General features: G+C 55.7%; 12 protein-coding genes and 1 non-coding gene across 31 annotated transcripts in view; 6 read left to right on the top strand and 7 right to left on the bottom strand.

The window, feature by feature from the left end:
* Positions 1–6,005, top strand: part of L1CAM (L1 cell adhesion molecule) — a 14,496-nt gene extending 8,491 nt beyond the window's left edge. For 2 of the 4 annotated variants that reach the window (XM_042974922.1, XM_042974920.1), the window contains 14 exons: positions 1–59; positions 336–533; positions 795–865; positions 1,056–1,278; positions 1,861–1,976; positions 2,201–2,402; positions 2,489–2,611; positions 2,712–2,885; positions 2,986–3,105; positions 3,195–3,347; positions 3,601–3,735; positions 4,077–4,149; positions 4,255–4,266; positions 4,822–6,005. The exon at positions 1–59 is cut by the window's left edge and continues 52 nt beyond it. In XM_042974922.1, the coding sequence (XP_042830856.1) occupies positions 1–59; positions 336–533; positions 795–865; positions 1,056–1,278; positions 1,861–1,976; positions 2,201–2,402; positions 2,489–2,611; positions 2,712–2,885; positions 2,986–3,105; positions 3,195–3,347; positions 3,601–3,735; positions 4,077–4,149; positions 4,255–4,266; positions 4,822–5,053 (1,891 nt within the window). In that variant the 3' untranslated portion in view covers positions 5,054–6,005. The remainder of the gene's footprint in view (positions 60–335; positions 534–794; positions 866–1,055; positions 1,279–1,860; positions 1,977–2,200; positions 2,403–2,488; positions 2,612–2,711; positions 2,886–2,985; positions 3,106–3,194; positions 3,348–3,600; positions 3,736–4,076; positions 4,150–4,254; positions 4,267–4,821) is intronic. The other 2 variants (XM_042974923.1, XM_042974921.1) reach the window with 1 other exon arrangement.
* A 44,056-nt stretch (positions 6,006–50,061) lies between these two features.
* LOC122235302 (40S ribosomal protein S29-like) lies at positions 50,062–50,251 on the bottom strand. Its single transcript, XM_042973987.1, is given in 2 exon segments — positions 50,062–50,193; positions 50,195–50,251. Coding segments are annotated over 2 exon segments (189 nt in total).
* Positions 50,252–54,528: 4,277 nt separating this feature from the next.
* On the top strand, positions 54,529–85,368 carry PDZD4 (PDZ domain containing 4). Of its 2 annotated transcripts, XM_042974439.1 has the most exons (8): positions 54,529–54,682; positions 79,733–79,986; positions 80,926–81,016; positions 81,529–81,627; positions 82,618–82,680; positions 83,153–83,254; positions 83,532–83,642; positions 83,806–85,368. In XM_042974439.1, the coding sequence occupies exons 1-8, from the start codon at positions 54,623–54,625 to the stop codon at positions 85,324–85,326; spliced, it is 2,301 nt and encodes a 766-aa protein (XP_042830373.1). In that variant the 5' UTR covers positions 54,529–54,622; the 3' UTR covers positions 85,327–85,368. The 2 variants fall into 2 exon arrangements, with proteins under 2 accessions (XP_042830373.1, XP_042830374.1); XM_042974440.1 differs by lacking the exons at positions 79,733–79,986; positions 80,926–81,016.
* Positions 85,369–89,277: 3,909 nt separating this feature from the next.
* SSR4 (signal sequence receptor subunit 4) lies at positions 89,278–93,349 on the bottom strand. 2 transcript variants are annotated; one of them, XM_042974343.1, is made up of 6 exons: positions 93,167–93,349; positions 91,169–91,284; positions 90,306–90,380; positions 90,016–90,105; positions 89,630–89,695; positions 89,278–89,437 (listed from the first exon to the last, which is right to left on the bottom strand). In XM_042974343.1, the coding sequence occupies exons 1-6, from the start codon at positions 93,231–93,233 to the stop codon at positions 89,333–89,335; spliced, it is 519 nt and encodes a 172-aa protein (XP_042830277.1). In that variant the 5' UTR covers positions 93,234–93,349; the 3' UTR covers positions 89,278–89,332. The 2 variants fall into 2 exon arrangements, with proteins under 2 accessions (XP_042830277.1, XP_042830275.1); XM_042974341.1 differs by having other exon boundaries at positions 91,169–91,287; positions 93,167–93,347.
* Positions 93,350–93,631: 282 nt separating this feature from the next.
* On the top strand, positions 93,632–103,349 carry IDH3G (isocitrate dehydrogenase (NAD(+)) 3 non-catalytic subunit gamma). The gene is made up of 13 exons (XM_042974340.1): positions 93,632–93,712; positions 97,827–97,865; positions 98,167–98,178; positions 98,413–98,510; positions 98,936–99,048; positions 100,282–100,342; positions 100,441–100,573; positions 100,690–100,823; positions 101,144–101,246; positions 101,343–101,489; positions 102,636–102,730; positions 102,815–102,875; positions 103,156–103,349. The coding sequence occupies exons 1-13, from the start codon at positions 93,632–93,634 to the stop codon at positions 103,255–103,257; spliced, it is 1,179 nt and encodes a 392-aa protein (XP_042830274.1). The 3' UTR covers positions 103,258–103,349.
* Positions 103,350–103,637: 288 nt separating this feature from the next.
* Positions 103,638–108,505, bottom strand: SRPK3 (SRSF protein kinase 3). Its single transcript, XM_042973986.1, has 16 exons — positions 108,417–108,505; positions 108,042–108,164; positions 107,760–107,890; positions 107,460–107,568; positions 107,234–107,321; positions 106,938–107,025; positions 106,312–106,418; positions 106,067–106,232; positions 105,932–105,957; positions 105,333–105,462; positions 105,010–105,252; positions 104,815–104,915; positions 104,337–104,444; positions 104,181–104,250; positions 104,008–104,100; positions 103,638–103,866 (listed from the first exon to the last, which is right to left on the bottom strand). The coding sequence occupies exons 1-16, from the start codon at positions 108,503–108,505 to the stop codon at positions 103,682–103,684; spliced, it is 1,857 nt and encodes a 618-aa protein (XP_042829920.1). The 3' UTR covers positions 103,638–103,681.
* A 1,060-nt stretch (positions 108,506–109,565) lies between these two features.
* On the bottom strand, positions 109,566–126,033 carry PLXNB3 (plexin B3). Of its 8 annotated transcripts, none has more exons than XM_042974840.1 (36): positions 125,944–126,033; positions 124,403–124,526; positions 121,592–122,632; positions 121,020–121,199; positions 120,199–120,327; positions 120,016–120,116; positions 119,316–119,445; positions 118,955–119,111; positions 118,758–118,866; positions 118,550–118,664; positions 118,339–118,464; positions 118,149–118,265; positions 117,746–117,839; positions 117,493–117,662; positions 117,105–117,256; positions 116,747–116,852; positions 115,919–116,049; positions 115,485–115,661; positions 115,180–115,375; positions 114,800–115,039; positions 114,537–114,698; positions 114,305–114,456; positions 114,044–114,144; positions 113,735–113,958; positions 113,427–113,605; positions 113,068–113,134; positions 112,557–112,884; positions 112,324–112,427; positions 112,140–112,233; positions 111,632–111,810; positions 111,304–111,464; positions 110,930–111,077; positions 110,631–110,716; positions 110,474–110,549; positions 110,283–110,357; positions 109,566–109,967 (listed from the first exon to the last, which is right to left on the bottom strand). In XM_042974840.1, exons 2-36 carry the CDS (start codon positions 124,520–124,522, stop codon positions 109,863–109,865), a joined length of 5,832 nt encoding a protein of 1,943 aa, XP_042830774.1. In that variant the 5' UTR covers positions 124,523–124,526; positions 125,944–126,033; the 3' UTR covers positions 109,566–109,862. The 8 variants fall into 8 exon arrangements, with proteins under 8 accessions (XP_042830774.1, XP_042830776.1, XP_042830775.1 ...); XM_042974842.1 differs by having other exon boundaries at positions 110,296–110,357; XM_042974841.1 differs by having other exon boundaries at positions 110,631–110,695.
* Positions 126,034–133,358: 7,325 nt separating this feature from the next.
* LOC122235599 lies at positions 133,359–133,462 on the top strand. The gene has a single exon (XR_006213644.1). It is a non-coding gene; the product is annotated as a U6 spliceosomal RNA (small nuclear RNA).
* A 3,650-nt stretch (positions 133,463–137,112) lies between these two features.
* ABCD1 (ATP binding cassette subfamily D member 1) lies at positions 137,113–157,174 on the bottom strand. Its single transcript, XM_042974400.1, has 10 exons — positions 155,871–157,174; positions 152,980–153,160; positions 145,366–145,508; positions 145,104–145,272; positions 144,408–144,502; positions 141,483–141,628; positions 140,751–140,896; positions 138,795–138,879; positions 138,410–138,535; positions 137,113–138,280 (listed from the first exon to the last, which is right to left on the bottom strand). The coding sequence occupies exons 1-10, from the start codon at positions 156,768–156,770 to the stop codon at positions 138,070–138,072; spliced, it is 2,202 nt and encodes a 733-aa protein (XP_042830334.1). The 5' UTR covers positions 156,771–157,174; the 3' UTR covers positions 137,113–138,069.
* Positions 157,175–157,580: 406 nt separating this feature from the next.
* BCAP31 (B cell receptor associated protein 31) lies at positions 157,581–187,180 on the top strand. Of its 4 annotated transcripts, none has more exons than XM_042974359.1 (8): positions 157,581–157,664; positions 158,697–158,832; positions 160,590–160,690; positions 166,753–166,900; positions 183,837–183,972; positions 184,699–184,822; positions 185,629–185,729; positions 186,798–187,180. In XM_042974359.1, exons 2-8 carry the CDS (start codon positions 158,741–158,743, stop codon positions 186,834–186,836), a joined length of 741 nt encoding a protein of 246 aa, XP_042830293.1. In that variant the 5' UTR covers positions 157,581–157,664; positions 158,697–158,740; the 3' UTR covers positions 186,837–187,180. The 4 variants fall into 4 exon arrangements, with proteins under 4 accessions (XP_042830293.1, XP_042830294.1, XP_042830292.1 ...); XM_042974360.1 differs by lacking the exon at positions 157,581–157,664 and adding an exon at positions 157,684–157,706; XM_042974358.1 differs by lacking the exon at positions 157,581–157,664 and adding an exon at positions 158,108–158,131.
* Positions 187,181–191,142: 3,962 nt separating this feature from the next.
* Positions 191,143–199,995, bottom strand: SLC6A8 (solute carrier family 6 member 8). The gene is made up of 13 exons (XM_042974803.1): positions 199,710–199,995; positions 197,897–198,028; positions 196,688–196,937; positions 196,067–196,199; positions 195,091–195,225; positions 194,901–195,004; positions 194,688–194,812; positions 193,988–194,100; positions 193,724–193,861; positions 193,545–193,647; positions 193,352–193,452; positions 193,089–193,259; positions 191,143–192,695 (listed from the first exon to the last, which is right to left on the bottom strand). The coding sequence occupies exons 1-13, from the start codon at positions 199,969–199,971 to the stop codon at positions 192,555–192,557; spliced, it is 1,908 nt and encodes a 635-aa protein (XP_042830737.1). The 5' UTR covers positions 199,972–199,995; the 3' UTR covers positions 191,143–192,554.
* A 5,300-nt stretch (positions 199,996–205,295) lies between these two features.
* On the top strand, positions 205,296–212,564 carry PNCK (pregnancy up-regulated nonubiquitous CaM kinase). Of its 4 annotated transcripts, XM_042974309.1 has the most exons (13): positions 205,296–205,412; positions 207,678–207,844; positions 209,516–209,585; positions 209,805–209,936; positions 210,177–210,251; positions 210,365–210,503; positions 210,644–210,767; positions 210,944–211,019; positions 211,115–211,227; positions 211,317–211,395; positions 211,485–211,572; positions 211,717–211,861; positions 212,195–212,564. In XM_042974309.1, the coding sequence occupies exons 3-12, from the start codon at positions 209,518–209,520 to the stop codon at positions 211,852–211,854; spliced, it is 1,032 nt and encodes a 343-aa protein (XP_042830243.1). In that variant the 5' UTR covers positions 205,296–205,412; positions 207,678–207,844; positions 209,516–209,517; the 3' UTR covers positions 211,855–211,861; positions 212,195–212,564. The 4 variants fall into 4 exon arrangements, with proteins under 4 accessions (XP_042830243.1, XP_042830244.1, XP_042830242.1 ...); XM_042974310.1 differs by lacking the exons at positions 205,296–205,412; positions 207,678–207,844 and adding an exon at positions 208,743–208,796 and having other exon boundaries at positions 212,199–212,564; XM_042974308.1 differs by lacking the exons at positions 205,296–205,412; positions 207,678–207,844 and adding an exon at positions 208,743–208,796.
* A 16,093-nt stretch (positions 212,565–228,657) lies between these two features.
* DUSP9 (dual specificity phosphatase 9) lies at positions 228,658–231,385 on the bottom strand. The gene is made up of 3 exons (XM_042974643.1): positions 231,019–231,385; positions 229,287–229,736; positions 228,658–228,983 (listed from the first exon to the last, which is right to left on the bottom strand). Exons 1-3 carry the CDS (start codon positions 231,383–231,385, stop codon positions 228,658–228,660), a joined length of 1,143 nt encoding a protein of 380 aa, XP_042830577.1.
* Positions 231,386–272,800: the final 41,415 nt, after the last annotated feature.

Raw genomic sequence — 272,800 nt, 5'->3', positions numbered from 1 at the left:
GCAGAGCCAGGTGCGCCTGTCTTGGAGACCCGCCGAGGACCACAACGCCCCCATCGAGAGTAAGAGGCCTGAGCGTGGCGCCACCCACCTCCCCACAGCCACCCCGGGTAGCCTGCCCTCCTTGCGGGACCTCCGTCCTCCCGGGCCCAAGGCTCCAGGACCGCCCATCCCACGGGGCAAGCACCTGGGTGTGGGGCTCACAGTTCCTCCTGGAACTCTGAGAATGCCTGTTGCCTTGGGCGCTCCCTCCCCTCCTCAGGGAGACCCGGACTTACAGCCCCATGTAGCCCTCCCCTCTATGCCACACGCCTAATTGCCGGCTCGCTTCTTGGCAGAGTATGACATTGAATTTGAGGACAAGGAGATGGCGCCTGAGAAATGGTATAGTCTGGGCAAGGTGCCCGGGAACCAGACCTCCACCACCCTCAAGCTGTCGCCCTATGTCCACTACACCTTTAGAGTTACTGCCATCAACAAGTATGGCTCTGGAGAGCCCAGCCCGGCCTCTGAGACTGTGGTCACGCCTGAGGCAGGTGAGCCACCTGGGAGGGGCGCCTCCAACTCCAGGGCCCCTGGGCTCCTGCAAGGAAGGCCTAGAGAGGTGACTGTGCCCAAGCCCCTGTGCTTCTAGGTTTCCAGTGCAAGGTGGGAGGCAGGGTTCCCCCAGAGCTGCTGGCTCCCGGCTCCCAGGGCCAGAAAGGGGAGCCAGAAAGTGCCGTTCCTTCCTTGGTCCTTGGCCTTCACAGCCTCGGCAGGAGCCCATGGCTTTGATGTGTTAACACATTACTTTCCAGCCCCAGAGAAGAACCCTGTGGACGTGAAGGGGGAAGGGAATGAGACCAGCAACATGGTCATCACTTGGAAGGTGAGGGCGCCCCCCCTCCCCCTTGGGCTGAGCGTGCCCCGGGGCATCAGGCCAGGACCAGGTGTTGGCCGCGACCCCCGGCTGTGCTGAGGACCAGAGGATGACCGGACATGAGGCTGGGCTCGGGAGGGGGTCAAAGGAGGCGAGTGCTCTTGGCTCACCAGCTCCTCTGGTGCTCCTCCTCCTCCAGCCGCTTAGGTGGATGGACTGGAACGCCCCCCAGGTTCAGTACCGCGTCCAGTGGCGCCCCCAGGGGACGCGGGGTGCCTGGCAGGAGCAGATTGTGAGCGACCCCTTCCTGGTTGTGTCCAACACGTCCACCTTTGTGCCTTATGAGATCAAAGTCCAGGCTGTCAACAGCCAGGGCAAAGGCCCTGAGCCCCAGATTACCATTGGCTACTCTGGGGAAGACTGTGAGTATTGGGCTGGCCCCGCCCATGGGGGGGGTGGGTATTGGGCTGGCCCCGCCCATGGGGGGGGTGGAGCCCAAATGCGCACAGATGGCCCACACTCCTCCCTCCACGCCGGGGCTCTGCATAGAGCATATCCTAGGAGTAAGGACGTTTTTTTCCATAACCAAAGTGCCATCTTGACAGCACATTTACTGTTGATTTACCACTGTATTTACCTAGTTGGCAGCCGATATTCCAATTGTATCAATTAGTGCTGTCTTTTCCCCCGGTCCGGGGTCCAGTCCCAGATCCCCCATCAAGTCTGGTTGTCCTGCTTCTTTCTTTTCCCTGCATCTGGAATATTGCGAGATGTTAGTTTTGATCACCTGGTCAAGATCTTTCCTGGTTACTCCTTTGTGTACTATTTTTGCCCTTGCGACCGACAAACAGTATGCAAGGAGAGACCCCGCACTGTGCACACACCGTGCTCATCAAACGGCCCGCCCCCCACGTAGCATCCAAATCTATCTCCCTTCTGCGGGAGGGTTCTGGGCTGGCCTCCGGAGGCCACAGGCCCTCATCCATGCCACCGGCTGTTTCCAGACCCCGAGGCAAGCCCCGAGCTGGAAGGCATCAAGATCCTTAACTCGAGTGCCGTGCTGGTCAGATGGTGGCCCGTGGACCCAGCCCAGGTCAAGGGCCACCTTCGGGGATACAATGTAAGGGTTCAAGGCGTGGGGGCAAGGGGATTCCCAGGGTGAGGTGCGAGGCCACCGGGAGTGGCAGGCTTTGGGGCGGGCCTCTGCCACCTGCTGTCCTAGAGTCATCAGGGTAGGAGGAAAGGTTCTCCATTCAGGGCAGTGGGAAGCCTGCGCCGGAGCGGGGAGGGGGTCTGCCCTGCTGGACACCTTCCGTCCCTACGGGGCCTCCCGTCCACCTGCAGGTGACGTACTGGTGGGAGGGCAGTCAGAGGAAGCACAGCAAGAGGCATGTCCACAAAGGGCACGTGGTGGTGCCCGCCAACACCACCAGCGCCGTCCTGGGAGGCCTGCGGCCCTACAGCTCCTACCATCTGGAGGTGCAGGCCTTTAACGGCCGAGGACTGGGGCCTGCCAGTGAGATGACCTTCAGCACCCCAGAAGGAGGTGAGCTTTGCAGCCCACGGCCCTGTCCCCACCGCCCCCCCAGGGCTGGCCAGGCAAGGACCTGCCACCGTGTCTGTGCTCCGCAGTGCCCGGCCACCCTGAGGCATTGCACGTGGAGTGCCAGTCGGACACCAGCCTGCTGCTGCACTGGCAGCCCCCGCTCAGCCACAACGGCGTGCTCACTGGCTACGTGCTCTCTTACCACCCGTGTACGTGCGTCGTCCCGGCCGGGCTCGGCCGACAAGTGGAGGGCGGCTGGGGGGCGGGCGGAGCTGGAGGTCACGGCCAACTCCCCGTCTGTCCTCGCAGTGGATGATGGGGACAAGGAGCAGCTGTCCTTTGACCTTCCGGACCCTGAGCTGCGGATGCACAACCTGACCAACCTTAGCCCGCACCTGCGGTATCGTTTCCAGCTGCAAGCCACCACGAAAGAGGGCCCTGGAGAGGCCATCGTGCGGGAAGGAGGCACCATGGCCTTATCTGGTGAGCTGGAGGGGGCTGAGAAGGCCCCGCCGGACAGCCAGGCCCAGGATGGCCAGCCTTGGGCTGCCTCGAGGTCCCACAACGCCCTCTTGCTCCCCAGGGACCCCGGATTTTGGCAACATCTCGGCCATGGCCGGCGAGAATTACAGCGTGGTCTCCTGGGTCCCCAAGGAGGGCCAGTGCAACTTTGGGTTCCAGATCTGGTTCAAAGCCCTGGGAGGTGAGCACAAAAGGCCCCCCGGGGGCGGTGTGGAACCAGGGCACCGCACGGTACTCCTGCTCACCTCTGCTGCCCTGTCGCCCCTGCAGACGAGAAGACAGGCCCTCATCTGCCACCGCAGTACGTCAGCTACAACCAGAGCTCCTACACGCAGTGGGACCTGCAGCCTGACACAGACTATGAGATCCACCTGCTCAAGGAGAGGGTGCTCCTAAAGATGGCTGTGAAGACCAATGGCACCGGTGACGTGTCCCTCCGCCCCGGCCCCGCGCCGCGCCCCCACTCCTCCTCCCGGAATCTCCGTGCCCCCTGTCCTCCCTCCCCCCCGAGGGCCTCCCCAACCAGCCAGCTTCAAGCATGCTTCGGTCCCCTCCCGCCCCTGAGGTGTTTGCCGGCCTGGTCCTCCCCCAGCCCCGGCCAGTTCCCGGCGCAGAGGGGCTGGGAGTGGGTGTCTCACCTGGGGCCGGGTTCCGTGTCTTCCCGATCTGCCCGCAGGCCGCGTGAGACTCCCTCCCGCTGGCTTCGCCACCGAGGGCTGGTTCATCGGCTTCATCAGCGCCATCATCCTCTTGGTCCTCGTCTTGCTCATCCTCTGCTTCATCAAGCGCAGCAAGGGTGGCAAATACTCAGGTAGGCCCTGGCCTGGGGCTCAGGTGAGGGCGATAGAGCGGGTACATGCCCCCCACCCCCGGTCCCCAAGCCTCCGGCAGGACGGCATGGGCATGTCGGGGGCAGGCGGGGGGCCTAGGGGGAGCTTCTGCACAGACCAGCAGCAAACGGCAGCCAGGCCCACGTGGGGTGAGTGGTCCACGTCGAAGACTTCCTGGCTTCTGAGCGCTGCCGAGAGAGTCCCCGGGGCCCTCGGAGCACAGGGGGCAAGCCTCGCCCGCGTCCCCAAGCCGGGGATGGGGCCCGATGTCCGGGGTCCGGCGGGGGTGGGAGGGATAGCCGGGCCTTCTCTGTGTCTCCAGTGAAGGATAAGGAGGACACCCAGGTGGACTCCGAGGCCCGGCCGATGAAGGACGAGACCTTTGGCGAGTACAGGTGAGCTGGGGGTAAGAGCAGGTGCTGGCCAGCCGCCCAGCACTGCTCTCGCCCTTATATCTGACCCTGTCTCTCTCTCTTCTCTGTGCCGCTGGGTGATGTCAGGTCCCTGGAGAGGTAAGACAGGGGCGGTGGGAAGACACTGTCAGAGCCTGATGGCAGGGGCCCTCCTGCTGCGGACCGTGTGCCTGGGAGTGCCATCGGCCCCCGCTTGCTGGGGCTCCGCACGCCCCCAGCCCTCTGGCCCCGCAGCTCCCTGTTTTTGGGAGAAGCCAACACGCCCCAGTTCGTCCCCATGCCGACGCTCAGTTTCTGGGCCTACCTGTCACCTCCCCGGCTTCCCCCCTCTGGGCTGTGGAAGGGCTGCCAGCTGGACTGGCGCCCCCGTCCGGCTCACCTACAGGCCGAGCGCCCACTTGTTTCCTCGCGTCCCCCAGCATCCTGGGCAGGCCTGGGCCTTGCCCCTCTGGCGCTGTGCATGTCACCTGCCCCCCACCCCCACCCCCACCCCTGGTATGTGTCAGGAATGAGGACCCTTGCCCCAGTGCATTCAGAGCGCATGGAAGGCAGGTGGACCCTGGGCCAGGCCTCCTCCCTCGGGCTAGCACCTGCCGGCTCCTGCCGGGCTCTAGCGGGCAGCCTCCCACTCCTGCCTGCCTTCTGCCCCCACAGTGACAATGAGGAGAAGGCTTTTGGCAGCAGCCAGCCATCCCTCAATGGAGACATCAAGCCCCTGGGCAGTGATGACAGCTTGGCCGACTACGGGGGCAGCGTGGACGTCCAGTTCAATGAGGACGGCTCCTTCATCGGCCAGTACAGCGGCAAGAAGGAGAAGGAAGCGGCGGGAGGCAATGACAGCTCGGGGGCCGCCTCCCCCATCAACCCTGCCGGGACCCTAGAGTAGCAGGTTCCAGCCAGGCAAGGCCAGGCAGGGCGGAGCCTGGGGCTGGGCCACACGGGAGTCAGAGGCCAAGGCTCCCAAGCCCGACACCTGTGCTGACCTTGGGACGGAGGCTCCTTCCACTCTCTACCAGGCCTCGGCCCCCTGCTCTGGCCTTGGGCCTGTGGGAGGCTTGAAGTTGGGGGCAGAGGAGAGGAACTCACTGCCTCTGATCCCCCTCTGACTACCCGGTCCCCACTTTATTGCCAAAACCCAGCCACACCCCTTCTTGGGCACACACCGCTTTGTTCCAGCCCAGGGGCCAGTCACCCACACATCGGGAGCCTTCAGGTGCTGCCTCATCAGCCTTTGGGCAGAGAGAGGCCGTGGCTGGACAGAGAGGAAGTAGGGCTGGCCGCTCTTCACACAGCCTGGCTGGGACCGGGGACAGAACTCGGCGTCCCCACCATCTGCTCCAACCAGGATGGGAGCTGGGCGAGCTGGCCACGGGTGCAGAGGAGGCCATCTGGAGAGCCCAGAGTCCCCACCTGCCAGTGTCACTCTCATCGGCACCTTCCTCCCACCGCCCACCCCGCCCCGCAGCCGGCTTCCAGGAGTTCTATACACACGCTGCCTTCGGTGCCCACCAGACAGCATCCAAGTGGCCTCTGTCACTGCCAGGGTGTGGGGCAGGCACACCCCCCCCCCACTGCCCCTGCCACCGCCTGCAGCCCAGAACCCTTTAGCCACCCCGCCCAGCCCCTGAGTAGTTCCCGTGCTCAGCTTCCCCCGCCCCTCAACCTTGGGAATGTAAATACACCGTGACTTTGAAAGTTTGTGCCCTTGCCTTCCCCCATATGCCACTAGTGTGTAGGCAGATGTCTGAGTCTCTAGGTGGTTTCTAGGTTTTATAGCAATTAGCTTTGATGATCCCATCCTAGGAAAAATAAAAACAGACAAAAAAAAAAGGAAAAAGGAAAGATTGGTTCTCCCAGCTCTGCTGTGCTCCTGCCTGGCAGGCAAGGTGTCCCTCTATGCCTTTGCTTGGTCTGTTGATGAGCCCTTTACAAAAAACAAAAGAAATATATATATATGTACATAAATATCAGAATTATGACAGGCAAATAAAAACCTGCACATGAAGATAAACAGTTGTCCTTTTACTGAGCACGATGCCCCCCGGCCGTGTCCCACACCGACCAGTAGGTGCCAGAGCCAAGCAGGGCAGCCGGAACCACCTGCCGGCCCATTCCTGGCCTCTACCCCACTGGGCCCTGCCCCGCACCCCTGTGAGCACCCGCCCGGCTCCCTGCTGCAGCGCCAGCGCCCAGTAAAACACGCTTTATTTATGTTTTTAATGTTTATTAATTTTTGAGAGACAGAGCATGCGTGGGGGAGGGGCAGTGAGAGAGGGAGACCGAATCCGAAGCAGGTTCCGGGCTGTGAGCTGTCGGCACAGAGCGCCGATGCAGGGCTCGAACCTGCGAACGGTGAGATCATGACCTGAGCCAAAGTCGAGGCTTAACCGACTGAGCCCCCCCCCTCCCCAGGCGCCCCTAGTAAAACACACTTTAAATGAAGGAGAGCCTTCAGTGGGCCCGCTGGCATGGCCAGCTTGCTTTGGGAATTTCTGAGTCGGTCTGCCCTTCACCGCCACCCCCCACCCCCACCCCGGGCTCTCCACGGTGAACTCTCACCTGCCCCACATCTCAGTAGCAGCCTTTGTTTCATGTGTAACTGAGCACAGAAAGCATCAGAATTTCTCCCCAAATTCCCGGCTTTCCACAGCCGAGTCAGTCCCCCAAGGCCTGGACCCAAACCCTTTGCTCTCCCGGCCCCGTGGGTGAGGTGCAGTTCGCTGAGGTCAGTCCCTGTGCCTGGGCACCGGGTCCCACCCCCTGTGACCCGCTCGGGGATTGCTCTCTTTTCTGCATCTCTGATTTTTCTGTCTCTGTTGACCAGTCCCGGGAGCAGACCAATGGTGCCGTAATACCTTCCGTCAGTAACAACACCCTGCGCCTACCAGCACAGCCCCTCCGGTTCTTGCCCCGTTTCTCCACTTCTCTTGACTCTACACTCATCGTCCCGCCTAATCTCCAAGGGTAGCAATGGGATCTGTTTCTCATCCCCAGTGTCTGTGCTTATTTTTACATAATAGAATTGTGCTCAGCTCAAGGTACACCCTCCCCCTTTTGTGAGTAGGTGGGGCAGTGGAATGTGGGTGCGTGGGTAACCTCGAGGCTGGGCTCCCTGCCCCACTCCAGCTCCTCGCTGGGACACGGACGCCACAGTGGCCTGGGCGGGGGCGGGGGGGCATGCTACACCGATGAAGGGAAGCTATCGGGCTCTGGGGGATAAAAGGAGCCTCAGGTCCTGACGATGTGGACCTACTGCTTCTGCCCGGGGCTGCCTTCCTGGGTGTTAAAAAAAGTTAATGGACTTGGCAGACGGCCCCTCCTCTGCTGTCCTCTCGCCACCCTCCTTGCGGTGTATTCAATAACCGAATATCTCCTTTAAAAAATCAATACACTTTTGGGTTTTTTTTTAAGTTTATTTTTATTTTGAGAGACAGAGGCAGTGCAAGCAGGGGAGAGACAGAAAGAGGGAGAATTCCAAGCAGGCTGTGCGCTGTCCGCGTGCGGGGCTCAAACCCACAAACCTTGAGATCATGGCCTGAGCTGAAATCGAGAGTCGGACACTTAACTGAGCCACCCAGGTGCCCTGGTGGACTTTGGGTTTCAAAGCAAGTTTAGGTTTGCAGAGAAATGGAGCCGAGGGCAGGGTTCCTAGAGAGAGAGTTCCTCACTCTGCTCCTCAGCTGTATCCACTTCTACTAACATCCCGCAGGGATGTGGGTCACTTGTTACCCCTGATGAGCCAATACTGGTGTGTTATCATTAACCAGGGCCCACGGCTGGCATCAGGGTTCACTCTCTGTGGTGGGTGTCGTGTGGATTTGGACAAACGTATAAGCACAGGGATCCACCTTCACAGGATCGCACAGAATAGTTTCTCGGCCCTGAAAATTCCTGCAAAATGGCTCTATTGAGAGCTTGCATGAAATGAAGTGGACACCCGCCTTCTTTGCCTGCGAATCTGCCACTCAGATCAAACTGCGGAACATTTACATCACTGTGAAAAGCCCCCTTGTGCCTCCACCCATCCAATATCCCGCTCCAGAGACAATGTGGCCGGTGACATCACCCACGTGGCCGTCTGTGTCAGCTGTTCCCTCCTCATCACTGCTGACAAATATCCATTGTATGCATACACCACAATTTATCCGTGTCCCTGTTGGTAGTCGTTCGGGTGGTTTCCAGTTCTGGCTATCGTGAATCAAGTGGGTACGCCTGGTCTTTCCTCAGAGGTACGTGCCCGGGAGGAGAGGCGCTGAGCCAGACAGTGGGTGTGCCACTTCTTAAGCTATTGTCTTTGGGGCCCCAGCCCCACAAGGGCCCTCTTCTGAGCTCAGGGACCCCGGCACTAGGTGAGCCCTGCCCCCGTCTCTAAGTTGCGAAGTTTGAGGAGTTGCACCTCCACCCCCACCCCTGTGGTTCCAGTCATAAGGGCTTCGTGAGTCTGCAGGGGCTGCTGTGAGGAAGGACCACAAACCAGAAGCCTTACACAGCCAAAATGTATCGTCTCCCACTTCGGAAGGCCGGGAGGCCAGGATCAAGGTGTCATCGGCAGAGTTGTGCTCTCTCTGAAAGGAACCAGGGAAGGATCTGCCATTGTTTTGACTTCCTCACAGGATCCAGACTGATGGAGAAAGTGGTAACAGGCATGGTGTCAGGAATCCTATCCCCAAAAAGGGGCTTTGTGTATTGGTTTGTTTGCATCTTCAGGCTTGAAAGCACCACCACTTTGAGCCCCCCGCTCCCCCACTCCTTCCCATCACCCTGCCTTTCACCTGAGAAACGTGGAGAGGCTGGGAACTCAACTGACTTGGGGATTCTGAATCTGCATAATTCAATTGAGCTGGATTTTCAGTACTGGGAGCCCTATGGCTACAAAAAGTAAGAGAATATTTAGGGCTTTCATACAAACGAGTACCCACTCTCCTCAAGAACCCCCACAACCATCCCCTGGTGACATTGAACCCATAACTAGGGTCTCTCAGCGAGTTCCAGGGGAACAGGCACACACCAAGACCTAAGAGATAATAGTTTATACACCAAAAGTATAACAGGATTTTTGTTAGTAAATACTGGCAGAAAGCTGGGAGAATATGTGTGGGAGTGAATTCTAGAGATGTTACACCAAGGAGGATGGATAGTAACATTGAGTTGGACACAATTTATTGAGCTGGGTGCATTTACAAGGGATTCTATTTAATGTTCACCCAAGCAGCTGGAAGAGACTTAAACTTGAACTCAATCCTGGCCTAAATTAGGTGATATCAAGATGTCAGAACAATAGAAAATTTGGACAGACCGATTACCAGTAAGGAGATTGAATCAATAGTCAAAAGATTCCCAACAAATGGGCCACCTGGCTGGCTCAGTCAGTGGAGATTGTAACTCTTGATCTCAGGGTTGTGAGTTCGAGGCCCACAGTGGGTGTAGAGATCACTTAAAAATAAAATCTTTTAAAAAACAAATTCCCAACAAACCAAAGTCCAGGACCAGTCTTCTTCAGAGGCAAATTCTACCAAACATTTAAAGAAGAGTTAATACCAGGGCGCCTGGGTGGCTCAGTCGGGTAAGCGTCTGACTTTGGCTGTCATGATCTTGCGGTCCGTGAGTTCAAGCCCCGTGTCGGGCTCTGTGCTGACAGCTCAGAGCCTGGAGCCTGTTTCAGATTCTGTGTCTCCCTCTCTCTCTGACCCTCCCCATTCATGCTGTCTCTCTCTGTCTCAAAAATAAATAAATGTTAAAAAAAACATTTAAAGAAAAGTTAATACCTATTCCTCTCAAACTATTCCAAAAAATAGAAGAAGGAAAACTTCCAAATTCATTCTATGAGGCCAGCATGACTCTGATACCAAAGCCAGATAAAGAAACCCCCCAAAAAAGAGAAGTACAGGCCAATATTTCTGATTAACATAGATGCAAGAATCCTCAACAAAATACTGGCAAACTGAATCCAACAACACATTAAATCCAACCCATTCACTAGGGGCACCTGGGTGGCTCAGTCGGTTAAGCATCCCACTCTTGATTTTGGCTCAGGTCATGATCTCACAGTTTGTGGGTTGGAGCCCTGCATCAGGCTCTATGCTGACAGCCAGAGTCTGCTTGGGATTCTCTCTCTCCCCTTCTCTCTCTGCTCCTTCCCTGCTCTCACTCTCTCTAAAAATAAACATTAAAAAAAATATCATTCACCACGATCAGGTGGAATTTATTCCTGGGATGCAAGAGTGGTTCAATATTCACAAATCAATCAACATGATGCATCACATCAATAAGAGAAAGGACAAAAACCATATGATCTTTTTGATACATGCAGAAAAAGCATTTGACAAAGTACATCCATTCATGATAAAAACCTCAAGAAAGTCGGTTTAGAGGGAACATAGCTCAACATAATAAAGGCCTTCTATATGAAAATCTCACAGCAAACATCCTCCTCAATGGGGAAAAACTGAGACCTTTTCCCTGAAGGCCAGGAACAAGACAAGAATGTCACTCTCACCACTTTTGTTCAACATAGCCCTGGAAGTCCTAGCCACAGAAATCAGACAAGAAAAAGAAATAAAAGGCATCCAAGTGGGTAAGGAGGAAGGAAAACTTTCACTGTTTGCATATGACATACTATATATAGAAAACCCAAAAGACTCCACCAAAAAAAAAAACCTGCTAGAACTGATAAGGGAATTCAGTAAAGTTGAAGGATACAAAATTAATGTGCAGAAATTGGTTGTATTTCTAGACACCAAAAATGAAGCAGCAGAAAGAATAAGTTAAGAAAACAATCTTGGGCTCCTGGGTGGCTCAGTCAGTTAAGTGTCTGACTTCGACTCAGGTCATGATCTCACGGCTCCTGAGTTCGAGACCTGAGTTGGGCTCTGTGCTGACAGCTCGGAGCCTGGAGCCTGCTTCGAATTCTGTGTCTCCCTCTTTCTCTGCCCCTCCCCTGCTCGTGCTCTCTCAAAAATAAATAAGCATTAAAATTTTTTTTTTAAAAAGAAAACAATCTCATTTACAATTGCACTAAGAATAATAAGATACCTAGGAATAAACTTAATGAAAGAGGTGAAAGACCTGTACCCTGAAAACTATAAAACACTGATGAAAGAAAATGAAGATGACACCAAAAAATGGAAAGACAGTCCATGCTCATGGATAGGAAGTACAAATATTGTTAAAATGTCTATACTACCCAAAGCAATCTACAGATTTCATGTAATCCCTATCAAAATACCAACAGATTTTTTCACAGGACAATAACAAACAATCCTAAAATATGGAGCCACAAAAGACCCTGATAGCCAAAGCAATTTTGAAAAAGAAAAACAAAGCTGGAGGCATCACAATCAATTCCTGACTTCAAGTTATATTACAAAGCCATAGTGATCAAAACAGTATGGTACTGCACAAAAATAGACACATAGATCAATAGAACAGAATAGAAAACCCGGAAATAAACCTACAACTATATGGTCAATTAATCTTCGACAAAGCGGGAAAGAATGGGAATCCAATGGGAAAAAGGCAGTCTCTTCAACAAATGGTGTTGGAAAAACTGATCAGCTACATGCAAAATAATGAAAGTGGACTGCTTTCTTACACCATACACAAAGATAAACCCCAAATGCATTTAAAGACCTAAATGTGAAACCTGAAACCATAAAAATCGTAGAAGAGACCACAGGCAATTATTTCTCTGACATCAACTGTAGCAACATTTTTCTAGATATGTCTCCTGAAGCAAGGGAAATAAAAGCAAAAATTAAAATTATTGGGACTACATAAAACTTAAAAGCTTTTGCACAGTGAAGGAAACAACCAACAAAACTAAAAGACAGCCTATTGAATAGGAGAAAATATTTGCAAAATGACATATCTGATAAAGGATTAGTATCCCAAATATATAAAGAACTTATAAAACTCAACACCCAGGACACAAATAATCCAATTAAAAAATGGACAGAAGACATGAACAGACATGTCTCCAAAGAAGACATCCAGATGGCCAACAAACACATGAAAAGATGCTCAACATCACTCGTCATCAGGGAAATGCAAATCAAAACCACAATGAGATATTACCTCACACCTGTCAGAATGGTTAAAATCAACAACACAAGAAACAACAAGTGTTGGCAAAGATTGGAGAAAAAGGAACCCTCTTGCTTTGTTGGTGGGAATGCAAGTTGGTGTAGCCACAGTGGAAAACAGTATGGAGGTTCCTCAACAAGTTAAAAATGGGGGGGGGGGCCTGCACGCCTGAGTGGCTCAGTTAGTTAAGCATCCAACTCTTGGTTTCAGCTCAGGTCATGATCTCATGTTTTCGAGAGTTCGAGCCCCACATTGGGCTCTGCGCTGACAGTGCAGAGCCTGCTTGGGATTCTCTATCTCCCTCTTTCGCTGCCCCTCCCCCGCCCACTCTATCTCTCTTGAAATAAATAAACTTAAAAAAATTAAAAATAGGGGCACTTGGCAGACTCAGTCAGTAGGACATGTGACTCTTGATCTTGGTATCATGAGTTCGAGCCCCACCTTGGGAATAGAGATTACTTAAAAACAAAAAAATATTTTTTAAAAAAGTTAAAAATAGAACTGTCCTATGATCCGGTAATCGCACCACTGGATATTTACACCCAAAATACAAAAACACTAATTCAAAGAGGTACATTAACCCCTATGTTTATAACAATATTATTTGCAATAACCAAATTATGGAAGCAACCTAGTGTCTGTCAATGAATGAATGGATAAAGAAGATGTGGTGTATATACACAATGGAACATTATTCAGCCACAGAAAGAATGAAACCTCGCCATTTGCAAAGACATGGATAGAGCTAGAGAGCAAAAGTGAGAGAAAGACAAATACCATATGATTTCATCATATGTGGAATTTAAGAAACAAAACAAATAAGCAAAGGGAAAAAAAGAGTGAGAGAGAAACCAAGAAACAGATTCTCAATTATAGAGAACAAACTGATGGTTACCAGAGGGAAGGTGGGTGGGGAGATGGGGAAACAGGTGATGGGGGTCAAGGAGAGCACCTGTGATGAGCACTGGGTGATGTATGGAAGTGTTGAATCACTACATTGCACACAGAACTAATATAATACTGTATGTTAACTATACTGGAATTAAAAAACAAACAAAAACCAAGGGGTTGATGCAAAAAACCAAACCAAACCAAAACAAAACAAATGAAGATGTCAGAACATCCCTGGCTTGATATTGAGGAAGGACCCCAAAGGTGTAACTCCTAGAAGGATTTGCAGAGATTAGTGCCTTGAACTTGAAAGTTGCAGTTGTGCGGCTCCCAGGTGACTCAGTTAATTAAGCATCTGACTTTTCATCTCAGTTCAGGTCTTGATTTCAGGGTTATGAGGTCAAGCCCCAGATTGGGCTTCATGGTGGGCATAGAGCCCACTTAAAAAAAAAAAGAGGGGCACCTGGATGCCTCAGTCAATTAAGCATCCAACTCTTGATTTCGGCTCAGGTCATGGTCTCATGGTTTGTGAGTTCCACATCTGGCTCTGTCCTGACAGTGTAGAGCCTGCCTGGTATCTTCTCTCTCTCCCTGTCTCTGCCGTTTCCCCGCTTGCGCACGTGTGCGCTCTCTCTCTCTCTCTCTCTTATTCTCAAAAATAAATAAACTAAAAAAAAAAAAAGATATAAAGTTGCATTTGTGATTGCACCTCCATTTGTCTATTTGACCCTGTGCAGAAGGTGGAGGCATCTTGGAGGATGACTGTGGATGAGGGTGAACTTAATCAGGCAGTGACTCCCATCGCAAATGCTGCCCCAGAGGCAGTCTCTCTACCAAAGCAGAGCGTCACAGCCCTTGGCCCCTACTCCGCAACTGTCGTCCTATCAGATAAGTTGCCCCATGCCAACTCACTAAGTCCACCAGAAGCACTTCGATGTCCAACAGTTCACCTTCACAGTCTTGCCTAAGGGCCACGTCACGTCTCCTCCTCTCTGACATAGTCCTTAGAGACTTGGTCTTACCATCCCTCACAGCATCCACCGGTCCAGTGCGTGGATGACATCATCCTGATTGAATCTGATGAGCAAGAAGCAGAAAGTACCATGGATGCCCCAGTAGGATATAAGCAAACCAGAAGGTGGGAGTTACACCCCATGAAAATACGGGGAAGTAAAACCTCAGTGGAGCTTCCGGAAGTTCAGTGCTCCAAAGCATGTACAAATCCCCTCTTCAAGGTGAAAGACAGGAGGCTGCACCTTGCACCAGCTACCTCTAAAAGTAATGTCTGGTGGACCCTTTTAGATTGGGGAATATATGTCACATATGACGGTGACACGTTGACCTGTTTCTGTGTCACTCGAGGCGACCACTTCTGTGTGGGGAGACAAGAGATAACTCTGCAGTAAGTCCAGGCTTCAGTGCAAGCTACTCTTCCGACTGGACCTTGTGACCCAGCAGATCTAACCTTACTCAAAATGCCTGTGGAAAGTAGTGATATTGTGAGGAGCCTCTGGCCTTCTTCTGAAAACCACTGTCCTTTGGAAAAACACATCCGGCTTGCTATTGGGCCCCGGTAGACAATGAACTCTTACGACTATGGGTGCCCATGCGACCCGAGTTTGCCATCAGGAGCTAGGTGTTGGCCTTCCTCATCAAACCTTCGCATATCGTGATGATGGCAAGTGGAATTTTAGAGACAGAAACTCACGTGGCTTCAGCCCACTCCTGCAGCATGGCCTCCCCTCCCTCAGCCTCGTCTGCACTTCCGGAAGTGCTTCATGTGACCAGCTGACTAAGGAGCAGTGGGTGCGAGAGGGTGAGGACGGCCCTGCTTAATCTCCCGGAAGTAGATGGCTGCAGCGTGACAGCACCACTTCCGGGCGACCCTAAGGACCGTGGCAAAGTACAATTCTCCAAGTGGACAGGCCCTTGAGCGGTACAGCAGATTGTCCATTCGTTTTTATTTTATTTATTTATTTTAATATGAAATTTATTGTCACATTACACCCAGTGCTCCTCCCAACAGGTGCCCTCCTCAATGCCCATCACCCACCCTCCCCTCCCTCCCACCCCCCATCAACCCTCAGTTTATTCTCAGTTTTTAACAGTCTCTTATGGTTTGCCTCCCTTCCTCTCTGTAACTTTTTTCCCCTTCCCCTCCCCCATGGTCTTCTGTTAAATTTCTTTTTTTTAAATTGTTTTTAATGTTTATTTATTTTTGAGACAGGGAGACAGAGCACGAGTGGGGGAGGGGCAGAGAGAGAGAGGCACACAGAATCCGAAGCAGAATCCCAGCTTCGAGCTGTAAGCACAGAGCTCGATGTGGGGCTTGAACTCATGAGCTGTGAGATCATGACCTGAGCCGAAGTTGGACGCTTAACCGACTGAGCCACCCAGGTACCCCTATGTTAAGTTTCTCAGGATCCACATAAGAGTGAAAACATATGGCATCTGTTTTTCTCTGCCTGACTTATTTCACTTAGCATAACAATCTCCAGTTCCATCCATGTTGCTCCAAAAGGCCAGATTTCATTCTTTTTCATTGCCACGTAGTATTCCATTGTGTATATAAACCACAATTTCTTTATCCATTCATCAGTTGATGGACATTTAGGCTCTTTCCATAATTTGGCTATTGTTGAGAGTGCTGCTATAAACATTGGGGTACAAGTGCCCCTCTGCATCAGCACTCCTGTATCCCTTGGGTAAATTCCTAGCAGTGCTATTGCTGGGTCATAGGGTAGGTCTATTTTTAATTTTTTGAGGAACCTCCACACTGTTTTCCAGAGAGGCTGCACCAGTTTGCATTCCCACCAACAGTGCAACAGGGTTCCCGCTTCTCCCCATCCTCGCCAGCATCTGTAGTCTCCTGATTTGTTCATTTTGTCCGTTCTTTTTTAACAGTTGTTTTTCAGGGGGCGGAAGCGGCAAAAACAAGCAAAAACAAACAAACAAATACATAAATAAAATTCTTTTTCTGGCTTTACTGAGGTAAAATTGATATACACCATTGGTTTGGTACGTGTATACGTTGCGAAATGTTTACCGCAATAAGGTTAGTTAACGTATCCTTTACCTCATAGAATTACCATTTTGTTGTGATGAAAACATTTAAATTCTACTCTCATAGCAACTTTGAGGGATACAACACCGTGTTATGTATCTTATAACTGAAGTTTGTACCCTGTGACCAACATCTCGTCATTACCCACCCCCCAGCCCCTGACAACCACCCTTCTACTCTCTGCCTCTAGGAGTTCAGCTTTTTGCTTTTTTCTTATTTTTTTTTAAGTTTATTTATTTATTTTGAGAGAAAGAGAGCATGAGTGTGAGCGGGAGAGGTGCAGAGAGAGAGAGAGAGAGAGAGAGAGAGAGAGAGAAAGAGAGAGAATCCCAAGCAGACTCCCCACCATCAGCACAGAACCTGATGCAGGGCTTGATCTCACGAACTGTGAGATCATAACCTGAGCCAAAATCAAGAGTCAGACACTTAACTTATAGAGCCACCCAAGTGCCCCATGAATTCAACTTTCTTAGCTTCCACATGTAAATGAAGTCATATGGTATTTGTCTTTCTCTGACTTATTTCACTGAACATCATGCCCTCAAGGTCCATCCACGTTGTCCCAAATGACAGGACTCCCTTCTTTTTTACAGCTGGAAAATATATTCATATATGTATGCCACATCATCTTTTCTTTATCCACCCATTAATAAACAGGTGGTTTCCATGTCTTGGCTATTGTGAATGGTGCTGCTGAACACGAGAGGGCAGATGTCTCTTTGACATAGTGATTTCATTTCCTTTGGATATATACCCAGAGTTGGGAGAGCTGGATCATCTGGCATTTCTAGTTTTGATTTTTTTGAGGACCCTCCATCTTATTTTTCACAGTGGCTGCACCAATTTACATTCCTATCAAGTGTGCACAAGGGCTCCCTTTTCTCCACATCCTTTCCAACACTCGTTATCTCTTGTCTTTTTGATGATACCTATTCTTTTTTTTTTTGAGTTTATTTATTTATTCTTTCAGTAATCTCTACACCCAATATGGTACTGGAATTCACAACCCCGAGATCAAGACTCACATGCTCTTCCGACGGAGAGTACCTTGCACATGGTACCTCATTGTGATTTTGATTTGCGTTTCCCTGATGATTGGTGATGTTGAGCACATTTTCATGAACCTGTTGGTCATTTGTATGTCTTCTTTTTTCTTTAAAATTTTTTTAAAAGTTTATTTATTTTGAGAGAGAGAGAGAGAGAGAGAGAGAGAGAGAGAATGAACAGGGGAGGGGCAGAGAGAGAAGGAGAGAGAGAGAGAATCCCAACCAGACTCTGCACTGCAGAGCCTGACATGGGGATCAGACTCACGAACTAGATCACAACCTGAGCCGAAACCAAGAGTTGGCTGAGCCACCCAGGCACCCCTTCTTGTATGTCTTCTTTACAAATGTGTATTCAGGTCTTCTGCCGGTTTTTAAATTGAGCTATTTGGGGTTTTTGCTATTGAGTTGTAGGAGTTTTTTTTTTTTTTAAACACACATTTTGGATATTAGCCATTTATCTTATTTATGATTTGCAAATATTCTCTTCCATTTTGCAGGCTGCTTTTTCAGTTGTGTTGATTGTTTCCTTTGCTGTGCTGTAGCCACGTGGGGCTTGAACTCACAACCCTGAGACCAAGAGTTGCATTCTCTACCAACGGAGCCAGCCAGGCACCCCATGTAGTGGCTATTTAACTTGATTTAGTTGATTGGTCATTCTGACTGGCCTGGGAGATGGCTAGAAGTATGGATCAACATTGATTCATAGGAAACTGCTAATGATTTGGCTGAAAGGTCGTGACCTGGCAAGAACAGGGTTGGAAGTTGGGGGACAGGTTTGGGGAAGAGGAATGTGGATGGGCCTCTCAGAAGGGCATTCACTGTAGGGGAGACTCTCAATAGCCAGATGGACGCCACTCCAGTGTTGTCTCAACGGGCCCTTGAACTAAGTGGCTATGGTGACAGGAGGGCTTATGTATGACTTCAACATTATAGACTGTCCCTTGCCAAGGCCAACCTGGCCCTCGCTGCAGCTGCGGGCCTAATCCACTCACAGCAGAGACTCACTGCCCCATGAATTGCAGCCAATTTATGGCTCCGGAGTGGAGACAGCACTCTGAAAAGTGTTCAGGGGCACCTGGGTGGCTCGGTCGGCTGAGCGTCCGACTTCGGCTCAGGTCATGATCACAGTCCGTGAGTTCGAGCCCCATGTTGGGCTCTGTGCTGACGGCTCAGAACCTGGAGCTTGTTTCCGATTCTGTGTCTCCCTCTCTCTCTGCCCCTTCCCTGCTCAGGCTCTGTCTCTTTCTGTCTCTCAAAAATGAATACATGTTAAAGAAAAAATTTGAAAGGTGTTCAGACCCTTCAGGAATGAAAGTTTGAGAAACTCCACCAGCTATAGATCCTCAAGCGGCCAAAGTGCCAGCTGCTGGTAAGAGAAATATGGAAAAGACAGAAGAAGAAGGAAGGTATAAAAATCAATTTGGGACAAACATCTACTCATCTTGCAGCTGTCTAAGTTTATTTATTCTGTGTGTGCTAATTCCTCCACATAAATCATTTCTCATCAAACTGGTCTTACAGCCCCTTTGGCCTTTGGAGATCATTTTGTACATACCTCCCTTTCACAGAATATATATATATATGTGTGTGTGAATTTTGTCTTTGTTCAAAAATTATGTTGTTTATTTTGGTAGGCAGGTAAATCACTTGCCAATCAACTTGATCCTTTTAGGTTAGTTTTTTTTTTTTAATGTTTATTGTATTTTTGAGAGAGAGAGAGAGAGAGAGAGAGAGAGAGAGAGAGAGAACGTGAGTGGGGGAGGAGCAGAGAGAGAGGGAGACACAGAATCCGAAGCGGGCTCCAGGCTCCGAGCTGTGAGCCCAGAGCCTGACGTGGGGATTGAACTCATGAGCCATGAGATCATGACGTGAGCCGAAGTCAGATGCTTAACCGACTGAGCCACCCAGGTGCCCCTTAAGTTAGTTTTAGTCTTTGTTAGAAAAGTTTTATTGTGGGAGGTGGGATGGGCTAAATGGGTAAGGGGCATTAAGGAATCTACTTCTGAAATCATTGCTTCACTATATACTAATTTGTATGTAAATTTTAAAAAATAAAAGAGAAAGTTAAAAAAAAAGAAAAGTTTTGAATATCTTTTTATCTGGGACTACTGTAGCATTACTATTAAGGTCTGACTCTCTGGGGTCTCTGATAAAATACCCTGAATTTTTATTGAGAATTCTACTGTCTGGCTAGTTAGAAGATGAATATCTTCTACCCCTGTGTGAGCTCAGGAATTGTGTAGTTAACCATTTTGTTTGGTTTTTGCTTGATATCATGGAACTTCACTTCATGCATATACAACTTGGTTGTTAGCAACATGCCCAAGTAGACGTCTACCTAGATTTTTGAGGTACTTCCTCTGTGTAACTCATTCCAGGTCCCTGGCCTGAAAATTCTTCTTGCCTCGACTTTCTCACAGTTAAATCTCTATCTCCTCAACGCAACAAGACTACCTTGATCTGGTTCAGTCCCTCTTCCCAGAACTTCGTTCTTAGAAGAGTCTGCTGAAGTGAAGCCAGGGAAATTATAGGGCTTACCTCATTTGTGCCCCCTTTGTGAGAGTCCCTTGGCTCCTATTTTCCAATGCTTGATCACAGTTTCATGTGTTTTTGTTATTTTCCTCTTTTTCTTGTGAAAAACAATGTAATTCTTTTTGAAATTTCAAGTTAAGAAAATTATATATGGTGCCAATAGAAAAAGATACTGAAAATTTGGATATTTGGTTCATGATTAAAATTTTTATTTGGCTTTATTTTTTTTAAATGTTTCTTTATTTTTGAGAGAGACTGAGTGTGAGCAGGGGAGGGGCAGAGAGAGAGGGAGACACGGAATCCGAAGCAGGCTCCAGGCTCCGAGCTGTCAGCACAGAGCCCGATGTGGGGCTCGAACCCATGAACTGTGAGATCATGACCTGAGCTGAAGTCGGGTGCTTAACCGAATGAGCCACCCAGGCGCCCCTTTATTTGGCTTTATGAATTTAGTAGTACAACATTTTATTTTATTTTTTTTTAAATTTTTTTTTCAACGTTTTTTATTTATTTTTGGGACAGAGAGAGACAGAGCATGAACGGGGGAGGGGCACAGAGAGAGGGAGACACAGAATCGGAAACAGGCTCCAGGCTCCGAGCCATCAGCCCAGAGCCTGACGCGGGGCTCGAACTCACGGTCCGCGAGATCGTGACCTGGCTGAAGTCGGACGCTTAACCGTCTGCGCCACCCAGGCGCCCCTAGTAGTACAACATTTTAATAAAATAAAACAATCAGTGAAATGGTAGAAATTACGGACACAAATGAATTACAAAGTTTATGCAATATTACTTTTAAAATCCTTTTAACTTTTAAATCTAGTGTTAGAACTGAGTCCCTAAATCATTGATCCTCAAGTTTTATAGTGTACAGGAATCAGCTGGAATCTTTGCCAAGCAGCAGATTCCTGAGTCCCAACTCTAGTATTTTAATTGACTCAATTTTGAGTGGGGCCGAGATATCACCATTTTTCAGTAATACTCCTATTGATTCTGATGTAGGAGGTCCAAGAGAAAATGCAAATGAAATGTCCTTGTGCTGTTGATATTTTCCTTAGGAGTAACTGTTTAATGACAAAGGACCATATTGGTTCTGCTGGATGAAAACATAATTTAAGTGTTACAATGTCTGGAGGCTATGCGGGTCTTACGCGCAATCATTCCAAATAAGAGAACGCAGAAACTAAAAATTTTCTTTTCTGATTTGAACTTTTTGCCTCTCAACTCAGGAGAGAAAAGACGAAAAGATGATATTTAAATTGGGCATGGGTTAAAACATCTTCCAAGCCACCTTTGCGAGAATATTTAAGCGCCTTATGATCACAATGAAGACGTATCGTATTTGAAATGTTTGACAGAGCTCAGGTGGAAGCTGAAACCGCCTAACGTCTAGAAGAATGGGGAAAAAAGAAAATGCCATTTGTGACAAGATTTCATAGCACCCGAGCTCTGGTTTTAATCTGCTCCAAAAGGCAGTTGGCATCAGGTGCTATGCCATGTGCTAGTATTACTTGACTCTGAAGTGAGTCTCTGAAGCTCATGTCCAGGGAGGTCTGGGAGACTGAGGACATTCTCCTTATACTGAGTTTTCCTCTACACTGTGTCCAAATTAGGGCTTTTGCAGGGTTTGGGAGGAGAGGTCACTGTGTCCCAGAAAACCCTAAAGAATAAAAGCTCCTGTACGATGTTCCCTTGGCCCCTCCAAAGGTTCAGATTAAAATCATAACAGGCTTGGGAGATTCATTCTCTGAACTTCAACCGGAATCCACAGGCTGGGTTCTGATTTGCTGGAGGCTCTCCATCTATCCTGGAAATTGCTTTTAGCAAAATTTGCAAAGTCCACGAGTGCTGGCTCTTGGCAAAATAGAAAAGAAAATGTAAAAATGGGCTTTGTGCTCCTGGATCTGTGCTTTGAGAAATCTAAATATATTTTAACAAACACCGATGTAGGAAGTGCTAAACCCATATCCCTACCAGTCTCTTTTCCTACTTGAAGTCTTTCCTTTATTGAAAAGTTACTGGATAGCCAGACATAAAGCACTCCGCATACTTCCTTCATTAAGTTTCTTATGAGGCAATCTTATGAGGTAGGTGCTATTTTTATGCCCATTTTTGTAGGAAAGCTAATTGAAGATAAACACTATATATTAAATAACTTGCTTACGAGTAAAAGCTAAACGGGGTAGAACAATGGGGGAAGAGTCAACATTTAAATCCAGGCTATCTGACTCTGAGGTTCATGATTTTAGTGATTACACTGTATTGTAATAACTCAGCCTCTCAACCTATCCTTCCTGGCTATATCCATAAAACACCTATGCCTATAAGGTCCACTGTTTCCCGACCATCTTCCCTGACTTGGGATAATATATCATCAACGTCCTTGAGTTCTGAAGCTCAGACTTTCTTGTAGGCTTAGAAGTCAGTATTCCAATCACATCTGACAGGTCCCTTGTTGGACTGCCTTTGGAGATCCAAGTCTCTTTTTCAGCAGCCAGACTGGGAATCCAGTACTGTAGACATAAAATGCTCATACTTTCTCATGACACATGAATTCCAATGACTCTTCCTCTTCCAGTGCTGACCTGCTCTGGAGTAGTGCCTGGGTGTTTCCTTCTGTCTTCTTTCCCGTTTCACAAAGTTCTGCTTGGCTTTTGTATTTCTACTTTCTAGGACTAGACTCTGTTCTCAGGTTGTCATCTTTTGAGCCAGACATCTTCCACATACAGACACAGTGTTCAGTGGTGACGCCACCTGGACTCCTTATTGGTACGGTTAGATTGGATTCCCTATTACCACCTGAGTGGATACACTTGAACAAACATTTAGGGAACATTTTCCGAGTGCAGGCTCTGTGTTAGGGCCCCAAACACACGACAAGGTATGTTCTCTGTCACTGTCATGTTCACAGTCCAATGACTGCCCTATATTAAGGAGCCATTTCCTTTCATTTCCTTTCATCAGTTAGCCTTATTCACAGAGTTTTTCCTATGCAACTGCCTTCCTCCAGTTTCACCTTAGTAGGAATATCTCTGCTTGATCTGTTACAGTTCAGTCTTCGAACCCAGATTCGTTAGAGGCCCACCGTGGCACGTGCTTGATAATCTGAGCAAGGGCATCTCCTGTCTCTTCCACGCCACTACTGAGACGTGACCCGAGGCTGACCAACTGCTTGCCTTCCTCCTCTTCAGACACACGCTCTAGTGGCGTGGACTTTCTTGCTCTATAAACCATTTGAGATTCAGCAACGTTGAAGTTGCTAGCGAGTCTCAAGCACTCACTGGGAGTGGAAGTTGTAGGAGAAGAGTGGTTGAACTCTTCTGAGACAAGCACTGGCAGACAATATCCCACAAGCCCCAATCTGGCCCATCCCCTGTTGCTGCAAATAAAGCTTTATTGAAACACAGCCAAACTTTTTCATTTCAGTGTCGCCTATGGCTACTTAAAGTATGTACAGTCTGATCGTTTACAGAACAGTCTACACGTCCTTGTTCTAAGACATTATTAAATTCTTTAGGGAGCATATTAAATAATAATACATGGTTATCTTAAGCACTCTAATGGTTAAGAGAGTAAACTTAAGATGGATATATAACAAAAAGGATACACTCTAATAGTCTTTGTATTTTTTGGCCAAGTCTCTGGCCGTATCAGTGACCCTCGGTCCCACGTTGTTCTTGCGCTTCTTCCAAAGGGGACGCCACTAGTCCTTTCGTACTTTTTATGAATGGTACAAGGTATTTGGAGTCTTAGGGTCTTGGTTGATGTCTTCTTGCCATGTTGCCAAACAGCATTTAAGTTCCATTTGTCCAACCTTCTTCAAATTCATGTTCTACCACCATTTCGGTCCCAAGCAGAAGAAACCTTCCTTCTAAGCTCAGTGCTTTTATATTTGACTTTGGTTGATTTGTTTTCTGAATATAAACAGTTTTGTGGTCCTTGAAAAGGTGAATTTGCTCCTCTAACAAGTTCTCCGGAGACTAAACCAACTTTTTAATAATAATATTACTAATAATGATAAAAACAATAGCTGTGAATGATTATTACATATTATAATTATAGTGATAGTGAGCATTATAATAATAACCTATACTAGCTTTGAATGCTTATTATATATGTGGGAAATGGTTCCAAGTTCTGCACATAAATTAAGTCATACAATCCCCATATTTCAGTCAGTCTCGCACCAGAGCCCATGTTTTCAATCACCATGCAAAAGCCATATTACTAGGGAGTTTTTGTTGGTTCTTCAACCTGGGCAGAACATAAGTGGTATTACTAGTTGAAGGTCTCTGAGGGTGTTCCCTAAAAAAATAGAATACACACATACACATACATATAGATAAACATATTTCATATACATATATGTATACATACTATGCGTTAAGTACACCATAAATGTTTGTAGAAAGATGCATAGAAAATTTGCTTATCAAAAATATTGTCAGAAAGTATATGGAAGGCATCGTTGTGGATTAGAAGGAATGCTTTGATTACTTACCAGACGTAAGCATACTCTCCTAGCAATCGTTTTGCTGAGAGTAACACAGTTGTGTAAATTGGATTAAAACACAGAAGCAAACAAAAATCAATTTTGGACTCCTGACCAGTGATAGAAATAAGTATTACAGCTATGTACAATTTCTTCCTATATTATATTATATTATATTATATTATATTATATTATATTATTATAATTTATTTTCTGCTTCCTCTCCTTTCCCCTTAGTACTTTATATAGCAATTCGTTTGATAGGTAATTTTACAATTTAGTCACTGTGTCACTTAATGTTCAAATGGGACTACGACTTATTTAGAGGAGAAATTAACATCATCAATACTGTGGCTGTGATTTAGAGATGATTACAAAGGCTGTTGGGGCTTTGTGTCTCTCTTCCTGGGGGACAGGGTGGGAGCATATTGTTGTTGTTGTTGTTGTTGTTGATTTTATTATTTTTTTAGAGAGATGGGGCCAGAGCGAGAGATGGGGAGGGGCAGAAAAAGAGAGAATCTTAAGCAGGCTCCATGCCTGACACGGGGCTCAATCCCACGACTGTGGGATCATGACCTGAGCTGATATCAAGTGTCAGATGTTCAACCGACTGAGACACCCAGGCGCCCCGGGTGGGGTCATATTTTTATCAATAATGCTGCCATTTTGTCAGGCAGAGACAAAAAGTTGTCACCATTGCCGATTGAAGTTCAAATACATGTAGAAGTGTTTGTACTGATGCTGAGAGGCCAAGGGGGGCACGGCAGGTGGGGGGGAGGGGGGTAAATACAGCTTTGTGATGCTCGCGCTGGGACTCCACAACCACATCTCTTCCTTGTCTCCTGGCTCTCTGTTAGGCTCCAGCAGCAGGGACACTAGAGGAAGACTGCAAGCCCGGAGAAGGGGACAAAGATCTTGTTCCTTCCTGTTTGCTTTCTGTTCCTACTGCTGTCACCCAGCCTTGGCCCGCAGCCTGGGAGCGTCAGTTGATTTCCAGCTAATTTCAGCGTTCTCAGAACTCATCAGGGGTCACCCCTCCTCAGAGGTCGAAGTCCCAGGCCTGTGTGGCCCCTCCTCTAGGCCTTGGCAGTATGGGCAGCAGGCACTCAGCACCCTCTCCTCAGAGTCTGATTTCCAGTTCTGCAGAGCCCCTCCTCTGAGCTTCGAGGTCCATAACCCAGCACCTTCCTTTTCTTCTCCCAGTCTTGAAGGTGGGAGTGGCTTCCCGCCCTCATTGCCTCTGTGCTCAGTTCCTCTAGTACCCAGGCGTCTGCTGCTTGGTTAATCAAGTCTCTATATTAAATCTGCTCTGTGGAAATACTTTGCGTAGCTTTTGTTTTCCTGGCTGAATCCTGACTTATAGTGCACTTTAAAGGTTATATGCCAATTATATTCTCAATATACCTAGCAAAAGAAGAAAAATGCGCAAAGTAGAGGAAGAAGGGGTTTACAGAAGAAAACCCCCAAAATGTTAAGAGGCATGTAGAGAAGAGGCTCAAAAAGATATTAAGATGCTCAAACCCATTGGTTATCACAAAAATCCAAATGAAAGCAACAATGAGCTATCACTTTCTATTCATTAGCTGGCAAATACACATACACATCTAGAAACAAACATAATACCAAATGCTGGCAGAAGTGTAGGGATATAGGGGCACCTGTGTACTGCCACTGGGAATATAGACAGACACAGCCATTCTGGACAACAACATATGAGTATTAAGTAGATGCCTAGCCTCCACATCTAGTAATTCTGCTTTTTGGTATATGCCACAAAGTAGTTCTTACACAAGGTGTAAGGTGGCATGTGTAAAAGAAGCTCATTGCAGCTTTGTTTGTGGTGCCCGGGAAGCACAGGCAATGTGGACATCCATCACTGAGGAAGGAGTAAGTAATTTGAAGTACAGTTCTCACCGAGAACAAGCAGACAAGCTCAACAAACTATGGAAAACATTTGCTTGAAAATACCCGAGTGACAGGGGTACCTTGCTGGCTTAGTTGGTGGAGCATGTGACTTTTGATCTCGGGGTTGTCAGTTCAAGCCCCATGTTGGGAGTAGAGATGACTTTAAAAATCTTTAAGGGGGCACCCGGGTGACTCAGTTGGTTAAGCATCCAACACTTGGATTCAGCTCAGGTCATGATCTCACAGTTTGTGAGTTCGAGCCCCACGCTGTGTTCCGTGCTGTCAGCCAGCTTGGAGCCGGCTTGGAATCTGCTCCTCCTCCTCCTCTGCTCACTCTCTCTGTCTCTCTCTCAAGAATAAACAAACATCTGCCCCTCCCCCGTTCATGCTCTGTCTCTCTCTGTCCCAAAAATAAATAAACGTTAAAAAAAAATTAAAAAAAAAAAAAGGGGCGCCTGGGTGGCTCAGTCGGTTAAGCGTCCGACTTCAGCTCAGGTCACGATCTCGCGGTCCATGAGTTCGAGCCCCGCGTCAGGCTCTGGGCTGATGGCTCAGAGCCTGGAGCCTGCTTCCAATTCTGTGTCTCCCTCTCTCCCTGCCCCTCCCTCATTCATGCTCTGTCTCTCTCTGTCCCAAAAATAAATAAACGTTAAAAACAAATTTAAAAAAAAGAATAAACAAACAAACTTAAAACATTTTTTAAATAAAAATCTTTAAAAAGAAAAAAAGGAAGAAAATATCCAAGAAGAGATAACAGGTAGTGAAGCATTATGGGGCCAAGATATGGGAGAAAGGGGAAACAGAAAGAAGTGATCTCAATTGCTGATTCCAGAAGAGTCAGCTGGGAGTATGAGAAGCTGGGCACAGCTGTGGACAGACTTATGAGGCAAGGGATCCTGACTTGGGGTTCAGGGCCCACCAAAGAGGTGGCATCTTTGAGTTGAAAACCCAAAGGTCTAGGAGTAAACATAAACTGTATATAGAATAGCCCTATAAATGGACTGTAGCCCTGTCCCATAAGAGACTGTAGTCAAGACCTGAGCTGTTTCAATACCTGGAAACTGGATTAAGGAAATCCAAGATTTCTAGTGTCTTAGCTGCCTGCCAGAAGCAGATATAAATCTTTTCTGGAGGAAGATAGCATCATCCTTTGCTTCATTTTAGTTATGCACTTTTCTATATACAATGTCCAACATTCAATTAAAAACAACCAGGTGATAGGGAGGGAAGAAAGTGTAATAAAAAATAAAGTTACAAAAGCAGCAGATAACAATAACAGAAGGGCCCTTCACTGGCTCAGTCAGTAGAGCAGGCAACTCTTGAGCTCAGGGTTGTGAATTCAAGCCCCACATTGAGTGTAGAGCTCATTAAAAAACAAGCAAAGAAACAAACAAAACACAGTAACAGAGCTCCAGGGACTCCAGCAAGGGAATTAATGCCAGACTTTATTTTGTTTATTTATATATATTTATTTATTTTGAGAGAGATGGAGAGAGCGTGACTGGGGGAGGGGCTGAGAGAGAGGGAGAGATTGAGAATCCCAAGCAGGTCAGCGTGCAGAAACCGTGAGATCACGACGTGAGCCAAAATCAAGAGTTGGATGCTTAACCGACTGAGCCACCTGGCACCCCCATAGACTTTAAAATAATTCTAGTTAATACATTTAAGGAAATAAAAGACAAAACCGAGAAATTGTCAGACATTTTGAAACTACAAAAAGAATAAAATAAAAAGTCTAGAAATGTGAAATACAGCAACCAAAATTAAGAGTTCAGTGGGTTGGTTAAACAGGGGCTGAAGAGAAAATCAGTGAGCTGGAAGTTAGGTCAGAAGAAAATAGCCAGGGGCGCACAGGTGGCTCAGTGGGTCAAGTGACCGACTCTTGATTTCAGCTGAGGTCATGATCTCACAGTTGGTGGGATCAAGCTCCCGTCTGGCTCTGTGCTGACAGCATGGAGCCTCCTTGGGATTCTCTCGCTCTGCCCCTTCCTCGCTCATGTGCGCACACACACACACACACTCTCTCTCTCAAAATAAATAAGCTTAAAAAAAAAAAGAAGAAGAAAATAGCCAGAATAAAGTCTGGAGAGGTAAAAGGATAGTACAAGTGTAGAATACTTGCATCCAATGAAAGTATCTATGATAGACCACAAAAGTGGCAATAAATTCTTCCTATTGCTGTATTCACATCCTTTTACAACTTGACTTTGCAGCTCCTCCCTTCAGGAGACGGGATCCATTTCTGCATGGTCAAATATGGCCTTGGCCATGTGATTTGCTTTGGTCAATGGGACATTACTGAGTGTGAAGCTTAAAAAGCGTTTGTACGTCAGGACTTCCTCCCTTGCTGCTCTCTGGAATACTACGACCACTACCATGTGAATCCACCTGGGCTTGTCCGCTGGAGACACAGGCCCCAGTGACCCCAGCGATCCTGTCAGGTGACAGTAAACACATGAGTGAGCCCAGGCAAGACCAAAATAAGAACCATGCAGCTGAGCGTGGCCTAAATCGCTGACACACGTAATTGTGAGTGAATGAATTATTGTTTGGTTGAGGTTCACTGCATACCAAAGCTAACTGATAAACTTTGAGGAGGAAGTAAAATAAAAACACGTTCAGAAAGAAAAAAGAGTGAATTCCTTATTAGTAGAGCTTCACCAAAGAAAGTCGCAAGCTTTTGAAACATGGACCGTAATTGAACAATGCTGAGGCATCTAAAGAGCAAAATTAGTGGCCTTGCCTTGTTGAGTATGATATAGGTCAGTTGTGCTGTCCAACTTGGTGGTCAATCATATGTGGAACAAGGTGTATGTTAGGTATGCACAGTAGGACCAAGTTACAAGGTGTGTCTTAACACCCTTTGTCAACTGTAAACCCTAAAGTGTCTAAAATATGAGGTCCATTTCTCTCATCAAAAGATCATTTAGGGGCTCAGTTGGTTAAGCATCCAACTCTTGATTTTGGCTCAGGTCGTGATCTTGCGGTTTGTGAGATTGAGCCCCGTGTTAGGCCCTGTGCTGTCAGCACAGAGCCTGCTTGGGATTCTCTCTCTTCCTCTCTCTCTGCCCCTCCCCCACTCATGCTCACTCTCTCAAAAATAAATACATGAACATTAAAAAATAGTAGAAAAAGATTATTCAAATTTGACTATAATTTCACAGTATACTTTGTTGGAACTGGCTCTTGGTGAAGGATTGAAGTTGAATTTTGAAAATATACTATCACTTGCTTCATTTTAGATAAAAGTTTAAAATGAACATCCTGAGTTTATGAAAATTACTTTAAAAATTCTTTTTCTGGGGCACCGGGTGGCTCAGTCAGTTAAGCATCTGACTTTGACTCAGGTCATGATCTCACGTTTCTTGAGTGCAAGCCTCACCTTGGGCTCTGTGCTGACAGTGCGGGGCCTGCTTGGGCTTCTCTCTCTCCCTCTCTCTCTGCCCCTCCCCCCCCTCAAAAAATGAATAAACTAAAAAAATTTTTTTAAACCTCTTTTTCCATTCCTGACGATATATTATTGTTCCTCTACCATGAGATTTATCAAAATAAAATATTGAATAGTTGAGATACATATTATCTTTTGCAAGTAAATTCTCATCAGTCTGGCCTTAATTCAATAAGATAACAAGCAAGAAGCTAGATAATATACCAAATTTAAAAACTTTAAATATCAGTATACATGGTATGCATTCCATCATTGATGGGGCAGTGTTTTTCTTTACTGGAACACACATTTACTCAAATCCATGGATTTGCCTTCCCTGCACACAACGTTTCTGTCAAAACCACCGTGTGTGGACATACAGAGTGCCTTATCCACCCTCATGGCATTCCACACAGCATTGCTTCTGATAAAGGAACTCACTTCACAGCAAAAGAAGTGTGTCCAAAAAAAAAAAAAAGTGTGTCGATGGGCCCATGCTCATAGAATTCACTGGTCTCACCATGTTCCCCACCATCCTGAAGCAACTGGATCGATAGAACAGTGGAATGGCCTTTGGAAGACTCAGTTACAGTGCTGGCTAGGTGGCAATACCTTGCAGGGCTAGAGCAAAGTTTTCCAGAAAGCTATATATACTCTGAATCAACATCTAGTAAATGGTGCTCTTTCTCCCATAGCCAGGATTCATGGGTCCAGGAATCAAGGGGTGCAAATGACACTAACTCCCTACAACTCCTAGTGACCTGCCAGCAAAATTTTTGCTTCCTGTTCCTGTGATGTTATGCTCTGCTGTCCTAGAGGTCTTAATTCCAAAGGGAGGTCTGAGAAGGGAAATGATTCATTTTCAGAAATACCAAATAAAAGCTGTGCTGTCTAGTTAATAGTAGGTTTACAACCTATTGGAAATATGTACACCCCCCCCCCTTAATGGAGTCTCAAACCCTTGGACATTTCACTTCCTGGTTCTTCTTCCCTTCTCCGATTCATTGGCTTATTTTCTCAGGCTTTGCAATGAGCATGCTCCAAAGAACAAAGGGAGGAGGGACTAAAAGTCTCTCCATCACCTCAGGGAATGTACATTTGTTCCAATCAGACTGCTTTTAGTCTTCCATGGGCATAGGGAACGTCCGGGTAAGGCTGTGACCTCTGCAGTACTCAGCCAATGAGGAACCGGGGAGGGGGGGACTTGCATGCTAGGAGATAAACTGTCTGCTGTAACTGCCCCTAGGGAAGAGCCCAAAGCGGCGGGGGCAGCAGTCTTAACTTCCAGTTCAATGGAATCAGTGTTGTGCTTCCGTTGGAGGTAAGACTTTCCTCCCGTTAGAAATAAGCCCATCGACACAATCAAAGGAGGGACGCAGGGACTTGGAGCACAGTGAAGCGAGGCTTTAATCCACGTTCTCGCACGAGTGGGCGTGTGATGGACAGGCACACTGGGGCAGCTACAGAAGACAATTTATCATGTTCTTTATATGTTCAAGATACCTGTCCTTTCTCAGGTATGTGGCTTCTTAGTATTTTCTACCACACTGTAGCTTGCGTTTTTATCCCCTTACTTAACACAGTTTTTCAGAAAGCAAAAGCTTTTAATTCTAATGAAGTCTGATTTATCAATGTTTCCTTGTATGGATCATGTTTTTGTGTCATATGTATGAGCTTTTTTGCCTGGCTCTAGGTCCTGAGAGATTTGTCTTCTATTTTTTTTTTCCTAAGAGTTTTACATTTATGCCTATGATCCATTGTGAGTTAATTTTTGTATAAGGTGTGAGACTTTGGTCAAGGTTCATTTTTTGGCCTATGGATGTCCAGTTGCTCCAGTGGTTCCTTGGAAGTCTGTCCTTACTCCCTGGAATTACTTCCGCGTCTTGGTCAAAAATCAGTTTGGGTATATTTGTGAGGGTCTATTTCTGGGTTCTCTATTCTGTTTCATTAATTTGTGTGCCTTTCCTCTACCAATAACCACACCATCTCAGTTACTATAACCATATAATAAGTCTTAAAGTTGGGAAAAGTGATTCTTCCCACTTTACTCTTTCTTTTTTCTTCAATTTAATTAATTAATTAATTTGTAAATTTACATCCAAGTTAGTTAGCATATAGTGCAACAATGATTTCAGGAGTAGATTCCTTAATGCCCCTTACCCATTTAGCCCATCCCTCCTCCCACAACCCCTCCAGCAACCCTCTGTTTGTTCTCCATATTTAAGAGTCTCTTATGTTTTGTCCCCCTCCTTGTTTTCATATTATTTTTGCTTCCCTTCCCTTATGTTCATGTTTTATATGAGTGCAGTCCTCATATGAGTGGAGTCATATGATACTTGTCTTTCTCTGACTAATTTCGCTTAGCACAATACCCTCCAGTTCCATCCATGTAGTTGCAGATGGCAAGATTTCATTCTTTTTGATTGCCGAGAAATACTCCATTATATATCTATCTAAATACCTATATACACACACACACACCCCATCTTCTTTCTCCATTCATCCATCGATGGACATTTGGGCTCTTTCCATACTTTGGCTATTGTCGATAGTGCTGCTATAAACATTGGGGTTCATGTGTCCTTTTGAAACAGCACACCTGTATCCCTTGAATAAATACCTAGTAGTGCAATTGCTGGGTTGTAGGGTAGTTCTACTTTTAACTTTTTGAGGAACCTCCATACTGTTTTCCAGGGTGGCTGCACCAGCTTGCATTCCCACCAACAATGCAAAAGAGATCCTCTTTCTCCACATCTTTGCCAACATCTGTTGTTGCCTGAGTTGTTAATGTTAGCCATTCTGACAGGTGTCAGGTGGTATCTCATTGTGGTTTTGATTTGTATTTCCCTGAAGAGGAGTGACGTTGAGCATTTTTTCATGTGTTGGTTGGCCACCTGGATGTCTTCTTTGGAGAAGTGTCTATTCATGTCTTTGCCCATTTCTTCACTGGATTCTTTGTTTTTTGGGGTGTTGTTTGATGAATTCTTTGTACATTTTGGATACTAACCCTTTATCTGATATGTCATTTGCAAATATCATCTCCCATTCCATCGGTTGCCTTTTAAAAGTTTTGCTGATTATTTCCTTCGCTGTGCTGAAATTTCTTATTTTGATGAGGTCCCAGTAGTTCATTTTTGCTTTGGTTTCCCTTGCCTCCGGAGACGTGTTGAGTAAGAAGTTGCTGAGGCCCAGGTCAAAGAGGTTCTTGCCTGCTTTCTCCTCGAGGATTTTGATGGCTTCTTGTCTTACATTGAGGCCTTTCATCCATTTTTAGTTTATTTTTGTGTCTGGTGTAAGCAAGTGGTCCAGGTTCATTCTTCTGCATGTCGCTGTCCAGTTTTCCCAGCACCACTTGCTGAAGAGACTGTCTTTATTCCATTGGATATTCGTTCCTGCTTTGTCAAAGATTAGTTGGCCATACGTTTGTGGGTCCATTTCTGGCTTCTCTATTCTGTTCCATTGATCTGTCTGTTTTTGTGCCAATACCATACTGTCTTGATTATCACAGCTTTGTAATACAGCTTGAAGTCTGGCCCACTTTATTCTTTCTTAAAGATCGCTTGTTATTCTAACTTCTTTGCCTTTCAACATAGATTTTAGGATAATATTATCTATATCTACAAGAAATTTTTCTGGGATTTTTATAGGAATTGCATTAAATCTGCATGTTAATTTGGGGACAATTGACATCTCTTCTATGTTGAGTCTTGTTTAGACTCAATTTTCAGCGTACAAGTCTTATACATATTTTGTTAGATTTATACCTAAGTATTCTTTTGAGCTCTTGTAACTGATATTGTATTTTAATTTTGGTGTTCATATGTTCATTTGTAGTATACTGATTTTTGCACACTGATCTTGTAGACTGTAGCCTTGCTGAATTCCCGTATTAGTCCCAGGAGTTTTTTTGTACACTCCTTGGGATTCTCCACATAAACAATCATGTCATCTACAGATAAAGACAGTTTTATTTCTTCCTTTCCTTTAAAAAATTTTGTAAAATGTTTATTCATTTTTGAGAGACAGAGAGTGAACAGGGGAGGGGCAGAGATAGAGGGAGACAAAGAATCCGAAGCAGGCTCCAGGCTCTGAGCTGTCTGCACAGGGTCCAACACAGGGCTCGAACCCACGAGCTGTGAGATCATGACCTGAGCCGAAGTTGGGACGCTTAATCGACTGAGCCACCCAGGCGCCCCTATTTATTCCTTTCTGACCTATATGCCTTTTATTCTCTTTTCTTGCCCTAAGTCTTGCAAGCCTTGCATTGCAAGCCAATGCATTGGCTAGAACTTCTAGCACTATTTGAATAAGAGTAGTGAGAGCAGACATCCTTACCTGGTCCCCTCTAGATCTTAAGGGGAAAACAGTCTTTCACTTTTAAGTATAATATAAACTGTAAAGCGTTTGTAGCCACTTGTAATCAAGTTAGGGAGCTTCCCCCTCTTCCTATTTTTCTTAGAGTTTTTAATCGTGAATAGGTGTTGCATTTTGTATCAATTTTTTTTTATCAATTAATACCAGGATGTATTTTTTCTTCTTTTTTTAAGCCGTTAATATGGTGGATTGCATTGATTAATTTTCAAATATTGAACCAGCCTGTATCCCTGGAATAGACCCTCCTTGGTCTTGGTGTATAATTCTCTATCCTGCTGAATTCCATTCACTAATATTTTATTGAGAATTTCTAGGGGCACCTGTGTGGTTCAGTCAGTTAAGCATCAGACTTTGGCTCAAGTCACGATCTCACGGTTTATGACTTCATGCTCCACATTGGTCTTTCCATTCTAAGCACCGAGCCCACTTCGGACCCTCTGTCTCCCTCTCTCTCTGCCCCTCTATGCTCATCTCTCTCTCTCAAAAATAAATAAACGTTAGGAAATTAAAGAAAAAGGAATTTCTATGTTTAGGGGCATCTGGGGGACTCAGTCAGTTGAGTGTCTGCCTCTTGATTTGTGCTCAGGTCATGACCTCATGGTTTAAAGGATCAAGCCCCGAGTCAGGCTCTGCACTGAGAGCTTGGAGACTGCTTGGGATTCTCTCTCTCTCTCTCTCTCTCTCTCTCTCTCACTCTCTCTCTGCTCCTCCCTCACTCATGCTCTCTTTTTCTCCCCAAAACAAATAAAAACTTTAAAAAACTGTGTAAAAAAAGAATTCCTGTTTATATTCATTGTATTCAGGGATACTGGTTTGTAGTTTGCCTTAATTTTTATCTGTCTTTGTCTAGTTTTTGTACCAGAATAATACCAGCTTCATAAAATGAATTGATGAGTGCTCCTTCCTCTTCTATTTTCTGGAAAAGATTGTATAGAATGGACAGTTATCTTCTGTTAACGTTTGGCAGAATTCTCCAGTGAAACCATCTGGGACTGGAAGTGGTTTTTTTTTTTGGTGGGGGGAGATTTTAAGTCAATTCTACTTCCTTAATAGTTATGGGGTGATTCAAACGATCTCTTTTATATTGGATGAGTTGTGGTGGTTTGTGTTTTCGAGGAATTGTCCATTTCCATTTCTGTTTTTGTCACACGTATGTGTGTGAGTTATTGGTCGAATTCCTTATTATCCCTTTGATGCCTGGAGGGTCTGTGTTGACATCCCTTATTTCATTCTTGATATCAGGCATTTGTGTTTTCTCTCTTTTTTCTTTGTCAGTTTTCTAGAGGTTGGTCAATTTTATTGATCTTTTCAAGCAACCAGCTCTTTGTGTCATTGATTCTCTCGTTTTTCTGCTTTTGATGTCCTCTTTTTCATTTTTTATTTTATTTTTTAAGCTCTACACCCAGTGTGGGGCTGGAACTTGCAACCCTGAGATCAACAGTCACATGCTCTACTAACTGAGCCAGCTGGGTGACCCCGATGTCCTTTTATCTTTATTGTTTCCTTCTGCTCTAGGTTCATTCTACTCTTATTTTTCTAATTCCTCGAGGTAGGAGTTCAGGTTGCTGATTTGAGACTTATCCTTTTTTTTCTAATGTATGCATTTAGTGTATAAATTTCCCTCTCAGTGCTGCTTTAGCTGTGTCCCACACACTTGGCGAAGCTGTATTTTCATTTTCTTTTTTTTAACGTTTACTCATTTTTGAGAGAGACAGAGAGAGCATGCAAGAGTGGGGAGCTGGGCAGAGAGAGAAGGTGACAGAGAATCCCAAGCAAGCTCTGCACTGACAGCAGCAAGCCCGATGTGGGGCTTGAACTCACAAATGGTGAGATCATGACTTGAGCTGAAGTCGGATGCTTAACCGACTGAGCTACCCAGGGGCCACTATACTTTCATTGTCATTCGGTTCAGTGTATTTTTTAAAATTTCCTTGGACATTTCTTTGATTTTTAGGAAGTATATCATTTCATTTCTAAGTGTTTGGAGATTTTCCTGTTGTCTTTCTGTTATTATTAAGGTGTTTGGCCGATGGGTGTCAATATCGGAAAGGAGACCAAAAATGCCATGTAATTTTAACTTTTTTCTTGTCTCAATGCAAGGAAAGGCAGTCTTTCCTATTTGGGTGGCCAGAAAGCTGCTGCCATTGAGAAGCTACTTGGGCCTCTGAGGTCATCCACTCGCCTTTTCTGTCATCTGATATTACCCGTTTAAAGCCTTCTTCGCCCTGTGCCCCAAACGTTTGCAAAAGCATTTGTCAGTGTGTTTTCCGTTTCGAGCCTCGCTCGTGGAATTCTACAACCAGATTTTGCTCGTTTGGTGGAGCAAGCATGCTGGGGTCCGGACACCACCACCCTCCATGAGTCTGGAAAAACTGAAGGCATGGGCGACCCACTGGGAGGGGTTACTGACAGCCGTACACAAAGCCTTTGGGGACAGGTGACCTGAGAGAAGCTGCAGCGGTGTACTCAGGAGAGAGTGAGTCCCTCACATGTCTCACCCTCGGTTTTATTGGGGATTTTTGTCTCTGAAAATATATGGCCATGGATCCAAGGGTATATCAAAATCGCTCCCTGTCCCTGACCACCTTTGTCTTGACTCTCAAAACTCAAATGAAGAGAAGGTGGGAAGCTGGCGGGGACTGATGATTACCCAAGCTCAGCAGCAGATACCCTATTTGGGGAACTCCAGAGGAAGACGGACAAAAGAAACCAAAAACTGCTGTGTTAGTTGCTCAGTTGGAACTTTTTTCTAAAGAGAGTGAGCTCTATTCTGGCCAACCTGTAAGGGGGGGAAAGGAAGAAAGAGACTGTATGTCTTTGTCTGAAGAAACTAGGATAGTGGAAGAGGGATTGTAGAAAAAGACTGGAGGAGGAAGAAGCTCCAGGAACAGGAGAATCAGGAGCCTAGAGGGACAAGAACCTCAGCTAGGAAACACTCAACGGAAGGCTCAAAACTCTGGGTGCTTGGCTAGCTCAGTTGATGGAGTGTGCGACTCTCGATCTCAGTGTTGTAAAAATTTGAGCCCCATGTTGGGTGTGGAGGTTACTTAAAAATAAAGTCTAAAAAAAAAGGCTCAAAACTCAAAGGCTGAGGGAATCTCAGAGGTGGGGACTGGGGACTCTGTATGTCAACAGTGTTTCCTAAGGCTAACCCATCCTTACCTTTTTGGGAAGGTACAGGTGGCTGGTATCTTGGATTACGTTTCTACTGTTCCTCTTCCTTCGTGGTCTCCACACAAATAGGTTCTCTGGGGATGTGTGTTCTTACTTGCTTCCAAATTGCCCAGAAAACTGCTGGGGAGAGGTTGCCCTGTTCTCCTTCTGGAGGGGATGTCTGTAGAGCTCCTGGGGGAAGACACTTGATTTGGTTACTCTGTGCCTTCTTCTTCTTCTTTTTTTTTTAAAGGATTCTTTAAAAATATTTTTTTAAATGTTTATTTTTGAGAGAGAGAGACAGAGACAGAGACAGAGCACAAGCAGGGGAGGGGCAGAGAGAGGGGGAGACACGGAATCTGAAGCAGGCTCCAGGCTCCGAGCTGTCAGCACAGAGCCCAATGCGGGGCTTGAACCACGAGCTGTGAGATCATGACCTGAGCCAAAATCAAGAGTTAGATGCTTAACTGACTGAGCCACCCCGGCACCCTGGTGGTTCAATTTGAGATATAGAACCAAAAAAAAAAAATTTACTGAAAGGATAAGCCATAATCATGTGTAAAACAATATCCTTTGTGAAAAGCTGCAGTAGAAAAAATAAAACCCATTATAAAAGAATTAGAAAAACAAGAGAAAATTTTGAAAAGGCACTCACCCCCTAATACTTCCACATTTCCAATAAAAAAGAACGATGCTGGGGGTGCCTTGGTGGCTCGGTCCGTGAAGCGTCTGACTTCGGCTCAGGTCATGATCTCATGGTTTGTGAGTTCGAACCCTGCATTGGGCTCTGTGCCGATGGCTCGGAGCCTGGAGCCTGCTTCGGATTCTGTGTCTCCCTCTCTCTCTGCCCTTCCCCTGCTCATGCTCTGTCTCTCTCTTTCAAAAATAAATAAACATTAAAAAAAGTTTAAAAAAGAACGGTACTGGGTGTCTGGGTGGCTCACTCAGTTGAGCGTCTGACTTTGGCTCAGGTCATAGTCTCACGGTCCGTGAGTTCGAGCCCCGCATCGGGCTCTGCGCTGGTAGTGTGGAGACTGCTTGGGATTCTCTCTCTCCCTCTCTCTCTGCCCCCATCCCCCTTGTGCTCTCTCTTTTTCAAAATAAATTTTAAGGGGCGCCTGGGTGGCGCAGTCGGTTAAGCGTCCGACTTCAGCCAGGTCACGATCTCGCGGTCCGTGAGTTCGAGCCCCGCGTCGGGCTCTGGGCTGATGGCTCGGAGCCTGGAGCCTGTTTCCGATTCTGTGTCTCCCTCTCTCTGCCCCTCCCCCGTTCATGCTCTGTCTGTCTCTCTGTGTCCCCAAAATAAATAAAAAACGTTGAAAAAAAATTAAAAAAAAAATAAATTTTAAAAAATCAAAAAATAAACTTAATTACCTCCCAACATCCCCCCACCTCCAAATATCATTCCAGTGGGGATCAGGGCTTCAACAAGTTGTTAAAGAAGAAAATTCAACTGTGTAAATTCAAAGTGATTCATGATTCGGGAAGCATCTAGCAAGTGGAAGATTGCTCTAAGGAATTGTACAAAGTGGAAGGTTTTTAAGGGAAGGAAGGTAGGCCCCAAAAGTTATTAGCAAAATATGAAAAAAAGCATTATTCCAGGCAAGGTCACATTCCCTTAGGGGGAAGGACAAGGAGTCCTTTTTTATTTTTTGAGTTTATTTATTTCGAGGGAGAGAGAGCACAAGCAGGGGAGGGCAGAGAGAAGGAGAGACAGAATCCCAAGCAGGTTCCACATCATCAGCACAGAGCCTCGAAGCAGGTCTCGAACTCACGAACCTTGAGATCATGACCTGAGCTGAGATCAAGAGTTGGATGCTCAACCAACAGAGCCACCCAGGTGCCCCAGGACACAAGGAGTCTTATTAGGTGGATGACCTCATCTTCCTTTGGGGGATGGAGAAGGCCCATGGGAAAGATTCCTTCATTGGCACTGATGAGAAAATTCCTGACTGACCATTACGACTTACATTTCTAGGGTAACTTGACAATGCGATTAGCTTGGGTACTAAGCCCTGGTTGGGTGGCCTGGCCTATGTCATGCTATTTGGGGCCTGCGGTTTTCTTTTGAACAATTCCCCCCTTTTGATTAGCCTCTCAGCGTAACAGAGAGATGTGATTGAAACCTAAGGCGTTAGCGCGTCTTTGCGCCACGGCTCTGCTCTGTGGTGCTCGTGGCTCTTAGCGAGCCTCAGTGTGATACTCACGGGTCACGTTGTTGCAGAATCCCTGTGATCTTCACAGGCTACAATTCCAGGTCCACAACCCTCAGGTCAGCCATTCTTTTCACTTTTCCTCTGAAGTTCCAGTCGCAGGGACATCACTTGCTTGGTAGTCAGTAGCTGTGAACAGGCATTTACAGCTTTTTTTTTTTTTTAATTTTTTTTTCAACGTTTTTTATTTATTTTTGGGACAGAGAGAGACAGAGCATGAACGGGGGAGGGGCAGAGAGAGAGGGAGACACAGAATCGGAAACTGGCTCCAGGCTCCGAGCCATCAGCCCAGAGCCCGACGTGGGGCTCGAACTCACGGACCGCGAGATCGTGACCTGGCTGAAGTCGGACGCTTAACCGACTGCGCCACCCAGGCGCCCCAGGCATTTACAGCTTTTGAGAGGACACTATCCACCAGGGGGATTTTGGTAACTATAACCAGGACAGTTCATGACGTTTGGAGTGCGCTTCAGAGCCATGGCCCACAAGATGCAAACCAATCCAAGAAAGACCTCAGTGAAGGAGTCACCCTTTGAAGCCAAGTGGCTTGCTCCGTGATCTTATGGGAGGGAATTTCAGCATCCCCGGAAGTGTGAATCCAGATATGACAGGTGATGTCAGCTACAGTACAGACACTTCCTTGCTCAGCTAAAAAATAATCCAAGGTTATCCTATTTTCAACAACTATCTGGGCTAGAGAACCTAAGGATCTTTAGCAGAAGATTCTATAATAATTTCAACTGAGGAAAAATTTCGGATCACAGACTTATTTACATTTATCCCTAACCAAGTCAGGACAGGCCAGAGGAATGAGTCTTGTTCATGAACACTTGCTGGTAAGGCCTTTGTAACTCAACAATTTCAATGCAGGGAGTCAACCGATGAAATCTCTTGCTTTGCTTGTGAGAAACTGGGGCATAATTACATTTCTTCCTGGGCTGAAATAAAAGGTTGGTCTAATTTCCAGAAGTGACTTCCCCACTTTGCAATGGCCTGGGAGATACAGGAAAGGAAAAGGAGAAAGGGTTTCATGTTTAACGCTCTTTTTTTAGTTTTTTTAAAAAATTTATTTATATTTGAGAGAGAGAGACAGCGGGAGCGGGAGAGGGGCAGAGAGAGAGGGAGAGGGAGAATCCCAAGGAGGCTCCACGCTGTTGCCACAGAGCACAGAGCCTGATGCGGGGCACGAACCCACGAAACCGTGAGATCACGACCTGACCCAAAACCAAGAGTTGGACAGTCAATAGCACTAGAAGCAATACCCGAGGCCAGGGAAGTCCAGCAGTTCTGACAAGTCTATAAGTTTGAAGTTTGAGGATCATCAGTTCTCTCGACCTTACCTGATGACTGAGGATGACAGGGGCAGTGATAATTCCAAGAAGTCTGCGGGTTTTTGTCAAAGCTCACATGATTTGCCCAGTGAAGGGGGTTCCTTGATCACTGGAGACTGGAGAAGGTAGAGCAAGTGAGAAACACGTTCTGACAGCTTCCTCGCCACCATGAGGACCTCGGCCTTGCAGCAGGAGAAAGCTTCAACCTATCTGGAAGACACATACATAATAACAAGAACACATTAACAACCCATGCTAAGTGGCAGTTGAATAAAGTCCAGCCACAGGCGTTTAAAGGGTCCAGAAGGAGGGGCGCCTGGGTGGTTCAGTTGGTGATCTTTTCAGCTCGGGTCAGGATCTCACAGCTCAAGAGTTCGAGCCCCAAGTCGGGCTCTGCGCTGACAGTGCAGAGCCTGCTGGGACTCTCTCTCTCCCCCTCTCTCTGCCCATCCCCTGCTAAGGCTCACTCTCTCTCAAAATGAATAAATAAACATCAAAAAAATAATAAAATAAAGGGTCCAGAAGGAGATCCAAAGCCTCGGAGAACAAAACCAGTTTTTCCAGGATGATGAACCTAACAGGTCAGACATTGCCAGAAGATTGTTTTCATAACTTTATAGAAGTCTTTTTGCCAACATCTATTCATAATTTAAGTCACCTTAAATGTTTACGGTGGGTGAAAAAATGCAAAACCCAAAACACAGGGCTTACCAGCAGGCCAGGAAGAACCAAGTGGCCATCTTAATTTCTGATTCAGGAGCAGACCCTTGCCACGTTACGAGGATGGCAGAAGTCTGGCAATGAAGAACCAATTTTTCAAAAAACAAGTATATCTTTATGTAACCAAACCAACAAGGGTCCGCTCCCGGGGGAGTCACAGATACACCAGGTGGAGTGGTAGCACAAAGTAGACTTTACTTGCAGAAAATAAGGAGATCTTGTGGGTCACTGGGGTGGGGGGGGCCCGTCTGCACAGGTGTGAATAAACACCAGTTTATCTACTCTTGCCTTTTTATTGCAGAGAAACTAAAAGATATCTGCCTGTGCGACTGCCTCAACTGCTCTTTAAATTACAGCCATTCCAAAGGCATATGCTTCCACAATTTATAAAATGTCCTCATAAATCGGCAAATCGAAAGAATCTTGGTATATTTCACAATACTGTCTAGTTTTCACTAGAGATTAAGGTTTCTAAGGGTTAGGAATTCTAAGTAGTAGCTACTAGACTAAGAGAAACAGCTTTGTATGCCAGGAAAGTAAGATGTGTTTTTGGTTACAGAAGGCATGAGAAATGGAGGTGGGTTTTTTTTTTTAAATGTTTATTTATTCTTGAGAGAGAGAGAGAGAGAGAGAGAGAGAAAGAGCATGAGCAGGGGAGGGGCAGAGAGAGAGGGGGACACAGAATCCGAAGCAGGTTCCAGGCTCTGAGCTGTCAGCACAGAGCCCGACGCGGGGCTCGAACCCATGGACCATGAGGTCATGATCTGAGCTGAAGTCGGATGCTTAACTGACTGAGCCACCAGGGGGGCCCCTGGAGATGGTTTTTTTTTATTGAGGGAAAAGAAAGTAATTTTGTCCTAAAGTGAGGTTGATTGTTTAAAGAAGAAAAACAGGGGCGTCTGGTTGGCTCATAGTAGAGCATGTGACTCTTCATCTCGGGGTTGTAAGTTTGAGTCCTACATTGGGTGTAGAGATTACTTAAAAAAAAAAAATCTAAGGCACCCGGGTGGCTCAGTCATTAAGCATCTGACTTTGACTCAGGTCAAGATCTCACGGTTTGTGAGTTCAAGCCCCACTTGGGGTGAGCCCCGCTTCTCTCTCTCTGCCTCTGTCTCTCTTTCTCTCCCTCTCTGCCCCTCCTGGGATTCTCTCTCTCTCTGCCCCTTGCTCACTTGTGCCCTCTCTTTCTCTCTCTCAAAAAAAAAAAAAATAAAATAAAAATAAAAAATCTTTAAAAATAAAATAAAGAAGAAAAACATAGGGTAAAATCAGAATGTGGAAAGGAATCTTTGAAAGGGACTTTTAATGTGTGGCCAAGCTGGCTAAGAGTAAAATAAGTTTATTTAAAAATGAGTGTTAATATCAAAAGTATGTGGGGCACGGGGGACCGAGAAATCTGTACAAACAGACCTCGTTAAACTCACCTTTATCCTCTGTCTTGCCAATTCTTCAGATTCATCACTTCTTTGTATAAAAGGTAGAAAGGTTGCCTGCTTTGGTCACTTCTTCAGGTTTTCAGGCTTTGAGAAGGTTCCCGTGTACCTGCAAAAATTCAACAAAATCTGTGCTTTTTTTCTTGTTCAGCTGTGTTATGTCAGTTTTATTCTTAGATGCAGCTAGAGACCCAAAGATAGTAGAAGACACCTCCCTTCCCCCCCCATACCCGGTTTGGGTCACCACCCCTTCCCAAGGACACAGATGCATTTGCAAAAGCCCTCTCCAGGAGCCACAGAAAGATGGGTGATGGGTAGAAACCAAACAGGGAGAGTGGTTCGGAGGCCACAGGCAAGTCTGTGCAGAGATCGTGGGGTCTGAGGCAGAGAGAGGAAGGGTACCTCTGAGAATTGACAGTGTGATCCATTCACAGTATCCCCCCCCCCCCTCAGGAATTCACAGGATGGGTATGTTTCAGGAAGCAACTGTGATCTGGCCTTGAGAATTTCCAATGGCCTCCTTACAATTTAAAAGTAGCCCAGACCTGATATGGATAAGCAAATGCCTCTGCCCTCAAAGGGACTTGCATTTCAATGAACTTCAGTTTTTAAGGAGTGGAGAGTTGCAAAAAAAAAAAAAAAGAAAAAAAAAAGAAAAGAAAGAATGGACAATATCCACTCCCCAGGAACCCCTAGTTTGCATTTACTCCAGGAGGCAATTGTGATCTGACCCTAAGAATTTCCAAGGGCTTCCCTTAAAATTTAAAAATGCCTAAGACTCCTCTGTATAAGCAAAGGCCCCCAGGCCCCCAAAGAGACTCAAATCTCAATGCAAGGTCCTTTTAAAGGAAAGGAGTACTTTGGCTGGTTTCCTGGCATTGTTAAAACAATCAAAACAACCACTCTGGACCTGCTGATAAGACCCTATAGAGCCCTCCAGAGCATCTTCAGCCTAGAAAAGTCTTTTCCTCTCCTCTCTTCTCTCCTCTCCTCTCCACTCCCCCTCCTCCTCTTCTCCTCTCCTCTCTTCTCCTCTCTCCTCCCTTCCCCTCCCCTCCTCTCCTTTCCTTTCTTAGAAAAAACCTTGGCTACTGCCTGACACTATACATAAAATCAATTCCAATTGTACTGAAAATCTAAAAATAAAAGACAGAACAGCAAAGCTTGGAGAAGACAACGAGAGAACATCTTCATGATCATGGGGTTGGGGAAGATTTCTTACGACACAGAAAGCACTAACCATAGGGAAAGTGTTGGTACATTAACATTTTCTGATTAACATTTCTGTACTATGCACATACATATACAGAAACGAAGTACCACTCAGCCTTGTGTAATACAGGGCCTATCTCCTCCCCCTGTTCCTGAGGTCCTATAGCTCTGGCCGTTTGCAACGGATATAGGTTTACCTCTTCACAGTAAGCCCCGGACTTAGACAAAGTGCACTGGTCTTATCTGGGATATGCTATCACCAGACAGGCCCGCTATTTACTCTGGCTGCCTGTCCCCTGTGGCTTCCATGCAAATTCTTAATATTTTAAAATATTCTTTTAAGTTTATTCATTTATTTTGAGAGAGAGAGAAGACAGAGGCAGAGACAGAGCGCTCGCAGAGCCCAGTGCAGGGCTTGAACTCAGGGACCATGAGATCATGACCTGAGGGGAAATCAAGAGTCCGACGTTTAAGCAACCGAGCAACCCAAGTGCCCCCATGCGAATTCTAACTACTTTGGGAAACCCTTAAACTTTGCTTGGGGCTGAAGATACGTGTCTCCCAGTTTTGCTGAAAATGGAGTTGGTAGGGGGTCTCCATGCACCTCCCTGCTTTTGTGAGATCACCGGCAGAGTTGAAGCACTGTCTCTCACCACCATGTTCGTGTTTGTACTCGGTTTTAAGAGAGTGAATGTTGGATTTTATCAAATGCCTTATTAACACCTACTGATGTGATCAGGTAGTTTCCTCTGATTTGCCGAGTAATGACTTCTGTGAAAGGACTTCCTGATGTTGAACTGTCCTTGTAGTTATGGACTAGACCTTATTTGGTCATATATAATATCTTACTCTTTTGCTGTATTGCCCAAATCCAATTGCTTGTTTTTTCTTTAGAATGTTTGCACTTGTATTCAAAAGTGAGAGTTGTCCATAGGTTTTGTTCTAGACTCTCTTTAGTAGGTTTAGATATTAAGTTCGTTGTTGGCTTTGTGGGAGTGAATGTCAAGACTAAGTAATACAAGGGCACCTGGGTGGCTCAGATGGCTAAGCGTCCGACTCTCGATTTCACTTCAGGTCATGATCTCGTGGTTTCGTGGGATCAAGCCCCGAGTCAGGCTCTGTGCTGACCACTCGGAGCCTAGAGTCTGCTTTGGATTCTGTGTCTCCGGCTCTCTCTCTGCCCCTCCCCTTCTTGTGCTCTGTCTCTGCCTCTCTCAAAAATAAACATTAAAAAAGAGAGAGAAAGAGTCTGTTTCTTGGTTTGCCCCTCTCTCTCTTAAAAAAAAAAAAGCATCTGACTTCAGCTCAGGTCATGATCTCACCGTTTGTGAGTTTGAGTCTCCCACTGAGTGAGCTCAAGCTCACCTCGGTGAGACTCGCTTCTCTGCCCCTAGTGAGATTCTCTCTCTCTCTCTTTCTGTCCCTCGCTCACTTGTGCCCTCTCTCTCTTTAAAAAAATACAAAAAAGGAAAGAATGCAGTCGAGTATCTTGCTGACTTCGAGGTGAGGAAGATTCCTGAAACCAGACATAAAAAGTATTAATTCCCCCGAACAGAAATTGATAGATTTAACTATATTAGAAGTGAAAACTTCTGTTTACCAAAGATTTAAAGAAAGTGAAAAGGCAAGCCACAGATTGCGAGAAACATTTGTAATACATGTAACTGGCAAGGGATTAGTATTCAGAATATGTAAATAATTCCTACAAATAAATAAGCAAAAGGAAAAAAATACAACTAGCAAAAGCCAAAGCCAGGCATAACACCGAACAGAAAACACATATGGCCAAGAAACCACTGAAGAAAAGACTGACCTCAGCAGTAACCAGGGAAATGGAAGAGTAGTGAGAGACCATTTCCACCCACCCGCCTGGTGGAAACAGTTTGAAAATGCCAGGAGTTGACGAAGATATCGATTCCAAGGGATCTTTCATACCCCACTAGGAAGATAAATTGGTAGGGCCACTTTGGGAAACGATGAGCCCCCCCCCACCAGTCAAATTGAACACATGCATACACACTCGTGCACACGTGTGCACTATTCCACTCGTGGGCACAGACAGGAGAAAACCTGGCTTATGTTGCCCTATGAGACGTGCACACAAATGTTCACACAACCCTTCAGGAAACGGGGAAATGAATTATGGGATATTACATGCCAGTAAAAACCTGAATGGACTACAGCTACAAACAACATCTTTTTAAAAAATTTTTGTTTAATGTTTATTTATTTTTGAGACACACACACACACACACACACACACACACACAGTGTGAGCGGGGAAGGAGCAGAGAGAGAGAGAGGGAGACACAGAATCCGAAGCAGGCTCCAGGCTCTGAGCTGACAGCACAGAGCCCAACATGGGGCTCAAATTCACAAGCCGTGAGATCATGACCTGAGTCAAAGTCGGACGTTTAACCAACTGAGCCACCCAGACGCCCCTAAAAAATTTCTTAAGGGGATACCTGGCCGGCGTAGTCAGTGGAGCAGGTGACTCTTGATCTCGGGGTTGTGAGTTCGAACCCCACATTGGGCATGGTGCCTAGTTTAAAAGAATAAATAAATAAATAAATAAATAATTGAAAAAATTTCTTTAAAAAAATAAAAACTAAGGATGGACAAAATGGGTGAAAGGGAGTAGGTGATACAGGCTTCCCATTATGAAATAAAGAAGGTGACAGGAATAAAAGGCACAGCATAGGGAATCAGTGGTATTGTAACAGCATTGTACGGTGACAGAAGGTAGTCACAATGGTGGTGGGCACAGCGTGACATCTAGACCTGTTGTACACCTGAAACTAACGTAACATTGTGTGTCAACTATGGTCAAAAAAATTTAAAAAACACGTAAACAAGGGGGAAGCAACTCAAATGCCCATTGACAGATAAATGGAAAGGCACATGTGGTCCATTCAGCCTTAAAATGACATAAAATTCTCAGGACACCTGGGTGGCTCTGTTGGTTAAGCGTCCAACTCTTGATCTCAGGGTTGTGAGTTCAAGTGACTGATGGGACATTTGCTTCTCGAGAAATAGTCTTTACCTGAGAGTGCGGCCTGAGGGCCTCCCACTGCAGAGAAGGGCATGGATTTGCAGAAATGAGAGGGAATTTTTCATTTTTTGATATGGGAGGAAATTTAAAAAAAAGATATGAAGTCTGATACATGTTACAACATGGGTGAGTCTTGAAAACATTATACTAATTGAAAGAAATCAGTTATAAACTGACAAGTATTATACAATTCCACCTAAATGAAATATCTAGAATGGGCAAATTCACAGAAACAGAAAATAGGTAAAAAATTACCAGGGTCTGGAGGAGGGGAATGGGGAGCCAGTGCCTAACGGAGATACAGTTTCTTTTTGGTGTGATTAAAATGTTTTGGAAATAATGGTTAGAGTTGCGCATTGGGAATGTAGTTAATGTGTCTGAATTATACTTAAAAATGGTAAAAATGGCAAATTTTGTGTTATATATATTCTATTGTAATTTTCCAAAGCAAGAGAATGATGAAATCTTTTTTTTCAGTAGGTTCCACACCTAGCATGGAGCCCAATGTGGGGCCTGAGACCCTGAGGTGAAGACCTGAACTGAGATCAAGAGTTGGATGCTTAACCCACTGAGCCACCAAGACGCCCTGAGAATGATAAGTCTTAACGCAGGCTATTGGCCACTATAGGGTCATGATGGTACATGTAAGTTACTGGTAGTGGTCCTGTGCCAGGGTCAGGTGGTAGCTTCGTGGGTGTTAATGAGTTTATTTTTAAAATAAAATGTGGGGTGTTTGCTGGCTCTGTCGGTGGAGTGTGTGACTCTTGATCTCAGGGTTGTAAGTTCGAGATCCACGTTGGATACAGAGATTTTTTTTTAATGTTTTATTTTATTTTTGAGAGACAGAGACAGCATGAGTGGGGGAGGAGCAGAGAGAGAGGGAGACAAAGAATCCAAAGCAGGTTCCAGGCCCCGAGCTGTCAGCACAGAGCCCGATGCGGGGCTCGAACCTACAAACTGTGAGATCATGACCTGAGCCGAAGTTGGATGTGTAACCGACTGAGCTACCCAGGTGCCCCGAGATTAGTTTTAAATGATCTCTAAAAAGGGGGGCTCCTGGGTGGCTCAGTCAATTAAGTGCCTGATTCTTGATTTTGGCTCAGGTCATGATCTCATGGTTTGTGAGATCAAGCCCTGTGTGGGGCTCTGTGCTGACTGTGCAGAGTCTGCTTGGGATTCTCTCTCTCCTTCTTTCTCTACCCTGTCCCTGCTCACACTCTCTCTCAAAATAAATAAAATACACTTTAAAAAAAGTTAAAAATCTTAGGCAAACCATAAGAGACTCTTAAATACAGAGAACAAACTGAGGGTTGATGGGGGGCAGGTGGGAGAGGGGAAAGTGGGTGATGGGCATTAAGGAGGGCACTTGTTGGGATGAGCAGTGGGTGTTGTATGGAAGCCAATTTGACAATAAATTATATACAAAATTTTTAAACCTTAAATCTTTTTTTAAGTTTATTTATTTATTTTGAGAGAGTGAGCACAAGCACGTGAGGAGCAGAGAGAAGAGAAACAGAATCCCAATCAAGCTCTGCACCATCAGTGTAGAGCCCGATGCAGGGCTTGAACACACGAATCATGAGATCATGACCTGTGCCAAGGTTAAGAGTCAGATGCTTAACTGACTGAGCCACCCAGGCACCCCTTAAAAAAAATCTTAAAAAAAAATAAACAAAATGAAAGTGGGTCTTAAGTGGACAAATTTTATGGATAGTGAGTAATCAGATTCTGTGCATCTGGATAAAAAAAAAAAACTAGAAAGGGGCAGCGACTGGATGGCTCAGTCGGTTGAGTCTGACTCTTGATTTTAGCTCAGGTCATGATCCCAGGATCGTGGGATCTGCGTTGGGCTCCACACTGAGCCAGGAGCCTGCTTAGGATTCTCAGTCGGTTGAGCGTCTGACTTTGGCTGAGGTCGTGATCTCTCAGTTCCTGAGTTCGAGCCCTGTGTCGGGCTCTGTGCTGACAGCTCAGAGCCTGAATCCTGCTTCAGATGGTGTGTCTCCCTCTCTCTGTCCCTTCCCCACTCATGCTCTGTCTCTCTCTGTCTCTCAAGGATGAATAAACGTTAAAAAAAAAAAACTGAAGAGAAGCTGGACAGAGTTTCTGGGCTGGGGTCTGGCCTCAGCTTCCCTGGGAGTTCCTTTCTGGGGAAGCCAGTGGGCAAGGTCATTAGTGACTACTGGGAAACAGGGTTCCCCAGATGGGCATCTGGCAGGGCTGGGCTGGGGACCAGGAACCATATCCAGTGAAAAAATAAAAGAGTAAGCTCCTGACCTCTTTGCAACTACCAAGGGTGGCTTGAAGTGGAACCCTTCTACAAGGTGATATGGTGTCTTCAGGAGATCCAAGCTTCAGGGCATGGAGGGATAGCAGCAGAGTCATGACAGGACCAGTCCAGATAAAAGCTTGGGTGAAGCTCGCCCTGGCATTTGGTCTTCAGGCTAAAGAATGTTACAACAGCCATGACAATCATGGTGGAGACAGCCCTCCTGCTATGCGGGGGTGTCCTTCTACTCTCCTCCTCGTTGTTGAGCTCAGATCAAAGTAGCTATCCCTGAATCAATTGACTGTGTCTGATCTTTCTTCCCCCACACTCTCAGAGGGCTTCGTATTTGTTAGGATCTTTCTTTCTTTCTTTCTTTCTTTCTTTCTTTCTTTCTTTCAGGGAGAGGGTGCAAGTGAGCAAGGGGGGGGAGAGAGAGAGAGAGAGAGAGAGAGAGAGAGAGAGAGAGATTTGGGGCTTATCTGAAGTGGGGCTTGTGTTCATCTGATGCAGGGCTCAAGCTCACCCCATGCGGGACTCAAACTCACAAACCGTGAGATCATGACCTGAGCCAAAGTCAGATGCTTAACTGACTGAGTCACCCAGGAGTCCTCATTGAAGTGGTTTTATTTTATTTTATGTACAACGAGTTAGCAGTAAGGTAGGCATCTTGGATCTGTGCAGTTAAGGTAGGTCTCTTGGATGACTCATTCAAGGAAGTTCACTAAATCCAACTTAATGAAGCCTGGGTCTTTCAAGCACTGATGGAAACACCGGCGGCACACATTAAGGCCGGGTTTCTGGATCAGACTGTGGTGGTTTAAGCAGATTCAGCAAGAACTGAGAACCCTGGCCAAATTTCCTCCAGTGGCTCCAGTAGAGCTGCTGGTGACCCATTTTGTTCTCTCGGACTCAACGAGGCAAAAGGCTGTTAGGATTTTCTGATGGCAAAAGGAAACCGCCACTAACTCCAACAAGGAAAGGGATGTATTTGGCATGATGCTGAGTAGATCACTGAATTGGTGGAATGTCTGCTCAAGCAGGTCTTGGGACACACAGGCATGACCTGTTTTGAGTGGGGCGCAGAGCAAACTGCTGTGCCATTACAGCCATAAGACACAGCCAACCTAAAGGCTCGAGAGGATCTGTCCATGGTAGATAATAATAATGCTGTGAAGAGTCTGGGAAACCTCAGTGGAAGGATCCGAGCACAGACCCATAAAGGTCTGGAGCAAGGCCCTATGTTCTGTGGCAGAGGTACTTACTCTTCAAAAAGCAGCTATTGGGCGCCTGGGTGGCTCAGTCCGTTAAGCGTCAGACTTCTGCTCGGGTCATGATCTCGAGGTTCGTGAGCTCAAGCCCCGCACTGGGCTCTGCGCTGTCAGCCCAATCTGGTTTGGATCTTCTGTCTCCCTCTCTCTCTGCCCCTCTCCTGCTTGTTCTGTCTCTCTCAAAAGTAAATCAACCTTAACAATAAAGCAGCTGCCATCATGTTACTGGGCCACGATACAGACTTAGAAGCTGACCGTGGGGGAGGGGGGTTGGTGCCTGGGTGGCTCAGTGGGTTAAGTGTCTGAGTCTTGATTTCAACTCAGGTCATGATCTCACAATTGGTGAGATGGAGGCTCACGTCGGGCTCTGTGCTGACTTGGGATTCTCTCTCTCTCTCTCTCTCTCTGTGCGTGCTCTGTCTCAAAACAAATCAATAAGCGCTAAAAAAAAAAAAAAAGAAGCTGGCCATGGGCCATCAAGTACCTATGTGACTGAGGCCGTCCATCATGAGCTAAGTAAGTACTGGCAGACCCACTGCCACTGCAGAGGTTTCCAAGACCCCCTCCATGGGCCAGATTAATTTGGTGGAGCAGCTCACAGGACTCAGAGAAACTTACTAGATCACCAGTTTATTATAACCGTATATAACTCAGGGGTAGCCCGATTGAAGAGATATGTAAGGCAAGGTATGAGGGCAAGGCACAGAGCTTCTGTGTTCTCTTGAAGCATGTCACTCTCCCATACCTCCAACCCAGGTCTCCAAACCCTGTTCCTTTTTTCTCCCTTTTGGGTTTCAAAGGAGGCTTCATTACAAAGGCGTGATTGATTAAATCATTGGCCAGTGGCCACTGATTCAATCTCCAGCCCCTCTTCCCTCTGTGGAGGTTGGGGAAGGAGGAAGGAAAGTTCCAACCCTCTAATTATTCAGTTGGGTCTCCTGGCAACCAGCCCCATCCTTAGGTGCTGTACAAAAGTCACCGCATTCACAAAACAAAAGACACCTTTATGACTCTCATCACAGGAAATTCCAAGAGTTTTAGGAGCTCTGAGCCAAAAACAGGGACAAAGACCAAACATATATAATTTTCATCATAAATCACAATGTTACAGTAAGAGGGCAGAAGCTTTGGAGAAGAGGTGGAGATACCTAATGTACCTAGGGGAGTGCACGGGAAGGGTACGTGGATTCCTGTGTCTCTGCCAATGACCCCTGGCAGAGCAGGAAACTCAAACTGAGCCACCAGGCGGATAGAAGGAACCCTGTGGTGGTCAGCTAGCTTCTCTCCATGGTGCAATGGATCCATGAAGGCAATGGCTGTGGTGGAAGGGCTGGAGGTTCTGCGTGGGCCTAGAAGGAAGGGTTCTCTCTCAGCAAGGTTGATCTCAATACTGCCATCATTGAATGCCCAATCCACCAGCAAGCAGAGATCAATGTGGAGCTCTTGGTGTGATGTCATTTCTTAAGGGGACCAGCCAGCCGTTTGGTAGCAGAAAGGTTATATCGGCTTCCTCTCACCCTGATGGGGGGGGGGGAGTAATTAGTCCAACTTTGGATTTGGATTTGCCTTCCCTATGCACAGCGTCTCTGCTAGCAATCCCTCTGAGGGCTTACACACACCTGATCTATTGACACGGTATGCCACAGAACAATACTTCAGAGCAAGGGTGTCTTTTTCCAAGAAACGAGGTATGGCAAAAAGCACACATGCATGGGAGCCACTGCCCTGCCTCACACTGCATCACCCAGAAACACCCAGAGCCCATTGAAGGTGCAGCAAAGATGCTGGCTCAGGGCAAACATCCTGTGGTGCTGGGGAACCTTACTCCATAATGTGACAAATGCAATGAGTCAATAGTCAATACAAGGTGCTGCGAACCAAGGAATGGGAATAAGATTGCTGCTCTCCCCATCATCATTCCCAGTGACCCAGTCTATGCAGGCACTTGGGTGGCTCAGTCGTTTAAGCATCGGACTTTGGCTCAGGTCGTGATCTCATGGTTTGTTAGTTTGAGCCCTACATGGGGCTCTCTGCTGTCAGCGGAGAGCCTACTTGGGCTCTGTTTCCCTCTCTCCGCCCTTCCCCTTCCCCTGGTCGTGTCCTCAGGTGTGCGCGCGCTTTCTCTCAAAAAGAAATAAACACATTAAAAAGAAGGAGCAGTCTATGCTGTCCTTGAATGTGGACTTCGCTATGTGTGGTGGGTAGAATTCTGTCCTCCAAAAAGTTCAAGGCCCCCTCCCTGGTACCTGTGAATATGACCTTATTTGGAATTCAGGCCCTTGTAAATGTAATCAAGCTAATAAGAGGTCATGCTGGAGTAGGGTGAGCCCTAAATCCAATGACCAGTGTCCTTATAAGAAAAGAGAAGGTTGGACACAGATACAGAGGAGACACAAGGAGAAGAAGGCCAGGAGAAGACAGATGCAAAACTCTGGAGCAGACCCACCGTTCGATTCCTATCCTCTTGCCCAGGAGTCAGGGAGGAAGAAGGGGCCTTTCCCAACCGCCGCCGTCTAATTAAACCGCCCAGTGTGGTTAATGATTCCGTCACTTGCCAACGCCTGGAAATGAAGCGTGCAGCAATTTAATCAAGTGATCTTCTGCAGCGGGGGGGGGAGGGGGGGGGGCTTGGGCTCAGCAACTCTCCCGGGCACCCCATGGGAACCCAGCCCTCAATCCGACGCTGCTTTCCAGGCAAAGGCCTTCTCTCTCCAGGCTTGTCCAAGAAGAGAGACGGCAGGTTGTGGGAGAGAGAGAAACGGAGGGAACGTCGAAGCGGTGTGCCCGAGCTCGGGCTGGGGCTGAGAGACACAGGTAGGCAGGGGACTCAGGTGGGCCAGTTCCGTGCGCGCGCGCGAGGGACCCAGGGCATCCGGAGCCCTGGTGGGCTCTCCCCCCACCTCTTTTTATTTCCTTGTTTTTAGCTTATTTTAACAAAGGTGTCCATTTAAACGACAGCGGGGGAACGCCTCACTTGAAGGCTAGAAGCAGTCATTAAAGGGAAGTCGGAGGGAGGGGTGGAGACCCCCGGAACTGGGCTGAAATCGCGCCCCCCTCCCGAGGCCCCGAGCTCTCTGGGGGATCCCGGGAGGCGCTCTTCCGAACAGGACGCCTGTCCCCCGGGCCCGCACCGCGTCGGCCGCACGTCCAGCGCGGAGAGCCCGGGGACCCGACGCCGGCGGTAGCGGGGAGCCGGGACCCCCCGACCACCCAAGCCAAGGCCCCGCCCCCGCCTTTCCGCGCCCGCTCCCGCGGCCCCCGCCGCTCGCGCTTCCACCCCGCCCAGCTCCCCTCCCCCGCGCGCGTGCGCCCCGTCCCCGCGCCCCTCCCCCCCCACCGCCGCCGCCGCCGCCGCGGGCGCGCGCGCGTGCCCGTCGTCCCGGGCGGGAGCTGGAGACTGCGGGGCCGACTGCGGGCCAGAGAGCGGGCGCCGGGAGCGCCGTGAGCGCGGCCGGGCGAGGCGGGAGCGTGGGCGCGGGCCTGGCCGCGGGCGGGGACCGCCGCCGCGCCGCCGTCCCCCAGTCGGCGGGCCGGGCCGCGGCGCCGAGCGCGAGGGCCGGGCTCCCGGGGCCGGTGGCCATGGGTGGGAGCCGGAGGCGGCAGCGGCAGCGCCAGCGGCAGCGGCAGCGGCGGGCCCCGCGGGCGGGGAGGCGCGCGGCCCACGGCCCCTGACGGCCCCCGGCGGCCCGGCGCGCCCCCGCGCCTCCTGGGGGGCCGTCGCCCAGCAACGCCCGGCGCGCCCGCCCATCCCCCGCTGCCCTTTTTCTCCCGGCCCGGTGCGAGGGAGCATGCCCGCGCCCGGCCTCAGCCAGCCCAGTTAACCCGAGGGGCGTGGAGCCGCCCCTCCCTCGGGCCGTCCTCCCCTCCCCCGCTAGGCGGCCCGCCCCCTGCGCTAGGGTATGGCCCCCGGCCCCGGCCCGGGACCCGAGGTCCCGCACTCCGGCCAGTGAAAGGCGTTTTCCCGTTCCCGCCCTCCTCCCCCCCGCCGGCCAGCACCATGGGATGTAATATGTGCGTGGTTCAGAAACCGGAGGAGCAGTACAAAGTGATGCTTCAGGTAGGGCGGCGGGGCCGCTGGGGCGGGGGGGCGTGGGCGCCACCTGGGGAAGCAGCCGGCCACAGACCTGGCTGGGGCTGGAGGGCTCGGAGAGGAAGAGGTAGGGAGCCATTCCCGCCCTCAGTTTCGGGGGCTGCTGGGTGTTGGCGCTCCGTGGGAACCGGTCACAGATGGGGGGGGGGGAGCTGCGTGGGGATGGGGTGCAGGGCGCATCCTTCGGGCGCCCAGAGGGGACGTGAGCCCTGGATCCGGCTCGGCCCGGCTCGGGAAGTGGGGCTCGGCCCCGGGTCCGGCGCGCCTGCACCCCCGGGCCCGGGAGCCCGGAGGCGCGGTGCCGCCGGCGCCGGCGCGGGATGGAGGTTGCATAGCAACGGGCTCCGTTCCCGGCACACGCTGGCCCCGCTGGCCCCAGGGCGGAGGAGGGAGCCGGGCACCCGCGGCGCGGGGGGCGGCCCAATTCAGGTCCCCGCGGCCCAGCGGAGCAGGAGCGCGTGGGCGGTCTGGGTGCTTAGCGCGGCGCTCACTCTCCGGCCCGGCCCGGCCCAAATGGTGGGTTCCCAGGCCCGGGGTGCCGCGGGCTCAGCGCGGGGTGCGCCCTGTGCGGGCGGCGGTGCCCGGCTGGCTCTTTGCCCTGCGGGGCCTCGGGCCCCGAGTCGCGGGCGGGGGGCGTGGACCGGCGGGTGCTCGGCGAGGAGGAAGGGGATACGCCCGGCCGCGGGCTCGGAACCCGAGCCCAGCCCGGTGGCCCGGAGCGGGGTTTCCTTGCCTGTGCGTGGCGTGACTTCGTGAGTGCGTGCCTGTGCCCCGTCTGTGTGTGCGCGGAGGCTCCTGCGGCCCCGCCCGTGTGTACTTTCTGTGTGCGCTCAGAGGGGTGTCTAGGGAAATGTCCCGGATGGAGGGGCCTGAGACGCACGCCCCGGGGCTGAGTGGAGGGAGTTCAAGGTCGGAGGGAGTCGGGACCCAGGGGCAGACCGGGCGCAGACAGGTATGCACTTCAACTCCGGCTTTACCGGTCAGGACTCGGGAGCGGGTGCTAGTCCGCGCGGTGTTGAACGCGGGAATGGGGTCTCTTGAGAGGAATAGGGGGAGCTGCTGTAAGCATCGGTGGGGAGCGGTCGGGGGGGGGGGATGGGGGCTGCCGCGGGAGCCCAGCTTTAGTGCTGTGAGCCTAGTTCTGGCCACTGCGAGCGGGAGGGGGCGGGACGGGGAACCTTGCTCGGTCCTGGCCGCGCCACTCATCCACAGTGTCTCAGGCCCTGTCTCCCGGGGCGCGCGCCGCCCTCCGCTTTTCCCGCTCGCCGCCCTTCGCCTTCTTTCTTCCTTTCTCGCCATCCGCCCCGGGCTGTTTCCTCTCGTCGTGTTCCCGCTGTTTGGAAATCTTGCTCAGCCATTGTCATTACCCGCTCGTGGAATCGGCTTCGGTAATAACTCGGGCCCGGACCGAAAGGCAGTCCCTTGGAATCCCAGTGGTGGGGCACCGGGGCTGCCGGCGAAAGGTTGGGCAGCACTGGTTGGTCGGTGACACCGTGGGATCCCACCCTCACTGCTTCCTTTCTTGCAATCATTCCACCGAAAGGCAAGCGACCCCAAGGCTGTGGGCTCTTCACTTCCTCAGAGAGGGATTGATGTAGTACTTCATTTAACGCCGACCTCATGGGGGTGTGTGGAAAGCCGAGGGCCACCTGCGCAGCGTGACAGGCGTGAAATGAGCCGTGGTTGAGAGGTGACACGGAGGTGACCCTTCGGGCTCCCCCTGGCACTTGGGGGGAGGCTGCCACAGTTGAGGCTGGGACTGCCTTCAGGGAGGCTCCATGTCGGAGGAGCGCTTGGGGTGAACCTGTGCAGCAAAGCTCAGAACCAAGCTTTCCTTCAGAGAGAGGCCAAACCGGGGGCAAGTAGACCCCCAGGAGGAGAGCCCGTCATGCCAGGTGTCCTCTGCAATTTCCTAGTCTGAGCTGCAGCCATCACAGACCAGTCTCTGGGGACATTGATCCCTTTTAAAACTCTTGAAGAAATTTGGACCGAGTCAGAGGCTGGATGTAGTTTTGGGGCACCTGGGCAGCTCACTCAGGTTAAACGCCCAACTCTTGGTTTGGGCTCAGGTCACCATCTCACCGTTCTTGGGTTCCAGCCCCACGTCAGGCTCTGTGCTGACAGTGCAGAGTCTGCTTGGGATTCTCTCTCTGTCTCTCTGCTGCTCCCCTGCGCTCGCTCTTTTTCTCTCTCTGTCTCAGAATAAATAAATAAATAAACTTAAATTTTTTTTTAAAACTCGGGACACCTGGGTGGCTCAGTCAGTTTTAGGCTCAGGTCATGATCTCGCAGTTCGCGAATTCAAGCCTCACATAGGGTTCTTTGGGGACAGCTCAGAGCCTAGAGCCTGTTTCAGATTCTGTGTCTCCCTCTCTCTCTGCCCCTTGCCTGCTCATGCTCTGTCTCTCAAAACTAAACATTAAACAATTTTTTTAATTAAAAAAAATAAAGAGGACACAAAAGAGGATTGAATACAAAGGATCTGGAAAACAGGGAAAACCATTCGTTGTCCCACAAGACCCCATTTCTCGGGGCTGGAGCCCCAGGCACAGCAGGGAGAGCGTTCCCTGGCCCAGTCTGATCTTTTTCTCAGAGCAGAAAGGAACTTTTGTCCCCAAAGACCAGCCGGACCCCTTGCCTGTAGACATGGGTGCTCCTTTAGTGTCAGTGGCACTTCTCCCTGTCCAGGCTGTGTCTGCCTGTGGCCTCTGCGCCGTATGAGAGTAAGGGACCCCACTGGGGACACAGTGCAGCCCAGGGAAATGCACATACGTGCATACCTCTGCCACCCCGTCAAGAACCCCAAGTCTCTGTCCTAGCCTTGAGTTCCGGGTTCTTTGCTCCTGATGGCTCACATGCACAGAACAGACGACAGCTTTATTGAGGTATAATTCACATACCCTGGTAATAGGTGCAGTCGGCGGTTTTTACTATGTTCAGAGAGCTGTGCAACTGTCCCCACTACCTCATTCCGGAACATTGTCCTCGCCTTAAAAAGAAACCCTGTCTTCTTCTTCTTCTTCCTTTTTTTTTTTTTTAAAAGTTTATTGATTTTGAAACAGGGGGGTGGGGAGAATCCTAAGGGCTAATGGCGTGGAGCCCAACACGGGGCTCGATCCCACGAGATCCTGACCTGAGCCGAAATGAAGAGTCCGACGCTCAACCACCTGAGCCAGCCAGGTGCCCCAGAAACCCCATCTTCTTAAGCAGTCATATATGCATTTAACCCAACGCCTCCCAGCCCCTGGCAACCACGAATCTACTTTGAACCATACGAACCATACAAATACAGTCTTTGATTGTTTATGTGTGTGGCTTCTTAGATTTATCATGTTTTCTGTTAAAAAAATATTTTTTAAGTGCTCTCTACCCCCAATATAGGGCTCAAACTCACAACCCCGAGATCAAGAGTGCCCCTACCATGTTTTCAAGGTTCATTTATATTGTAGCCCAAATAAGTACTAAGTTTCTGTTTTTACGTTTATTATTATTATTAGTAGTAGTAGTAGTAGTAGTAGTAGTAATATCTACACCCAACGTGGGGCTTGAACGCATGACCTGACATCAAGAGTCACACATGCTTCTGACCAAACCAGCCAGGCGCTCCCTAAATCTCTTTTTACTGCTGAATAACATGACAGTGTGACTGTAGCAAATAATATTTATCCGTTCATCCGTTGATGGACATCGCGGTTGCTTCCACCTTTTCACTATTGTGAGTAATGCCGCTGTGAACATGGGTGTGCACATATCTGTTTGAGTCCCTGCTTTTATTTTAAGTTTATTGATTTTGAGAGAGAGGGGAGGGCAGGGGAAGAGCAAGAGGGAGAGACAGAATCACAAGCAGGTTCTGCACTGTCAGCACGGAGCCCGATGCCGGGCTTGAACTCAAAAACCACGAGATCGTGACCTGAGCCACAGTCCGGAGTCGGACGCTTAACGGACGGAGCCACCCGGTTGCCCGTTATTTCATTTTTTAAAAAATTTAATTTTTGGTCCGACTTCAGCTCGGGTTTCGGAGTTGAAGACCCACGTCGGGCTCTGCGCTAACGGCTTGGAGCCTGCTTGGGATTCTGTGTCTCCCTGTCTCTCTGCTCCTTCCCCATTCTCTCTCTCTCTCTCTCTCTCTCAAAACTCAATCAATCAATAAACAAATGTTAAGAACAGAGAGCACAGAGGTACTGGACCACTGCCTTCTAGCGAGCGGTGCTGCTGGCTGGAGTGGTGGTCATTAGGATGGGGTCTACTCTTTAAAAGAAAAGATTTTAAGTAATCTCTGTATCCGACGTAGGCCTCAAACCCACAACCCCAAGATCAAGAGTTGCGCGCTCCTACCGACTGAGCCAGCCGGGCGCCCCGAGTCCCTGCTTTTAATTCTTGCAGGTATATGCCCTGAAATGGCGTTGCTGGATCGGATGGTAATTCTGTTTAATTTTGTGAGGAGCCGCGGAACTCTTCGGCAGGGACAGGCCATTTTACATTCCTGCGGGAGTGGGAGAGGGTCCAGTTTCGCCACATTCCCCCAACACGTGCATCTGATTATCACCATCCTACTGTCTGTGCGGTGGTATCACTGTGGGTTTGATTTGCATTTCCTGATGTCTAAGTGATGTGAAGTATCTCTTCGTGCGCTGTTGGCCACTTAGAGATTTTTTCTGGAGAAATGTCTGTCTTCATGCCAGTGCCACGCTGCTTTTACTCTGGCCTTGTAAGTAAATTTTAAATTCAGCAAGTGTGAGTCCTCCATTTTTGTACCCTTCAAGACTGTTCTGATCGTTCTGGGTCCCTTCAGTTTGTATGTGAATTTTAGGATCAGCTTGCCGGGTTCTGAAAAGAGGCCAGCGGAATTGAATTTGTAGATCAGTTGTGGGTGGAGTATGACCCATGAACATGGGATGTCTTTCCACGTGGGTCTTCAATTTCTTTCTTTTTTTTAAATGTTTGTTTATTTTGAGAGAGAGGGGGAAAACATGAGCAAGGGAGGGGTAGAGAGAGAGGGAGAGAGAGAATCCCTAGCAGGCTCTGCGCTGTCAGCACAGAGCCCGACGTGTTCCCAAACTGGGCTCAGTCTCACGAATTTCGAGATCACGAATTTCGAGATCACGACCTGAGCCGAAATCAAGAGCCCTTTGCTCAACCCCTTCAACCAACTGAGCTACCCAGCTGCCCTGGTTCTTCAGTTTCTTTAAACAGTGTCTTACACTTTTGTTACATTTATTCCTGAGTATTTTATTCTTTGTGATGCTTTTATAAGTAGAATTGTTTTCTTTTTCCTTTTTTTTTTTTTAAGTTTGTTTTTCTTTTTTAGTAGTCTCTCCACCCAACATGGGACTCAGACTCACAATCTCGAGACCAAGGCACGCTCTTCTGACTGAGTCAAGCCAGGCATCCCTGGAATTGTTTTATTTATTTATTTATTTATTTATTTATTTATTTTTATTTAAAATTTTTTTTAATGTTTATTTATTTTTGAGACAGAGTGCGAGTGGGGGAGGGGCAGAGAGAGAGAGGGAGACACAGAATCCGAAGCAGGCTCCAGGCTCTGAGCTGTCAGCACAGAGCCCGATGCGGGGCTCGAACCCACGAACCGTGAGATCATGACCTGAGCTGAAGTCGGACGCTTAACCGATTGAGCCACCCGAGCGCCCCTGGAATTGTTTTCTTAATTTCTTTTTCATTGTTCTCACTGGCACTGTATCGAAATACAGTTGATTTTTAGATACTGATCCTGTATTCTGCAAGCTTACTGAATTCATTTATTAGCTCTAATTGTTTTTTAGTGGATTCTTCAGGATTTTCTATATGTAGGATTATGTCATGGGCAAATAGAGATAGTTTTACATCTGCCTTTCCAATCCGGATGCCTTTTATTTCTTTCTTGCCTCTTTGCTCTGGCTAGGATCTCGAGTACAATATTGAATAGATTGGTGAGAGCAGACATCCTTGCCTTGCTCCTGATCTAACAGGAGAAGCTTCCAGTCTTTCACCAGTGAGTATAAAATTAGCTGTAGGTCTTTCACAGATGCTCTTTATCAAGTCAAGGAGGTTCCCTTTTATTCCTAGTTTGAGTGTTTTTATCATGAAGAGTTGTTAGATTTTGTCAAATGCTTTTGCAGTGGCTATTGAGATGCTCACTGCTCGGGCCCCTTATTCTACCGCTGCGGCCTGCCATGAGCACCGGCCACGAGCACCAGCCACAAGCACCTGCCACAAACGCACTAAATGTGGCATGTCAGAGCCCTACTTCTATTTCTGTCATCTTCTTCTTGTCTTCCACTTAACCGAGCAGGGGTGTTGGGGTGCGGGCGGGGGTGGGGGCGGGGATGCGACATACCGACAAGCTTGAAAATGTAGAAAGATCCTGCGGTCTTGCCCCTTGAGTTAGGAAGAGGAAGGATCCAGGTTGCAGACGGTGGAAGGTGGGGAGGGAGAGCATCAGCACCAAGGCACACAGTGCCTTCTGAGAGCCCTTCCTGGAGCCCTTCCTGCTGCGGGCCTGCGTCCTGCCCTCTGGCACCTGGACCGCTTTGTCAGGGATCTAATCAAGCCCCTCTTTGTCGCCCCCCCCCCCACCCCCCCGTCACCCCAGTCTTCCATACCTTGGTTCCCCCGCCCCCTGCCACCATCACGGTCTTGCTGGCAGGTGCATAGGAGACCCTCTGTGACAAAGGAAACTGGCCTCCCGGCCTACTCCGCCCACTCCCTGCCAGGCCTGGCCACACCTCCACTCTTCTCTCAGTCTGGGGGCCCAGTGCCTCACCACCACCACCTTCCGCCCTCTGTCCACATTCGGAGACGTCAAACACCAGCCTGCCTTGCGGCAGCAAGGTCTTTCCTCCAGCACCTGCTTGCTGAGCCAGCCACCGTTCTGTGTGCTGAGGATCCACAGACCCCTCTCTCCCTCCCCCCGGGCCTTTTCACAAGGGGAGAGGCTGGCCACGAGCAAAGAGGCGACGGTTGGGGGAGAGAAGGGCCCACGGGGCTGCGGGGGCCATGGGGAGGGCAGTGGGCTCACGCCTGTCCCCTCTTTCCATCTTCCTCCACCCTGCACGGCGGCTCTCCTCGCCCTGACGTGCTCCCTCCCCCTTGAGTGGGGGCGTCCTGTGAGCCGGACTGGGCTGTGTCCTTGCACACCGCCTGTCCTGGAGTGGGCCCTCTGGGAATAATTGTGCAGTCCATGAACGGGGCATTGAAGTCCAACAGCCATGATCTGCATAGCGTCACCATGTTTTACCATTGTCTCAAATGTTTTATTATATATTTACACGTATATTTAAATGTTTATGTATTTGTATATATATTTTAAAGCTTATTTATTTATTTAGAGAGGGACAGAGACAGTGTGAGTGGGGGAGGGGCAGAGAGAGAGGAAAAGAGAGGCTCCCAGGCAGGCTCTGTGCCGACAGCACAGAACCCGATGCGGGGTTCATACTCATGAACTGTGAGGTCGTGACCCGAGCCAAAGCCAATGCTTAACCAACAGCCACCCGGGCACCCCTGTCTCAAAATCTTTAAATGCCTTTCCTGTCTTCCTTCCTTCCCTCAGTTCCAAGGACTGTCTGAGCCGTTGATGGAAAATCCTAGAAAATGCAAACTAATCTGCAGTTACAGAAAGCACATCAGCATTTGCAGGGATGGGCAGAAGGGAGGGATGACAAAGGGACACGAGGACACTTCAGCATGATGGAAATGGTCACTGTCTTGATTGTGATGATGGTTTCTTGAGTGTATGCTTACAAAACTTTAAACTGTATGCTCCAAATATGTGCATTTCATCATATGGCAAGGACACCTCAGTAAAGCTTTAAAAACAAGAAATGCGTGTAACACACACTCACCAAAGGAAAAAGCACTTAGCCCAGCAGGGGCACCTGGTGGGGGTGGGCGGGTCTTTCCTTCCTTCTACTTTAGGGTCCCCACCAGGGAAGAACAGGCCATGTGGGAATAAAGGGTTCCCGCCTCCCAAGGTCATCGCCATGGGGACATCACCCACCTTTGCTGAGCCGCACCAGTTCCCCTGGGATCTCATTTGGCCCGGGTTGGAATTGTTGCCATCAGGCCATTCGGTTGGTGGTGAAGGCAGCTGGATGGAGACAGCCTCACTCATGGACATGACACTGTTAATGTCCAGTGACAGAAGAATGTTCACTATTATTTTCTAATTGGGGTTTCTCTAATGGGACAGAAGGCGGGGGGACACAGGAAGAGGACCCTGAGTTGTGAAGAAGTGTAAGGCATGAGACGAGTTAGGAGCCAAAGGAGGAAACTGAGAAGCTGGGGCTCAGGGGCTGGTTTTGGGCTGTGGCAGGCATGTCCCTCTTTGTAGTGCAATCTGCCTCTTGCTTGCTGTGAGCAGTGGGAATGAAGGGCACCTCATAAAGAATATCCTTTCGATTACTGCTAGACTTGGATCTTGCCCTTGGACCAGGCAGGTGAGCCCAGAGGTGGGTGGGTGGATGTTTTCAGTTGTGGTGAGCTTACACCCAAAGCTTGATCTTGACGATGACCTCAGGAATTGCTTCGTGTTTTCACACAGGCTGCCTGGGGTATCCTCCCTTCCCAGCACCCGAGAGGCCTGCTCGCAGCTAGAAGGGCACGGGAGCCAGGGCCGATGGTCAGATTACAGCAGACCCTGGGTGGCCACCACACATCTGCTCAGCAGCTTTGGGGTGGGAAGGGGTGAGAGGGAAGGAGAGACCCTTTGAACCATCTACCTGGTGTTTGAACCCCATTCGGGTGTGCGCGCGCATCCTTCCCGGTTCCTCGAGAGGGCGTCCTGGGCCAGTGCAACGCCACCGCAAGGCCCTTGTTGAAATGCAGACTCTGATTAAACAGGTCCGGGGCCTGAGATTCCGCGTTTCTCACAGGTGCTCAGGCGATGTCCATGCTGCTGGTGCTTGGACCGACCACAGCGAGTAGCAAGGACTTCCGGAAGAAATGGGGTAAATCAGTGAGGCCCTGAATCACATCGGCGCCACCTTACAATGTGATTGTTATAAACAAGAGGCAGGGCATCACCTTAGAACTACCAAACCAATTCCCAGGGGTCATTGCCCAACTGAGGTCCCCAGGGACATCGTCTGCTTTTCTGTGCTGGGTGCAACTAACCAATCCTCCTCTCCCATCCACCCTTACCAACGTGCAGACAGCTGACACGGACACCCACACGTACACCGAACTACCAAACTATGAAGCCTTCTGGGAGGAAGCCCCCACCCATGCTTCCTTTTCTTTCTCTCTCCTGCCCCTGGGCAAGAAGGGGTGGGCACGATTATGGGGTTGGCTGTCATGGTTTGTCCAGGCAGCCGCGACCGGGGGCCTGCTAGTTGCCGGGCCACTGACATCACGGTGGGGCGTAATGCCGTGTCCCCGTTGGAATACAAACTGAGGCCTTTTTTTTCTTTTAGCCACTGATGCAATTCGTTTAGGCAAGGATCATCCTTGGATGGTGAAACCATTACATAAAGGTGGTCAGGGAACAAGATAGTCGTAGGGTCTCAAGGTATTACCCCAGGTTTCTTGTAAATTTGGAAGGGAAAAGGAGAGAACTGGCAGCCACGACCTTGACCACGTGATTAAACTAAATCAAGCCTCCCCAACAATAGGACAGCCTGATCCAGTACCTCCTGATGCTGTTGGTGGGGAGGGGGTAGAACCCAGCACTTTGTCAAAGCAGTTAAGCTGAATGTAACGAGGGCAGATCCAGACTCTGGGGCTTTGTGCAAGGCAGCTGCCCTGCACTCTTCCAAGAGGTCAATGTCATGAAATTAAAACAACAACAACAACACAGAGTGGATAGATTGTTCTGGATTAAAAGATACTGGACACACAACAACCAAATGTAACGTGTGTGGCCTTGATTGGATCCTGGGTCCAGAAAGAAAAACAAACAAGCTTTAAAGGCATTAGTGGTACAATTGGAGAGATGTGGGAGCAGCTGATGATTGGGTCGTGCTAAATCCATGAGCATATTAAGGGTGTTGTGGTTTCTCCTGGAATGGAAGCATTGGTGTTGGCACCTCCTTTGCAAAACGTGTGTGTAGAAAGGAGCAGCAGGTGTCACAGTGTGCGCTCTGGGGGCCAGCTGCCTGAAGGGAATGCAGGTATCCGCTGTCAGATGTTGCGAGGGTCCTGTGGATTGACAAATTTCAAACTCCAGAGTTGGGAAAATAGGAACGAGGACTTGTGCTGGGCCATTGAAAAGAGAAGTGTGCAGACAGCCTGCCCTTGGCTCAGGCCTCCTTTCTCTGGCTTCTCTCCCCCCCCACCCCCACCCCCCCCCCCACCCCCGCTTTGTGTGGAGCTCGGTGTGGAGGTCCCCGTGACACTTCTCTGGGCCCGAGAAGCCAGAGACACAGGTACACCCAGGGTATACCCTTGGGCACACGGGTCAGCCAGCCTAGAACCATTGATCAGGACTCAGGGCCCCAGGGCAGGGGGCAACTTCCGGCTTCTGCTCCCCCCTGGCCCATTTCTTAATCCGCAGGTGGGGTTGGCGGAGTCCTCACGTAGCAGCCTACGGCCCCACTAGAAATTTATGTAGTTAACCCCCTACTCCCCGCGTTACCAAGAGTGGGAGGGGGCCTTTTGCAGGCCTCGCGGGGGTCGCAGGCCCCGCCGGACACACAGGCCAGCGCTCCTTTCTCAGCCCCCTCCGCCCTCCTGCCTCCTCCTCGCCTTGCCCAGAGATGTCGGATCCCAGCACTTGGGAATGGCGAGGAACCCCCCACCGCGAGCCCCCGCACCGCTGCGCCAGGCTCCCTACGTCAGGGCCTGGGGACTGGCTCCGGCTGGGGGTGGGGGGGTGGGGGGGTCGGGGTGTCGGAGGACCCGCGGCCGGCGCGGGAGGCGAGCGTGCCACCCCACCCGCGCGGCCGCCACCGCCACCGCCGCCCTCTTTGTCTGCGGCTCCGCGCCCGGGGGGCGGGGCGAGCGCGCCTGGGCCCCGCCCTCCGCCGCCCGGGGCGTCGCAGCCGGGGGCGGGGCGGGGCCGAGCCCTGCCCCCCCCCCCCCCATGCCCTGCGGCGGCCGGTCGGTCGGCCCGCTTCCCGCGCAGCCGTCGCCCGCCCCCGTGGCCCCCTCGCCTACTCCCGGCGGCCCCCACCCCTTCTCGAGGTCCGGTCCCCGCAGTCCTTCCCCCCCCACCCCCACCCCGCCCTCCTGGGCAGGAAGTTCCCCCGTGCGAACCTCCCGTGGGCGTTCAGACCGCTCCGGTGTCTCGCCTGGTAAAATGCAAAGGCAGCGTTCTCCCACAGCCCCCGGCCACTCCCACCCCATTCTTTGCAAAAGTTCCCAAAGGCTGAGTCTCTACGGGCCCGAGCTTCACCCCCCCCCCACTCCCCAGCCAGCTGGGTACCCCCCTCTGCGGCGGTCCACCTCTTAACAAATGCAAATGCCAACGGTCAGTCCTTTCCCCCTCGTCGCTCTGTCCTGCTCTGATTCCCCCCTCCTCTCTGGCTGACCCGTAAACTCTGGGTCCCTCTCTCCACCCGCTCATGGTCCTCCATGGGCCTCTTCCCTTCTCTACGTTCAGTCCCTCGTGGTCTCCTCCATCTCATGGTTTTATTTTATTTTATTAAATTCTTTTTTATTTTTAAGTAATGTCTGGGCCCAATGTAGGGCTCGAACCCACAACTCTGAGATCAGGAGTCACATCCTCTACCGACTGCGCCAGCCAGGCGCCCCATCTCATTTTAAATCAAGAACATTCCCTAGTTGAATTCGTTAACAGTGGTCACATGACAACCGGTTTGGTGGCTTGGGTTTGGGACACATGTAGGTGGAATGGGGCAATGGGGATGTCTGCATGTTTCAGGAGCTTCACATCAGAGACGAAAATTTCCCATTAATAAAACATGCCCACCTCCTGTGTTTACACCAACCCCTGCATCCTCCCCAGGGGTCCTCACTTCTGTGGCCTCTGTGGATCTAGGCGGCAGTCTTATATTTTTATTGTGGAAAAAAATATGACGTAAAATTTACCGTGAGTGCCGTGTATACATTCACAGTGTTGTGCAACCATCCCCACTGTTTATTTCCAGAACACGTCCACCGTGGGAACTTCATACCCACGAAACAGGCACTCCCATTCTCCCCTCCCCGAGCCCCCTGCAACCACTCATCTGCTTTGTGCAGATGAGTGTGATTTCCACTCATCTGGAATCATACAGTATTGCCCGTTTGTGCCTCTCCCTTTGTTCCCCTGACTGGACTGTTCCCATCCATGTCGTAGCAGGTATCAGGACTTCATCCCTTTATGTGGTCGAATGACCCGCTGTGTGGGTGTTACTGCACTGTGTTTATCCATCTGTTGGTAGACATTTACGGTGCTTCCAAATTTTGGCGATTATGAATAGTGCTGCTCTGAACATTTGTGTACGAGTTTTTGTTTGGATGCCTGTTTTCCATTCTTGTGGGATTGCTGGGTCATATGGTAGCTCTAGACTTTTCCACATGCACTGCCCCATTTTACATTCCCACAAGCAATGTATGAGAGTTTCATTTCTCCACATCCTCATCAACGTTTCTTTTCCATTGTTTTTTAGATCTTATGTTTTAATTTTTTTTAAGTAATCTCCACATCCAATGTGGCACTCTTACTCATGACCCCGAGATCAAGAGTCGCATGCTCTTCCTACTGGGCCAGCCAGGCGCCCCTCTTTTCCATTTTTTAATTCCACCTACCCCTAGTGGGGCGGGTGAGGCTGTATGCTCTAGATATGCCCTTTCCTGATGATGGGTGATGTCAGGCACTCTCTCTTGCGCTTGCTGGGTGTCCTTCCTCCCACCCTGTCCCTTGTCCCGAGCCCAGCAGCAGGTCCTGGCAGTCCCCATCTCCACTGCCACCTCCATGTCAGGCCAAGCTATCGTTATCTCTGGTCTGGGCCACTGTGGTTGCCTGCTGGTCTTTCCCCTGCCGCCACTTGGTCCCCTGCTCCGTGCTCCTCACGGAGGCCATGGCCATGGCCGGCCTCTCCTGTGTGTGCGCGTTATTCTCTGGGAGCACCAAGGGCTTAGTGATGCCTGGAATGTTCTTCAAAGTCCCTCCCGTGGCCGCCTCCTTGTCATCATTCAGGTCTTGTGCCAGTATCCCCAGGGAGACCGTCCCCACTTCAGCATTTTCTCCCACATAACTCAGTGGGATGAGTTATGCGGCCCGATTGCTGGTTTCTTGCCTGGGTTCTGCCCTGGGGCACCAGCCTCCCCTGCCCCAAGGGATCACGTCTGTCTCATTCATGGCTGTTCTGATGAGTGTCAGTCTGGGGAAGGCTGTGGGCCTGCCGCGCTCGGGAACACATGCCCTCTTCCTTCCAGTGGTTCCCAGCTGACTGAGGACAAAGAGGGTCATTTGTGCACCCATAACCCTGTGCTGAGCTCATCTCCTGGGCTGTCTGCCGCGGAGCTCCTGACATGCGCTTTGCCCCCTTCCCCTCCCAACGTCTTCCCACAGCCTGAAGCAGTCAGCTTCTGGAAGGGTGCCCTGGGGCAGAGGGGAGCCCTCCCTGCTGCCTGGGCCCCTTCTCCACTGTCCCGCTGCTTCCTGGAGAAGCCACTTGGGGACAGCGCAGGTTTGGGCCTGGAGTCCCTTGTCTTCAGCCCCCTGGGAACGAGAGAATGCAGTGGGCGGTGGCCCAGTCGCCCAGACCCACCTCCATACAGCCTCTGACGCCCCACTCCCCTTCCTTGCTCACTCCCAACACCCCTGATTGCCAGAAAGTTCTTCCCACCCCCACCAAAACTCCCTCCTGACTCTCCTTTATTTTTATTTTATTTATTTACTTTTTAATTTACAACCAAGGTAGCATATAGTGCAATAATGATTTCAGGAGTAGCATCCAGTGATGCATGCCCTACATATAACACCCAGTGCTCATCTCAACAAGTGTCCTCCTTAATGCCCCTTGCCCAATAAGCCCATCCCCACACCCATGATCCCTCCAGCAAACCCTCTGTTTGTTCTCTATTTTTTTTTTAAAGTTTTATTTATTTTTGGGACAGGGAGAGACAGAGCATGAACGGGGGAGGGTCAGAGAGAGGGAGACACAGAATCTGAAACAGGCTCCAGGCTCTGAGCTGTCAGCACAGAGCCCGACGCGGGGTTCGAACTCACGGACCGCGAGATCATGATCTGAGGTCGGCCACTTAAACGACTGAGCCACCCAGGCGCCCCAGTTTGTTCTCTATTTTTAATAGTCTCTTGTGTTTTGTCCCCTCCCTGTTTTTATATTATTTGTTTCCCTTCCCTTATGCTCGTCTGCTTTGTCTCTTAAAGTCCTCATATGAGTAAAGTCATATGATATTTGTCTTTCTCTGACTGACTAATTTCGCTTAGCATAATACCCTCCAGTTCCATCCACGTAGTTGCAAATGGCAAGATTTCATTCTTTTTGATTGCCGAGTAATACTCCCTTGTCTATATAGACCACATCTTCTTTATCCATTCATCCATCGATGGACATTTAGGCTCTTTCCGTACTTTGGCTATTGTTGATAGTGTTGCTATAAACATGGGGGTGCATGTGTCCCTTCGAAACAGCACACCTGTACCCATTGGATAAATGCCTAGTAGTGCAATTGCTGGGTCGTAGGGTAGTTCTATTTTTAGTTTTTTGAGGAACCTCCATACTGTTTTCCAGAGTGGCTGCACCAGCTTGCATTGCCACCAACAATGCAAAAGAGATCCTCTTTCTCCTCATCCTTGCCAACATCTGTTGTTGCCTGAGTTGTCAATGTTAGCCATTCTGACAGGTGTCAGGTGGTATCTCCTGGTGGTTTTGATGTGTGTTTCCCTGATGATGAGTGATGTTGAGCATTTTTTCATGTGTCGGTTGGCCATCTGGATGTCTTCTTTGGAGAAGTGTCTATTCATGTCTTTTGCCCATTTCTTCATTGGATTCTTTGTTTTTTGGGTGTTGAGTTTGATAAGTTCTTTATAGATTTTGGATACTAACCCTTTATCTGATATGTCATTTGCAAATATCATCTCCCATTCTGTCAGTTGCCTTTTAGTTTTGCTGATTGTTTCCTTTGTTGTGCAGAAGCTTTTCATTTTGATGAGGTCCCAGTAGTTCATTTTTGCTTTGGTTTCCCTTGCCTCCGGAGACGTGTTGAGTAAGAAGTTGCTGCGGCCCAGGTCAAAGAGGTTCTTGCCTGCTTTCTCCTCGAGGATTTTGATGGCTTCCTGTCTTACATTGAGGCGTTTCATCCATTTTGAGTTTATTTTTGTGTCTGGTGTAAGAAAGTGGTCCAGGTTCATTCTTCTGCACGTTGCTGTCCAGTTTTCCCAGCACCACTTGCTGAAGAGACTGTCTTTATTCCATTGGATATTCGTTCCTGCTTTGTCAAAGATGAGTTGGCCATACGTTTGTGGGTCCATTTTTGGGTTCTCTATTCTGTTCCATTGATCTGAGTGTTCTTGTGCCAGTACCATACTGTCTTGATGATTACAGCTTTGTAATACAGCTTGAAGTCCAGGATTGTGATGCTTCCAGCTTTGGTTTTCTTTTTCAAGATTGCTTTGGCTATTTGGGGTCTTTTCTGGTTCCATACAAAGTTTAGAAGTGTGTGTTCTAGCTCTGTGAAGAATGCTGGTGTTATTTTGATAGGGATTGCATTGAATATGTAGATTGCTGTGGGTAGTATTGACATTTTTAACAATATTTGTTCTTCCTATCCAGGAGCATGGAATCTTTTTCCATTTTTTTGTGTCTTCTTCAATTTCTTTCATGAGCTTTCTATAGTTTTCAGGATATAGATTTTTCACCTTTGGTTAGGTTTATTTCTAGGTATTTTATGTTTTTGGTGCAGTTGTAAATGGGATCAATTCCTTGATTTCTCTTTCTGTTGCTTCATTATTGGTGTATAGGAATGCAATTGATTTCTGTGCATTGATTTTTCTATCCTGCGACTTTGCTGAATTCATGGATCAGTTCTAGCAGTTTTTTGGTGGAATCTTTTGGGTTTTCCATACAGAGTATCATGTCCCCTGTGAAGAGTGAAAGTTTGAATTCCTCCTGGCCGATTTGGATGCTTTTTATTCCTTTGTGTTTTCTGATTGCTGAGGCTAGGCCTTCTAGTACTATGTTGAATAACAGTGGCGAGAGTGGACATCCCTGTGGTGTTCCTGACCTTAGGGGGAAAGCTCTCACTTTTTCCCTATTGAGGAGATATTAGCCATAGGTCTTTCATATATGGCTTTTATGATCTCGAGGTATGATCATTCTCTCCCTACTTTCTTGAGGGTTTTTATGAAGAAAGGATGCTGTATTTTGTCAAATGCTTTCTCTGCATCTATTGAGAGGATCAAGATCACATGATCTTGTCCTTTCTTTTATTGATGTGATGAATCACATTGATTGATTTGCAGATATTGAACCAGCCCTGCATCCCAGGTATAAATCCCACTTGGTTGTGGTGAATAATTCTTTTAATGTGTTGTTGGATCTGGTTGGCTAGTATCTTGTTGAGGAGTTTTGCATACGTGTTCATCAGGGAAATTGGTCTATAGTTCTCCTTTTTAGTGGGGTCTTTGTCTGGTTTTGGAATCAAGATAATGCTGGCTTCATAGAATGAGTTTGGAAGTTTTCCCTCCATTTCTATTTTTTGTAACAGCTTCAAAAGAATAGGTGTTTACTCTTCTTTAAATGTTTGGTAGAATTCCCCTGGACAGCCATCTGGCCCTGGTCTCTGGTTTCTTGGGAGATTTTTGGTTACTGACTCAATTTCTTTACTGGTTATGCCGACCCTCCTTTAAAGCCTGGGTTGTGGTAGGTCCCTGCCCTAGTCACGTCTTGTCTCCTCACCCCACTACCTGACTGGCTACCCCAAGCCTGTCCACCCCCTGGTGGGGAGGGGTCCCACCCCTGCCACCTGGCTTGCATTGAGGGGCTGGGGTGGGCATTGTGGGTGGGATGGGCACGGGCTCCTTCTGAAGGCAGACCTGGGGGCCTGTCTGCTCTGCCTCCCTGCCTCTTGGCTGGTGCTTACGGAATCAGTGCTCTCTCCCAACCCCAGGGCCCTCCTGTCGTCTTCTGCTGAGACACTGGGACCCACACCTTGGTCACCCACAGAACACCTTCCGTAAATCCCACCTTAGAGGGAGCCAGTAGGGAGCAGACAGAGGGGGCTGGGCCAGGGGAATGGGGGGGGGGTGTCTGCTCAGTCCTGTCCTGTCCCCCTAGTTAGCCTCTTTTTTTTTAATTTTTAAAAATGTTTTATTTATTCTTGAGAGAAAGAGAGACAGAGCATGAATGAGGGAGGGGCACAGCGAGAGAAGGACACAGAATCTGAAGCAGGCTCCAGGCTCTGAGCTGTCAGCACAGAGCCCGATGCGGGGCTCTAACTCACAAACCATCAGATTGTGACCTAAGCCGAAGTCGGACGCTCAACCGACTGAGCCACCCAGGCACCCCCCGCCCCTAGTTAGCCTCTTGAGGCTAACTGGCCAGCCCCGTGGTCAGGCCCAGCTGTCTTCCGGAGCCCATTTCCCAGTGGCCCCTGCAGTGGGCGTGGGGCCCTCTTGGCCACTTCGTCTAGGGGGTGGGTGGCTGTGATCCATCCCCCCCACATGGGCCCACAGCCCAAGGGCCCCCCGGGGCCTCCTTCACTCCCTCTGGGACTCCAGGCACCTGGAAGCCGCCTCTTCCTTTTGTGGGACACCCAGGCAGGGCAATGAAGGCAGTAGAGGGACAAAGGAGTGTCTCCTGAGCCTCGTCGGATCGGGTGTGGATGTGGAGTGTGATGTAACTTCATTACCACCACTCTCCTTTAATCGGCACCCAAGGGGCTGGAGCCTGGAGGCTGCAGTCCCGGCTCGGGCTGCCCAGGAGCCAGGAGCACAAACCAGAGCCTGCCACCGAGTCTGGAGCCATGGGGAAACTGAGGAAAGCTCGGAACATATCACAGGCCACATTGTTTCTGTATGTATTCTCTCTGATTATAAAGGTGATGTTCATCGGAGAAAGTACTATAAAAAACAAAAGAGAGAAGAAGAACCCCCTGTAAATCCATCTCCAAGATACAACCACTGCTAACGCTTTTCTATTTTTGTGAATTTCCTGATAGTCTGTAAAGAAAGTATTGTGTAACGTTGAACCCATTCGCACATACGCACGTACGAGTAAACACTCAGCCAGCCACCTGTCCCTCCCTGCCTCTGTCCGAGCTGGGCTGCCTCCTACTCACTGAGACCCTTGCTCCCAGAATTGGGGTCACACTGCCTTAAGCAGATCTTTTTGCTTAATATTGTGTCGTGAGAATTTTCCAGCCACATTCTTTTTTTTTTTTTTTTTTAAGTTTATAAGCATTTTTTTCCCCAAAAACAGTATAGGCATGTTCTATACAGTTTGGGAAAAGGGGGAAAAAATCTCAGATTTCCCTCGCACAGTGTTTTTATATATTCTTTCTCAGCCTTTGTCCATAAACAGATATTTTATAAGATAGGCCTCAGAGTTCCCATGTCATTTTATATCTTTTTTTGAGAAACAGGCTTGCTGTTGGCAGACTGCGGTAGGGCAGCCGTATGCTTCAGTGAGGTCGACACTTCATACCAAAGATCGTTGCCACTAAAACGAATTTTGGCACCTCAATAAGTTCAGTATAGAATGACCTCAGGGCCCGGCAGTTGCACTCCTAGGCATGCACCCCAAAGATCCGAAAACAGGGACTCAGACGAAAAGTCGCACACAGGGGTGCACGGCAGCACTGTCTGCACTGGCCCCAAAGTGGAAACAACCCAGTGTCTACTGACGGATGAACGGGCCAGCGAAATGTGGTCCCTGCGTTTGGGGGACTAGTAGGGAATATTCAGCCGTAGACAGAATGGAGTGCCGATGCCTCCCGCAGCTTCGCGGGAACCTATAAACCGTGCTAAGGACATTGTTCAGTTGCATTTATGTGTGGACAGAAAAGAGAGCGGTAGGGGCTGGGGTGAACGTGGAGACAAGGGGCAGGGGGTCACCTTCCGGGGGGATGAAAATGTGCCAGAACGAGATACAGGCTGTGGTTGCAGAAAAATGTGAATGAGCTAAGTGCCACTGAAGTGTATACCTAAAAACTTGTTTTAGTTTATTTAGTTTTGAGAGACAGAGAGAGAGAGAGAGAGAGAGAGAGAGAGAGCAGGAGAGGGGCACAGAGAGAGAGGGAGAGAGAGAATCCCCAGCAGGCTCCACACTGTCAGCTCAGAGCCCGATGTGGGACTCGCACTCAGGAACTGTGAGATCATGACCTCAGCCAAAGTCAAGAGTTGGACGCTTAACCGACTGACTGCCCCCCGCCCAGGCACCTCTGAAGTGCACCCTTTAAATGGTAAAAATGGTAAATGTTATGTTAGGTATATTTTACAGGAACACAAAAGACTATGCTGCTCTGCACAGCCTTGTAATTCACGTGCTGTTATTATCATTTAGGATCTACTACTTAGAGATGATTTATTGGATCAAAGGGGAAATGATGAACATTTTCAAGATTCTTTAGAGTTATTAACAAATTTCTCCAGAAAGTTTCCCCTTTTAACAGCGGGTGAGATTCAGACAGAGTGTGTGACTGGGCGACAGGGTCAGCCAGGATGAGGGACCCCTTAGTGCCGTGGGGTCTGCGAGGGGCCACTGCCCTTGGGACCTGTGGAGCCGGGGCTTGCCAGGTGCTTTGGTGTCTGGGGACCCAGGGCAGCGAGTGCTCTCCCAGTGTGTAAACGGGAACTGGGCCACGTGCCAGGAGAGTGTGAGGGCCGCCTGGGCCACATTAGAGCAACGGGGCGTGCCTCCAAGGCTTCGATCCCCTCTCCCCACCGTGGAAGTGGAGTGACTTCCAGCTCAGCCTTGGGTTGGAGCGGCAGGTCTCTGGCCAACCCGCCTGGGCCCATCTCGGCAGCGGGGACCGGCTCCGTGTGTGCGGCGTCCTCAAGCAGGGAGCACCGAGTCGCTCTCCGGAGGGGCAGTGCTTGACGATCCGCTGGCTTTGCGAGCGCACCGTGACACCAGCAGGATTGGCAGTCGGGGGGCCGTTGAGGTGGGCTTCGGGCGTGTGTGGGTGTTGCAAGACGAAGTGGATTTCTTCTGGATTGTTCCAAAGGCGGGAGGTTTGTACTTGATGAAAGCAGCATCTTCTAATAGAGTTTCTGACAACGAGCGTGGCCAGCAAGCACCACTCTCCCCGGATCGGAAGTGACATCGCCAGTGTGATCCTAATTGTGGATTCCCTCTGGATAGAAGGCTCCCTGGCCTGGTGGGAGAGACAGACGTAGAAGCAGAGCTGAGGGCCACCTCGGAGGCTCGGGTGGGGCCCCTCGGGGCCTGGCTTCCCCTCCGAGCTGTGGATGAGGACGTCTCGCCTGCCCGTGGGGAGTCGAGTCACAGGCCTGTCAGGCCACGTCCACATGCTGGGTCTCCTCTTTGTCCCGGGGTGTTCGTTGGGCCTTTCGTGGCGCCCTCAGCATGTGTCTGCTTGCCAGCGAGTGTGACTCTTCGGCCAGGGATGGATGCACCTGGCACCCGTCCTTGCCTGGCTGTGGGTGACAGGAGGGGGCCAGGCAGTGATGAGCGGCTAACAGGGGGGAGGAAAGAAGGATGTGCGAGGCAGGGGACGGAGGAGACCGAATGATAGAGGCTCACCCAGCTTAAGCAGGGACATGGGGGGGGGGAGGAAGGGGAGGAGGAGACCCTCTGGAAGGAGAAGGGGATTCAACACAGGGTCAAAACCCGCCCCCCTACCACCGAGCACTAGCGCCCACCCACACGCGCCACCCACTCCCACTCCCCGCCCACAAAGGCCACCCTCACGCACGCTCTACCCACACCCCTATGCCCGTTCCCACCCACCCACACTCACATGCCCCCAGCCCTCACCCCTGCCACCCTCGTGGGCACCTACCTCCCACGTCCCCCCCAACCGCTGCTTGTATAGAGAGGACGGGCTTTCTTCCACGGTGGCCTGAGATGCCCCGGCGCTGGGCCCCCGCTTCCTCTGCTTCCCACCCGACGCGCTTGTGCGAGCACTCTGATCACAGCCTGGCACAGTCGCCCTTCGGCAAACCGGAGCCGCTCTCTATTCCTGCTTTGTGGCTGTTCGCAGTAACAGCCGTCAGGCCACCCAGCCCAGAAAGCTCCATGGCCCCAAGCCCCCCAGTGTCGCCCTCCAAGTAGGCGATGGCATCGTGAGCTGCCCAGCGGGCCTCCCTGCCCCCGGCTGCCCCTCCACACGCAACCGTTTTGAAATATTTCTCAAGGACGGAAAAGCATACAGCCGTCCGACCTCGCCTCTGGCCTGTTGGCCTCAGCGTCTCTCCCCTAAAAAGGCAGGTCCGAAGCCGCCTGCGCACACCCATCCCTGACCCCATTCTATTCCTTCCCTTGTGGACAGATTTGGGTTTGTCATCCTGATGCCCGTTTTCTCCTACTGATACCCTTAATGAGCACAAGTGTTTCCATACGCCACACGCACGAGCGAGCCCGATTCTTCGATCGATCCTACCCACGGCACATCCTTGGGCTGTTTCCCCGCATTGGCCATTGTGACGCGATGCTGCTGACACCCCAGCGGCCAGAAGGGGCATCTTCCCAAATGCTTATGGCTTGCTTCGGGCTCCCTCTTCCGCGAGTGTTGGTTTTCCTGTTGAGTTGTTTGCATTTTCTTATTGTTTTGTTGGAAATCTTCTGTGTTTTGTTGGAAATCTCCTTACAGAAGATAGGATAGTCCTTTATCGGTTCTATGCTTGTAAGGATCTTCTCACAGCCCATCTTCTCTTTTCACCGTGCTTATGTCCTTTGTTCAAATTTGTGTCTTTTCCATTCTTGCTTGTCTGTTTTGTAATCTTAAGAATCGCTTTTCTGTTGCAACATCATTGACATTGGTCTCTCGCCTCCAAGGTAGGCGATTTTGCTTTGTCCATTTAGGACTTTGATCCATTTTGGATCGCCTGTCGGGGGCTTGGAGTGTGGGCAGCAGGGGAGGAGCGGGAGTGGGTCCCGGGTGTCTCCGTGGGGACAGTCTCTGGCGTGTGTGCACGTTTGTGTGTGACCCGAGGAGGGGAATCTGAGGGCAAGCCGGCCTGGTTTCGGACAATGTTGAGGCTGGTGTGCACGACTTTAACTCGAGATGGCAGGACGAGGGCAGGGCTCGAGGCAGGACGAGAAGAGGTCTTAACACAACACTGGGTCCTCACTGTGTGCCTGCCCCCGAGATACTCTGCCCATCCCCCACACTTCCGTAGCCCGCCAGTGGCTCTCACCCCCTGTGGGAGGGGTCATTTCTTACTTGTCACCGGCTGTCTCTGCCCCACTTACCTTCATTGGCTTGGGGGGCCCACCCTGCGTGAGGAAGGGGAAAGAGAGGAGGCTGAAGGAACACGCGGGTCAAAGGGAAGGCTTCTGGGCTGCCCAGGTGTCACTCTGATGACTCATGACCCATCTCTGCGGGCGCCCATCCTCCTCGTGACATCCCAGCCCACCCCGTATTCCCCTCCCCACTGTCTGGGCCCAGTTTCCATAGCAACGCTGCAGCCGGAAGACCAACAGATTCCAGGGAGAAAGACATTCCTGCATTTCTCAGTGTCACCTGAGCATCCTGTTGCACACTTGTGGCTCTGCGCCAGGAGTTCCAGGGAGACACCTACCCCTTGGAGATCCCGAGGACAGCCCAGCCCTGTTGCATTTTAGGGAAGCACTTGACTTAAGGGCGCTGGGGCGCTGGGAAGCGTCCGAAACAAAAAGCCCCACTTTGGAGCGGTTGCTAATTTCTGTGGTGCAAGTACTCCCATCACGGCCACCAGCGTGATGTCACTGAACACGGAAAGAGATGCAGGTCCCACGCCATTATATAGGATGTCCTCTTTCCAGACACGCGACGCATTAGGAACCCTGAGAGTGCAAACAGGAAAGGGTAGGGAAGATCATGAGACAGTCGTGAGCTTGGAGTACTGGCTGCCTCTGCTTGTAATATAATTCATTCCGTTGTAAGATTAGTCCATCAAAATGGCGATAAGGGCTGTGTTTAACAAGGGGCTTGCAAATTTCCCGGCAGCTTCACAGTCAGTTCTGCTAAGGGCTCCAGGGCCGTTCCTGCCATCCCTGTGTCTACAGGCTTTCCCAGACGGCCCTTTCCTCGCCTTTCCAATGCACCCCTGCAGCGGGCCTCTCCCCTGCGCGCTCAGCCGCCCTGCCTTGACCCTGCAGCCTCTAGGGCTGTACCTGCCACATTCGCGCACTTACCATTAGTTGCAAACCAATACCTTCTTGGCTGGTTTTTGTTTTCTTCTTTATGATTTTCTGTGTTTTTCGAATGCTCTGCAATGAACCTTTGTTTCTTTGATGATTAGACCCGACTGATTAAAAAAATCTTTTCTGACTATGGAGAGTTTGGGGAGAGGGAGATCTAAATACTGAGATTATTATCTACAAGGACATAATCAAGCAGCAGATAGGTAATTATTTGGGCTCCATGGCTCAGAGGAGCCACTGGTTGGCCAGGGGGCCCTAGGACTCCCTGTGCTTCCTAAGACGGCCTTCTTGGAATGACAGCCAGGGCTCGATCTGTTACGCGGCAGCCAGAAGACACGATTTTGCAGTTGGGTTGGGCATCTGTGTGAAGAACCCCATCCCCCTGAGACACCCAGGGACAGAGGTGGCACTGTGGGAATTCGGAGACTGGGACCTGTGCCCAAGTGCGGCCCCTCCCCCCTCTTCTTGCTGAACCTCTGTCCTTGCACGGGTGCTGGGTCCGTGGGCCCTGCACTCTCCGTGCTGCCTTCACTTCCCCTTGCAAACCAGCCTCCCCTCTCCTTTCTCCTGATGCGGGCCAGGTGCCCCTGCTCGGGGAGCCTTCCCTACCCCCTTCCTAGATGGGGTGTGGCAGGCCCTGTGCTTCCTTGGTAGCAAAGGTCTGCTTCAGTGGCGACCCGCTGGGTGTGGCCGTTTGCGGTACCCCCACTAGTGCGTGTGCTCCCTTCCGTGAGCTGCCGCTGCCATTTCCCCTCCTTCTGGAACTGCTTCCCGATCCTCACCCTCCGCCCCTCACTGGCCTCGTGGCACGTGTCCTGAACTCTGTCCGTGTCTGTTGGGGCCTCAGTCTACTTGCCTCCGCGCCAAGGAGCACATGGAGGTCACAGCGCGTGGTGCCGGGTTCGCAACCCCACCTTGGCCATCCCAGGGCCCAGCGCACCCAGGCTGCTGCAGAAATGAGCAGAAACAAGCGGCCAGGCTGGGGCCGGCCCTTTGCCCCCGGTTGCCTTGAGGGCACACCTTGCTCCGCCCAGCGGGGCCCAGAGAGCACTCCGCCCTCCGCCCACCACCCACCACCCACCACTGGGGGTCTCTTCCTGGGAGGCTGCAGCAGCCCAGCCTCCTTGAACACCGCCCCCAACTCTGACCACTACAGCCCCGTCTGGTTCATGACCTTGACTCACTCCCTCCCTTCTGCTCCCTCAGTTTCCTCATCTGCAAAATGGTGGTTGGGGTCAGGATTCCGGGGGAGACGCACATCAAGGCACCAGAAAAATGGTGATGGTCTTGTAAGGGTCACTTCCTTGGCACCTCCCTTAGGTTGCCTTGCAGTGTCAGGAGGGAGGCTCTGTGTGTCACCTTCTCTCTTCAGCAAGTCTGTCATTGCCTTGACGACAGAGATCCTGCCCTTCGTGTCTGCGTGCTCTTTCCAGCCCTCCGGCCTGAGCCCATTTATTGACTGACTTCCGTTGGGAGAGGAATCAAGGTCTTCCTCCAGCCTTGCTGTCAGATGAGCTTCTAGACACCAGCTCTGGCCTCAGTACTGCCCGAAGGAGTGAGGAGGACGGAGGAGTGGGTGGCTTCTGCTGGAGGAGGGCCAGGGCATGTTCCAGGGCGAGGGCAGAGCCCCCAGACCCAGTGCACGGTCGCCGGGGCTCCCCGAGCCCCGGACGGCACCGTGTAGGGCAGGGCGAAGGGGGCTCGCTTGGGAATGAGGGTGGAGAGCCCACCCGCCACCGGTGGCAGGTGGCGGAGAGCGGGGCGGGGCTCGCCGCGTGCTCACGGGGGCGTGTCTCTGCCGCAGGTGAACGGGAAGGAGCTCTCCAAGCTGTCTCAGGAGCAAACCCTGGAGGCCCTGCGCTCCTCCAAGGAGCCCCTAGTGATCCAGGTGCTGAGACGCAGCCCCCGCCTCCGGGGGGACAGCTCGTGCCATGACCTGCAGCTGGTGGACAGTGGCACTCAGACCGACATCACCTTTGAGCATATCATGGCGCTGGGCAAGCTGCGCCCGCCCACCCCGCCCATGGTCATCCTGGAGCCGTACGTCCTGTCTGAGCTGTGAGTCGCCCTCAGGAGGGCCCCGGGCCCTGCCTCCAGAGAGGGCACGCCACCCAGACGCTGCCTTGCCGCAGCTCTGGGCACGGCAGGGAGACCCCGACTGGCCTGTCCTCTCAGGCGGGAAGCAGGCTCCTTGGCCTCCAGAGCTGACCGTGGCATCCACGGGCTCAGAAATTTCGAGGCTTCTAGCCTCAGGCTGGACAACAGCCGGTGAAGGGACCAGGGGAGGCTGACATACAGGTTCCCTGTGGTAGCTACCGCGGGGCCAGGGGACTTTGCTGCCTCGGCCCTTCCTTCTTCCTCCTCTGTCCCCCTCTGCCGTCCATTGTCTTCTGCCTCTCAAGCCTCCCTCTCTGAATCTTCCACCATCCTGGTCTGTCCCATCCATCTCTTCGGCTTCTTTCTGGCCCGCTCAGAAGAAGGGCCTCTCGTCCAGGCCCGTGGCTCACTCCGCTAATCTAAACCCGGGCTGCAGGGAGGTAGTCCCGGGATCCCCTCCTCTACCGAGAGCGAGGCCCCTGGCCGCCAGCAGCCACGCTTAGCCTTGGGGCCAGGAGGGCTGCCCCTGGAGGTAGAGCGGGCCCTCCTGCCCTCCCCAGCAGTCCTCTGGGGCCTGGATAACTCCTGGGGGCGTTGCATGAGCGGGGCCAGTGCCAGGTGGGAGGGACACCTGTAGTTTGGAGAAGTTGGTACCCTGTCGGCCGGCGGGGGCTGGGCGACAGGGTGGGGCGGCGGGGGGGGGAGAGGTAGGCATGCCTGTGTCCTCAGTGCAGTCCCCTGCACACTCCTGTCCAAGAAGCATTCCCGGCCTTTGCATGGATGCATGTAGCTCAGAAGCAGGGGCTCCGTGCTGAGCGCGCTGGGACCGGCCAGCCTGGGGGCTGAGGCTAGGGCACGAGAAGACCAGACGGTTGGCCTGACCCCCCTTCTCCTGGGCAGCCCCCCCATCAGCCATGAGTATTATGACCCAGCGGAGTTCATGGAGGGCGGCCCACAGGAGGCAGACCGTATGGACGAGCTGGAGTATGAGGTGAGCCAGGCGGCCAGGCCAGGGCGGGGCCCACAGCCGGCTCCAGGGGCCAGCCCCGGGATGGCTGTCTGTAGCCCGGCTCAGGCCTGGCTCCTGTTGTCTGCAGGCGGCTGAGCCTTGTGGCCCTTGCCCACGCGCGACTGGTTACTCAGGCTCACGGGCCAGGTTGGGTCAGGTTGGACTGAGTCGGGGAGGGTACGGGAGAGGTCCCTCAGCCAGTCCGTGTCAGCGAGTGTGTGTCCCACGCATGTCCGTGTCCCGTGCGTCCCGTGTGTCTTGTGTGTGTCTCGGGCATTTCCCGGTAGGGTGGGCCGTGGCACACTCGCGCCCTGGGGATGGCAAGAGAGACCCTCTGAGTCGGAGGCTGGAAGCTTGGCTCAGGTGATGTGCCGCTGCTGGGGGTGGGGCTGGGCTGCGGGGCGGGGCTGCGGCTGCCGGCCCTGCAGCACGCCTCCGCGCTCACACGTTCTGGGGGCTTCCTTCCTCCGCGCCCCCCATTCCCCGCGTGGCAGGAGGTGGAGCTGTATAAGACCAGCCACCGAGACAAGCTAGGCCTGATGGTTTGCTACCGCACGGACGATGAGGAGGACCTGGGCATCTATGTTGGAGAGGTACGAAGGCGGGGCGCGGGAGTAGAGTGTTCTAGGAGGCGGTGGAGCCCCACGCCTCCTCCCTGTGTGCCAGGACATCAGGGCCAGACTCTGACGGTGTCCACCTGCACGGCACCAGCGGCGGGGGGAGGCACCGTGGTGGCGGGTGCTGACGCAGGGTCTGGTACGCGGAGAGTCCCCGCACCTACCCCTGTGGCCTGTCCGTGCCGCCCAGGGCACTGAGGCTGCACATAAAGAGCCGACCGCTGGGGATGGGGCCTACTTAGCATCACATAGGGCAGCTGATGGCTTCCGTGTGTGTGTGTGTGTGTGTGTGTGTGTGTGTGTGTGTGTGTGTTCATCCCGGCAGCCCTCCCCAGGAGGGGATGGGGACAGTGATGGGGACAGTGAGTGAGGCCGAAGTCCCAGCCAGGCTTTGTTCCCCTCCCACGCCCTGCAGCCAGCCTCTCCCGGTACTCACGGGATCCTTCTTCCCCAGCGGCCCCTGGCAGATGTCTGTGTGTCCGCAGGAGGGTGGATGGCTCCCCAGCTGCCCCCCACGTGCTGGTAGCGCTCTGATCAAGTCAGCCTCCGTATGACTGTCTGACTGTCCACCAAGCCCCAGGGCTGATATTTTGGTGTGGGTGTATGCAAGGGAAAGTGTCCGGCTGCCGCCATTTACCCAGCCAGTGACAGGTTTCCATGCAAAAAGAGTATACGAGTGCCAGCTGGGGGCATGGGCCTGGGCCTGGGGGTGGTGGCCAGGGGCTGGGAAGCTCTCGGCTGGCAAGTTCGCGGCTCGTGCTGGGGAGCGGTGACTAGCCCAAGACCCAGTTTTGTTCCTGCCTCCTGGAGCTTGGAAGCTTCTGGTCTGAGCTGCAGACGGAGCAAGCAAGGAGGAGGCTTCAGTTTGCTTTGGGGGTTTGGGGGTCCCCGAGGTGAGGCTGCCCCTTGCTACAAAGGGAACCTTAGCGAAGCGTGCCGGGCCACCGTGATGCATCTGCCTTGCAGGTGAATCCCAACAGCATCGCAGCCAAAGACGGCCGGATCCGCGAGGGCGACCGGATCGTCCAGGTGAGCAGGGCCGGCAGGCCTGACCGAGGCCTCGCTGCCCTGGCCGCCCAGCTACCGGTCCTCGGCCAGCCCCAGCTCTCTCCGGCTGTGCCTGAAACCAGGGCTGGGTCTCCTCCCTCTCCTGTACTGCTGCCCCTGGTGGCTCCCGTGTGCTCATGGGATCTGCTGGCATCGAGGAGGGCCTGTGCCACTCTGGCACCTAGTCAGCCTCTCCGTCCATCCTGCAGGCATGAGCACCACCCCCCCCCCCCACGCCACATTGTCCTCGGGGCACAAGTGCTCTTGCACGGGCCGGGCTGTCCTGGTCCTGAGCACCTTGCAGCCAGTTTCCATCCTGTCGGAGCTCCAGAGCCTTTCCTGGCTCACGGTGCTCTGCCTGGAGCTCCCTGTGAGGGCATCCGAGCAGTTCGGCCGGGGCCCGTGCCACAGCCAGCCCTGGCATTCTTGTTGACGGTCCCTTGGCTTGTCACAGATAAATGGCGTGGACGTCCAGAACCGGGAAGAGGCGGTGGCCATTCTGAGCCAGGAGGAGAACACCAACATCTCGCTGCTGGTGGCCCGGCCTGAGAGCCAGGTGTGTGTGCCCGGTGGGATACTGTGGGACCCCTGGCATCGGGCTTCTGCCTTGGAAGCTGCTGATCTGTGACAAGGGCAAAGATATGCCAGCGGCCCGGCCCCGCTGGAGGGTGGGTAGTGTCTTTGGGGCGCGTCTGCCCTTCCGGCCTCGGATGGCTGAGTGTTCACCTTCACTGAGACCAGGAGGCTGGGTGTGAGGCCTAGAGGCCGCTGCGGGGGGCGGTGTCTGGGGAGGTCCTTAAAGCAGAGGGGACAGCACGGGCCTGTCTCTGCAGCTGGCAAAGCGGTGGAAGGACAGTGACCGGGATGACTTTCTGGATGACTTTGGCTCTGAGCATGAGGGGGAGCTGCGCGCACGGAAGCTGAAACCCCCCCCTGCCCAGCAGGTGAGGAAGGAGGCCAGAGGCGGGTCGTCGCGGGGAGGGCAGATGGGAGGCCGGGGCGGGGGGGGGGGGGGGGGGAAGGGCTGGACCCAAAGGCCCTTCCGACCCTCCGACCCTCCGGCCTCCGCGGGCCGCACGCTGAGTGGGGCTCGTCTCTCTGCCCCAGCTTGGCAACGACGAGGAGAAAGGGGTCCCCGATGTGGGCACGGGCCTGAGCAACAGCCAGGAGCTGGACAGTGGGGTGGGCCGCACCGACGAGAGCACCCGCACCGAGGAGAGCTCCGAGCACGACCTGCTGGGCGACGAGCCCGCCAGCGCCGCCGACACCCCCGGGGCCCTGCGCAAGAGCCGCGACCTGCACTTCAGCATGGACTCCCTGCTGGCCGAGGGGGCGGCGCTGGGCGGGGGCGACCTCCCGGGCCTCACGGAGGAGGAGTACGAGCGCTACCGCGAGCTGCTGGAGATCAAGGGCCACCTGGAGAACGGCAACCAGCTGGGCCTCCTCTTCCCCAGGGCGTCCGGCGGCGGCAACAGCGCCCTGGATGTGAACCGCAACGAGAGCCTGGGCCACGAGATGGCCATGCTCGAGGAGGAGCTGCGACACCTGGAGTTCAAGTGCCGCAACATCCTGCGGGCGCAGAAGATGCAGCAGCTGCGCGAGCGCTGCATGAAGGCCTGGCTGCTGGAGGAGGAGGGTCTCTACGACCTGGGGGCCGGCGAGCCCAAGAAGCACGAGCTGTCGGACATCTCCGAGCTGCCAGAGAAGTCGGACAAGGACAGCACCAGCGCCTACAACACCGGGGAGAGCTGCCGCAGCACCCCGCTGCTCGCAGAGCCCCTGCCGGAGAGCCCCCTGCGGCGGGCCGCCGCCGGCAACTCCAACTTGAACCGGACCCCTCCCGGCCCCGCCGGCCCCGCCCACCCCAAGGCAGCCCCCCCGCAGGGGAGCCCCGCCAAGTTCCGATCTCTCTCCCGGGATCCCGAGCTGGGCCGGAGACCGCACTCGGAGGAGCGAGTCCGCCGGAGCCCCAAGCCGGGCGTGACCCTGGAGCGCGTGGGCCCCGAAGGCAGCCCTTACCTCTCGCGGCGCCACCGCGGCCAGGGCCAAGAGAGCGAGCACTACCACAGCTGTGTGCAGCTGGCCCCGCCGCGCGGCCTGGAAGAGCTGGGCCACGGGCCCCTCACTCTGGCCGGCGGCCCCCGGGTGGGCGGGGCAGCGGCGGCCACCGAAGCCCCCCGCATGGAGTGGAAGGTCAAGGTGCGCAGCGATGGGACCCGCTATGTGGCCAAGCGGCCGGTGCGCGATCGCCTCCTCAAAGCCCGGGCCCTGAAGATCCGGGAGGAGCGCAGCGGCATGACCACCGACGACGATGCGGTGAGCGAGATGAAGATGGGCCGCTACTGGAGCAAGGAGGAGCGGAAGCAGCACCTGATCCGGGCCCGGGAGCAGCGGAAGCGGCGCGAGTTCATGATGCAGAGCCGGCTGGAGTGCCTGCGGGAGCAGCAGAACGGCGACAGCAAGGCCGAGCTCAACATCATTGCCTTGAGCCACCGCAAAACCATGAAGAAGCGGAACAAGAAGATCCTGGACAACTGGATCACCATCCAGGAGATGCTGGCCCATGGCACTCGCTCCGCCGACGGCAAGCGGGTCTACAACCCTCTGCTCTCCGTCACCACTGTCTGAGCCCCGCTGTGCTCCGGGGCAGGCCTTCTGCCCCCCCCGCCCCCCCAGGTCCAGGGAGCCTCCCAAGACCCTGTCCCCTGCTCTCCCTTAGAATCTAGTGTGTGTCTGTGTGTACGCACGGCGTGTGTGCACCTGTCTTTGTGTGTGTGCACAGGACCTTGTTGCCAGAGAGAAGCCCCTGAGGAGGAGGGACGCCTCTCTCCACCGGCTACTTCCTGCTCCAAGCACAGCGGCAACGTCGCCAGCTGGCACGGGGGACACCCTTTCCGCTGTGTGCCGGCCACGTGTGCCTAACGCGAGCGCAGGCACACGCACACGCACACGCAGTCCCCTCTCCGGAGCTCTCGGCCTGGGTACTTGGGGACGGGAAAGGACTGAAAAGGAGAGACGAAGAGGACTGTCCTAAGCACAAGAGAATGCCTGGCTGTGAAGCTGAGCACGGCCTCGCCCCCTGCCGGGAGACTTGGTTATTTGTAGACAAAGGCACCCCTGAGTTTTGTGGTTTTTCTCCCTTTCTGTGCTTGCCGGTTGTTGTTTTTCTGTTTTGTGGACTTGCCCTGGGGGATGGCGGCTCCTTCAGGCGGCCTGACAAAGCGGACCCCCAGTGATGGCTGGGAAGGAGGTGGGGGGGGGGGGAAGGAAGAGAGGGAGGGCTGGGGCAGGGGGAGGGAAGGGTCGGGGGGGGAAAAAGAAGGGGAGAAGGGGAAGCAGCTTTCTTGGTGGTCTCCGCCGTGAGGTGTGGGGATGGGCAGCCTTCGATGTGGCCTGCGAGGCCCACTCCGGAGCCCACGTCCTTCCCCGATGACCGAGGGAGAGCCAAGACGGAAGTAGCAGTGGAAGAACTCAGTGACAAGACCCGTGCTGACCTTAGGGAGCTGCCGCACCCAAGAGGGACGGGCCGGCCAGCCGGGTTGCCTGGGGAGAAGACGCTCCCCAAGTGTGGACCCGGCCCAGGCCTCGGGGCCATCCCGGCTCAGAGAGCCTCAGACCGGAGGCACACAGGCTGCCTGCCCCTGCCCCCCCATTGGCATTGGGAGAATAAAGTAAGCTGCCTTTTTGAGGTGACTCCTGGTCTGTGTTCATTCTCGTTGGGCCAGGAGACGGGAAGAAGGTTTTGGGGGGCGGGCACGGGCAAGGTATGGGTCGATTGAAAGCTATGCTCTGTGCCTTCTCGGTGTCACTGAGGAACGGCGAGGTCTTCTGAAGTCCGTCGTGTACTCTGGGAGCACACACAACAGTCACCTGAATTATTTCAGAAGTGTGACGTGGTCACAGGGATGGTGCCCAGATGCAGGAAGGATGGCAGAGGACTGGCTTAGCGCCGGTGGCAGGCCTGCCTCCGGCATGTGGGTGAGGCTCGGCATGTGGGTGAGGCCGGCACTAGGTGGTCTAGCGGAACCCTTGAGAAGTGGGCTCCACCCTCCCCCCCCCCAGCTCAGGAAGCACTCTAGAAGAGGGAAGGAGCTGGGAAGCTCTTTTTGAAGTATATTTATTTTGAGAGAGAGAGCGCACGCAAGTGGGGAAAGGGCAGAGAGAGGGAATCCCAAGGCTCCACACCATCAGCACAGAACCTGATGCAGGGTTCGAACTTACAAACTGTGAGATCAAGACCTAAGCCAAAACCAAGAGTCGGATGCTTCACCAACCGAGTCCCCCAGGCGTCCCAGAGCTGGGAAGTTCTAGAAGGCACAAACTCCTCTCCTTATTTGGGGACCCCCACGGGGCCTAGTACAGAGCTTGCTGAGTAAAGGTCTTTTGGCCACATGGGTGAACATCTGGGTGGTCAGAGGCCCCTTCCATGTTGGGAACTCCCAGAGGGGCAGCCAGATGTTTGAGGTTCCGTTCAGTGCAGCAACTGGGCATGTGCTAAGTGCTGGGTGGGGGACCAGGGCCCCAAAGACCGCAACTCCAGGGGCCCCAGCTCGTCTTGTGTGCAGTGCCCCCTGGGGTGGGCAGCACAGCAGTGAAGGAGCTGTCTCCCAAGCACACGCAGGACACTGCCAGCAGCCGAAGTGCACAAGGAGGCATTAAAATTGTATTGAAACATCAGTGTAGGCCTCTCATTAATCCCCCTGATTGACTGAGATGGGTATGAGCGGGAAATCCCAGTGTTTCCAGAAGCCACCTGCTCTGTGGGAAAGGCTGGGCCCTGAGGGCGGGCCACAGCTGGGGGGGGGGGGGGGGGGGGGGGGGCGGGGGGAGAAGGCCCGGTGTGATGTGCCATCACACCGCAGGCCTGGAACCCCAGCACATGGGGAGGGAGGAAAGGGCTTGTTGGTGAAAAGGGGCAGATGGGAAAGGAAGGGGTTGGGGCTGGGGACAGGCTTTCTCAGCCCTCCTAGGCCTCTGGAGCCCAGCACTAGGCACATCTGTTCTGCAGAGGGGCCAACTGGGCCCCAAGCAGGCCCCATAGAGGATGGGGCCCCAAAAGCCTGGCCCCGGCTGCGGGAAAACTGGCTGGAAGCCAACTGGAGACGGGCCAACCTCTCTGGCTGCTGAGGGACTCACTCTGATGGCTCTAAAGGCACCCCATTTTTGTCTGGGAGGAGAGAGTGCCGGAAGCCCAGTGTTCTTGGGATGTGGGCCAGGACAGGCCCATAAACTGTGTGGAGTCCCTTGCCACGTGGAAGCTGGCACCAGGGGTCCTGGGAGAGGTGGCACCAGGAGGGCCAGCAACCCTTAGCTATTGCTGCCCTGGAACGGACGTCACTTTTGGGTCCTATTGCCGTGGAGCGGAATCAAAGAGCCACCGGGCAGCCACAAGCGACCACTGTTCGCCCTGCGTGCCTGGCACAGGTTGTTGGCAGAACCCCTCCCCCTTCACCCCTCGGCAAGGCGGGGGAGCAGCAATCCCTGCCAGCGGGCGCCCCCCGAACCACCCACCGCTGGTTTCCCGGAAGTTCGGGAAGCCCATCAGCCAGCAGTCCTAGCCTCGCCTGACCCTCGGGGGACTCTCGGCCCCAAGTCTCCTGCTGCACCACCCCTGTTTCTGGGAAGGAGGCAGCCCTTCCCCACAGCCTCCATTCCTGTCACTTTGTCCCCACCCACTTCGAGGACTGAGAGTCAAGGAGCGGGGAGAGGCTGGTGTCCCCTAGCCCGAAGGAGGTCCCCAGGCAGTCCCAGGTCACAAGCCACCCTCCACACACCCGGGCCCTCCCAGTGCCACAGAGCACTAGGTGCTCAGGGGAGACGGGGCACTGAGACGAGATGCAGGACGAACTGGAAGAGGCGAGATTGGCTCCTCAGAGACGTGAGGACTCACGTCACCTTTCCTTCCACTTTCCTGTGCCTTCTATGCGTCCCGCCGGACACCATGAAGTGAGAGCACAGGGGGAGGCAACACGGAGGTGGGGTGCGGGACCTGGAGGGACCACCCCACCGCCCGCCACCAGGTGCAGCGGTCTTAGCCGCACCAGCGAGTAGGGGGGCCCACGACACCCCACGGCAACAGCGCGGGAGGTACGCGCTCAGGAGCGCGGCTCGAGCCCGGGGCTCCGCGCAGGTGGCGCTGTACCTACGCGTGCTGCTGACTGCCACGTTCCAGGGAAGCTGGCCACGGCCCCTGACTTTCTCTGGGCAGCTGCCCTTCTGCTGGCAGGTCACCGGGCCCTCTCCCAGGCGGGCCACAGAGACCCTGCCGTGCAGCGGCCAGGTGAGGGCAGGAGAGAACGAGGCCGTCCCCTCTGCCAGAAGACAACAGGTGCTGGTAGAAGCGCAACCCCACGGCCTGCCCAAACCTATGCGGGTAGCTGGGAGAGGCAGAAGGCAGACACCGTGGGCACCGGGCAGGGAAGGCCTAACTGGGGCCAAGGAAGGACAGCCTGTGGCAGCAGAGTGAGGCCCCAGCCAGTGCCTGCGCCATCCAGGTGGCTAAGGGGACCGGTGGCCCAGCTCTGCGCATGTGCAGAAGGCACGACAACGCAAGTCGGGAGCCCACGTCCCGAATACCGGTGACAGCCAGCAACTGTTTATTGAAAGTAGCAAGGAGGGCCCCTCGGTGCCACCTTCAAGCCTGGATGTGACTCTTGGCACTGAAGGCCAGGTAGTAGATCACCAGGCCGATGGCTGCAGCCAGTACCTCGGTAGAGACCCAGGGTCCATTCCAGGTGCCCTGCAAGAAAGGAGACCAAAGCCACCTCAGGGGAGAGAAGGGCGAGGAACCAGCCAGCCCCGGCCACCTGCCCTCTAGGGCGCAAAGGCACACCGACCCTCTCCCGGCCCGTCCCCACCCCTCAAAAAGGGCAAGGCTTGCGGCATGCTCCCTGCTTCCCCTGAGACCGGCCGGCCTCTTCAGCACGCTTACCCGATGGTCCACACTGACTGTGAACAGGGGTGGGATGATAGAAATGTCCTCATTATTTCTCTGAGCCTGCAAGAGATGCTGGGGTCAGGGGTGCCGCCAGGCAGGGTGGGGAGAGGTTGGACGAGCGGGAACATTGGCCCAAGCCACGGAAGACAGAAGAGCCGGGCAAGAGAGAAACACGGAAGGTGCGAGCACAGGCGTGGCAGGTGGTCAGGAAGGCGTGCCACCCCCCCACCCCGACCCTGGGTCAGCCTTCTCTGTGAAGGCAAGGCCCCTAGTGGCCCGGAGCTCGGGTAAGAGGCACTACAGGGCGAAGGTGGCCGTGGAAGTGAGGTGCACCCTCCCTCCTGTAGGCCTGGGCGGGGCTCCGGGTCGCTGATACTCACCTTCCTCAGCAGACTGTAGGACTCCTCGTCAAAGAATCTGACCTCATAGGTGCCTGCATGGGCACTCTTGTGGTCTAGGCTCCAGGACACCTGGGTTGGGTAGGTTTGACCGAGGTGGGCACAGTGGACACATCCAGGCCCCCCGGCAGCACTGACACAGTACCACCACCCGCGGCCTGAGTCAAACAACCGCAATCCTGCTCCACTGGGCCATCCCTAGGGCTTCAAAGTCATGCCGGTGGGCAGGTGGCCTCCCCCCAAATGACAACCGCGGCATCAGCATCCCTTACCTGATAACGTCCCACGTCCTGGCCCCGGGTCACGGGAAATTGTTTTCCACTGACATCAGCATAAAGAGCCATATTCTGGGACGGGACAAAGAGAGAGTCACCTTCTCCTCCCCCCCCACTCCCCCCCACCCCCCCACCCCCCCACCCCCGTCAGCAGAAACCCCACTGTGCTGTTCACAGCAGCACTCGTGGCCTGTGGGCAGGGAGGCTGGGCACACGTGGGGACCACACTGTGTCTGGCAGGGGGCACCACGTAAGAGCCGTGGAGTTAGGCCTGCCGCAACCGGAGCGATGCCAGGAAGCCGACCCCCGTTGATGCTGTTACTGCCTCTGCACGTCTACCTATGAGGGGGGCTCATCCCCGCTATGGCCCAACCTCCCTAACCCACGGCAAGCCTGTTAACCGTGAACACGGGTGGGGTAACGGAAGTGTACTCATTCCTCTGAGCCTGGGAGAGGGTGTTGGGGTCAGGGGGTGCCCCCGAGCCACCCAAGGAGTGTTGCACTCAGAAAAGACCACCTAGGCAAACAGCAACCAGGAAAGGGCTATGGGCGCTCAGGGGCCAAACCTCTGCTGTTTCTCATTTCCCAGTACCCTTACAAGGCACAGCAAGACATCTACCTACGTTTCCACACCGAGGCAGACTAGGAAAATGTTCTCTTAACACCTGCTTCACACAGTCTGGCCTGGTTGTGCCCTACCCTCCTCCTCTACCCGTTAAGTCAAAATCCTCAATCTCCCTCTGTCTACATGGGTCCCTGGGTCTGATCCCATCAACTGCCCGTGAGGACCTGACGCCCAAGGTCCCAGGCTCCCTGTGGACCTCTGGCTCTGGCTGAATCCCCCCTGGACCCTGCCTCACCTGGACCCTGTTCTTGCACGTCAGGGAGATCTCCACGATGAACACGGTCTCGGTGGAAATGACGGCATCCGAGGTGGTGTAGTAGGAAGGGGTGATCTGGGGCTCCACGCAGGCCTCTGCTGTGGGGAGGAGGCAGACGTGCTTACGTAAGGCCCAACTGGTGGGTGCTGGGCTGGGGGGCAGAAGGGACCGCCCAGACCCACTTCCCAGACCTTGTCGGCTGACACACGGGGCCCTTTGGAACCTGTCAGGTGGGATGTGAGAGACAGATCCGAACGCTCAGTCAGAAGTGCAGTGGCGGTGGAAGGGGTAGGGTGGGATGGCCTTGAAGGAAGGCCAGGGCTGCGAAGGCTTCGTACAGGCGGAACCTCAACGTAAGGGCAAAAGAAGAGCAGGTGAGCGAGCACGCACGTGAGAGGGGGTGGAGGCGGCAGCAGCAGGACAGACTCACTGCACAACTGGGGCCTGTGGCTGGACCTATGGACACGGAAGCCATGCGAGGGCTTGGGGTTGCAGCCGGACCTCGATTCAGAGCCGTGCACAGCCCCGGCCGGTTTATTGAAGGCACCCTCCACAGACACCAAGCATGGTGCAGCTTGCAACCCGTGAGGGCTTGAGATGCAAGGGTCTCTGCCCCCACCCACGGCTGGCAGAAGGCCAAGACTGGCCCCAGTGTCTCCGAGGGAAGAAAACGGGCACAGCTTGTACCCTTTAACAGGGCTGCCCTGAGAGAAAAGAGGCTGCCTCAGCCATCATCACGCTGCTCGAGGCTGCAGGGAAGGAAGGACACTGCCTAAATCACAGGGTGCCAAGCAGATGCTACCAGTGGGAAAGTTCTCAGCCAGCTGCTCTCTGAATGTGTCCTGGCACAGCCACGCATGAGGCAGACAGAGAAGCTTTGCAGCTGGGCAACAGGAGGAAGATGCCTGGGAATGTTAGTGGGGGCTGGTTCTCAGGGGCCACATCTGTGCCCCGCTAAGCTTGGCTTTTTTCCTAAGGACCTTGTGGAGCACCACAGGGTTCTACACTCAGGTTTGTCCCTTCCAGACACCACTGGCTACACCATGGGTAATTCCTGAGGGGCAGGTGAGAAGGGCGCAAGTAGGGAAGCCAGTTAGGCTGATGAAACCCTCCAGGCACCAAAGGCACTGGCCCAAGTGGCGGCGTGGTGTGGCGCATAGGTAAAGTGAATGTGTACGAAGTACCCCTGACTCAGGCCCCCCAGACTTAGCGCTGGCTCCTGCAAGGACCTCCTCCTCAACACGCTTCTGGACTCCAGTTCCTGAGTTCAACCCCGCCACCAGGTGTTAAGAATCTCTCAAGAATGTACATGTAGATCTGACCGTGGCTCAACTCTGCTGAAAAGCCCTGTAAGAATACACCAGGGCCTCAGAGAAAAAGTCAAGGGTCTGGCCCGGCACTCAAGCCCTCCCCCACCCTTTTCCCCTTCCTTCCCTCTTTTCCAATCTAACTTGCCCACGTTCATGGTCCTTCTGCCGGGCCCCATCCCCGCTTCCTCTCTTCACTTACAGCTCCCTTCCTGGGGAGGCCTGGCCCCACTGCACCGGGTCAGGTGGCTCCTCTCCCACTAGCCTAGTCTTTCACTCGGATAGCCCTGCGCTGCCGAGTTTTGCTCTTGTCCGACCACCCCCACCCCCACCCCCTCCAGGACTGGGAACTCCGGTGGGAGCAGGGACGTATGTCATTTTCCCTGCTGGAGCTGGGAACGAGACAGACTCTGGTGCTCTTCCTCGGAGGGGCGGACGGTGGGGGGGGGGGGGTTGGGAAGTTTTGGCTGTTTCTTCCAGCAGCCTGGCTGCTGGGTAAACGTGTGTGGTGCAGGAGCGTGTGGTGGCCTCGGTCGCCGCGCCCCGGGGCCACCTGCCTCTCGGAGGAAGAAGGCCCAGAACCCCGCTTCGCCCGCACCCCTCCTCCCCCCACGCACCACCAGTCGTGGGAGAGAGGCTCGCCAGAAAGGGGCTCCGGCCAGGCCGCTACCTGAGCAGCAGGAGAGGCTGGACAGCAGGAGTAGCGCCAGGGCGCCGAGAGATGCCAGCGCCGCCATCGCCTCTTCTCTGCCGAGGGAAAAAGGAAGAGACTCCCCTGGACACGAGGGGCAGACGAGGAAGCGCGACGCGTAAGCAGCGGGGGCAGCCAATCAGGCGCCGGCGGGCCAGTGACGCCACAGGCGGCACTGACGTGTCCCCTCCCCAGACCAGAGGCCTCGGTGGCCGCCCCATCAAGATGGCGACGGCGACGGGCGGCGGCAGCGGCGGCGGCGGCAGCGGCAGCGGCGGCGGAGGCGGCGGCGCTCTCTGCGCCGGAAGGGGGCGTGAGAACCGGCGCGTCAGCGCGCGTGCGCACTACTGGGTCCATGCCGGCTCCCGGCACTTCGCGCCCTGCCAAGCTCTCGCGAGAGCGGTGTCTACGTGTCTGGACGTGCGGCGGTTCTCACTTTCCGTCATGGCGCTGAAGGTGGCGGCAGTCATCGGTGGCGCTGCGAAAGCGGTGCTCAGACCGGCCCTCCTCTGCCGTCCTTGGGAGGTGAGAAGGGGCAGCGGTCCGCGGGGACAGCTTCAGCGCTCGCTGGGCCGGGCCGAGGGCGGCTGGCTTGCGGAGCGTCTTGGAGCCCGATTGGCTGTGGGCCCCGTGAGGGGCGGGGTGAGGGCTACGCGCCGGAGTTGATTGGCTGCCTCCGCTGTCAGTGAGGGGATTGGATCAAGTGGGCCCTTTGTTGGGCTTTCCCAGGGGTCTCGGTCTTGGGCGGGGGGAGCCCCGGAGGGGCGGGGAGAGCGGGCAGCGGCCGGCAGAGTGTCAACTCCCTAGTATATTGTGGGAGCCCTGCCGAAGCGGTCACGTGTCCCGGCCCGCCTTCCTCTTGCGGCCTCAGGAATCCTGTTCCTAGCCCCAGTACCTCCTCGGGTTTTTCTGTTGCGGACCTTTTTGTCACTTGTCCCAGTGGAGTTGGAGAACCGAATTTTGCCAAGTGCATCACCCCCCCCCGACATTTTTATAGTTCCAGATGCTTTTTCATCCCCCAGGCGTCCGGAATGGGAGGGAGTTAGATTTTCTGACGCTGGTGAGGTGGGGTGGCCGTGGGGGCTTTGTTTCCGCAGTTCTCCGTTTAGGACCTTGGTTATTCACTCAAGTCTCATTCCTCTCTTTTTACACACTTAAATGAGGATAACTTAGTCCCTGGGTGGGTCAGAAGCCATCCGAAGCATCAGCGAGCCAAGACTGATTTTAGGGGACAAGAGGTATGACCTCCCGGCCTGGCTCCCCCCAACTAACCTACAGTGTGGCCACCCTCCTGTCTCTGGGTTCCAATTTCCCCCGTCTCAAAGGATCTAGCCCACCCTGACCTTCCAGAATCCTGTGACTTTGCTGACACTCCTGTGGACGCATGTGCTATGCCTCTGCCTTCTGACCCCTCGGGAAGACTACCCTTTGACAGTTTATGCTTTATGAAATTCTCATTTCTCTTAACTTGCTGATGAGGGACTTGCCAGAGGCCCTGACGGCTCTGGCAGCTGGGCTCCCTTGGTGTCTTGGTGAAGACTTTTGTGCCCTCCCTGACCTCCCCTTCTATGTGTGCTTGTGTCCACGTTAGGGTGGGGGGAGGGCAGTGAATGGTTGGTAGCTGGGCAGTGCCTTGCCCTGAGACTGGTTGTCCTGGGTATGGGAAGCTTTAGAGATGAACCGTAGATCTTTGGTCCGACTGATTGGGACCTTGTGGGAAAACATGCAGCCACCATCGGCACTTGATGTAACATAAACATGCCAAGGAAAGGAGCCTCGCTAAGATGTGGAGCATGGGAATCCTTTGTCAGGAACACATACCACCCAGGACCCCTTTCTTTCTGTGGCGCCATCACAGCATGGCTGACGGTCCACCTCCCTGCTTAACGAGTGAGCGGCAGGCCTGCGCATATGTCCCATCCTGCCTTCAACTGGGTGTCTCTGATGGGTAACGTCACAGGGTGGCGTAGGTGTGAGGTAGAACCTGTGTAAGCCCTCGAGGGAAGGTGCCTGTATCTGTCCTGAGCAAGGTCAGGGGAGTAAGTCTATCTTGAGAGCTCTCTGGGGCTTTGGCTAAAGCCTGAAGGAAACATCTAGCATCGGGACCAGGTGAGGGAGAGGTTTAGCCCAGGTGGTGATGTGATCCAAGGTGGGCGGTGGGGGTGGTGGCCCAGATACAGAGCTAGGTGAAGGGGCAGCTCACCACCGTGGCCAAGTTACCTGCGTAGCACCAGCGGACTCCCAGGAGGATTTACTGCTGGGAGCTGTAGGGGTCCACCGCATGCCGCCCCCACCACTGGACATCAGCCATGAAAACTGGCCTAAGGGGCTGGTGTAGTGAAGGAGTGGGCCTGCCCTGCTGGGGACCAAATGGCTTGCTGCGTCCTCCCAGCAGCCACGTGAAGTGGGTGCCTCTGTTCCGTGGGTTTTAGACAGGAAGCTCAGCAAGGTTAAACTGTTTGCTACCAAGAGATGGTGGGTTTAGACCGAGGCCTCCCTGACACCCAAGCCCACCATCTCTTCCTTCATTTTCTGGCGCGTTCATTAATTCAGGAAATGTTTCTTATGTCTGAGCTCTGGACCGGGCATTCTGTTCGGTCTTGGGATGACAGTAGGAAATTGGACCAATATGGCTTCCACCCTCAAGGACTTCGGGGTTGGGGAGGGACCGAGGCAGTTGCTAGGGACAACCTAAGGATATTGTGGTTGGTGGGGTGGAGGGGGGGGACAGTGAATGGTTGGTAGCTGGGCAGTGCCTTGCCCTGAGACTGGTTGTGTCAGCCAAGGGGGACCAACAACTTGGCAGCCTTAGGGCATCAGAGAAGGCTTCCTGGAAGAAAGGCGGTGGAAGCCTCCTTCCACAAGTCATATCGAGAGCCTACAAGTAAGGTGAATCCAGGGGTGCCTGGGTGGTTAAGCATCAGACTCTTGATTTCGTCTGCAGTCGTGAATTCATGGGTTGGGCTCCACACTGAGTGTGGAGCCTGCTTAGGATTCTCTTCCTCTCCCTCTGCTCCTCCCCTGCTTGTGTGCCTTCTCTCTCTCTCTCTGTCTCTCTCTCTCTCTCTCTCTCTCTCTCTCTCAAAAAAAAAAAAAAAAAAGATGAGTCCAGATACTGACAGGTGCTAGAAAGGAAAATTGGAAAGCCCTGAGTGTGCCTGTGGCTGCAGATCCAGGGGCCACATGGATGAGCAGATACCCCGAAGCCTTTTGTCCTAGTAGTCACCCCCCTCCTGGCCCCTGGCTTGGCTGAGTGAGTGGCACACCTATGCCGCCAGAGCCTGTGCGAGTGGCCGCCTTGTGAATACCAGTGTGGGAAACCCAGAGGGGATGATCAGCCTCTGTCTGAGCTTTCTAGACTTCTAGCAGGAAGGTATGGCTCTTTGCAAGATGGCCACGGTGACCCTGCCGTTGGCTGGAATACTCTGATGCTGCCCCAGTGGGAAATCGGCAGAGCATCTCCAAGTGACAAAAAGGACCTTGGCTCTGCCCCTGCCTCTTTGGATTGAGAGACACCGGGTGTGTTCCCAGGTGGGGAGCAGGAGGAGCAGAGTGAGGATGCCTAGGCCCTCCGCAGTGGCACGTGGCAGACAGGTGTCTACCTCCAGGACTGTGCGGGGACCCTAGATGGATCACTGCTCAACAGCTGTCCCCTTTGACTCGGATGGCTTTTACTCTGAAGCTGTCAGACGTGGCATTGGGGTGGCCAAACATGGCTGTTTCTGAGTCGGGGGGTTGGGGACATTCATCTTCCACGTAGGCCACAGAGCAGTTTTGCAGTCCTTTGTGAAAGCCCTCTGAGAGATTGGCGTCTGTTATTCTTCTAAAAATGGTTAGATTTTCCCTGGCGCGTTTGCTTTGGACTTGTGATTCCGGAGGGCCGTTCCCACGATGCCAACAGTGGCTGTCTCTGGGTGGACAGGGGACTGGGTGCTATCTTTTTGTTCTGATCTCCGTGTTAGGACTGTGTGTTGTTTTTGTAATAAGGAACAAGATTTATTTATAAATTTTTAAGTTTCGCTCGTTTATTTTGAGACGGAGAGAGAGGGAGAACCCCAAGCAGGCTCCGCACTGTCAGCACAGAGCCCGACGTGGGGCTCGATTCCACGAACCGTGAGATCATGACCTGAGCCAAAATCAAGAGTCGGATGCTTAACCGACTGAGCCACCCAGGCGCCCCATAAGGAAAAAAGATTTTAAAAATGACAAAATGGTTGTTGTGGCCGCCCCAGGGTTTGCCACGTGCAGTGTGCCAACTTTTCCACGTTATAGACAACAAACATCACCGGGCAGGACTAATTATTGGCTAATAAAGAATCAGACAACACAAGAGAGAAACATTTCTTAAGTTGATTAAGAGCTGATTGCGGAGCTGACGGAAGCATAGAGGGTCGCCACGACCCTCCATGATGATTTGACTGGCTGGTCCTTGGGAAATGGAGGCTCTCGGGCCATTTGGGTGCGTACCACGTGCCGTTCACCACATGATGGGGCAGGGGTGAGGCGGAGGGATGACGCGTGGGACCTGGCTGGGCATGGTGGGGACGGTTCCTCTTCCCTGCCAAGAGTTCAGCTGGCCTTTACCGAATCGACTTTCTGGGCCGGACAACAACCACTGGCATCTGGTTCTCTTCGCCAGGTTCTAGGTGCCCACGAGGCCCCCCGGAGGAGCTTCTCCGTAAGTACCTGCCAGAGCGTGTACGCGCGTGTGTATGTGTGTGCGCCCGAGAACGCTAGTGTTTATGCACATATGCACCTGTCTGTGCGTGCGTAGGTGTGTGCGTGCATGCACGTATGTGTGCTGTGCCTGCCTGTTTGTTCCCTGGCGCTCCGGGTCCTTCTCTCTGAGGCACAGTCTCAGAGGTCACCCACCCCTCCTCACCCAAAGCGCACTACACAGTATCCCCGTTCCCTGGGCACAGCCTCGTTCCTCCAACCCTGGCTGATTCATGTCTTCTTCCTTTCTGTCCCTCCTCTAGCAACAGACAATTGTGAGTATTCCTCTCATCTGCCTGTTAAGTTTTGGGGCTTTTAGTTGCTCTGGGATTGAGCCAAGTCCAGGCGGGGGTGGGGACTGCTTCTGCCGCCACTCTCCCGACCAAGTAACCCCCCCCCCCACCGTGATTAACTTGTCTGGGCTGGGGTGGCGGGGTCAGGTAACCCCAAGCTGGAACCTCATGACTGGCTGGCCCACCGGGCCCACCCTCACCTTCCCGTCTCTCCAGCCTCCGTCAGCTAAGTATGGTGGGCGGCACACGGTGACCATGATCCCAGGGGATGGCATCGGGCCAGAGCTCATGTTGCATGTCAAGTCTGTGTTCAGGTACACGGCCCTTGGGCCTACCTCCCCTTGACCCGTACCCCTAGGGGAGCTTATACCCCGGCGGGGGGGCGGGGCTTGAGAACTGTGCCAAGAGGGACCGTCAGCCCAGAAGCCCACTGGCCAGGGCTCTGCCCCAGCGCCCCTTGAGGCAGCGGCAGGAGGGCCGAAAGCCCAGGCCTTTTGTCCCAGTGCCTGTGATCCCGGGCACGAGGAAGGTGGCAGCGGTCCTGCTGCTAACTGTGTTGTAGAGTTCAAGTATCTCCCCGTCAGTTGGCGCAGGTCGACCCCGTCTCCCCTCAGGCAGAGCCAGGTCAGGGTGGACAGCGGTGGTGGCCAGGCCTCTGCACCCAGTAGTCCAGGCGGGCTTCCTAGAAGAGGCGTGGGGGAGGCCTGGGGCTCGCCACCTTGACCCAGTTCTGCCCCAGGCACGCATGTGTGCCGGTGGACTTTGAAGAGGTGCACGTGAGCTCCAACGCTGACGAAGAGGACATCCGCAATGCCATCATGGCCATCCGCCGGAACCGTGTGGCCCTGAAGGGTGAGTGCGGAGGCCATGGCGGGGCACCGTGCACGATCCCTCTCATTTCCAAGCCGACACACACTTGTCCCTGGGGCCGCACGACTTGGACTTTAGGGTTTTTCTGGCTGGGGAGGACCCTTGGGCTTGGAGAGTGGACAGAAACTTTTGGGGTCTGTGCCGCGATTCTGAGAGCTTGTGGAACTAGGCTGGACAGGAGCCTGTTCAGTAAAGGGCTTCCCCCACCCCCTTCTCTCCTGGGGCGCAGCCCTCTCTGCCGGGGTCAGCTTTGACCCTCGGGGTCTTTTTCTCACGAACCGTATGTCACAGGGATGCGGTTTTAACCCTCTCCCGCCGCCTTGCCCGTAGCTGGCACAGCTGTGGATGTTACAGACAGGAATTCTAGCCCTTCCTCTGTTTGCCTGGGTTTGGTACATGTTCTTAAAATGCTTGCATTACTCGTTCTGTAAGCTATAGTCCATCACCTGCTCTGTGTGAGCAGAGCTGAACCCGGGTGGAGCCCCAGCCCCTGGCAGTCAAGCAGAGGGGCCAGCGTGGCAACTGAAGGGTGCCTGAGGCATTGTGGGCAAAGGCGGTGTGGGCAGGGCGTGACTTGGAGGGGGCGGTGGCCCCAGTGGGCCCTGAGAAAAGCCTGCTCTTCGAGGCACCCTCTGACCGCCTTTTCTTAGAGGCTGCTGACCTCCTCTTGCGCCCGTTCTTTTTGCCCGGGTCCGCCCCGGCCCAAACTATAGTCTTTTCCAGGCAGCCACCACCTGCCCCTGAACTGGGGCTCATGTGGCGCCTCGATGCAGGGCCTGACGGTGACGCCAGCCAAGGTCACATTGCTGGCGCCAGGCTGGCTAGCCAGCCGGTTAGTGAGCAGGAGTGGTCACTTTCTCTCCAGCCAGACCCCGATCTTGCCATTTCCTGCCCGGGGTCTGGCAAGGTCTCCTAGCCAGCTGCCAACCCTTGTTCGTTCATCTGTTCATTCATTAAGTATTTATCGAGTGCCCGCTGCGTGCCAGTCCCTCTCTAGGCCCTCAGAACCCCTCAGTGAACCGCACGCACTCTCTGCCCTCACGGGGCTTACGTGAGAGACCACCCTGGCGCTCTGCGAGGTACCTCTGCCGGTAAAGCCACCTCCTCTGCTTGATGCTGCCTTGGGCACGCGTTCCCTTGCTCAGGATGGGGAATGTGGTGGCATCGCTGAGCCCAGGGGCCCCCTCTCCAGCCTGTCTTTTTTCCGTCCCGCAGGTAATATTGAAACAAACCATAACCTGCCACCGTCCCACAAATCCCGAAACAACATCCTTCGGTGAGAGCCCAGTGCACAGGGTGGGGGCTCGGCAGGGGCGGAGTGTGGCAGCAGACGGTCGTGGCACTGGCCGGCTGCTCTTCTCTCTGTGTTCCCAGTACCAGCCTGGACCTCTATGCCAATGTCATCCACTGTAAGAGCCTGCCAGGAGTGGTGACCCGGCACAGGGACATAGATATCCTCATTGTCCGGGAAAACACAGAGGGCGAGTACAGCAGCCTAGAACACGAGGTGGGTGGGACCCAGGCTGTCCCCTTATTGTCTTGGGTCGTGGGGGCTGGGGACAAGCCTGGCCAGGCCCAAGGAGAAGCTTGTGCTGGAGGGACTCTTCTCCCCGTCTGTCCCAGAGTGTGGCTGGAGTGGTGGAGAGCCTGAAGATCATCACCAAGGCCAAGTCCCTGCGCATCGCCGAATATGCCTTCAAACTGGCCCAGGAGAGCGGGCGCAAGAAAGTGACAGCCGTGCACAAGGCCAACATCATGTATGTCCCACCCCTGCCGTGTCCCTGCCCGTTCTGCAAGCAGTTGTGAAACGGCTGAATTGAACACTCTCCTCTGCCCTGCTGTTAGGGACTTGGGGCCCGGGCCCCGCTGCCCCCCGAGGGGGCGTGCCCTCTTGCCCCTTTCCCAGCCGCGGCGTCACCACAGCGCATACTTTGGGCAGGTAGGGCAGGATCGTGCCCGTCGTACAGGCGGGGGACTGGTCAGGGGTCAGAACCCAGCTTCTCTGGCCATCTGTACACCCCGTGCCTCCGGCTGACTGTTCCAGTGGCCAAGCTGGCGTCTTGTGCCCCCCTCCTAGGAAACTGGGCGACGGGCTCTTCCTCCAGTGCTGCAAGGAGGTGGCAGCCCGCTACCCCCAGATCACCTTTGAGAACATGATCGTGGACAACACCACCATGCAGGTAGGTGGCCTGCCGGGTTCCACGGCAACCTGCCTCCGGTGCGGTGGGCTTCCCGTGCGCTCTAGCTTTTCTGCCTGTCCCCCCCTTGCCCTGCAGCTGGTGTCCCGGCCCCAGCAGTTTGATGTCATGGTGATGCCTAATCTCTACGGGAACATCGTCAACAATGTCTGCGCAGGACTGGTCGGGGGCCCCGGCCTTGTGGCTGGGGCCAACTACGGCCACGTGTACGCCGTGTTTGAGACGGTGAGTGTCGCCAGGGCCGCTGGCCTTTCTGTGCTAGAGAGCTCACATCTCATCCAGTTCGCCGAAAGTATAGGATACGGTGTGGCCATCGCCACTGTCTTGTCCCAGAATGTTGTCGTCCCCCCAGTATTGGGGGTACCTGGGGGGCTCAGTCGGTTGAGCAACTGACTCTTGATTTCTGCTCAGGTCATGATCTCACGGTTTGTGAGTTCGAGCCCTGCACTGGGCTCCGTGCTAACGGCGTGGAGCCTGCTTGGGATTCTCTCTCTCCCTCTCTCTTTGCCCCTACCCCACCTGTACTCTCTTTCTCTCTCAAAGTAAATACATAATCTTTAAAAAAAAGAAGAAACCCTGTGCTTGTTGGTTGTTACTCGCACCCCCCGCCCAGCCCCTGGCCACCACTCATCTGCTTTCTTGTCCCTCTGGCTTTGCCTTTTCTGGCCATCTCCTACACGGAGTCATATACCGTGTGGCCTTCTATGATTGGCTTCTCTCCCTTAGCACAGTATTTTGTTTTCCTTAATTTTAGAGAAAGAGCGTGTGAGCAGGGGAGTGGGGCAGAGGGAGAGAGAGAATCCTAAGCAGTTATGCTCAGCGTGGAGCCCGACGTGGGGCTCAATCACACAACTCTAGGATCATGACCTGAGCTGAAATCAAGAGTGCGAGGCTCAACCGACTGAACCAACCAGGCGCCCCATTAACGTAGTATTTTTAAGGCCTATCCACACTGTGGCATGGCTCTATGCCCCAACAACATTTCTTACGGTGGCTGAATAATATCGTATTGTACAGAGAGACCACGTTTTGTTGGTCTCTTAGCTTCTATTTTTAGGTCTTTTTTTTTTTTTTATGAGGTAAAATTCACATAACACTGTGAAACCATTAAAAAAAATTTTTTTTAATGTCTATTTTTGCGAGAGAGACAGACAGACACACACACACAGCTCATGAGCAGGGGAGGGGCAGAGAGAGAGGGACACACAGAAGCGGGCTCCAGGCTCCGAGCTGTCAGCGCAGAGCCCGATGCGAGGCTCGAACTCACGAACCGTGAGATCTGAGCCGAACTTGGGACACTCAGTCGACTGAGCCTCCCGGGTGTCCGACCCTGCTTTCTTACCATCCCCTTTCCTGTCTTGCCCTCTCGAGGCTACGAGGAACACGGGCAAGAGTATTGCCAATAAGAACATCGCCAACCCCACCGCCACGCTGCTGGCAAGTTGCATGATGCTCGACCACCTCAAGTAAGCAGCTCCGTGACCCCCAGCTGCCAGCCCCCCCGGCCAGCCCCCAGGCCCCAAGCACCGAAAGCTTCCCTCCTTCCTTAGGCTCCACTCCTATGCCGCCTCCATCCGTAAGGCCGTGTTGGCGTCCATGGACAACGAAAACGTGAGGCTCCTCTTTCCCCGCCTTCCCCCAACCCCCCCCACCCCCCCCCAGTGGGGGGTTGAGCTGGTGTGCTACCTGAGGGGCCGAGGTGATGACCTGGCACTTCCTGCTGTCCCCAAGGGGAGGGCGGTACCGGCCAGGGTAGGGCTCTCCTGGCCTTAGCTGGTACCACCGCCCTCCCGCTGGCAGGTCCCGCCCCTGCAAGCCACGGGAGACCACGGGCGGCCCCGGGTAGGGGTCAGGGCTCAGGTGTGCGCTCAAGTTCGCACGTCTCCCGCAGATGCACACCCCGGACATCGGGGGCCAGGGCACTACGTCGGAAGCCATCCAGGACATCATCCGCCACATCCGCATCATCAATGGCCGGGCTGTGGAGGCGTAGGCTGTCCCTGGGCCTGCCTCAGCTCACTCCCTCCCGCTCCCGGCGCCCCAGCTTGGTGGGCGGACCCAGAGTAAATCAGCTTCCGTCCCGGGGCCGGGTCTCCGCTCCTGTGTTTCTGTCACTCCGGGACGCTGACGTTTCAGTTCACACTTTATTAAGAAAAGAAACACGCACACTTCCCATCCGGGGCCCCTCTGTGAGGGCTGGGGACAGAACGAACGCTGAATGGCGGGCCTGGCTCCAGCATCTCTCCGCCCTGCCGTGGGGCGCGGGGCGGGAGAGGGCTCGTACGCTGCCGGGCGGAGGAGGGCAGCTCCCGAAGGGTGGCTCGCAGGGTGGCGGGAGCCGTCCGGCTTTCCCTGAAGGCACTGGGAGGGGGTGGGGGGGCGGGCACGCCTCAAGCTGCGCAGAGTGCCTGTGGGGCCTAGGGGTTGAGCCAAGGGTGCCGGAGGCAGTCGGCCGCGCTGGCCCGCTTCTCGGGGATGTACTCCATCATGGGCAGCAGGAAGGCGCTGAACTGCGTGGCCTGCTCCAGGGGCCACTCGTACTTCTCCATGAGCACCTCGTACAGGCCCCAGTGCTTGAGGTTGTGGATGTGCCGCAGCTCTCCTGGGGGCCGGCCAGCGGGCCGGAGGTTAGGCTCTGCCAGGAAGGGGGCCTCTGGACCCCGTGCCCCCCTCCCCCCGTTCTGGAGCCCGTGCTCCCTGCCCTACCCCCACATCCAGGGGGCCCGAGCCCGCTCGGCCCTACCTCTCCGGTTGAAGAACTCCCGGGAATAGCGGCCCGAGAGGGCGAAGGCTGGGGGGATGTCTCCCAGAAGCTCCACGATGTGGGCGATGTGGTCTGTGGACAGAGAGGAGGCTGGGCGGCGGCTGGGCGGCCGGGAGGCCCCCAGGCTGAGCCCAGGGCCGGCCTCCCCCTACCCTCGTCCCGACTGTAGTCTTCTCCAGAGTGAGGCTCGAATAGGTAGTCTCCGGTGGCCAGCTCGAAGGCCTGGAAGGGGGAGAAGGTGAGGCTGCTGGCGGGGGCGGGGTGGGGGGGGGGGGAACGTGCCCTAGGCCAGGGCAGCTGGGGCGTACCATGCACGCCGTGCTCCAGATGTCGGCGGGGGGGCCGTACTCGGCTCCGATCAGCACTTCCACGGCCCGGTACTGGCGTGTCTGGATGTCCTCGGTGAAGTGCTTGTGCTGGAGGCAAGGGGAGCCCTGGGGAGGAGCCGGGGCCGCGGCTGGCCCGCCCCCAGCGGCCCCCACCATCTCCCACCTCTGGGCCGGGCAACCAAGGAGCTCAGTGGGGCTCCCTCTGAGCCTCAGGGTCCCCAGAGGTCCCGAGAGGGACTGGCCTCTTCCCAGGGGTCCCCGCCCCTTGCAGTGGGTCCAGTTCTGGTGACTGGATGGGACAGACGCTGGTCTGGGCTCGGTCCCGGGTCTGTGTCAGGAGGCAGAGCCCGGGGTCTGGATGAGTGGCGGTTCGGGGCCCGTGGGGCTCGGAGGAGGCCGGCCTGTGCCCCTGCCCTCGCAGCCGGGTGCCCGCTCTGCTCTCCAGACCGGCTCATACCACCCAGCAGGCGTTGCCCAGGTCTGCGATCTTGATCTTGATCTTGTCTGCGTTTTGGGGCTCTAGGGGGTTCACCAGGAGGTTCGAGGCACCAAACGGTGCTGGAGAAGGAAGAGAAGGGGGAGAGGCTGAGCCGGCTGGGCCCCCGCCTGTCCAGCCCCCACCGAGCCCACCCGCAGGCCCGGCCCAACTTACTGCTGGGCGACAGGAGGCCCCCGGTCTCCCGCTGGTTGGAGGAGCCTGAGAGGATGGAGCACGAGGCGGGAGAGAAAAGGGAGCCCGAGAAGCCTGACGTCTGGGAGCCCGGGCTGAGGCTGCGCTCGCCCCCGGTGGCGGGGGAGGAGGAGGCGGGGGAGGGGCCGGCCCCGGCCCCGCCCCCGGGGTGGCAGCCGGAAGAGGAGGTGGAGCCGCTGCCCCCCTCGAGCCTCGAGCCAGCGTCTGGGGAGAGGGGCAGAGGCGGGGTGTGAGCCGGCACCCCGGTGGCCTGCGCTTGCCGGGCGCGCGCCGCGGCCCCTCACCCTCGGCCTGGGCCGCCGCCTCCATGGCTTCCAGCCTCTGCAGGTCCCGCAGGCGCTCCTCCAGCAGCCGCTTCTGCAGTTTCCGCTTGCGCCGCATCTTCTTCCTCTTGTTCTTCGACAGCTTCCCGGGCTGCCATCAGAGCCCGGGTCACCGCAGGGTTCCCACCGCCCAGCCCCTGAGCACCCACGCCTCTCCCTGCGGCCTGCATGCTCATGGGGGACGGGGCCTCTGGGCCCTAGGGCCACCGTGGACGTAAACGCCGGGCCACCCCGCTGTGGCCCACACCTCGGCGCCAGTCCTTCGCTGCTCGAAGCTAGACTTTTGGGGGCAGCTGATGGGCCTTCGTCTAGCTCGGAGCCCGCCTCACCTGGGGGGGGGGGTGGGGCAGCTTGGGCCCCTCGTGGCCCTGGACGCACCGTCCGCCCACGGAGGCAGTGGCGCCCAAGCGACCGCCCACGTGTGCGACCCACCCTGTGTCTCACCCTCATCCCTGGGGAGGGTAGGGACGTGGGGAGGGGATGGGGCCAGAGAGGCCGAGGAGGGAGCTCTGAGGAGATGGGGAGATGAGGCCCAGGCAAAGAGGAGCACCCCAACTTACCAAGACCTCCTGGGGGGCAGTGCTGACTGAGGGGGGGGGCAGTCGGGGCATCGGGGGAGAGAAAGGAACAAAGACTCAGGTGGGGGCTGAGGCCCACGGGCCCCTCCCTGGGCCCGCGCGGGCTCGCGCTGGTACCTGTGGAGCGGGATGGGGGCGGGGCCCCTGACTGCTGCCACTCTGTGGCCTCGGTGGCCAGGCGCCTGATGTAGGCGTCGCCCACACACAGCAGGATGTTCTCGGGCTTGATGTCTGTGTGGATGATCTTGCACTTGGTGTGGAGGTAGTCCAGGCCGTGCAGCACCTGGGGAGAGCCACTCCGGAACTTTCGCAGCCCCGCCCCGGCCGCCTCGCCACACTCCCAGAGCACTCGTGATGCTCACCTGCCTCACGATGCTCTTGACGCAGGGCACGGGCAGGCCCTGGTAGTTGGACTTGATGATCCACTTGAGGAGCTGGTGGCCCAGGACTTCCAGCACCATGCACACATCTGGGGCTGGGAGTGAAGGGTGGCCGGCGGGCCCACGGCAGCGGGGCACGGGCCCCGCCCACCCGCAGCTGGGGAGCAACGGGTCTGGCGGTGCAGAGTCACCACCTGCCCGGTGTCGTCATGGTGTCCCTGCCACTCTCGGGTGTGCCACTTGGGAGATACCTTGGGTGCTCGTCCCGGGGGCAGGGCACCGGGGGAGCAGACACGGAGGCCTGTCAGGCCAGCCGCACTCCCGTGCCCAAGTATTTGCCAGAGAGCCTCTGGAGCAGCTCCTCAGTGGACGGCACTGCCATTTGGGGGTAACTCGGCAATGCCCGTGGATAACCGATGCCCGCCCGGTCATCCGCTGGCCCCCGCGCAAACACAACCCCCGAAGCGGTGGGGCTATTTTGCAGACTAGTGTCACTAGAAGGGATAAGCCCCCATTGTGCAGATCAGTAAACCGAGGCCCCGGCAGCCGGGATGGCGGGAGCGGGCACCGCTGCCGCCACGCCGCTTTGCTCGTCCTGCAAAGGATACGGACTCCGTTAACCCCTGAGATCCTGAAGTCATCGATGAGCTGGACAATGGTCTCTCTTTTGGGGTCACTGGGGTCACTGTCCCGGACCTGGAGCAAAGCGACCACGAACGAACGGCTCCACCCTGGCCCTCACCGGCTGCTCCCTGCTGCGCCCCCCGCGCACCTCCGGCCTCGGCTGCGGCTGCGGCTCCCTGGCCTGCTCCCGCAGGTCCTCCCAGGCAGAGCCAGCTGGAGCCTGCCCCTCTGGGAACTCCGCCCTGCCTGGGAGCCGGGAGCGGGGAGGGTGGCGCCTCACACATTTCAGGAGCTTGATCTCATCCACGGCGGTCTCCGTGTAATGCCCCGCGCTCTTCACCACTTTCAGGGCCACGAAGCGCTTGCGCCTGCAACACCGAGCTCCGCGTCGGCCGCCGGCCCGGCCAGACCCGTGGGGGCATCGTGGTGGCCCCAACGGAGCCCAGGGGTGGGCTCCTGGCTGGCACTGGGCCCCGGGGGGGTGGGTGGGCGGAGGGGGCACTTACTGGATATCCCAGCAGAGCCAGACGGTGGAGAAGTGGCCCCAGCCCAGCTTGCGCACCACGTGGTACCGCCCATTGAACAGGTCGCCGATCTTCACGGGGTAGTAGCCGCCTGGGGAAGGAGTCCGTAGAGCGTGGTGGGTGGTGGCGCCTTCCTGGGGCGGGGGGGTGTGGGGGGGCCAGGACGATCCAGCCCCGCCGGCCCCCTGGCCCACGTGGGCCGGCCTCGGCACCCTCCTCCTCCCCAGCTGCCCTGTGTCCCGCAGCAGCCACCTGGCCGCCTGCGCCGAGGCCAGGCCTCACCCTTGCAGTAGTCCTTGGGGTCCTCCTGCTCCTCGTCATCGGAGCCCAGCAGCCCCTGCAGCATCCGCGGCGCCGGTGTGGCGGGGGCGAGTTCGGAGCCCGAAGACTCGGGCCCGCAGGAGGCCTGCGAGCTGCGGGTTGGGGGGCGGCCAGTGAGCACTCGAGGCGCCGGGCATGGCGGGGGCGGGGGGCCCAGGGCGCCCCGGCCGAACCCTACCTGCTGCTGCTGCCGCCGCCGCTGTCCCCGCCGCCGCCGCCGCCGGCGCTGGCGCTCATCCCGGCCGCGCGGCCCGCAGCTCCCGCGCCCCGGGCGGCTGCTCCTGTGGGGCCCGGCGGCGGCCCGCGCATTTATAGCCTCGGCCGCTGATCTCACCCGCCTTTATAAATAGCCTCCCAGCTGCTCGGCTGTGGGCAAGGTATGCGGCGGGAGGAGGCGGTGCGGCCACGGGCCGCCCGGGAAAGCCTGGTCCCCGGGCCCAGCCACCCCCCGCCCCCGCCCTGCCCCAGGGGTGGCCGAGGGGGCCCACTGAGTGGGGACTGCCGGCAACCTGCTTCCCAGGCGGAGTCCCTGTGCTCCGGAGCTGGAGCCAGCTGAGGCGGGGCGGTGGACAGGACAGCCCAGTCCTCAGGTCGGGCGCTACTACACACCCCACATACCCTAGGGCGCCGTGACACTTTCCGAACATTCTCTGGCTTCCTGCTGGGCCTCTGGTAGCCTTGGCGAAGGAGGCCCTCCCCGTTCCCATGGGTGCCCTGTTCCCTGCCCGCTCTCAGTGGGGTTCCCGCTTTTCCTGTGGCTCATTGACCCCTTAGGCAGGCGCCCCCCTCTCCCTGAATGTGGTGTCGCTGGGGATCCCGGATGATGGAATCAGGGGCATGAGCTGAAGGCAACTGGCGGCTCCCACCAGAGGTGCTGGGACGGTGTCGAAGCCCGGGAACCCGCCTACTGAGGACCCCAGCCCTGACGCAGTGTGGTCTCCCCTCCAGCTCCTCAGCGCCCGGCCATCCCTGCCTTCCTCCCTGCGTCCACCAGCATGTGCCACGTGCCCACGTGGGGGGCACAGGGACCCATCTACCCTGGCCCTGCCCTCAGGGGTCCTCCTCCGGTGGGGCCCAGACAAGCCCCCAGCTCTAACAGGCCGGTGACAGAGGGACCTCCAGGTCAGGCAGAGCCCTCTGGAGCCTGTGACTTTGGGGCTGCATCCGAGGGACCAGACCAGGAAGAGTCGGTTGCCCAGCAAGGGGTGGGTGGGCAAGCTTCCAGGGCGGTGCAGGACCCGGCTGGGGTGAGGTCTGCAGCAGGATAGGCCGGGGGCCTCTTTGGCCACAGAGGGGTCGGGAGTGGGGAGAGGCAGGGAGGCCCTGGGCGGCCAAGGGTCCTCACGGAACCCGTGGGCGTTTGTGTGAGATCCTCGCAGAGGCTGACGGGCACTTTTGGTCTTTGGAAACATCACTCTGGCTGCTCCCAGGAGGGAGCGGAGGGGGCCGGTGTGGAGCGGGGAGGCCAGCTGGGGACTGTCGGACAGTCAGAAAGAAGCAGTGGGGGCTCGGCAGTGACCGTGGTGAGGCCAAGATGGGAGATGCTTGGTCCTGCTGTCCCTGGGCCAGGAACGAATTGGTAGGGGTAGGGTGGGGTGGCCGTAGGTGGGGGCGGGTGGGCCAAGGGAGGCGGTGAGGGGACAGAAGAGAGGAAGGCACGGCGGGGGGGGGGGGGTGTGTGTGCCGGATGGCCCTTTTTCCTCGGGCAGAAGTCACAGCCGTGGGGCCGAGGGGAGGACCAAGAAGGGAGGCACTGAGTAAACTCTCACAGGGACAGGCACAGGCTGGGGTTTTTTCTAAAAAGATGTATTTCTATTTTATTTCCAGATGTGATTCTCCAGCAAGCAAATAAATATAGTGGGGGAGGCGGGGGAAAGAGGTAAGGATTACGATAAATTAGAAAGAAGCCGGGGTAGGGGAAGGAAGGGCGGGTGGTGGGAGAGGTGGCAGGGAGCCCCCTGGCGGGCACGACCCCCTTCCGCACCCTGCCGGCCCCTCCTCGGCTGCTGGCTCCATCCGGGCAGTGCTGCTCCTCTCCAGGCCGCTGGGCCTCAGGTGACCAGCTCACAGGTCCGTCACTTTGTTCTCCACCAGGGCTGCTACCTGCTGCAGGCGGCAGGCCAGCTGCATCTTCTGGCCCACGGGATCCTCCTCCAGGGCACCGATGATCTGCCAGGGCAGAAGAGGGTGCCCTGCCTGAGGCCTCCGTGCTCTGCCTGTTACCCAGGGCCGTGCCAGCCTGGGGGGGTCCAGCAGGAGCTGCCCCAGGCCTCCCCGAGGAATCTGGACAGAAGCCACGCTCCTTCCCCAACCTGGGCCCTCCCTCCCCCCTGCCCAGATTGGCCCAGACACCTGCTTCCACCGGCAGGGAGGATCCTCGGGGCCTGGCTCTGGGCTCTGGGGCCGTGCCCCTCCTCCCCCCCCCCCCCCCCCCCCCCCCGGCCTCGAGCGCCCCTCCCCCCACTGGAGCGCGGCAGGCCTCACCTGGTCGTAATACCTGTGGATGTGGTTGTAGAGCTCTTGCAAAGCTTCCAGGCAGTGGGGGGCTGATGTGTAGTTCTGGGGGCGGCACGTGGAGGGGTGAGCCCTGGCCTGGACCTTAAACCCCAAACCTCCCCCCTCCACCCCGCCCCCACCCGAACATGGAGGAGTGAGCCCCCTGGGCTGCGCCTCACCCCGGAGAGCTCGGCCAGAGCCGAGTTCATCTCCTGATAGCTGGCCGGGGAGCTCTGGCGGATGTCGGAGTAGTATCTGGCAGGGGAGACACGGTTAGGCGCGGGCAGCCCCCCCCCCCAGCCCCCCCCCCCCCCCCCGCCGTGGCCCGACACCTACCTCTCCACCATCTGCTTGTAGCGAGGGATCTCCCGGGCATACAGCAGTTTGTTCACTGGGGAGTCCTGCTCCGGGTAGGGGTGGGCCTGAGCGGGGAGGCGGGGGAGCTCCGGCCCTGTCACCCTGAATGCATCACCGGTGCCCTCCCCCCACCCCCGGGCCTCCCGGCCCGTTAGGCGCCACCACCCCACCCCCACCGCCAGGCCCACTCAGGGCTGGGTACTGAGCCTCCGTGGCGTGTGCCCTGAGCCTTTGCTCGTCACCCCTCTGGAAGCTACCAGGGCCGGCTCTGCCTTTACCCGGCCCACTTTATGCTCCGAGATAGTGCAGGAGTCGATGAAGGTTTGGGCGATGACCGCCAGGATGGCGTCCACGTTGTCTGACACGCGCACGTCAAAGATGAGCTGTGGGTTCTTCAGGGCGTTCACCCAGAATCGCAACAGCAGGCTGGGGACAAGGGTCGGCCACAGGCATCGTCAGCCCGGGCCTCGGACCAGAGTTCCGCAGGGAGCTGTCTTACGAGTCCGTGTCGGGGGCGGCCAGAAATCCAGGGTGCGTGACACCACACGTAGGTTCGCGTCCTGGCCCTGTGGACCCCACCCCGGGCAATGCCCTTATCCCTCTGGGACTCCATGTCTCGACCGCATGGGGGCGGGGACAGTAGGCGAGGCACCTGTTAGTCTTCCAGATGTGCAAGGTCTCCGGGTCCTCAATGCCATGCTTCTCTGCCAGCTCGTCCAGGAAGTCGAACAGGTACTTGACGGCTATGGGCACGGGCCTGTTCACGCTGAGGATGGCCTGGAACGTGTCGTCCACAAACTTCTGCAGCGTGCCCTAGAAGGCATGGGAGGGGCCGTGCGGGAGGCCGGGGCGGGCTCCGTCAGTGGGTGGGGCCCCTCTACCTCTCGGGACCACGCCCTCTCCACCGCCCAGTCGGGGCCCCGCTCCGGGAACCTTCCCAGCCTTGTGGCTCCTCCCCCCAGCTCCGCAGCCGCACCGACCTTCATGGAGAGCAGGCGGGTGAGGTAGATTTCTGGAATTGCCTTCGCGCGCGCCCGCTCCCGTTCTCGCTCTCTCAGGCTGCTGCGCCGGGCCTTAGCCCCTTCCGGCTCTTCGGTGGCTTTCACCAGGTGCCAGAGGTGGACCCCGCCCTCCTCGCCATCCTCCAGCATAGGGGTGTCTGAGGGCGCAGAAGCCCGGCCTCAGTCCTGTGCCCCTGCCTGCTCTCCCACACCACCGGCCGGGGATGCCCAGCCTGGGAAAAGAGAGGCAGAGAGGGTGGCAGCCGAGGGGCTCGCTCAGCCCAACACCCCGTTGTCCCAGAGCTCCCCAACCAGGACGAGCTGGCGCCCTCGTCTGCCCCAGGCCCTCGGCCCAGTCTAGAGCGTTCGCTTGCCCACTGGCGCGGTGTGGGGGACACCCGGGCAAGGCAGACGGCAAGCCCAGGGCTCCTGCCTGCCCACTTCAGCTCTGGGGCACAGATGGGCACATGGGGGCCGCGGGACTCACTCTCCCCCAAGAGGCAGCTCTGGGCCAGGCTCTGGGAGACGGCGCCTCCCTTGTGCAGCTGGGGGATGAGCCTCACTGTGGCTCCGTCTGGGACCTGGTGGGGCGATGAGCAGAGGCTGGGCTTCCTCCCTGGCTGATCCAGAGATGGGGGCCTGCCTCCCCCCAGCACCTGCCCGCCGGTTACCTTGTAGTGCTGTAGGGTGTTGAGTCTCTTCCAGTGGTTCTGGGTCACCGAGGTCAGGTCCTCATCTGACAGGGTCAGATGACCAGCGAGGCCCGAACGCCACTCTGGGGGCACGCGGGGAGGCCGATTAGCCTGCAGCCTGTCCCCCAAGCCTGCCATTTGAAGCAAGGCCCGGCTGAGCATCTACAGGTGGGGACAGGCCCATGCGGGGACGGGTGGGTGGGCTCTCTCACCGAGGTCTAGGGCGTGCACTGAGGGCCTTTGGGAGAAGGGGGTGCCCTTGTAGACTTGGTCCAACACCTTCTCTTTGACCTGGGTGATGGTGTCTGTGTCGAGCACCCGGGCAGGCACGCGCTGTGCCGCACCGCTCCCCGCGGCCCCGCCGGCCCTGGGGCCCACCAACACCATCAGCGTCAGGGGCCGGAAGTCCACATCCTCCCGAAGCAGGCGGCTGTCATTCAGGGTCCGTTTTGCCTTGCCGGTCACGGCGTCCACGGGGCCCTTGTCCACCTGGTACTGGATGGCCCGGAGGAGCATGTACAGCGGCTCACCGGCCACCTCCTGCAAGCATCGGGACAGGCCCGTGTCAGCTCCGAGGGGAGACGCCTCCGCCCCACGCCTTCCCCCTTTCCAAGCCCTCGTAGCCTGAGGCCCCGGGGGGAATTGGGGCCAGGTCCGCGAGGCCACACGCAGCAGCCCGCGCGTGAAGCGAGGGGATGAGGTGTCACCTGGGGCGCCTCTCACCTTCAGGAAGGCGTAGAGACAGATGGACAGCCAGTTGGTAAGCAGTTTCTCTACCATGGTCTCTGTCCTGGGGGGAGCAGGCCCCAGGTCAGAGGGGGTGGTGCTGCGGGGCCACCCCGTCCCCGGGCCGAGGTGGGTAAAGGAGGGAAGCCAGGGCTCTGCTGCCTGTCGGTCCCCTTTGCCCGGGCCCCCGGGAAGGATGCCCATCTACCTCCCTACCGGTGCCTTCTGTCCTGGCCTGCCTCCCGGGGGTTCCCGGCCCTGCCCGGCCCCAGGAAGGGGCAGGGCGGGCGGGTGGGCAGCTCAGCGGGGAGCCCCCCACCCCTGCTCCCGGGCCCTGTGGTCGGGCCAGAGCCAACCTGCGCAGCATGAGCTTGGGGTTCTTGTGCACGTAATGGGCGGCCAGGTCACTCAGCAGAGTCCTCATGATGTCAGTCAGGTACTCAAGCTTGCCGTGCAGCGCCAGAGACAGCAGAGAAGCCACGTGGCAGCGGTCCCGCTGGGAGAAGCCGGGCTGCTCCTCCAGGGTGTGGATGAGCTGCGGGGGGGGGGGGGGGGCGGTACTTAGGGGAGCCCCGCGTATTCTCCCACCTTTGTGCCCCCACCGGCTGCCCAGCCCCGCCGCACCCCCGCCCCCGGGCGCCCTGCCCGGCCACGTAGTCCTCACCGTGATGAGGAAGAGCTTGCTGTTGAGCAGGTTGGAGAGCTGCGTCAGGCCCTGGCGCACGGGGGCGCGGCGGCCCTCTTCGCCAGGCCCCTCGGGTGCGGGCTGCAGTGGGCAGCCGCCGCGCCCTGGGAAGAAGACTCGCTCGGCATACGTGTGGTAGTCCAGGAAGGGGATCCCGCTGGCCTCCAGGTCGCTGCTGAGGTCGGTCATCTCGGTCATCAGGTCTGCGGGCCGGGAGTCACCCAGGCGTGGGCTCGGGCCCAGCCGGGCCCTCTGCCCACCACCCCCTCCCCACGGCCCCCACCCCACCTGTGAACTCCTTGCGGCACTGGTCGCCCACGCCAATCTCCAGGTTCTCCAGCTGCACCAGAACCTTCTGATAGTCCCGCAGGGCCTGCTTGCTCTTGTGCCTGCAGCCCAGGGACCAGGTGTCAGCCGCGGGCCCGAGCCTGGGGGGGCCGAGGTCACCGAGCCAGGGTAGCCAGCTGCCTGGAGGCCTGCCAGGGGCAGGGGGCGCCTCTCCACCAGTGAAGGGGGGAAGCTCGCTCAGGGGTTGCGGGGCGCTCTCACCTGTACATGAGGGTGAGGAGGAGTACAGCGGCAATGAGAACCGCCGCGCCCATGCCCAGGCCCACCTGGGCCTCCACAGGGAAGGCGGACAGAGGGGGCTCAGTCTCGTACTGGACGGGGCCCAGGGCCAGGCGCATGTTGCCCATCTGAACCTGGGGGGACGGGGCTCCTGAGTGCGGGCCCTCAGGGCTCCGCCCGCCCAGCCGCCTCGGCACCCGGAGCCCCGCCTCACCACGAACTGCGGCAGGCTACTGGAGCCGTTGGCGGGCTGGGGGGCCCGCGACGGCGGCTCGCAGTAGAGGTGGGTAAGCGTGAGGGTCTTCACCAGGCACTCGCCGTCACCGATGTGCACGCGCACCTCCTCCTTGCTGATCCCCAGGTTGAGGCCCTGGCCCTGGGAGACACACGGGGTGGGGGGGGGGCGGGGGGCTCGAGCCAGGACAGCCAGCCTAGGCGCGCGCTTCCCGCACAGAGCCGGCTGGCAGAAGCCCTCACCTCCACGTCCAGGACGTTGCCCGGCTTGAGGCGGTAGGGGCGGGCGGGCTCCTCGCGGCTGAGGGGGGCCAGGCGGGGGTTGGGCTGGTACAGGAAGTCCTGGCCCCCGCTGGCGCTGGCGAAGTCTACGTGCACGTTGTCTAGGGTGAAAAAGACCCGCTGCGGGTGCGCCCCATCTGGCACGGCAGGGCTCTGGCACAGGAGGAGGCTGGACGAGTTGACGGAACAGACGGTGGAGCACTAGGAGGCAGCCGGGGGCAGGACCAGGTGGGGTGAGCTGGGGCTCCCTCGCTCGCTCCCCGGGGGCCAGGTGGACCCCGGGCCGCCGTCCTCCGTCCGCGGGCACGACCGGCCCCGCCGCCGGCCGGTGGGGCGCTCACCTGCAGCAGGCCTCCCTCGAGCTGGATACAAGCCTGGGGGGCTGCAGCGGGGGTCCCGCAGCTCCTCGTCGGGGTTGAGGACGGGGGCCGGGCCCCTGCGACCTGCATCTCCGCCGGGGCCTCCAGCCACACGGACAGCAGGGGCTGCCGCACCACGTCCAGGCCCGTGCCCCTGGCTCGGATCAGCCGCCCGCCCCTGCGCCGGGGCGGCAGTCAGCAGGGGCGGGGCGCGGGCGGGAGGCCCCGCCCCCGCCCCGCCTCCCCGGCCAGGTGCGGCGGCGACCCCGAGCGGACTGGGTCCTCACCCCCGGAAGCTGACGCTGGGCTCTGCCGCCACAAGCTGGGGGTTGGCGGTGTAGTGGAACGGGCTGGTGGGCAGCGTGCGCTGGGCGTGGCCAAACACCACTCGAACCACAGCTTCTCCTGGGCTGGCCTGGGCCATGGTGTGGCACACAATGGCCTCGGGACACACCGGCTCCCGGCTGCAGGGTGGGGAGGGGTCTGGCATCTTGCACTCCAGCCTGGGCCTGGCCACCCCACCAGAGACCCAACGTCGCCTCCCTCGGTGAGGGCACAGGGTACTAGGGATGGGCACAGTGGCCATTTCTGTTGCACTTTGATGGGGGCTTTTAGGGAGCCCTGACTCCACTGCCCCCAGTACATGAGGGGACAGTGAGGCCTGCAGAGAATGCCCCGAGCTGACAGCAGCCAGCTTGGGGCCAGGAGGAGAGACACTCACATAGGACAGGGTTGTCCACCCACAAAGACGCTGACGTTGCCTCCTGTCTGCAGGTGCTGCCCGTGGATGGTGAGCTGGGTACCCCCTGCCTGGGGGCCCCACTGGGGGCTCAGGCTCAGCAGGACGGGGTCCTGGGGGACAGAGCAGCCTGGGGCAGCCATGGCAGCCTGGCCTGGCACTCGCCCACCTTGGCTCTGGTCCCCGAGGCACTTGTGCTTCGTCACCCGGGCCACCGCCCACCACACCCTCCTTCCGGAACCCCTGTGTCAGGGCTTCTGCAGCCCCGCGGCTCTCCTTCTAGCTGCCCTGCCCTCGGAGGGGGCTCTTCTCTCCTCGCTGCGTCTCTGCCCCTCGGGATGGCCTCCTCTGCCACGGCTTACACCTCCCAGCCCCCCCACCCCACCCCAGCTCTAAACCCTGAGATCCAATCACCACCTTTGGGCGCCGCAGAACTCCCGATACTAACTGGGCCCTGCTTCCCCCCGCTCCCGCCCTGGGCTTCCTGGCTTCAGAATTAGCCCCAGTGGGTGGCGGGGACTCAAGCTAGTGTCTGGAGGCGTCCCCGCTCTCCCTCGCTCCCGAGCTGTGCCGGCAGGAAGCTCCAGTCCCTCACTGCCCTCTCCTCGGCACCGGGACAGATGCCACCACTGTCCTCGGCTCAGGGGCCTGAATGAACAGTCAGACCCGTGGCTTCGCTCCTGGACAAGTGGCGGCCCTTCGTGCGACCTCCCAGGCCAACTTTGAAAGCCTCACCTAGATGTCCATGCCCTCCGGCCCCTCCCTCCTACTGTCGTTCTGCTCCGGGACCACCCAGGCGTGGGCACTGACCTGGTAGGTGAAATGCTGGGTCGAGACGCCTGGTGGCCGATTCTTAATGGCCACTTGGACTGGCCCTGTGGTGCCGTTGGGAGCAGGGGATGTCACGCACACAATCCTGGGGAATGGAGACCCGGTGGCTGGTCAGGCCCTCGCTCAGCAGGAGCCGTGGGCCACTCACCGGCCACTGCCCAGGACCTGCGCCCTCTCGCTGCCAGCTCCCCTCTCCTTCCCTCCCCTGGCTCATCTTCCTTTGGCGCATCTGGCCCGGGCCCACGTTCCTTGGCTCCAGGCCTCCCTTCTCTGAGGGCCTCCCCGGGAGGGCACCCCTCCCCCGCCCCCCGCCCCCCGGGGGGCTGGGATGCCTCACCGGGCAGAGGTGCGGTAGAGGGAGGGCTCAGGGCTGCAGGGCCGGCCAGCCACATTCACGGCGTCTCGCACCTCAGCGAAGTCCCGGCCCAGGTCGGAGCCCCAGATGGTGAGGGCCAAGCCACCCTCGGGGGGCCCGGTCAGGGGCTCGATCTGCAGCAGGGAAGGGTGACGATGGAGTGTTCGGATCCCACCTCCGACCTGCAGTAGGGGTGCCCAGCCAGCTGACCAGCCTGAGGCAGGACAGAGCCGCTAGGGCTCGGGGGCCTGAGCGCAGGCTGGTCTGACCTGGGTGAGGTCAGGAGAGTGGAGAGCGCGGCAGGGCGGATGGGGAGGGGGTGGAAGGGTAGGCCGTGGGATGGGGGGCGGCAGAGGGGCTGGGGGCTCACTGCGTCGATGCTGGGCGTGGGACACAGCAGCTCCACGGCCCCGGGGGGGCATAGAGGACCGTAGCGACAGGCGGGCTGCCCGTGGCTGCACCACAGACAGCCCAGGCTTCCGTTGGCCGCCTGGCAGCGGCTGCAGTCGGGGTGGCCCACGGCACAGTCGTACAGGGTCACTAGGGAAGGCCAGGCGGTGCACTGAGGCGCATCCCGTCTGCCACGCGCCTTGTGCCACCCGCCCTGCCGTCCCCAAGCTCACCATGAAGAGTGTGGGCATTGTCCAGCCGTTGCCCCTTGCCCCGGGTGATATAGATGGGCACCGGGAGCTCCTGCTGGGCCATGGAGAGGTAGAACTGTGGGTGGAGGGTGGGGTCAGGCTGGGCCCGACTCAGGACGCCCCTGGCCCCCGTCTCCTCCAGGACCCTCCTCCCAGAATGGGTGCCTCGCTTCCGTGCCCACGTCTCCCGGCAGACTGCGAGCCTGGGGCAGAGGCTGTGGGTGCCATGTTCCCGCTGCACGCCCCGGGCCTACGCAGAGCAGGCAGCGGGATGGCGACAGGACACCGATGGCCCGGAAGGGTCTGCGAGGCAAGGGCCGTGCGGGGCCCCCGAGGGCTACAGAAAGTGTGTGGTGGCAGGTGAGGCTGTGGGGCGGCCACACACCTGCTGGGCCTGGCAGTAGATGAGGCCCACGTCCCCGGCCGTCTCTTCCAGAGAGGCCGGCAGCCTTCGAAGTTCTCCGGGCAGCTCCAGCCAGCAGTGGTACGAGGCGGGCAGGCTCTGGGAGGGGACGTCGTCAGGACCCTGGACACGGTCAGCCACCCCACCCCCACCGTCCCCATCCCCCACTCACTCCGAAATGCTGAAGGTTCCGCACGCGCAGGGCCAAACGGCTCTCCCAACCGACAGGCACCAGGAGGGGACCCGCTGGGCCCTCCACCCGGGGACAGGCCCCTGGGCCACGCACCCGGACATCCGCCTGCGGAAAGGAGACCCTTTAGCCCTTCGGAAGTTGAGGGGCCCGGGCAGGGCATAGCGTGGGTCGGGGGGCTGGGCCCACCCACCTCCTGGGCGCTGTAGACGGTCACCTCCCCCTCTGGGCAGTGCTCCCCGTACACACAGCGGCTGCTCCGTGGGCACCAGTGGCACCGCCAGAGGCTGCCCACACAAGCGCGGCACCTGGAGGGGCGGGGGGGGGGGGGCCGGTGGCTGCTCAGGCTGGGCTCCGTCGGGGGCTGCCACCCCTGCCCAGCAGCCAGGCCCAGCACTCACGGAGCGGCCGCCTCCAAGGCCTGGACGGCGCTGCAGTCGTAGAAGGAGAAGTTGGTGGCGGCCACGGCCACGTCCTCAAACATCAAAGCCAGGGGCAAGGTGACGTGGTCTGGGAGGGGATGGTGGTAGGTCATGCGGCTCCTGCCCCTGCAGCTCTCGCCCCGGTCCCCAACCTCCCCTCCCCAGGGGCCCCTCACCTGTGCCTGGAGGGTTCAGAGGCAGCTGATCTTGGGGAGGAGTGAGGCAGGCTACGTGGGGCCCTTCCACGTGAGCCAAACTGTCGTAGTCCCCAAAGGCGCAATGGAAGTATTCATCCATGGCCAGGGTGGGCAGCCGAGGGACAGACAAGGTGACCTGGGACACACGCAAGGAAAACAGAGCAGGCAGGGGCTTCTCGTTGGGGGGGGGGGGTGTCTCAGGAAAGGAGATGCTGCTAGGGCAGAGCAGGGGTGAGGGCGGAGCGGGGTGGGAGCAGAGACAGCAGGACCGGAGGCCGGGGAGGCCTGGGGGCAGCCCCCCACCCCCACCCCCGCAGGCAGCTAGCGGCGGGCATCTTACCACGCCCTGCTCCTGGCGCGGGCGGTGGGCCGGCAGCAAGGTCTGCACATGCGGGCAGTGGCTGTCCTCGTAGCTCCACAGCCACTGGTTGGCCTGGGCTGCTCGGTCGCATTGGCCCTTGCGGGTACACCTGTGGGACAGGGGCCCGTTGGCCCGCCACGTGGGTCTCAGGGGGAGTGAAAGGGACTACGCTCAAGAGGAAGGGGCCAAGGGGGCGCCCGGGTGTCTCAGTCACTTGAGTGTCGGACTTCGGCTCAGGTCATGATCTCGCGTTTCATGGGTTCGAGCCCCGCGTCGGGCCCTGTGCCGACAGCTCGGAGCCTGGAGCCTGCTTCGGGTTCTGGGTCTCCCTCGCTCTCTGCCCCTGCCCTGCTCGTTCTCCATCTGTCTCCCTCCCTCCCTCCCTCTCTGTCTCTCAAAAATAAATGAAACGTTAAAAAAAAAAAAAATATATATATATATATATATATATATAACATTAAAAAAAAAAAAGGAGGAAGGGGCCAAGCAGACAGGGCTTCCCGGTCAGTGCGCAGGCTTTGGGGGCCACTGCCGCACGGGGAAGGCTTGCCCCCGGCGGAGGCCTGGCTGGGGGCGGGGCTGGCAAAGGAGGAGGAAGCAGGCTGGGCCTCCAGGGGCAGGGTGGAGGCAGTGCCCCTGGGGCGCCCTCGGGCACACACCACCTGTCAGCCACGCTCACCTGCCCTGGAGGACGCACCAGCCACACAGCGGGTCCCGGGCCTGGAGGCAGCTGGCACAGTCAGGGAACTGGGGGCACGCTGCCACGGGCACCCGGTCCACCTGCGGGGGCGGCAAGGGCCAGGGGCGGTGGGTGCGGGGACTCGGGGTGCGTGTGCCCTCCCTGCCCCGGGACAAGCCTCACCCGCTGGGCAGTCAGGACGTAGAGGTGGCTGCCCCTGCCGTCCACCAGCAGGTCTGGGCTGATAGCTGAGCCCAGAAGCCCCACTTGCTGGGAGTGGTACACCTGGCCTCGGGAGCCGTTGACAAAGACCTGGAGGGACGACAAGGCCTGCTCCCGAGATGGCCACGGGCCGGCCACCCAGGGCACGTGCTCTCCTCTCGGTTGGGGCTCCCAGGAGGCACCCTTTCCCGTAGAGCCGGCTCTTCTTCCTGCCAGACCGGGGTGGCCGGGCCATGGGCCGTGTGTGGGAGTGGGGCGGGTCCACGGGCGCCCTGTTCTGCCGGCATCACCTCCCCCTTCGGGCATCACCCGGCCACCCCGGCTAAGGGCCTTGGGAGCCAGGGGCAGGAGGGCAGCTGCAGGGAGGTGAGCAGGTCACGAGGAGGCCAGAGTCTGCCTCGCAGAGACCTCCGGGGCCAGGCTGACTCTGGGGACCGGGCACTGCCCACCCCATTCCCGTGGCAATCCTGCCCGCCTTGGCCGCTGGCTCCCGCTACGATCTGGAGCAACGGGGACTGCCCAGGAGGTTCCTGGGAAGTCGTCCCAAGTCACGCACCTAGGCGTCCCAGGAGGCGGCACCCAGCCAGCCATCGGCGTGTGGCGTGGCCCTCCGACCTGCCAGCGGGACGCGGCCCGAGAGGCATGAGGGACCTGGGGCTTCCCCGAGCAGGGCAGGGGCACCACCAGTCAAGCCAGCGAGGCCAGGCCTTGCCGGGCAGCGTGGAGGCCTTTGGCGCCCAGGGCCCAGGGCTCAGGTAGCCCCTCCTCCGTCAGGGCCTCACCTTATGCAGCTGCCCCTGGGTGTCCCCCAGGACAGCTATCGTGTGCCCATCTGCCTGGAGGCCTGTCACGGCGCTGATGGGCTGCCGGAGCTGCAGCAGCGGCCTGGCCTCCAGGGGCTGGCGGCCAGCAATGGGGCTGGGCGTGTGCTCGTCACCGCAGGGGTATGACTCGGGGGAGTCCTGGGTGGACAGGGAGGGGATCAGATTCCTGGAAGAGGCAGGAAGTGCCTTACCCCGGGCCCAGAGCTAGTCAAGGCTGGAGGGCGAGGCCAGGGAACCCTGGGGGACCCGGGACAGAGTGGTCAGGCCCCCTGCCCCGTGTCAGGACAAGCTCACACAGCAGAGGGACACAGGCCAAGAGCAGCTAGGAGCCCGGCCCTCCTGGACATCCTCTAAGCGGCTGGTTGTCACCTGACAGCATCCAGCCACCCACAGCCTGGGACTACGTGTGGCGGTCCCCGCCTTGGGCCGAGAGACACCGCGGAGCGACAGGGACGGAGAGGCAGGCCAGGCAAGACGGGGCCGCCTCACGAAGGCGGCACACGAAGCCCGCGGTGACAAGGGGCACTCACGGGGGGCAGGGCGACGCAGCGAGACGTGACTCCATACTCCACGGAGGCCTCCTCCGTGCCGCTGGGGCCCCGGCCACCCGCCGTGTAGCAAAGGCGCCGGGCCCGGTCCATGCTCCCGTCCAGCTCAGACAGGGGAAAGGCGCACAGGGCCGCCTGCGCCCCGCTGGGGCCTGCGGCAAATGCCCCCAGCAAGGTGGTCGGGGCGAGGAAGGCAGCCTGGATGAGGCCCTGGCCCTGGCAGGTGAGGGGCACCTCCACGTAGGAGTAAAGGTTGGCATCCCCGAGACAGAGCCGGGCCACGTAGGAGCGGTACTCGGCCTGCGCCCGTGCGCCCCGGCGGCGGAAGACGAAGTAGGCGGAGCGGGCGTTGGCAAAGGCCCCCACGTAGCTGTTGTTGTAGTCCGAGAAGTCGCCCACCACCAGGCGGCCCAGGCCCTCGCTGGAGAAGGGCTGCGGCCCGGCCAGCTGGCGCACGGTCAGGGGCGGCACCCCTCCCGACAGCTTGCCCGCCAGGCCTCTGGCCACCAGCAGGAGGTCCCGGCCTGGCGTAGGCACCACCAGGCCCACCGTGGCCACCCCCGGGGCGTTGGCGGCCACGAACTGCCCGTCGCCAGGGTCCTCGGCCTGGTACAGCACCTGGGCCACATCGTCAAGGCGCCGCTTCTCACACACGCCCTGCCGCACCTGCCCGCAGGCCACGAGCTCCCCGGCCCGGCCGCTCACCAGCAGCAGCTGGTTGGCGTTGTCGGTGAGCCGGGCCTGCGGGCAGTCCGCCGGGTCACGGAAGGGCACGCAGTCGGGACTGTCGAACACAGGGCCGGTGACAGCCACGGCCTCCAGCTGCAGCTCGGGGCTGAGCTGGAAGAGGCGGTTCACGGCGCCCACATAGAGGGTGCCGCGGCCAGGGGCCAGGGCCAAGTGGTTGAAGGTGGTGTTGGGTGCGGAGAAGTGACGGGCCTCGGCCAGGGGCGGCGGCGGGCACAGCAGCAGCACGAGCAGGAGGTGGGGCCCAAGGGGAGGCCGGGGAGCCATCACAGGTACCTGGGGGGAGAGCGGAGCCAAGCGAGGCCTGGTCGGGGGGGGGGGGGGCGGGGGGGAGAGCACCAGCCTCCACACCCCACGCCCGCACGCACATGTCAGGGCAGCGAAAGACACCGACGAAGAGGGGTGGAGAGAGCACCAGAGGAAGAGGAGGATCCAGAAGGGAGACAGATAGGAAGGGAGGCAGAGGACAGAGAGAGAGACAGAGGGAGACAGGGAGAAAAGGGGCAGAGAGAGAGACAGAGAGAGGCACAGAGAGAGTATCCGCGGGATGGGGAGAGGGTGGGCTGGGGGGCACACACACGTGTGCCCGAGGAAAGAATTTCTCTCATCTCCTACGTCTTAAGCATCTACATTGTTGAAGGACGGGGCGGGTCCTGAAAAGGCACAAGAACAAAACAGAAGGACTCTGAGCCACGGAGGGGCAGTGAGAGAGGGGAAAGGGCGGGAGAGGAGGGAGGGGCAGGGGAGAAGCGGGAGGTGCCGATGGGGAGACACCAGGGGAGGCAGAGAGGCTGTGGCAGCCAGGCAAGCGGGAAGGGGAGGGAAAGACAAGGAAGAGGACAGGGACGTAGAACAAAGCCTGGTGGCAGTTGTCAGCCTGGGGGCAAGGGGAGCCGGGCCACCATGCAAGGTGGGGGACAGCCACAGCACGAGAGAGAGAGAGAGACGGCGACGGCGTGGAGAGAAACCTCGCCCTGGGCAGGCAGGGCCAGATGTAAAGAGGGACCCTCTCCAGGGTGCCTGGGTGGCTCAGCCAGCTGAGCGTCCGACTTTGGCTCAGGTCGCGATCTCGAGGTTTGCGGGTTCGAGCCCCGCGTCGGGCTCTGCGCTGACAGCTCGGAGCCTGGAGCCTGCCTCAGATTCTGAGTCTCCCTCTCTGTCTCTCTGTCCCTTCCCCGATCACGTGGCAATGGAGGCAGGGCAGAGGAGAGGGCTGGGAGGGGGTCAGAGTGGGGACTGGGGGACACCTGGGAGCCAGCCAGAGTGGGCACTTGGGGAGGCCGTGGGGAAGCACCGAGAGACGACACCGGGTGCAGGGGTAGAGCGGGGGCCCCAGCCCCGGGGTGCTGACGTGCAGGCGTGAGAGAGAGACAGAGAGAGACAGAGAGAGAGAGAGAGAAGGGTGAGCCTGCCTGAGGAGAAGGCACTCAGGGGCGAAGCCAGGCCTGGGCACCCCCACCCCCACCCATGTGGAGCCATTCGGAGCTCACGCTAAAGCTATCTCCCTTGGGCCTGTGGGGGCCCCGAGCCTCCAGAGGAGGCCGCCCCGCGTCCTGGCCCCTGCTCCACAGCCTCGGGTCCCCACGGCTGCCAGGTGACGAGGCGACAGGAAGTGCCGGCTCACCACGCAGAGCCCCTGGGCGCAGAGCCGCAGAGAAGGGGACAGAGTCCAGGTCCTAAGTTGGGCTGGGGTCCTGCGCAGCTGGGCATGGCCCGCTGTCCCTGGGTGCCCTGCGGCTTGGCGGCGGAGACGCCAGCCCGGGCCCCGGCGGGTGTGCCGGCTGGAGGCAGAGCCCCGAGGAAGGCCCCGGAGCCCCTTATCTCAGGGACACAGACAGGAAGGCCAGGCCCGGCCTGGGGACAGGGGCGTTTCCTGTGGACCCGGGATCTCGGCGGCCAGGCCCGGGCTGTGTGGGTGAGGGGAACAGACGCGGTGCACGGGAGCCCCGCGCCCGGGCTCCCCTGGACCACTGTGCCTGCCCTGCCTCGCACCCCCGCCCCCCACCCCTGGCACCACGTCTGTGGACGGGGGACCCAGGCGCTTACCGCCTCGAAGGGGAGCGACAGAGGGGTCTCCTGGGCAGCGTGGCGCCGAGGGAGGCCCATCTCCTCAGTTCGGCCGGCCCAGGGCGGCGGCGACGGGCACGAGGCGGCTGTGGGGGGCATTGTCCTGAGTGGGAGGGAGACACTGGAGCCTCGGCCCCGGGGGAGGAGGGAGGCCAGGGGGGCCAAGGGCCCGGCGGCTGGGCTCCACCGCAGCTGGCAGCTTTGTGAATAGTGGCCGGGCCAAGGCAGCCCTGCCTCCACCCCAACAATGTCCCCTCTGTCCGCGGGCCCGGGCCAGGGACTCACTGTCTGGTGCTCTCACCCCCACCCGGGCTGTTCGGGCTGGGGGGCTCCCCGCCACGCCCCACCCCCAGAGAGACACCCCCCGGGACCTGGGGACAAAGGACAGGGTTTCTTCGAGCCAGCAAAATGAGACCCACACGGCCGGCCCCGGCCCACTCCCGCCCCGTGCCAGCCAGCGTGCGCCTCTGTGTCCCGCCCCCCGGGTCCCTGTGAAGGGCACAGGGTAGGCCACTGGGCCCCCACGGGAAGGTCAGGGCGCTGAGCCCCTGCGATGCCAGCCTCAGCCTTGGTAGCCTTGGTGCCCGGTCGAAGTGCCAGTCCCGGCCCTCAATGCCTGCCTTTGTCCAGGCTGGGGGCCGGGAGATGCTGACAAAGGCAGCCCGTCCAGGAGACCTTGCACCCCCCCCACCCCCTTGGCCGGGAATAAGACTGTCCAGAGAGCAAGCGACCTGTGTCCATCCAGCCCCGCCCCGGGGGACTGGGAAAGTCGTGCCAGGTGCAGCATGATGGTAGGGGGCGGTGCCCGTGGGGGGGGGGGTGCTGTGGGGGGGGGTGCTGAGGCAGAGAGGATGCGCACGAGGGGGCGGGGGCATGGCCCCCAGGAACCCAGTACTTAGCCTCAGTCGTGGCAACTGGTTTCCCTCGCCCGGGGAAACACGGGCCCGAGATGGGCCTAGAGGTCCCCTCTGCGTGTGGGGCGCAGGAGGGGGTGGGAAGGGAGTGGCGACCGGCAGCTGGCTCTCTGGCCAACCTCACAGGGCACCGTCTGCATCCCAGGCTGGCAGAGCAGGGGTCCTGGGATGTGGCGCGGGGGCAGGTGCACGCGGGGTGGGGTGCCCACTTTCTCCACTGTGCACCACAGCAGCAGCTTCGGGGCAAGGTGGTGGCAGCGGGGCTCACTGCCACCCGGTCGGGCCGGTTGGGTGGCTGTGGGGGTGGGGAGCCAGGCGGGCCTCCTCCCTACCCTGCCCCCTGCCCCCAACCCCGCCAGCTTTCCCATTTGGGGGGTAGAAGCCTGGGGTCCCGCCTCCCAGCTCCAGGGCGCCCCCCTCAGGGGGTGCCGTGCCCCTAAGGCCTCAGGAGGTGTTGGATCGGGGCGCCTGATGGCCTTTGCCCTCTCCGGCGAGCGGGCCCTGCAGACCCCCGGCTTCTCCCAGACCCAGCACGCCCCAAGGCAGCACCCCACGACCCAACGTCCCTTGCACCCCGCGTCCTCGCCAGCCCCAGTTCCTGCCTACCTGGGTGGGCCGCTGGCAGGGGTTGAAGAGCAGCTGGCAGTGCCCGAAGTGCGTCCCCAGCACAGCCCTGGCCTCCCTCCCCACAACGCAATCGCGCCCAACCCCACTTCTCCTGGCGGGGCCTGCCTGGGCCGCCCGGCCCCTCCCCGCCCGCCCCTGTGCCTGCCGGTGCAGGGCAGGGCGTTGCTGCCCTCTGCTGGCCTCGGTGGGCACCTGGCTGGAGCAGGTGAGAGCGGGCAGTGCCCTCCCGTTGGGTGGGCAGGCAGGCATTCCGTAGCGCCTACCAGGTGCCGGTCTTGGGCCTCACAGTTCAGAGACAAAGCCCACTGCCACCTGATCCAAGGGTGTCTGTCCCGGGCCTGGGGGGGGGGGGGCAGAACTACGTGCCCACCGATGAGGCTCCACTGCTGGAACAGCTCATCTCTGGAGGACACCTCGTGTGGGAGGGAGAGGAGGCAAGTCTACGGGGGCTCAGGGCATCAGGGAGAGCTTCACAGAGGAAGTGAGATTTAAGCTGACCTTGAACCACACATTTCTGCTACTTCTGATGTCCTCCTGACCATCAGGGCCGCTCTAAGTGTTCTGCGTGTGTGAACTCATTCACCCCTTACCATGACCCCAGAAGGGGTACCCTGATTTTCTACAGTTCACAGGTGGGGAAACTGAGGCATGAGAGGTTAGGAAACTTGCACAAAGTTGCAGGGCTAGTTAATGGCAAGGCTAAGAGTCAACTGTAGGGCCCCTGCACTTAACCAGCAGGCCACGTGGCCCTGAACTATGAACCGAGGCAGGCCTTGGGCAGCAGGGGAGATGGGGACTGCCCGATGCCAGGCCTGCAGGTGACGTAGGCGCACGTGCCTCCCCGTGCCTGGAGCACAGTTTTCGTCGAACGGGATGCAGAGGTCAGCCAATCAGGGAGAACTCGGACTTACGGCAAAAGTCACCATGACCTTGTAAACAGCTCGGAATTTGGACAAGTGTAAGCTGGTGGCCCTGGGTGGAGGGCGTGGGAGAATGTGGACCAGTGGGGGCCATGGGCACGTGGAGAGGTGGGTATGCTCCAGATGTGCCGGAGGGGGCAGAATCCTGGAGACCTGGTGTTCCACGGGGTGTAGGCAGTGCGGGCAGGAGAATCCGGGGGACCCCTGGGCCCTTTCTGCGGGAGAGTGGCTCCCTGCAGGGCAGAGGTGCGGGTGGAGGGGTGGGCGGTGCAGGGTAGGACGAGAGGACTGAAGGGCCTATGAGGTGAGAGATGGCCGAAGGAGTTGTTGGGGTGTTAGTGTGAGAAGCTCGGCTCAAGGGGACTGGGGCACTGGGATGGATGTGTGTCGCTAGAGGGGACTTGGAAGCAAGACCAGGGGCGTCCAGGCAGGTGAGTGACCCTGAGCCCGAGGGCCCGCGGATGTGGAGCACAGGTGCTCAATATGTTACTGCCTCCCTCTCCGCGCCCTCCCAGGGGGAAGACGAGGTGCCCACAGGGGGCCGGGGAGGGATCTAGGAGCCCCAGGAGGGCCGGGCTGTTGGGGAGGGACAGTGTGTGTGGGGGGGACACAAGGGCAGGGCTCTGAACAGTAAGACTGGAAAGACCGTCCCCCAGCAGCCCCGGAGCCAGCCGGCCCCCCAACCTCCCAACCCTATCCACCCCTCCGCCTCTGCACCTCACACACACGTATGTCCTGACTGACCTCGGGAAAGACATCTTCCATCTCGGCAATGGCAACGTTTTTCCTCCCTTTCCACAGAAGAAAATAAACCTGTAGTCTCACGGCACCGCTTTTTGTAAGTTTATTTATTTTTGAGAGAGACAGAGAGAGACCACAACCAGGGGAGGGGCAGAGACAGAGGGGCACAGAGGATCCGAAGCTGGCTCCCTGCCCACAGCAGAGAGCCCGACCCGGGGCCCCGAACCCGCCAACCGTGAGATCGTGACCTGAGCCGAAGTCGGACGCTCAACCGACTGAGCCATGTCTGCGCCCTGCGCAACACGATTTTGAATAGCTTTGCGTGCATATGGCCTGCAAGGCCATCTGGAGCAGGTGGCGGCCCCGAGCCTGAATTTGGTGGCAACCATGGAGGATGTTTCCAGGTTTTGTGCGCTTGAAATCTCCTAGAAAGGGAGCCGTGTGGTGGGCTTCCTTCTGCCGACGACCCCTTCCCCTCACCACGGCCCTGGGGAGATGTGTTTGTGCTGATCCTTGCCGATGGCGCATTTATCAGCGTCCCCTCGAGGGGTGGGGAGGCGGCCGTCGCTGGTCCAAGCGCCCGGTGGTGCCGTGCCCGGCGTCCTGGCGCTGACTGCTTTCCCACTGCCAGACTCTCCAGACGCTGGCGGGAGGCTCGCCGGGTCACAGGCCATGTGCCACCGCCGTAATTTCCTGCTCAGGTATCCTTCCGTCCCTCCGGAATGGGTTTGTTTGCATGTACCTTCTCCTTTTCCACATGGGGGGCTGTCCTCCTTGCCCCCGTGTTCAGCCCACCCAGCTCCACTGACTGTCCCAAGCCTATGTGCCCGTGGCTCTCTCTTCTGTCCTTTTGGTTGATTTCTCTACCTCTGTTAAACTTACTAAAGCTTGAAAGCTTCTTTTTCTTCTCTTCCTCCTTTTTCTTCTCCTTCGCTCTCCCCCTCAGTTGGCTGCTCCTTCTTCTCATCATCTTTCAAAATTATCTTGCCTATACTAGACCCTTTAGTTTTCCTTAAAAGTTTAAGAAACAGGGGCGTCTGGGTGGCTCAGTCGGTTGAGCGTCCGACTTCGGCTCAGGTCATGGTCTCACAGTTTGTGGGTTCGAGCTCCGCGTCGGGCTCTGGGCTGACGGCTCGGAGCCTGGAGCCCGCTTCGGATTCTGTGTCTCCCTCTTTCTCTGCCCCTGCCCCGCTTGCACTCTGTCTCTCTCAAAAATAAACATTAAAAAAAAAATTTTTTTTTAAGCTTAAGAAGCAGTTTGTCAAGTTCCAGGAAAAACTCTGTTGGGATTTTTTCGAAGGGGTAAGTAGAGATTTTGTTCCATTTTGAAACCCTTTGGAGACTAGCCACCTCTAAAATTTTGTTTCCCCGTCTATGAACATAGCGTATCTCTATTTAATAAGGTCCTTTAAATACATATTTCCCCAAAGGACATGCGCATCATTTGTTAGATGTCTCATACCATGATAAATGCTGTCTTCTTTTTAATTTACCTTCTGATTGTGCTGCTGGTGTTACGTCTAGTAATGCTTTTTGGAATCCTTTTGTGGATTCTGTTTGTTTTCTATTTATACAATCATGTCATCTGCCTAGTGACTACTTTGTTTCTTCTTTTGCAGTCCTTTTTTTTTTTTCTCAAAATGTTAATTTGAACTCTAGTTAGTTAACCTATAGTGTCATGTTGGTTTCAGGAGTAGAACTCAATGATTCATCACTTACATACAATACCCGGTGCTCATCCCAACAAGTGCCCTCGTCAATCCCATCACCCATTTTCCCCTCCCCCACACCCCCTCCCTGCAATCAACCCTCAGTTTGTTCCCTATCGTTGAGTCTCTTATGGTTTGTTTCCCTCTCTTTTTCCTCCCTTCCCATATGTTCACCTGTTTTGTTTCTTAAATTGCACATATGAGTGAAATCATATGGTATTTGTCTTTCTCTGACTGACTTATTTAGCTTAACATTATACTCTCTAGCTCCATCCATGTCATTGCAAATGGCAAGATTTCATTCTTTCTGGTGGCTGAGTAACATTTCATTTCATTGTCTATATGAACCACATCTCCTTTATCCATTCATCCGTCGATGGACATCTGGGCTCTTTCCATACTTTGGCTATTGTTGATAGTGCTGCTGTAAACATGGGGGTGCGTGTGTCCCTTCGAAACAGCACCCCTGTATCCCGTGGATAAATGCCTAGTGGTGCAATTGTTGGGTCGTAGGGTAGTTCTATTTGTAACTTTTTGAGGAGCCTCTGTACTGTTTTCCAGAGTGGCTGTACCAGTTTTCATTCCCACCAACGGTGCGCGACGGTTCCCCTTTCTCCACATCCTTGCCAACATCTCTTGTTTCCTGAGTTGTTAACTTTAGCCACTCTGACCTGCATGAAGTGGTATCTCAGTGTGGCTTTGATTCGTATTTCCCTGATGATGAGTGAAGTCGAGCATCTTTTCATGTGTCTGTTGGCCATCCGGATGTCTTCTTTGGAAAAGTGCCTATTCATGTCTTCTGCCCATTTCTTCACTGGATTATTATTATTATTATTATTATTATTATTTTTTTTTTGCGGGGGGATGTTGAGTTGGATAAGTTCTTTATAGATTTTGGAGACTAACCCTTTATCTAATGTCATTTGCAAATATCTTCTCCCATTTTCCAGTCCTTTTAACTGTAGTTTCTTTTGTTTCTCTTCCTTCCCTGGATAGTACAACATGGAATCAAAGCAGAAAGAATGTTCTCAGTTTAATCGTTAAGTAGGATGTTTGCAGGCGGTGTTTGCTAGACGCCTTTATGAGAGTAAGGAGACTCCCTTTCAGTCCTAGTTTGCTATGTGTTCAATTCTTATCGAATGCTTTTTCTCAGTGTATTGAGATGGTAACAGGAGTTTCTTCCTCTCACCTGTTAATATGGTGAGTTACAGTAATTGATTCTCTAATGTTAAACCACTTTTACGTTTTCTGGGCTAAACTCAACCTTGTCATGGTGTATTCTCTTCATATATAGTTCGGGATTGGCCTTTCTTCCTTCCTCCCTTTCTCTCTCTCTCCCTTCCTGCCTGTGTTCCTTCTTTCCTTTCTTCCTCTTTTTCTTTCTTTCTTTCTTTCTTTCTTTCTTTCTTTCTTTCTTCCTCCCGTCTTGTATTATCCTTGTTGAGTTTTGATATAGAGGCATCATAAAATGTGTTGGGAGAGCATTTTGCCTTTTCTGTTCCTTGGGACTAGTGATCTGAGAGAGACAGTTATTAGTTTCTTGAAGATTTGATAGAATTCATCTATAAACCTTGTTTTTGCAGTCTTTTGCCCCTCTTTCCACACATTTTAACCTTAAGAAATGTTTATTTTTGAGAGAGAGAGAGAGAGAGAGAGAGAGAGAGAGAGAATGGGCAGGGGAGGGGCAGAGAGAGGGAGACAGAGAATCCTAAGCAGGCTCTGGGCTGTTAGTGCAGAGCCCGTCTGGGGCTCGATCTCACGAACCAGTGAGATCATGAACTCTCATGAGCCGCCATTAAGAGTCAGATGCCTAACCAACTGAGCCACCTGGACGCCCCCATCCGTACATTTTAAACTACCTATCCATTTTCTTTAATAATTATGGGACTGTTCAGGTTTTCTGCTTTTTCTTGAGTCAATATTTTATTGTGATAGAAAATTCATAAAGTTTACCATCCGAACCATTCTAGGTATACAGTTCAGTATGTTAAGTACACTTACATTGTTATGAAACAGATCTCCAGAACTTTCATCTTGCAAAGCTGAAACTCTATACCCATTAACAACTCTCCTTTTGCCCCCCTCTCCAGCCCTTGGCACCTATCATCTTATTTTCCATTTTTATGAATTTGATCCCTTTAGATTCCTTGTAGAAGTGGAATCATACAGTATTTGTCATTTGTGCCTGGCTTATTTCACTTGGCATAATGTCCTCAAGGTTCATGCGTGCAGTAGCCTATGACAGGATTTCCTTCCTGTTTTAGGAAAGTAGTGTTGCATGGATAGACCACATTTTGTTCATCCATTCATCAGCTGGTGGCTGCTGAGGTTGGCCATCGTGAATAATGCCGCCATGATCATGGACGTACAAAAATCTCTGCTTTCAACTCCTTTGGATATATATCCAGAAGTAGGATTGCGGGATCACGTAGTGGTTCTAGTTTAAATTCTTTCAGGAACCTTCATACTGTTTTCCATGGCGCTTGCACCATTTTATAACTCCCAACAGTGCACACGTTTCCAATTTCTTCACATCCCTGCCAACACCTGATATTTTCCGTTCTTTTTCAAGTTTATTCATTATATTTTGAGAGAGAGAGGCAAAGAGAAAGAGAGAGAGCAGGGAGGGGGCAGAGAGAGAGAGGGAGAGAGAGAATCCCAAGCAGGCTCCATGCTGTCAGCACCAAGCCCGACACTGGGCTCGAACCCATGGACCGTGAGATCGTGAGTCAAAGAGCCGAGTCAAGAGTGGGTCACTTAGCAGACAGAGCCACCCAGGCTCCCTGAGATCACGAACTGAGCCAAAATCAGGGGTCGGACGCTAAACCGATTGAGCCACCCAGGCGCCCCGGGAGTTTTATAGTCTTAGGTCTTACATTTAGGCCTTTAAGCCATGTTGGATGGGTGTGTGTGCACGATGTAAGGTAAGGGTCCAACTTCATTCTTCTGCGTGTGGATGTCCGGTTTCCCAGCTCTGTCTGTTGAAGAGATCATCCTTTCCCCCACTGAGTGGTCTCGGCACCCTTTCGAAGATCGTCTGACCTTCTCTGTCAGGATTTATTCTGGGGTCTGTGCTCTGTCCTGTCGGTTTGTCTGTCTGTCTTCATGCCACACCACACGATTTCGGTTCCTGTAGCATGTTTTGAAATCAGGAAGTGTGACTCCTCCAACTTTGTGCTTCTTTTTCAGAATTGTTTTGGCTGTTTGGGGTCCCTTGAGAGTCCATGTGAACTTTTGCATGAGTTTTTCTACTTCGACTTAGTTTTTGATAAACGTATTTTATTAGGAGCATGTCCCTTTCGTCACAATTTTGCATTTGTTAGGATAAAGTCTTTTGGTTTTATTATTATGAAATTTGGTAGGTCAAAAGCAGATGGAATTGCTTAATATCCAGCTATCTTTGGCTTGTAAAAATGGCAGCTTCATCTTATCCGATGTAATACATACACAAGAGAACACACCAGTTCTGTGGACTGTGTAGAGAATGACGATAAAGCGCTATGCCTACATCCCCGCCATCCCCTGGAGGACTGCACTCCCAAAGCCTCTGAAGCCCCCAAGTACCCTCCTCCTCACTCAATGGAGGTAACCACGATCCCTCCATGTTTTTCTTTTTTTTTTATGTTTATTTGTTTTTGAGAGAGAGAGACAGAGCATGAGCGGGGGAGGGGCAGAGAGAGAGAGAGGGAGACACGGAATCCGAAGCAGGCTCCAGGCTCTGAGCTGTCAGCACAGAGCCCGACGCGGGGCTCGAACTCATGATCCGTGAGATGATGACCTGAGCCAAAGTCAGACACCTAACCGACTGAGCCACCCAGGCGCCCTTCCTTGTTCTTCTTTATACTTATCCCAAATAAGAATTATCCCGAAACAGTATGATTTAGTTTTGTATATTCTGCACTTTATATAAATGGAATCGTACCAGATGCAATTTTCTGTAACTTGTCGCTTTAATCCCATATCACACTTGTGACAGAGTCCAGACTGCTGCGCGGGGCTGTGGTTTCCTCACTCTTATTGCCGAGGGCTCGCTGCGGCAGCACATACGCTGAAATTGGCGCGATACAGATATTAGCATGGTCCCTGAGCAAGGATGGCACTCTTATTGCCGAATAGTTTCCTGTCCTATGACTCTAACATACCGTGTTTATTCTCCTGCTACTGGACGCTTGGCTCGTTTCTGGCTTTGGCTTGTTATAAGATGGTTTATTTGTAAACCATCTGGTTTATTTGTAAAAGAGCCTCTCCAGGATGTGCCCAGGGGTGACATCCTTAAGTCATACGTATGTACATCTTTAAGTCTACTGGATAAGGACAGATCGTTTTCACATAGCACCCTCCGCTCCGCACCGCAGTGTAAGAGTTCCTGCTGCCGCATAGCATCGCCAGTGCCCAGGGCGGTCACACTTTCTAATTTCTGCCAATCAGTGGGAATACAGGGATATTTCACCGTGACTTTAGCTTGCATTTGCACGGGCCTTCTGTCCTAACTACATCAAGGGTGAAGTCCGGTCTTCTGCAAGAGGTGGGGCAAGGATGTGAGTGTCTAGCAGTTTCTTTATTTTTTTTAATATTTTATTTCATTTTATTTCATTTTATGTGTATTCCATCTTGAGAGAGACGGAGGGAGAGCATGAGCAGGGGAGGGGCAGAGAGAGTGGGAGACAAAAGATACGAAGCGGGGTCTGCATTGACAGCAGAGATCCCGAGGTGGGGCTGGAACCCTGGAACAGTGAGATCATGACCTGAGCCGAAGTCAGATGCTTAACTGACTGCGCCACCCAGGTGCCTCTTTATTTTATTTTATTTAAAAAAAATATTTATTTATTGAGAGAGAGAGAGAGAGAGAGAGAGAGAGAGAATCCGAAGCAAGCCTGGTGCTGTCAGTGCAGAGCCCAACTTGGGGCTCGATCTCACCATCCACAAGATCAAGGACTGAGCCGAAATCAAGAGGCTGACGCTTAACCGACTGAGACACCCAGGCCCCTACAGCTTCTTTATATGTGTGTGTGTGTGTGTGTGTGTGTGTGTGTGAGTGTGTTTAAGATCAAGCAGCTTCCTATACAGATTTTCCATCAATCCCCCCCCCCCACCCCTGACCGAGCATGCACACATATTTTCTTCTGAGAGATCTCATGCCTCCAGGTCTTGTGCAAACCAGCCCCTGCTCCTGGCTGCCTCTTCCTGCAGTTTTAAAACTTTGCTCTGGTCTCCTGAATCACCTGTTACTCCCCCACCTGTCTTCCAGCTTCTAAAACATCCTTGGTAGGCACCCATCCCATTTCTGTGGTGAGTTCATTCCTTTCCACCTTGGTCATCCCCTTAGTGTCATTTGCACCAGATTTGTCGAGCCAGGACTCCCCAGGTGCTCACGCTCCCTCGTAACTTCTCTCCTTCCGTTCTGGCCAGAGACTTGTTTATTTTACGAGTTTCAGAGAACACACTTTGCGTTTTATTGATCTTTCTTTTTTCCATTTCATTAATTTCTGCTGTCTCCGTGATTTCCTTTGGTCTGCTTTCTTAGCGTTTATTCTACCGTGGTTTTTCTAGCTTCCTGAGTTGTGCTCATCTTAAGCTCTTTAAGGCTATACATTTCCTCCTAAGCACTGCTCGAGCTATACATCCCGTAAGTTTTCATACGTAGTGTTTTCACTGTTGCTCACTTCCGTTTTTAGAATTTCATTATAATTCTTCTTGCCCCAGTTAGGTGGAAGTGTATTTTAAAATTTACATTTGTACATTAAAATTTCCAAATATATGAGAGGACTTAGTTGTGTTACGGACTTAGGATTTTATTCTCTCACAGTTTGAGAACGTCATTTGTACAATACCAATTCTTTTAGTATTTGTTGCAGCTCGTTTTGCGGCCTGGGACATGATGAGTTTTAGTAAATGTTCAAGGTGAACTCGAAAAGAATGTGTAGTCTCTAGTTTTGCGATGTCCATTAATGAAGCGTGTTCAATTTTTCCTATAGCGTTACAAGTTCTTTCTTTCTTTAATGTTTGTTTATTTTTGAGAGAGAGAGAGAGAGAGAGAGAGAGAGAGATGGAAAGAGACAGAGAGAGGGGGACAGAGAATCCGAAGCAGACTCCGTGCCAACAGCACAGAGCCCGATGTGGGGCTAGAACCCATGAACCGCGAGATCATGACCTGAGCCGAAGTCAGAGCTTGGTGGACTGAGCCACCCAGGCACCCCTAGTCCCACAAGTTTTGTCTCTTTGAGCTACCAAGCATAGTGAGGAGCACCTCCTCCCCAGGCTCCTCGTATCTTCACCCGCCACCTGCCCTCCTTCAGCGAAGGCTGCCATCACCCACCTGGCCACGTCAGCCAGAGCCCAAGGGTCATCTTGACTATCCCTGTCTACCTCCCCCCGAGTCTGATCCCCAACCCCCATGCTTCTTGACTTTCTTCTAATCTCGCTCTTATATATCCAGGATCTGAAGCGTCAGCACATCTTGCCTGGGCTGCTTAAAGTGGTGCTTTAAGGGCTTTTACCTTTATCTATCATCCATCATCTCTCTGTATATATCATCTCTCTATTACCTATCGATCATGCATCATCCAGCTATTATCAATCAATGTATCTATCACGTATTATCTACAGATCTATTTTCTGAGGTGAAATTCACATGACCTACAATTCACCCTTTTAAAGGGCACAGTACAGTGGCACTCGGTACAGTGACCATCACCTCTACAGTTCCAGAACCCCACCCCAAAAGGAAAGCCCATGTTCCTTACGCAGTCCCTCCATTTCCTACCTCCCCGGCCGCTGGCACCCACCCGTCGGCGTTCGGCCTCCGCGGATTTGCCCGTCCTGGACATTTCCCGTCCGTGAAATCACGCACCATGCGGGCTTCTGTGTCCGGCTGCTCTCACTCCACCCCGCCCTCCAGGTCCTGTTGTGGCAGGTCCTGCTGTGGCAGGGGTCAGAACCGCATTCCTCGTTCCGGCCGAGTCGCCGCCGTCGCCCGGACGGACCGCATTCTGTGTGTCCGTTCATGTTGATGGGCTTCTGGGTTGTTTCTGCTTGCAGATTATCATCAACACCACTGCTATGAACGTTCACATCTAAGTGTCTGATTGAACATCTGTTTTCAGTTGGCTTGGGTTTAAGCCAGGAGTGGACGTGCTGGGTGGTATGGGAGCCCCATTTCCCTTGCTGCCCGCAGGGGACGGGGACCAAGCTGCGCCCTCTTGCCTCCTTCCAAACAGCCCTCCACACACCTGCCATAAGCGGAGCTGCGGGCCGCCTCCCTCTCTCCTGCTGAAAACCCTTTGCTGGCTTCTTCTCGTCGTAGCCTCCGAGGTAAGTCCAGGCTCCCCAGCGTGGCCCCAGCCCCTCCCTCCCTCTGCCCTCCGCATCACGTTGACGTCCCGCGTCTGGCTCCTGATTCACCTCTGGGCTTTTGCACAAGCCTTCCCTCCTCCTAGAAGGTCTGGAACCATCTTTTCCCTGCCGCCCGGAGGCCAGCAGCGTCGGGACGCTTTCTCCTCTGTGGCCCCCTCCCTCTGCCCACTTTGCAGGGACTGGGCGTCAGTCCCTTCCCCTCCACCCCAGCGCTGTGAGGCCGGGATTGCACCGCACTCCGGTTGGCGCTCAGCCATTATGTCTGGGAGATGTTGCTAAATCTCCCTCCTCGGCATGTCCCCAGGAGACTACGCCGAGCTGTGCATTTGGGTAGGGGTCAAGTTTATTCTTCGAGCCCAGGCGACCTGATGCCCACTCCGCCTCTCCCCCAAGCCCTGCCGCACAAAGAGGCTAGGTGACACCACTGCACTTTCTGTGGGAGGCTTTTACTGAGGGATTGAGGGAGGCTCCCCGGCCAGAGGGCTGAGGGCCTGGAAAGGCACATGCGGTGGTGGCTGTGGTGGGGTCTCCCTCTTGGGTGGGTGCTGGCTTTGCAGAGACAGCTCCCCTGGCTGACCCCTCTTTGGCACTGAGCTGGGCACAGAGGTGCCCTCATGCCCGGCAGCCCCAGCAGTCATCCCCCATTCAGTTGGTCTGCAACCCCCACCCCCCCGGAGGTGGCCGGCAGTGTGGGCTGGTGGGGCACAGGGCCTCTGGGGGCTGGCTCAATGGCTAGGCCACCTGCGGAAGGACCGTGGCCCGGGCCACCTCCGCTGCTGGCAGGGTGCTCATGTTGGCAATCGAGATGGCTACAAACAGGGATCCAATAAATTAGCTTGTAGAAGGAAAGAAGGCTAGGGGCCGAGGAGGACAGGGACCACATTCTTGTCATCGCTTGCTAAGAAATACTGTGCGCTTCCTCCCAAGGGCTCCTGGAAACAACTGGTGGGGAGAAGGGGTTCACACTGGGGGCCCCTTCTGGCTGTGGGCCCCATTCGCCCGTTCCTATGGCAAGAAGGGCATCCCGTGGGATGGGAGCCTCGGTGGGCCATCCGGGGGGACCTCGTGGGGTCTCCGAGGGACTGAAGAGGAGGGAATAAGGGGGACCACGGTGTCAGGAGGGCAGGGCCCCACAAATGCCAGGCTCTGCACAGTCTGGCCGGCAGTGCGAGCTGGGGGTGTCACCTCCACCCCCACCCCCTCCTGGAAGAGAAGAAAGGACCACCCGCCCGGCCCGGGGAAGGGGGCGCAGGGACAGGTGCGTGCTTTCGCTGGCGGCCAGGAGGCCCGGGAGGGAAAGGCATGCGGGGTGGGCCTGTGGCAGGGCTGGCTGGAGGGGTGAGCGGCCGGGTGCTGCTGTTTCCTCCACGTGGTCCCGGGGCTCAGGGAGAGGCGGCACCCTGGAGGACCCCAGAGCCCTGGCCCAGGATCTGGCAGAGCTCCTGGAGGCGCCGCTGCATCTTGGGAATGCCGGCCAGCTGCTGCTCAAGCCGCTGCTTCTCCTCAGTCAGGCTCAGGCGAGCGGCGGAGTCTAGCTTCTCAAACTTCCAGCCACCCTCCCCATCGAACTGCAGCAAGTGCGTGTGGTACTTCCTAGGCCGGGAGAGGGACGGGGGCGGAGGGGCAGAGGCTGTTCGGCAGGAGACACTTGGCACCCTCCTCCCGCCCCACTGCCATGTCCCCGGGGGGTGCCGAATGCAGGCGGGAAGGGAGGGCACCTACCACAGGGAGGGCCGGTGGGTGATGGAGAGCAGCGCGATGCCAGCGTCCTTGGCAGCCTGGAAGATCTTGCCTTCCACATCGATGCTCACGGCGCTGGTGCATTCATCCAGGAGAGCGTACTTGGGCCTGGGGGCAGGGCCCAACGTGCTAGGCTGTGGATCCTCCTTCGCAGAAGCCTTGGCCTGCCCCCCCCCCGCCCCCCGCCCCAGTGCAAACCCCAATTCTGCTTTTTGGGGCCAATCCGAGCCCGGGGTGAGGCCTCCGAATGGTCCCGGGGCACCTGGCTGTCCCACCCAGCGCACTGGGATCACCCAGGCTGCCCTGTCGGCTCTGCCGCTGGCTCGGTGCGGGAGGGAGCCCGAGCGCCGCGGACAGCCCAGCTCACCTGTGGTAGAACATGCGCGCCATCCCGATTCTCTGCTTCTCACCCCCCGACAGCACATCCTTCCAGTCACACACGGCTTCCCAACCTGGGCGGGGCACAAGGGGGTTCTGTCGGATTCAGCAAGGGCTGGGCATCAGCAGGGGCCCAGACCCGGGGGACGTGGGAGGGGCTGGAGAGGCTAGTGAGAGTGGAAGACGGTGGCACGTTTGACTTTGGAGAAGGCTGGCCACTGGGTACGCGTGTCCTGCCTACTTACCTACCTGGAGGTAAGACTTTAATAGCCCAAAAAGACGTGATCAGAATTGTGCAGACGGTCGTGGCACAGCCCCACGGATGACTGCAGCAGCGTCTCCTGGAGGGTCCTCACCCGCGGGGACTGGGTGTTTGTCACTGCCTGTCGCCAGTGCCTTAGCGAGTCTGAGCAGAAGCAACTACCTCCACTCGGTCCTCCCTCGGGACTTGAAGTTTTGTCAGGGCGCACGCCCAGCCACAAGAAAGCCTCTACTCCATACCTTGCCTTGAGGCCGTAGCTTGCCCGGAGGTGAGGGGCGACCGCGTGACTGATTTCTGGCCGACGCGTGTAAGTGCGTTACACGTGTGGCAGCTTCTGGAACTTTCTTTAAAAGACACATGGCATGTGCCCTTGGCCCTCCCTCCCTTCTCCAAGCCACGGCCTGGGATGTTATGTGGTAGCCGGAGCAGCCATCTTGGACCACGAGGTGGCTTCAGTGGCAGAGGCTAACATAGCTGAGCGACCTGAGGGGCCTTTCACAGCGCAGGGCTGCCTCCATCAGTGGTGGCCTGCTTTCCTCAGGACTTTTATGTCACGGTAAGATAAACTTGTGAACGATCTTGCCGACGTTCATTCGGGGAAGGGGGTTCTGCTGCTCACAGCTGAACTCAGTGCTAATAGGTTGTGATGGCAGGCCTCAAGGGCCCAGCGCACTCAGGGGTGCCAGAGAAGACAGGAGGAGGGGTGCACCCCCAGCGCGGGGCCGCTGGAACAGAAAAGGGCTGACCAGCACACAGGGAAGCCGGGGATGAAGCCTGGGGGGACCACAGCCACCAGGGTAGGCCCAGGAGGAGCCGCCCCCCCAAATCCACCACCTCCAGCCCCCTTTGTGACACAGGCGACGACATCTGGGAAGAAGCCTCATGAATCATCTGCTGTGCCCTGAACACCCGCTATGAGTCCTTACAAGACGGGTTTTGTGTCAGGCTGGTGCTAAGGGAGCTGTCCCCTTTTGCAGGGGAAGAGTCTCGAGAGGTGAGGTCGCTGCTTACGGCCAAGCTGTCCCCAAGTGACGAGGCAGGAAGCGCAGCCCAGGCTCTCAAATTTCAGGAAGAAAATTGAGCCCAGCCCCACCTCCCTTTCCTCCAGCAGCTCCGCAGCCCTGGGCTACCAGCTTGTCCCTCCACTCCTGCCGCCTCCTTCCCAGGGGATGGCGCCTCCCAGGCTCAAGACGGAAACGCAAGCGTCCCCTCTGGCTGTGTCCTGCTCCCTGTGCTAGAGGCGCTCTGCACGGACACCCTGGGCACACGTTCCACCCGTGCTCTGTCCTCTCGCTAGACCTGTCACTTCCCTGCCTCGGGCCTGCCAAAGGCTTCCTTCACTGTCAGGGAAAGCCTGGGCTCCCTGCCTGGCCCACAGGAGCCTCCCTGCCCCTGAGCCCGATGGCCTGAACAAGGTGTCCCGGGCCAAAAGTGAGCACCCCCATCGCACGCTTCCCGCTGTGCCTGGCTGCCCTCATGACTTCCGCCCACCAGCTGGGGCATTCCAGGGCGCTAGCACTTTGGACTCTCGGATGCAGGGACTATCTTTATCCCTCAGGGGCGAGAGGGAGGCAGTGGTGGGGGTGGCAGCCGGTCCCCGGGCTGAGTCTTGGGCCAAAGGGCAATTGATAGGTGGCTCACTCCCTGGGGCCGATAGGTGGGACGGGCCACCCCCTCCCTTACCCCCTTCCCGCTGCAGTATGTGGTTCAGGTGCACGATGTCCAGAATGGCCTCCAGGTGCTGCTCCGAATAGCCTTTCCTTCGCATGTCTTCCACAGAGTCTGGGTAGATCACCTGGTCTCGCAAGGAGCCCACGGACATGTAGGGCCTGCGGGGAAGCTTCACGTCCGCTAAGGGCAGGGTTGACCCTGTTCCCCGCCCCCTCCCACCGACGGCCTGTGCCCTAGTGGGTCCTGTCACCCCCTTCCCCCCCCACCAACAGCCTGTGCCCGAGTGGGCTCTGCCCCCACCCCCACCGACGGCCTGTCAAGGGCGCTGGCTGCTGGACTCGGGGCTGACTCGAAGCCCACAGGCCCTTCCACAAACTGATCCGGGCAGTGCTCACACCGTGCCCCCCCCCATGCACGCGCACCACGCGCTGTGCACAGTCCCCCCGCATGCATAAGTGCGTGCTCACACGTCTGGCACGCTCGTGCACGTGCACAGACACACACCCACTCGCGCACAGACACACGGTCCGCCCCCTTCTGTGTGCACACAGTCACATGCGGTGGAGCCGCCCGGCGGGCAGGCGAGGGCGGGGCGGTGGGTGGAGGCGCTGTGGCCCTTGGACTCCGGGGCAGAATGTTGCCGTCCTCTCCCGATGCCCCAAGCTCTGCTGGCTCCTGGGCGGTGGGTCCCACAGGAGGGGGGCGCAGGGGCAGAGCTGGGCGCCGGGCCCCCTTCCCCCTCACCTCTGAGGGATGTAGAACATGCGCTGGGGCGGGGGCTTGTACAGCACGCCGCCGTATGCGGGCCACAGCCCGCCGAGGATCCGGAACAGAGAACTCTTGCCGCAGCCGTTGGGGCCCGTGATGAGCAGGTGCATGCCTTCTTCCACCTGTGGGGGCAGCGGTGCGGCGTGGGGCCCCGGCAGAGGCAGGGCCGCGGGGGCCCTCCCTCCTCTGACCGTGGCCCACACTCAGGGGCTCCCCCAGCCAAGGGCCCGAGGCGTGAGGTCCAGCGCCCAGAGCCCTAACCTGACGCCTGTTTTGGGTCCCGGCCTGTCCCCTAAGCCCCTTTCGTGTTCCGGAGAGCATGGGGCCAGCCTCAGAAAGTCCACGTCGCCCTCTCTGCCATGCCGTCCCGCCTCGCTAGGAGTCCCCATGTGCTCGCTGTCCTAGTAGGGTCGCTGTCCCTCGCTTTCCCGTGAGAGACTGTCCTGAGAAAAGCAGTTTCCTTCGAGTTCTAGGTGGACGGTACAAACTCCCAACTCTGTTCCTCATGCCTGGCCAGTCCTCCTGCTTCCGTGGCCCTCTCACTGTCCCTGCAGGTCCTAGGGTGCTGGGAAGATGCCTCTGTGACCCCCGGCCTCAGTGTCAAGGCCTCAGGCTCCCCAGTCACCGGATTCCATGATGCCTGCTGGTCTTATAGAAATGCCTGCTGCGGGCTGGGGGGGGGGGGTAGCCTGGGGGTGCGTATGCAGGAAAGAGGGGGTCAAATGGCAGGGAGACCACCGTCCTCGGGAGGCAGGGGAGAGTACGGGGCATGAAGCCAGGGCACCCGGGCACAGCTCCCAACCTACAACCCCCCCACCCCCCGCCCGAGGCCACGTTAACTTCCACTCTCTCAGAGCGTGACTGATGGTGGCACCGCTCTCCTGCTGACCCACGTAAGTCCCTAGGTGGCCTGAGTGCGCCGGCGTTGTGGGTTGAGCGGGGTCCCTCCAGATGCACATGTTGGAGTCCTACCCCCAAGACCTCACTCAGAATGTGACCTTATTTGGAAACAGAGTCTTTGCAAATATAATTAATTAAATTTAGATGAGGTCATCCTGGAGTGGGGTGGGCCCCTCATCCCACGTGACTGGTATCCTTATCACACGGGGACATTCGGACGCAGAGACGTGCACACAGGAAGAACACCACGTCAAGATGAAGGCACACACAGTTTGACGTGAAGCCAAGGCCGGGAACACTGCCGATGGCCTGGGATAGACAGACTCTCCCTCACCTACCAGACACCCTGATCTGGACTTCCGGCCTCCAGAATCCACTCCTGTAGTTTGAGCCCCTCACTCTGTGGTCCTCTGTTACACTATAAAGTCTCTCTAGCGGGGCCTGGGCCCATCAATGTGCACCCAGCAGTCCGGCAGGCCCGGCCCAGCCCCCAGCCAGCGCCAGGCTGCCTCTCTGGTCCCCTTCCCCGCCCCTGTCCCACTTCTGCGCCTGGGCGATCACGACTGGGAACCGCTTCCTTCTCTTCCCCAACGTCTCCTAGTCCCGGAGCCCAGCTTCTGCTTAGCCACCCACCCCTGCTCTTCCCCCCGCCTGCCACGGTCACCCCTTCTCGCCTGGCCACGCTCTCTAACCAGCTGCGCCCTGGCTCGCCAGGGCCCCCAGTCTTGGCCTACTTGGCTGTCACTGGGCCTGCCTGGAAATCGTTCGCCTTGGGCAAACCAATCATCGGTGGCTTCCTGCCATGCCGCAAGAGTGACCACAGGCAGGGGCGATGGGGATCACACCACGGTCCTGTGTTGCCTGGGGTGACGAAATGTGCCCGCCTCCAACTGGCTCTCAAGGTCCTCCCGGCAGGCCAAGGAAAGGAGCCCCAGGCACTTGCCTCTTTTCACTTACCCCCGGCCCGGCCACGGCTCCTGCCGAGCCGGCTCTGCGGCCAGGTGCACGAGGCCTCTACGGGACCCGGCCCCGAGGTCCCTTAGCTCTGTGCTCCTGCCACTTCATGGCCTTCTTTCTGCCTGCCCTAGGGGGAGGTCTTCATCATGCAGCCCACCTGTCCCGAGGCTCCTGGGTGAAGCTTCAGGTGACCTCCGTGCCCCACAGGGACGGGACTACCCTTACTGTGGCCCGCACGGGATCTGGGCAGCTAACTGGGGACCTTTGTAATACTTTTGGGGCCCCAGAGTGGGGCCTCCCAGAGGGCAGGGCCCCTCCAATTTACTTCTAGTTCCCAGTGCCCAGCCCAGGGCTTAGGGAATATTGGTTGAACGAATGAAAAAATGAATGAATGAATGAATGAATGAATGAAAGACTCCCTCTCACTTCTCACCCTGACCCCCTGCCCCCACCCCTGCCAACAGGTCTCTCCTTCATCCTATCATTCCCTGACCCTGTCCAAAGCTCTGGCTAGGGACAAGGTGACTGGTGGATGTTGGCCATCAGACAGCCTCTGTAGTGGCTGAGAGCCCTCCCAGCGGGCCAGGCTGAAGTCCGCACACACCTGCACTGGGGGCTTCTCGAAGCAGATGGGGGGACCCCAAGCCCAGGTCACTGGAGCAATCTATTCTACCATAGTTGGACTTGAGCCAGAGTCCCCAAGTCCCAGGCTTCTCAGGGATGGAACCGGGGAGGGTGGCAAGGATGGGGCCAGGAGCCCTCGGGTGACCTTCGGCCACTCCTAGTAGCCGCTAGTCGCTTTGATGAGCTCTGACTCCACTGCGCCAGAGCCAATAGTCAGGGACACGCTGGCCTCTCAACTTGACCTTAGCCTGCCTGCTAAGTACATCCGGGGACTGACAGCATATGCAGGCCGGCAGGCCAGACACCAAGGACTGGGGGCTCATAGATGCAGAAGGCCAGGCCCAGGGTAGCTCAGCCCAGCCCAGCCCAGCCCACACTTCTGGGCCAGGCATCCCCCCACCTGTCCCCCACGTGACTTACCCTGATGTTGAGGCTGGACACCACCACCTCTCCCGTGGGCGTGATGATGGGGATGTTCTCACAAATAATTCCCTGTTCCACATCTACCACTTGGCCTGGAGAGAGAACGCAACGAAGGAATGGAGAGGGCAGTAGCACTCCCTCTGACTTCTGGTGGATTCCATGTGCCCCCCAACCCGCTCACAGCATGCCAGTGTGTGGTCCGGGGCCCCCTTGGGAATATGCTGGGTCTTCCGGAAGTCCACCCCAACCAGTGTCTGGTGCCGAGCTCTGGGCAGGGGAGGGGCGAAGTCAGTTCTGTGGCTTCTGGAACCTGAGGCACGGAGTCTAGCCTTGTTCCATAAAACCCTCTGCTCTTGCTACCATTTTAATGGCGGCTTCAACGCTTGGGCCCCTCTTCCACAGCATCGTGGCCTCTGCTGTAGTCTTGAACTTTCTCTTGCTGCCCACACGGGGGAGCGGTCCCCTCTACTCGGGGACCACGCCCCCCTCTTTTGCAAAGAGAAATAACAGAAATCTCAGCCAGGGCACCGGGAAGGAGCCGGCAAGCAAGGGGTTGGCCAGCGGTTACTGCTCTGGGAAAGAAGGCTGCAGGGGGCCACAGCAGTCCGGGGGAAGTCCCTCCCTGGGGCGCAGCTCGAAGATGCTGCCCTCTGGGTGGGGGGGGGGGGGTGTCTGCGGGGAGGGTGCCCTTACCTCGGATCCGCAGGGGCCCCTCTACACGGACACCAGAGCGCCCCACAGCCCCGGCTCCTGCCTGAGTGCTCTCCAGCTCGCCAGGCCTCTTGAAACGGCAGTGTTGGACATCTTCGAATACCTGGAACATCTCGTGTACTCGGGCCGTGTAGCCAGCCAGCTCTGTCACCTGTGGGGAGGGTGACGCTGGCTCAGACCCTGCCAGCTGGGGGGTGGGGTGGGCGGCACAGCGGAGAGGGGCCCGCGGCTGGGATGGGGGTACCTCCTTGTAGGACGACATGATCCGCTCGATGGCATCCGCGGCAGCGGTGAGGAGGTTGCGGGCAATGGTGAAGGCTTCTGTGCGTTCGCTCACGAGCTCCCCTTCCCGCATCTCCAAGGCGGCCTTCTTCACTGCCTCTGAGTCTATGGAGCACAGTGGGAAGAAGGGAGGGGACAGTGGAGAATCAAAACTGACCCACTAGGGGAAAGACAAGTCTCCCCGGCAGACGGTGTGGGACAGGCGGGTACCCACTCGCCAGAGAATGACCCCTGCTTTGCACCACACACAAAAACTAACTTAAAGTGGAGCGCTGGCCTGCGCGTATGTGCCGAGACTGTAAAACTCTCAGGAGAAAGCAGGCGTTAAGTCTCTGTGACCTGGGATTAGGCCTGGCTCCTTAAATACGACACCAAAAATACAGACAACAAAAGGAAAACAGATAAATGAGCTTCATCAAAATCAAAACCTTTTGGGCACTGAAAAAAAACATAAAAAAAGCGCAGAGACAACCTATAGACTGAGAGAACATATTCACAAATCACGTATCTGATAAGGGTCTCGTATCCAGAATATGTAAAGAACTTTTTCTTTTTTTTAATGTATTTTTTAATGTTGTATTTATTTTTGAGAGAGACAGAGTGTGAGCAGGGGAGGGGCAGAGAGAGAGGGAGACACAGAATCCGAAGCAGGCTCCGGGCTCTGAGCTGTCAGCACAGAGCCCGACGCGGGGCCCGAACCCAAGGACTGTGAGATCATGACCTGAGCCGAAGTCGGATGCTTAACCGACTGAGCCACCCAGGCGCCCCTGCAAAGGACTTTTTAAATTCAAAAACAAAGAGAACCCAGTTAGACAATGGGCAAAAGATCCGAATTGGCATTTCTACTGTATTTCTTTGATCTACAAAAGGCCAATAAGCATGTGAAAAGATGCTCAACGGGATTAGTCACCAGAGAAATAGAAATCAAAAGCACAGCTAAGGGCGCCTGGCTGGCTTCGTCTTGGTTTCGGCTGAAGTCATGATCTCACGGGTTTGTGGGTTCGGGCCCTGCATTGGGCTCCGTGCTGACAGCGTGGGGCCTGCTCGGGATACTCTCTCCTTTCCCCTCTCTCTGCTCCTCCCCCGCTCACGCTGTCTCCGTCTCTCTCAAAAATAAAAAAAAATAAAAAAAAATAAAAAAAAATAAAACCACAGTGAGATACCACTTCACATGCCCTAGGACGGCTAGAATTAGAAAGAAATGATAACAGGTGTTGGTGAGGAAGAGAAAAAAGATGGGCTCACACACCGCTGTGAGGGCTGTAAAATGGCCCGGCCTGGAAGACAGTTCGGCGCTTCCTCAAAAAGTTCAACATAGAGTTACCGGAAAACTCAGCAATCCCATGCCTGGGCATGTATCCAGGAGAAACAAAAGTATCCATTCACACGGAAACCTGTATACAAATGATCGCGGCAACGTTATTCACAATCACCAAAGGGTGCAAACAACCCAAACGTCCATCAGCGGAGGGGTAGGAAAGAAACTGCCGTGTATGTACGTACGTACGTACATATGCATATGAATATTATTCAGTCACGAAAGGCAGTGAGGCACTGACTCATCCCACAATGTGGCTGAACCTCGAAAGTGCTATGCTGAGCGAAAGAGGCCAGACACAAAAGGCCACATGCTGAATGATTCCGTTTATGAGAAATGTCCCCCAGAGGCACATCTACAGGAACAGAAAGAGGTGTAGGTGCCAGGGGCTGGGTGGGGGGAGGGATGGGGAGTCCAGGGTTTCTTTCTGTGGCGATGACAACGTTTTGGACTTAGACAGTGGCGACGGTTGCACCATTTTGCAAATATATTAAAAACCGCTGAATTGTACCCTTTAAAAGGCTGAATTGTACGGTATGTTAATTATATCTCAATAACGGGGGCGAGAAAATGAGCCACGGGGCATTTGGCCTTCTTCTGTGGCACAGTCCCCTCCTTCCCTCGAAACTGCCCTCCTTCCGTGTCCTGCGCTGATGGCAGCAGCCCCTCTCAGGGCCACACCTACACACGCCCAGAGCTGTGTACCCCGGGGCCTCTCCAACATGAGCGTCCCTTTTGGACCTCCATCACCACCCCCCATCTCTCCCTCATCTCTCCCCACGAGGCTGCATTCTTTGGCCTCCGTGAGCGTGGCCATCCTTGATGCCGCTGTTTCTCCCCAGGAGCCCGTTTCTGTCTTGACTTGCTTGTCTGTTTCAGTCTAGAGCCCACGGTTGTGCACTTTGGTCCTCTCCTGTCAGTGGACTTGACTCCCTTGATCCTTAGAGCTCTCAGGGGGGCAGGGCTTTTACACAAGGAATGCTCTGGAAATGGTGATGGGGAGCAAGGGGGGAGGCCGAGTCCGAGGGTCCCGGGGTGTGGGAGAGTGAACAGTGCCCGCTGGGGGTATCCAGGGGAAGCAGAGGCTCCCGGGCTGAAGTGGTGGGAAGGAAGATTCTGTAAAGAGCCCGGGGACTCCAGGGTTATGATGGGCGGGGGTGGGGTGGGAAGGGGCGGGAGGCGGGTTCAGGGCAGACGGCCTCCAGAACAGCACATGGTGAAAAATGGATGGGACGGATGGCCTGAGAGCCTTGCGTTGCCTTTTCTTGGGCCTGGCCCAGGAATCCAGGGGACGGGACTGTTAATCCTGATAGCGTATGGTCCCGGGCCTAACTTCCCATCGTGCCCGGGGGGACATAGCCCCCAACAGGCAGGGGGGCCATAAGCCTTCCTCCTCACAGGTCCCAAGAGCTGGGCAGTGACTGCACACACAGGGAAATGGTGTGCAGCTGCCAGGGGCATCCTGGCAATAGCTGGCACCTCCTTGGAGGCAGAACTAACCGACCTCTCCATAGGTTACTGCAGAGACTCAGGCAGCTAAGACCAGGGCCCCGGAGCGGAACACAGGCTGCTGTTCACAGCAAGGCCACTCCTCCTCTGGGCCCTCCAGGCTTGCAGCTCCAGGCCAGAAGGGCAAAGGTATCCAAATTTTCCCCACTTGACAATTGGGAAGTATCTGTCTCCTCCCATTGGTCCCCAGTGCTCTCAGCCTCCTCGAAGCACCTAGAGCCCTCACTTAGCCACCGGGGACTGGGGACGCAGCGAGGACAAAACGGACAAAAACCCCTGCCCCCACTGAGCACACAGCCTAAAGTGGCAGAGTGACAATAAAGCAAATAGAGAAGTAGAGTAGACAGGGTGTTCAGTGTCAGGACAGCAGTGAGGCGGGGAAGGGGAAGAGGACGGTGGGGGGGTGGGTGCTGTCATCAGAGGGAAGCACATTAGAGCAGTCACCTGCAAAGGCCCTGAGGCACAAGCATTGCTTCAGAGGAATAACAAGGGGGCTGTGAGTCAGAAGTAGAGGGAACAGGGGGGCAGGAGTATTTTGTTTTCACAGGTGCCGCGAGGCCAGGGACAAGAGCTCACTCTTCTTTGAATTGCTCACAAAGCCTAGTGTAGCAGGGGCTCCAAAAAGTCCTAGGCTTTCACAGGAGGGAGAAGCCTCGGGACCAGACAGGCCCCACGGCCAGCTATAGAGGAAAGTAGCTGCAGGCGCTTCTTCACGGAAACCACAGGTCACCTCGTGGGCGGGTCCCCGTGCTCCAGGCCAGGGGTGCTGACCGGGTCTGGCACCTGTGTCTAAATCAAGGCCGCCCTTTCCGTATGGCCTTTGCGGCAGAAAGCAGTAACCCCCCTCCAATAGATCCTTCCTCTTGGGGGTTACCCAGAGGGGGACAGACAGTGGAGGGTTTAGAAGCCCCAAGGCAGAGACACAAATAGGGAGAGAATCAGAGAGGCTTCTGGTTCTGAAACAAGTCAGCCTCTCTCTCTCTCTTTAAAAAATTTTTAAAGTTTATTTTACTTATTTTGAGAGAGAACGCAAGCGCGCACAGGAGGGGCAGAGAGGGAGAGAGAGAGAATCTCAAGCAGGCTCCACACTGTCAGCTCGGAGCCTGATGTGGGCCTTGAACTCATGAACCTCAAGATCGTGACCTGAGCTCAAATGAAGAGCCAGTCACTTAACCGACTGAGCCACCCAGGCTCCCCTCCCTCTCTTTACACATAACTGAAAATTCTCTTACTATGGAACTGCACAACACATGACACCTTTTACGTTCAGAAATTTTAAAATGTATTTTATTTCTTTTTTTGAGCGAGAGAGAAAACGCAAGTGGGGGGAGGGGCAGAGGGAGAGGGAGAGAGAATCTCAAGCAGGCTCTGCACCCAGTGCAGAGCCCACTGTCAGATCGTGACCTCAGCCAAAATCAAGAGTTGGACACTTGACCGACTAAGCCACCCCGGCACCCACATTTTATTTATTTTTTTAAGTAAGTTCTACTCACACCCAACGTGGGGCTCCAATACACAACCCCAAAATCAAGAGTCGCATACGCCACCGAGTGAGCCAGCCAGGTGCTCCAAAATACGACACCTTTTATTTACATTAAAAAAAAGCTTTATTTTAAGTAGGCTCCATGCCCATTGTGGGGCTTGAACTCATGACCCTGAGATCGAGAGTTGCATGCTCTACCGACTGAGCCAGTCAGGCACCCCAAAGTAGAACTATTTCATTCATTCATTCATTTTTGAGAGAGAGAGAGTGAGAGCGAGTGTGAGCAGGGGAGAAGGGCAGAGAGAGAGAGAGAATCCCAAGCCAGCCCCATGCTCAGCATGGAGCCCAACGTGGGGCTCGATCCCATGACCCCGGGATCATGACCTGAGCTGAAATCAAGAGTTGGACACTCGGGGCGCCTGGGTGGCTCGGTCGGTTGGGTGTCCGACTTCGGCTCAGGTCACGATCTCGCGGTTTGTGAGTTCGAGCCCCTCGTCGGGCTCTGTGCTGACAGCTCGGAGCCTGGAGCCTGCTTCCGATTCTGTGTGTGTGTGTCTCTCTCTGCCCCTCCCCTGTTCACGCTCTGTCTCTCAATAATAAATAAATTAAAAAAAAAAAAAAAGAGTCGGATGCTCAACCGACTGAACCACTTAGGAGCCCCAGCATTACACCTTTTAAAGCAGAGCTGTGCTCCAAGGAAAACAAGAGAAATTCCCAGGAGCACAAAGAGGGGCCAGCAGCCAGGTACTCCTGTGAAATCTCCAGAGATGGGAGAAGACAGGGAAGCTTCTTCTGTGCAGCTGGGGCTCTAGATGCACCGAACAAAAGGTCTCTTCTAAGAATCTGTAATTGTGTGTGTGCAGTTCAAATTAATACTGCCTCCAAGTTCAGAAACCCCTCCTCCCCGAGCTGAGAAGCTAACGTGAAATGGCCTCCAAATGGTCAATTAGCCAGGTGTGCAGGCCCAAACAAAAGCACACACACACTGCACTGGACAACTACCCCTCCAGTGAGACCACTCGGGGTTCCCACGGAAGTCTGGTTGCAAAGCCCACGGGAAAACAATACACCACGAGTTAGAGCCCCAAGAATTCAGATAATCAAATAGTTGGATAGAGACCGTGGAGCGTAAAAGGAGCAGTCCAAAAGACGAGAAAATCGGACACTTCTAGAAACGGTTTCGAATTCATATTTGAAAAGAAAAAGTTCAGCACGCCTGGGTGGCTCAGTCGGTTTCTTGATTTCACCTTGGGTAATGATCCCAGGGTCGTGGGATCGAGCCCCGTGTTGGGCTCCATGCTGAACATGGAGCCTCTTTTAAGATTCTCTCTCTCCCTCTCTCTCTCTCACTCGGGCTGCCTGGGTGACTCAGTTGGTTGAGCGTCCGACTTCGGCTCAGGTCATGATCTCACAGTTCGTGGGTTCGAGCCCCGCGTCGGGCTCTGGGCTGACGGCTCAGAGCCTGGAACCTGCTTCGGATTCTGTGTCTCCCTCTCTCTCTGCCCCTCCCCCACTCATCCTCTGTCTCTGTCTCCAAAATGGATATAAACATTTAAAAAAATTTAAAAAAAGATTCTGTCTCTTTCTGCCCATCTCTGCCTGCCTATGTGTACTCTCTCTCTCTCTCTAAAAGAAAGAAAGGAAGAAGGAAAGAAGAAAAAAAGGAAAATTTCTGTTTTCAAATTTCTGTGTGAAAGAGAATCAAATAGAACTTATACAAATAGTCACTCAGGGGCGCCTGGGTGGTTCAGTCGGTTAAGCATTCAGCTCAGGTCATGATCTCGTGTTTCGTGAGAAGCAGTGCAAAGCCTGCTTGGGATTCTCTTTTCTCCCTCTCGCTCTCTGTCTCTTTCTCTGCTCCTCCTGTGTGTGCTCTCTCTCTCTCTCTCTCTCTCTCTCTCTCTCTCTCTCAAAATCAATAAATAAACTTAAAAAATTATTTAAAAAAAAGAAAGTCATTGAAATTAAAAAAAACTTCAAATCAGCGCTCACTTCGGCAACACATATACTAAAAAAACTTCAACTCAGACGCAGCTGAAAAGCGAAGTGATGGGTGAGTGAGCACAGAGGTCAGAGGAAATCTTCCAGATTCAGCACAGTGCTAGGTGGGGGAGAGCAAAGGTCTGCATGTCTAGCAGAAGTTCCAGAAGGAAAGAGTAAAAGAACGAGACCAGGCAACATATGGAAAGATAACAACTGAGAATTTTCCAGAATGATCAAAAAATGGGAACATACAAAGGCCATACAAGTATGGAGAAACAGAAACCTACAGGTAAACACTTCGTAGGGAACCTGGAAGATGGCAAAGAAGGAAGTTTCCAAGTAACCCGAGAGACAATGCAGGCTTCTAGGGGCGGTTAAGCTGATAGATTTTCCATTGGAGAAAATGGAAGATTCTCAAGGGGCTGAGAGAAAATGACAGTCCGCCTTGACTCCCACACCCAACCAAACTTTGGGGGAAAGAAACAACAAAATAATCTCAAAGCTCCCATGATGAAAGCCTTGCAGAAAGAACTTTTAGAAGACATAGAAATCGGTAAACAGGGATGAATTTAAATCCACATCGACCCGATAAAGCAATAGCCGAGCATAAAAACAAGAGGAAAGCAAACTTGACACAGGGCTACCTCAAACATCAGTGCGGCTGGTCCCTCCCTGAGTTAGAATGTTCTAAAGGCTGGGGGCGGGGAGGGGCTACTCTTCTCCCGTGCGCGGTAACCACGAAAAGACTGGCAGTTAGAGGAACAAAGTGGGAATCCTGATGATCCCGTAGTTAAGGTGAAAAGCAAGGAGGCCTTCCTGTCCCCCACCCCCACCCCAGACCACAGGGCAGAGGTCTACACCCACTGCTGCAACCTACAAGAGTTGTTGTAGGCACGGGAAACCCAAGGCCCGAGCGCTGAGGTGGCCCACAGAAAGCCGCTCTACTTGCAGGCTGCAGTGAGCCGAAGACAGGGCCAGGTGGGCAAGGGTGCACGGGCCTGAGAAAGGGACATGCGTTGTCCCTGACTCACAGTCCCCGGGCTCAGCTGAGTGCTACCCAGGAGCGTGAAATGCCGGGAAGCGGAGACACATGCAGAGCAGAAGGCAGCCAGGAGCCGTGGGACCTTGGTTGCCATCGAGGATGCCGGGTGGGCCTCACGGCCCTAGCAGAAGGGGCAGGTGGGTCGGCTGAGCTCTTGGTCCTTCCAAGCCTAGCACTCAGTGATCCAGGAGGACAGGACAGGGTCCCTGCCTCCCCCCCGCCCCCCAGAGCTGGCTCCTACCTGACTCGGAGTAGCCGGTGGCAGTGATGATGGGGACGGCCACCATGAGTAAGCCGGAGGCGCTCCACACGTACTTCATGAGGAACTGTTCCAGCATGATGTACCAAAGGCGTTCCAGCAGGATGAGGTTAATCTGCGAAGCAAGGTCCTGGTAGGAGTGCCGCAACAGGGCTAGCTCCACCTGTGGGGGAGGGGCGACAGAGAGACAGACACAGAGAGAGAGAGAGAGAGAGAGAGAGAGAGAGAGAGGCCTTCCCGTGACCACCGTGGGGGGCAACAAGTCTCCCAGCACTGCTCATACATGCCCTGCCATTTGATGGCCATGACAAGGTCAGGGGCTGGGGGTTACAACTGGGCCACGTTTATAGGGGACAGTTTTCAAACTTTGGGACTGCTTGACGTCATAGTACGGGGGTACAGTGGCAAGGAAGAGAAGGGACTTGCCGCCCCCACCTTCGGAGGCCCATTCTTTCCACCCGTCTAGTTGGGACACTTACCGTGCCCCTCTCTTTGCCCTGCGCGGCTTTGGGACACCTTTGGGCAACTGCTGGCGAGTGCCACCCTGAACTAAGCAAAGGGCAGCACAGGAAAGTAAAAGGCAGTACTTGGTGTTGAGGAACTTGCTTAGAGAGCGTCTACCTACTGAGGCCCCGCCTCCCCGACCTGCCTGAGGTTCTTCTGGACAAGGGCCCTCTGCTGTGTCCTCCTACAGAAACCAGGGCGGTGGGCTCCCAAGCCAGCCCTGCCCTGCCCTCCCCGTTCCTGCACTGGCCACCACCGGCTACCTCAAGACGGGGACCGCTGGGGAAAGGGGACCGTGCAGGGTCTGGAGAAGAGAGCAGGAGAGGGAAGGAAGGGGGAACCAGGGGTGTCAGGAACCGGTCACAGCAAGGTGGCCATTAGGTTGCAGATTCCTTGGCTCAGTACAGGGGTGTGTGCCGCAGCCCTGCCCTCCCACCCCGGCTGACCACAGCTGCCCAGCCTGGCACCATTTCCTTTGCCAGGTGCTTCACACCCGACTCTCCACTTGATAATCATCGCGTGCTGTCGAACGTGTATTCTCACGTCCGTTGTACCGTAGGATGCCCCAGCCCAAAGTGGCAAAGTGATGTGCGTGAGCTCGCGCAGCTTGGAGGGAGCAAAAGGTGGGGAATTTGGACCATGCTGGCAGAGCCGTTAAAAGAGAACCAGATTCTCATAAATGATGCTTTGACTTACTAAGGGGTTTACCTTGTTGTCAAGCCAGCAAGAGTCTGTGCACGCGTGTGCGTGCGTGCGTGCGTGTACAGGCTCCCACCTCCTGAGTGAAATCTAGATCGGCCTCCTCAATGAAATCCCAAAGAGAGCAGAATACTGTGATGTCTGCCCTCCAGCCGGCCAGTCACCTGTGCCCCAGCCTGGGCCAGCATCCCTAGGGGCATCAGCAGCTGAGACTGGGGTGAGCCACATGCCCGCACAGCAAAGGCAACCAACCCACCCGTGAGGGCTCGTCACCCCACACTGCTGTCCAGCCTAAAGACGTAAGCTGTGGACACACGCTGGGGCTCTCCTGCCCCCACCATCCACGTCTGCCACATCGCTTGGCTTTGCATCCAGCCCAATCCTGGTTCCTGAAGGGAGCACCCTGGTGATCCAGGCTCGTGCTGGGAGCTGGCAGGCGTGCCAGCCGGGGCCGACAATGTAGCTGCGGGTAACGTGCCAAGCGCCTTATCCAAGGCCGTGGCTGCCTGCCAAGGCCCTGCGGCCCAGCGTGCGGGAGAGATGGGTTGTGGCTGCAGACCAGGCATTTTCTCTTAATCTGGAGCCCGGCCTACACCCGGGCTGCCCCCTCTGCAGAGTTCAGGGACAAACCCTTTTTTTTTTTTTTTTTTTTTTTTTTTTTTAAATCACAGCCTCCGCCCCACATGCAGCCAATGAGACAAGCCCCAGGGACAAGAGCCCACCTCACTTAGGAAGGACACACAGGCCTTCAGGAGGTGGATACCATTGTGCCCCTCCCTGGAGAAGCCCTCGGGAACTGAAACCAGAGTAGCAGAGAGCAGGGCCGGAGGCAGCTGCAGCCCCAGGCACGAGGAAGGGGAGGGGCCGAGGCGAGATAAAGGGAGCATTGGCCCCGAGTAACCTTTCCCAGCGCTGGGCTCCCGGCAGGCCTGGGACCCAGGCGGAAGGGCGGCCATGCGGGGGGGGGGGGGGGGGGCAGGGTGGCCGCCGGGCGGGCAGGAAGTGCGTCCCGCCGCGGTGGCGGCCTGGGCCGGGCATCCCTGGCCTGGGGCCTGGGGAGGCAGCCGAGCAGGTAGCAGGGGCCAGCCTGGGGGCTAAGGCGGGGGAAGCTTTGACCCCGAGTGCCCAGCGCTGCCACCGCGCTGGGTGCTGCTCGTTAACCCCCGCTTGGGCTGAGTCATGCCCATAATGCCAGCCTGCCTGGCCCACCAGCTTGGCCAGATGCCGGCCTTCAAAGGGCCCGGGGCGGGGGGGGGGGGGGCGGCCCAGGAGGGGCCAGGCAGCAGGCCGAGTCCCACAGTCCCTGCTGGCGGAGGGTCGGGAGCCTCCTCCTGGCTGGCTGTAGGAGTGGAGCAAGCAGGGAGCTCTACCATCTGAAACCGCTAGGATCCACAGCTCCTAGCCCAGGCCAACCACACCGAGGAGAGGAAGCAGAAGTGGCCTGGAGCATGTGGGCAGCCCCGGCCCAGCCTTCCTGCTTCTCCATTTCCGTGCCTAAGCCTGGGCCGTCCAAGGCCCTGTCATCCCCAGTCTTCGTCTTCTATGACCTACCCATACCTCTGGCATGAGCCCCAGCCAGACCCGAGCTTTCCACGCTGTCCATGGCTGCCTGCCCCCTAGCCTCCCAGCTGTGAGCTTTCCTCTGTGCCCAGCACCCCAACCTGCCCCACCTCGTGGCCCCCATAGAAGGCGATCTCCTCTGAGTTGGCCACCACTCGAGAGTGCATGTAGCGCAGCTCTCCCTTCCGCCGTGCCTCCTCTGCCACCAGCTCGCCAAACTTAGGTGAGAAAGCTCGCAGCACGTTGGCTGTGAGGAACAGGACAAGGCCGGCGATGGCCGAGGGCCAGGCCGTGCCGGCCCCACGGGAGCGGGCCGCTCGAACCAGAGTGTAGGCCGTCACGGCGACGTCCAGGAGTGGCTTGGTGAGGTTGGAGTAGAGGTGGGCCACCGAAGCGGCAAAGGCCACCACGTCCTCCGTCAAGGACTGGTCAGGGTTGCGAAGGCGCCCGTCCATATTGCTGACTCTGTAGTAAGTCTGCTGGGAGAAGTAGAGGCTGTAGGCATGGGCCACTAGACGGCTGCGGAAAGACAGGGCCAGCTGGCCCTCGAGGTACCGGATGGCACTGTTGATGAAGGTGGCAGGGAGAGCGATGAGGAGCCACTGTAGGAGCTGCCAGCTGAAGGCCCGCGGGTCCTTGCGCACGATGCAGCGGGCCAGCCGGCCGTCCAGGCGGGCCACATACACGGACAGGAAAGTCCGGCTCACCAGGGAGGCCGAATGCAGCGCCAGCAGCCCCGTTTCCCGGCACAGGGTCCTGGGGAAGAGCAGCCGCAGGAGCCCCAAGAGCCGCCGCAAGAACACCCTGTTCACGCTGGCCTTGGCTGCCGTGGCCCCAGAGACGTCCTGCGTGGACTCCCCTGCCGGTACCTGAGGGCCCCTGCTTGCAGCTAGGTACTGCCGCACCAGGGGGTAGATTTTGTGGGCTCCATAGGCGGTGAGGGCCAGGACCAGAGCTGTGCGCTTCAGCGTGGTCACCCGAGAGGGCCTGGGCGTGGAGAGTACCGGCATGTCACCTGGGCTGGATGCACGGGGCTGGGACTGGTGCCTGAGGCAGAAGTCGAGGCAGGTGGCCGGAAGGGTTGTTGCTCTGACCCCGGGCTCCTGGTCTAGGCCACTGGAAACCTTGCAGTGGTCCCTGAAACTGTCGCGTTAGACCACCGGGGCGGTGCTGGGGCCCCTGGTGCGGTGGGCTCAGGGCCCTCCAGGGTAGCGGCCTCTTCAGGCAGCCAAGGTGGAGAAACTTGTCAGGCCCCTAGCCCCTGGGGTCAGAGCCTCGGGGGGCGGGGAGGCGTCCCGGCAGAGAGGGCGTCTCTTCCTCTACACCTCCTCCTCTACCTCCACTCCTGGTGGCTCCCCTCCCCGGGGCACTAGGCGCGTCCGTCCGCTCCGCAGCCCGGCTGAAGCCGACAGTGACTCCGCCACCCGCCCAGAATCCCCACCCACCCTACCCCTCCCCAGGGGCGAGTCGAGGGAAGGGGAGGAGGCGGAGGAGGGGCGGAAGGCGGAGCCCGGGCGCAGCGAGCCCCACCCCGTTCTCGCCCCACGGCTGGGCCCCGCCCCTTCCCCGGACCAGTGAGACGTGGGAGGACCGCGCGGGCCAGAGAAGCGGCCCCTGGCTTTCCCGCCAAGGCCCCGCCCCTCCTCCCGGCGCGCTCTCGAGGCGCCACCGCCCACCCTCGAGGCGCCCCTTCTCTTCCAGTCCTGGGCGTCGGAGCCACGGCTCGGGGGCGGGGCGAAAACCGGCCGTGGGCGGAGTCGCCGGGGCCTGGGTGCGGTCGGGAGCGGGGCGGGACGCGGCGGGTGCTTCCGGTTTCCGGCCGCGGGGGAAGGGGCGGGGCCAGGGCTGCGGTGGGAGCGTTCGGTGACGGCGGCGGGGCGTGTGCGTCGGCCGTGGGAAGCTCGGTGAGCGTGGGCTTCCGGGCCTTCGACGAGGGGCAGCGGCGGGTAGTGCGGAGGGGCCGCGGGGCGTGGGGCCGACGGCCGAGCCGGGAGTGCGGGGACGGGGCTGGGGAGGGAAGTCGGGGCGGCGGCTGCAGTTGGGCTCCGGGGGCTTGAGGGCCGCCGCGGGGGGGAGGGGCGGTGGCGAAGCCCCTGGGGAGGGGCCGCCGGGGTGGGGCCTGTGGGGGGCGTGGCGGGCTAGGGCCGCGTCGCGGGGGGTCGCGTGCGTGGCGCGCGGAGGAGGGCGGGTCTCGAGCCGCGTGGGGGCTGGGGCTGACCAGGGCTGAGGAGAGGGGCTCTTCCGGTTTCCGAAAAGACCGCTTTTTCTAGAACTTTCTTTGGACGGGGCCACGAGGCGCTTAGTCGGGATCTGCGTTTGTTTTTGGCCCTGACTCCCGCCCGGTAGGAGTCGCTCTTCGGGGCTCTCTGAGGCACCTCGAGTTCTCCCACCTCGTGGGAGGCAGATGCGGCGTCGGAAGGCCATTTTTAGCCCCTGCTCGCGCCCCGGAGGGAGGCTGCAGGTTCTCTTTCGGCCCTGTTTGGGAAGGCTCAGAGGCTAGGCAGGGAAGGGTCTTCCGGTTTCCCTGGGGGGCGGGGACGCCGCGGCTCTGGGGAAAAGTGCGTTATCGAGACGCGGCCGCCCCGGGGCTGGCTGGGAAGGGAGAGGGCCCGATGGAGGTCGAGAATTTTGTCTCGTCTGCATAATCATAATTCAAAACGCTTTCTCGGCTAGGCAGGCCTAAGGAGTTTGCCCAACTCAACCGGGAAAGGAATTCTCCAGAAGGGTGGCTTTTAATGCGCGTGCTAGGAGGCAGCAAGTACCTCCGCCCTGGCGAACGGGAGTTTGTCAGGCCTTTGGGCGCCGTTGGCCAAGTGTCCCTGCCGAGTCGTGCCCAGTTTCAGCCAGTGGTTTGAAAAACGAGTGGAATGCTGGGGTAGAGGGTCAGGAGTGGCCGCTCAGCTCTCACGACTTCTGTCCCTTTTCTGTCCTGCCAGGAAACAAACTCACATCTCACTGCTGGAAACCTTCTAGCAACAGGATGAGTCTGCAGTGGACTGCAGTCGCCACCTTCCTCTACGCAGAGGTCTTTGCTGTGCTGCTGCTCTGCATTCCCTTCATTTCTCCCAAAAGGTAAGGCCCGTGGAGCAAGCGGGCGAGCAAGAGGGTGACTGCGCCGAGCCCCATAGCTTGTGTACGGAAAGCTGGGAAGACCCCGGCATCGGGGCCACATGGAAACAGGTAGAACCCGTGTGGGGTTGGGGTGGCAGGGGCTGTGTTAACTATTGCCGGCCTTCTACACGGTTTTGCTTTGTCACGTCTTGCTGAATTCCCTCCTTGGGCACCCTGCCTTCTGGCCTTCAGAATGCCCCAAAAGGAGGAAGAGCTGTCTCTGGTTATGTTTCTGGGAACGCTGCCCTCTGCCTTCCCTTGATCCCCAAGGGTTCAGGGGATGGCAGTGTGGCATCTGGAAGACACACACCATGGGGTCATGTTGTAGTTGATTTGGTGACTCTTGTCCTCCTCACTAGTCCCGCTGGCATTGTGTAGGAGCCTCATGAGCATTACTCAGCCAGTGAGAGGTGAAGCCATATTCCTTTTAAAGAATGGAGGGCCTGTTCGGAGTTAATTGGAGATTAATTTTTAATTGCAGGTAATATGTGAACACATTCTGATTTTAATTAGAAAATTACAAATATGGCTAATTCTTCACAGGTATTTTAAAAAACTTTAAAAAAAAATTTTTTTTTAATGTTTATTTTTGAGACAGAGAGGGACAGAGCATGAACAGGGGAGGGTCAGAGAGAGAGGGAGACACAGAATCTGAAACAGGCTCCGGGCTCCGAGCTGTCAGCACAGAGCCCGATGCGGGGCTCGAACCCATGGACTGCGAGATCATGACCTGGGCTGAAGTCGGACGCTCAACCGACTGAGCCACCCAGGCGCCCCTTAAAAAACTTTTCAATTGAAAGATACGGACCGCTGATGGGATAAAAAGTGTTCAACCTTGTCTAAGAAATGTTTTTGCCAAAGCCAGATCTGAGTCTCTTCACACTTCATACAGTTCAGGGGGGAGATGCAGAGACAGAGGCCCTTTTGGAGCTGTGACCTGGGCAGCTTTGTAAGATAACCAACCTGGTTTTTGCAAAAAGTGGTCTGGGAAGGAAGACAGAAGAGGGTGAGGAGAAATTGAAAATACCAACTACATGCAGAGTCAAAACCTCATCAGTTCAGATTCAAACAAACCAAGCTTTAAAAAGAAATGCAGCAATTGGATTTTGGGACTCTGGCTCTGATAACGAGGGATTCTTGTTAATTTTCTTGAGGTCTGGCGATGGCATTGTGATTGCATTAGCCATTTCCAAAGGTGCTTTCGTGACAGAGTTACATCCTTAAGTACTTATGGAAGGAAATGAAGAAGGGTCTTGGGTCTGCTTCACAATAACCTAGGGTGGTGGGAGTCTAGATGAACGCACTTGGGTCACGTGGAGAAGCTGTTTGAAGAAGTGTGCGTGTGGCCATCGTTTTGAATATCACGTAGAGGAACGCAACAAAAGGTTCGGTTTTCGCTTCTCCTGCCCCTGAAACTGGTAGTATGTCGTGTGTTAATTATACCTTAGTAATCAAACAAAGATTTTGTTTCTTCCCCTAGAGATGACTAGCGTTTAAGATTGTGCTTTTTTAGAATTTTTTTATACGCGCACAGGCCTTTTTTTTTTTTTTTTTCCCCTTTGCGCTCTTGAACAGCTGTCCTAAATTGGAGCACTGCAGGCCACTGAGGCCGAGTCTTTTCAAGATACTCAGCCATTGGAGAAGAGTGCGGGACTGGCTCTGTTCCTGGGGCCTGAGTCCCAGGTGTGTTTGTTTCTTCAGCCTTTTTGTCTTCACAGGTGGCAGAAGATTTTCAAGTCCCGCCTGGTGGAGCTGGTGGTGATGTACGGCAATACCTTCTTCGTAGTTCTCATCGTCATCCTTGTGCTGCTGGTCATCGGTGAGTGAGCCGTGGCTGAGGGCGGCCACCTGCCCAGACCCTTCGCCATGGCATGGCCTCTGCTGCAAGGCTCCGTGCCACGGGCAGCCTGCAGGTTGAGCTTCTCAGAGGAGACCACTTCGGTGCCTCTGTCTTTCCCTTGGGAAGAGGGTGCTGCTGACTGCCGGCAGGGCCTTTATTCTGACCAGCAGCCTTTACGCACTTTATGACGGCCACCTCACTTTTCTGGGGCGGCTCCTGAGGTCATTCCAGAACTGAAACCAAGAGAAACTGGCTGGTCCTTGTTGACCTTGGTTTAAGCAGTACTGCTCTTGAGTCCCACAGACAGGCTGTGAATAAGGAACTGAGCTACCAAAAGGGAGTGGGGCTGGGGAGGAAGCTGCCACGTCCTGTGGCTTGGGGGGGGGGCACTGAGAGGTCTGGCAGTATATCCCAGATCTCTCTGGATGGGTCAGGCCAGGTCTCTCTGGGTCCTTCTGGCCGTGAAGTTCTATAAACACATCGAGGTGCACACCAGCAGGGCTTGAAAGATAAGCTGGTTCCAGAGCATGCTCGGGGATGGGGCCTGGGGCCTTGTGGTATTAAGATGGAAGGCAGGCATCTTGTGATGTGGTGGCGGTGTGATTGTTCAGAGACCAGAGGAATCAGTATAGTTCTCACCCGGCCGTGAAACGTGCGTTTCGCCGTGGTAAGTGATCAGTACGTCCCCCTATTTAGACTTGAAAGCATTGGCTGGGCTCTGCTGCAGACAGCGGTCCCGTTTCCAGAGTGTGACCTGCTTAGACTCACAACGCTCTTCTTTCCCTTAGTTTCTGGCAGAAATGTGGTAGTGGGTGGAAGGGCAGGGGGCCGTAGTTCAGGGAGAATGTGCAAGGTTCCACCCACTAGCTGAGCATTAGGCATTTCCTTCCTAATGTCTTGGGGCCTGAAGGGATATGTTCAGGCAGGACTTCCTCTGAACAGGCCAGGTGCGGCCTACCCTTCCCAGCGGTGTAGGGTGGGTACCAGCTGCCCTCCTATGCAACCGTGCTGTTCTTGAAATACTTGGCAGGGGCCCAGGAGGTAGCTTTTTCCAATCGAGGTTCTTTCCCTGAGTGTTCTGTGAGCACGGAGTGGGTAGGGAATACCTGCGTTAGCCTTTGCGCATTAAAAAGCTGGACTGTAGGGGTGCTTGAGTGGCTCAGTCTTTTAAGCATCTGACTGCTGATTTTGGCTCAGGTCACGATCTCATGCTTCGTGAGTTCTGGCCCCGTGTTGGGCTCTGTGTGACAGTGCTGACAGTGTGGGGCCTGCTTGGGATTCATTCATTCTCTCTTTCTCTTTCTTCTCTCTCAAAAATAAAAAAACTTAAAAAAAAAAGCTGGACTTTAGATTGGAACCGAGTGTGTGTGCTTTTGCTTTGGGTGTAGGGTAGGGGCAAGAATGGAAGTGGCAGGGGCTATGCTGGGGTGCTCCCTTAGGGCCTTGCCCCACTGCACCAGGCTCCACGAGTGCTCTCTTTTCTAGCATCGCTGATGGGCCAGGGAGGCCCTTTGCAGAATCCAGTAGTTGGCAAAGGTGCTATTCTTCTTTGAGGTCAGGGAACTGCTTGGAAGTTGTAGAGAGACACTAGCTATGATGACTGGCTGCTTTCTACTCTAACGGTAAGAAGTGTAACATAGGTCTGTGGAGGCTTCTGAAAATATAAACGTCAGTTAACAGGAAATCCTAGTGGAACGTGATGGGCATAACTAGCTATAGCTGCAGCCCTGGCTGGACTCTAGCCTTATCTGGGAGGGGTCTGGGGCAGGGCTGGGGCTGGGGGTGGGCTTGATGGACTTCCAGGGTCAGCTGCCCTGGTCCAGGGGCCTGATACAGGGAGGGCAGCACTCTGTTTTGTGACTTGGGCTAGTGTGGCCTAACACTCCATCCCATCTGTTCCCTGCCATTGGCTATGGTGGTCCTTAGGGTGGTGGGGTTCCTGGATGCAAATGGTGGTGTAGAAAAGTGTGTTTGTTTTAAAAGTTTATTTTGAGAGAACGCACGAGTGCGCACGGGAGAGGCGGAGGGAGAGAGAGAGAGAGAGAGAAAATCTGAGCTGTCAGCCCAGAGCCCGATGCGGGGCTTGGTCCCACGAACTGTGAGATCATGATCTGAGCCAAAATCAAGAGTCAGACACTTAATCGACTGAGTCACCCAGGAGCTCCAATGTGTGTTATTTAAATCACAAAATAACACGTTCTTAAAAATCCAGAAGTTTAACCCAGAAAGTGGAATTCTCCCCCTTCCCTAGTATTCCATGTCTCACAGAAAACCGTTGTTGGTATTTTGTTGTATGTTTCGACAGGCATTTTTCGTTCTCTTTTTCTAAGCTGTTGAACTGCCTTTTTTTTAAAACATTTTTGAGAGCGAGAGAGCGCGCGCATGCGCACTAGCCATGAGTGGTGGAGGAGCAAGAGAGAATCCCAAGCAGGCTCTGCACTGTCAGTGCAGAGCCTGATGCAGGGCTAAATCACATGAGCTGTGAGATCATGACTTGAGCCAAAATCAAGAGTTGGATGACTGAGCCACCCAAGTGCTCCTCCACAACATTTTTTCATGCTGACATCTTTGTTAAAACATCAAGTACCAGGGGTGTCTTGGGTGGCTTAGTTGGTGAAGCGTCTGACTTCGGCTCAGGACGTGATCACACGGTTCGTGAGTTCGAGCTGCACATTGGGCTCTGTGCTGACAGCTCAGAGCCTGGAGCCTGCTTCGGATTCTGTGTCTCCCTCTCTCTCTGCCCCTCCCCAGCTAGTGCTGTCTCTCTCAAAAATAAATAAACAGCAAAAATATATACGTATATTACGTACCACTTGGGATTGGGTTCAGATTATAGTACACGCTATTCTGGATTGGTTGTGTGTTTTCCGTGTCGTCTTAGATATCTTTTTACAGCAATCTCATCCTTTTTAAAGATTGTGTGGTATTCTAACACATGGTTTTGCTGTAATTCAATTCTTTCTTTACAGTCGCACTTGTATCATGACACGTTTATGCAAATGTTCATGTAGGATAAATTCATAGAGGTGGAATAGGTGAATCTGAGGGTATGAACATTTTTTTAAGTTTATTTAGAGAGAGATTGCAAGCAGGGGAGGGGCAGAAAGTGTGAGAGAGAGAATCCCAAGCAGGGTCTGCGCTATCAGCACAGAGCCTGAGGCAGGGCTGGATCTCACAAACTGAGATCATGACCTAAAACGAGATCAAGAGTCAGATACTTAACTGAGCCATCCAGGCACCCCCAAGGGTATGAACATTTTAAGTTTTATGTCTTAGATTGGGCTGCTATAACAAAAATGTCATAGACTGTGTGGCTTAAACAACAGACATGTATTTTTCACAGTTCTGGAGGCTGGAAGTCTAAGATCAAGGTACCGGCAGATTTGATGTCTGGTGAGGGCCCTGTTCCTTGTTCATAAAACCTTCTCATTTTGTTCTCACATGGCAAAAAGGATGAGAGCGCTCGGGGGGTCTCATTTATAAGGGCACTAACTTCATTCATGAGGGCCCCTCTTTCATGACCTAACCCTTCTCAAAGGCTCCACGTCCTAATACCAATCCATTGGGGGTTATAGGAATGGGGGGTTATATAGGAATGGTGGGGGGGGGGGGGAACAGGAACACACAGTTCATAACAAATGGGTATGTTGTTGTCCTGGTTGTAACTCCTGCTCAGTGTTGGAGAATGCTTGTTTCATGTTCCAGATTTAGCACAAGGGTGCAATGCCAGTAAAGAGCATATTTCTTATAATGTGAAGTCGGCTTAAAAACCAGCAGACTCGGGGTGCCTGGGTGGCTCAGTTGGTTAAGCATCCACCTCTTGGTTTTAGCTCAGGTCATGATCTCACAGTTTTGTGAGTTCCAGCTCCACATTGGATTCTGTGCTGCAGTGCTTGTGATCTCTGTCTTCCCCTCTCTCTTTCCCCCTCCCCCGCTTGTGCTCTCTCTCACTTGCACACTCTCTCTCAAAAATAAACGTTAAAAAAATTTTTTTTAATTGGAAAAAAAAAAACCAAAAACCAAGCAGTCTCAAACCAAGACCTTAAGAACCAAACAATGTCCATATAGTGTTAACTTGCTCCTCTCCCATGGGTGTCCGTTAACAGACCTTTCTAGGTAGATCTTTATGTGCCAGCTTTTAAAAAGATGTCTCAGGGGTAAGGGAGGAAAAAGCAGTAGGTTATTCCATTTCTACAATAATAGGCAAACCGATATAAGTATATTTGTAAACTGGAGCACTCTACGTCTAACAGTGCCGCCCAGGAGCAGAGGCTATTGGCCATTCAGTAGTTATTTGCATGCCCCCTGTGCACCCAGAGCTGTGCTAGGGCCTGGATGTAGAAGAAAAGATTTCTTCCTTAGTGGAGTTTGTAGTCTGATTCAGGGGAGATGGACAATAAAGCTGTAATTAGGATAATATCAGATTAGGGTGTGTGTTACAGAGGAAATAGGGTAACGTGGCTGACAGTGACTGCTTTAGGTAAGATGACCAATGTATTATGCTTACTGGCGGTGATTACGTCATGGGATTCTTTCTTTTTACACATTTCAGGTATACAGGTTGTATTTGAATTTTTGATGTGCTTGCATTCATTTTGTAATCAGAATAAGACATTTTGTTTTTTCTTTGAAGTTTTTTTTTTTATCTTTTCTCATTCCATAGGTTGCCTTTTAGTTTTTGTCGATTGTTTCCTTTGCTGTGCAGAAGCTTTGTATTTTGCTGTGGTCCCAATAGTTTACTTCTGCTTTTGTTTTATTTGCCTCAGGAGACATATCTAGAAAAATGTTGCTGTGGCTGATGTCAGAGAAATTATTGCTTGTGCTCTGTCCAAGGATTTTTATGGATTCAGGTGTCACATTTAGGTCTTTAATGCATTTTTGAGTTTATTTTTGTGTATGGTGAAGGAAAGTGGTCCAGTTTCATTCTTTTGCATGAAGAATTTCCTGACACCATTTATTGAAGAGACTGTGCTTTTCCCATTGGATATACTTTTCTTCTTTGTGGAAGATTGACCATACAGCTGTGGGTTTTTTCCCTAGATTTTCTATTCTGTTTTGTTGATCTGTGTGTCTATTTTTATGCCAGTACCATATGGTTTTAATTACTACTGCATTGTAATATAATTTAGAATCTGGAATTGTGATACCTCCTGTTTTGTTTTTCTTTTTCAAGATTGCTTTGGCTGTTCCAGGTCTTTCGTGGTTCCATACACATTTTAGAAGTGTTTGTTCTAGTTCTGTGAAAAATGCTGTTTGTTGGTACTTTGATAGGGATTGCATGCAATCTGCCGATTGCTTTGGGTAATGTAGACATCTTAACGATATTTATTTTTAGGGTAATATTGTTTATGTAATAAAACCCATTACGAAATTTAGGAATGAAAAGCTTGAGTCTTTTTTTGTAATGTTTATTTTTTGAGAGAGAGAGCACACGTGCACATACAAGCAGGGTAGGGGCAGAGAGAGAGAGGAGACACAGAATTCGAAGCAGGCTCCAAGCTTGAGCTGTCAGCACAGAACCCAACGCAGGGCTTGAACTCACGGACTGTGAGATCATGACCTGAGCCGAAGTCAGATGCTCAACCGACTGAGCCCCCATGTGCCCCAAAGCCCAAGTCTTTAGCAGGCAGGCGCCCTCAGGGTCTTGACTCCTAGGACACTGGTACCTCCTCAGTGGGGGATTACCCTGGTTTATCACTGGGGCACCTGATGGCCAGTCCGACTTGAGCTAAGCAGAATCACATGTTGGGGGCACCATGGTCATTGCCAGCAACACTTCAGACTTGGTTAGCACCTTGATATGAGCAGGTTTGTGGTCTGTGTAGGCTGGGGCCAGGGAGTGACCTGAGAAAAACCAAAGGAGAGAATGGGTCTGAGAGCAGAGCTCTTGAGAAGGTGTCCCCCAAGGTGTGTGTAGAACGGGGGATAACTGGGGTGGCGGGTGTGATGGAAGTGAGGTCACCTTGAGTCCTGCTGCCTCTCCCCTGGACACCCCAATGTCAGTAGGAGTTAAATGCCCTCACGTCTCTTCTCTGCTGCAGATGCTGTGCGTGAGATCCGGAAGTATGATGATGTGACAGAGAAGGTGAACCTGCAGAATAATCCCGGGGCCATGGAACACTTCCACATGAAGCTTTTCCGTGCCCAGAGGAATCTCTATATTGCTGGCTTTTCCTTGCTGCTGTCCTTGTGAGTGAGGAGGAACAAGGGGCTAGGGGTTGGAAAGGGAGCCCTGGGCTAGCCTGTGACCTTGACTTCTTCAGTCTTTGGTCTTGAACCGGAGGCCTTGTCTGTGTTCTGGAAGCCACCAGATTTCCCCAGAGCCTCCAGCTTTCCTTCTGACCTTCAGAGGCAGTGTGGTGGTGGGAGATCAGTGACTGGAAGGTCAGAAGACTTGTGTTCTGTCTCTGCCATAACTTGCTACATGCTCTTTTAGGGCGAAACATGCCCAGCTTGCTCTCTGCATATGGGTTGGAGTAAGTGAAGAGGCGTCGTACTCTGGGAGAGTATCTTTGGAGGCCAACTTAAAGGGGCTAATTGAATAGGAGCCTTTTGGGCATGGGCACCTGACCTGAGAAGAGTGGGCAGAAATGTCAGGAAGGGGCTGAGACCATGCTTATGCCCAGCACCTTCCCCAGTGTAGATCTGTTACAGGAGAATATTGTGCTCTACAGCAGCCTGTGTGTTTCTGGTGGTTTTTGTTTTTTTGTTGTTTTGTTGGCAAGACCGAGTGCCTCAGTCAGGGCTGAGGGGGTGGCTAGTTGGGTAAGACCAACTGATAATAAAGTACCTGTTTGAGTCTGGAGGCCAGTTTGCTGCCTTCTGCTCTTAAGATTTCCCATCAGAAAGGCCTGGCTGCCCTTGGGCATGCTAACTGGCTGGGAGTAAACCTTGCACTCGGGCCAAGGGCTTCCAGAGGTTAGCAGGGTAGCGTGTGAATTCTTTAGCAGGGCTTTTCTGCCTCTAGTGAGCTGGATATCCTTCTTCACTGGGCATTAGAATGACTACCTGCTTGGGTTTCAGGTTTGCAAAAGAAAAGTTCCTTGTTCAGGTGACCTTAACCACTTCAGGTCGAAGTTGGAAAGTGGTAGGGTTGGAGCTGGAAAGGGCAGAGCTTTTTCAGGTGGTCTGTTGGATCACTGAAGGGGTCTGCAGGCATGCTGTCTTCAAACTGGAGAGTCCAGCAGCGAGAAGGCTGGGAGGATACCCTGGAGTTGGAGGGTTTTGGGATGCTCCGAAAAAGAGGCGTGATCTTGCGGTTTGAGACTGAAAGGGAAGCAGGTCCTGGGAGATTGAGTCTAACTGTAGGTGAGCCCCTGGGAGGAGGAAGAGTTGACTGTGTCTAAAGAGCACACAGAGGCCTTGGGGTGTGGGGAGGGACTCCCAGGCCAGCTTACGTTTTCTGTGGAAGATAGGAAGGACAGAAAGAAAACTAAGGACCGCACCAAGAGAGCACACAGAGCTGTAAGAAAAGTGTCGTCAGGAAGGCGAAAGCCTGCAGTGAGCTGGATGGTGAAACGCAGAAAGACCTGAGGCAAAGGTAGTTACTTTGACCTTTTTATGTAAGGTAAGGAAAGGGCGGGCAGAAAGCCAAGGGTAAAGGAAGCCTTGGAACGAGAGAATGGAAATCCCAGGTGATGAGAGGCTTAACTTCTGCTCAGACTAACGGAATCCCGTCCAGAGGCTCTTTGAGGCCTTCTGCAGGTGAAGTTGCTGGTCCTTGAGGAGCCATGGGGTAGGAGAGGTGCTGGGAGACTCCACACAAACACCCCAGTTTCCAGCCGAGGGAGAGGGCTAGTGAAGAACTGACTAGAGTGTGCAGGCCTGACTTCGATCTCAGTTCGTGTTTTAGAAAGAGTAATAGCCTGTATGCTCTCAGACAAGAGAGAGCGAGATCATTGGTGACTATGAACTCAGAGAGCATGAGTTCTGTCAGTCTCAGCTGCCCTCCATCCATTTAGTGTGTCTGGACTTTCTCAGCACGGTGTTTGCCAGGCTGTCTTTGGATTCCTAGGGACCAGATGCCGAAGTGTGGTCAGGGTGCTGGCATAACAGTATGCTGTCAGATGGGATCCTAACTCCCATGAGTAGCTGCTGCAGGGACCTGCTCCATTTGGGGACAGGCTCCACTCTCAGCCTGCTCAGCATTTCTCTGCGGAGGACACTTGGGGCTTGTCACGGTGAGCAGGTGCTGGGAGAGATGGGAGCTGGGAGGGCTTGAACAGCAGGTAAGTTAGCTGCCACTGGGAATCCACAGCTGTCTAGATGGGTTCACTAATGGGGCCGAGTCTAACAAGACTCGAGGTTTTTGTTTTGTTTTTGTTTTTCAACTTTTTTTTACTCTTTATTTGTTTTTGAGAGAGAGACAGCTCAAGCAGGGGAGGGGCAGAGAGCGAGGGAGACACAGAATCCAAAGCAGGTTCCAGGCTCTGAGCTGTCAGCACAGAGCCCGATGCGGGGCTTGAACCCATGAACCGTGAGATCATGACTGGAGCTGAAGTCGGACACTTAACCCATGAGCCACCCAGGTGCCCTGCGACTCGAGTTTTTAGTGGGGGACACATTTGTAAACGACTGTGTAGGTTCACAAAGGGCGGCAGAGGCCAGTCAGGATCTCCTACGGACCTGGGGTTGTGGCTTCTTGCAGCCTAGTGGCAGGTAGTGGCAGAAGAAGAGGAGCTCTTAGCCCCCTGCGTGAAGGCTGGGGCTGCCAGGAGGGAGGTGCCAGCCTCGTTGACCTGTGTCGGCTGGTGCTACCTGGAGGGTTGCATTTGGGACCCCACCTCTTGCTAGAGGCTGGCAAACTGCAGATTTGCATATCTAAACTAACGAGATTAGAATTCAGAGGTGGTCACCGTGGAGGATAGAGTGGTGCTTATTCTCCACGTTCTGTGTCTTTGAAGTTACTCTCCTGACGGTTCTGCTTTCACAGTCTCTTCCAGAGGGACCCTCCGGGACAGGGCTGTGTGGCTGGGCCAGGGGCAGTGGGTAGCCAAGAGTGCCAGGCGAGTGAGCGTGTGCTTGGCTCAGTCCCCTCTCTCTGCAGCGCTGCGCACCTAGGTGCTCCAGCGTCATTCCTGCAGTTGACTTGTTGACATGGACAGTACACACTCGAGTCTGCTTCTGGGGATGTTTTGGTAAATGCCGAGTCCGGTAACAGCATCATCATCGGGATACAGAGAAGTTGGCAGTTTCCTTTGTAACCTTAGGGGGCGGCTTCAGAGAAGAGCACTCCTCGTTTACATGCTAGGCTGTTCCCAGAAGGATGCACAGAAGTTAGGAGGATGGAGTGAAATTTGAGCCTGCCGTTCCGGTCTGCTCTTATTCTCTGCCCTATGAGCCATCTCCCCCACTTTGCCGTGACCTGTCCATTTTACAAGCACCTAACGCTTGATCTAGTTCCCTTTTAAACGAGTCAGCCCGGACAAGAGACTGTGGTAAGCTTCTCGGGCATGGTTGTTCCGGCAGCCACGGACCTCCTACCTCTCCATTGTAGCTAGAAGATGCTTCACCGCCCCTGCTGCACCCTCCCATGTCCCTGTCCAGTAGCTGATCTAAAAAAGATGTGAGGTTGGTCTTGTACAGCTTCTTAGAAGAGGAAACGGTAACCCCAGGGATCAGTGTGGATTCCCCAGTTGCCCACAAATAGTCTGTTTAATTGTTTCTAAAATTTTCCAGAAAGACATACTCTTCCCTAATCTAGGGGTGAGGTCTTATACGGTGGCTGTGGTCCTTGAGGAACTTCTCTCTTTGCACATAAACCATAGAAGTGACTTGTGTAGACTTGACGTCCACATGACCCGTATACGTGGCTTGCAGGAAACTCTTTCAATAAAAACAAAACTGTCATCTTTGTTACTTTTATTATAAAGTTATACCTGTTCATCACAAAATAAAGACCCCCAAATAATCTAGAAGTGTCAGGCACCTGGGGCGCCTGGCTGGCTCAGTCGGTGGAGCATGTGACTCTTGATCTTGCTTGGGATTGTGAGTTCAAACCCCATGTCGGGTAGAGAGGTTACTTAAAAATAAAATCTTTAAAAAAAAATGTCAGGCGCAGGAGGGAGTGCCTTGTCTCATCCCCAGAGATGGGTAATAATTGGGATGTTTCCAAAGTTTTAAAATAGCGTTTTACGTAACGTGTAACTTTTCTCTTACGAGTGCCGTGGGTTCTTTTGCTCTGCTCTGACTTGCCCTTTTCACTCAATGATCTATCTTCGTGATTTTTCCAAATGACTCATGCAGACTTCTCTTGTTTTTAACGGTCGTGTAGTCAGTCATGTGAGGGGACCATTGTGCGTTTAACCAGTTCCCTGCTCCCAGATACGTGAGCTGGTTTGAAATATTTAGTATTAGAAACCACTTTCCCACGTCAGTCCTCCCAGGCACTGTGTTCCTTTTTGCCTCTGAACTCTCTCGAGTCGTTGGAAATGGATCCGTGGTGTCCTGTTCCCCCTGGCGCCTCGCTGCTCTGACCGCCTATAGCCCAGGGGGAGCTTATTGGAAACGCAGATCCCCAGACCTGCCCCCGGCCTTCTGGTGAGGGCCTGCGCTTGAGCAAGCTCCCGGCTGCTCCCCGCCCCGTGCACATTAGTGCTTGGACGGCACCGCTCTGGCACATCTACCCAGGCGCAGTACCCCAGAGGTCACCAGCGGATGGCAGTTGTGGCCGTGTTGTGCAGTTTCACTACCTGGGATAGGAGTCCTCTGTGTCTGGACACAGTCGAAGGCATTTAAAACACTCGGAGAGCTCTCTTGCTCTCCTCGTTTATCTGCTTGGTTCAGAAACCATGCTGTGTCTGCCCTGTGACGTTTGAAACACTTTCCCCTTTGAAGAACGGCTGTCTCGTCTGTTAGCACCTACTGTGTGCCCTACGTGGAGGGCTGCCTCCTTGTATTGTTTTGTTCTACGTGTCTTTGTCTGTGGGCCCCCTGAGCATGTTGTTTTAATATTTTTAAATTCATTTTTTATTTTTTTACTTTAAAATTATTTTTTTAGAGAGAGTGCACACATACACAAATGGGTGGGTGGGGAGGAGAAAATTCCAAGCAGGCTCCACACCCAGCACAGAGCCCGATGCTAGGCTTGATCACAACCACGAGGTCATGACCTGAGCCCAAATCAAGAGTTAGACGTTCAACAGACTGAGCCACCCAGGCGCCCCTAAGAATTTTCTTTTCTTTTTAAGTAATCTCTGTACCCAAGGTGGGGCTTGAACTCATGACCTCAAGATCAAGAGTTGCGTGTTCTCCCAGCTGACTCATCGTGGCGCCCCGGAACCACTTAACTCCTGTCAGCTGTATGCAAACCTCCAAAAGAATGAGCAAGAGAGATCTCTCTCTGCAGGGTCGGGTTTCGTTATATTATGGCAGTTGCTTTGTGTGTTCCCACTCACAGTCGTCGCTCAGCGGACACGTGAGCATTACTTGCCACGACACAGTGCCGGGTTGTTGCCACGGAAAGGAGAAGACGACAGGCAGTTGGGGGAGGCCTGCACATGAGTAGCCCTTCCTGCTCTTTGTTGGAGTTATGGCTGGAGAGGGTGCCTGGGGTGCCACGCCGTACAGATCCACACTTAAGAGTCGCAGCGTCTGAAGAAGGACTCAACATTGGGAAGTCAGGAGACTGGATCCCCCAGGTCAGGGTGTGGCTTTGGATAGGCTCCTCCCCTCTTGGCACTCCGTGTTCTCATCTGTTAAAATGAGGGCTTGTCTCTAAGACTGTGTGGCCCTGTGACCTCACCTCTGTGTGTGAGCTGTTTGTGTGGCTCATTAGGGTTCTGGTTCCGTTCAAACCCAGGAAGAACTTTAATAATCGGCTTTGTTCTGTGGGCCTTATCAGTGAAGAGACAAGTGGCCCGAGTCGCACAAGTTCTAAGTGGCCCGAGCCCAAGCTCACACCTAGTCTGATCCTCTGCTCAGATAGCCGCTCATCTGCATTGGTGGGAGCTGTCAATATCAGATTGTCGGTTTTCAGCCCGCCTCTGACTGTAGACCAGATGGTGGGCTGGTTTTTTCCCCCAAGTAGTTATTGCCCAGCTTTTGGTAGAAAGGCTCCTGTGCCGTTTATAAGCTAAAATCTACCTTCCTGCATGTCCTCCTTGTTAGTGTTGCTTTCACGAGTCTGACGACTCTCTCCGTCCCTTTCATACAGCTGAAGATTATTGCCATCTGGTAACACATAGTCCTTGGAGGAAGATGAGGCTTTAAATACATAAAATAAATTTTTCGAAATGTTATTATTCCCGTAATCGCTGTTGACCTGTACCTTTGCTGTGTATCTTCCTAAGAGTTTTTTACACCTGATAGCAGCTACCACTTGCTAAGCATTCTATATACCACACCCAAGCAGGGGTGCCTGGAGGGTTCAGTTGGTTGAGCATCAGACTTAATTTTGGCTCAGGTCATGATTTCACCGTTTGTGAGTTTGAGCCCCACGTCAGGCTCTGAGCTGACAGGAGCCTGTTTGGGGTTCTCTCTGTCTCTCTGCCCCTCTCCTGCTTACTTACATGTGGGTGCGTTTCTCTCTCTCTCTCTCTCTCTCTAAATAAACATTTTTTAAAAAAAAGAGGCAGGCTCTGGGGCGCCTGGGTGGCTCAGTTGGTTAAGCGTCCAACTTGGGCTCAGGTCATGTTCTCACGGTTTGTGAGTTTGAGCCCCGTGTCGTGCTCTGTACTGCCAGCTCAGAGCCTGGAGCCTGCTTCGGATTCTGGGTCTCCCTCTCTCTCTGCCCCTCCCCCGCTCACACTGTCTCTTTCTCTCTCTCAAAAATAAACATTAAAAAACTTTTCTTTAAAAGGCGGGCTCAACCAGTAGCTGCCATGTGGGAACTTGCATTTTCTTTCTACCAAGTTTATCATGAGCATCGTTCTAGAACAACTGATCTGCCTCTCCAGCATTATTGCGTGTCTAACCAGTTATCCACTGTTGAGCATCAAGCCCATCTTCCCCCATTTTTCTGGTCATAAACCGTGAAAACACCCCTCAGTTGCCATTTTGCACGCACCTCAGGCCAGGTGCTGTGGGTCTCCTGATCCTGTTTGAAGCCTCTGCCTCTTTCGTTCCGTGTTTGCACATGTTGCACTGTCAGGTGCCGGCTCGGCCCCTGAACCCGAGGAAGTTCGGCTGAGTGTGGGGTGCGTGGGTCAGGTGTGGTGAGAGCTAGGGTAGGGGGCTTTGAACGCTGCTTCCTGAGTTTGCACCTGACCTCTGTGTGGTAGAGGGCACTGCATCTTGGCCAGAGTCGCGTGTCCGTGTTTGACAACGGTGCAAAGGTTGGAGTGGGTGGGAGAGTCCAGATGGAGGGAGACCGAGTCGGAGTTTGTGGGAGAGCGAGCTGCCGGTGGCCTGAGGCAGGGCACAGTAGCAGGGGTGCTGAGGGAGGTCGGAGAGGTGCAGGTGAGAAGGGGAGGAGCCAGCAGGGTTTCTGAGGCTGAGGGGCTGGCGGTTGTGCTGGGGGCGCTTGCAGAGTGGCGGTGCCAGAAGACCCATGCGTTGGAAGGAAGGGAGCTGGCAGGGCTCGCTGGAAGGAATGAGGACCAGGCTCAAGGAGGCAAAGGGCGGCCGGTCAGCAGGATGGGCCGTGGGCGGCTTCGTGGAGGGGTTGACGGATGGGTAGAGGGAAGTGCCGGCAGGGTGGCCGCTCCCTGGGATTGAGATGCAGTGAAGTGGAAACAGATGCCAGGAGAGGTAAGACCAGGATAGAGACCCAGAGACTGCAGTGCAGGTTAGTGGATGTGGGGACCACGGAGGAAGAGAGCGATGCTCAGAAGAGAGGCTGCTCATGGCACTGGCTCCGAGCAGGGTCAGGAGCACGTTGGGTGGCTGGAATTGGGTTGAGCACTCCTTATAATCGGGGAAAAGGGCCTTGGGCTTAAAGAAAGCATCACATCCTTAAACAAGCCTGCTCTTCCCTCCAGCAGTGGGCTGCAGGGGGTGGGAGCGGGGTCTGGGCTTTCGTCCCCTCTCTGCTGCATGGGTCCCCTCTCTGCTGCATGGCGGCGCTGATGTGGGCAGCTGCTTCCCTTCCCGGGTCCTCGTGCTCCTTTCTCTTTGGGCTGGGCCACAGAGTTGAGAACTGCTGTCCCAACCCAGAAGCCTGAAGGTGCTCTGCCATTTTTCCTTGTCCCGTGTGATCTGTCTCTGTGGGTTTGTTTTTTTTTTAATCCTGGTAAAGTACACATAACGTTAACCGTTGGAACCATTTTGAAGCGTACGGTGCAGTACTGTTGAGTCCATACACACTGTCGTACAGCCACCTTCCAGAACTCTTCACCTTACAGAACTGAGACCGTCCCCCTTTGATGGCCTAGGGATCCCACCTCCCGAGCCTGCCTTCCTCATCTTTGGAACCACTGCCATGGCGGCACTGCTCTCATCCCAGCTGGGCTTCCTGATGCCATTTGTGCCCCCGTAGCCCCAGACAAGTGATCTTCCCGACACGGAGGATTGATCCCACCACCCCCTCCTTTCAGTCCGTCCCTCCACAGCACCTTTGGTGTAGAGGCTTGACAGCCAGCTCCTTCGGGACGTGACCCCTCCTTTGCAGCCTTCTACAGTCTCTGCCTTGGCCTCTATATGTCATGAGCTGGCTCTGTGGTTCCCCTTTCCCAAGTGTTTCTGTGGCATCTGCTTGGAAGCCCCCCTCCCCACTCTCCCCTGATGGCCCAGCTAACGCCTGCTGCCTCTTCATGCTTTCCTGAAGCTTCTCTCCCGACTCTGCTCTGTGAGGCCTGCTCCGCACTGTTCGCTGGCCTTGAAGGCTGTCCTCCAAGGCCCCGGGCAGCCTGTGAGGTGTGGCACGGGAACCTGGGCTCGTCCGCTGCAGGCTGATCAGCTCTGTGCCGAGGGGCTGGGTGCACACCACGGGCTGCTTAAACCACTAGGGACTGAATAAGGCGTTGTGGGCAGGTGAGGACAGTTTTAGACCTCTGTCCGGGTTGAACCTGGCAGACTGTCTGGGCAGGCGTTCTAGATTGGAAGCCCAGCTCTCCGGTCTCCGAGCTCCCGCAGTAGAGACCCCAGGGGCGTTATGAAAACAGCGCGTGGACCCCCAGAAGATGCGGATGGCTGTTGGCCCCGGCACCACACTTGGGTCCTCTGGTCTGTGGCAAGGATACGTGCAGGTTGCTGCTTAGTAAAGATTTGGGCAATTGCAGGCTCTGTCCAGTCTATTGGTATCTCACACCCCTTTCCTCGGTTCTTGCTTCCCCACTTGAGACTGGCAGCTGGCCATCATCCCTCTGGAGTCGCTGGGACTGTGGCCGCACAGCAGCTCCTGCTGGGCTGTTTTGAGTGTTCAGAGGGCCACACTTTTTTTTTTTTTTCTCTGCTTTTGCTAAAATGTCAGTCCGGGTCGGGACCAAAGTAGTGCTCACCATCCAGACCCAGGACCCCTGGACCCCACAACGTGTAACGACCTGAATTTGGTCCACAGGGATCTCTTGTCTTCTGTGTACCCCTCTGGGTTGGATTGTGTCGCTGCATTTAGTCTAGATGGGGCTACCCCTCTGCTTCTCTGCCAAGTTTCTCTCCTTAATGGCCACTGACCTAGGGGCTGGGTTGCTTGTTTGAAGCTGATTGAGTCCCTGTTAACCCCCAGGGTAGAATTCATCCAGACCCTCTGAGGCGGGCAAGGGCTCTGCTTTGCCTTCAGGCCAGCCCTGCTTACCGCCAGCCTCTAGCTCTGCGGACAGTTGCTGCCTGCATGACTGCCGGGGCTTGTGCTGAAGGTGAGGGGAGCCGAGCCGCCTGCCTGTGCCGGGCAGGGGCCTGCGTCCGGCCTGGGCTCTGCTGCCCTGCCCTGACCGTTGGCCGCTTCCCCTTCCCCCCGTAATGACCCATGGCGGCCCTGAGAGGCAGGCTGCTGTGACCATAGTGGGTTTGGGAATCGGATATGGCTTTGGAAACCTGGGTCTGTTCCTGGCTGTTCGGTGACCTCAGGTAAGTCATGTAAGCAACTTCCCTGAGCCTTTCCCTGGATCTGTAGAGCGAGGATGAGGGTACTCCTTGTGTGCTTGGGGTGGGGGTTGAGGGGATTCAGGAGATGTTCTCAGCCTCGTTTCTGGCACGTAGGGAGTATTTTGTAAATAGTAGCTGTTCTCCGCATCACCTCGAGGAGGGCTAGACTCTTGTGGGCTTTTCCTCACTGTGCGGTAGGCTGTGCCAAGCCCAGGTGGAGAGTCAACGAGAAGGCCCAGTCTTGGTCCTCAGGGACCTCGTGACCCTGGTCGGGCACGGGGCTGGTGGAATGGAGCGGGAAAGGCACTGCAGCCGGAGCAGAAGGTCGGGGGAGGGCATCCTCAGGGCACCCAGTGAGGTGGTGCTCGGGGGCTCTCAGCCCGGGCCACCGCACCGGCTGCTGCTCTTTTTCTCGACCGTTTATAGAGGCGGACTAGGAGTCTGGCCGTGCGCCCGCCCCAGCGCCCCAGTGCGATTTCAGCAGTGAGTGCCTCGTGGCCGCTCCCCACCGCCAGGGTCCCCTCGCCGTGGATTACTTTGAAGCAAATCCCAGATCTCATGTTTATGGGCAAAGCAAAATTTAGGTTTGTCTCTTTGCAAAGAGAGGAACTTAAAGTCATAAGCAATAGTAAGGACTTTATGGTAACAGCTTTGTCATGTAATCTTGTTAGTGACTGTTCATGTATCCTTGATTGCCTTGTAGGTTTGGGGTTGGGTTTTTTTTTTAAATTTTTTTAATGTTTTTATTTATTTTTGAGGCAGAGCATGAGCAGGGGAGGGGCAGAGAGAGAGGGAGACACAGAATCTGAAGCAGGCTCCGGGCTCCGAGCTGTCAGCACAGAGCCCGATGCGGGGCTTGAACTCGCGGACTGAGATCATGACCTGAGCCGAAGTCGGACGCTCAACCGACGGAGCCACCCAGGCGCCCCGGGGTTGGGGTTTTTTATAGTTTGTTTAAATTGGTATCTAGGTGAGGCAACTAAGGGATTTTTAAAATCCTGATGCTCAGGCCTGCTGAAAGATGGAGTGATCTAGGTGGCGGCCTTGTCACAGAAGCCCGGGCGCGGCTTTGGTCCTCAGTTCCTCTTGCCCCACTGCTCTATCGGTGGCTGTATTGGCTGCGGTCATTTTTCTGAGGGTACGAACAGATCTGGACACCTGGACACCAGGACAGCGCTGCAGACCTGGACACCGAGGAAGTCTTATGGAAGCGCCCCCTCCAAGGCCCACTCCGCCCACTTGTAGGGGCATGCAGTGTCCTGCGGGTGCTGGGCCAGGAGGGGCTCTGGTGGGGGGGCTGTGCTGAAGCAGGAGACGGGGACTTCTTCACACACTGTCCCAGCAGGACCGTCTGACACGCCTCGGAAAAAGCCTCGCGGAACAAGCGTGGACTTTTAAAATCCAGATTGTCTGCTCAGCTACTTGATTTGGCCTGAAGAATTCCCTTCCTTGTGCTCTAAAAGCAAACGGTGAATGATCTCCTTCTTTGGGGCAGAGCACCAAGTGCACAGAGGTTCCTCCTCCTGGGCTCCAAGGTCATTGAAAGCCTGGCCTTCCAGGAGGGCCCCTTTCTGAGGCAGAGGGTGTGGGAGCCGGGAGCAGGGTTCTGGATGGAAAGGGACCAGTAGGGCTCCCTGCACTGCCCTCTACCAGCTGTCTGCAGGGCGGAACTGCTCGTGCTGCCAGAGCGTGCTGGTGGCACTGAAGAGCTGGACTTGGCCATTTAATGTCATTCTAATTCATTTAAACTGAAAAGGACATGTGGCTGGTGGCCTTCGCACAGGACTGTGTAGCTGAAACCACTTCTCATCCTTTAGTTTGATGCCCTGGTCCAAGCATGTTTCCCACGCTCCCAGCGCGGCACATTGCCTGCTGGAGGCACTGCCTTGTTTCCTTTGGACTCTAGTTACTACCGTGCTGGGCACATCCAGGGCTGACGGCTCCCTCCCTCCCGCTCCTTTGACTTCTGCGGTCACCAGGTGGACCACCGGCATGTTTGAGTCCTGGCCGTCTGCCCTCATTCGGTTGCTCTCTGTTCTCCAGGTTACACAGAACCTATCGGATAGCTGGTTGCAAGAAGGCAACACGATAGTCCCCCCACCCCCAGCAGCACAGCTCGCTCCTGTCCGTTGCTTCTCTTTAGTTCTCTGGGGTGGACAGCCACATGCTTCCACCCGGGTCCCCTCTAGCTGGCTTCACTGGCCTCAGGGTGGGCGAGCACCACCTGGCTGTTGCTACAGGCGCTGGCATTTACCCTGACCCTTGTGCCCCGCCTCCCCATTTTCTATAGCCTCTGTGCTTGAGGGCTAAGAGGAAGGTCAGGCACGTATGCAAGGGTGTTCTCGGGTAGGCCCTCTGGAAAGACTGTCCTTGGATCTTGAGTCAACTCTTCCTGCTGTTTTCTAGGCCTTCTTTTCATGACTCCAGGCTTCTTGGGGTGTGAGTTTCCTGGGGCCGCTTCTGCACTGTTACTTTCATTCTACTTTCCCCGAAGCCTTTTGCTAGGGCATCACCTGGCTTTTGGTTCCTCTCCATGATGGCCTTTTCCTCCTGTATGTTTTTTCCTGGACAGGTGGGCAGGCTGGGGTCACCCAGAATCCACCCTGTGGAGCTCCTTTCTGGCGCCAGGCTGCAGTCAGTCCGGAGAGTCAACAGGTGGCACTGTGACACTAGCTTGTGCCCACTTGCACAGGGGCAGCGGAGTGAAGGGGAGTTGCCTGCCTACTTGTCCCCATAGTGGGGTCCTGGTGACCCAGTGACGCAACTCACCCGAGGGCATGGCACCAGGAGATGCCTGGTAAATGCTAAGTGGGCAGGATCAGCAACAGGGTCATGGGGGCGGGGGGGGGGGGTTGCCACAACCATGGAATATTCCATTTGGACCTTGGGAGGACCCTCCCCTTGCTTGTACCCCACTTCCTGTTAAGCCCCTGTCTGCCTCCCCCATTTGCCCAGAAGAGGGACACAGGATTGGTGCAAAGCACGTAAGAACCATGTCTTCCCCACTTGATATGGTTGGCACTGTTTCTTTAGTGTCCACACAGAGAGTCTGTTTCTCCCGCGTTCCCTGTTTACTCAACCTTTTATAAAAGCACGAGAGCACTGCTCAGTGTCCAAAAACATTTTGTAAGAAAGCTGAGTTGAATTCAGGTATTTGGGGATGACGTTTATCTGCCAAGGAGACATCTGGATTTTCTTAAGGTTTGTGTGCCAGCTTTTCCCCTCTGTCGCTGGGTGCATTTATTCCGGATGCTGGGCCTGTCAGCCTTGTGCCTTTGGGAAATCCCTTTGGCTCCTGGGTTCTCGTGTGTTGTCCAGACGTGGATGGCTAAGAACAGTCACGTGCCTGCATCATAGTTCTTGGGCAGTGGAGCAGAGTGTGATGGAGGATAAGGGGCAGGAGACAGAAAAGAGTACATCAGTGTTTTGTCCTGCCTGGCATCTCTTAGGCTATTGAGATTTGGAGATTCTGAAGCTGAGCTCTTCTCCCGTGTCTGCTCTGTCCTAGGTCTGGGGCCTGATGGAGACTCAGAGCACTGAGGGAACTCATAAAAGAGCACATTGGTGTGCCGTGAAGGGCCGCGGGGGTAGTGGCGCAGCTGGATCTTGACGGGCAGGTTGGAGGCAAGAACTCGGGCCCAGTATGCGGGGGCACTTCCAGAAGGCCGGCTCCTGGGCTCACTGCTCTTGGCTTGGCCCTGGGCCCCCCGGCTTTGGTGATGAGTGTTTTTCCGCCTGCCTCTTAGCTACCACTGCAGTCACGAGCCTGGCTTGCTCATCAGCACGGTCTTACATGGCATCTCTCCACCACTGTTTCCCGTCACCCTGTTGCTCGACTGAGTGGCAAGTTCTGTGCCTGTGTCCTTGTCAGTGTGGCTGGGTTGAGGGACAGTGGAGTTGGGCGGGGGGGGGGGGGGGGAGCCAGGGCCCCGGGGAACAAATGACGACTTGGAGAGGTGGTAAGGGGGAGAACAGAGTGACAGCAGCGTGGCCACGCAGCACGGCCACGTGGGGGTGTGCAGAGGCTCTGTGGGAGAACCAGGAAAGGAAGACCCAGGAGGGTCAGGAGAGGCTTTTTGGGAAGGTGGTGGTTGAGCTGGATGTGACTTGGCGGTGGGCGTTCTGAGACAGAAGAGGAAAGGCTGCCGCAGGCTGGGGTGCGGTGGCATGGAGAGCAGGCGAGCGAGAACCTGGCGTGTTCCAAGAATGCCCGGCCATTGGGTGTTACTGGAGCAGAGCCTCCGTGGGTGGTGAGGGGAGAGGGCCCATGGTGGGTCTGGCATCAGAGGGCTTGAAGCAGAGGGGTGACATGATCAGATTGTCCTGGAGAAAGACCACTCTAGTTTGCTTCTGGGGTGTGGATTGCAAAGTCGGATGGTCGTGGATAGGGAGGAGGCTCTCAGGAGCTGTTAAAATCACCCGGGGAAAGGAGTATTGAGACCATCGCCGTTGGCAGTGGGGACGACTGGGAGATTGTCTGGAGGTGACGTGGATGGCACTGGGTGGGGGCTGGGGGTGGAAGGAGAAGGGTGCAAGGTGCTGTGCAAGCAGAGTGTGGGTAGATTGGCAATGTCCTTCAGCACAATGGGGTGCAGGGACGGCCCGCCCAGGGACATGCTGAGCGGGGCATGTTTCGGGGCCCCTCTGGAGCCGCCCTTTAGCAGGCAGTTAGATGTAGGGGTTTAGTGTGAGATCAACCCCGTTGGTGGTGAGTTCAGTGGGTGGTGAGGGTTGCTTGAGTCCGAGGCGGGAGAGACTCCCACAAGGAAGGCAACCTGTCAGCTGCACCGAGTGCCACGAATAAGCGCCCCAGGGATTCCAGGGCACTCCTTTGATCTGGTGGTTAGGCCAGAAGCTGTCCTGCCCCTGAGTTGGCCAGGGCAGGTCTTAGGTTGGTGGGCTGCCGAAAGGAGGGAGAAGAGGAGGAGGGGCTTGGGCCAGCAGGAGGGAGAGCTCCTTGAGAGCCAGGTTCCTGGAGGGAGGAATTACCAGAACCGACCAGGGCAGGGTTGGAGGAACAGGTCTGACAGGGAGCCAGAGGATGAGAGATCAGGGGCTGGGGCGGGGTACCGGAGGGTGCCTGCCCTGGTGGTTTCTGTCCCGCACCGAATGGGGTGATCCTCACTAAGGGCGGTGAGCTCGGGCGGGGCTGGAGCAGGTTGAGGTTTCGGGAAGCTCCTTGCACTGCTCTTGTGCTAGTTTCGGGGTTTTTCCCTGGCCTGTGTTAGTAACCCTGCTTCTCCATAGCTGGGGACATGCTGGGAGGGTGCTGAGGAGAGCTGGGCTCCTGCTGTGTCGCTAGCGTCATCACCACAGTCACTCTGGACCCAGCCTCCCTGGATGACCGGGGTGGGGGTGGTAGCCATGGTCACTTAGAGCGCTGCTGGAGTCCCTCTCACGTCAGCCCCCTGCCTGGCCTTGTCGTGACACAGGGGGTGTGTCACTCTTGGGCTTACTTGCCCCATCTTTGCCTGCTGGGTCCACCAGGTGGCACATGTGCCCTCCCCCCAGGCCGTGTCCATCTGGGAGGAGGGGCTTCCTCCACATCATCAGAATCTGCTCAGAGCTGCCTGAGTACTCCTTGCTGGGAGGTTTAAGAGGTTGGGGCTTAGTCAGACTTGCCTTTCTTTCTGGGTCCTTCCAGTGATTTCTGCCCTGCTGACATGAGTCAGGTGTGTTGCTTTTCTCTGGCTTCTGGGGTGCTTGGGAGTTCCTTCTACTTCCAGGGCTCCAGCCCTGTATAGTCAGGGGCTGAGACAGGGAAACCTGAGCCCTGGGCCACGAGGTCCCAGCTGCTAATTTTAGAGAGCACATGTCATTGGAAACTCTCCCTTCCTGCCAGGAACCAGCAGCCTGGCTTTCCCCATACTGCCAGGGGCTCCTGGAGCCTCTCTGCAAACCAGGAAGCACGAGGGGCATATGAGGGCCCCTGTGTGCCCACCTCCCCTACCCCTTACCCAAGTGCTTGTTCATGACAGGGACTCTTCTGGGGGCCAGCGCCAGCAGGGCAGCTCACGTGGTTTCTGTCCCCATCCCTTCGGGCCATCTGAGTAGCAGGTATCCACGAGAACCCTGCGAAGGCTGGCAGGTGCTTGGAAAGGATGGTCTGGGAGCAGGCATCCAAGGCTGTCTTGTCTCTTCTGAGCAAGCACTTTGTTGTGGAAACATCCTGCACAAAGCGGAGTCTTTCCCTGTTCCCCAGGGGTGCCCGTAAGCGCCTTCCTCGTAGCTGTAGCTGGCCTGGGCCTGTGTCCCAGGTGTGTGGGACCCGTCTCCTTTGTTACTGTTGGAGCCGTGCCTTTTCCAGTTCCCCTCTCCTCCCATCAGGCAACACAGCAAGCGCAGGGGTGGCCGTCGGGGGAAATGCAGCAGCCCGTGACCCCCAGCTGCCACCTATTTGCCATTCGTTGGCGGGTCTGGACCCGAGGTGTGTGTCTGGGCCCTGATTCTTCCTTTTCTGCTTCCCTAGCCCCAGGAGTCCTTTCTGTGTTTCTCTCATTTGGCTTGGGAGCAGTTCCCTCCAAATGGAGAATGGGTGGTGGTTCCAAGCTCGGACCTTGTGGTCAGAGAGACTGGAGTGGGGATTTCTGCCGTGTCCGTTTTTGGCTCTTGACGTCGAGTGGTTGCTTTAGCCAGTTTCCCCTCTGTGAAACGGGGGCAGTGATTCTGCTACAGTATCAGGTGGGTGTGAGGATTTGGCCCATGAGTTGGAAATGCCCCCAGATGCTAGCTGCTCTCATCGTTTATCACGACGAGCCTGACTTCACGGCAAGGAAAATGGTGCCGTGGCTTCTCTGGAATACCCGAGCGCCGACCTGGACAGGGGCGGGTTCAGGGTCCTCCGGCCATAGCTAGGCCTGGCCTAAGGTACCCTGTCACTGTGCTGCTTCCCACACCATCGGGACCGAAGGACGGCCTTAGAGCTTCAAGCAGCCATTTTGGGGCAGTATTAATCATTCCGGTGGCAGAAGACAGCTCGCAAGCTCCACCTTTTCCCTTGTGTGGCCAGATCCAGGCTGGCGGCATCTTGCTTGGCTGCCCTGGCAATCTAAGAGGACAGGTCTAGGCTGGAGGCAGGCTTGGGGCAGGAACAACCAAGAGAAGATCGTGCCAGCCATTTTTCCTGCTTTCTTTTGTTCACTTCTCCTTTCTTTCTCAATTATAGCCTGCTGAGACGCCTGGTGACTCTCATCTCCCAGCAGGCCACACTGCTGGCCTCCAACGAAGCCTTTAAGAAACAGGCAGAGAGTGCTAGTGAGGCGGCCAAGAAGTACATGGAAGAGAACGACCAGCTGAAGAAGGTGAGTTCTGCCTGCTGGACTCTGTCACGTGACATTCCTTACGGGCCACAGCGTCACTGTTGGCCTCTTGGGCTGGGGAACGTGGGACAGTGCTGGTGTGGGCAAAGCTGAGGGGTTGGCTGGAAGGGAAAGGTTCTCAGTGGGGGCGTGTATGGGAGGGGCCTGGGGGATTCCGCAGGGAGAGGGACACCCTTGTTGCTCCCTCGTCTCTACGTGCTACATCCGGGCCAGACTTTTTCCTGGTAACACTGACTCTCTAATGAGCTGAACCCTATGCTGTGAACCACGGGCAGGCTAACAGAGAAGAACGCACGGTAAGGCCTGTGGCCTCCGGAGGACTGTATCAGCTGGGGACAAGGCAGGGATGGGGGGGGGGGGCGGCCAGTCTTAAAAGGTTTGTCTGAGGAAGTGAGGTGTCTGTGGTCACTTAGGGGTGATTGGCAAAAACGGATGACAGCGGATTGAGTCACTGGACGGAGGTAAACTCTGCAGAGCTGCTGAGAAAGAGAGGTTGGGTGTATGGCCTGTGGAGTGCAGCAGGTGGCCGTGCTGGCCCTTCCCTCTGCCTGGTGGCTGGGGAGAAGCAGTGGCCCAGTTCTGTGCTGACATTTCTGAAGGGGCAGGTGCCTGGGACAGCTTGAGGAATCACACTCAGTGGGGAAGACAGAGCTGGATTGCCTGCCTCCCTCCCTCCCAAGTAACCCGCGCCTTTGGCGTTCTTCCTAGGAAGCTGCTGCTGGCGGAGTCCAGTTGGACGGTAGGGATGCCGAGGAGAAGGTGGAAGAAGAGAACAGGAGCCTGAAGGCCGATCTGAAGAAACTCAAGGACGAGCTGGACATCAGCAAGCAAAGTGAGCATTGTCCTCAGGTGTCCCCCGGCCCCTGAGAGTCTAGAACTTTCACTCGTGGTGGCTGTCCCCCTCTTGCCAAAGTGTTAACAACAAACGCACGCTTGGGCTCAGGAGCTGGGTGAAAACAGACCAGTGATACCCTGCTTGTCCAACCCCACCAGCCAGGCGCAGCCCCAGCTGTCGGGGCTCGGTGGTAGAGCGTGCGTCTGGGGGCCCGGGGAGCTCCGGGGTGCTTGTAGACTGACTCCGGAGCACCTCGCCCAGCACCAGGCCTGGGGACGGGTGCTCTGTGCAGGCGGTGGCATCCCCAGGGTCCTTGGGGCGGGGATAGAAAGAAGCCATGCCAGAGCTGCTTGCAGCGTTCCTGAAAAACCTGCTGTGAGCTCATCTGCTCCCTTCCTGAAGGCCCCACCTGACACGCCTTTTGCCGTCAGCTCTGAGGATGGGATTCTACTCCCTGCCTCCTGCTCTCACCTCAGCATTCTCAGACTGTTTGCCCCACACCCTCGGCCTCCCTGAAGTCAGCCGTGCTGAGAGCCACTTGGAGTCCCTCCATCAAAGGGGCTAGGGGGTCCTTCGTGTTTCTCCGCTTCCCCCAGCCGTGGTGGCCATCCCACCCCCCACCCCCCCAACTTTGGGGGCTCTCATGACAGCCGGCAGGGAGCTTTCTTGAAAGGAGCCGTCTCCTAGACAACCTCAGTGAGGACAGATTTCGGCCTGTGTCTGCTGTCTCCCGCAAGTGGGTTTTTACTCCCTAATCCCCCGTCTTTCTGTTTCCCTTTCCTCCTTACCTGTGTCACCGCCAGAACTAGAAAAAGCTGAAAATGAGGCTCTGGCCATGCGGAAGCAGTCTGAGGGCCTCACCAAGGAGTATGACCGCCTGCTGGAGGAGCACGCGAAGTTACAGGTCAGCATGCTGGTCTGCTCTGTTGCGTCGGATCAGAACCTCCCGCCTCCCCCCACACCTCCCGCGCCCTGAGCAGGCCCAGAGCAGGCCCATCCCCGGCCTAGCCTGCCCGGCAGAGCCTTTGAGAGACCCCGGTGGCAGACTGGCTGCTCTGTCTCCCGCTGCCCCCCTCTTCCTCCATTGCTGCTGAGGCTGGGTCTAGAGAAGAGCCTGCCAAAGCAGTGCCAGTCTGGGCCCAGCAGCTGGAACCTGTTTTCAGCCTAGAGGGGTGTGGCTTGGCAGATGGCAGCCACTTGCTAAAGTGGCCTCAGCCATGGGTCCTCTGCACTGTGGCCGGCCCAGCCCCGTGCCTGGTGTCAGTTCCTTTGAGAGGAGCTCCTCTTACTTGTGCGCCTGGTCTGTGGTGTGGGGCCCCTGATTCTAGTTCAAGTCTTCTACCGGGAAGGTCCAGGACTGGCAGCTCTCCTGTACAGGGCCCTCCACCTACCCCCCCACCCCAGGTCCTCTCTGAGTCCTCAGATGATCCGATCCGGGAGCTCAGGTGGCCCAGAAATTGGGCGCGAGGGGCAAGTAAACACCCCTGAGTTCTGACAGTTTGCCGTGTTGCTTGGCCGTCCGAGTTGGGCCGCAACAGTGGGTGATGAGGAAGGCCCCAGAGGAGGACCGATGGCCCCAGTGTAGGGCATGCTCACCAGCAGGACCTGTAAAAGGCGTGCAGAATTGGGAAGGACCTGAACTGGGACCTGGGGGGGACTTGAATGCCGAGTCTGCCATGGGCCCGAGACGGGGTGTTGGTGTGGGGTCCAGCCCCTCTCAGAGAAGAGTGACAACAGAGGCTTCCAGCTGCACCCCTCTGCTTGGCATTAGGGTCACAGCTTTTGGTAGAGCAGGGCCACTCCCACCCTGGCAGGACTTGGAGTGCACTGAAGGGTGGGGTTCCTTGGTCACCTGGTACCTGTCATTTGGGGAGAAGGCAGCAAGCTGGGCCTTTGGGGTGGAGGGCCTAGAGGGTGAAGGGGAGGGGTGCACCCTGCCGACCCCTTGCCTTGTGGTTTCTGTCCCTTCCAGGCAGCGGTAGATGGTCCCACGGACAAGAAGGAGGAGTGAGGCCGCTCCTCCCTGCCTGCCACCTGGCCGGTGCCCGCTGCTGCCGCCTGCGGCCCGGCCTCACTGGTTACTTCAGTTCGCCCCCTACCACTTCCCATCCCCTTGCACAGCTTACAGTTCCACGCTGTCCCGGCATACCACAGGGGACCCGGTTCTGCCTGCTCAGGATGGGTTTGCTACCTCCTGGCCGGCCAGGCACGAGGCAGGCATTGCTTCCCGCTGGGTTGAGCCTCTTTTGTGTCTTATGTTGTTTGGGGCCCCTTGTCTCTGGTCCTGCAGGCGGGTGGTTGGAGCAGGCAGAGTATATTTTTCTCTCGGGGGCAATAAAGGTTGTTGTTATGCAACTGCGCTTCATGTGTGTGACTGAGGCCACCAGAAGGCCGTCTCCTCCTCCCCTCATGGGAGTGACCAGGAAGGTAGCAGCAGGTGGCTCTGATAGAGACCCCCAGGCTTTGGTCCTGGAGGCCTTCAGGTTATTTTCTTCCTGAAGAAAAATTTTCTTCCTTAAGGGCTCCCTCCTCCCAGGCTGCGCCCAGGCCCACACTTGCTCTCTCTGTCCCTCTGCCTCCTGCTCCCCAGGCAGGCCTTATTTTATGGCCGGTTGGGGCGCGTCTGACCTGTTGGGTTGGCCACTGGGCCCAGGGAAGCTTGAGAGACTCAGTAAACCGGTGGGGCTTCCGGGTGGCAGGCTTGCCCGCCTCCTCTGAGCCTGTTCCATCACATTGTAGGACAGACGGAACGTGGCAGAGTGCCACAAGTCGCTCCCTGCCCCACTTCCTCCTGAAGGTTTGCGGGATGACCTCTGACTAATGCCTGCTAAGGCAGGAGACTTGCCCTTGACGGTCACCTATGACTGGCCTAGGGTAGAGCTAGGTGGTGGGGAGGGTGCCCCCTCTGCTGCCTGCAACCCTGGGCCCGTGTGGGGTGTGCTTACCTGCTCTGAGAGCCCACTCTCGCAGTGGGCTCCACCTTGGCGTTTCCCCCCACCCCTGACTGGCTTCGGCAGGTGCCCTCTGCTGAACAGGGCCTGGTACTCGAGCAGCCTGAGGGCCCAGGGCACGGGTGGCGGGGCGGCTGTGGCCTGTCTCCCATGCGGTGCTCATCCTCTGCTGGCCCTGAGGATGGTAGGAGGGCAGGAGGAGCAGGCTGGAGGGGTTTTCTTTCGGAACTGGGGGCGCCCCTGGAGATGTTAGTGCTGGTGGCTAGCTGGTGCTCGCGCTGCTCCTGACCTGGCCGGGCCTGGGCCTGGGCCTGGGCCTGGGCTTGGGCTGCCTTCTCCAGTGTCCCTTCCCCATGCTCTCATGAGCAGTGAGGTGGTGTCTGATGGGGGGTGGGGGCGGGGACTATGGGTGAGGCTCTCTGGTTGCTGTGCTGAGGCCGAGGGATAGGCCTGCTTTTCCAGGAAGTGTTCCCTGACCACTTTACCCTCCCTTGAGCTCGCCCTCCTGCGAACTTCTAGAGGCCAGAGTCCAAGCAGTGTGTCTGTGGGTTCTTCCCTGGCCAACTTCGGGCAGCCCCCGGGCCCCCTCAGTGTCAGGCTCTGGACCAGGCAGAGGCGAAAGCGGCACCAGACTGCTTTCAGAGTACCCTGTCTGGGGGACGGGGAACGAGACAGTGTTGGGGGTGGTAGACCAGCCGTGACTGGAGGGCCACCATGGAAACTTTGCTAGCAGCCTTCTGCTCCAGTAGGCCTGTGTGCCCCTTTGCCCCATGGTGTCCTCTCCCTTGCCTCTGGCTGTGGTAGGCCATGGTGCACCACAGTCCTGGGCTGATTCCTTCCCTTACCTGCCTCCCACTAGATTGTCAGACCCCGTGTCCTGAGCCTCTACCGCAGAGGGAGACTCCGGAGTAAATGGGGACTGCCCACTGCTCTCAGGGTCCTAGCCGAGCAGTCCCGACTTCCGTGGACTTCTTTTTGAATGATGTCGATGTTTCCGGAGTCTTCGGTGGCATTGTGGCAGGTGGCTCGTAGACCATTTGGGAAGAGGTGCCGAAGCCTGGGCCGAGGCCTGGCCGTGGTGGGGGGAGTGGAGATGGTAAGGAGCTGGGGTGAGCCCAGGGTAGCGAGCAGAGCGGGCCTGAGGGTGACGCTAGGCTGCGGGCTCCAATCTGTGGGTGCGGAGGCACAGACTGTCGATGGAGGAGTCAACAGGGCAGGGCGTGGTGGGAGGGCCTGGGACACGGCCCACGTGCCGCGGGGCCGTGCCGAGTCCCTCGGGCAGGCACCTCCGCGTGCCAGCACAGGCCTGAGTTGAGTTGCAGTCGGGCCTGCTCAGCCAGTGCTCCCTCTGAGCTCTGTGGGGACCTGCCCCGTCCAGGTTCTCGGTGACCACCGCAACATGGCTGGTGGCGGCATCATGAGCCAGAGGCCCCCTTCCCCCCGGCCGTGTAGTTGAGCGCTAAAGCCCCTCCTCCGTAAGGGGACCGTGCCTTGCCGAAGAGCAGGCACCGGCCCGGGAGGGACTGCGGCGGGGAGCAAGCCGGTACTTCCCTCTGAGGGGCCGCCGCCCCTCCGCAGGCCGGCCTCCGGCGTGAGCACCAGGCTCCCCAACCTTGACCCACCATCCTACTTTGTCTGTGAACGTGACTGTGTACCTCACAGAAGCCGTCTCCTGCAGTGTCTTTGTGTCTGGCTTCTCTCCCTCAGCATAAGGTCTTCGAGGTTCAGCCACGTTGTAGCAGGTATCGACTTCTCACCTTTTTTAAAAGTTTTTATTTATCTGAGTAATCTCTGCCCCCAATGTGGGACTTGAACTCATGACCCCGAGATCAATAGTTGCATGTTGTTCTGACTGAGCCAGCCAGGCGCCCCAATTTTCTTTTCTTTTTTAAGACTGAATAATATTCTGTTATATGGAACGGCCACATTTTGTTCATCCATTTCCTCCCGTCAGGGGACACTTGGGTTGTTGCTTCCACCCTTCTTACTTTTTTTGTTTTTAATGTTTAGTTGTGAGAGAGAGAGAGAGAATGTGAGCAGGGGAGAGGCGGAGAGAGGGAGACAGCGTGAGCGGAGAAAGGGCAGAGAGAGGGAGACACAGAACCCGAAGTAGGCTCCAGGCTCTGAGCTGTCAGTACAGAGCCCGATGCGGGGCTCGAACTCACGAGCTGTGAGGTCTTGACCTGAGCTGAAGTCAGATGCTTAACCGACTGAGCCACCCAGGTGTCCCCCTGCCCCTTCTTTCTTAATCCCACGCCAATCAGGCTTCTGCATGTCCCTGTATGCCCGACCCTGTCTTGTGCAGCAGATCTCCAGGATGCTGTCTCACGCAGTGAGCATTCTAGGGCCTCATCGCCCTGGACCATCAGCAGCACCCCGGGGAGCTGATCACCTCCCGCCCTAGGGGTGTGTGTGTGTGTGTGTGTGTGTGTGTGTGTGTGAGAGACTCCTGATCCAGGAGGCCACCCTGCGCTTGGAGTCCCTCCCTCCCCCCTGGCCACCACCCCTCCTCAGTCTCTGCTGCCAGTTCCCTCTCTTCTCTGCCACCTCTAGGGTGTCCCAGGACCCCAGGGCTCGGTGCGTGGGTCGCTTGTCCCTCTACACGGCTCTCGGCCGCCCTTGGCGAGCTGGTGCAGCTTCAGGGCTTTCTGGCCCATCTCTGTGTGCTGAGAGCCTCTAATGTTCTCTCTCCAGTCCAGACTCTTTCTGGAACTGCAGATTCCTTGTCCACCTGCTGATGAGACACTCCCACTGAGGCGACATCTCTGGCACAGTAGGCCCACAGTCAGTGGCCACCGCCACCTCCAGACCGTCTCTCCCGCGTTTCCCTGGGTGCAGGGAGGGCCTGGCAGTGCTGCCCTTCCCGGTGCTCAAGTGCTCAGGCTCACGGCGTCTCCCTGGCTCCTCTCGACCCTGCGTCCCAACCGCCCGCAGCCCTGTTGCGGACGGCCTCGCAGGCCTTGCAGACAGGCCCCCAGTATGCTGCTCGTGCCCTGTCCGGCTTCCTGGGCTCTGCTGCAGCCTTGTCCCCAGCCTCCTTCCTAGCAGCCCCACCCGCCTGTCCCTCAGGAGGTGACCTGCTCTCTGTTGGGTGCAGTGTGTGTTTGGGCCGTTTTGGAGAATCTCCGCGCTGGCCACTTCCCACCCACCTTCCCTGCTCTTGGCCTTCCTCTCCAGTTACCCTTTCTCCCGGCTTTGTCACCTGCTCAACCCCCATTCCTGGAACAGCGCCGGGCGCAGACCCTCACAACAAATACTCGCCCGAGGAAGCAGCTCGAGGTGGGAAGGCTCCCCCCGCTTGCAGCCCCCGCACCCCTGACCCGACCCCACTATCCCTCGCGACAAGCAGAGGTGGAACCAGAGCCGGCTTTGGAAAATGACATGTTTTATTGCTATGTTTGCAGTGGCTTTTTAGCACAGTAAGAATGTCCCCGCCGGACCCCGCCCTCACCCAGTCCCACCCCTCCGACCGACGTCGGGGTGGCGCGGGGTGGGGGAAGCCTTTCTAGGGTCCGCTCGGCTGTCTCGGAATCGGACGTGACACACACGTGGGTTAATTAAAGCTGCTACATGGAAGACTTGAGCCGTGGAAAGTGCATCAGCCTTAAGCTCACAGGTGGGAGCCGTGCCCGGGGTCCCTTCCCTGGCCGGTGCCCACCTCAGATCCCTGCAGTGGCGCCCGGCCCAGGGGGCAGGGCGGGGGCGAGCCTGAGCGCTCCAGGTGAGCAGCCCCAGATCCCCCAGGGGTCAGGATGCCGCCTCCGCTCACCCCGCCGCCTCGCCTCGCGGGCAGAGGGGGCGCGGGGATGCTCCGGCCCCCCCACGCCCACCCCCCGCGGCCATGCACTCCTCCACCCGGTCTGGGGCCGGGCGCTACACATGCACACCCACACGACAGACTCGCGCTCAACAGCTTGAAGCTTTTGCCTATGAAAATTAGATCTATAAATTCACACTCCTTGGCTGGGGCAGAGGACTTAAGGGGTGCTGAGAGGGGCAGGGAGCGGCAAGGAGAGGGATGCTGGGCAGTTTTCTCTTTAGAAATATACAAGCAGAAATCTCTTTTCCTCAAGTTTTTATAAAATGTGCAAAATACAAGCCTCGTTAGCCCACAGGCACAGTTTACACCTGGTAGTCACCTTTGCTAAGAGATCTAGGTTTATCCTACATACTCACGCACACATGCATTCGTACACAAGCTCACACAACTGATATTGGTGGCAATTGGCGCGGGAACCGGGAGGTTCCCTTGCTGGCTGGCTCTCTAAGCTTCTAGGATAGGGACTGGGACGGGGAGAGGGGAGAGGGGGTCTAGCCCGGCTGAAATACTCGCCCTGGTTCTGCAGCCCCTCCCCCACCGCCCTCCTCCCCTCTCCTGTCCTGTCCCCCAAGCAGCCGCCGCTGCCTCCTCTAGGGGCCACCCTGGGGTGTGCAGGGCAGAGCCCGGAGAGGCAGGCGCACTTGGGGGCCGGTGAGGCGCATCTGCGGCGGGCACTAGGGGGAGGGCGGTGGGCAGGGCCTGGGAAGCAGCGTGTGTACCAGCTTGGGTGGGGGGTGGGGAGGCATCTATTTTTGGTGGGTTGTGATATTTTTGGCGTTTTATTAAAAATGGAAAAAAAGTTATTTTAGTTAGCACTCGTGGTGCTTCCCCCCCCCCCTCCCCAGGCAGGCCCCCAAAAGTGTCAGGGAAAGGCAAGCCCCCGGGAGGGGTTGGGGGCCGAAGCAGGGGCTGCTATGGCTACAAGAGGGTGAGCTGGTGATGTGAGCCGGGGTGCCTGTCACATGACGCTCTCTACCACCACCACTTTGCTGCTCTCGGACACTGGGGTCAGGGTGGTCAGGCCCCTGACATCGGAGTCCTGAGCTCTATACTCCAAGTGGTGGAGGCCCCAGACAGGCTGTGTCAGGTGCTGCCAGCGCTGCAGGAGAGAGGGACACGTTCAAGTCCCCGGGCGGGGGGAGGGGGCGCACACGCTTTTTCCCCTTGGTCTCTTTCCACTTCCCACCACCTGCCACGGGTTGGGGGTCCGGGGCCCCTCCCACAGGCACTGACCGCACCCCACACTCTGTCCTAGGGAAACGGGGCAGGGGCTGGGGACAGACCTCTCTCTCCTCCCCCTGCCGTGACCTCGGGACCTGGAGGCTCAGCGTTCCTTCCATCCACCCCCCTGTGGGATGGCCCAGAGACTTCTGGCCCAGAGACTCCTAGCGTGATGCTACATCCTAGTAGTGGGTGGGAGAAGGGGCACTTGGAGGGAGGGAGGGAGGGAAGGAGGGAGTCGTGCAGGGAAGAGGGGGTGCAGGGGACTGACCTCAGCCACGGTCCCCTTGGCCCTGAGGAGGCAGCCCAGGAGGTGGAGGGGCACACACAGCATGGAGGAGAGCGCGAAGCCCCAGCCCATGGCCTCGCCCCACCACGGGTACACGTAGGTGTTGTTGTAGACTAGCGGCTTGTAGTACACCACGTTGAAGATAAAGATGCCCTGCGGGTGAGAACCCCCCCCCCCGCCGCGCGCTCAGCCAGCGGCGGGCCCTCGGCACCCCTCCCCCGGCTCGGGCCTCCCCCGGCCCTTACCATGCAGACCAGCGGGGTGAAGAAGGACCAGCACCATTTCATCCAGGGGCAGGGGCGGTACCCGATCATGCAGGCGACGTCGTCCATGAAGCGGTCGGCTCCTGGGGCGAGCGAGGCGGGAGGGCTGGAGCCGGACACCCCACCACCCCTGCTCCGGCCCGCACCCCCAGCTCGCCCCGGGGCCCGGGCCTACCGTACACCCAGGCGACCACCACGCACTCCCAGAAGGCCTGCCACAGCAGGGTCGTGCCGCTGGCCGAGTAGTAGTCAAACAGCTGGAAGACGTACATCCCGCCCTGGGGACGGAGCCGGGTCAGGGAAGGTGGCAGGCAGCGGGAGGCCTGGGGCGGCCCCCACCCCGCCCCCACTCACATCGGTCACCATGGAGAGGTCGATGACAAAGCAGAGGGCGCAGCAGAGGGCCACGGAGATCTCCCTTTGGAAACGGAAGTAGTAGGAGGCCGGGAGGAGGTCGAGCAGGCCAGTGATGAAGCCTTCCACACCTACAAACTGTGGCCGGGCGCTCAGGCCACGCCCCTGCGGCCACCTGCCAGCCGTCCCCCCTCACCCCGGGGCCTCCCCCACGCTCCCGGCACCCTCCGTCCTGTCCCCCACCCCCCCGCCCCCCCCGCAAACCTGGCTGTCCAGGCCGAGCAGCAACAGCATGAAGAAAAACAGGGCAGCCCAGAGCGGGGCCACAGGCATCAGCGTGACGGCCCGGGGGTAGGCGATGAAGGCCAGGCCGGGTCCTGAAGGGGGAAGCGGCAGGGTCTCGACACCTGTGTCCCGCGCCCGTCTCAACACCTGTGTTCCGTCCTCGTCACTGCCCGCCGCCCTCCCCTTCTCCCCTTCCCTGAGCTTCCAAACTGAGGGACGACGCCGGGGCGTGCTGTGGCCGGGGGCCTTTCCCCTTGAGTCAAGGTGTTGCCGGGGGGCCCGAGCCCGCGAGAGCGGGGTGTCTGGCTCAGGCTCCGGGTCTTGCCGGCCGGCAGCCCTTGTGGTCACCGGTCACCGTTCGCCCCGGAAAGCCCCTCCTCTCCCTCTGCAACACTCGGCCGAATGTGAGGGGCTCAGCCCACGGCCCCGGGCAGGGATGCACGGACGGAGGGACGAGAGCTCGAGGCCCCCCCCCCGTGGCCCGGCCCGTGAGGCTCCGGCTCGGGGCCGACCGGAACAGCTGTGCCTCGCAGCTGCTCGGCCGGGCCTCCCTCAGCCCCGAGTGACGGGACAAACCAAGTGAATCTGTCTCTCGTTTCCCAGAACGTCTGTGTGCACGTGTGTTCGCGGATGGGGTCTGTTAGGACGGAAGGCCGGGCGGAGGGGTCGGGGTCCTCACCCGATTCCGCCACCTTGGAGATGTGCACGCCTTGCTCTGCGGCCATGAAGCCCAGGATGGAGAAGACCACGAAGCCAGCGAAAAAGCTGGTCCCGCTGTTGATGAGGGCCAGGATGATGGCGTCCCTGGGGGCAGAGGGGCCGCGGGGACTGGTCAGGCCGCCTGCTGCCCGCGGACGCGCGGCGGGGGCGGGGGGCGGCCTGCGGCACCTACTTGTAGCAGTTGTTGTTGAAGCGGTTGTAGCTGCCCAGCGCCGTGAGGGCGCCCAGGCCGATGGCGTAAGAAAAGAAAATCTGGGTCCCGGCATCTATCCACACCTGGAGATAGACCAGGGCGGGGAGGAGGTGAGGGGCCCTGCCGGCCTGGCCCGCCCCTCGTCCCGTCCAGCCCACCGCCCCCTCACCTGAGGGGACCCCAGCTTCGACCAGTCAGGCTTGAGATAGTAGATGATGCCATCCAGGGCGCCGGGCAGCAGCACTCCCCGCACCAACAGCACGACGAGGACCACGTAGGGGAATGTAGCCGTGAAGTACACGATCTGGGGGGGGGGGGCGCTGCTCAGAAGGGGCCCTGCGGCCCCCGCCTCCCCACTTAGGGGCCCCCAGCCTCAGCAGGGGGGCAGGCGGGCCACACTCCCCCCACTGTGGTACGGTCCGCTCCGAGGTCAAGCGGGAGGCCAGCCTGCAGCCCCCCCCCCTTCTACTCCTCAGAGCCTGGGCTCCTCCCGAAGGAAGCGGGGTGCTCAGCTGGCCATCGGCCGCCCCCGCAAGGACAGGTCAGCTGTAGAGGGAGGGCGGAGGCAGGACCTTCCCCGGGTGGGGAGCAGGACATCGGCCTGGAGGCAGGTCCCATGCCTCCTGTGGTTCTCTGCACAGAGGCAGGGTCCTGGGCAGGCCGGAGTGGACTGGGCCGGCCGGAGACAGAGGCGACAGCGAGGTGACCGGGAAGACCTCTGCCTCCCTCCCACCCTCAGCAGAGCAGGACAGGTAGGCAAGGGACGGCCACGGACTGGGTCCCCCCGGGCTGGCCGCAAAGCAGAGAGTGAGGAAGTAGTGAGTGAGGAAGAGAGGGAAACTGGGGCGGGGATGCCCGACATAGGCAAGTTCAGCTGGCTGTCGCCTGGGCCTGTCCCCTCAGGACGGAAGCCGTCTGGGCTGGAGTTTCGAGGGTGGGGAGGACTGACTACGCAGGCATATGTGGGAAATCCAGTGGCCTGGATTCAAGTTCCTGCCCCCTCCTCAGGCCCTGGCCTGGTCACCTCGCGTGGAAGGGGTGTCCCCCCCCCCCCCCCCCAGTGGAGACGCCTCTTCTCCCCACCGGCCATGCTGCCCCCACCCCTGCCATCATCACCCCCCCCACCCGCCCGCCTCCAGCTGTACCTTTCCTGTTGACTTGACCCCCTTCCAGACACAGAAGTAGACCAGCACCCAGCAGGCCAGCAGACACAGGGTCACCTCCCAGTTGAGGGCCCCTGGCACGTCCAGTCCCCCCGAGAGCCGCAAGACTTTGTTCCTGGGGGAGGGACAGCCCGTCAGGGCTGCCGCAGCAGAGGGCAAAGCGACCGGGGAGCTGTCGCCGGGGCGGTAGTCCCCCGTGCCGCAGCCCTCGGGTCCAGCTGGGGCCCCCTGGGCACCCGGGCACCCGGCCCAAGCCCACAGCCCGGAGGCGTTGCAGTGCGGGAGGCAGGAGCCCGGGAGCCCCTGGCCAGAGGCTGGTCGTGCCCTCGGTGGTCTCCCCTCCCCCAGGCTGGCAGGCACAAGGGGACTGACGATGCCCGGGACCGAGAAGTGGTGAGGGAGTGAGGCCCGTCCATTCCAGCTTCCGTAGGGACTGCGTGGGAGCTCCCCGAGGACAGGCAGGGCCTGGGAGTGGCCCCTGCTCAGCATCCCGCCCCGCCCCCGCCCCCCAGGGGGCCGGGCCCCAGCACACGCAGACCCGGGCCATATGGGGAGCCCACAGACAGGGACAGGCAGGGCTTGGCCCAGAGGCGCCTGACTCACTCCCAGAACTCGATGACAGGGGACCGGCGGTCAGCAAGCTGGTCACATGTGAGGTTGGCCAGGCTGGCATTGGCACAGTCTTCATGGCGGAAGATCTCCACACAGTCAGGAGTGTTCCAGGTATGGCCACATGTGGCCCAGGGCAGCGTGGTGGTGAAGGACTTCACCAGGTAATAGAAGCCCCAGGCCAGCACCATGATGTAGTAGGTGTTGCAGTAGAAGACGATCACCATGGAGGCGTAGCCCAGGCCTGGGAAGGAGAGGAGTTTCTGCGTGGGCTCTTCTCTGGCTGCTCCCCACCGCCCCCCTTATCTACCCTACCGAGCTCAGAGAAGTCTTTGGAGCACGACTGAGATGTGGTGGGAGGATGGTGGGGAGGGCAGATGCAGAGAGCCCCTGGACCCTCACTTGTCCGAGTAGCCCGACACTAGAGGGCTGGCTCGAGGTTCCTCCCTTGAACCCTCCCCTCCTGCTGCAGTCGGAGCCTCAGCTCCTGTGAATTCCCTAGTCTCACACACGGGTCCCCTTCTGGGTCCCACTGCCACCGTGGCGGTTGATGGAGGGCCACGCCTCCAGCTGGCCCCCCAGTGGCCTCCAGTACTCAGCAGCTGGGGGCTTCCTGGTGACCTGGGGTGGTGTGGGAGATGGTCACTCTCTCGGCGGGCAACCGGGGCCAGTCACTTCGCCTCTCTGAGCCCTGGCCTCCCCAGGGTCCCTCCTAAGGCCTTGAGAGATAACAGGGACACTGCCCACACGCAGAAGGAGCTCTAAAGTGACTTTTGCCAATAGTCCTTCCCTTCAGATCCTCCCTGAACTTCCCATAGCTGCTGCCCCACCGCCTTAGGCTGGCCCTCTGGCCTTGGGAGAGCTGGCCCTTGACATCATCTCCTGTTCTCGCACCCTCTGCTCAGCCCCGGTGAGCCAAGAATGCTTGGCAGGGTCTGTTCCCGGCTCTGCTGGGCCTGGGCGCCCTCACCCTGGTAGAGAGGCCAGTCCCCGACTCCCATTCCCCGCATGCCTAACGTCACTGGGTGGTCTCCAGATCCTCCGGCTTCCCACTCGTGACTTGGGGGGGTATGCACCGGGTCCCCGGCCTGGTGCTCAGATGAGACAAGATTTCTCAAGTGGGTGCCAGTTTTGCCCTAGCAGTGGGAAAGGGGAGGGGTCGCTGAGGGAGAGGGCAAACGGGACCGGCCTGGGGCCGCTCACCTTTGAACAAGGGGCAGATGTTCCAGACGTTGATGCTGCCGGCCTTCATGAACTGGCCCAGTGAGATCTCCAGGAAGAAAATGGGGATTCCTCCGACCAGGGCGATCAAGACATAGGGGATAAGGAATACACCTGGGGGAGGAAGAACACAAGGGTGGGCACTTGCCCAGGGCGGCCCCTTAGCCCCTGGCTGGCCAGCCCAGCTTTCGGAAGCCGTGGGAGGCCAGGGAGGAGCCAGCTCCAGGCTCCTCCCCGGCCCCATCCTAACTTCCCAGTGGGTGAATCAGTGCAGGGGGTGGCCACTGACTCAGAGTTGCGAGGTGAACAGCCTTGCTGGGAGGAGGGGGTTGGAATGTCGGGAGGGCTGTGGCTGTCCCCCGACGCTTACAGCCCTGTTTCTTGGGTAGGGGGCCCTGTGCTCACAAGGCTTCTGGCCCCACCGTCACCGAGGGTGACCTAACAGGCACGGAGGACACATACGGCCTCGTGTCGCAGTTGCCCAGGCAGCACGGGAAAGAGCGGTGAGGCCATGTGGATGCGTCCGTGTGCGTGCGTGTGTGCGCCATGGCTGGCACTCCGGCCTGGGGGCCTGTCTGGCTTGGGCAAGCCTGGGTTTTCCTGCACCCAGGCACTGGCCTGCAAGCATGAAGGTCCAGGGAAGAGGGTGGGTGGCAGTCTTCTGCCAGGGGGCACGGTGGGGGGGTGGATCTCGAGGTATCGGTGAACAAAGACAGAGGGAGTCAAGGTGGGGTAGTACAAACTCTGGTGAGCCTGGCTCTGGAGGCTGCAGGCAACAGGCCAGAGACCACAGGCCAGAGGTGGGGGGTAAGGGGAGCTGGGCATCAGCAGCCTCCCCCCCCACCCCCCCACCCCCCCGTCTGCTCTCCTGTCCTCTCCAGGCCCCCTTCTGTTGCCCCAGCTCAGCTCTGCGTTACTCAGAAGTCGGGCTTGGCTGCAGCTTGTCCGGCTGCTGGTCCCAAGCATCCTTCTTGTGTGTGACCTTGGGCCAAGGCCTTCACTCTGGGCCTCAGTTTCCCACCCATCATCCAGTCACCATGGCTTTCCCCCAGCCCCAGCGCTGCTTTGCAGTCACAGGACACCCGGTGGCTATCGCTGTTGCTAAGCTGGGCCCGGGGCAGGCGGGCATGGGGTATGCGTGCAGTGTGTCCAGCGGCGGCGCCAGGCGGCCCAGGCCGCAGGCTACCCAAGCCTGGCTCAGGCACCCAGTGTTCCAGGCCCAGGCTGGAGGGGAGGGGAGGGGAGAGGAGAGGAGAGGGGAGGGGAGGGGAAGGGAGGGGAGGGGAGGAGAGGGGAGTGAGGGGAAGAGAAGAGAGGGGAAGGGAGGGGAGGGGAGGAGAGGGCAGGGGGAGGGACAGAGTAGTCCATTGTGTGTGTGTGTGTTCGTGTGTGCACACGTGGGGGCCCCGCACAATGTGCCACTTGTGTGCCTGACCGGCGGGGGCAGCCTGGGCTCCTCACCTCTGGGAGCCCCCCAGGGGCAGGCATCGCCTTCCCACCTCATGGCCAATCACTCCGGGGCCCCTGCGCCAGGAGTCCGGGGGGGGGGGGGGGGGAGGCAGTCCCGGGGCTTCGGCAGTTGGCTCGCCGGCCCCCTCCCCCCACACACTGCCAGGCACATGACCGGCTGGGGGGTGGAGGCCGCCGGGGCTGAGCCACCGAGCGGCAGCGGCCAGCGAGGGGCGGTCTCCAGCACCCCCTATCCCGGACTTCGGCCCCGCGCCCCGGTGGGGCGGGCGGGGGAGGGGGCCCCTGGCGAGGAGGAGCGGGGACGCGGCGGGGCGGGGGCGCTCACCTCCGCCGTTCTTGTAGCACAGGTAGGGGAAGCGCCACACGTTGCCCAGGCCCACGGCGAAGCCCACGCACGACATGATGAAGTCCATCTGGCGCGTCCAGGTCTCACGCGGCGGCACGGCCAGGCGGCCGCCGGGCGCCCCCAGGCCCGCGGGGCCGTCGCCCTTGGCCGGGGCCCCGTCGGGCCCGGGCGCGATCAGGGGGCCCTTCTTCTCGTCGCCGGACACGCTGTAGATGCCGTTCTCGGCGCTCTTCTTCGCCATGGCCCCGGCGGGCCGCGCGGCCGGGCCGGGGGGCGCGGCGCCTCGCGGGGGCGGGCGGACGGGCGGCGGAGGGCGCCGGTGGCGCTGGGGGGCCCCGAAGGCGCGGGCCCGCCGGGGGGCCGGGGGCGGCCGGGCCGGGGGTCGGGGAGGCGGGGCGGCGCGGTCAGAAGCAGTCCACGAAGCACTTGAAAGTGAGCCTGAAGAATCTCATGTGTGTCGGGGGCCCGGGGGCGCGCGGGCGGCGGCGGGGCCCGGCCGGGCGGCGGCGGTGGCTCCCGAGACTCCTGTCCGCGGCTCGGGCGGTGGCGGCGGCGACTCGCCCGGCCCGAAATTCAGCCTAGCGGGGCGCGGGCGGCATCGGGCGCCCACGGTCTGCAAGCGGCGGCCGGAGCAGGGGCCTGCGGCCCGCGCCCCCGGCCCCGGCCCGGGCCGGCGCGGCTGCCCGGCTCGCTCGCGGCTCCGGCGGCGGCGGCGGCGGCGGTGGCGGTGGCGGCGGCGGCGGCGGCGACGGCGACGGCCGAGGCGCGCTCGCCCCTCCTTCCCGGCGGCGGCGGCTCCAGCCGCTCTCGGGGCCGCGGCGGGCTCAGCGACTCGCCACCGCGCTCCGACCGTCCCTCTCTTTCCCGGTCCGAGCGGCTGCCGCTTAAGAACCGACTCCCGGTGATGTCACTGTCGCCCCACCCCCACGACCGGGCTGGTCCCCCTCCCCCCGCCGTCCCGCCCTCCCCGTCACTCCGCCCACCTCCTCCTTCCCTCCTCCCGAAGAGGAGACGCCACTCCGGCGGGAAGCAGGATGGCTGCTACCTGGGGCGCCGACCAGCACGTCCTTCCCAGGGACAGAGCCGCTCCTGACCCCGAGTTTATCTGGGCCTGGCTCCCTCCCAGATCGCCCCTCCTAACCTGCCCTTCCTGGTTCTAGGAAAGCCACTTCCCTGGCTGCCTTCCAGCCATCCTTGCCCTCCTTTCCTCTTCTCCCCACCTCCTTCCAGTCTGTCCCATCCCTCTGGCCCTTCTCTGAGTCCCAGCTAGGGCCTGGGCCAGTGGTGGGTACCAAGGCCTAGGGCTTCCTGGCGCTCCGCACCAGAGGCTGCTTCTGCGTCCCGAGGGAGTGGGGCTGAGCTGGTGGTCGAGGGAAAGGCTGGACTGGGGCTCTGTCTCCAGGTGTGCTGGGGCGGGGGGGGGGGGACTTTACCAGAGGCACCGCCCTGCCTCCTCCTGGCGTTCAGCGTCGAAACCCTGGAAGCTTGAGGTCAGCGTCCCAGCTCTTGGGGTGAGAAGTCTCTCTGAGTCTCCTAAGTGGGCGAGGACAAGCCTGCCTGGCAAAGCAACACACTGTCACCAAGGAGGGGTCGCAGGGACCCTCGCTGCCCCCACCCCTGCCAGATGTGCGGGAGATTCAGGCACGAATAGGGCAAGGCTGCCCCCTGGTGCCTGTCAGGTGCACAGACCCTCCCCCGAAGGCCTCAGCTGGGAGGCCCAGCACCCCCCACCTGCACAGCTTCTCTCTCCAGGGACCTTCAGGCCTCCCTTTAGCAAGGGTGTTCGGCGGCCTCCCGACCCGCAGCCGAGCAGCCTGTTGGGAACTTTGCAGGGCGAAGAGCAGCCATGGGGTGGGGAAGGAAAGGGTCGTTGTCCCGGCCTGGGGACGGGAAGGGTGCCCCCCGCCCCCCACCACTCCCAGACTCTGCGATCACCAGGCTGCAGTCCCCAGATGGCTCATCCTGTTAAGCTAAACCCTCAGCCATCCGGCGGCTTTTAGAAGAAAAGCAGTTCTGGCCCGAGCCAGATTGAGCCTGCTGGGTGAGGAGGGGCAGGCCCTCCTCCCAGGATGGCTGGAGTAGCCTCCGGGGCGGGGGCTTTGTGGAAGCCTGGCCAGGTGGCCTGTGCTCAGGTTGGGTCAGGGCACGGGGGAGCGGGGTGAGGCTTGGGGATGCGCCAGGTGGCAGGGCGGCTCTGTTCATCGGAAGACCCTAACTGGAGTTTTCTCTGGCCCGGTGTCAGACTGAAGCTGGTCTGCAGACAGAGGCCACCGAGAAGTGTGTGACATGTAGGCGTCGTGGAGAAGTGGGGGCCACCGGGGAGCAAGGGCAGAGGGGAAAGACGAGTAGCCCAGTGAACCACAGATCTCGTCCCGGCGGGGGGGGGGGGCGGGGGTGCCCGCGGAAGGGAGGGCGGTAGCCGTGATGGACATGGTCTTCGGGCAGAGGTCAGACAGCGCCCTGACAAGCAGGGGGAAGTGAGGACGCGCGGACTCGGCCGGGTGCAGGCAACCCTTTCGAGAATTTAAGATCTTGCTTGTACCAGGAGCGCGGCGGGGAGAGAAGGCAGTGGCTGGAGGGGGTGTGGGCCAGCGGGTGGCACTTTGGGGAAATGGCTGCCGCTGCAGGGAGGGCCGAGGGTGAAGGCGGCAAGACCTGGGGAACCTGAGGAGGGCCTTTGAAGGAGCCAAGGGCGGGTCTCCTCTCCCCTGGGAGGGGAGGCAGGTTCAAAGGCCAGTGGCTGAGCAGTGAGTGAGCTGCCTGCGTGAGATGCGTGAGATTCGTGAGATCCGAGGCTGCTGGGAGGGGGGGCAGCTTGGCCAGAGGGGCCACAGGGAGGCCCGAGGGGGAGGTGAGTGCTGAGAAGGGCCCGGGGAGCTCCGGGGCTCTAGGACCCGAGCCGGCACCCCTCCAGGGGGAGCCTTCATGGGGTGTCTCTAGACCCTCCTTGGGGGGGCGCTCCATGACCTGGGGGGTGCAACAGGCCCCCAGACCAGACTTGACAGGGCTGCGCCTTCCTCCCCCCCGCCCCCCGCCGCCACTCCAGTCTCCCCCAAGCAGGTAACCATGCTCCCCCCCCCCCCCCCGCCCCGGGCCACAGTGGCCTCCTCCTCTCAGCCCGAGCAGCCACGCTGGACAAATCTCCCCTGTCCCTCCCCATCTGATCTTCTCCGGGCTTTTGTCTGTGCTGGGGACCGAGTCAGATTCCTCTCTGAGGTGTACAAAATTGGGCAAGAGCTGGCATGTGGGCTCCCAGCACTGCAGAGCAGCGTGCCCCCTGAGCTGGCCTGCCCCCATGCCCCGCGCCGGGCCCACTGTCTGGGCTGACTTCCCTCTGCCCCTGCAGACTTGGCTCGGCTGCCACCTGTCCCGGGGAGGCCAGAGAGATGGGTGTGCATCCGCTGGCACCTGCACTGCCAAGGCGAGCTGGGCATCTGTGGGGTGCAAAGTTCATGGACTGGTTCTCGCCTCCGGCCAGGATGAATCGGCGGGAGTCGCCCCGAGTGGGAGCTGGAGGCCGGAACTCTGGCTCCTGTGGTGCTGCCCCAAGCAGCGTGTGGGAGCTTCCGATCTGCCAAGGACAGCCACAGCGTTCCCGGGGCTGGTGCTGACCATCTGAACAGGACACAAGCGGAGGGAGTTGCAGCCCTCGGGGTGGCGGCGGGGGCGGGGGGTTCTCGGGGCTTGGGGAAGGTATATCTTGCCCCCCTCTCCTCCCCGGGCGGGCGGGAGCCACTGGGGGTGAGTGGGGTGCCGAGGGCCAGGAGACCTTCCCCCCTGCAAGCCCGGTCTAAGCCTCCGTGGCTCCTGCCAGGCCCCTGTACCCCCGTGAGGCTGGCTCCCGAGCACGTGAGGGAGTGGGTGGGGGCCTCTCACCAAGGCCGCTTCGAAGTGACAAGCACAGGTTTCCTGGGCCCAAGGCAGGGGGGTGCTGCCTTTCAGAGCCCAGTGAGGCTGGGGTTGCTGGAGGAGCTGAGGGGGAGGGGGAGAGGAGGAGGAGAGAGCTGGAGGGAGGGCAGGAAGGGGGTGTGAGCGGAAGGCTCTCATTGTCCGGGGAGGCCTGGGAATCGGACCCGGTGCCCACAGAGGCTGGGGCTGCGCCGCCCACCCGATCTCGGGTGGCCACGGCCTGAGGAGCGGGCCTGTGGGTGAGGGGGGTGCCCCACCCGGGGGCGGCTGGCTATCCCAGGGGCACCAGGAGATAGGGTAGGGGCACAGGGAGTTTTGGAATTAGAATTAGCTGGGAACAAAGGGTGGGATCCACCTTGAAGGGCTTTGTGCTTTCCACGACTGGGGCAGGGAGCTGCCCCGGGGCTGGGGGCTGGAGGTCTGGAGGGTCCCCAGGACTAGGGAGGGGCGATCTGAGCCTCCTACCCCTACGCAGGGCGGCGCGGGGCGGGGGGGGGGGGCAGCTCCCCCTGTTGCAAGACTGCACATGAGTGTGCTGTATTTGACAGAGGGCTTCGGCCGGCTCCATTTTGACCTCACCCTTGCCAGTTGGCCTCTCCCTTCCAGCTGGTCTCTTGGCAAAGCACCCCCGGATGGGAACCGAAGCTACCCCCTCCAGCAGAGGGACTGCCCCCGCCCGAGCCAGCAAGATCCCGCCCTGGAACACACCATCCGTTTGACCTTCACTGCCCACCAGCACGCACGCACCCACCTCCCTCCGCCCCACATTTTTGTTCTACAAACCTGGAAGTATTCACTGTCTTCCCGGTGTTGGCCTCACCGAAATAAGTCCCCTTCCTGTTTCACTACCCCTAGTTTCTCTGTCTTTGGAGTTTGGAGGGGCTGAACTTGGTGTGTTTGGGGCCCTCGAACCGGGTGCCTCTGCGCCCCGGCGCCCTGCCCACGCGTTGTTACAATAACCAACCAGTTATTAACCCAAGTCCGTAGTCAGAACTCAGGTTTCCTCAGCTTGCCTCTAATGTCCTTGCTCTGCCCCGGGACCACACTGCATTTGTTGGCACGTCTCCTCTTAGACTTTCTTCATGTTTAACCGCCTGGACAGTTTGGTTTGTCTGGTGTTTTTGTCACGAGTAGACCGGGTGATGGTTATAGAGACGAGGAGCTGCCAGCATGACTCACCGCTGTATGTCAGCCTCGGTCATCGGGCTGGGGTCGTGCCTGTACTTCAGGTGTCTCCACTTTAAAGTGAACCCCCCCCCCCCCCCCGTCCAATCCCCTCATTTCCTAGTGACTTTCATCAGCCCCTTTCCCCCAATCCCGTTCAGCAAGGTGGTTGCATACATCTGTAATCCACCTAGATTCTTCGGTCGGTCTGCATTCCTTCCTGGGATCCCCCACTTTCCTGAAGGATTATTTTAAAATTTGTGTATGTTAAGCTTCGCTCTTTCTGCTGTCCACTTCTCTGGGTCTTGACTTCCCCAGGGTGTCCGGCCTCCCAGCCCTAGACATCTAGGCTTCCCCCAGCCACCCGGGACTCCCCTGTCTCAAACCCTTGGCAACCCCTGATGTGGTCCCTGTCTCTACCGTTTTTGCCTCTTCTGGAATGTCACATAAAGAGAATCTTACAGTATGTTGCTGTTTTCAGGCCGACTTGTTTCACCGAGCAGTTACTTTATCCATTCACCTACCTGAGGACATCAGGGTGGCTTCCGCTGTTGGCATGATGATGAACAAAGCCGCTCTAAACATTTCCGTGCTGCTGTTTGTGTAGACGTAAGTTTTCAACTCCTTTAGGTAAATAGAAGCACGATTGCTCCCTCATTTGGGAAGAGTACATTTAGTTTTGTAATTTGCACTTCCCAGGTGCCTGCGGGGCTCGGTTAAGTGTTAACTGTCAGACCTGGGCTCAGGTCACGATCAGGTCATGATGGAGCCCCACATCGGGCTCTCTGCTGTCCCCGTCTCTCTCTCTGCCCCTCCCCTGCTCGTACTCTTTCTCTCTCAAAAATAAATAAACATTAAAAATATTTTTTGCGCTTCCCTGTGGACATACGACCTCAAGCATCTCTTCCTATGCTTACTTGTTTGCATTTCTTTGTTTTTGCCCATTTTTTGATCGAGCTGTTTGTTTTCTTATGTTGAGTTTTAAGAGCTCCTTGTTTATTTTGAATACCAGTCCTTTATCAGATTTGTCTGTTACAGACACTTCCCCCAGCCTGTGGCTTTTCTTCTCTTTCTCTAACGGTGTTGTTTGCAGAGCAAACATTGAAAATTTCGATACAGTCCAGTTTCTCACATTTTCTTTCACGGGCCATGCTTTCCATATTATATCTAAAAACTCAGGGCGCCCGGGTGGCTCGTTGGTTAAGTGTCTCACTCTTGATCTCAGCTCAGGTCTTGATCTCAGAGTTGTGAGTTCAAGCCACGCGTTGGGTTCCATGCCTAGCGCAGAGCCTTCTTAAGAATAAGGAAGTAAGTAAATAAATAAACAGGCAGATAGATAGATAAATAAAAACTCATCGCCAAGCCCACGCTAAGACAGATTTTTCTCCTCTGTTTTCTTCTAAAGGTTTGGTATTTTACATTGAGGCCTGTGGTCAACTCTGAGCTAATTTTTCTCTAAGGGGTCCCCTGAAAGGATTTTGAAAAGCTCTTTATCCCAACCACTCAACACACGTGTGCATTTTGAAGTTGACGTCTACGATATTTCAATGGATGTTCAAACAGTTGCAAAGGGTGTGTTTTCTGGTGTCTTGTAAATACTGTTAAAAAAAAAAAAAAAACACAACAACCGTGATACCACTTTTGACATGAGGCCAATGGCATTAAAATCACCCGGTGAACTGATCCCAGTGTCCATCTCAAACTCTTTCCATGTTCCCTTTGGAAGTTAGTTCTTTTCTTCCTGCCTCCACTTTTTGTCCGCTGCCCCTCAGAGACATCCCCTTGTGCTGTCTTTCTCCGGGCTTTTATTCCTCATGCTTTGTATTTCTCTGAAACACAAATGTATATAAATTACACTTCTTGTTCCAATCTGTGACCACGGGGCTCTGGTAAAATTCCTTCCGGCTTGACCAGAACAGCAGCCCTGGATCCGACCTGCTGACGTGTAACCATTAAACAAGCAAGTAACATGGGTCTCCAGTGCGTCCATTATTAGTTCAGGTGTCCGGGAACAAAGAGGACATAAGGTCGGTGTGGGACGGGGCTCAGTATCGGTTCCATTCCTAGGAATGAACATGCTGCCGAGGGCTGAGACCCCTGGAACCTTCTTGAGTTAACTGGGGGGACGATTGGGAAAGGGCTGGGGAGCAGGAACTGGAGGGATCATCTCAGACTTACCACGTTTTGGACAGAGACAGGTGGGAGCTGAGTTCTGGAAAGATGATTTTGAAAAACCTCTGTCGGCCCCATGGACTCTCTTGAAAGGCTTTTTGTCAGGGGTGCCTGGGGGGGCTCAGCAGGTTAAGCGTCTCACTCTGGATTTCGGCTCAGGTTGTGATCTCATGGTTGGTGAGATCAAGCCCCGTGTCTGGCTCTGTACTGACAGCACAGAGCCTTCTGTCTCCCCATCCCCCCCCCCCCCCCCCCCCCCCGCTCATGCTCACTCTCTCTCTCTTTCAAAATAAATAAACTTTAGAAAAAAGAAGAGACTGGGTGCCTGGGTGGCTCAGTCGGTTAAGCGTCCGACTTCAGCTCACGTCATGATCTTGCAGATCGTGAGTTTGAGCCCCGTGTCGGGCTCTGTGCTGACAGCTCGGAGCCTGGAGCCTGCTTCACATTCTGTGTCTCCCTCTCTCTCTGCCCCTTCCCTGCTCATGTTCTGTCTCTCTCTGTCTCAAAAATAAATTTAAAAAAATTAAAAAAAATTTAGAAAAAAAAAAAGAGACTTTGTGTCATGCCAAGGACTACAGACACACCCCTGTGAAGATGCATTCAGCAGGCAGTTCCCGTGACTCCATGAAGCCTGTGCAGCACTGACCTGTATGGATGTACTCCTGTCAACAGCCAGAACAGCTGTCCCCCCATCCCTGGCAGGGCCTGGACCCCCTAGGAGGAGTGCCAGAACCGAGATGGGACCGGATGGGAGGAATCAACTAATTGTTGCACGAAGGATTGAAATTGTTGCACTAATTTCCCGGGCTGGTTCAGCAGAGACACTTTCTGGGAGTGGATTCTTTGATGAGGAAGACAAGACAGAGAAGGTGATTTTGCAGTGGTGGATCTCCTGAAGACAGGGCAGGCAGGGTGGTGTTCTAGAGACTGGGGTGGGTGGGCAGCGGAGGCCTGTTTGAGGAGGTGAAATTTGAGCTGAGACTGACAGAGTGAGGGAGCAAGCCAAGCAGGTATCTGAGTGAAGAGCATTCCAGGCAGAGAGGCAGCGAGTGCAAAGGCCCTGGGGCAGGTGCATGTGTGGTGTGTTTGAGGGCCAGTTAGGAAGCCAGTGTGGTTGGAGCTGGCTAGAGCTAGTTGAGCGAGCGGGAGACTGGGTGGAAAGGGGCCAGAGCAGCGATAGGGAAGGGGGACCGATCATGCAGAGCCCTTAGGCCACCGTAAGCACTTGTGCTTTGCCTCATGGCCTGGAGGGCTGTGGAAGGGTCCGGAGGTCCGGTGAAACGATCTCCAGATATAGGAGATGGTCTGGCTGCTCGGTGGGAAAGAGACTGTGGGTAGGAGGGGCGAAGGGTGGGGTCCGAGGACAAAGGGACCCCAATGGGGAGACTGTTGCTGTCCTCCAATTGAGTGCGGATGGTGGCTCAGGCCAGGGTGGCAGAAATGGCAGTGGCAGGGCTGGCGCGAGGGAAGAGACCTGAGAGCACGCAGCGAGCTATGTCAACATGTGGGTGAAGAGACTTTCGGACAGCAAAAGCCGGTGGTGCAAAGGCCCTGGGGCCGGCCCAGCCAGGCCGCCAAGGGACCGGGAGCCGGCAGGAACCGGCACGAATGACTGAGGAGGGAGGCGGTGGGGGCCGGCGCGCCGGCCGATTGCCTTACAAGGCGCCCTGCAGCGCCGCGGCGGCGCTCGGCCACCGCACGTTCGCTCGGTCGCCAGCGGCCGGCGGGGGCGCGCGCGGAGGGGGCGGGTCCGGCGGGGCGCGGGCGGGGGGCTCGGCGCGGCGGCCACTGCGCGAGGCGACGCTGCAGTTTCGGCTCCAGGTCCGCACCCGGCGCTCCCGGGCGCGGGCGCGCGCGGGCGGGGGCGCGTGGGAGTCCCGGCCACGGCCGCCGCAGCCCCCGCGCACACCTGTCAAGCCCGGCGTGGCCCACGCAGCTCGGGACGTGGGAGGCCCAGGCTGCAGAGTCCCTCCCGCCCCGAGGCGCCGAGGGCCGGGCTGCACTTGGGCGGCCGCGTGGGTGGCCGCGGCCGTGGCCGTGGCAGGCGGCTGGGCGCTGGGGTCGCAGGTGCATCTTGGGAGGGTTGGTGGCCTGAGTCGCGAGTGCCTGTGAGCGCTGGGCCTTGGGTGACAGGTCTAGGCCTGGGGGTGTGGGAGGGCCGTCTGTGGGCGCCGTGGATGGGGGTGGGCCCAGAGGGGACGGGGTGGGGGTGCACGGAGCCTTCTGGAAGCCGGCCGATCGCGGCTGCCATGGTTGTATGGAGGCAGAGAAGGGGTGTCTGGGCGCTGATCGCCGTCGAGGTGCCAGAGCCGGGGTGGGGTGGGGTCTCCGGATGGGGGCCTCGTATCTGGGAGGGGAGGAAGGTCTGCGGTGGCCTCGCTGGGAGTCGCCCACCTGGGAGTGCGGGCCTGGGCGGTGGGGGAGGGGCGAAATGCTGCCGGCCTGGGGCTGGGGGCGATTTATGCGTTTCTCAGCAGGGCTGCCACTGAGGGTGGCCTCACGCAGGGGGCCTCTCTCCATCTCTCCCCGACCCCCCACAGACATGCTGCTGCTCAAGAAACAGACGGAAGACATCAGCAGCGTCTATGAGATCCGGGAGAAGCTCGGCTCGTGAGTGTGTGTGTGTGTGTGTGTGTGTGTGTGTGTGTCAGCGAATGTGTGAGTGTGTGTGGGGGGGCCGGATGGGTGGCCTGGGACTGGGAGGGCCTCCCCATCTTCTTCAGCTAGGAGGGCCCTTCCCCCTCCGCACCTCTGCTTTCCCTCCCCGCCCCCTCCTTTCCTCCTCTTCGCCTCTCCCCCTCCCTGCCTGCCTCCCCCTCTCTGCCTCAGGGGCGCCTTCTCTGAGGTGGTGTTGGCCCAGGAGCGGGGCTCCTCACACCTCGTCGCCCTCAAGTGCATCCCCAAGAAGGCCCTTCGAGGCAAGGAGGCCCTGGTGGAGAACGAAATCGCCGTGCTCCGCAGGTGCGTGCTCGCCCCTGGCCAGGCCTGTGCCTTCAGTGCATCCCCACGACCGCCTGGCCCCGGGGCTCTGCCTTGCTGGACCAGGCAGAGGTGGCCTATGCTAGGTAAGCGGGGCAGAGGCCAGAGGAAGAGAAGAGGGAGGGAGCCTTCCCTGGGGCCCCGGGACGAAGCACTCCGAGGCCCCGAGAGGCCCAGAGGGGGCTGCGGTGGCCCATACGGGCCTTTCTATTGCCATTGCAGGGTCAGCCACCCCAACATTGTGGCTCTGGAGGACGTCCACGAGAGCCCTTCCCACCTCTACCTGGCCATGGAGCTGTGAGGAGGGCAGGGGCAAGCTGGGGCGGGGGGGGGGGGTGCGGCTGGGGCTGCCGCTGGGTGGTGAGTGGGGGCCGACTGGCCTGAATTAGCCGAGTCCCCACTGCCCTCAGGGTGACGGGGGGCGAGCTGTTTGACCGCATCATGGAGCGTGGCTCCTACACGGAGAAGGACGCCAGCCACCTAGTGGGCCAGGTCCTGGGCGCCGTCTCCTACCTGCACAGCTTGGGCATCGTGCACCGAGACCTCAAGGTGCCCGTCCTCCTGCTTGCCCGCCCGGGGCCACGCCCGGCATCCCTGTGCACCGAGGGTCTGGGGGACTTGAGGGTGCCCAGCCCCAGGGGTCGTGCCAGGGCTGACCTGGCACTTTCTCCGGCGCCCGTGTGTCGTAGCCGGAAAACCTCCTCTACGCTACACCCTTTGAGGACTCCAAGATCATGGTCTCCGACTTTGGCCTCTCCAAAATCCAGACTGGCAACGTGCTGGGCACCGCCTGCGGGACCCCAGGATATGTGGGTCAGTGAGGGGGGCGCGCCCTGAGACTCACCGGGGCTTGAGGGGGCTGGGGGACATGGTGCCAGGGGAAGGGTAGGCAGTGGGTCATCCCTGGGGTCGACCAGGCTGAGCCTGGCGGCACTGAAGCCACGGCGCGTGTGCGTGCGGGTGCGTGTCTGTCTGTCTCTGGCCCCCAGCCCCGGAGCTCTTGGAGCAGAAACCCTATGGGAAGGCTGTGGATGTGTGGGCCCTGGGTGTCATCTCCTACATCTTGTGAGTGACCGCTGGGAAGGCTCCTCTTCTGCCTGCCTGCCTCCTGCTGGGTCGGGGAGGGCCCGGCAGCTGGGTGATTCATGTGTGGGTGCCAGGCTGTGTGGGTACCCCCCTTTCTACGACGAGAGCGACCCTGAACTCTTCAGCCAGATCCTGAGGGCCAGCTATGAGTTTGACTCTCCCTTTTGGGATGACATCTCAGAATCAGGTGAACGTGAAGCTGGCCCCGAGCTCAGGGAGGGGGCAGTGACGAGGGCAGCGGGGACGGGGTGGGCTGACCTGGCGTCCCCACTCCAGCCAAAGACTTCATCCGGCACCTTCTGGAGCGAGACCCACAGAAGAGGTTCACCTGCCAGCAGGCTTTACAGCATCTTTGGTGAGTGGGGCCCCTGCCAAGCTCTCCCGGGACCAGAGGGCCCACACTCTCAGACACTCCCCCGCCACTGACCCGTGGCCTCCCCCTAGGATCTCTGGGGACGCAGCCTTTGACAAGGACATCCTGGGCTCAGTCAGCGAGCAGATCCAGAAGAATTTTGCCCGGACTCACTGGAAGGTCAGTGTGGAGAGGGGCCTGTGGACCTGGCTCGAGGCTGTCCCCGCCTCTCAGGGGACAGCCTTGGTTGCCAGTGGCCTCTGTGGCCCTCAGAGTCTTGGGGCCATTGCCGGGGCATGGCCTGATGGCCCTCTCTCCCCACAGCGAGCATTCAATGCCACTTCCTTCCTGCGTCACATCCGCAAGCTGGGGCAGAGCCCGGAGAGCGAGGAGGCCTCAGGGCGGAGGATGGCCCGTCACAGCCACCCTGGCCTCGGGTCCGGCCAGCCCCCAAAGTGGTGACGCTCAGGTGTGCGGGTGTGGGCCCTGCACCCACTGGGAGCTGACCCCCAAGTGAACCGAGAGGAGGGCGGGCTCTGTGTGGCCACCTCGCAGAGCAGGGGACTGAGGACCGAAGGTGGAGGTGGAGGGAAGGAGCCGGGGTTCTGGCAGAAGCAGACGATAGAGGCCAGAGGGGGCGGGTGGCTGCAGGGATCATGAGGAGCCTGATGGCAAGACCCGGGGCGGGGCGGGGAGCACTGCTGCTGAGAACCGAGACTGGGATGGGGGGGGCGGGGGCAGGCTGGGGAGCCTCCTGACCGCCCCCTTCCCCGTGCTCCTCTCTCCTCCCCGCTGCCCCCAGGCAGATGCTGAGGCCGAGTGCCCTGACTCCTGGACTCCCTTCCCGTGGGCGGGCCCTTTCAGTCCCCTTTCCCCAGCCCCAGGACCCCGGGCTGGCCTCTGCTGGAAAGTTGGAGATGTGTGGGTGTGGCGCATGGCGCTGGGGCAGCAGTGGGTCTCCCCCCTCTGCCACCCAGGCTCCGCCCTCGCCCGGGGGCTGGCGGGGTGCGTCCACGGAGATCCCGCTCCACTGTCACCGCCACACCCGCTCTAGACGCCGAAGAGGCTTTCCGGGGGCAGCTCTTCCCGCACGCTGTTCTGTGCTTTGCTGACCGTGGTGGTCCTGCTTGTGTCGTGGCCCTCGAGTTTTCCCCAAATCAATAAAGACAGACAGAGCGATGGGCCAGTGGTGAGCTGGAGGGAGGGGTAAGGGACAGGGATGGGGGGACGAGGGCAGAGGGGATGGATGTCACCTGTGGGAAGGAGACCAAGGAGGCAGGCCCCCTGCCCGCGGGACCCGGCCACGCGACCTCGCCCACGGCCCCCTGAACTTCTGCTCCCTCCCGTCATGGCAGGCGAGCTCCCAAGTTGTTCAAGAATTTCCTGTCCCGGTCCCCCCAAAGCACCGGCGAGAGGCGGCCTGGCTGGCCAGCTCCGCCACCCCAGCAGTCGGCCTGCACGCGGCTGTGGCTCCTTGGGAGAAAACGGAGGCAGCTCAGGCCTGGCGGGCTGCCAGCCGAGGGCGGTGGCGGGAGGCCAAATGGGGGTCGCTGTCTCTGGGCCCCTGGGGGTGGGCTGCAGGACAGACTGGGAGGGGCTCACGGGCAAGTGGAGGCCCGCTGTAGCTGGAGGACGACCAGAGCCCTGGGCTGTGGCCTCCAGCCTCTCCCTTCCTTCCCCCACTCTTCCGCGGCCCTGGCCAGACAGAGAGGGGTTCCAGCGGGCACCTTCTTGTGCGGAAGCCTGGGGAACCCCGGGGTCAGAAGGTGGAGGCGGGGCTCCTTAGCCAGGAGAGGGCGCCACTGAGGCCTCAACGTCTGTACTGTACTGTGGCTTTGGAACCCCTGCGCTGGGGGCGGCGACGGGGAGGGGAAGACAGCCCAGGACACGGAGGCTGGGTTGGTTACGGCTTGTGGCACATGGCACGAAGGGCGGCGGCCGGTCCTCCGCCGCCTGTGCGGCGGGTCCTCTGCGGCCCCTGACCCTTGCAACCCCACCGTGGGTGAGCCAGGGCTCCGGCGCCCTGCTGGCCAGGACCCCAAGCCTCTCCTGGCCCTGCTAGGCATGCCTCCTTCCTTCCTCCACGGGGGGAAGAGCTCTCAGAGCTCTGGGCGCCCCGGTCACCCCTCCTCTGCGGCTCCCTGTCAGCCCCCATTGCGGAGCCTGACCGAGAAGACCTTTCTCTTTGTCAGCCTTTAGGACCTGAAGGGAGGCCGTTAGACCCGTGGGCAGTTAGACCCCAGCGCTGGCCTGGGTCTCGGCGGTGGGGGGAGAGGGGGGAGGCCTGGAGCAGCCTTTGGGGTTGGAGCCAGGGGCCTGGCCTCCGCGGAGAAGAATGGCCAGGTGCAGGGCGCCTCCAGGTAGCCGGGGACGGGCACCGCCCGGGGTGGGCACGCCCGCCCGCTCATTCCCAGGCACACAAATCCCTCTGCAGCTTTCTCCTCCGGCCCCCTTCCTGCCCTGTAGTGCCCCATGCGCAGCCCCCACGGGGCCCTGAGCCCAGGGCAGGTCTGGGGGCGGGGGTGGGCAGCTTCCTTTCCTGTCCCCATGGCCACTTCTAGGCCATCCTTCGCTCCAGGCTTTTGGGTCACATAATCCAGTCCTCCCGTGCCTGCTCTTTCTGCCCATGTTCCAGGGGACCGGAGGCAGGCAGCGCCACGGCCAGGTCTCGGCGGCTCCGTCTCCTCGCCTCCAATGAGCTGTCTGGCCTCCGCTTAGCTCCCGTTTGGGCCCCGGTCATCCCCTGTCCCGCCACCTCTGACATCCTCACACTGGACTCTCGTGACGCCTACCTGTTCTTGTTTTGTGCATCAGATACTGATTCGGCCTCTACTTTGTGCCAGCCTCTCGGCCCACCGTGCGAGGCACCTGCCCTCATGGAGGCCCTGTGATGGAGGGGTGGGCTTACTCAGATGATAAGAAAGACCTGAGCTGGGCAAGTAGTGTGCTGGCTGCTGAGGGAGCCCGAGCACGAGTGCCGGAGCCTGCCTTGCCGGGGTCGCCCTGCTTCGGAGATGGCCACATCATCGCTGCGCTTGGGGCTGCGGCTCCGCCCGTCCTGACCCGGGGTGCGATTTGGCCTCCGAACAGCAGGCGGCGCCATGGCTACATCGAAAAACCGTCCATCAGCCCCTCCCTGTTCTTCACCACCTGGGGCAGCTGCTCAAAACCGTTCCTCTCCTCCAGTGCCCCCCACCCCGCACCCGCACCCCGAAATCGGGCTCTGGGAAACTCCTCACTCGGGAGAGAAGTGCTGCGCCGCCCATCCGGGAGCCAGGAGATAGGGGGACCCCCAGGTCAAGCAGAGGCGGCATCCTTTCATCCCCCCCCCCCCCCCCCCCCCGGGCCTTCCCATCCGAGGGGGCAGTTTGTGAGAGGAAAGTTTTGGGTCTCCTGGGTGCCTAGGCCATGAGTCTGGCCGCCTGGGAGACAGGAGGGGCTGGTGCGGCCAAAGACAAGAACTGGGGGTGAGGGGGTGGAGGAGCCTGGGGGGCTCTGTGAGAGCATTTCAGCAACAGGTGCCCAGGCCCGGCAGGGTAAGGGCTGGGCCCTAGTCTGTGAGTGGTGGCGAGCCGCCGGTGGGATAGCAGGTGCTGAGCTTGGACAGCTGGAAGAAGCGGGGCGCTGTGAGCTGGGAATGGGGCCCAGGTGTCGGGGGGACCAGTCCAGAAATGAGAGGCTCCGGACCGCACAGGGCGGGCCGCGCGCTCTGTCTTGGAGCAAACCTGTGGGTGGCGGGGTTTCTGGAGATGCTCAGCCTGTGGGTTCGCGCTCCCGGTGGGGACGCCGGTGGGGGTGGGGATGGACCTGGGAGGCCTTCAGGGGTCAGTGATAGGCTGGGGGTGGGGAATGCAGGAGCCGTCCCCGGTGGCCCATACGTTTGGGACCATTCGCCGAGAGGGGTTGAACGGCTGGGTTTGGGGGAGAGACGAGACTGGTTTTGGACACGGTAATCTGAGGTGCCCAAAGGGGTGCCAAAGAGACTGTTTCTCATCCTTCTTTGCAACTGTGGGCCCAGCTTTATACTGAGCATCTGCTGCGTGCCAGGCAGTTTCAGAGACCTTCACATGTATTAACTCAACCTCTCTGTATCATCTTCACTTTACATGTGGGGAAACGGGCGGAGAGGCCGAGTGACTGAGCCAAGGCCACACGGCCTTGTGCTTTGCCCTCCTGCCCGCCTCTGTGCGAGGGAGGAGGGCTCGCCGGGAGCGTGAGGGTGTACGCGGGGACTCGGGGCAGGACTGGTGTCAGGGACACCTGTCTGGGGGCCACGTGGGACTGGAAAGATGGAGACCTCTTGTAGGGGACTGGATGGGAGGGGAGAGTACGAAGGAGTCGAACCCGGGGGAGAAGCAGGCCCGTTCGGGAGACGAAGGGGCCGGTCGGGACTCAGCCCCTCCTGCCAGCCGCTGCGCGGGCACATGGCTGCCACGTTCTCCACCCAATCTCAGCTCCGTCCGGGCCGTCCTGCCTCCATCCCTGTCTCCTTGCCCAGGTGGGCAAGACACGAAGTGCGGAGTATTCGGAGAGAGCACGTAGCCCGGTTTGGTTGATTGAGGGCAGTGGCGAGAAGTGGCTAGAGATGGGCCTGGAGACGGAACTCTCTCAAGAGGGCGCTGGGGAGCCATCGGAGGGCTACTTGGAGGCAGTGCGCGCCGACGGGATTAGATTTTTGCTTGAAGAGAGGTTTTCAGTATTCTTCAACCCTATCTGGCCCTTGGCGATCAGTACGTCTCCAGGCCTCCTGGGGATTTTGGTAGCTGTCCTCACGCCAGGGAGCCCAGCTTGCCTCCTCCCACGACGCCCCGCGTAGAGGCCCGATGGCTCCTTCTCAGTTTAGCCTTGTTCCTTCAACTGTTGCTTTATGTCCTTTAAGTTAGGTCGTTGAGCGCAGATGAATTTAGAATCGCTCTATGTTTCAGGGTAGTTGAGTATCTGATGCTTTAATACTGTCATGCTTTGCCCTATGGTCCTTTCGCCTGATAGTAACATAGCAACTATTACTTCCTTTTGGTTAATATTTGTCTGGTATATCTTGTTTAAGCCTCTTCCTTTCAGAGTTAGGATTCGTTTTAGTTTTAGTGAGCTATTGTTCACGTATCATAAAATTCACCCTTTCAAATGTACGACGTATTGGTTTTTAGTGTATTTACAAACGTGTGCAGCCGTCAACCACGATCTAACTCTGCGACATGTTCGTCACCCCCCTCCCCCCAAAACACCCCTGTCGCTGTTAGCGGTCACTCCCCATTTTCCCCAACACCCCCGCTCCCCAAGCCCCCGGCAGCCACTAACCTACATTCTGTCTCTGCAGATTTGCCTATTCTGATATTCCACGGAAATGCGATCGTACAATACGTGACCCTTTGTGTCTGGCTCCTCATGTTTAGCATAACGTTTTTGAGGTCATCCACACCGTGGCGTTGCGAGAGTACTTCGCTTCGCTTTTTATAGCCGAGTGATGTCCCACTATATGGAGACGCCACATTTTGTTGATCCGCACGTCCGTTCGTGGACATTTGGGTTGTTCTCTCCTTTTGGCGATTGTGAATGGTGCCGCTGTGAACGTTTCTATGCAAGTTTTTGTGTGGACATATGTGTTCAGTTATGTTATTTGATAGCATTCACCTATGAAGTCTTCTGCGCTTGGATTTTCTTTGTGGAGACATTAGTTATTTTAATTCCAGCACAGCTAACAGCGTTATATTAGTTTCAGGTGTACAATACAGTGATTCAACAACGGCATCCCACCCAGTGCTCAACACAAGTGTGTCTCTTCATCCCCCATCACCGAGTTCACCCATCCCTACACCTGCCTCCCCTCTGGTCACCACCAGTGTAGTCTCAGATATAGCTAAACGTCTGTTTCTTGGTTTGTGTCTCTCTTTTTATTTTGCTCGGTTTTTGTTTTGTTTTGTTTTTGTTTCTTCAATTCCACATGTGAGTTGAAATCGTGTGGTACTTGTCTTTCTCTGCCTGACTTATTTCACTTTAGCGTTATATTCTTTTTTGGTGTGTGTATAACAGCTTTATTTTTTTAAAATATGAAATTTATTGGGGCGCCCGGCTGGCTCTGTCGCTTAAGCGTCCGACTTCGGCTCAGGTCATGATCTCGCAGTTCGTGAGTTCGAGCCCTGCGTCGGGCTCTGTGCTGACAGCTCGGAGCCTGGAGCCTGCTTCGGACTCTGTGTCTCCCTCCCTCTCTGCCCCTCCCCTGCTCATGCTCTGTCTCTCTCTCTCTCAAAAGTAAATAAACATAAAAAAGGAAATATGAAATTTATTGTCAAATTGGTTTCCATACAACACCCGGTGCTCCTCCCAACAAGTGCCCTCCTCCCTGCCCATCACCCACTTTTCCTCTCCCCCCTCTCTCCCCACCCCCATCAACCCTCAGTTTATTCTCAGTATTTAAGAGTCTCTTATTGTTTGCCTCCCTCCCTCTCTGTAACTTTTTTTTTCCTTCCCCTCCCCCATGGTCTTCTGTTAAGTTTCTCAGGATCCACATAAAAGTGAAACCATATGGTATCTGTCTTTCTCTGTATGACTTATTTCACTCAGCATCACCCTCTCCAGTCCCATCCACGTTGCTACAAAGGGCCATATTTCATTCTTTCTCATTGCCACGTAGTACTCCACTGTGTATAGAAACCACAATTTCTTTATCCATTCGTCAGTTGATGGACATTTAGGCTCTTTCCATAATTTGGCTATTGTTGAGAGGGCTGCTATAAACATTGGGGTCCAAGTGCCCCTACGCATCAGCACTCCTGTACCCCTTGGGTAAATTCCTAGCAGTGTTTAGCATTGTATTCTCTAGCTCCATCCACATAGTTGCAAATGGCAAGATCTTGTTCTTTTTTTTTTTTTAATTAATGTTTATTTATTTTTGAGAGAGAGAGACACGCATACAGAGTACGAGCGGTGGAGGAGCAGAGAGGGAGGGAGACACAGAATCCGAGGCAGGTTCCAGGCTCCAAGCGGTCAGCACAGAGCCCGACGTGGGGCTCGAACTCACAAACTGTGAGATCGTGACCTGAGCCAAAGTTGGCCGCTTAACTGACTGAGCCACCCAGGCGCCCCCAAATTTTGTTCTTTTTTATGGCTGAATAATATTCCACCGTGTATATATACCACCTCTTCTTTATCCATTTATCTATTGATGGAGACTTGGGCTGCTTCCATACTTTGGTTATTGTCAATAATGCTGCTGTAAACATAGGGGTGCATGTGTTCCTTTGAATTAGTGTTTTTGTATTTTTTGGATAAATATCCAGTGGTGCAATTACTGGATTGTAGGGTAGTTCTATTTGTAGCTTTTTGAGGAACCTTCATACTCTTTTCCACAGTGGCTGCACCAGTTTTCATTCCCACCAAAAGTACATGAGGGTTCCTTTTTCTCCACATCCTCGCCAACACTTGTTGTTTCTTATGTTGTTGACTTAGCCATTCTGACCGGTGTGAGGTGGTATCTCCTGGTGGTTTTGATGTGTATTTCCCTGATGATGAGTGATGTTGAGCATCTTTTCATGTGTCTGTTGGCCATCTGGATGTCTTCTTTGGAGAAGTGTCTGTTCATGTCTTCTGCTGTGGAGACATTTAAAATTACTAATTCAATTTATTTGCTTATTATATCTATTCAGATTTTCTATTTTTTAAAGTCAATTTTTGTTATTTGTGTCTTTCTAAGAATTTGTCCATTTCATCTGCATTGTCTGATTTGTTGCCATACATTTGTCAAAACGTTGCTGTAGAATCCTTCAAATTTCTGTAGGTCAGTAGTGATGTCCCCCTTTTCACTGGTCGTGGTAATCTTTTTTCTTTATCCGTTTAGGTAAAATCAATTTAGTTGATCTTTTCAAGGAACACACTTTGGTTTTCATCAATTTTCTCTATTTTTCTTCTGTTTTCTATTTCATTCATTTCTACAGTAATCTTATGTTGACTTGCTTTAGATTTGGTTTGCTTTTCTTTTTCTAGGCTACTAAGGTAGATCACTAGGCTGTTGACTTGATATTTCTGTTTTGCCGGTAGAATCATTTAAAGCTATAAACTTCCTTCTAAGTACTGCTTTAGCTGTATCCCATAATTTTGATATGTTGAATTTTCATTTTCATTCTGTTCAAGGTATTTTATAATTTCCCTTGTAATTTTTTCTTTGACTTGTGGGGGTTAGTTAGCAGTGCTTTGTTCAACTTCCAAATATTTTTGAATTTCCTAGATGTCTTTCTTTTTTTGATTTCTAATTTAATTCTGTTGTGGTCACAGAACATATTTTGTATTATTTCAATCCTTTTAGATGTGTTGAAAGTTATTTTATGGTCTCCATTATAGTCTGTCCTAGAGAATGTTCCGTACATATTTGAAAAGAGTGAATCAATGCATTTGATGAGTGGAGTGTTCCATAGATTTTAGCTAGATCAGATTTGCTGCTGGCGTTGTTCAAATATTCTGCATCTTGCTGACTTTCTTTTTAGTTTTATCAATTATTGAAAGCAGAGTATTGGAATCTCCAACTGTCATAGTTGAATTGTCTCTTTCTCCTTTCTGTCAGTTTTTGCTTTATGTGTTGTTAGATGCGTATATGTTTATAATTGTTATATCTTTGTGATGCATTGACCATTTTGTCACTATGGAATGTCCCTTTTTTCTTTAATAATAGCTTTGGTCTTAAAGTCTATTTTATCCGATATTAATATAGCCACTCCAGCTCTCTTATGGTTTCTATTTGCAAGATCTACTTTTCTTTTTTTTTTAAGTTTATTTACTTATTTTGAGATGGGGGGAGGGACAGAGAGAGAGGGAGAGAGAGAATCCCAAGCAGTCTCCTCACTGTCAGCACAGAGCCCAACGCGGGGCTCCATCCCATGAACTGAGAGATCATGACCTGAGCCCAAATCAAGAGTCAGATGCTCAGCCTTCTGAGCCACCCAGGCGCCCCATGATATATTTTTTCTATCCTTTTACTTTTAATCTATTTGCGTCTTTGAATCTAAGATTTGTCTTTTTAAAATAACGTCTAGTTAGTTGAATCTTGCTTTTTTGAATCTCTGACTTTTGATTGGGGTGTTTGGACCATGCACATTTAATGTAATGATTGATATAGTTGGGTTTACATTTGCCATTTTGCTATTTGTTTTCTACATATCTCTGTTCTTCTTTGTTCCTCTCTTCTTACTCCCTTCTCTTGTGTTAAATATTTTTTAGTATACCATTTTATTTTCTGTGTTGATTTTTTAACTATATATTTTAAAGAATTTTTTAGTTTATTTTTTGAGAGAGAGAGAGAGAGAGAGAGAGAGAGAGCAGTGGAGAGACAGAGAGAGGGAGAGCGAGAATCCCAAGCAGGCTCTGCACCATAGAACCTGCTGTGGGGCTCGAACCCACGAACCGTGAGATGGTGACCTGAGCTGAGGTCAAGAGTTGGATGCTTAACCAACTGAGCCACCCAGGCTCACCTAACTGTACATTTTTTGAATTACAATTGCATTATAATATGCATCTTAACTGATCACAATCTACTTTGTATCAATACTCAATTTTATTAAAAAGTAGAGGCTTTGCTCCAATTATAGCTGCATTCCTTCCCTCCTTTTTGTGCTGTTAATGTTATGTGTATTACATATATAGGTTATAAACCCAACAGTACAGTGCAATGTTTATTGCTTTCTTTATGCAATCTTATGTCCTTTAACAATTGAGGAAAAATATATTGAGACTTTTATATTAGCACACATATTAATTATTTTCACTGCTCCTCATTTCTTCCTGTGAATTAAGTTACCAACTGGTGTCAGCCTGAAGGACTTCTTTTAGTATTTCCTGTAAAGAACTATACTAGCAGTGGATTTTCTCAGTCTTTGTATATTTGGGAATGTCTCTTTTTTTAACCTCCAACTTTTAATTATTTTTAAGATTTTGTTTTTAAGTAATCTCTACACCCAACGTGGGGCTTGAACTCACAACCCTGAGATCAAGGTCATATGCTCTACTGACTGAGACAGTCAGGCGCCCCATTTAACCTTCAACTTAACAATTTTTAAAAAATTTTTTCTTTAACATTTATTTATTATTGAGAGACAGAGAGACACAGAGCGTGATCAGGAGAGGGGTAGAGAGGGGGGAGACACAGAATCTGAAGCAGGCTCCAGGCTCTGAGCTGTCAGCACAGAGCCTGATGCGAGGCTCGAACTCACAGACTTCGAGATCATGACCTGAGCCGAAGTCAGTCGTGTAACCAACTGAGCCACCCAGGCGCCCCAACAATTTTTTTTAATGTTTATTTATTTTTGAGAGAGACAGAACATGAGCAGGGGAGGGGCAGAGAGAGAGGGAGAGACAGAATTGGAAGTAGGCTCCAGGCTCCGAGCTGACAGCACAGAACCCGATGCGGGGCTCGAACCCTTGAACTGAGAGATCATGACCTGAGCCGAAGTTGGATGCTTAACCAACTGAGCCACCCAGATGCCCCTAACCTTCAAGGTTTTTTTTTTTTTTTTTTTTTTTTTTTTTTTTAACCTTCAAGTTTTAAAGGAAACTTTTACTCGATATAGAATTTTTGATTGATAGGGTATTTTCCCAGTTCTTTGATTATGTCATTCTACTGTCTTTTGGCCTCTGTTGTTTTGGGTGAGAAATTAACTGCTAATTTCATTGTGGTTCCATTCTGCCTGGGTCTTTTTTCTCTTATGGCTTTCAGGATGGATTATCTTTGGCTTTTGTCTTTGACTATGAAGTGCCTACGACTAGCTCTGTTTGTGTTTATCTTACTTGGTGTTCATTGGACTTCTTGGGTCTGACTGATGTTTCTCATAAAATTTTGGGTATTTCTACCATTATATCTTCAAATGTGTATTCTGCCCCCTTTTGCCTCTTCTTCAAAGCATCTCATTACACACATTTTATGTTTTTTAAGTTCTTATTTATTTATTTATTTATTTATTTTGAGAGAGAGATTCAGAGAGAGAGGGGGAGGGGCAGAGAGGGGGGAGAGAATCCCAAGCAGGCTCCATGCAGTCAATGCAGAGCCCAACACGGGGCTTGGATTCACAAACCATGAGATTGTGACCTGAGCTGAAGTCAGATGCTTAACCGACTGAGCCACTCAGGCGCCCCTGGGGATTATTTTTGATATCATCACTTGGCCATAGCTGGGAGTCCTGCCCTTTCAATCTTTTTTTTTTTTTTTTGGTTCTATTATTTAGATGTGTCTCTTATAAATGGCTTATACCTGGATTTTTAAAAATCCCGTCTTTAACTAGACAATTTAGTCTATATTCCTCAGTGTGTTTGGATTAATTTCTAAACTATTATTTGATACTTTCTACTTATTCCAATATCCTGTTTCTTTATTTTTTCTTTATTTTCCTCCTTGACCTCTTTTGGATTCAGATTTTTCTCACTATTTGAGATTTTTTTCCTCTACCAGTTTGGAAGTAGTATGCTCTATAATCTTTTATTAGTTACTCTAGAAAATTTAGCAAGCATATTTATCCTAACAAAGCTTCAAGTGATTCAATACTGATATGGCCATGAGGGAGGGTCCAGAATTACCCTCCCACCGTACATAACTGGAAAACCTGGCAAAATATATGCATCAACTGTTTCCAGAAGGGGGACCACAGTTGGTGAAGATCCTGTGGTACCAGACTTTCTGACTCAAGTAGAAAAAACATAAGATGTAACCCATAATGATAAAAGTCAGCCAATCAAAACAGACCCCGGTGAGTTCCAGCCTCTGGTCCAGCATGTAAGGAGCTTGGAAGTCGCCAATCCCTGCTATTAACAAGTAAAAAGCTGAAAAAAACGGAAACATCAACAACTCTTCTTAGATCCACCGGGGAAGTGAGGTCCCGGGGTGAACCATTTCTCCAAACGCTGGAGAGACAGACACAGAGAACCACCGCTTCCTGGAGCCAAAACCCATGAGTGAGAAGAGTGCTGGGGTAGGAACACCTGAACTTGAATTGATGAATTGCTTCAGGCTCAGTGTGGACATATCTGAGAGTTAAAACAAATCCAGGGGTGGGGCCATCTTATGGAGGCTCCCACACTTCTATAAATTGTATCTCCGGGAGTCCTACCAGGTTCCCACAGCGGAGACTGGAGAAAAATGTCATGCTTCTGGTCCTGGGAGGGGGAAAGTAGACATTTTGAAATACACCAGATTTTGTGTTACACCCTTCTTACTAAGGTCTGCCCTCGAGACAAGCTATGGCGCCAGCTGTTGGGGTCGTGCCAGAGGCTAACAGAAGGCAAATACCCAAGCCCAGCCTCTCTAGCCATCCCAGCCCGCCCTAGAGGGCTTCCCAGCATGGGGGATTTGTGTTCACTCCTGCCAGGCGCTCTTGGGCAATACTCCCTCTGGACCACTTCCTTTAGAACTTTTGAACAATGTATTTTTAAAACTTTGCTATTTTTATTGGGCCATTGCAATGTAAGTAAAATCTGTGTGCAAACTAACCAAATGCAGCTTCAAGACAAATCCAGGAGCCGTGCCCCCAACCAGAGGACTGCCCCTTAGTCCCCCCAAGAGAAAAAAATTCTGGAGCATTAAGTACTCTATGCCTACATCCTTTATTTAATTACTTAATGTATTTTTAACTTAAATCCAAGTTAGTTAACATCTAGTGTAATACTGATTTCAGGAGTAGAATTTAGTGACTCATCACTTACATATAACACCCAGTGCTCATCCCAACAAGTGTCCTCCTTAATGCCCATCACCCATCTAGCCCATCCCCCCACCCAAAACCCCTCCAGCCACTCTCAGTTTGTTCTCTGTATTTAAGAGTCTCTTATGGTTTGTCCCCTTCCCTCTTTTTATATTATTTTTGCTTCCCTTCCCTTACGTTCGTCTCTTTTTTCTTAAATGTTTATTTATTTATTTTGAGAGAGAGAGAGCGAGAGCAGGGGAGGTGCAGAGAAAGGGAGAGAAAGAGAATCCCAAGCAGGATCCATGCCATCAGCGCAGAGCCCCATGGGGGGCTCGAACCCACAAAGACCTGAGCAGAAACCCAGAGTCGGATGCTTTACCGATTGAGCCACCCAGGTGCCCCTATTTGTCTGTTTTGTATCTTAAATTCCACATATGAGTGAAGTCATATGATATTTGTCTTTCTCTGACTCATTTCACTTAGCATAATACCCTCCAGTTCCATCCACGTAGTTGCAAATGGCAAGATTTCGTTCTTTTTGATTGCCGAGTAATATTCCAGTGTGTGTGTGTGTGTGTGTGTGTGTGTGTGCCACATCTTCTTTATCCGTTCATCCATCGATGGACGTTTGGGCTCTTTCCATACTTTGGCTATTGTTGATGGTGCTGCTATAAACATGGGGGTGCATGTGCCCCTTTGAAACAGCACCCCTGTATCCCTTGGATAAATGCCTAGTAGTGCAATTGCTGGGTCGTAGGGTAGTTCTATTTTTAACTTTTTGAAGAACCTCCATGCTGTTTTCCAGACAGGTGACACCAGTTTGCATTCCCACCAGCAGTGCAAGAGGGTCCCTCTTTCTCCACATCCTCGCCAGCATCTGTTGTTGCCCGAGTTGTTAATGTTAACCATTCTGACAGGTGTCAGGTGGTATCTCATTGTGGTTTTGGTTTGTATTTCCCTGATGATGAGTGATGTTGAACATCTTTTCATGTGTCTGTTAGCCATCTGGATGTCTTCTTTGGAAAAACGTCTATTCATATCTTCTACCCATTTCTTCACTGGATTATTTGTGGGTTTTTTTGGTGTTGAGTTTTTAAAAAATGTTTTTATGTTTATTTTTGAGAGAGAGAAAGAGACAGAGACAGAGCACGAGCAGGGGAGGGGCAGAAAGAGAGGGAGACACAGGATTGGAAGCAGGCTCCAGGCTCTGAGCTTCAGCACAGAGCCCGACGCGGGCTCGAACTCACCAACCATGAGATAATGACCTGAGCTGAAGTCAGCACTCAACCGACTGAGCCACCCAGGTGCCCCAGTGTTGAGTTTGTTAAGTTCTTCATAGATTTTGGATAGTAATCCTTTATCTGATATGTCATTTGCAAGTACCTTCTCCCGTTCTGTGGATTGCCTTTTAGTTTTGCTGATTGTTTCCTTCACTGTGCAGAAGCTTTTTATCTTGATGAGGTCCCAATAGTTCATTTTTGCTTTTGTTTTCCTTGCCTCTGGAGACATGTCAAGTATGAAGTTGCTGCAGCTGAGGTCAAAGAGGTTTTTGCCTGCTTTGTCCTCGAGAATTGTGATGACTTCCTGTCTTATGTTTAGGTCTTTCATCCATTTTGAGTTTATTTTTGTGTCTGGTGTAAGAAAGTGGCCCAGGTTCATTCTTCTGCATGTCGCTGTCCAGTTTTCCCACCACCACTTGCTGAAGAGACTGTCTTTATTCCATTGGATATTCTTTCCTGCTTTGTCAAAGATTCATTGGCCATATGTTTGTGGGTCCATTTCTGGGTTCTCTATTCTGTTCCATTGATATGAGTGTCTGTTTTGTGCCAGCATCATACTGTTGTGATGATTACAGCTTTTTAATACAGCTTGACGCTTGGGATTGTAATGCCTCCAGCTTTTGTTTTCTTTTTCAGGATCGCTTTGGTTATTCGGAGTCTGTTCTGGTTCCATACAAATTTTAAGATCGTTTGTTCTAGCTCTGTGAAGAATGCTGGTGTTGTTTTTGATGTTATTTTGATAGGGATTGCTATGCCTAGATCCTTTAAATTAAAATTTCAGCTTGTGGCTCTAAATTCTCAAGGGCAATATTTCCTTTGTCCCCTGCCCCCCACTTCTACCCAGGTCCAAGGTCAAAGTAAACGAATATCCTCACCTCTTTTGGTGGGATATATATATATATATATATAGGTCACCAATTGTAGTAGTTTTCTGCTGTTGCTGTGTCAAATTGCCACAAACTTTGTGGTTTTAAACAACAAAACTTTATTATCTTACAGTTCTGGAGGTCAGAAATCCCAATGTAGATCTCACTGAGCTAAACTCAAGTTATCAGCAGGGCTGGGTTCCTTCAGGAGACTCGAGGGAAGAATCTGTTGTTGTTTTCCCCTTTTCCAGCTTCTACAGGCCGCCTGAATTCCTTGGCTCGCAGCCCCTTTGTCCATTTTTGAGGCCAGCAATGTAGCCTCTCTCCCGTGTCTCTCTGGCTGTGACCCCTGTTTCCACTGTCGCATCTCCTGTCACTCCCCTGCATCTGTCTTCCCTTTATAAAGATGCGTATGATGGCATTCGGGGCCACCCGGACATTCCAGGACAGCCTCCCCGTCTCAAGATCCTTGGCTTAATCCCATCTGCAATGTCCTTTTTGCCATGTAAGGTAACATATCCGCAGGGGCCCAGAGTTAGGACGTGGCCATCTTGGGGGGCTGGTATCCTGCGAAGCACGCGTATTGACAGCATTGCCCTTCAAGAGTACTGGCTTTATATGGGGGCCCAGGCATCACCTCCTGGCTCCCATGGGTGGCGTCCGGATAGCCATAGAGAGAGGGTGTGCGAGGAGGAGGGTGGCCTGGGCTCCTGTTTCCTGGGTGTAGATGCCCCTGGGACAGGAGCTAACCCAGGAGCTGTCTCACCCCTCTGGACTCAAGGACCCTCATTGTTTCTGACCTTGGAGCCTTCCTCTTATTTTCCCAGCAGCTCGGCCATTCATTCAAATGGTTTTAGGGGCTCTGGTGCAGGAGGGTTTCTCTGGACATATGGTCCGCACTGTTCACGAAGTCTCCACTACGCCCCCTTGCCCTGTCCACAGTTCCTGTCCACAGCTCCAGACACCCAGCCCCATTGGGGTCTGTTGTTTAATGTCTCCCCCCCCCCCCCGCCTCCGGGAAGTCGGCTCTGACTGGCAGTCATCTCTGGCTCGCTGCTGAGTCCCAGTCCCTAGCACGTGTGGCCCAGAGCCGAGGCTCGACGGGTCACGGGTCACGAGCGAATGGGCAGCTCGGCCGGAGGTTGGGCCACCTGGCCGAGTGGGCGCGGGATGGGAAATAGCGCCATGGGGGTGGGGTGGCGCTCAAGTCCCCAACCAGCACAGCACACGGCTCGGCACTACCACCCCCTTATGCCGCCTCCTTCCCCACCTTCCCCCAAACCCTCCGGGGTGCTCTGGAAGCAGCTCTCTCTGCTCAGTATCTTACATAAACTGTTTATTCAAGAACAATTAAAGAAAGCAACTGTGGTGCGGATTCCCCGGGGTGAGATGGCCGGGCCGGGTGTGTAAGCAGGCTGGTGTGCGTGTGTGAGCGCTGACACGCGGACGCGCGTGCGCGCCGCCCACGAAGGGCGTGGACTGCAATGAATGACTCTGTATATGCCGCTTGGCCCCTTCCCCGCCCCCCCCAAACCAACCGTGCCTATGTGGGGCCCGCCGCAGCAAAATTCAGGCCTTCTTCTTCCCCTTCCCCGCCCCCAGCTCTTGCTCTGAGACCCCCATCTCCTCTGGCCGCGGTTCGACCACCCTCAGTCACAAAGAGCTCCAGTGATCCCGTTAAGACATCTGGGGGAAGAGGGAAAAAAAGCATCTTTTCAAACGTCAAGTGGATAAACAGGGCGCCAGATGTGTGGCCAGGAACCCGCTCAGCAGCTCCCGGGCCAGCGCCCTCCCCTGTGGTGCCCGGCAAGGAGCCGCCCCGAGAGGGGCTGTCCGCATGGACGCTGGGCAGCCGGTGCACCTCCAAGCCTCAGCCCTGAGAGGCCCGAACCCTGGGCAGAGAAGCGGGGAGGTGACTACACCGGTGGTGAACCCTCCCCGTAAACAGCCATCGGGGGACAGGGATGGACTGGGAGCGGGCCCCTGCAGCACATGAGGTGGCCAGCGCAGGGGCCCGCCCTTCTGAAGGGGGAAGCCACCGGAAGGCTCAAGGCCCAGGAATAGGCAGCCGCTTGGAATGGTCCCTTGGAATGGGAATCCCCCCAACCCTACCCCCCCCCCCCCCGAGAGAAAAAAGTAACAGTCGCAGAAGAGGCAGGTTCTGGAGCGTGATTCCGCCCCGAAAGCGGCGCGGGTCAGGCTGGTGGCCCCGGGCCCTGCTTATAGGCACATTTAATAGGACTCCCGTGGATGGTTCAAGTGGGTAGGACAGGTCTCTCCCCGAGGCCACCCTGGAGGGGCTCCTGGCTCCAGCCTCTTCCCCACAGCCTTCCCATGAGGTATTATGCTCTCCCCCCCTCCCCAACTTGCTGCCTCCCTCTTCTGCCTCCCCCCAACTCCCCCCCCGCCCCACCCCCGCACATGGGTGGTCAGGGGCACCCATGGGGGGGGTGGAACGGCGCCCTATGTGGGGTCCAGCTCAAAGACACCGTCGCTGGTGGGGGTGGTGAAGAAGGACGGTGGGTCGGAGGTGGCCGACTCCTGCCCCCCGCTGCTGCGCTCACGGGCGCGCCTCTCCTCCAGCCGCAGGCTCCGCTCGAAGTCTAGCAGCTGCCCCATGAAGTTGAAGTTGGGTGAGATGTTAGACTTCTTCCTCTTGACCAGGTCATAGGCATCGTTGAGTGAGAGGTGGCGCTTCTGCATGAGGTAGGCCACAGTGACGGTGACAGAGCGGCTGACGCCTGCCAGGCAGTGAACGAGCACCCCGCAGTTCTGCGACAAGGCCTCATCTAGATGGGGGCAGAGCGGGGGTCAGTGTGACCTGCGGGCCCCGCTCCGCCCTCTTGGAACCGAGTGGCTCTGGCCGGTTTGGCCTGGGAGCCCTGTCCTGCCTGAGGAGTCCAGGGGCTTTCGCCGGTGGCCTCCGGGAGCTGGTGCCGGCACTGCCCGCCCCCAGAAGAGCCGCTCCGATTTTGGGCTCTGCGGACGGCAGCCAAGTGCATCACGGGGCCCTCATGGGGGAGTGAGAGAGGCCAGGACCCAGGCCTGGGGGGGCAGGGGGCAGGGGGGCAGAGGGGGCCGAGCAGACTCACCAATGAACGCGATGGCCTCAGGAAAGAACTGGGACAGGTTCTGGCTCCAGTGGTCGGAGATGGGGATCTGTTTGTAGTGAAACTCGCCGTTCTTCTCGAAGACGTTAGGCAGGTTGGGGGTGACGTTGAGGATGTAGCGGATGCCCAGCTTGGCCAAGCTCTCCACGTTGGCCGAATCCCGGGCACTGCCCAGGTAGAGGTTGGGCAGGATCTGGACAGGGAAGGATGGCAGCAGCCCCCCTGGGGGCGGCGTGGCACCCTCCGAATCCAGGCCACAGCTCATGGAGTCGCGGTCAGGCTCGGATTCCGCATCAGAGTAGTCCGAGCCCAGGCACAGGCCGCCCAGCCCCACCACTGGGCTGGGCACTGGGGCTGTGCTTGGGCCACCCCGGCTGCTGAGGCTGGTCTCACACAGGTGGGGGCACTCTGCCTGGAATCTGCTGAAGCCACCTGGGAGGGGAGAGGAGGACCGTCCTGTCGATTTGGCCACCTGGGCAACCAAGCACCCCTGGCTGGGGATACGACTCAGACACCCGAGGGGGCTTGCAGAGGTCCCCAAAGGGAACTCAACAGTCAGCAACCTGGGGCGCCTGGGTGGCTTGGTCGGTTAAGCGTAGGACTTTGGCTTGGTCATGATCTCACGGTCAGTGAGTTCGAGCCCCGTGTCGGGCTCTGTGCTGACAGCTCAGAGCCTGGAGCCTGCTTCGGATTCTGTGTCTCCCTCTCTCTGCCCCTCCACTACTCATGCTCTGCCTCTCTCTCTCTCTCTCAAAAATAGGTAAACACTTTTAAAAATTGTAAAAAGAGGAAAGGTTCAGATGTGAGTTCTGTCCCTGGGTGCTTCCCCCATCCAGCTCAAGCAGGAGCACCCCAAGAGGCAGGAGCCTGAGAGCGAGCGCATCATTCCTCCTGGGTCGATTCAAAGTCCCAAGAAGTGAGCATCTCCTTCGTGTATGGATAACTATTTTCCCGGGCTAGGTGTGGGGCCTGGACATCCGACGCTTTATAGGTTTCTGTGTCCCCGTGCATTCAGAATGGAGCAAGGGACAACAGTCCAATGAGCCGCCTTGATGGGGAAGTGGGGAGCTGGCTCTGCAGGCTCCTGGGAACCCTGTCCCTACCCTGGGCCTCTGGGTGTGTGTTTGGCTCCTCAAGGAGCCAACAGGCCTGTATCAGCCTATCCCTTTCCGTCCCCCAGCCCGTGGCTATGATGGGACAGGTCTCTGCTTCCTCCTACCTTCACTGCTTTTCTCTCTCTCTCTCTCTCTCTCTCTCTCTCTCTCTCTCTCCCCCACCACCCCTTCCCCATTCCGGAGCCTTTGCAGAGCGGGGATTTGTCCTCTTGTGCCCCTGCCTCCTTTGCCCGCGGCAGAGCAGCTGCGGGGGCGGGGTGGGGGTGGTGACGTCCTCCCGGGAGATTGGGAGTCGCACTTGGTACTCTATTGTTGAGCGTCCCCTGAGGCAGGGCTGGGCAGGGCAGGGCAGGGCAGCCGGATTCTCCCCATTTTCCAGACTCAGAAACTGGGGCTCTCCAGGGCGAAGGGCTTGCCCCAGGTCTTTCTCAGGGGAGAGTGGATCTCAGCTCCACTTTAGGTAAAATAAGGCTGGGCTTGCCCAGGGACAAATGCATTAGGACCCCCCCCCCGCCCCCCGGGGAAGCTGTGGCCCTGCGAGCCCCCGGGGGCCCGGGGCCCTTCCCAGGCCGGTGCCCCGCGCCAGCGCCCGCACGTACCCTGGAGGTAGTATGCCAGGTAGCCTTCCTCGCGCAGCTTCTGCAGCAGGGTGCCGAGCACCGAGTCGGCCTCCCACTCGTCGGCGTCCGCCTCCCCGCGCCGGTGCCGGCCCCCGCCCTGGTCGTACAGGAGCACCGGGGCGGGCGGGGGCGGCTGCAGCGGCGGCCCGGGCAGCAGCGCGCGAACCGACAGGGCCCCCCGCCGCAGGCGGCGCAGCAGCAGCGCGGGCAGGGCCACGCTCAGCGCCCCGCCGATGCGCGCCGACTCGTACAGCTCGCGGCTTCTGCAGTCGAGGAGCAGCAGCCGAGGCCGCGGGGGCGACAGCTCCCGCCGCAGCCACAGGCACGAACGGCCCAGACCCTCCATGGGCTCGCGGCTCCCGGCCCGTCCGCCCGCCGGCGCTGCGGAGAGAGGGGCAGGCGCGCGGCGTGAGCTCGCGTCCCCCGCGCCCGGCCGCCAAGAGGCCGAGACGTGAAGCCCACCCCGCATGCCCAGGGCGGGCGCCGAGAGCCCCGCAGGGACACCCCTGCACGGCCCGCTTCTCTTCTCACGCCCCCTCCCTCGGCGAGGACGCGCGGAGGGGCGCCTCGAGCCCTCGGAGGAGGAAAACGCCTGGCGCGGCGGCCGGCTCCTGGAGGGGAGGAGGGAGAGGTCCTCCAGGAGAGGAAGGCCGGGTGTCCGATGGGCCCTCGGAGCGCCGCTGGGGCCGCCTGAGGCTACGGCCACCCCGCAGCACACCCCCTTCCCGCGGCTCTCGCTTGGCCTGCCCGCAATCGCTCCCCAAGTTCAAGCTTCCGACTTTGGGGGTGTGTGCTCCGGCAGAGGCGGCCGGGGGAGTAGAGGTGGCGCCGAAGGGATGGGCCTGAGCTGGCCTCCTCGGAGCTGACCCGGCCCCGGTGGCGCCCGGGAGGAGGAAACGGGAGGCAAGAGACCTGGAGGGTGATCGCGCGGCGGGCTGCCGCGGGCAGACGTCCGAGCCGAGGCCAGCGCGCGACGCGGGGCTCGGTTCCCCCGGTAGGGCGTCCCCGGGCCCGGCCTCCGGGGAAGAGGGCGGGGTGGCGAAGCAGGCGCGCACGTGGACGCTGAGTCCCGCGCAGCTCTCCAACCGGCAGCTTCCTGGCAGCGGGACCCAGCTTCCACCTTGGAAGCCGCTGCCTTTGGACGTGGAGTTGCCGTTTGGAGGGGCGGGGCAGCGGGGGCGGGCTCAGGGGGGCCGGCGAGCCAACGGGTGCCAGCGAAGCAGTCGGGTGGGCCCCCAAGTGGCGCGCTGAGCTGGGGCTCGCACCGAAGCGGGACCGGGCCCGGGGCAGAGGCCAAGGGCAGGTCAGGGGCCCAGCAGGTGACCAGTCTCAGTTCTTCTGCCCCGCTAGAAGTAGGGGGGAGGGACAGGGATAAGAGCCCAGTGCCCCTGCCCCAGAAGCTGCCGCCCAGCCCTACTCACTCGTTGACCCTGGACCATCACGTCCACTGACTGGACTTTAGTGACCCCATCTCTCTAATGGGCTCATCACAGTCAGCACCTCGAGCTACTGTGGGATGCCACTGAAATCATGGAGGGGAGGAGGAAGCCAGACCAGAAACCCATTGCTGTCTTCTGGCCCAGAACTCTGCCCAAGGGCTAGGAGGACAGATGACAGCTTCTGGGCACCCGCCCCCCCCCCCCATAGCTTCCCTCACACATGGCCTTAGCCAGCCAGGAGCCCTGAGTCCCCAGTCCCTAACTGAGGTGCTCCGCTCTTAACCACGTCACTGTCCCAGGAATCATCCCTGGCCTCTCCCTCTGCCTCCTCCCTGGTCAAGAGCCAAGTAGTTTCGACTTAAATTCATCTCTTACACCTGTACTCTGCCCTCTGCTCCCCGCAGTGAGGGCTCGTGCTGGCCAACTCTTGACCAGGTCCCCGTCACAGCCTCCAAAGCCCTCTCTCCCTGCCTCCACATCATTTGTTCATCAGAGGCCAGTGGCCTCCATACCTTCCATGGACACAGGATGACGAACAGGCAGGACACACAGGGTCCCTGCTTGCTCAGCACTCCCAACTTAGCCGCACAGGTCAGTAATAGGGAGACTGAACTCGATAATGCGGGGTGTGATAAGTGTCCCTTCCCTGCTTAAAACCCATCAAAAGCAAACACCAGAGTTGAAGAAAAATGTACAGCAGGTAAGATAAAGCTCATACAAATTAATCAAAAGGTTAAGGCTCCAATAAATGTGCAAGGAACTAGAAAAGACCGCGCGAGGAAAGAAATGCAACCTTTGGGGGAAGAAGTTTCCACCTCAGGTATGGAGGGAAGGCAAACAAAACAAAACAAAACAAAACAAAACAAGGTGACGGTGGAAAACAAGGTAACACTTTCCACCTAGTACATTGGTAAAATGTTCTCAAAGTGAATACACCCAGTGCTGCTCTTATCTGCATGGCCCTTCTGGAAATTAGTTTGGTAACAGGCATCCGGAGCTAGGAAGAAATCCACACCCTCTGGCCGCTGCTCGGAATCTATCCCAAAGAACTAACTAAAAGAAGGCAGAGCTATGCACACAGGGTGGGCACCACAAGATGTGCAACTAAGGCGGGAAGGACACAAAAGCACTGGAGGGCGGACGTTTCGGATAATTAAGTTCAGTGCCACCTACAAAGTCTCCTCTGTTCATCAGAGCCACAGAGGAAGAGGAGACAACTCAGGAAGGAATACTAGGGACAGGACAGGTTGTTGGGAGCCGGGCCCTCAAAGGGGCCGCCATTGTCCCCCCTCCTTCCCTCCTCCCTCCCTGGCCCAGCCGGGCTGCCTGGGACTCCTCTCTGGCTACAGCCCACAGTGTCCTGGCCTCTGGGAGTCCAGGGATCCAGGGGTCTTAGGGAGCTGGGCCGTGCCCTCCTGCTCCCCAGCCCAGGCCTCCGTCCTCTGTAGCCTGTTCAGATTCTGCTCCTTTTCCAGACCCCCCCCCCCCCCCCCCCGCCCTGCCAAAGCACCCTCCTCTGAGCAGCCTTCCTGTGGCCTCCTTGGTCTGTGCTGTAAGCCTCAGGTCCCTGACGCTGCAATGCCTGGGAGCTGCTGCAGATTCGGAGGCTGCTGCGGCCAGAACAGGACCCACGAGCACTCCCCCCGCCCCGTGGTCTCGCCTGCTCCAGGGCAGGGACTCTGTCTTCTGTCCTGTCCTTTCCCTCACATCCTAGCTCCCAGAGGCAGAGGTGGGCTGCCACCTGGACTTGGGCCTCAAGTCTCGGGGCTCCCTCCGGCCCGCTGCAGCTGGGGAAGGAACTCTGGGGCGGGCCTGGTTAAAACCACCAAGGACTTCTGCAGTGTGCCCGCCTGGAGTGCCTGGCTTGGCCGAGTTGTGGGCGGTGGCAATGCTGGACAGGGAGGTGGAGGGGTGCGGGGCGACCAGCCCCCCTGTCGTGGGGAGTCAGTGTGGCTGGAGAGAGGGCAGCCGGCCCCTTAAGGGGTAGGAGCTCCTGAGGTGCCCAGGCATGCTTTCTAGAGAGGGATCCCTGGAGGAGGCGAGGGGAGCCTGTCTGGGAAGAGGAGGGTGGGGGCGGCCTGGGGCGCGGGAGGGAGGCAACTTCAGCACCGGTGAAGGGAGAGGAAACTTGGCTCCAAGAAACTCTCCCAGAGCGGGGCTGTGCCGGAGCCTGTGGCTCCCAGCGCCTGACGAGGGGCTCCCCCTGCGCGCCTGGCGCTGGACCGCTGCGGGCAAGCCCACCCATCGGGTGAAAAGGATCGGGAGGAGGGGCCGTGTTCAACCTCGCAAGTGAGTACTCAGTGCCCGGCGCCAGCAGCGCCCGCTGCGCCAGCCGCAGGACAAACTGGAACCTGTTGCCATCTCCGCACTGCGGGGCTGAGCGCAGCCAAGCCCCCCCCCCCGCCCCGCCCCGCCCCCAGCGACCCTGGCCGGCCCGCCCGCACTCGGGGTTCCCCGTAGCACCTGCTCTGGGCGCCGGCCCTGCCCCGCGGGCTGGGAGCGTGCTGGGCTGGGGAGGCAGCGCAGTGCGCCCGGCCTCGCGGAGGCCCGCACGGCGGGTGGAGCCAGGCCGCGCGCTCGCCGCAGGGTGGGAGCTGAGCCTGACGCCCCGGTCCCGCCGGGCGTCCCCGGCCTCCGCCCGACCCGGCCGGTGCCCCTCGCAGGCGGCGGGGACGCGGCGGCCCGTAGGCCCCGCGCGCGCCGTGTGCGCCCTCTGGTCTCCCGGAGCCTCTGGAGAGCGGCGCCCCGCCTCGCCCGCCACCCCTCACCCCGAAATGCACGGTTCTCTCCGGGCCGAATGGCAGGATTTCGGCTGTCGCGGCCCAGTCACATGGCCAGGAGGAGCACAACTCCCAGCGACAGCGTTCCTGCCAAATCCAGTGTCTTTTCCACCAAATCCACTTTCCGCCGGGGATGGCTTTCTGCTTTTCCTGGTCGGTGTTCTCGCTGGACTGGGAGTTCCTCCAAGGCAGGAGCGGGCCCCAAGCTGGCCCCAGCCCCCAGCGCAGGGCTTGGCGTATGCCCGGCGCTCCCGGAAGAAATGCTTGTTAACAAAGAAGGCGTGAATGAATGAAACCAATTGTTGCATGAGGAAGCCCTGGGGGGTGCTGGTCGTGCTGTTTCTCCCCGCGGGTCACACCCCCCCCCCCACACACACCACGGACACGCACAGGCACACATGCACGCCCAGCCCTGCCCTCACGGCACACGCGGAGAGGCACACACACTGTGTCGGACTCCCGTCCTCCTGGAGCCGACCTACTACGTGCCTGTTCGGCAACTGGCGTTCCTTTGGTTCCAGCTGGGCTGCCTCCATTTCGGTGCCCGCCTCTCCCTTCCTCCTCCCCCAGCCCACATCTAAGTATGGTACCTTGCACCCCAAGTGCCTGCTTTATCTCTTAGGGAAGAGGCCAGGCCAGTCGCTGGGGGAGATTCAAGGTCTGTTTAGGGAGGCACCTGGCAGGGATGCGAAGACTGCTGCAGCCTCTAGAGCCCGCGTGCCAGGTGTCAGGGGTGGTGGTGGGAGGGCCTCGGGGACGTGCTGGGGGTGTGGGGGGCTATCTGCGATGGGGCCAGGGAGCATAAATCCAGCAGGCGTGCGTACGTGCTGGGGTGTGTGTGAGCGTGCACGCTGGGGATGCTAGGGGTGTGTGCCTGGGGAATGGGCCCGGTGTGGGGTGTGGGGAGCCGGCTGCTGGGGCATGAGTTAGTTCTGGGGCTTCACTCAGGGGTAGGTGGGTGGCAGCAGTGTCTCTGGGCTGGGAACGTGGGTGGAGTGTCTGTAATGAGCATATGGGGAGTTGGAGATGGTGGTGGCACCGTGAGGGGAGCTATGTTAGTGCAGATATGGCAGGGATGGATTGTGTGTGTGTGTGTGTGTGTGTGTGTGTGTGTGCGTGCGCGCGCGCGCGCGCGCGCGCCTGGGTGTGTACTGGGTCTGGGATGGGTGCTAGCCTGAGTTGGGGGCAGCGCTGGCTGGTGGGCTAGGGGCTGCTGCTGTGCTCACTGCAGGGACTAGGTCTGCGGTGCGTGGTTGATGCGCGCGCGTGCAGAGGACAGGGAGGTGCACGGGCGGGATGCGGGGGGTGTGCGGTGACAGGATCGAGTGGGTCTCGCAGGGGCGCGTGCGTCGGCCCCGTGGGCTACGCTTTGGCAAGACTTTGGGGTGCAGGGTGGAGGAGCTCACGTCGGAGGGGGCGGCCGGGCTGGGTGGGGGTGGGGTGGGTGGGTGCCGGGGAGCCGCGTGCTCCGCTCACCTCCGCTCACCTCCGCTCACCCCGGATCCGCTCGGCTTCCAGCGCCGGCTCCGCGCGTCGCGGCCGGGAAGTTTCCGAAGCCCAGGCGGCGGGAAGCGCCACCGCCGCCGCCGCCGAGCGTCACCGGAGCCTCAGGCGGCGGCCTCGCCTGAAGCCGAGGGGCCGCCGCCGCCGCCGCCGCCGCTGCGGAGGGAAACTCCAAATCCCGCCTCCGCCGCCGCCTCCTCCCTTCCCGTCGCCGTCTTCTCCGCCCCCTGCCCAGGAGGGGCGATGTCGCCGGCGGCGCGCAGGGAGGGAGAGGGGAGGGACCGCGCGGCCTGCCCGGCGTCTCCCTCCACCTCCCCCGCCCCCGCCCGCCTTCCTCCCACCTGCGAGACTGTCCGCTCTGCCCGCCGCGGACCCTCTGCGCGGGAGGCTCGCGGCATGGGGTCCGCGGGCTCAGGGCGCGGGAGTGGGGTGGGGAGACCCGACCCAGGCTGGACCTGGGCTGGGGGAGGGTTGCCCCGAAGACTCCGTGCTGGCGCCTCTGCTTCCAGCGAGGGAAGCGAAGGGGCCCGTGGAGGACCGGGCACAGCTGGGCCCCTGGGGCCACCTCCTACTGCCACGCGGGAGAGGGCACGAGGTCCGTCTGACTACTGCAAATCCCCCCCCCCACCCCCGCCCCCAGCTCCCAGGTCCCTCCGCACTGTCTTCCATTCTCGTGTATCAGATTCTGGCTAATAATAATAGCGTTTGAGCCTCAGTGCCTGGAAGGGGTGGAGCCAGGACGTTGGGGGAGGGCCTGAGAGGGGGCCTTGTCACCAGGCCCACTTTGCTTTCTTCGGCACCAAAGGCCATAAGCATCTCCATCGAGGACCTCATTTTGTCCTTACGCCAGTCTGGGAGTCAGAGGGGATCTGGCTAGGGAAACTGAGGCACTGGTTTCCTGGTGTCACGTGGCGACGTGGCGGTGGAGCCCCACCGGGTTCAGAAGCCCCAGCTGAGTGTGAACAAGGAGACTCAGTGGATTCTCTGCCCCGCTCACTGCTGTGGGGAGGAGGAGGCGGGGAGGAGCACAGAGGGGCTCCCGCCTGAGTCACGGGTGAGTTGGCCCCCCCTGGAATGGGGCACGAGGGATGCCGAAAAGCGGCACGATCGCTGTGGGCTGCTGTAGACCAGCTTCTGGCAGGGTCTCCCGTGCCTCTGCTCAGGGAGATCAGAGTGAGGCGAGGCGAGGCCAGGCTGGGGCGACATGGAGAGGGAGGCGGGCAGGGCTGGGATGCCAGCAGCTCCATGGATGAGGGGGCAGCCAAGGGAGGCCTGGCTGCCTGGCTCCTGTCTGCAGCACTGCTGAATTCCCCTGAGTCATTTCCCGGAAAAGAGAGGAGAGGGGCAGCTTTGTCTCTGGTGCCTCAGTTTCCTCATCTGTACAGCTGGGGGGAGGGGAGGAGGACCTCATGGTCTCCCAGGGCCCTCTGGGACTGGCCTCACTGCAGTTTGGACCCATGAGACGGGGCGAGCAGAGCCCAGCTGCTGCCGCTCTGGCAGACCCGCCTTGCCCTTTGACCCCTTCCAGCCTCAGCGGGACGCTCACTCTCCCAGCCCACCCCCTGCTCTGGCCCCTGGCCTTCCTAGGTTGTAGCTCCTGGAAGGTGCATCCGGCAGGCAGGCCCAGGGAACCCCAGAGCCAGGCTGGCACTTTCTTCTCCCCTTCGGCGTCAGGGCTCCGGGGGCCAGTGTGGAGCCAAAAGGCCATAACAGCACCTGACAGGTGAGCAAACCAGGCTGTGCAGGGGCCCTGCTGCTCCGACCCTGTGCTCCTCCGACCGGCCCGCATGTGCTGAAAACACATGGAGACCACAAAAGATAAGGCTCTGTTTCCTGCCCCCAATGCCGCCCCCCTGCCCCGGCCCAAGGCACTCAGTCAGCCCCCCGGCAAAGACTTGGTGAGCTGACTCAGAGGACTTTCTGGAAAGGTTGGATAACCAGTCCCCACCTCCCCACCCCCATGCCGTGCTTAAGTGACTCAGGGCCCAACAGGCTGGAGGAGGAACATTTGGACCGAATGCTGCTGTCCCCCACCCCTGCAGAGCTCCCACCCCAGCCCTGCCACGGGGCCTCTGCTCTCCAGGCAACAAGGCCCACCCAGTGCTGGAAGAGGAGAAGGCAGAAATGGCCAGGCCAGGCCGGGGACTTAGCGAGCGAGGCCTGACTGTACACCCTGTTGAGGAATAAAATGCGAATCCTTCTAGAAGAGGACTTGAGTACCAGGCCAATTGTGTTGGAACCGAGGTTGTTCTGAAGACGCAGCTGGGCCTCCCTCTCCAAAGCCGCCCAGCCCGCGTGCTCACTCCCGTCCATTCCCGACAGGACGGGAATCTCAGCCGAGCTGCCGGGCAGCCCCGAGACTCTCTGTCCTCAGCACCCCTGCCCCCTTTGCCACCAGAACCCTGAGGCACGAGGCACACCGCGGCTCTGCTGCTCTGGGCCTCGGGCCGAAGACAGCCGTACCTGTTAAGCCCGTTTTCCAGGTCTCGATTCCGGGCCGCTTTCCAGGCAAGCAAAGTTTGAGGAGAGGCCCTACCTCCCGTGGGCCTGGCACGGAGATCCTGCTCCCGTCTGGGGGGCCCTGGCACGTGGGCACACCACACCTGAGGCTTTATTTCTGGGCACCCACGGGGTGCTACCCGAAGCCGTTAGCCCCCGTGACACCGCCCACCCTGCTCCCGGCCCCCCGGCCACCATCACTGTCACTCCGGTCACTCCACGGCTGGGTGCCGCCGTTCGCCCTGCCCCTCCCCCCACGTGAGGTGCTGTAGCCAGCATCTTCTAGGCGCGTCATGCTACCGGCTGCCATGCCTTCAGGAGCGTCCTAGACCCTGTTCTGGAGCACCCTACCTGCCTGCGGCGGCTCCCAACAGGGCCAGGGCCAGACATTTTAAACCAAATGCACATCCTGGGGTCTGCACTTGCAGCTGAGGTGACAGGAGGGAGCGACGTGAGAGGAGGGACAGGAGAGGTGCACAGCGATTGATTTCTGAGGGGCCGTGACCTCGGGAGCCATTAACACCCCCGTTCTGGGAGGGCTCAGGTTCAGGTTCAATGACCCGGTTATAAACCCCCTCCGGCCAGCTGTGCGGGCTCCCTCTCCTTGTCTTGTCCTCCCGAGAAGCAGTGCGCGTGTCTGGATATACATTACAGATGATATAATCCTTTTACCGGGAGAGAGCCGGACGCCCACACCCATCGGCTGGACGGGCAAAGGGAGGTGAGTGGGGAAGACGAGGGAGGGGGGCAGCCCCTCCAGCCCCCATGCTACGGAAGGGGAGGAGACAGAAGCAGGTGGCTTCCTGGCTTGTCCCAGGCAAGTTGAGGGCTGAATGGGGCAGAAGAGAGGGGAGCCAGAACGGCGGGGGAGACTGGGGGTACGCAGAGCCTGCAGGGAGTTGCTCCCTTGCAGTGGACCCCCGTCCACCGGCTGAGCTGCGGAAGGTCTCCGAGCGGCCCACCCACCTTTCCGGCTGCGTGTCTCCTGCGTGTCTCCTGACCGGAACGCGCCTCTTGAGTTGGAGCATCTCATCCTGGGAAAGAAGATAATATATAGAACAGGAAGTGAGGCCAGGCCCAGGCGGCTGCTCATTTTGACCCTTTGCCCTGGCTCAAATGTCTGCGGGGGTGGGGAGGGGGTTAGTGAGGGCGCTGTGTGTCCCCACCTGCGACCGTGCTCCTCAGGGGTCTGCCCCCTTCCGTCACGGGATTGAGAACAAAGTCTGGCTGCTTCTCCGCCGTGTCCCCCGCGTCCCCTCTCAACACTGCAGGGCCCAGGCTGGGCCCTGTTGGCTCCTTGCACCCAGACCAAGGCCGGACACCCCGCTGGCCGGGTCAGGTGCGGCTCTGGGGTCGGGAGGCACCGAGCCCTGCTCTGCTCCTCTCCGTGGAGAGACGAGGACGAGGACCCCAGCCAGGCTGCAGCCTCCATAGAGGGACTGCTTGGGCCCTGGGGGCTTGGGTCTGGTCCCAGTCATTCTTGGCTGGAGGGGGCGGAATATGGCCAGCTACCTGGCCAGAGCAAGGAAGGAGACAGCTCTTGGTTGCAGAGGGACCCTGGAGAGGTGTCCACGTGGTCCGAATTGGCAGAGAACCGACTGCGGAGAGGGCCTGGTAGGACCGTTGAATCCAGGCCAGCCCCGCCAGGGTAGAGCCCGAGGCTGTGGCTCCAGGGTGACAAAGACGGGCCTGTAGATGAGGGCCTTTGCCTCTATCACCCTTTCTTGGCCCTGCCCCCATCCCGCACACAGCCCCCCCGGCTCTCGCTGCCCCCTCCCCACTTTCCTGCTTGAGAGGTTCGCCACAAGGAAGGCTCGGGATATTTCTGCCAGCTCTGTGGGGATTTTTCCTGTCTAAATTTAGAGAGCAGCTCTTACCCCGCAGTACCTGCTTCCCACATTGGTGACTGATTTGCATCCTGCGAGCGCCCAGCGGAGAGGAGAGTGTGCAGGTGTGGTGCCATGTGACCACCGCCCCTCGGGGCTGGTCCCTGGGCTGAGAGAGGGGGAAGGAGAGGGAGGGGAGGGCCGGGACTCGGTGGCCAGGAAGCCGGAGGGATGGTTCATATCCACGGAGAGGCGGGAAGGGGATGGCCCAGGCCTCGCGCTCAGAGTCCGGCAGGCACACGGCCCGGCCCCGCACGGTGGCCCTCTCGGTGGGGCACTGTGATGCGTCCCCGAGCCCCTTGCAGGCCCGCGGAGGCTAGAGCAACAGCCTCAGAGCCGTCTCCGTCTGTCGCTGTGTGCCTCCGCGGTGCAAAGAGTCTGCGCTCCGTGCCGGCCGCCTCCCGCAGGGGCCCACGGAAGGACCTCAGCCACGACGCCCGGCGGGCGGCGAGCTGCCAGCCCGGCCCTCTCCTCCCTACCCGGTTGCCAGCGTCGTGTCACCACCGCGGGGAGAAAGGATGGGGACCGTGGGGGCTCTGGGAGTCAGGGTTCAGCCCCGGCTGCTCTGGGGTCCCGTTTGCCTCTGCCGTCACCAACCTGGAGCAGTGGCCCGAGCCTTCCAGCAGTGCAAGCGTCTCTTCAGTGGACCCCCGCTCTGGGGCCGCTGTCGGCAACCACGAGCCTAGCCCCGGACCCGCTGCGTCAACCCGGAAGACAGCTCTCGGGACCCGCCGTCGCAGAGCTGGCCAGAGCCACAGGGACTGTGAAGGCGGCCTCGGCCTCCCTGGGGCACTCCTGGCTCGAGCTGCCTGTTCTCTGTAGCCACAGAGGAGAACGGGGCTGTCGAGGATCGGGTCCCCAAGATATAAGCCTAGGAGGATTTCCCAATCGTCAGAGCGAACTTCCTGTGCTCCGCTCCCGGTGGCAGCCCCATCCACCGTGGCCTGCCCAGACAGGCTCTGTGGGTTGCGAGGGATAGAATTATCCAGAAGCTGTCTTCAGGAAGGGGGACCTGTGGGTGCCCAGAATGCCGTACCCTTCTTAGCCGAGCCTACCCTTCCCCCATGGCTCCCGCCCCTGTGCCCCCGCGCCCGGCGCTGGCCCCTGGCACCCCTGGCGTCGGCCCCACCTCTGCCCAAGCCCCTCACCAGCCCTCAAGATCCTCCCCTGACGTCCATGCGTCCATGCCTTCAGAACGCAGACGCTCCCGCGGCCCGGCTCCCCTCTGACCTCTGGCCCGTGGGGGCTGCTCCTTCTGCCACCCCCCCCTCCCCCCAGAGCTCCAGGCCGGCGGGCATCACTTTGCTTCCCAAGACCGCGGCCCCCAGTTGTCAGTTCAAGCCCCGTGTTGGCCTCTGCCGACTGTGAAGCCTACTTCAGAGAAAAAAACAAGGCACCGAGAGTGCGGCTCCCGGACATGACGCGACCACCCTCCCGTCAGGGTCCAGGGCCTCCAAGGTTTTCCTCCTCAGCCCTCAGCGCCTGGTTACAGGTCCACTCCTGGGGCCCCGACTCTGGGCTCATGGCCTCTTCCCCGCCACGCCAGCCCTCATCCTCAGAATGGCCCAGCTGAGCCTCTGCTCGTCGCTGCTGCTCTGGTGGCCCCGTCTACACTCGGACACGCACTGTCAGTCTGTACATCTACTCGCTCCTGGCCAGCCTCCTTCCCACAGCTCCCGGTGGCCACTCCCGGCCAGTAGGTCTCCTGGAGCCCAGCTCCGGCCTGTCCCTCCCGGCAGGCACCTTTGCCACCCACATCGTCAAGCCCTTGCCGACGGGTCAGGCGAGAGCCGCCTGGACTTCCGGCCCTTCCCCGGTCAAAGCCGCCAGCAGCCGTGGCCCCGGTCACCTGGCATCCAAGCTTGGAGGAGGCGGAGTCCCCTTCCTGTCCCTCAGGCGCCCCGTCTCCTGGGCCCCTGGCCTCTGCCCCGCGTGCTGCGTGCTCGGCTGCCCTCTTCGGTCTTGCTCTTCGTCACCCCCTCCTCTGTCCCCCGCTCCCGCTCTTCTCCACGCCGTTCCGGCCATCTCTCCCAAGCTCCACGGCCCCCATTCTGCCCTACGTGTTCCTGCCCGTGACCTCAGCTCCTCTCCTGGGTGATGACTGTGACGTCAGCGTCTCTTGGGGGCCACACCCACAGTTCCAACTGGCAACTGGCCCCGGCCGCCTGAATGCCCCACGACCCCACAGGGGACTCACTGTCTCCGCTCCCTCTCGCTCCACCGCCCCTCACGGTTTCTGATGACTTCACCACTTAAAGAGCTTGCAGGTGCATCACCCCTTGTCCCTGGCCGGGCTCTGCCCTCTCCTCACTCTCAGAAGCCTCCAGGCTCCGCTCTCCCACCCAGCCCCTGTGTGGCAGGTGCAGCAATTGTCCCCTCCTCCAGCGCCCTTCAGTGGGCCCGAGTGGCCTCAAGGACAATGTGCACATGCCACAGCCCATGGGCCTCCCAGGCCCCAGTTCACTACTGGTGGTGGCCAGAATGCACCAGGACGTCTTGGGTGGCTTTGCCTCATCCTCTGAGACTGAGCACCACTTCCTGCACTAAGGAGGCAGGTCCCTGTGCCTTATTCTAAATAAGCTCATGTTCCGAGGTTCCGGGTGGACCTATGTTACGTGGGTCCACCCTGCCACCCACTTGGTCATGCCCTGTGTCCCCGATTCGTGTCTGGCCCATGGGAAAGATACATTGCCGCCATCCTGCCATCCCCCAGAGACTTCACCTGCCACGCGCACTGCCCGTAGGTCCCCATCTGCCCGGCGGGGGCGTTCTGTCTTCCCTTTGCTGGGACCACCTGGCCCAGGCCATCTGTGTCCTCCCAGCCCTGGACCACTGTGGTCTGTGGCCAAGGAACCACCTCCTGAGTCGAGAGAATGTTTGGAGGAGAGGGGTCCCATCACGGTGGTAGTTGTCTCCAGTGCTCTGTACCCGGCATGGCTCTGAGATGGGGCTCGGGCACTGTGCGTGGACTCCAGGAGCAGGCGACTCCAAGAGCTTGGCTGGAGTGGCCACATGACTTCAACAGGAGCCCCAGAGCCTCCTAATTAAGAAACAGAAGAACCAGGGCGCCTGGGGACTCAGTCGGTTTAGCCTCCGACCGCTGATTTTGGCTCAGGTCATGATGTCACAGTTTGTGAGTTCCAGCCCCACGCCGGGCTCTGCACTGGCAGAGTGGAGCCTGCTTGGGATCCTCTCTCTCGTTCCCTCTCAAAATAAATAAATAAATAAACAAACAAACATTAAAAAAAGAAGAAGGAGAAACAGAGAAGCAAAGCTGGCAACCCAGGAGGGGACAGGGAGATGTGGGGATCACCGCAGGCCGCCCCCACCCTGGCTGCCGGGGACGCAGACGACGGGGCTTTGGTCTTTTTGCTTTTCTTTGGGAGTCGCGTCTCTGGCTTGCCCCAGAGGAAGGAGTATTGGAAAGAGCCACCGCAGTCAGGGTTTCCCCTCACTGGCCTGGGAACACCGTGGGTCCCTTCACTGTCCCCATCCTGGGAATCCCCACGCGCTGCCGTTTTGGCACAAACCCTGAACACGGGTCGAGGCGCGGGGAGCAGGCACCTTCGGCTTGACGAGGTGATCGCCGGGACCCCTCGATGGCGGCCCGGGACGTGACCCAGTCACGTCGACCAGCCCTACGGAACGCGCTTGGTGCCCTGGGCGCATAGGATGGCGAACGGCCTGGGCACGTGCCTCCCGGGCCACGTTCGTGCCTCCTCCCGCCCCGCCCGGTCCAGGGGACCTTCCCCGACTCCCGTCCCCTCAACGGGCTTCAGCTCTGCTCTTCCTGGAAGACCTCAGGGCCAAATTTCCCATCTTGCTTTGAAGCCACAGGCGCGGGAGGGGTGCACTGGGTCCAGGGAAACAGGGCAGTCTGGGCTCCTCGGGCTGCTGGGGTCCGCGAGTGCTGCCGGGGTCCGCGAGTGCTGCCCCCTGAGTGGGGCGACCCCCGCGGTCAGAGGGAGGCTCATACCTGAGTGGCCCCGCGCCGGCAGCGGGACCGGAGCGTGGGGCACGGGCACGGGCCCCTCGAGGGCGGCCGCCACCCCATCTGTGCCCTCCTTCCCGCGGCCCCTGGCTCCTGGCCGATGGGCTGTGGTGTGGGGTGCGCCGAGGGGGGAGACTCAGACCCCACCTTGTTGTCACCGTCCAGGAGTCCCAACGTGAGACGGGTCCTCCTGCCTTCACACCAGCCCTCGGTCCCTCTCGGCAGCTCCCAGGTCCGAACTCGGCCTGGGCCTTACCCTCACTGGGCTGCCGCTTAGCTCCGCATCCTAGCACACAGGGCGTTCTCTGCCTGTAGGGCCCTTGCCGCCTCCTTGGCCCCACAGCTGGGAGCACCTCCCTCAGGGGTCACCCTGCTCACGTCTCATGCACCACAGGGCTCCCCTCCACAAACGTCTCCTGAATGCATGTGGTCGGGTTGGGGTGGCCGTGATGCCCCACATAGACCCTCGCAACACCCCATTCCGTGTCTGGCTCCAGGCTGGCTCGCTGGGGGACGGAAAGGATCGAGGACCAAACCTGCTTCTGAGAGACCCCCTGGCACCGGCCCGAAGCACCGGCCTCTGAATCCCTGGTGCGCCCCACAGTCTGCAGGCACCGTTGGATGGCTTTGGCTCCCACACCGGCCTTCTCCGTCTGCCCCTCGGCTGCAGGCAGCCGGCCCAGGCCCTGTGGCCGCTTCTGTCATTGTCTGTTTCTGGCCGGAAGGCTGAGCGTGTGCTTGCCGGACACGTGCTGAGAGGGAAAGGCGGGCAGGGTGGGAGGAGGCCGAGCCGCCGGGCGGGCCCACCGGTGGTCCCCAGGACACCTGTGCTACTGGTTTTGTGACCAGGCAGCCGCAGGTCTTGTTACTACAGAAACGGAAGTCTCACGTGAGCGCTTGTCATCTGGGAGCCAGGAAACCAGCTGCTCACCCTCTGTGACGGACCAGGGCTGGGGAGTCCGTGCGACTGTACAGAGCCTCACTAGATGGGTCCAGAAATGTGTGCCGAGAGCCCGGCCAACTCCCGGGGCTGCGGGGACCCAGGGCGGCAGTCAGGGGTGCGTTTGGAACGGGGCTGTGTGCACAGAGAGCTCAGGGACGAGCCTGGGTGCACCTGCTGGTCCCTCCGGTGCTGCTGGAACGCGCGTTATTAGTAACGCTGTGGTAGCATGGACTCAGAACCAGGACAGTCACATGGTGTCCACACGTGGGTGTGCACAAACCTTAAGGGGACATAAATACACCTCCTGAGCCGTACGGGCAGAGTGGCGGGGAGCCTGCCAAGGTTGAGACACACACACGCTCACACATGCACACACTCGTATGTATATGTATATTCGTATTTATATGTGTGTAGACCTATTTCTTATGACTTAATTGCATCGCATAAGCCGTAGCCAACGGTGATCCAAAAGGCTAACATATTCTAATATAACATTAATACAGGGCTCCTCATGGGTGGAATTGTGTCCCCCTAGTCCCTAATTCATATGGTCAATTCCTAAACTCCCGTACCTGTGAATGTGACCTTGTTTGGAAATAGGGTTGTTGCGGAGGTAACAACGGTGTGGTCATACCACAGTGGAGTGGGCCTGCAATCCAGTATGACTGGGGTCCTTACGAAAAGGGGACCTTTGGCCCCAGACACAGGAGAACTCTGCGTAAAGAGGGAGGGAGGCACAGCTGTACAGAGCAAGGAACACCAAAGGTCACGGGCATGCCTGCGGCAGCTAGGAAGACACCGGCACCAGATGGTTCCCTAGCGCCTTCAGAAGGAGCGCGCCCTTGCTGATCCCTTGAGCCCAGACTTCGGGTCTCCAGACCTGGGAGACAATTAACGTGTGGTGGTTTAAGCCCCTTGGTTTGTGGTCCTTTGTTACTGCAGCACTAGTGAGCTCACACGCAGCTTTTCTACTTGCAAAATGTCTCCTCATCTGTTGTATCGTTTAATGCTAAAATACCCATATGAGGTAGACCCAGGCAAGGCTCGATGCCACTCTTCTGATTTTAAGTCCAGATTCAGTAGGGGCGCCTGAGTGGCTCAGTCGGTGGAGCATCTGAATTCAGCTCAGGTCATGATCTCACGGTTCGTGGGTTCGAGCCCTGTATCAGGCTCTGTGCTGACAGCTCGGAGTCTGGAGCCTGCTTCCGATTTGGTGTGTCCCTCTCTCTCTCCCTCCCCTGCTCACGCTCTGTCTCTCTCTCTCTCTCTCTCTCTCTCTCAAAAGTACATAAACATTAAAAAAAAATCTAGATTCAGTAAAATGTAAGACATCTAAAGTCTCCCAGCTTCCTGATAGAGTCATATTTTAAGTTTATTTTAAAGTATGTGTGTCAGGGTGGGGTGGGGACAAAGTGTATATTTCTTTCTTTTTTTAACGTTTATTTATTTTTGAGACAGACAGAGAGCATGAACAGAGGAGAGTCAGAGAGAGAGAGGGAAACACAGAATCTGAAACAGGCTCCAGGCTCTGAGCTGTCAGCACAGAGCCCAAGGCGGGGCTCGAACTCACGGACCGTGAGATCATGACCTGAGCTGAAGTCGGATGCCCAACCGACTGAGCCACCCCCAAAGTGTATATTTCTGAAGCTTTGGGCCTGACTGGAGTCTTTTTAGAGAGAGAAACAGTTGATCTTTCTTTTTTTTAATTAAAAATTTTTTAAAAAATGTTTATTTTATTTTTGAGAGAGAGACAGAGACAGAGTGTGAGCAGGGGAGGGGCAGAAAGAGAGGGAGACACAGAATCCGAAGCAGGTTCCAGGCTCTGAGCTGCCGGCACAGAGCCCAACGTGGGCCTCAAACCCACGAAGCGTGAGATCATGACCTGAGCTGAAGTTAGACGCTTAACTGACTAAGCCACCCAGGCACCCCTTTTTGAAAATAATTTTTTTAACATTTATTCATTTCTGAGAGACAGAGAGGGACAGAGCATGAGTGAGGGAGGGGCACAGCGAGAGAGGGACACAGAATCCAAAGCAGGCTCCAGGCTCTGAGCTGTCAGCGCAGAGCCTGATACAGGACTCGAACCCATGAACCCTGAGATCATGACCGAAGTCAGACGTTCAACCGACTGAGCCACCTAGGAGCCCCTCGATCTTTATTTTTGGCTTTAAATGTCCCACCTCAGTATTGCCTTAGCTACATATCACAAATTTTGCTGTGCTGTAGTTTTATTTTCAGTCATTTCAGTATATTCAAAAATTTTTCTTCAGATTTCCTAGAGTCTAGAGATTTTTCTGTTAGCTTTCTGTTACTGATTTCTAGTTTGATTCTGTTGTGACCGGAGAACACACTCTGTGTGATTCCAGTTCTTTTCAATTTGCTGACATTTGCTTCACGGCCTAGGACGTGGTCTATGTTGGTATGTAGCCCGTGGGCACTTATACAAAACGGATGTCTGCTGTTGTTGGGTAGAATGTTCTGTACCTGTGCATTAGATCTTGTTTGTGGCTGGTGTTTTGGGGTTCTTCTAGATCCTTACTTGTTTTCTCTTTTTATTTTTTTTTAATTTTAATGATTTTTATTATTATTTTCTAATGTTTACTTATCTTTGAGAGAGAGACAGAAACAGAGACAGAGCATGAGTGGGGGAGGGCAGAGAGAGAGAGGGAGACACCGAATCCGAAGCAGGCTCCAGACTCCGAGCTGTCAGCACAGAGCCTGACGTGGGGCTCGAACCCATGAACCATGAGATCATGACCTGAGCCAGAGGCGGATGTTCAACCAAGCCGCCCAGGCGCCCCTTGACTGATTTTCTCTTTAGTTGTTTTGTTGATCGTTGGGAGAGGGATGCTGTGGTTGTGTCTATTTTTCCGTGCGGTGCCACCAGTTTTTGCTCACGTATTTAGAAGCTTTGTTCTTTGGGGCATATACATTTAGGGGTGCTGTGTCTTTTTGGTGGGACGACCCTTTACCGCGATAAGTCTGTGTTGTTGAACTGATTTTTTTGATTTTTTATGCAAATTTTTTTGTTTTTTGTTTTTTGTTTTTTTTTAACCAGTTGTAGTTTTCACATTGTAGGGGGACCAGCAGTGGCAGAGCATCTCGGAAGGAAAGGAAACTCAGTTCACAGGAGGTAGTTTTGCTGCCCTTGGCTCTATTGGACGCAGATTAAGGGAAAGGAAGGGCTGCCTGCACTCCCCTGTGCCCCTCTCTATGGAAAAGCAGGTGGGCATTCCCATCTGCTTGGAATGGTAACATGGCAGAGGCATGGATGGGGATGATTTTTTTTTTAATTTTTTTAAGAGACAGACACAGAGCATGAGTGGGGGAGAGGGACACAGAGAGAGGGAGAGAATCCCGAACAGGCTCCACACTCAGCATGGAGCCCCATGTGGGGCTCAATCCCATGACCCTCGGATCATGACCTGAGCTGAAAACAAGAGTCAGAAGTTCAACCGAGTGAGCCACCTGGGCGCCCGGGGATGGGGGGCTTTGAAAAGAAAACTTGAAGTTCCACAAAGACATCTCTGCCTATTCCACCTCCAAGACAGACCCAGATTTCATGAGCAATGATGGTTCATAGTTGACATTGAAACGGGGTCCTTAGTTTATCCTTAATTGATGGCATTTCTTGAAACCTTGCTCTAAATTATAGCTTTTGCTAAATATTCATCCCAACGTAGTAATTGATAGTTATGTGAACTAACAGCTTATCTTTAGGGAGGAGGCATAATATCGTTGGCATCTAACACCTGTCTGTGGAATAAATGAATGAACTGAATGGTTTCTTTCCAGGGAGAGTCTAGGTCTGGGGCTAGTCATTGAGATGGTAGCTGAGGACCCAGGAGGAAGTAGACTGCCTTCAACAAGTGGCCCACAAACTCCACAGATAGTGTGGGACCAGGGAAAGGTGCCCAGAGAGGGGGCCCCAGAGTGGAGTCTGGAAAGAGGAGCTCACAGGGCGGGGGTGGGGGGAGCAGGGGGCATGAACATGCTTAACCTGCTCAGGGACGTGAACACCCTAGGCCTGGGGCGTGTTCGTGTGTGTGTGTGTGTATGTGTGTTTAGAGTCCAGTGAGGCTTGAGGTGTAGTAGAGCCCGACATACGCAGCCCACGGCTGCCGCGGCAGAGGAGGGGGCTGTGGGGAGGGAGGCGGCATAGGCCGCCCCCTCTGCTCAGGACACTGAAGATGCATCCTGAATGCCAGCTCATCTCCAAGAACCTCTGCCTCCGCTGAGCAGAAAGCAGACGAGTGTCCTTGGAGGCTCCCCTTAGCATCATCTATCACTTGTGACATGGACCCCTCTTAGCTGGCTGACGTGTCCCCTTGCCCCCTCCTAGGCCAGCCTCTGGGTCTCTGTACCTTCTGGAGGGTGGGTGAGGGGAGGACGGGCAAGGTAAGGCAGGGCCCAGCAGCCTTGGTCCCCCGTGGGGCGGGGTGGGCCTGCGGGGGGAGGGAGGCCTCCACGGACCCACAGCCAGGCCCTAAGTGCCCTGCCAGCTGAGTCCTCACCTGAGAAGCTCACTTCTGGGGCCAGGCACCTTCCTGGGCCAACAGGATGGTGACCATGTGGTAGGAAGAGAAGGGGTTCTCTTCCAAGACCCGGTTGTGCAGGGTCTCGGGGCTGCAGGGCCCAGCCTCCTCGCCTGTCTGCCATGGGGACCAAATGATTTTCACCCATATGTGCAAGGCGAAAGAAGACGTGTGTGTGTGTATGTGTGTGTGTGTGGGTGTGTGTCTCCCAACCTTCCCCAAGCCCCTCGGGGTACTGTGGGAGGGAAAGGGCCAGAGCGTTCGAGAAACCCCCAAGCAGCCTGCATGGGTGCTTGAGGGAGCGTGTGCAGAGAAGTGGACGGGCCGGGGAGATATGCTTAAGGAAGCGGTGATCGCCCCAGGAGCTGAATTAGGCGCGGAGGGGTCAGAGGGGCGGAGGCACGGCGGCTCACTCGACCGCTCAGACGCTTGGCAAGAGTGCTTGGTGGCGGGGATGCGTGAGGGAGCCCTGCAAGGGAGGCAGGCCCAGGCTGGAGGAGGCCGGGCCTTTCCGGAGGCTCCCGTGCCATGGTAGGTGGGCTGTTGGGCCCACGGAGCTGCGGGCCTGGGCTCAGCGCGGGGAATCGCAGGCAGTGGGGGCGGGTGCCCGGGGTCAGAGCCTGGGACCTCCTTCCTGCCCGCCCCCTGGGGGCTCCCGGCCACTGCCCTCTCTGCTCCAGCTCCACTCATACCTGACCTTTGCACCGAGTTGACGCACATTCCCTCCCTTGTGGTTGCGACCTTGCTTCCCCTTGACTCTGCCTCCCCGGGTGCACAATCGCTCAGGGCTATTGCTGTCTGGGCCTGTCCCAGCCCGGGACCCTGCTTTCCACATGCGGGCCTTGTGGACACCTCCCACCCACACTGGTTTTTGACCTGTTCCCGCCGGGGACCGGGGGCTGATCTGTGAACTCAGATCTCCCGGGCACCCCCCATGCAGCAGCCTGAGCCCAGCTTGGGGCCCCCCTGAGAACCCTGCGCCCTCCCCCCCCCCGGGTTGAGTGGACCAGCTGCCTGCGCCGGTCGGCAGAGACGTGGGCCGAGGTTCTGAATCAGGCCTTGCTGCCATCAGGGCACCATCCCCACGTGCAGTGGGTGAGGCTGCCTCTTTCACAGAAGGTTCTGGGCCCCCCTGGCTCCAATAAGGGGAGGGACATGGGAGGAGACATGGGAGCACGGTAGCCCCGTGAGGACTGCTGTTGTCGCTGACTGGTGTGTCCACGGACTTTCAGGAGAAACTCCACTTTCCTTCTGAGAGAGTTGGGCTCGCCAAGCTCCTACGACACCCATGGTGCACGCCTCTCACACAGCCACTCCTGCCCTGCAAAGTTGGCCCACTGCTGGCTTGGACCCCCCCCTCCGAAGGGGCTCACTCGCTCCCCATTAACCTCTTGGCTTCCCCCTGGACTCCTTCTCCGGGCCCCTTCCTCGCTGGCGTCCCTGGCACCCGCTGCTGACCTGCCCCTACCAGGAAGTCGTCTCTGGCCTGGCCAGCGTCCCCGGTTTGTGCTGAGACGCACCTGCTCCCTCTGTGCTCCTCTGGGCCAAGCTCAGACAAGGAGAGAAGGGAGGTAGGGATGGCCGGGCCAGCCAGGTGGGGGGAGGGCCAGTGGGGGTGCCCTCACCCTTGCCAGCTCCTCACTCTTCCTCGCCAGCTCCTCGTCACGTGCTCCCCGAACACCCCAGCTCCTCTGCCTCCCTTAGGGAGGAGACCTCTGCCACGTTGGACCTCCATGCCTGGTGACCATCAGCTCAGAGGCCAGCGCCCTGAAGGGTGGCCGCAGAGACCTGACCACAGGGAAGAGAATTACATCCAGGGACAGCAAGGAGCTGGATGGAGCAGGACTTGGTGACGTGTCTCCAAAGGCCCCCGAGCTGCAGCCTGTGTGACTTGGAGCAGGACACCCCTTGCCCCCGGGGACACTGTCAGCCATGTCCGTGATTCCCAGGCGACCCCTCAAAGAGGGAGAGGATGCAGCGACCATGCTTCGACGACAGCGGCCCATCACGGGCTATCCAGACCATGCTCTGCCCTTGCAGGGACTGTTGGGTCTCCTCATTCATCCATCCATTCGTTTAGTCAACAATAGTGAAGCGTCTGTGAATGGGCCGTGGAGAAAGCCGGGTGACCGATGTCACGGTGCTGACATTCAGGCGGGGCAGCCATACGGTTAGTCAGGTAAAGGGCAAGTTGCCCAAAGCCAGGCACACCTGGGCCCGGGCGCCCTCCCAGAGCCCCTCGGGGCCGGCATGGTCGCGGCAGGCCCCTGACTCTCCAACCCCTGCCCTTTGGTGACTGCAGGGCCGTAGGTGGTAGCGTCTGTGCAGCCATGAGGCCATTCTGGGGCCAGGAGCCCTGCCCCTGGCTCTGTGGTGGGCCTGGCCTCTTCTAGGCCTGCCTGCTCCCAAGGGGAGGGTGTGGGGCTCAGGCTAGCAAGCACCCCTCTGCGGCACCCAGCTCCCACGTGGGAAGACTTGCGGCCTCCTGGTGCCCCGGGATGAACAAACATTCTGTCTCTCTCTCTTGGTTACAACCTTCACTCTTCCTGCCCACAACACTGTCCTGGCTCCCTTCTGCTCCCCCGGTCCCCAGTCAAGGCCACAGATCGTAGAGCTGAAGCCTCAGACGTAGGAACTCGTAGATGGGGCTGCCAGGGCTGCAGGGAGGAGGGTCATGATAGAGAGAGAAGAGAGGGTCGAGGGGGAGCCCCAGAGAAGGCCGTGAGCACCGAACCGTGACCACCGACTTTGGCAACACGGAGGGCACTGACCACCTTGGCCGGAGCTGTGTCGGAGGAGGGTTGGGTGGAAGTTGAATGGGTGGTGGTCTGGGAGCAAGAGGGTGGCGGCTGGAGGGGAGCCCCGTGGGCCCCTGTGCATCCTTCCCCGCGGCCCGCCCTCACAGTCGGTGACAGTGGGCTGTGGATGTGTGCTGGGTCTGGGGCACTTACTGAACGAAGGCTGATGGGCCTTGTCCCCCAGGTCAGGAGCAGACCACATGACATCAAGGGGCTCTGTTCTCACACCCCTGTTTCTCTCCCTGTCGGAGTTCCCGGGGCTGCCCCGACGGATCGCCACGACTGTGGGGCTTACAGCAGCAGAAATGTCTTCTGTCCCAGTCCTGGGGGCCAGAGTCTGAAATCAAGGCATTGGAGGGCCTCTGGAGGCTCTAAGGGAAGATCCTTCCCACGTCTTCCAGCCTCTGGGGGCTCCGGGAGTCCTTGGGCTGGCAGACATCACTCCCATCTCTGCCTCTGTCTTCACACAACTTTCCTTCCGCTCCTCTTCTGCCTCTTGTAAGGCCGCTTGTCATTGGATTTAGGGTCCACCATGGTAATCTAGGAGGAGCTCATCGCCAGATCCTTAATTTCATCACACCTACAAAGGCCCTTTGTCCTAATAAGGCCACATTCACAGGTCCTGAGATGTGCACGTACCTTCTGGGGGCCACCATTCACGCCACCCACCCCCCCACTGTGTGCCCCAGTCTCAGGCACCCCCACTTCTGAGGACAATGGCTCATGGGGGTCCCACGTGCTTTGCAGCCGTTTCCCACCCTGGCTACAGGGAGCTGAGTGTCCTCCCTCTCCCTGTGATGTAGCCGTTGTCCAGCACGCAGGCAGACCACAGAGTGGCCTAGGCGTGTCCCTGGCTGGGCATGCGCACAGGTGGGTGTCCGGGAGAGGGGTCGGCACTGGGGTGGGCTCGTGGGAAAGGGCCGGTGCCCCCGAGGAGGGACTGGTCTCAGATGGGGGCGACAGGCCATCGGGAGAGACGGGAGGAAGCAAGCGGCAAGCAGCGCGGGGCGGGGGGCGCGATGGATTCTGTTTCCTCCGCAAAATATGAGGCATGGGCTGTGGCAGGGGCGGGCCGAGGAGTGTGCAGAGCAGAGGGATGACCCTCGGAGCCCTTGAGCAGTTTGGAAGAGGGAACGGCCACATCTTGAGGACCATCTCGTACGCCTCCCTCCATCCTGCCACCGAACCTTGGCTCGCGAGGTTGCCCGAGCCAGCGGCCCTTGCGGTTCCAGCCTGTTTCAGTGCTTCCTTTGCAAGACCAGGGTTCTGTTCTCCCCACCCCCTCCTCTCTCCCCATCCTTGAAAATTATGCAGCTACATAAATGCCATTCACAGCGAAGCCATGCAAGCCACGGTTACTTTTCTTCTCTGCACAGCATTTTGTTTTCCCAGGAGTTAATAATTGTCCTTCGGCTGGCTGTTTGCTCAGCTTCCCGTGCACTTATCCCTAATTCAACCCTAGACTCGTCCTGGCGTGTAAATGTTCACTCAAGACGTTCAAACCACCAGGCATTCTAGTAATTTCTTCTTAAAGAAAATCTGTGGCAGAGCCGTCTGACCGGCCGCCGGCTGTCTAGCTGCCTGTGCCCCTGTCCCTGCGCACAGCCGGCGTCCCCCGTCTTCCCGTGCCATTTCCCAGGGAACGCGCCCCCACGCTGCAGCCCCCGGTCCCTGCCCCCGCCACGTTGGAACTCTCGGTTTCCCCACCCACCACGTTGGAGTCCTCGATTTACGGTCAATTTTCCTTTTTTGTACAATGAGCGTGTGATTATGGACTGCTTGTGTAAAGTTTAAAAGATGTGTTTTAAAAAAGCTAGACTGGAGATCAGGAGCCCTGGGGTTGAGGCCCGGCTTAGACTCTGCTATTCCGTGTGGCCTTGAGCAGGCCTCTCCCTCCCTCACTCTTGCTTCCATTATCTATAGAACCACAGGTTTAGACTGGGGTTACTCATTAATCCTTCATTTATTCATTCAACAGACATTGGTTTAGCAGTGGCTCTTAAGAACACTGTTTATCATGGAAAATGTCAACCTTAAACAAAGGGAGAGAAAATCGTTAATGGAGGCCTGGAGACCCCGGAGACTGATCAGCCAGTGTCAACAGTTATCAACAATTTGCTTGCATTTTTCGTGTATACCCTTCTTTGTGTCTTGGAGGGTTTTTTTTTTTTGGAATTTACTGTTTTGAAATGTTAGCTTCACAGGAAGTTGTCCCCCAAGCATCGGCATCTTGCACACCCAGCAGATGACATCGGTGTCCTCCCAGAGCCGCTCAGGTGGCACGTGTGCACGCGCTTGTGTGCACACGTGTGCATCTCTACAATGTCATCGTGTGTGTAGACCCGTGTCACAGCACTGCCATCAAAGGGTAGCCGGTCCATCACCACACAGATCCTTGCACTACCTCTTTATAGATGCGGATTTTTAAAAAATGTTTATTCATTTTTGAGAGAGAGGGAGACACAATCCAAGGCAGGCTCCAGGCTCCAAGCTGTCAGCACGGAGCTCGACGCGGGGCTTGAACCCATGAGCCGTGAGATCATGACCTGAGCCGGAGTCGGACGCTTAACCAACTGAGCCGCCCGGGCGCCCCAGATGTGTATTTTTGTTTTAAAGAAACTGCCAAACTATTTCCCAGAACGGCTGCCCCACGTCCTCACCAGCATTTGCTATTGTTACCATTTTTATTTTAACCGCTCTGATAGATGCACGGTGATACTGCCCTGTGCTTGTGATTTGCGTTTCCCTGAGGGCTAATGATATTGAGCACATTTTCATGCCGCTATTTGCCACTTTCACGGCCTCTTTGGTGAAATGGTTTTTGTTTGTTTTCGAAGTAGATTCTTGGCCTCTTTGCTGTTGAATTCTGCCCATCCTTTTCATTTATACCCCTCCTACCCTTTTCCATGCGTGTTTTTTTTTAAAAAAAAGAACTTTACCTTTACAGAAATGGTACTAAGATAGTATAGAGAGTTCCTGGGTACTCCTCACCCTTGCTTAACTCAAGTCCAGACTTCATTCAGATCTCACCAGTTTTTCTACGAATGTTTTTCTTTCCTGTGGTGTGTGTGTTTTAAACAGGACCTCACATTGCTTTTCGTCTGGAGCGTTTTCAATTTTTTTAATGTTTATTTATTTTGGGGAGAGAGAGACAGAGTATGAGCGGAAGAGGGGCAGGGAGAGAGGGAGAGCACAGAGCCCGACGTGGGGCTTGAACTCACAGACCGCAAGATCGTGACCTGAGCCGAAGTCAGACGCCCAGCCAACTGAGCCACCCAGGCGCCCCAGAGCATTTTATTTTTTTTAATTTAATTTAATTTAATTAAAAAAAATTTTTTTTAAATGTTTTCATTTATTTTTGAGACAGAGACAGAGCATGAGCAGGAGAGGGGCAGAGAGAGAGGGAGACACAGAATCTGAAGCAGGCTCCAGGCTCTGAGCTATACGCACAGAGCCCGATGCGGGGCTTGAACCCACAGATTGTTAGATCATGACCTGAGCCGAAGTCAGACGCTTAACTGACTGAGCCACCCAGGCCACTGCCCCGGAACATTTTAAAATAAATGCTAAAGGTCATGTCATTTCACATACAAACACCTGTGGATTTCTAGCAGATAAGGGCTTCTAAAAACAACCCCACAATGTCATTATCACACCTAATGATTGATATTAAAAATAAGTCCTTAATGTTACCTAATACATGCTTCTCTTGATTGTCTCAAAGATGCCTTTTCATAGTGGTTTGTTCAGATATGAATGCCACCAAGTTCCATACTTACAATGGGGCTGGGGCCCCTGGGTGGCTCAGTCGGTTAAGCATCCGACTTCTGCTCAGGTCATGGTCTCACGGTTCGGCAGTACGAGCTCCTCATCGGGCTCTGCACTGGCAGCATGGACCCTGCTTGGTGTCCTCTGTCTCTCTCTGCCCCTTCCCCGCCCACTTGCGCACTCTCTCAAAAAAAGACACTGAAAAAGTAGAATGGGGTTGATATGCCTCTTATGTCTTAAAATCTAGAACAGCTCCTTTCTCCGCTTTTCCATGTCATCTATTTGTTGGAAAACCTAGTCCTTCATCATAAGCTTACAAACAGACGGGTGGTTTTCTGATTCGATCATTCTTCGTGCATTTCCCACTTGCGATTTGGTAACGGAAGAACTTTCCCTCATCAACTATTTGCTTAGCATGAAATACAGGTAATCCAGGAAAAGCCAGATAAATGCATGAGCCTGATTTCTGTTTATTACCCTTCGAGTCATGACTCGGTCCCCTTGCAACTTCCAGAATGACCACTCATTAAGAACGCCCGAACTTTCACGTACTGGCTATGTGTCTGCTGTTGCCATTGTACTTCATTTTGATGTTCAGATGGTGCTGCCTGTGGCCTGTGGGAGCTCCTTCAGGGTGGCTCCCAGGTCCCCCTGATGGGGCATTAGTAGTCTGAGGCCTTCTTCACTTCCTGCCACGGCAGAATGTCCCAGGCTCGTTTTGTACATTTGTTGCCCCACACCTGGACCGCAGCCCTTCTGCACAGGGTCCCAGTTCCTGTTTGAAGGAAAGGATATTCAGAAAGACCACACCTAAGTGCTGCTGAGTACAAGTAAGATTGTCTTGTAGTTCTTTGTCTCCTTGAGATATATCCCATTAGGCATGTGCAGTTAAAATTCTGTGTTTAAAAAAAATTTTTTTTACATTTATTTATTTTTGAGAGACAGAGTGAGCAGGGGAGGGGCAGAGAGAGAAAGAGACACAGAATCTGAGGCAGGCTTCAGGCTCTGAGCTGTCAGCACAGAGCCCAACGCGGGGCTCGAACCCACGAACCATGAGATCATGACCTGAGCCGAAGTCGGACGCTTAACCGACTGAGCCACCCAGGCGCCCCAAAATTCCACGTTTTTGAGACACTCGCAATACTTCTTGTTTTGCACAGCTAATGCCAAAACGGTTACATGGTTATGTTCACTTGTTTCTGTTTGTTTCTGACTCTTAGGGGTTGCTTTGGTTTCCTTTTTGATTTTCTTAATTATAGAAATGTTTTTCATGAACCAATATTTGTATATTTATATCCCCTGATCTCTTACACAGATATTATTGTATAGTGTACTGTGCCTTGCTTTCGGATGTAGCATTATACCCTGCAGACCTTTCAGGGGGTATACGGAGCTCTTCTGTATCCCTTTATCCAGCCACACACTGCTCTAAGGGGCAGGCCTGGCAGAGCTGACTCAACTAGGCTTGAGTGATGGACATGACTGGTTTCCAGTCGTTTGTCATTCCTGAGAAGTCCCTACTCTTGACAGGTCTGTAAGTATCCCTCCCTGTCTCTCCCCTTCATTAGTTCAACACATGCAGAGTGCTGGCCATATGCCAGACATGGGCCAGGCTCCCCAGATGTGGTGATCATGGTGAGGACTGCTGGTTGCTTCCCCCACGTCTGTTTGCCTATCCTTCTCAGGCAACGGATTCATAGCCAGGCCCATGACTGCCTGGATAAACGTTATACTTCTGAGCCTCCTTTACAGCTGCTTGTAGCCGCACGGCTGGCCAGCTCTGGCCAGCGAAATTTAACTGGAAGTCTTGTATAGCACCTCCTGGGAAAGTCCTGTCAGAGATGCTGGTATTCTCTTGTTCACTCCTTCCTCTGTTCTCTGCCTCATCTTTGTTCTGGTGTGATGGTTGGAGCTCTAGCGGCCATCTCGGATCAAGGCAGGGAAGGCCACACCCTAGAGATTAGTGAGTTGGAATGACCTGGAAGGACCTTTGAACCCTAATGATTTTGTAGAATATCCATCCTAGACCTGAGTGTTTTACCTCAGGATGTCGTAAATACACACGACAAATAAATGTCTTCTTTTTCCTTTTTGGCTTTTTTTTTCAGTTTATTTACTTATTTTGAGAGAGAGAGAGAGAGAGAGCGAGCGAGGATGGGACCAGGGCAGGAAGAGAGGGAGAGAGAGAATCCCAAGCAGACTCCGCCCTGTCAGCACAGAACCTGACATGGGGCTCGAACTCACAAACCGTGAGATCATGACCTCAGCTGGAGTCAGACACTTAACCTATGGAGCCACCCAGGTGCCCCTAAATGTCTTCTTTTTTTAAAAAATTTATTTATTTATTTTTAAGTAATCTCTACACCTACATGTGGCTTGAAATCCCAACCTTGAGATCAAGAGTCACATGCTTTACCAACTGAGCCAGCCTGTTCCCCCCAAATAAATGTCTTCTTTGGCTAAGCCACCATTATAATGAGTTTTTTCTCATGTGTGTAGCTAAACCTAATCCTAACAGACAGATGAAAAAACAAAACAGATGTGGTCTCTGATATTATCTAGCAGGGGGACAGCCATCTACTGACACATCTAATAGGTAAGTGTGTAATTATTATTGCAAAGTATCTATGAAAGAATGCTGTTACAAGGCCACCCCTCAACAAAAAACTAAGACTGAGAGAAAGATTCGTCTTAGATGGATGTATCCAGAATTTTGCAATCAGAAAACCAAAAAGGAAGCTGTTCTTATGTTAGCGTGGGTGTAAGTTTTGTGACATTTCAAAAGATATGAGTTAATTTGTTTCCTTCAGTATTATAAACTAGGTACTCTGAATGACCATTCTGAAGAAAATAACCGAAATTGCTGAATAAAAGATTTAAAAATCATCCTCTTAAATGCACCAGTGAGATGGTGAAAAAGTTAGGAATCCTAGAGTCCAAAAATTAAGTCAAGACAGGCACCTAGAGAGGTAAATAGAACACGGAGGCCAACTTTCATCCTGAGGGCATTTGTGGACCCCGGTGACCTTAAGCTTCAGTTTTCATGGCCTCATGGATTGTGGGGACAGAACACAAAGCCCAAGTCTTGCAAAATCGGAAGCCTTCATGCACCTCCCCCCACTGCATGAAGGAGGGACATAAAAGGTTATGTCCTCGCTGGAAGGGTGAACTCGAGATACTGACCACCACTGCTTTATCCACCAGACCTCAAGGAGAGTGGCTTATTTCCAAACCTGGCATGAGAGGGAGGAGAAGAGATCTGCTGGGCACATTTCTGTTCATAAGCAAGCAGCATGTGGATTTGCAGCTAGAATTAGAACACCTAGGTAGTCTGTAAACTCCCCACACTGAGACTTCAGTTTAAAATGGTTCTGGGTTGGAGGGACTCCAAAATATCACCAGAAGCCCATACAAATGCTCTTTGAAGGAATCCCCCTTCAATCTAGGTTTCAAGGCATTCTTACTATGAACCTCTAAGAAATGAAAATATCCAGTCAGAGAACCTAAACACACGAATAAAAAAGGGAACAGAACCCCCTGAGGGAGTTATAAAACAATAAAACCCCAAAAGACTTCAGATGATGGGATTATCAGACACAGAGGATAAAATAAGTATGTTTAATACGTTCAGAGAAATACAAGAAGAGATTGAAAACATAATAAAGGGAAGAATTCTATAAGAAAAAACCAAATATATGTGAAAAAAGCAAATGATACTGCTAAAGGTGAAAAATAAAATAATTGAGTGTAAAAATTCAGAGAAGGACTTCCATTCCTGGTAATGAGAAATTAGTTAATTCATGCCTACCTCCTGATGGGGACAATTAGAAAAGCTGGAAAAATATAAAAATCACCTCCTTGAAGGCATCACAGAGAAGAAAGAGGATGTAGAATTTCCAGTCCATGATACAGAGAACAGGAACTGAAGAAGGTGAAGCCAGTGCTTGGAGCTAATTATCCTCTGAGGGTGTCTGCAGAGTCTAGAATGGGTGGGTTGGAGACCGCAGAGGGCTATCGATAGCTACATGTGGCTAGAAGGAGAGGCACTGGAATCTAAGACATGCCAAAGAAATACTCTGGTGCATCTTCTTCATTTTAATTGGGACTCTGAAGCTGCTCCCAAGGAGTAAGGTGATCCAGAAATAGAAAGAGTCTCCTAGGATTAAGTAGCTTTTTATCCTCTTAATCCCTGAAGCTGGATTAGGATGATCCTAGATTGCTCGCAGAAGCCACATTGTGTTCAGAAGCTTACAAAGCCAAGTGGAATCTTCTCTGGAGGAAGATAACATCATTCTCACCCTCAAGTTATTGCTACAAACATATTTTCAATTACAATGTTCAGCAAACAATAAAAACAAATAGACATATGAAGAGAGAAGGCAATAGGAGTGAAAAACAACAGAAATAACAGACAATAGAAAAAGACCCATGGTGGCTCCAGACATTCGAATGATCAAATATAAACTTTAAAATAACTAAGTACACATTATCCAAAGATATAAATGAGAATATTGATAATTATGGCAGAAGACTAAATCTATAGAAAAGAGCCATTTGAAAATCTAGAACTAAAAATGACTGTAACCAAAATTAAGAAATGAATGGATAGGCATAATAGCAGTGTATGTGCAGCTGAAGAGAGTATCAGTGGACTGGAAGATAAATCGGAAGGAACTATCCAGAATGAAGCAGGGAGAGATGAAGGGATGGGAATTTTTTTTTTTTAAAAAGTGGAAAGAGACAGAAGATACAGTAAAATCTAGCATATGCATAATTAGAGTCCCAGAAGACAAGGAAAGAAAAAAAATGGGACCCAAGCAATATTAAAAAACATGATGGTTGAGAATTTTCCAAATCTCAGATTAATCTCAGATTAAAGATGGCTTAGAAACTCCATGCAGAATAAATGAAGAGAAATGCCCAGCTAGGGACATCAGGGCAAAATAACCAAAAACCAAATTATTTAATTGTGAAATGTTGAAAGCTTTACATTTGAGATCAGGTACAAGATAAGGCTACTGGCTAACACCAGTTCTATTTGGTATTGTACTGAGTCCCTGGCCAGTGCAACAAGGCAAGGCAAGGCAAGGCAAGGCAAGGCAAAAAAAAAAAAAAAAAAAAAAAAAAGATTTAGAAATAATTTGCGGATGGCATAATAGTTTATGTAAAAAAATCCCCAAAACCTAAAGGTAAATTATTCAAATTATTAAGAAAACTTAGCACAGCTTCTGAATATAAAATAAATATATATCATTAACAGAGACATAGTTTATGTTATGAAAGACAGTGAAAGAAAAAAACAATAAAAATATATGCTATGTTTATGGGTTGCAACACATAATTTTTTTCCTTTTAACTTTCTTAAACATAATTTTAAATTTATAAACAGTTTACAAGAATAATAGAAATAAATATAAAGGGACGTCTCCAACTTGATAAAAGGCATGTATGAAAAACTGATAGATAACATTATACTTAATAGCGAAAGACTGAAAACTTTCTCCCTAAGAACGGAACAAGACAAAAGTGTCTGCTCTTATCACTTCCAGTTATCATTGTCCTGGACATGGTAGTCAGGGAGATTATGCAAGAAAAAGAAATAAAAGCTATCCAGATTGGAAAGGAAGAAGGAAAACTCTGTGTTAAAAAGGATGACATGATCTCATATGTAGAAAGTCCTAAGAAATCCACTAAAAAATGATTAGAACTAACAAATGAGTTCAACAAGGTTGCAGGATATAAGGTCAATGTCCAGAATGGCAAGGCTGGTACAACAGTATATTGTTTAAGGGCATTAAAGAGGATCTAAATAAGTAGAGAGACATTCCATGTTCATGGATCAGAGTATTAATATTAAGATGGCAACACTTTCCAAATTGATTTAGATTCAATGTAATGCCGATCAAAATTCCAGCTGGTACTTTTGCAGAAATTGATAAGTCAATCTTAAAATTCACATGGAAATGCAAGGGATCCAGAATAGCCAAGACAATCTTGAAAAAGTACTGTAATAGAACTGAGAGTCCAGAAATAAAACTTGACATTTATGGTCAATTAATTTTTCAACAAGGGTGCCAAGACGACTCAATGGGAGAAAGAATGGTCTTTTCAACAAATGGTGCTAGGACAACTGGATATCCACACACAAAAGAGTGAAGTTGGACCCCTACCTTACACCACACACACATAGTAACTCTAAATGGATCAGAAACCTAGATGTCAGAGCTAAGATTATAAAACTCTTAGAAGAAAGTTAAGTGTAAATCTTCCTGACCTTGGATCAGGCAATAGTTTCTTAGATATGACACCAAAAGCTCAAGTGATAAAAGATAAACTAGATAAATCGCTGCAAATGATACTATCAAGAAAGTGAAAGGGCAATTGGCAGCATGAGGGAAAATACTTGGAAATCATATATCAGCTATGGGACTTGTATTTAGAATATATGGAGAACGCTTGGCAACTGCACAATAAAAAGATAAATGACCCAATTCTGAAAATGGGCAAAGAATTTGAACAGATATTTCTCCAAAGATATGCAAGTGGCTAATGAGCACATGAGAAGATGCTCAACATCACTAGTCATTAGGGAAATGCAAACCCAAATCATCATGAGATCCCACTCCACACCCACTGGAATGGCTGGAATCAAAAAGACAGACAGAACATATTAGCGAAGATGTAGACAAATTGAGATGCTCATACGTTGCTGGTGGTGCAGCTGCTTTGGAAAAGCTTGGCAGTTTCTCAACATGTTAAACACAGAGTTTCCACATGACCCAGCAATTTCATTTATAGGGATAGTCCCAACAGTGAATTGTACGGCATGTGAGTTATATCCCAATATAAACTGCTAAAAACAGAATAGTGGATAGATTCCTTCTATACCCTTCATACATATTTCCCAAATGTTGACATTTTATTGTGTTTGTTTCATTCCTGTCTCGGTATATCTACACCCTCACCCCCCAGTGCTCCCCTACATCAACATATTTACTTTCTGGATCTTTCGAATCAATTGAGACATTATGCTCCTGTGTCTCTAAAAACTTCAGTGTGTATTTCCTGAACACAAGGAACGTTCTCTTATTGAACCGCAGTACAGTTACCAAAATCAGGAAATTAATGTTCATACAATACTATAGCATACAGACCTCATGCAGAGTTGGCCAATTGTCCCAATAGTGTCCTTTTTAGAAAAGGAGCCCCTCTTTTTTAAAATTTATTTTTCATTTTAAATTTACATCCAAGCGAGTTAGCATATAGTGCAATAACGATTTCAGGAGTAGGATCCTCTAGTTCCATGGCAAGATTTCATCCTTTTTGATTACTGAGTAATATTCCATTACGTATATGTGTGTGTGTATATATATATATACCACATCTTGTGGTATATGTATGGATATATGGATATATATGGATATATGAATACCCATTCATCAGTCGATGGACACTTGGGCTCTTTCCATACTGTGGCTATTGTCGATAGTGCTGCTATAAACATGGGGGTGCATGTGTCCCTTCGAAACAGCACACCTGTATCCCTTGGATAAATACCTAGTAGTGCAATCGCTGGGTCGTAGGGCAGTTCTATTTTTAAGTTTTTGAGGAACCGCCACACTGTTTTCCAGAGCGGCTGCACCAGTTTGCATTCCCACCAGCAGTGCAAGAGGGTTCCCCTTTCTCTGCATCCAGAAAAGGAGCACCTCTGATCACACCTTACATTCAGTTGTCATATTTCTTTAGTATCTACTTTCAGTCTGGAGCGGCTCTTTGACCCTTGCGTTTTATGACATTGACATTTTTCAAGGGCACAGGGCAGTTATCTTGTAGCGTGTCCCTCTGTTTGGGTTTGTCTGGTGTTTTCTTACCATTAGATTCAGGTTTTGCACTTTTGGTAGGAATGTCAGATCTGGAGGCACACAATGGCGGTTTGTTCCATTATTGGCGATGGTGTCTTTGATCACATGGTTCAAATGATGTCTGCCAGGTTTCCCCACTATCAAGTTGCTATTATTTTCCTTTTGTGGAGAGACATTTTGAGACTATTTAAACATCCTGTTTCTCATCATACTTTCACCTACTACTTTTTTAATCCATTGATCATTTTGGCTTGAATCAATCGTTACTATCATGGTTGCCAAATGGAGATTTTCCAGTTCCATCATTCCCTCTACACTTATTATTTGGCTTTCTACTGTGAGGAAGAGCCTCGTTTCTCCCCGTTGACTTACTTATTTATATCAATGGAGAGTCATAGATTTCTTACCTTCTGGAAGAACAAGATGTTCTAAGCTCCTCCAGACTTTTCCTGTCCCCCATTCCTAGAACCAGCCATTTATCCTAGCATTCCTAGTTCAATCTGACTGAATGAGTAATTGCACCTAGAGACCTATTGGCAAATCACACACACACACACACACACACACACACACTATATATATATATATATATATATACACACACACACACACACACACACTATATATGTATATATACACACACACACACATTTATTAAAAACTGTACAGGTGCTTCTACATATATGTATGTACACTTCCACACATTTCTTTTAAAATTTTTTAACGTTTATTTATTTTTGAGACAGAGAGAGACAGAGCATGAACGGGGGAGGGGCAGAGAGAGAGGGAGACACAGAATCCGAAACAGGCTCCAGGCTCTGAGGTGTCAGCCCAGAGCCCGACGCGGGGCTTGAACTCACGGACCGCGAGATCGTGACCTGAGTCAAAGTCGGACGCTTAACCGACTGAGCCACCCAGGCGCCCCTTCCACACATTTCTATCATCATCCATCCATCTGTCCGTCCATCCATCCATTTATCTTCACGAGTTTGTACTGACACCTCTAATTCCATGTTCTTTCTAGCCTTCTTGCCACTTGCTTATTTCTAACTTCTTTCTCTGTCACTGAGAAAGCTGACTCCCATCATCCACACTATATGTATGTATTTGTTCAACCCTAGAAGGCTCAGAAAACAGTCTCAGAATTGTAACCTCATGTCTCCGCAAGAAAGGAAACTATTCTCTAGAGTTCAATATTAGTTTCTTTCTCTTTTTGTCTTTAGCTTGAGGACATATTGTCCAAGGACACCATTGAAAATTACCTGGGTTAGTTCTTTTCTTCCCCTTCAGGGTGGTCATGGTATTGTTTGATGTATGACTTCGTCCATTTGTGTTTCCCTTTTGGAAAATTCCCTGCAAACTTGTGATTTCATTTATTAGAGGTAATTCGATGTTCAGTTGCTCTCTGTCTTCTAGTGATGCTGAGGCCATGGGTTTTGTGTGGTTTTATTTGTTCTTGTTTTTTTTTTTTTTCATTGATTTTTGTTTGGAAGCTATGTTGAGAGTTTTGCCATTATCTTGGTTACTCAGAATTCTCCAAAACAATCGATGTTTTGAACATGCCAATTCTCTTCCGTTTGATTTATACATTGGATTATTCTAAAGCTACTGCATTTAAGATGATGTGGTGTTGGCAAAACGATGGGCAAATCGACCGAAGGGACAGAATAGAGAATGTGGAAGCGGACAAAGCATGTGTAGAAACTCCATTTATGCCAAAGCTGGTGCTGCAGTTCAAGGGTGGGGGGGAAGGGGACGTTTTTGAGTATATAAAGCTGAGGCAATTGGTTATCCGTATGGCAAATAGAGTCTGACGACACAAGGTGTTGGCAAGCCTGGGGAGCCGCAAGAAAACTCGGATACTGCAGGTGGGCCTGGGCACTGGCGCGATCACTTGTCATTCCGCGGAAAAGGGGGAGCACACGTTTCCTGTGGCGCAGGGACTTCCCCCTGGATGTAATTACGAGAGAAACTTGTGCTGTTTGTACCGTCGCAGGAGGCGGAAACAGCCCCACTGCCCTTGAAGCCGACAAGGGGACTGAACTGCTGGAGGTTGAGAGTTAGTCCCCCAAGGGAACAGAATAGAATGCTCAGAGGACGGACGGATTCCAGCTCTCATGGAGCAGCACGGATGAGTGTTGGGAATCTCGAGCTCAGTGGGAAAGCGGGTTGCAGGAAAATACAATGAACATGATTCCATCTACATAAAGTTCAAATCAGGCAAAACGAATCAGTGTGTTGTTTGGGGTTTTGCACACAAATGTGGTGAAACCGGGGGAACAAAAGTACGGGGGCCGGTAAAGGCACCATTCAAGAAAGAGGTCACCTCTGAAACGGGGCGAGGGCAGTGGGGGGACAAGGAGGGGCACTCAAGGTCCTTCACAGGTAACATCACCTTTCTTTTCCCAAGCTGGGCGCAGCGTACACAGACGTGCATGGTGTTGTTCTTCACACTCACGCCTGTTCTGAAAATATTCTTTGTGTCTTCTCGGTACCTAAAAGAAACAGTCTTAAACACGGAGAGTTCCGCTGAATGACCCGTGGAGAGGCACTGCGATCCAGTTGTGGCCGGGAACCTCGGAAGCAGCCCTCAGGCTCTGGTGCCTCGCTTCGGAACAGGGCCCGGTGCTCTGACCCCCAGGTCTCGGTCACGTCAGCCAGCCGGAGGCACTGGTCGGGTGGCACCCTGTGCTTAGTGCACTGAAGTACTTCCTGCCTCAAATGGTCCCCGCCCACAGATCGCCCCAGCCTCGCCTCCTGGGGGGGCCTCCTGCCCCCATCCTGTTTCCATAGCCAGCACTCCCTCTCGGGATCCCGCGAGCAGCCACCCTACCCGGGCCGGGCCGGGGGGTCAGGTGCAAGGAACATTCCTGCTGCCCCCGCTGTGCAGCCAGGCCCAGCACCCCCACTCTTGGAGGAGAGAAGACTCAAGGTTACCTCCGCCCACCGGATCCATTAGCCAGTTTGCCTAATGACTGGTTGGTCTCATTACCGGGTCACCTCCAAGCCTGAATTTGGAATTCAAATGAAGGAGTTTATTTTCACCTTTTATTCTAACAGTGACTCTGGCGTAATCAGTTCTCTAATGATCAATTTGCCTAATTAAAAAAAAAATTAAGCATTTTGAAATCAATTCACCGAAGGCCCTTCTGTGTGCGTGCTGTGTTTCCAAGGATTGCTTCACAGCTGGGTTACGGGTACTCCGTCTCCTGGGTGCTCTTTTCCCCTTTCCTTCAAAAAGAGCCGTGTCTAGCTGCCCTGGGGTCTCCACGGCGCGGCGTTTCCTAGAGCTGCCCGTCAGTCCTTGCACTTGGCATTGCCTCGCCCTGGCTGCGCCCTGGGGCGCTGGGCGCACAGCTGACGTGGGCGCTCACTGCAGCCACGCCACGCCACCAGTTTTGTCCCAGGAAGGGGCAAGTGGGACGGCCAAATTCACAAAGAAAATGGGACCGGGAAACACAAAGTGTACAAAATATGTTAATAAAACGTACTTATGCTTCGAACGAAACAACCTTAGAAAAAGATCTTTATACCAAAAGGCAAAAAAGTCCTTGAAGTATTCCAGAGAGGACAAAATAGAAAGGGACAAATATGCCCGGTGTCGTCCTGGCTTCTCATGGCCTCTGGACCCAACGGCTCTGCTGTCACCGGCCCTTGACCCCGGACAGGTCACACCAGCCTCCTCCCGCGTAAAATGGGGCAAGAACAGTGTGTCCTTCAGAGGAGGAGTAGGCAAGTTAATCCAGTAACTGTTTGCTGTGGAGGGGCCCGGGGATCCATGTTAACTACTATAGAAACATGGATTAAAGCAAGCTGCACTGAGAGGAATGCTTTGTTTTCCTCCTTTGTTGTTGGTTTTAATCCTTAAAATGCCGAAAAGTTGGGAGCAAATAAGGCCCAGATGCAGGTGCAGGGCCCAGTTTGATGGGGGCCCTGAGCCCTGAGGCTGGGGGCAGGGTAGGGGCCTCTCCAGCCCCCAGGTAGCTTCCAGGGCGCCCCACTTCCTCCCTGTGATTCCTTCTGGCCCCTTCCCTCGGCCTGGAGAACTCCACCCAGACTTCTAGATCCTTCTCCTCCTTTAGTACCCTCCCCTGGAAGCTCCCTTGAGCCCTCACTCCCTGTGAGCCTCCGCCACCTTTGGGGGGCAAGGCCTCCTCTGCTGCCCACACAGAAGCTCTTAATGGTTTAGTCTGGGGAGAAGGACCCCTTGCTCTCTTGGAAGACCCACTTCTGGGCTGCCTTCCAAGCAGGAAGTCAGGTATGGGGAGCGCGGTCTAGGCTGGGCTTGTGAGTGGGGTGCCTGCGTCTGCCCTTTTCCCCGTCTGCTCTGCCCGTGGGGCTTTCTGGAGAAAGGAGGCTTCTCCGAAGAGCTGCCCGGTCGGGCCGGGAGGGACTGAGTGTGTGTGCTGGGAAGGAAAGTCTGAGGCACCCGTACCCCAGTTCCCCTCTATGCTGGCAGCAGGCAGCCTGGGCCCAGAGGGCTGAGATCGGAGTGCGGAGTGCAGCCCAGGCGGCTGTCCTTGCAGGGGGCAGTCACCCGGGGGGTGAGCTGTGCACACGGCCAGGGCCCAAAGACGGAAGGGCTTGCTGGCCTTAAAGGATCCTTAGCAAAGAGGGGCCTGAGTCCACCCCTGGAAAGGAGCGACCCCCTTGGCAGAAGCCACGGACGAAGATGGGGCACCCTTCCCGCTTCGACCTTGGGCCGGGGGCGCAAGACCAGGCCTGCCCGCCTCAGCAGAGGCCAGCGGTGTTGGGCAGGGAGGGGAAGTCAGAGCACCCTGTCTCTATTCCGCTCCATTCCAGTCGTGGGGATGGGGAGGGGGAGTTTCGAATGGGATGCGAATCTGGGCTGAATCTGGGCTGAATCTCTCAAAAGAGCCAGCAAAGTTCATCGTCAGGGGTGAGGGAGTGGGGGTCGGGAAGTGCCAGAACACGCCTGACTAGCGTCAACGAACCGTATCCTCAGTTACACCAGCACAAAAGGTCTGGAATGGTAGGTGGAGCCCCAGGAAGTGCCAGAGGGGCTGCAGGCCCAGGTATGATGCCTGTTTCCGGTCTCCGTCCTCTCCAGATGGGGCCAGCGGTGGGCCTTCGCTGGGGGCAGTGGCCTCTCCCGGAAGGCAGCCAGACGGGGGTCTGGGGGCAGAGGGCAGCCCCCCAAAGGACTCTCCTTTCCACAAGCCAAGCCAGGTTGACTGGCAGCCCCAGACACATTTCTCATGACTGAGGCTATGGGGGCAGGGTGGGGAGACACTCAGTGTAGACCCCAAATCATTGGGCTGTGGTTTCAGGACGAACAGCAGGGCAGAGGTGAAAGGGTCCCTGAGTCAGCATAGGGGCAGCCTGTGGGTTTGGGGACCAGAGGGGCTCACCACCTGGGCTGTGCAGGCCTACAGGGCATCCCTGGACTCTTGGAGAACAGACGTGGCTCAACAGGAGAGCGGCGGCCCCCGGGGCCCCTGGCTGGGACCTGCTAGCAATGTCCTAAGGCTCCAAATGTCAGGGCACAAAAGAGCTGGAGCTCAGAGTCTGTCGCGCTGTGCCCGCTGGGGACCCCCAAGACCTTCTTGTGTGGGTAGCATGGCCTAAGGGCTCTCCGGTCTCCCTCCGTTTCTCTGGCCAGAAGAGAAGAGGGCTTCCCCTGTCCCGGGAACCCACGACAGGCGCCCCAACCACCCGCACGTTCTGCCAAAGCATGTTTTAGCTTTCACATTCTTTGATTTTGTTTTTTCCTGTGTAGTCTCTCTTCAAGGCCTCCCGACCCGTGTGCTCGAGGAGCGCATAACGCCCTGACATTTACTCTCTGGCTGCAGGACCTGTGGGACCAGGGTTTCTTTTTTTCCACCCGGCTCTCCTTTGGCCCCCGTCAGCTGCGCATCCCGGCGGCACCAGCATCCCGTTGCAGGAAATGGCTTCCACCAAGCTGTCTGCCTGGTAGCGGAGTGGAAACCATGGCAACAGGAAGCTGGGAGGATCTTCCCCTCACCCCGAAGAAAGGGCAGCCTATTTCTGGGACCTGAGCCCAGTTATTCACTAGTTCTGGATTTTGCCGTGAATTTCAATTCTGGAGAGCTGGCACCGAGGGTGCCGGGCCTGAGTTTGACGGGGCTGGAGAGCTGACGCGCTCCCCTCCTTTCTCTGAAGGCCCCAACCTTCCAGGCCGTGGGCGCCGCCACAACCCTCAATCTCTACCCCGGATTAGATCCCTTCTTCGGGCGGAACAGCGCAACGTCGGTGCTTTGTGGGCGACTGGGGTGGGACGGAAACCCGCTGGGCTCCCCCTTCGCTGACCTCTCTCTACTCTCAGAGCCCGCTTTCCGGTTTCCGGCCAAGGGGACCCTGTGAGCCACCTGGCAGGGGGGAGGACGCTCTGACTGGCAGGGGGAATGAGCGGAGTTCCCTCGGCCCAGAGACGAGCGCGCCGTCCAGGAGCGAGCACAGGGGCGCGCGCGTGCGCGCACCCGCACCCACGCCAGCGGCGCGGCTTTCGGTGTAGGCTACTCTGCCCCCTAGTGGCAGGCTGCAGCGGGCACGCCGGGCTCGGAGGGGCGGGCGGCCACCTGCGCTCCCTGGGATTCCTTCCGGCCTTGATTTAGGAGGGGGGTCTTCGCAGACGAAGGAGGCAGGAGACTGGCCCTCCAAAGCCGGGTCCACGGAGGAAAACCGCAGGCTGAGCTTGGGGCGGGAGAGGGGGAGGAGAGCATCCCGGGAGGGGATCACAGCCGGACCCTCCCCGGGCATTCTCCCCGCGGTCCACTCTCCTCTTGGGTGACCTCGGTCCCTCTCAAGTCTGCCCAGGCCTTTCCCCCTGGGTTGCCCCAAACCGGGAGCAAGTCCTTGATGCTCCTCTCCCTCCTCCCCGACACCCAACTCCTCACCCATTCTGGGGGGTTTGTATCCCAAATAGCATTCATTCATTCATTCATTCATTCACTTTTAAACTTTTTCTTTCTTTCTTTAGTTTTCATTTCAATATAGTCGTCATGCAATGTGATATTGGTTTCAGGTGTGCAGTATAGTGAGTGATTCAACATCTCCATATGTTATACTCTGCTCACCACAAGTGTAGCAACCATCTGTCACCGTACAACGACATAGCTTTTAAATAATTCACTCCTGCTAAGCATAATTGCGGCCCTGGTGACCCTTGCCCTCTGATGTCACGCCCATGAAGATGTTACATTGCATGGCCAAGGGGACTTTGCAGATGTGATTAAGGCTACTAACCAACTGACCCGGATATAGGAATGTTAGGCTAGATTATAGGCTGGGTCCAAGGTTGTCACAGGAGTCCTGACAAGCAGAATTTTCCAGCTGAGACCAGACGGGAGTAAGAAAGATTCAAAGATAATGAGAAGAATTCCAGCCCGCAGCCATGTGTCAGGGAAATGGTGACCTCAGTCCTACGGCCTCAAGCAACTAGGTTCTGCCAATGACCTGAATATACTTAGAAGCAGAATCTTCCAGGGCCTCCAGATAAGAGGCCGGCGCATGTGACATCGTTGTTTTGTTTTGTTTTTGGTTTGAAATTACAGGAAATTCCAAGACAGTACAGGGACGCGTCCCCCCCATGCTGACACCTGGCCCCTGACGTTACTCCCTGGCAGCTTCACACAGGGCCTCTGAGACCCTGGAGGTGGCCTTCACTCAGGACCGCCTGCTTTATCTTCTAGCTAGACCTGCCCCAGGGCAGTAACAATTTAAACGTTTCCTCCTGGCTTTCATTTAAAAACCAATACAGCTTTCTGGAGACATAA

This window comes from Panthera tigris, chromosome X (assembly GCF_018350195.1).
Source record: "Panthera tigris isolate Pti1 chromosome X, P.tigris_Pti1_mat1.1, whole genome shotgun sequence".
Classification (NCBI taxonomy): domain Eukaryota; kingdom Metazoa; phylum Chordata; class Mammalia; order Carnivora; family Felidae; genus Panthera; species Panthera tigris.
Note: the sequence above shows the minus strand (reverse complement) of the source record. Positions and strands in the feature narration are given on the sequence as shown.

What these genes read in the sequence shown, in the direction of transcription:
- PDZD4 (XM_042974439.1), top strand. Translation starts at nt 54,623, where the DNA reads ATGGGATGTAATATGTGCGTGGTTCAGAAACCGGAGGAGCAGTACAAA. An exon ending in AGTACAAAGTGATGCTTCAG is followed by an intron (nt 54,683 to 79,732) that starts GTAGGGCGGCGG and finishes TCTCTGCCGCAG; the next exon opens with GTGAACGGGAAGGAGCTCTC. An exon ending in TGGGCATCTATGTTGGAGAG is followed by an intron (nt 81,628 to 82,617) that starts GTACGAAGGCGG and finishes TCTGCCTTGCAG; the next exon opens with GTGAATCCCAACAGCATCGC.
- SSR4 (XM_042974341.1), bottom strand. Translation starts at nt 93,233, where the DNA reads ATGGCGGCGCTGGCATCTCTCGGCGCCCTGGCGCTACTCCTGCTGTCC. An exon ending in CAGCCTCTCCTGCTGCTCAG is followed by an intron (nt 91,288 to 93,166) that starts GTAGCGGCCTGG and finishes TCCTCCCCACAG; the next exon opens with CAGAGGCCTGCGTGGAGCCC. An exon ending in CCTACAGTCTGCTGAGGAAG is followed by an intron (nt 89,696 to 90,015) that starts GTGAGTATCAGC and finishes CATCTCTTGCAG; the next exon opens with GCTCAGAGAAATAATGAGGA.
- IDH3G (XM_042974340.1), top strand. Translation starts at nt 93,632, where the DNA reads ATGGCGCTGAAGGTGGCGGCAGTCATCGGTGGCGCTGCGAAAGCGGTG. An exon ending in ATGATGCTCGACCACCTCAA is followed by an intron (nt 102,731 to 102,814) that starts GTAAGCAGCTCC and finishes CTCCTTCCTTAG; the next exon opens with GCTCCACTCCTATGCCGCCT. An exon ending in CGTCCATGGACAACGAAAAC is followed by an intron (nt 102,876 to 103,155) that starts GTGAGGCTCCTC and finishes CGTCTCCCGCAG; the next exon opens with ATGCACACCCCGGACATCGG.
- SRPK3 (XM_042973986.1), bottom strand. Translation starts at nt 108,505, where the DNA reads ATGGGAACGGGGAGGGCCTCCTTCGCCAAGGCTACCAGAGGCCCAGCA. An exon ending in AAGTGTCACGGCGCCCTAGG is followed by an intron (nt 108,165 to 108,416) that starts GTATGTGGGGTG and finishes CCTTGCCCACAG; the next exon opens with CCGAGCAGCTGGGAGGCTAT. An exon ending in GGGCCTCCTGTCGCCCAGCA is followed by an intron (nt 104,916 to 105,009) that starts GTAAGTTGGGCC and finishes TTCCTTCTCCAG; the next exon opens with CACCGTTTGGTGCCTCGAAC.
- PLXNB3 (XM_042974840.1), bottom strand. Translation starts at nt 124,522, where the DNA reads ATGCCCCCCACAGCCGCCTCGTGCCCGTCGCCGCCGCCCTGGGCCGGC. An exon ending in CTCTACCGCACCTCTGCCCG is followed by an intron (nt 116,853 to 117,104) that starts GTGAGGCATCCC and finishes TCCATTCCCCAG; the next exon opens with GATTGTGTGCGTGACATCCC. An exon ending in CACATCTGGAAGACTAACAG is followed by an intron (nt 111,078 to 111,303) that starts GTGCCTCGCCTA and finishes CCTTGTCCCCAG; the next exon opens with CCTGCTGTTGCGATTCTGGG.
- ABCD1 (XM_042974400.1), bottom strand. Translation starts at nt 156,770, where the DNA reads ATGCCGGTACTCTCCACGCCCAGGCCCTCTCGGGTGACCACGCTGAAG. An exon ending in CCTTCTATGGGGGCCACGAG is followed by an intron (nt 153,161 to 155,870) that starts GTGGGGCAGGTT and finishes CCTCCCCCACAG; the next exon opens with GTGGAGCTAGCCCTGTTGCG. An exon ending in TGTCCAGCCTCAACATCAGG is followed by an intron (nt 141,629 to 144,407) that starts GTAAGTCACGTG and finishes CTGCCCCCACAG; the next exon opens with GTGGAAGAAGGCATGCACCT.
- BCAP31 (XM_042974359.1), top strand. Translation starts at nt 158,741, where the DNA reads ATGAGTCTGCAGTGGACTGCAGTCGCCACCTTCCTCTACGCAGAGGTC. An exon ending in CCCTTCATTTCTCCCAAAAG is followed by an intron (nt 158,833 to 160,589) that starts GTAAGGCCCGTG and finishes TTGTCTTCACAG; the next exon opens with GTGGCAGAAGATTTTCAAGT. An exon ending in AGGAGCACGCGAAGTTACAG is followed by an intron (nt 185,730 to 186,797) that starts GTCAGCATGCTG and finishes TGTCCCTTCCAG; the next exon opens with GCAGCGGTAGATGGTCCCAC.
- SLC6A8 (XM_042974803.1), bottom strand. Translation starts at nt 199,971, where the DNA reads ATGGCGAAGAAGAGCGCCGAGAACGGCATCTACAGCGTGTCCGGCGAC. An exon ending in GTGCTACAAGAACGGCGGAG is followed by an intron (nt 198,029 to 199,709) that starts GTGAGCGCCCCC and finishes TTCCTCCCCCAG; the next exon opens with GTGTATTCCTTATCCCCTAT. An exon ending in ACCTCTCCATGGTGACCGAT is followed by an intron (nt 193,648 to 193,723) that starts GTGAGTGGGGGC and finishes CTCCGTCCCCAG; the next exon opens with GGCGGGATGTACGTCTTCCA.
- PNCK (XM_042974309.1), top strand. Translation starts at nt 209,518, where the DNA reads ATGCTGCTGCTCAAGAAACAGACGGAAGACATCAGCAGCGTCTATGAG. An exon ending in ATCCGGGAGAAGCTCGGCTC is followed by an intron (nt 209,586 to 209,804) that starts GTGAGTGTGTGT and finishes TCTCTGCCTCAG; the next exon opens with GGGCGCCTTCTCTGAGGTGG. An exon ending in CAGGCTTTACAGCATCTTTG is followed by an intron (nt 211,396 to 211,484) that starts GTGAGTGGGGCC and finishes GCCTCCCCCTAG; the next exon opens with GATCTCTGGGGACGCAGCCT.
- DUSP9 (XM_042974643.1), bottom strand. Translation starts at nt 231,385, where the DNA reads ATGGAGGGTCTGGGCCGTTCGTGCCTGTGGCTGCGGCGGGAGCTGTCG. An exon ending in CCTGGCATACTACCTCCAGG is followed by an intron (nt 229,737 to 231,018) that starts GTACGTGCGGGC and finishes CTCCCCTCCCAG; the next exon opens with GTGGCTTCAGCAGATTCCAG. An exon ending in TGAGGCCATCGCGTTCATTG is followed by an intron (nt 228,984 to 229,286) that starts GTGAGTCTGCTC and finishes GCCCCCATCTAG; the next exon opens with ATGAGGCCTTGTCGCAGAAC.